Raw genomic sequence first — 288358 nt, forward strand, 5'->3', positions numbered from 1 at the left:
TGGCGAGCCGTGGAAGTGTTGCAAGCTGACGCGTGATCATCAATTATAGTCACGGGAATAATTTTTATGAAAAAATAAAATGAAGAATTTGATTTTAGGTGGGCTGTGACCAGTGTGTTACTTAACCTCAATGGAATAACTTGTTTTTAATTTAGTGTAGGAATGTGTAATTTTAATCTTGTGCATTAAATACTGGGTGAAACATTCTGTTAAACGCGTTTTTACTAGAATATCCTGTTGATAAGTGAACTAATAAAAAAGAAAATATAGTAACACGAGCAACTATTCGTCGACAAACAAAACACCTAATTAAGTTAGATTATCTAACATACTACTACTACATACTTTTACGCATATTTATTTCAACATACTTTCAACATTATAATATAGCAAAAAAAATCAAGGAATATTTTTCTGTCGAATGCACTCTACCGAAAAATCATCAAGCTGGCAATACCGATGGCGTCTGGTCCGGACGGCGGCGGCACGTGCGGCGGGACGGGCCAAACACTAATTGCCCGCAAAACAATCGGTCGGGCGCGCGGGCACGGCGCCGCCGCTCGCGATAACGCGCCGTGAGCCGTCCTTCGCCGATCGCACTTCCCGGCTCCCGCGCTCTGGTGCGCGCCTCTCCCACTCTGTCTCAATCACTTAGGTGCCCTTTCAATTGGTGCTCCCGTTCGTTTGTCACTTGTCTATGAAACTGCCGTTTTGTTCGAAATTTAAATTTTTGCAATGCGCATTTGTTTGCCGGTTTGATACAAAAGTTCTTATTAGATTCAAGTAATGATCTGTTCATGAAATTGAAAGTTAAAGTTGATTAAATTGATGTAGTAGTAACATCGTATTCAAGTTTCAAGCTTATCTTGTTTATAAAAAAAATAATTATACTTTCAACCAGTGACTGAGTAACGAAAGGAACTTCGGTCGCCGCATCGCTGTGCTGCGGAATAAAAAACACGGTGGCTTGTTCAACTTTGTAGGTTGTGTGCGGGCTTTCAGAACATATTTGTATACTTGATTATGAGTTCTTAGTATATGGTGACACGTCTGGCCACTGGTGTTACGGAATTTGATAGGCATATCTGGCACGGCTAGTCCAAAGAGAAAGAGATTTTTGTGGGAATTATTCACGACAACATTTTTAATTTATGACTTCCTAGTATTTGAATATAGGTCTAGACGCGCGTGTCCGGAATACGCCAATGCGCTGCTTCGTCGTCATATGAGCACATATTCTGTCTATGAGTTCCTAGTCCTTGAATATAGGTCTCGACACCGAAAAATATCCGCGTTGCAATTTTTTACCTCCACAGGATGTTTTTTAACCGACTCCAAAGAAGGTAGGTTCTTAACCGTTTCCAAACGAAGTTTAAATTTCGACAAACATTTTTATGTTTTGTTCATCAATCATTTTTACCCCCTGTTCCAATTTGAATGATTGTTTTAGCGTTCGATTTCGTATAGTTCAGAACGGTCCCATTTTTATTGCATTGGAATTGGACCATGGGCTAGCTGCGCTCCGTGAGAGATCCTCCAACTCGTCCCTTATTCCGCAACCCAGCGGCGAGGCGACAGAAGGTCCTCTCGCTTACTCAGTCACTGGTTGGAAGCGTATTTTTTTTTTTCATAAACAAGATCAGCTTTAAAACTATGAAAACTGAAATGTTGCCCTTTGGTACAGCAAATTTTGAATTCGCTTTGACGGCAAGAAACCATGTTCGCGGTATGCTTTGTGCAAATTCCTAATCACGAGCTAGTCGTCATCAATAAAAACAAGTATGGTTTTGTAATCTGCACTGCGCTAGTCAGTGAATAATAATAATAAAATCCCATGAGCAACTTATTTCAATTAAACAACATGAGTCCTGTAACAAAACATAATATTGTCCGCCATCACATCTGTGCACAGCGCACGGCGTCCGCCAATCGCCGTGTAGCTTAAAAGTAGCGCGCGCATGCGCCACCGCTCACTAAAAACGTAAACATGGGACACAATATTATCAACTTAAAACTTTATCAGTACTCAGTAGAGTTGAATTTCCAAAATTAATTATAGGACTTTTTAAAACGGAACCCATTGTTGCGCGCGCATCTGGCACGATTTTGGTGCGCACGAGCTCGCACTGTTGCGCGAAATGTGCGCATATTACCAGGCAAACATAAACCACAAGAGACTGAACGGCGCGACTGTTGATGCGCGGGCGCCTCACTGTTGACCAAGATTTACTTTGAAAGTACAAACGATATTAAAACTTATTACAATACAATTAAAGGTGAGAATATTATTTCGCTTTCTTTTAATGTAATCACAGACGATAATAGACTTTGAAAGAATACAACTAAGATGCTTTTAGACTAAATTAGGACCGTAGTACGAACAACAATTATTATTTATGCGCAAGCGCTTCTTAGATAATCTAATATCGGTTTTATTTTGATAGTATTTTAAATCTTATGTCTATGTTATTAAAGTATATTTTATATTAACACTATTGTAATGTCCCAAAATTAAAAATACATCCTCAAATCTTTGCACTCCTATGAACTTGATGAACACATATTAGCCATGATTTTTAACCGTTGGCGATGACTTTGTTGATGACAAAATTAATGATTGTCAAGCAGTAGTAAACTGCTTGACTTTTAAAAGATAATAAAACAATCTATGGGTGGGAACAGTTATTTATTTTTAAACCATACTTCGATGATTTTGGGATTTTGTATAATAGTTTTTTTCTTATATATTTTATTCACAATAAATAGCAGCATGTAAGCACAGAGCCAACATATTTTTTTCGAAGTTCTGTTATTGTTGTTACAATCACGACCTTTGTATTGGCAAGTGGCAACTCTGGCTTTTACTTGAGCTGTTACTTTTACAGTTGTATTATGAAGCCTGTAAAGTAACGATAGGATTATAAAAACCTGTTTTTACCACTTTTACCGCCATCCTTGAGGTATGCAGCAAAAAAAAATTACGGTTAATTCAAAATGAGCTTTATATACTTTAGTTAACTGTTAGTTTCTATAGTTTTAGTTAGTTTCAAGATACATTTTGATAAAAAATAAGACTATGTATGACCATAAGACCATGACCAGTTTGGCTCACTTGGGCCAGCTCTTGCAAGGATGGCGTTTAAAAGACATATTATGTTGATAATTCCATTCCCGTTTTATGCTCTTCGAACTAGAAAGAAATTATTTCTATTAGTTTTGCTACCTGGGATTTGGGAACCAGAAGTGTTCGGGGGGGAGGATTCAATCAAAACGAAGTCGAATTAAAATGGCCATCACACAAAGAGGAATTGCTTCATTGAACGGATTTTTTACCAGGAGTGCATGATTATGAAAGAGCTGTGTTCATTCGCTATTACTAACGCAATGGAACAAAAGGAGGGACTTAGATATAACGGACCAATAGCAAACGTCTATGAAGAAATCGATATTAGTTGTATAAATAAACGGTAGATGGCGTTAAAGCTTTTTAATAACTATTACTGAATTTTTCGGATACGTCTTTGTCTATAACAAAAATTATAATATTTAAAAATAAAAAAGGACACCGGTACTTATATTCTGTACTTAGATCCCACTACTGTGCCCAAGTCTTCAAGTAGACAAAATGTATAAAAAAGAATGTTAAGCGATCGATGCCGAGGGGGCCCTTTCTTTGTCATCATGCCACCGCTTGGCATTTAGCAATTTGGTTTGCTGTGCCAATTTACCCCAGCTTTCGGTTGCATTGTACTAGGATATCATATAACACAATAGCTATTCTTATTGTGTGACTTGTATGTACTACTACAGCGCGGCGCCGTAAGTCGTATCCCGCCGGGTAACCCTCAGCAGATGATAGATATCAGCTGCCATGCCGCGTCGCCAGCTTCCGATAATTACAATGCTTGGAATATCAACTGCGCTTGCTTGCTTGTCCCGTCTCTTTACCTAGCACATCATGTGGCAAGTTCGTACTAGGAGATCAGAAACTATTACGAGTTAGAAAAAATCTGGTTGGAAAATCCAATAAGAAAGAACGAAATGCCAATGAAAATATTTTTGTTTATAATTTTAATTCATAATACTAGTACATAGATAACAAGCTATACTTAAAGGACCAAGTTCTTTAACGTCATAGTTAGCTATAAAATATTAATTATTATGAATTTCCTGCCATTGGGGTATATTATGGCTGGGATCGTCGTGTGCATACATAAAATTTCATTTTTTTTAGTACGACAATCTTGATTTGGCAACTAAAATGAATTCAAGGCCCTTCACGAATTTCCCAGCAATTGTCATGCTTATTTTATTATTATTATTTTATAATGCTTATTTTATAACGAACATATTTTTTTCTTATATTTTTTATAAGAAAAAAATATGTTCGTATCTCTTTCCTCCTCAGTCACAAAATAAAACAAACGACTCTAAAAAAAAGCAAAGCAGATACTGCAGCTTATGCAGGTTCTTGTACTAGGAAAACATAAACACGAAGTACTGAGACGTTTTATCGCTAGTCAACAAGGCGCGTGTGCGCGCTCCACATGTTGCGGTATGTACGCCGGACGGACGGCTCTGTCGAGTCATGCGCTCTTAGTACATTATCTTGAAAACATAGAAGTCTCTTGGGCTCTCGTGGCTCGCCGGCGAGCCAAGACAGCTAGCTTACATGACATTTGCGTGTGTCACGGGATTATAACCTTATATACTACATAATAAGGTTATTTTTCCGTGACGCGCGTACGATTTTTTGACTTTTGTAATCTAACTTCTTGACTCAAATGATTTTGCAAGACAAGCAAACCGCGTACCATCAGCCGCGTCTGATAGATAAGAAGCGGCCTGCCTACAATCAAGTAACCACCACCCAATATTTAGCACTTCATTCGCACCTCATGCTGAGACATTAGAATTTAGATGTTAAGTCTCACAATCCTTAATAATTTACATTTTCTGTAATTTCCATCAAACCGGAACACAAGAGTTGCATAAATAAACATTGTGGTGGTAACTTTACAGCTGGACTTTCGCATATAAAAAATATCTATCTTCGACAGACATATCAATAATTTATGTAGTCACATTTTAGATATTTTGTAATGCTCAACTAGGTAAAAGTTACTTGAACATTTTATAATTTATGTTAACCGGAACGGCCGCTAGCTCGCATTTTTGAAGATATGAAAATCACGGGACTCAAAGTGGGTGCCCTGGTTGCATCTCTGCTTACCCCTTCGGAGATAACGATGTCAAATGTTATTGTCTCATCATGGTTGCACTATTCATTTCTGTCCATCTTTAGGCGATTCAAGCATAAACTTGTCCAACAAAGTTGATCATGGAAACCACAAACAAACGCATAATAGTTGAGGTATCTTATAGCTGAATAAGACGCATCACCAAAACACATACAACATAAATACTATCTAGGAATAATAAAAAATGCGGTACACTTTGAACATCAAATTAATTCCATTACACTGGCTACAATATAACATAAAATTTCCAATGTAGCATTTATTAACTGATGCTTCATGCTTGAGAGTTGAGCTAGAAATAAAGTAAGGTATCATCTTTCTACCTATATATGTTATATGTTAAACATTTTTTGAGATTCTTTAGGGTATCATTTAGTTGGAAACGCAACCCTATATTGTGTGTCACTATGGTCGATTTAGCTGCTTTGAAATAATATCACTCCTGAAGGAAAATACGTGCCCAAAATGTCATGAGTCTAGAATTTTACCGGCCTATCTTGATGGCCTGTATACAGTGTTATTAGTTATTTTCAGCATCTGTCCACAACTATTCAGTAAAACACAAGCAATAATCAAAAACCAATTACCAGGAGTTCATTATTTTGTGGTACATCTGGTACAAGCAATGAGACTATAGGGTGTAGTTATATGTGCTCGGCATGATACAATCAAGCGGCACCACGCGCTAATACGGGCGTTTCGCCGCCGCCGGTACTCCGCGCCGCCTCGCTCTCGGCTCTCGTTAACCGGAGGCACGGGACGTTGTCGATAATTTTTATTATTAGCGATAAATTTTTTTTGTTCCCTCATCGTATTCGAGTTTATTTGTAAATTGTAATAAGCCTATATTTTTTGCCACGTTGAAGTTAATTACCTAGTTCCTTCTTTATTTGCTTTCTATTTTTTATCGGAGCTCGGCAAAGTGGCTTCACTACACTTAATGTTAAGCGAAGTGAAACCTATATAAGGTGCTGAAAAGCAAAAGATACAAGCAGCTCCGGACGGTCGGCACAGTCATGCCGACTTGACATCTGTCATCATCCATAACATCTCCAAAAACAATATCTATCAAGCTGTTTATTCATGATTAATGATTATTGATCACTTCACATCGGTCAAAAAATCTGTAATATTTCCTATCTCCATTTCTATTTCTATATTATAGCTGTATAGTTATACTATTAGTAAAGTAATGTGTACTCTGAAAAGTACAGTAAATATAGCAGTTTGAAGAGCTCATATTTCAAAAATGTATAATGGAGCAAAGCTATACCTCAGCTATACTTCAGTGTCCTTGACATAGCGAGCGAAGATTCGAAGCAAGGGTTATATACCTACGAAAATAAAAACCATATTCTAAATTCAAAATTAATGTTCAATCGACATCACCCCATCCCTGCTGACACCTACTTAACTGGCCAAGCCAGTGGCGCGGTTTGATCGCGCCTACACCACGTCGACCTCCCACCCTCTCCGGCGCCCACCCGCCCCCCGGCCCCCACATTCGGCCCGCGGCTTATCTGGCGCGGAAGCTCGTCGACTCGAGCAGATATATTTCATCGCGGCACTCGACAGTTTTTCTGCACGGCAGTCACAGAGTTCAGTACTCTTCGCTTCGCTTAAGTCCTAGTACTTATTCGTAATTTTGTAAAGTAAAAAGTTAGAAGGTTTTTTCTTACTTTCTCAGCGTTAGGTATTTTTAATAAAGGAGTGTTTTGAAATCCTAAAGAATCAGACAGGACTAAGGTATATTTACCGCGAGGCGATATTTATTTAGCGATATTGTTTCGAACTATGAAGCATACCCTCAAGATTAAAACATAAAAGTAGTGGACCAATCGAACATGTTCATTCGTTCTTTGTTCGTTCAAAACGTTAAAACCGAAAGAAAGAGCGAATCCAGAAGCAATAGGGTACCTCTTAGTAGTCTCCAACTGATTGCCTTATTCAGAAAAAGAAGAGACATTGGACTATGTTGAGATTCTTTCTGTATTGGGCAACTTAAAATGATCTCATCGTGCGTCCTTCGTCCTTCTACTAACATAGTATATATTTTTATATGAGCATAGGAAACTTGCTCTGATGGGGGGAGTAAGGTCTAGATAGTTTTGACGTTTACCCCTCGTTAGTCGACACAGTTATGTCGGCCTGTTTGAAACAGCATACACAGGCTGATTTCGGCACGCGACTCATTTACGTGGGCTGCTATGACGGGTTTACTACTTCGTGAACGGTCGCTATCCTGGCTACGACTATAGCAACAAAGAGGCTACAGCTTTGTTATATATACTAGCAAATATTCTGCGGTTGATAATACGTCAGAAAATGACTCAAAATCATGACTCGTAAGTCGATTTAATTTCGACGTTTTTGTTGTTCCTTACTATGATTAAATATTTATATTATATTATAAAATAGTTGACCCGACAGACGTTCTCTCGTCTTAACTATGAATTTGCAGTGCGCATTCTGTCAAACGCTGAAATTAGTATTTCTTAAATTTTCTAACGTTCCGCTCAACTTCCTTAATTTTTTCTTTCATATGATCCTTCTCCTGACAATAACAATAACAACAAAAAAAAAATAGTGAAATCGGTCCAGCCGTTCACGCGTGATGGCGTGACCAAGGGAAATAGGGATTCATTTTTATATTGTGTTATGTAGATTATAACAGAGATAGAATTATTTAAATCCGGTACAAAATCAACAAGTTGTAAGTCTGAATAGCGGTAGAAGGGGTAAATAACAACAAAACAGTAAAGCGCAATAACCACATGTGACGTCATTGGGAATTACGACGCGTGCGAAAGAAAGAGATGAAGCGATATCCCCCACAACGCGACTACTTCTACACCATTGGGATATTTGAAATATGAATTACTGGCTAATTTTTTTACCAATTTCTATGCATATCCATAAAAATGAATCCCTAATTCCCTTGGTTACGCCATCACGCGTGAATGGCTGGACCGATTTCACTATTTTTTTTGTTGTGTTTGTTATTGTCAGGAGACGGTTCTTATGAAAGAAAAAAATCAAAAAATTGCGTGGAAAATTAGAAAATTTAAGAAAACTTAACGACAATATTAATTTTACATAACTGTCAGCGGTTTGAAATAACTGTCAGCGATCGACAGAATGCGCGCGTGCATACATAGTTAAGACAGGACAACGTCTGTCGGGTCAGCTAGTTGGCTAATAAAATATCCTTGAATGTAAACAAAGCTATCAATATATATAAATGTGTGACATGATCCCTGCGACCTGAATCGCAGTCCCATTACTCGCGAGCCGGCTTAGCGTAAGCTTTTAATTAAAAAATATCGTTCGCACCTACTCTGCACCTATGGACTTAATATTATTTACAGCTTGTATTGTTGACTGATTTAGTAGTTCTTGCATGGTAAGCAGCCATCCCAGTGAAAAACCTTTGTAGCAAATAGAGCAGTGTTTCCCAACGCGGGTCCTACGTCCCACAGGAGGCAATTTGATAGTTAAGGTTTAATTTAAAAAAAAAAACAGTTTTTCATTATATGTTTTGAAATTTTATTATTGTTTTGATAACAATTTCATAGTGATTTCTCCCTAAAATTTTTCATTTATATTTTTTGAAGGAACAAAACAATTTTTAAAGGTTAAAAAGTATGTGTTGGGGGCTAAATTTTTTTAGAAATGTTAAGGTGGGGCATGGCCTAAAAAAGGTCGGGAAACACTGAAATAGAGTCTCTGAGATATTAACAACACTGGACTCTTCTCAGTGGTATGTGTCATTCAAAGAAAATTCTACAGATTATGCTTTAAGAGGAGTTCAACCAGCTTCGTTACCAGAAAATATGCTTTGGTTTTCAAGTCCATTCTCAAAGAAATTAACTATCTGGTTTCGTAACAATTGTGTTTTTATTTATTTTTTATTTTATTTATTTATACATATATTATAACACCATAACAGTTTTAACCAATGCGATGTTATACAGATTTAATTTTAACAATCTACTTCAACACATCTATGAGCCATTTCAGTGAATTCTGACAGGTTACATATAAATATATCCAAGTTCTGTTATATAGTTATGTGGACAGGGTGTTAACCTGTCGCACTACCCTTTTTTTTTGGATAATGTACCTTATTACTATCGCCCAGCCTTCATTGGGGGGCGACTGAGCGGTTATGTTGGGGTAACCGTGCCTTACGGTCCGGCGTCGAGCCGCCCGGATTTAATGAAACCTGTCGCACAACCTAGATGCTGTAGGACCACATCCATCTTTGGTCAGCGAGTCCGAAACTTGACCAGTATGGGGGAATGACCATTCCCCCATCCGCCACACGAGGGACGAGGCGAGAGCTGACGCAGGCCAGAGACTGTTGGAGTACTCTCGTTTCGGAGGCCAAGACTCACTTTGGGGCGCTGATCCAACGAAGTAAGTAAGTATTGTTACTGTTGTGTATGACATTATAAACAAGGAAACTAATGTTAGCAAATAAGCAAACCCCATGCGCTGTGTTGGTTACGTTTCTGTCTAACCTTCCTAACTTTAAAGCGTGATGTTTATGTATAGTGTAGGTATCTAGTCACTCACATTAATAGTTGAACATTTTCTTTTTTAATTCTTATCATTTATTATTACAATAATAATATAAGATATTTACTTATCACAAAAACAAATCATTTAAATTTAACGCCTATAGGCGATTTGAACTTTTGAATTTGTTCAGATGCTGGTCATTGTCGGTGGTAGGATATATTTAATATCCGCCCGGATAGCGACCACTATACACAAGTGTTAAAACCTGCCGCAGAGACTCATGTGTGTCGCTCCGGGATCAGCCTGTGTACACCCGGTTCCAACAGGCCAGCATAATTGTGTCGACTACCGAGGGGCAATCATCTCTCGTCAATCGACATTCTACGAGACGCAACTTCACTTCCCATTAGGTCCAGTGGGGTCACTTAGCCGTGCGCGTATACAAAAAAATAGAGAATCATCAAAATTTATTCATCCAGTAAACAATTCAGAGGTAACAATCATAAAAAATACAGTCGAATTGAGACCCTCCTCTTTTTTTGAAGTCGGTTAAAAGGCAAAAAAATACTTTTATGGCTGTCTGTACATGTTTCAATAAAACATTTCTTACTAGTCAATAAAAGTAAAACAGTTCAAAATCGTTCTGCCTTCATTACAATACGCTTACATGTGACTGTCACGAACACATTGTTATAAAGTTGGTTCCAACTTCCAACATACAAGGATATCAAACATGCCAATTAGTCCAGTTACACCCAACATTGGGGCCAATTTGAGCTATAATCTATACATGTTTACCAGAAATCAGTGTTAAAATCGCTGTATTGTCGGTACAGGGGAAAATAAAATGGCTACCAGTGGAAGCAGGTCATTGTAAATGATTATAAATCTTTTACCCGAAGTACTTTTTACGTTAGGCAGTTCGAGGGATAAAGAAATCGCCGGATAGAGATCGGCGTACATTGCAAAGGAGGATTAAAATCCGCCATAATGCGTCGTATGCTGGTATCAGCCTGTGTACAGGAACATTTTGATATTGCGTTCCTAAATAAAAACATATATTTATCTGCTAGAAATATTTTACAATAAGTTACTCGAACTGTAGATGTAAAACAAAAAGTGTAGGTGTCGAACAAAATATATCAATAAAAAGTAATTTTAATTACATGCCACTAACTCTAAGAGAATTCATCGTAGCGGCAACACTCTTAGTCAGAAATACACTTAGACGCGTGATGTATCTCACGCCATATTTACAGAAACTAAAAAAATACCAAAAATCAGAATACTAAAGCCGGGATTTTCGGTGAAAATATTCTTTATTCGTGAATAATTTTTGGTTCAATTTTAGCAGAGGTAGAGAGGAGTATTTAGTTTAATTTATTAACACAATGACAGAATTACTGTGTATAGGCTTTCGAATAGACCGCCGTATTTGCGTGTAGCATAAATCCGTTTTCAAAAACTATAAACATCATACTTGTTTGTGGGAGTGGACATGGACTACTCTATAATACGGCAGCTATTTTGGCCGAATTAAAGTCATTGTGACGTCATTCTGAGAACCAGCAGTTAACGACGGAAACAGAATATTACCGAGAACGGTTTTATTTTCCATCAAATATAGTATAGTCCAAATAAAAAATAACTCGTAGGAAAAATCCATGAAAGTTATCTTCGTATTGACATTTGTATTTTTCATGTCGATTCCAAGAAATATAGAGGAAATAAAATCGTACAAATTGGATACTCGACAAGTTTTCGAGAAGTGTCATAAGTGCTGGCGTCATACTGGTGTTCGAAGTAGTGTGCAGTACTGAGTCGTGTGACGCATCCGGCACGATACATAGGATACTTCGAGGAGGGCCGCCATTTTAACTAAATATTTTTGGCGCGTCGTTTGTATTCATACAGTTTATTTATTTTATTTCAAAACACCATTAGCTAATACACACAAGTATCTTTAATGAAGTATTAGGGTAATGATAACAATGTGTTTACATCTTAAAGGTTACAGCTTACTCTAAGAAAATAATTAAGTATTTATTTGGATATGTATTAATAACGTATTTCTAATATTTTTTACGGTTCAGTATAAGTTCTTTTCTTAGCCTAATAGAGCAACATGATTGTCAGGTCATTAACAATTATATAATGTTTACAGATAAACATACAATTCGACCTTCCCTTCCTATCCTCCCCCCAAGCATAAAAATGACGTCATAAGCACGTGTGCAATCCTCCGCGCGGTAGGTGCATGTACCAGGGCGGCAGCGGCGGCGGGAGTCAGCGCGCGAGTAAATTAGGCGGCGGACACACGGCGCGTCGCCCCGTCGCTCCGCACCGCGCCGCGCCGCTCTCCAGCCCGACACAGCGGCTGACGCGCGCACTCAGCGATATTGTTATCGGCCCGCCCCGGCAGCCAACAGGGTTGCTGCTAGAATAATTTATATTTTACATATTTTTAACATAATTTTCTTGATATGCGCTACTTGGTTATCGGTATTTTCATTGTATGAAGTTGTAGAGGTATTATAGTGTATTTTATTATACCTATATATGAATATTATGTGCCATATTATGATAATAATATATTACTACAGTAATACTCGACTAATGTCCCGTCTTACAACTGGCAGACTATATTCTGAAATTCAGTATTAAAAATGAAATAGTAAATGGCCCTACAGATACCTAATGGACCTATCCTTGTTAAAAGAAGAAAACCTTTTGACAATAACAATCAGTTCTACAACCTATGGCGTGAGATTTCTTAATAAATTGTAAGAAATATTGCAGGAGCTCGGTTTACTACATTCTACATTGGGTCCAACTACTTACACCACTAAATCCAACTCATCTAAATTTCAATCTAAAATCCTTAACAAAAAAAAAGAACGAACAATAGTGGCAACTGGCAGCCCTGCGGTGTCGCAGCGAGCAGCGCGTCGGCTGCCAGCCCGGAACAAAGCAGCCGTGCGCCCGAGCGGCACTCACCGCGCGACGGCCGTACTGCGAACCATGCGACTTGATACTTGGAATATTTGTAAAATATTATATTTTTTTACGCGAATTTTATAAATTAAAATATTTGTGTTTTCAAATCGGTGATTTATAAGATCGCTAGATGGCGTAAAAAGGGTGATGAAAGATATTAAAAAAGGTGTTTTTAAAAATATAAAGGTGTTGGTGTTATTTATAATGAACCCTGGCTGTTATATTTAAGAGTTAATACGATATTAAGAAGTTTAGTGTACTATATAATTGACTACTAACTGTACTGGCTTAATAACTACACTATATCATATACGAATAGTCGAGCAAATCGATCTGAATCTGAACGGCGATCTGCATACTAAACCTACGTACTAGGGTAGCAATACCACTAAGAACATTAAATAACAAAGCTCTTTGTAGCACTGAATTGCACTCGCTATACAAAGAAAGACATGGGCTACTATCCATTCTAAACAAGTGCACTAGTCTTACCATGTCCACGAGCAGGGGCCTTATTCTCTATCCCGCACGTTATTTTAACAGTGCGTAACAAGCACGTTACACAACGCATCATGTTTAGGACTATAGAAATTTAGCGTACAGTATACCATTCCACGCACATTTCTCGAAGATAACATGACACGGCCGCGTTACGCATTTACACTATCATACAGAATAAGGGACCAGTATTAAAATATTCGCAAGTATCAAAACACAAAGTCCAGACACAAGTACATTAGCCAATGATTCACCAGAGGCGCGGCGCGGCGCGGCCCGCCGTCGACAACGTCCCGTATATTCCAACACACACATACATATACATATAGCGACTGCTGCTCGATATTTATACCTATCTCATATTTTTGTATACTATATACAGGGTCATTTTGACATTGCGTTACTAAATGAAACCACATACTTATCGACTTGGAAATAACACTTTATAATAAGTTACTTGAGCTGTAGATGTAAAATAGAAAAGTGTAAGTTTCGAACAAAATAAATATTAATAAAAAGTCATTATATTTTACGCGCCCTAATGCCACTACTACTACTCTAAGAGAATTCGTCGCAGCGACATCATACTTTCAGTCAGAAATAGACTCACGCACGCCACATTCGCATTATACTACAAAATGATCAAAAAATCAAAAAACTAAAACCAGGATTTTAGGTACAATATTTGTTATTAATGGATTTTTGGCACAATGTCAGCACAGGTGAAGACGAGTATATGGTTTCATTTAGTAACGCAATGTCAAAATGACCCTGTATATTTTTTTATTGCTTTGAATGACGAGACGAGCTTCCCGTTCGCCTGATGGTAAGCGATACGACCGCCCATAAACAGTAGAAACACCGTCACCTTGAATTACAGAGTATTGGTACTGCGCTCGCCATCCTGAGACATGAGATGTTAAGTCTTATGTCCAGTAGTTATCTGTCATAATTTTGAGTACTGTACAATAGTATTGTCTATTTTTGTCAAGCAGCTTCGTGTTTCATCGCCATTGTATAGAGTTATTTAACTAATGGACATAATAAGACTTAATACCTCATGTCTCAGGATGGCGAGCGCAGTGGAAATACGAAATATTTTGCAATTAAATTCAAAGCAATAAAAAAAAGTATACTCATAAGATTTTATGAAATGTTTTTAATCTACTAATTAGTTTAATGTATTGTTATTCAATGTTCGTGTGGTGTTTATATGGTAATTAGCTTTTGCTCGCGGCTTCGCTCGCCTGAAAATATTTTCCGGGATAGAAGTCCCGCTTTATTTTCCCGGGATTAAAAATATAGCCTATAGTACTCAGAGGTAAGGTAGTTTTCTATTATTGGAAAAAAAATCAAAATCGGTTCAGTAGTTCCTGAGATTAGCGCGTTCAAACAAACATAATTCTTCAGCTTTATATATTAGCATAGATTTATATATTTATGCACTTTATATATGTATTAAATCGGCGGATTTAATGCCAAAGGTAGTCTCCCAGTCAACCTAAGGGTAGTGTGCAGGTTTAAGATTTGGAATAATGAAAAGTTTTTACTGAGAAATCATGTTATTATCACTACATAGTATAAATCAAAGTCGCTTTCTCTGTCCCTTTGTATGCTTAAATCTTTAAAACTACGCAACGGATTTTGATGCGGTTTTTTTTAATAGATAGAGTGATTCAAGAGGAAGGTTTATATGTATAATAACATCCATTAAATAGTGGAGAAATACTGTTATTTTGTTATGTTATACCCGTGCGAAGCCAGAGCGGGCCGCTATGTCTTTATATACAACGTTCACAGTTTTTCTGTAGTGTATTTAGTATCAGCATTGCACCTGTGCGAAGCCGGGGCGGGTCGCTAGTGTAGTATAATTCAATTTGTCCAAGAAATATAACATAGAACCTTGTAATAGTGCGACGGGGATATATCAAAGGCGATACCTATATCGGTTACCATAGAGCTTGCGTCAAAGGAGAACTTGCGAACAGCCAATTATGACGTCAGGGGATCATACAACATTGGTTTTAAAAAAGATAATTAGGTATTTTAGCGGCGTATTTATAAATCAATCTTACTTTTCAACTCTCAAGTAGAAGTTTAATATAATGAACTATTTAATAAATCTAGCTTAAGCTGTCATTTTTCTTTTTTGACTTTTCTTTAGCTGAACTGCATAGCTTCTGATACGGCGCGGCCCTTCATTTCAAATTCGAAAGATCTTTGTTTCTAACATCAATTTCAAGTTATGTCGCTGATTTGCCGATTCTCTAAGCATCGCGATAGCTGTACTCAGTGTATTATTTAGCTATGAGACTTTTTAATGATGCTCATTTTATGGTCACCACGTTTAAGAAAATTCAATTATAGGGCATGTGGGCATATTCATAAAATATATTAAAATAATAATGCATAATATTGTAGTTAGTACAAGTGTATTCAATACTTAACAGAAAAAAATTCTGACTTGTTTATATTAATTTATTTTAAACAAAATGCAAGGAGAGTTAGTTGCTCCATTGTGCCCCGTTACATTTGCCCACGGACAGTTCGAGTACCAGGCGAACATAACGTGGTAAGAATTTATCGCTCATGACATGACGTCGCGTGCTGTGTGGTTTGAGCGAGTAACGAGTTTTTGTTTTATTTTATAGATTAGTAAATTCTTAGATATTTTTGGCTTCAAATAATTTTTACCCATAATAATAATTAAACCAATATAATTATTACTAACATTAAATATAATATTAAAATACAAGTACATAATTAAAGTTAAGAACTTCTGGTGTTTTCACGTCTAATTGCGACGTTAACGCCATCTCTTGAAATATAGTAAAATATCACCACGGTAAATCTAACACGAACAAATTCTTATCGTTTATACAGTATATCTGACGAAGTTATAAAAATGTATTTATATCAATGGTATCGATAAGTTTTATAATGTTTGTATGCATGAGTACATTTGCTGAATTTTAGTTGGGTTATTGACAATGTAAAATTTCATTGTAGCTCTTTAATTATACGACTTAGTTTATTTAGTAATGTATAGATGGCGTTGTACAAGTATATGTAAAAAATTTTTTAGAACTTGATTTCTATATTTTGTAATCTTAATGAAAATTAAGTTAGACAATGGAAATGGATGCAATATCATATTATGTGAAGTGTTGTATTTTTGTACACAGCGTAGTAGAAACTCAAATGCGTAATATTCGTCATTTTTCTGGTTTTGCAGGTCAATCAGGTGTACTTTCCTAAAAAAAAGGGATTATTGACAACTTAAATTTTTACATAGACAAATAAAACCGATGCGTATCATATATTTATTAAGCGGCAGACAGACCAATACAGCTAGAACATAATATAAAAAAACTTAACAACTAACTTCCATACCATGTGGCTTCAATATATTATAGTGTACAACTAAAACATGCTTTCCGCATACCAACAGGTGTTCAACTCAAGAGAATATATTTACAAAATATTGCCCTTAATTTATTAAATAAGTTAATATTATGCTACTTTAGTATTGATTCCATGGGACATTTTCTATAGCATGTTTCTTTAATTTGTGCTTTTTGAGATACTTTGAGTCTATGAAAGCTTCCCCACATAGAGAGCAAACATAGGGTCTTTCCCCAGTGTGTGTCCGTAAATGTACCACCAAATTGCCTTTGAGAGCAAAGAACTTCATACAGACAGAACATCCAAACTTCTTTTCCCTTGTATGAGGTGAGTTGATGCGTCCGTAAATGAGTTTTCGTCTTGAACCCGTGAGTGAACAAAGCTGGCATGGAAATGGTCGTTCATTTGTGTGCACTCTCTCATGCATGAGGAGCATGGCTTGACTGGCACATCCTTTGCCACAAATACTGCACTCAAACCTCTTCGCATTCTTGGGCTTTAAGTTCTTATGTGACAGTATGTGCAATTGCATATCTTTTTTCGAAGGTAGGACCTCTCCACACTCCGAGCACAGTAACTCAGTTGGATCGACAATGTGGGTGGTCTCAACATGTTGTTCTAAAGCAGACTCCATCGAAAACATCTTCTTGCATAACGAACATGCATATCCCAACAGTTTGCCAAGATTAGTGGTCACTTCCTGCTTGATTGTTTTCATCAGTTCTTCCTTAACCTTAATAACTTTGGACTTTGAGCACTCTCCGGAATCTTTGTGAGTTGTCAAATCAGCTTTACTTTCAAACGACTGTTCACAGCTGTGGCATGTGAATGGGTTCATGTGCGTCAATCTATGCGTTTGCATTGTGATCTTTTGGCTGAACCTTTTGAAACAGATGTCGCACTCAAATTCTCTTATCCCACTGTGGATCATTAAATGGCGTTTCAAATTGTTGGGATTTGCAAATGTTTTCAAGCATATGTTGCAGCGGGGTTTGATGTTGTTATGTCCATATTTTATGTGTTGTGTGAGTGCTGTCCGTTTTATTAATTGGTTACAGTATGGGCATGTAATTAGGACTCCTGTGACACTGTGGAGCAGCATATGTCCAGCCAAAATCTCAGGAGACTCAAATCCTTTGCCACATAAGTTGCAGAGGTTCTCTCCCCCAGGATTATGTTTGTATTGATGCTTTTCATACTCTGCTAAGTCTTCAAACTGCTCCCCACAGTCACACAGAAATGTGCCATCTTCTTGTTGCAATACAGTTGCAATTTGCCCATCATCGGCATATTCTATAACCAGCTCTGATCCATCATACTTTAAGACTTGAAATTGTGATGATTCATCACCTTCACAAAGTATTACTTCTTGCCCCATTGGGTCGCCATCATTTTCATTTGCTACTAATTGGGTGTCAGTTAAATATTGGATTCCATCATTACTTTTCAAAAGTATAGTACCATCACTACCTGCAGATGTTAGTATTTTGATGTAATTCTTGGAATTGTCCACAATGTCCTGGGAGAGCTCATCTGCAATTGTTTCTTCGAGTCCATCTTCTGCTTGCTGTAGGCCTTGGTCCTGTGAGGTGCTGTCTTGCGTTTCATCTACATTCATGGATACCATATCTTCTTCCTGGCCCTCCTCTTCATTTTCTAGAATAGTAGCTGGCACGTTAACAGGCACTTTGGTGTTAGACATCAAGAACTTGATCAATGGTTTTGTTCAAACTGAGTGTGGTGTTGTGGCTCTGTGTATGACTCTATTGCGTTTGTTTCATCATTTACTTCAATTTTAATTTGTTCCTGGTTCATTGTATCTTGTGACGTCTCATTCTCCTTAGACTCCTTGTCTTTGGGGTCATCAATGACTAGGACATAATAATAATCATCATCACTGTCTGTTGGTTCTTTTTTAATTATAGCTTCCAATTGTTTAACAGGGTCATTTGCTATTTCTTCTTCAGTTGGTTCCTCGTAATTTGATGTTTGTTCGATAACTTCAGAGCCTTTTTCATTACGGTCACTGAGAATTATGTTTAGTTGTGCACGCAGCTCTGTGTCCATTTTGATGCATTGCTTACGAAATTGATAAGCGGTCATCAGGATGGTAAAACACTCTGTGCATAACTTTTGGGGCAGACCATCGTCTGCACACACCTGGAATGGATTGGAATTATTAAATTAATATTATAAAATGATTTATTGCATTTTATCAAAGATATTAAGGTCTATGTATTGGTTAAAATTTTAATAATATGCTTATTACGATGTTCTTATAAAAAAAGGATGGATATGTTTAAAATGCATTTGTTTTATGTGTTTTACTGTTGCCTAGTTAAATATAGTACTTATAAAGATTCTTTAACAATAATGAGGTTACAATGATCCAACTGAATACCTACTTAGAAGCATGTATTTTATTAACTAATATAGTTTCAGAAATGTATATTATTTAATATTTCATAAGGGTTTTTTATGTAGTATGAAATGTAACCTCAAAAATATTTTTATTTTTTTATCATTTGATTATATGACAAAATATATGTAAAGAGGTTATGCGTTCGCTTGTACAGACATGAACATTGTAGGTACAATGTAATAAAATTATTACATAGAATATATCACCCATTTCTATGTTTCCCGCGCAAACTATTAACAATACGCACCCTGATCGTAGTTACTTCACGGAATTTATCCTTCAGATTATCTTGAGATTCCAAAAGTGACACTTCAGAATCGGCGGACAAGCAACACCGACAGAAATTAGACCACGAAGTTTCCATTTCCATTTTACTGTTTGTGTTTTATAATACATCGGCACGAATCTGCAAATTAAACATTTATTAGGCCCAGGCATTGTTTTGACACATAGAAATCAGAGACCACAATAAGGTATCCAAAGAGTAAAAATTATCTACGGACCGTACCCATAAAGACGATCTATTCGAAAATTATAGACAAGAGACGAATACAAAATGGTGGCACGGAAATGGACGTCGTGTACATGACGTAACAATTTCGGTTATCAAGAGGGCGCCACTGGTTGTACGTCGTTCTATTTTACGATTCTCCCGCAAGTTCGTTCCTAATTTCGTACAATAAATACGTATTTTTAATACTTTTATCATTGTAAATCCATAAAAGTAACACGAATTCAATTATATTTTATTAGTAATGTTTTATTAAGATAAGAATGTTTTATTCCACCATAGATTTAAATTGCATTAGTAACTGAGAGAAGCATTTTAAATTTTTAACGACTTTAAAGCCATGGTTAATAGAGATGATAAATTGTGCTAAAACAAATGCCCAAAATATATAGCTACGAAAGACTAACATTAATATTTAATAGGGACACCAGTATTGGACACCGATTCCAATGTATAGTATTGTTTTTACTTTGATTTTCTATACTGGATATTCTTATTTTTTAACAAGGCATGTAGCCATAATATTAAAAATACTTACTGATTTCTGTGTAACATTTGCTATAAAATATTCATAACTGTTGTTATCGTTTTCAGTAACATGATTGGATACAATTTATAAAAATAATTCGTTTAGAATTTACATGAAGGATGTGACGTAAAAGTTCTCTCAATTTGATGGTGAGTTAGTAATGTACTAGTGATGTATGTTGTAAAAAAAGGGTTCTATAACTAACTACTTATATAGTTTTAAAATGTCTTTACTTGTAAATATTTTATTCGTTAAAAAATATATAATTTTCTCACCAGCTTAGCTAGTATTTGTAATCTTGACTTTTTTTATTGCTGAGCAATAAAAAAAAGGAAACTTAATTGTTACAATAATTTTAATATTTTTGGTGATGGCAACTTTTGTGTAATGTTAATTGTAGTTTGAATTACACATCACGTTATAACGCCAAACTTCTTAATTTAAAATGTTTTTGTCTACTCTCTCCCGAAAAATGTCTCGCATCGTTTAAAACATTCATTTTCATTATGTTTCAGTTGACCCAGATTCTGTTGTGCTCAATTTCCATCAAGTAGTATGTGCGGAGTAGAATAGAAATTTCCTTTATATTTTCTGATAATGTAAACAGTAAAGAAAATATTTCTATGAAGTTTAGGCCACATCAGTTTATCATAAAGATCTAGACTTTTGTTTTTTTAGACTAAGTACGTTTAAGGCTAAGGAAATTTAATCTACGCGCTTGGTGCGTTAAAGGGTCAGCACGTGATATAGTTAACGCTACGCCTGTCCATATGCAATAGCAATGTTACCCAAAACCATAAATAACAAAGAATTGCAGACTGAAATCTAAAGGTTCATTGAGGTTTTTGTAAAAATACAGATAGCATGGGCGTAATCAGGTTTTTACTAGTGGGCGGGGGCAAGTCGGAAATTTCATACAGATAGCTGCAACAAATCAACGCAAGTATTAACATACAACAGTATGCAGATATTTGTGTTGAATCAATCATTCTAAATTCATAAAGTACGCCACGTAATAGGCCCGATGTCTTCTATAATATCTCGGAGTATATATATAAACTTCGGTATACTATAAATGCATTTTGCCTAAGGCTTTGAGACCAAAAAAGCCTTATGAAAGTATATTCAGTCAAGTGTGCCCAAGCGTTAAAATGACTGAGCCTTAAAAGGCACTTATTCACCCATTCGAGTGGCTGCATGATATATGGTCCGCCAGACGATTTACTATCAGCATAAGATCGCTCGTTCTTTACCACTTAAATTTTTCTTTGCAGCCGAGCGGTGCGGAATGCCGAGATGGATAAAATTGCTGACGATGGCTGACACAGTACATGTGCAAGTGGTATTGTTACTCCGTGTTGGATGTAAATTTATATACTTCTGTTTTATTTCCGGTATCTTATATGAATACGGTGCTTTATATTTCCAGCGGCACACACCTCTGACTTTTCTAAAATTATGTGTGTTTTTTTTGTGAATTTATCGTTCGTTTTAACGGTGAAGGAAAACATCGTGAGGAAATCTGCACATCTGAGAATTTCTCTATAGGAATTTCGAAGGTGTGTGAAGTCTACCAACCGCACTAGGCCAGCGTGGTGGGCTAAGGCTTAATCCCTCTCAGTAGTAGAGGAGGCCCGTGCTCAGCAGTGGGCAAGTATATAATACAGGGCTGATGATATTATTATTATTATTATATGAGGTTTATTAAATTTAATAGGTCTTGAATTTTTATCCGGCACATTAGAATAATTGGATGTAGATACGCAAAAACGATCCAACCCACAGTATGGTCGAAAATGAACCGAGTATACCAAATTAGTTCTAGTTTGTAAGGACTATATTTTCCATTAAAAACATCTTAGTCAAAATATAATTTGAACTTTTTATTAACAAAATATAAAAATCTTCAATCTTGACTATTTCAAAAGTGTCATTTAGTGGGTTGGATCCTTTTTGTGTATCTATTTTCTTTTTTTGCTTTTCAGAATCAAGAGTAGTCTTTAGTTCTTGTAATACTGATAAATAATTCCAACTGCGACAATACCGTTTCACATCGTGGTAAACCGTCAGATTTCTTTGCTCGTTTGATTGTTCAATAACGTTATATTTACAATAGAATTGATATAAAAATGATTGTTATTGATTTGTTAGTTTTGTAAACACGTCGCCATCGGATTTTGATTTAAAATGTTATGTATTACAGTTTATTTTGGTAATACGATTGGACATGTTGTGGAATGGCCATCGCGCAACTGAGACACCTTGTGACGTCACCACGCTCTTGTCAACAATGAATATAAATCACAATCTGTCTCTGAGTTTAATTTTTTTTTACAGACATAGCAAAGTGAACCCGTTGCACCTGATGGTAAGTGAAGTGGTATCCAATAGAATGTCGACTGACGAGGGATGATAACCCTTTGACAGTCGACACAATTATGCCGTACTGTTGGAACCGGATATACGCAGTATAATAATATTAGCCCTGTATTATATACTGTCCCACTGCTGGGCACAGGCGTCCTTTACTACTGCGAGGATAAGGCCTTAGTCCACCACGCTGGCCTAGTGCGGATTGGTAGACTTCACATACCCTCGAAATTTTTATTAACGTGGTGACTGCGTTATCCTTCTTGATAGAAGAGAAGGCCTGTGCCCAGCAGCGGGATAGTACAGGGCTGATATTATTGTACAGGGTCAATTGACATTGCGTTACTAAATGAAACCATACTCGTCTTCATCTTTGCTGACATTGTGCCAAAAATCATCCATTAATAATGAATATTTTCACCAAGGTTTTGGTTTTCTGATTTTTTGATCATTTTGTAGTATAATGCGAATGTGGTGTGTGCGTGGGTGTATTTCTGACTGAAAGTATTATGTTGCCACTGCGACGAATTCTTTTAGAGTAGTAGTAGTGACATTAGGGCGCGTAAAATAAAAATGACTTCTTTTTAATATTTATTTTATTCGAAACTTACACATTTTATTTTACATACACGGTTCAAGTAACTTATTGTAAAGTGTTGTTCCCAAGTAGATTAATATGCGGTTTCATTTAGTAACGCAATGTCAGAATGACCCTGTATTATGACAACGTTTCAGTCTGCTCCAATTGCACAAATTTAAACCGCTTTATATAACTAAAAAGGTATGTAGGGAGGACAATAAAACCGAGTCACGTCGGATTAGAGCCGCGACATGACTGATGGGCTCCGGAGGGACTATTCAATCAGTCCGCTCGATGCGCTCTTATACTTAAAACACACCACTACTATTTGTTGCGATTAAGTTTGACCCTTTTTATTTATTATAGGATTATCAATGTGACATTTTGCTTGTGGAACAAGTTGGAGGAAGCCTATTATATACCCCATTGTAACTATTGGATATAATAAGACTTAATACCTTTTACTAGTGGTAGGTCCCTCATGTGAGAGAGTCCGCCTGGTACCACTGCAATGTCTATTTCTGTCGCCAAGTAGCAGTGTGTAGTTCTTGTGGTCTGTTTTTAAGGCCATTGTAGCCAATGTAAATACTGGACATAATAAGACTTAACATCTCATGTTTCGGGATGGCGACCGCAGTGGAATACTGAACAATAGTTTGTAATACAAGGTGTTAGTGTTTCTACTGTTTATGGGAGGTCGTATCGCTTACTATCAGGCGAACGGCAAGCTCGTCTCGTCATTCACAGGAATAAAAAAAAATACCTAAGAGTAGCCTTAACGTATAATATAATATACTACGTCGTTATGGGTGTATATTAAAGAAATTTATTTTGCTTTGATTTTGTTAACCGAATTCAAAAAAGGAGGAGTTTATGAATTTGACTGTTTTTTTCTATGTTTCTTACCTCCGAACTTGTAATGTTTATAGGTAAACAAAATAAATGTTTTTACTATCATTTATTTTAGCTTTGGTTCCACGGGCAAAATTATATGGTTATTCGACCCTATAATAACACTGGGGAAATGGAAATTCGAGTCCCTCGCCCTAGTAGTACGGGACAGATTTGGATTTAAACGAATCCGTTCGGCAACACATTCGGGATAAACCTTCTGTCATAACATTCGTACGGAAACGTGATACGATTTATTTATCTGATAGTTCATAGCTCATATAGACCAGTGGCGAAGGGTGAAATTTTTCAAAAAGCGGCGATAGCCTAGTTGAGTGTGGAACGGACTGCCGAGACGAATGTCCGCAGGTTCAAATCCCAAGGGCACACACCTCTGATTTATCTAAAATCATGTGTGTGTTCTTTGTGAATTTATCGTTCGCTTTAACGGTGAAGGAAAACATCGTGAGGAAACCTGTACATTTGAGAAGTTCTCTGTAGGAATTTCGAAGGTGTGTGAAGTCTACCAATCCGCACTAAGACAGCGTGTTGTTTGTCGTGTTTGTGTTGTCTGTCGAGGGTAGTCAGCTCTTCTCAGTCGACATTTTATTGGACCCCACTCCAATTACTATTAGGTACAGTGCGGACGACCTGGCTAAGGTCGCTGGATGCAGGCCGCTTCCAACAGGTCGACGTGGAGATCCTTGGGGGAGGCCTATGTTCAGCAGTGAACTTCCTGTGGCTGAGATGATGACAGTGCGATCATTTTGTCATGCAAGTATATAAAAAAATAATAACAATAGTTGCCGGACTCTCATTTTAAAAACTAGTCGAGTGAAGGACGACATTTCGAGCGGGTGTGCGTTCCAGAGAAGAATGTTTTGAAAAGAAGAGCTAACTTATTCGACATAATATTCAAATTAGGACGCCTAGCCGCGATTTAATTCATACTTCACATTTTGCTATACAAATATGTGCTTTAAAACACCTAAATGATTCTTAATTTAAAACCTTAAGTAGATAAAGTGTTGTATTACAGTTAACATCGTTAAGGGCCCGAATTTGCGTACATGGCGGTTCTGTACGAGCCGTAAGTCGCGCAAACCAATTTGCATGCAAATACGCCTTATGTTCGTGTCTACGTTTTAAACAGGAACTCTGAGACCCCTTTACAAGATACGAGACGATCAACATTCTCTACTCAAGAGTAGGTTTTTAAAGCTATGTTTTTCTTCTAGTATTGCCTGTGTAAAAGGCCTATTCTGGAATAAAAGCTTATAGATTCGCGGGTAAAGAAGTCTATGTTAATCCAGAATGTGGTCAACGTGTGTCAAATTTCATCCAAATCTTTACAGTAGTTTATGAATTTGAATTGATACAACTATCGGAGAAGAATAGTTGTTATTTTTAGTAATCATATCGAAAAAAAAACTTACAGTATTGAAATCTGTCTAAAAATTATTATATGATGATCTTGCAAAACCATTGCAACCTTTTTTCTGCCCGTGCTGTGTATCAAAGGTTGTTTACTTTAATATTTTATTCTATTAATTAATTCCATTGTTAGTTTTTTTTATCTTTATTTATTTATAGAGGGTTTGGTTCTATAAGAACATGTCACCCTCATTGCGACATTCTGCGTTATTAACAATTATTCACATAGTGCTTATCTACGTTTAATACCTAAATTAACAGCTTTATATAAAGCTATAAGTCTCTTTAGAAAAAGGAACGGCTAAAATACTATTAAAAGTGCCTAATTTCATTGTTAGTTAATTGTGTTCCATGTCTGTAAGTGTAAAGGGTTCCTCACGTAGGAAGGGGTGGGACCTTGATCCGGTATTTGTAACTTTTCGACAATGTGGCCGAGCATTGTTTTATTACAGTAAAATCCTTTGTCTGAATGCCACTTTAATTTATATGGGGGCTGTAGATCTCATTTTAATAGTAAAAGGAAGTTGGAAGGTATTTTACGCCGAAATTACTTTGTTTTATCGAGTTTTGTGACTAGGAGATCAGAAAGTATGAGAGCTACTTTAATAATATTATTGTAGCAGTTAATCTATGGTATCGATTATAGAATATTATTTTTATAGAACACTGGCCTCTATTACCATTCGTTTTAAGACACATTGTTCTAAATTTAAATATTTCGTTCTCGATGTAGGTATTAGCTCTGCAAGATGAAGTTTCATACTTAACTATTAGATATCTATATAAAAATAATTATGATATTTCCCTTTGTCATGCCAAGCGAACGACTTAGCCGATTTTATTTGACTTTTTTTAAGATTTCTAATAGTTAGTAGAGGATTCTCCTACGAAAAGACAAAATAAGAAATTTGCGCCAAAAGATTAGAAACCTTGAAAACCTCATTATTTTAACTTCGTACGTTGATGAATGTGAATTTAGTAGACACCTGCTTTTTATTTATTTATGGATAAATATAATTCTTCTGTACGTGTAAACTCTTCCTCAACTATTGGACCTATTTCGACGAAATTCAAAATGTGTTTTCGAGATCCAGAATGTTTTAGATTCACAATTGGACACGATAGATGGCGTTGTACTCTGATTATATGTTTCATCTCCAATTTAGGACAGAACAAAGTAATTAAATAGGAAGTAAAATATACACAGTTCCGGACTTCAGAAATCAAATCAAACTATTGCAAATGTAACCAGTAAATCTCAGTTAGGACCCAGATCGCGAAATATGCAAATGTATGCAAGCCCTTTGTCTCGTAGCGTCGAATGAAGACTCTCCAACTATGATAACCAAATTCATAATTCATGATATTGTTTTTAGCTGAATTGGGCATTGCTCACTGGTTTATGGGCGTTTAGTTTTCATTTGCATACATTAAGTTGGTAAGTTGTATGAGAGTTTTGTGTACGAGTTTGTCTGTATATTTTGGCTATATCGGCTTTTTGACGTTCAATAGTAATTTAATATAATCATAATATCAGCCCTGTATTATACTGTCCCATTGGGCACGGGCCTCATCTACTACTGAGAGGGATTAGGCCTTAGTCCACCACGCTGGCCTAGTGCGGATTGGTAGACTTCACAATCAAAATTTCTATAGAGAATTTCTCAGGTTTTTAGGTTTTTCTCAGGTATGCAGGTTTCCTCACGATGTTTTTCTTCACCTTTAAAGCAAGCGATAATTCACAAAGAATACACACATGATTTTAGATAAGTCAGAGGTGTGTGCCCTTGAGTTTGAACCTGCGAACATTCGTCTCGACAGTACGTTCTATACCCAACTAGTGTGTCGCCGCTTTTTAAATAATGAATTACCAACTTTTTATGAAGTTTTGTTTATAGGAAATCAGTGATGTATCTATAAAATTATTGTTTTTATGAAACATGACATTAATTCCTCAGAGTGCGTTGATCGGTATTGCAAATTAATTTGTAAAATATAAATGAACGATATAGTCATTATTGTTTGCTGGTGGTAGGATATATTTTATATCCGTCCAGATAGCGACCACCGTACACAAGGTGTTAAAACCCGCCATAGTGGCCCACGTAAGTGTGTCGCTCCGGGATCAGACTGTGTATATCCGGTTCCAACGGGCCGGCATAATTTTGTCGACTGACGAGGACTTTTTTCGAACGGTTTGAAAATATTCAATTAATATTTGACTGAAAAGCGATAAAAGCCTAGTTGGGTGTGTATATTCGGTTCCAGGCCAGTTTAATCGTGTCGACTGGCGAGGGGTGATTATCTTTCATCAGTAAACATTCTGTTGAACCCCACTCCACTTACCATCAGGTGCAGTGGGGTCTTTGCTGTACACGTAAAAAAATCAATTGTGAAAAGTAATAAACAGAGGTGCTTCAGTCAACGAGTTCTAAATCATAATTTAACTTAAATTCCCCTCAGCATTTGCTCTTCTAAAAGCGTTTAGACTCCAGTGTAAACAAGTGATAAAGTGCCAGACCTGGCGTTTAACTTGCGTGTAAACAGCGCCTTAGATAAGTGCCTTTACGATACCCCTTCGTCCCAATTTCGTTAATCTACATAAACTGTCAGCGATTTTACTTAGTCTGGGAGTCGACGAATACTCATTTATTTAAAAAAATATATTTGTTATTGAAATAGTGATAGCCTAGTTGGAAGTGGAACGGACTGCCGAAACGAATGTCCGCAGGTTTAAAACCCTAGGGCACACACCTCTGACTTTTCTAAAAAATCATGTGCACGTATTCTTTGTGAATTTATCGTTCGCTTTAACGGTGAAGGAAAACATCGTGAGGAAACCTGCACATCTGAGAAGTTCTTCTATAGAAATTTCAAAGGTGTGTGAAGTCTACCAATCCGCACTAGGCCAGCGTGGTGGACTAAGGCCTAATCCCTCTCAGTAGTAGAGGAGGCCCGTGCTCAGCAGTGGGCAAGTATATAATACAGGGCTGATATTATTATTATTATTAGATGTATAATAGAAATTACCACTATTTATTAAGGTAAAGCCCTGTAGAGCTTAAAGCTTAGCTGTTAAGCTCCCGGTACATATCAGGAGCTTTATCGAAACGTCTCGAAGCGACGAGTCGTGTGAAATTATTATACGCGGTGAGGTGACAGCACTTGTACGAGGGCACGTAATTTTACCAAATAATTTGATCTCGTTTTCAATTCCTCTTGAACTTTGATATTTACTATAACAACTAAAATTTATTAGAAGAATTAAAATTACCTGTTTTAAGTGTTATTGGGTTTTTTCTCAATATCAACTTGGATTCAGGAATATGTAAATAGGATCGCCGCCTAACACTTTATGGGACGGAAAACACATGGCTAAAATTTGGTGCCTTTGTTGCAACTCTATCTACTCTTTCGAGGGTAAAGGCGTGATGTGTATTCGTTTGTTTGTAATTGTTAAAAAATCCACATAAACATTGCCTGTAATAAGAATCAAACAGTGTCTCATCACGTCTATAGCATAAAAGCAAGCTAAAACGTAGAGGCAATTTTTTACCTAATTTACCACAACAAGGACCTTTCCCTCACGCCTGTTAAAATTCGCTTGCCTCGACAATGTCGGCGGTTTTAAATTTATTTTAGCTTTCAATATATTGGAATCCATAACCGTACACATCATGGATATGTATGAATACCATTACCAGATAATAGAAACTTTTTTTTATTGCATAAGCCTGCACAATGTTGATCGAGCTTTGTTCCGTTGCGTCGTCGACGTACATTCTCTTTCAAATATTAATGCAAGTTCACATAGCAGTTTTGTTTTTAATATTCTATTTTTAAAAATTGTTTTAAATGACTTCTTGAAAAATCTAGCCAGTTTTAATAATCACCAAAAAGTTTTAATATCTTTATTATGGATGTTTATGGCCGGTGACTATTTTCTATATTTGTCCTTTTTACTATGAGTAAAAGCTTGATAGAAGCCGAGTAAACTATACATTTTCAACTTTCACGATGTTTGATGAGTCAATAATCCACAGATAGTCTTTAGTTTATTAAAAATGTATTTAAGGCAAAAGAAACAGAAACAAAGGATGCCACTGTTCTTAAAAATCTAATATTGGAGTAAAAATTCCTGTACAGTGAATATTGGGAATAATAAGCTACATTCAGTTGCGAGAAGGCGTGTGACATTCCCAATTTAATACGAATCAGTTGTTCGACAGTTGATACGAAAATCAGGTTTTTTTTTCGAGTTTTGTTAGAAGTGTTTCTATCCTAGTTGGAAATGGAGTTACAATTATGTAACACTGCATCACGCCAGTATCTTCGTAGGGGTAGACAGATTTTCAATCGGGAATCCATTTTTAGCCAAGTGAAGATACGATAGGGGTGTGCATATCGTTATATCGAGATCAAATTCCAGACTCCGGATATTCTCTCTCCCCTGATATTCAGCAAAAAAAATCCCATTTATTTTGCTTGATCCAGAATTCGATCGCGCAACTCAGTGTACTATTGTACTTAGCATGTAATTCACATATGCCACCAAGGCATTTAATAATATAAGGTACATTTATTTTAACTCAGTAAAATGTAACAACAGTCAATAATAAACAAAACGTTGCTTATTACATCCTTTTGACGAAATTAAAACTGAATAAAAAGGAAGAAAGAAAAGAAAGGAATAATTAAAAGAAAAGAAAAGAGAGCAAAAGACGAGGAAAGAAAAAGAAAGAAAAGAAAAGAAAGGAAGGAAAGGAAGGAAAGGAAGGAAAGGAAGGAAAGGAAGGAAAGGAAGGAAAGGAAGGAAAGGAAGGAAAGGAAGGAAAGGAAGGAAAGGAAGGAAAGGAAGGAAAGGAAGGAAAGGAAGGAAAGGAAGGAAAGGAAGGAAAGGAAGGAAAGGAAGGAAAGGAAGGAAAGGAAGGAAAGGAAGGAAAGGAAGGAAAGGAAGGAAAGGAAGGAAAGGAAAGGAAAGGAAGGAAAGGAAGGAAGGAAGGAGAGGAAGGAAAGGAAGGAAAGGAATGGAAAGGAAAGGAGGAGGAGAAGGGGAAGGAGAAGGAGAAGGAGAAGGAGAAGGAGAAGGAGAAGGAGAAGGAGAAGGAGAAGGAGAAGGAGAAGGAGAAGGAGAAGGAGAAGGAGAAGGAGAAGGAGAAGGAGAAGGAGAAAGGAGAAGGAGAAGGAGAAGGAGAAGGAGAAGGAGAAGGAGAAGGAGAAGGAGAAGGAGAAGGAGAAGGAGAAGGAGAAGGAGAAGGAGAAGGAGAAGGAGAAGGAGAAGGAGAAGGAGAAGGAGAAGGAGAAGGAGAAGGAGAAGGAGAAGGAGAAGGAGAAGGAGAAGGAGAAGGAGAAGGAGAAGGAGAAGGAGAAGGAGAAGGAGAAGGAGAAGGAGAAGGAGAAGGAGAAGGAGAAGGAGAAGGAGAAGGAGAAGGAGAAGGAGAAGGAGAAGGAGAAGGAGAAGGAGAAGGAGAAGGAGAAGGAGAAGGAGAAGGAGAAGGAGAAGGAGAAGGAGAAGGAGAAGGAGAAGGAGAAGGAGAAGGAGAAGGAGAAGGAGAAGGAGAAGGAGAAGGAGGTTTATTCTTACATAAATTTCAGAAGCAAATCCTGAGAAAATTTTGTATTTGAGAAAAAAGTTCGTATAATTGTAGCACTATCTATGATCGATCTAAAACTATGTTGCAAAACACAAATATGCTGGAATCTGCTGGTTCAATAAGACAACACATTACTTCTTAAGAAAACTATATTGACACACTTCCAGCAATATTAAAGAACATTAAACTGAAATTGGAAACGTGTATACCGCGTTTTGCAGGATACTTAGCACCAGGTGTGCGCTGAACTTCTAGTACATTAAAATTGTATAAAGATGGTTTCTTACAGTAAGCAAATTTTGTAGCAAATATTTCCGTTTACGAGGGCGAATCCGTCTGTTTGCAATTACAAAGCTTTCTAAGTAAAGGACAGCTTTGTTTTAAATATGGCGTTTAGGTAAGTATGTGATTTTTTTAACTCATTTATGGCTATCAATGTTATCCTTCCATTAGAACAGGCGTTATTGCAAAAAGGTTAATATGTATCTGTAGATGGAATAGACCCCTGACTATTATTCGAAAAATTATGTTTTATTTTATTCTTGTAGTGACTATATTAGGCATGGTGCAGTTCACGATAGTCGCTCAAATTATGCCGGTCGTATTATTGGACCATGGCCGATGGATGTATTCCCTGGGCCATTTACTATGGTGCGTTTTTCATAGTACATCATCTACTACTCAATCAGTAATAAAAATAACTTTAGGTTCCTTCCTAAGTAAAAGAAATTCAAATGTAATACAACGTAAATAATTAAACTTCATCTCAGTTCCGTACAGGAGTTTCAAAGTAAGATTTCGTAGAAACAAGGCCATTCAATTACGGAATAATGTCCAATAAGTCAATACGGCACCGCTCCAACTGTATTGAATGTACAGTGAAGCGAGAATTGGAAACTTGCACGATTTGGTGTAAGTATGAACGTTGGAACGACATCGCCAGATGTGCGCTGCTCTCCTGGTACATTGAAAGTCATATTGTTGAGTTTTCGTAGCTTATGAAATTTAAATTTTGAAGTTTATTTCCTGGGAAATAGTCCCTTTCTTATAAATAGTCTCTTGCCCTCCTGGAGTATGACATAACGAACACGATAATGCGTTTCGTTTAATTATGACATTTGTGATTCGTGGAGAGAGAACGCGTAAATCATGTTTGTCTCTCAGCCAATCACAATGTAACGACACGGACTTTCGTGACGAGTTTTTTCACATATTAAAGTAGCAGTCACTGTTTTAATCCTTTTTTAAATAAAGACAAAAGGGTGGTAAGAATAAATAACATTGACTACTTACATAGATAAAATTTATCACACCAATATTTATAAATACATTCGTATACCGGCAGCGAGATTACAATTTTTCTTGTATGCATGATCTCTAGTGCTTAATATCGGGTACAGTGGAGTCACTTTCCCATGCCCGAAGACGAACAGACCTCTTCAGTGTTATTAACATGAGTCTTTTTGAATCGTTACTATTGCAAATTCTTGAAACATATCTAAGATATAGTTAGGAATTAACATAATTTATCGAATGTTCTTTATTGAGTTAAATGAGTGCGCCTAACTAAATCACTGATACTCAAACCGAATATGTTAATACCTTATGTAGTAGTCAGGTTTTAGCCAATATTTTTAATAGATACAATAGGCCGTCTAGGCCGGAAAGGTCTTAGAGACAAGGTTTGATAGCTTGTAATAGGCCTGGATATTTTGGGATTGGAATGAAAATTTCCTTTATGAATACAATTGAAGACAAAACTGATATGTTCTATTTTAAATTTAAAACAACAAACAAATACACGCCTTTATTCCTGAAAGATTAGACAGAGGTTCAACCACTTTTCATCGTGTATTTTCTGACCCATAATATATAGAATAGATAGCGTTGAGTCCATCGCCATAATGGTCATAAACTCCAGACTTCAGGGTTATACTGAGCAGAAAAATAAAATATCAGTTTGGCAGACCCGGGACAATAGAGTGGTGATCGTACTGATCGCCAAAAGAGTAAATTCACCAGTCAATAAAACTATTGATGACAGATTAAGGAAGAAATAACAACGTAAAAGAAACATGTTTCCTTTTGGAGTCAAAGAGATAAAGGTCGCAGGAAGTTGTTGGATTCAGACAGCTTTCAACAGGTCTGTGTGGAAATATTGGAGAACACTTATATTTATCACTGCTTATATAGTGGCTGACTATTAAAGAAAAAAATATACAAAGCATAATGCTGGATTCAAAAATAATGTATTCGAATATTATCATAAGTTTCAAATTCTAACTTGTCATTAAGTTAATACTTGGCAACATTGTGCCTTCTACTGTTTATCTTTAACATGTTAAGTTATATATAACTAGCCGTATAAATCAGGTTAATTCACTTCATTTGTTTAACAAACTTCGTGGGAGAGAAAGGGAGGCACTTACATTGCATAAAACGGGAGAGACAGTGACGGAAAACAATGGAGCTGGAAGGTATGCTCACAGTTTGTGGACCGCACAAAGGATTCGGGGTCGCCATGTTAAATACGTTATCAATTCCGAATATTTCCGGATTTTTTTAGGAATCATTTTAAAGATATTTTAGTTTGATGCAGCGAAGTTTAGAGGAAAGTGTTGCCAGAAAATATATGACTGATTTTTAAAATTGTGATTTTTACTTTTTATTCTTCATAAAAATTGTGTATTTAGGTATACATTGATATATGCTTATTTCAGCAAAAATATAATTAGAAAGGAGGGAATTGGGCATTAATGAAATGCAATTTCAAGGAACCGCTTCCAACTCTGGCAATACAATACTGAAAGAAAATCGCCGGGAAAAGGGGAGCTCGCCCGAACGCTTCAGTCGGTCGCGGGAGCTCGATCGAGACGGCCGGGCTCGATCGATCAACTAAACAGAACAATCGAATTAAATTCGAACAAATGCATTAACCTCACATAAATTAAAAATTAATAAGTTTTTAATTCGAACAAAATATTACATGCCAGTAATACGTTCAATTCGTTAGTGTTCCAATTTTAAAATGAAACTAGGTTGTGAGAGTGCACAGGATCGGTTGGCAAAAGAGGGATATTGTTAAAAATAGGCTGTTTTCACACAGTTGTAAAGGGCAGGTGAGTTTTTCCTTGCCTTATTATTTATGGATAGGCTTTTTCTACGTGCCGCCGGTGAAATTGTCCGGGGACCGCGTTACGTGAAGCATGTTGACAATATAATAGAATTTTTAGAGGAATAAATAAATAATGCTCAAGTGTCCTCTTTTTCAATACTTATTACTGGTAATTAAATGTGGTAAGAATGTTTCTTGAATGGGAATATTTTGTGTACGGGCTATTGAGAAAAAACATTAAACTACGTTCTTCTTTTACAGCAGTTTATTTTTTTTTATTATTATAAATTGTATGATTTTCATTTTACTAATAAGTATAGGATGGAAGGCAGTTACAAGAAACATCAGTCAATATGTTGCGCAAATTTTTAAAATATTAAAAAAATATGTATATTAAAAAGAAATAGTTTTTTTAACTAATCATAATTTTTAATAATATAACTTATTTTGTGGTCGGGCAATTATATATTTGTATTATTGTTACCAAATTATATGTAAGGAATCTAGAGCACTGTTAATGTCGCTTAAATTAATTATGTTTAAAATTCAATTTATATTATACATTCTGTTGTTCTTCTATTGTATTTATGAGTAAAAATGACAAATGTAAAATATTAAATCTATTGAATAAACACTTAGGGTACATTTTATAATATTATATTATTTATAGTTTACACAATATTTGAGGGATTTTGTTATCATTATTTTTGATCGATGTTATATAACTTTGAATCTTTATAGAATACATGTCAAAATTGTAGTTAATCATCGGATATTTTTATCATGTAATTTTCTTATTATTAATGGTTATTGATTGAAATTTTGGTGTTTCTAAATAAATGTCGCAAGTTTGAAAAATACCACCAGACTTCCCAAGAAGAGGCGAAATGAATTACAATAAAGGAGGTTTTATGAACAATACTATATGCTGGGCCATTTTAATTAACAGAAAAAAATATTCACTCGTACGGTAAAAAAGAAACAAATTTCAATTGTTTTTTTTTTATAATCGGCCAGTTTATTTACAAGGGCTGATTTTTCAATCATCAGATAATATTTGTCCTCAGGATAACAGTAATAAATGACGTATTTAGTTGTCTGTCTCACTTTTATGTACACAGTATAGTAATTTATTTAGTGGATAAATTTTACTGACGAATGAAAAATTAACCCTAATTTGACGATGATCTGACGATCGAAATACAACCTGCGGTAAATTAAAATATATTTACATGCAGTTACTATGTAGGCCGAGGGAACGAACTAACTACGCCTTCGAATGTGGGTCAAAACTACACGTCAAACGTATTATACGCAACCGAAGTACTAGGGGAACATAAATCGCGAAAGCTTCCTAATTCAAAGCAAGTCGGCGCACGGCACGAGCACCGAGTGTAATTACTTCCTGCAGGAAGCGCAGCGTGTGGAATACGTACCTGTACTACCAGGCGTTCGTAAATACAAACAAGTTATAAACGACAGGTGGAATTAGTGCACGAAACTTGCTATAACTGAAAATGAGTTTATAAAAGCGTATATCATATAAAAAACATTAAGATATTTGTTGATATTTTCGTTTAGACATTCATTAATCTAAAGAAAGATTAAAGACAATATTAATTTATGTTCTCTACTGCATGAATGATTAATAAATGTCAGCCATTTAACTGTCTTACCACGAAAGTACCAGGCTGTCATAAATCCACAGATGTAATTAAAGCCGTTCTCCGCGGCTCTGCGCCAGTTGGTGGTGCTGCGCGGATTTTGTTTGATTACTCCATTTCCGCCACGTCGGGTCGTGATGTATGGCATTACATATAGATGCGGTATAGCGCAGATAGTTTTAATCAATCATTCTTGATCACCCTCTGTATGTCTGGAAGGTGTTTTTTTTATACGTCAAAACTATATAAATTCTATACCGATTCTCTGTAAAATTACTAAATCTATAGATATTATAAAACAAAATTCCTTTTTCTTGGTTTGTATGTTCTTGATTTTTATATATTTTGGTATGAGCTCTAAGACCCTGGTAAGGTATAGGCTACTTTCTACATACATAACATCACGCATTTATCCCCGAAGGGCTATGCAGAGGCGCAACTAAGGCACCCACTTTTCGCCAAGTATGTTCCGTCCCATGATGTGATAGGGGGCTACTTTCTATCCCGGGAAAATATATAGCGGGACATTTATCCCGCAAAGCTCCTTCACACGGGTGAAGCCGCGAGCAAAAGTGTAGTTGCACCTAAAAGACGAAAGTACTTGTTATAATCGAGCGTTAAAAGAATTAAGGTCGATTTTCCAAGTATCAAGTCAATTTTATTTGACAGCTATCGTATTATACGGCTAATGTAAATATTGTTCTTTTATACCATTTATTTCGGAGCATACGCTAGAACGTGACTATTGTATTTGGTCGGCTTATACATTTATGCTACACGAGTCTTTACTCAGAAGTTGTGAAACAAACCCTTTCAAATATTCGTAAATGCCAGTCCTAATTCGACATTTGCAAGATGGCTTGCTGCTATTGTGGCCTATAATACATTTTGAAGTCACGTTTAATTTTTGTTATCTTTATTGCGTAAGAAAATAATGCTCAAAATTAAATATAGTAACACCGACATAAACATTTGTTTTCGTTTATATTTCTAAATAGGGAAAAAAATTCGATGAAACCTAAACCACCAGAATTTAATTTCCCACCTAGATGGAGCCACAGTAGCGCGTAAATGACCATTTCACACAAATTTCCAGTCTGTAGTAGCCTTTATTTTAAAAAGCGACAGAAATCAAAACACATGATATGGTCCACGCATTTAATGCAAAATATGATAATGAATGGATTTCAAATTTACATTTTTAAATCACGAATTGCAGCGACTTATTCCACAATTATTTCTCAGCTGCACTCTTCCGAAACAGGCTTATATCTTGTAGACTATTAGGATTATAAAGAAGTATCACTGACGCAAACTCTTGCTATTCATATTCATAAAGCTAGGATTACACTTGTAAATAAGTGTTAACGCTTACATAAATTAAGCGAGCGTTTGAGCGCTGACTGACTCGGAGTTATGTGCGCCTGGTAGCGTTAATGTATTCCAGAAAGCATTATCATTGTTAATGTAACGCTGAAAGTCTTGTTTACTGAAATTATGCTCCCACGCAATACATACATACATAAATAACATCACGCATTTTATCCCCGAAGGGGTATGCAGAGGCGCAACTAGGGCACCCACTTTTGGCCAAGTATGTTCCGTCCCATGATGTGATAGGGGGCGAGCCTATCGCCATATCGGGCACAAATTCCAGACTCCGGGCTGATAATGAGCAGAAAAACCCAAAATATCACTTTGCCCGACCCGGGATTCGAACCCAGGACCTCAGAGCGCTATTGTACCGGACATGCAATACAACTACGCCACCGAGGCAGTCCCACGCAAAGATAAAGAGGAAAGTCCCATTTTTTTTTTCTTTGAAGATCCTATCGCATTCTATTTGCGAGCTATTTGTTGCCGTTTCTATGTAACCTAACAAAAAAATTATTTATGAATTCTCGCTGTCGTATTTCTGCATGTCATTTAATATTTCATTTTCCTCGTAAATAATTCAAAAGAAAAGTTTCCAGAGTACGTATATTAATATAATCTGCGAATGAAAAATTTAATTATCATCATACTTATATAACTGAAAATAATATAATAGTAAAAGTAATTATGTACGAAATTCGTGGCAATTATCTAAGATTTATATAGGTATCATAGATAGACCTGGAATTGTCTTTATGTATGAGTGTAAATTAAACAACCAAAAAAAGTATTTATTTTAAACGTGAACTATTTTATTACTCCAATGCTCTCGAATTCACATTACAATAGTGTCATACTCAATAACAACTAGTATTAATTCAATGCCACCTCCGCAAATTAAACTGGAGCCCTAGTTTCCAATCCCCTTAGTTCGAAATTTGAAATATCGACGCAGTTGACGAGCCTCGAGCGATGCGTCGCGCTTCGCTTAATTCCCGGGCGACAGACTGCATGTATTTCTTGATGGAGCATTGGATGCGACATGTGAACTACATTCGTTGTTTCATGTTTTCCTGTTACCTTCTGTTTTTTTGTTCACGAATGTAAAGAATCGAAGTTCATTCAGCCATGAGGCTGTTGTTATTTGTTGTCTTTTGACTTTGCTGCATACAGATAGATTTTAATGAAATCTTTTTCCTATAGCGATTATTATAGGTAAATTGATAATTGATAATTGTATGATTTTATTGTGACTTATAAGAGGAAATACACAATACACATTAACTTATATAATTTAAATGGATGTGAGACGTGGGTAAAATTTAATAAAGTAAAACGTTTAAATACTAAATGTGATTAATCGATTATCCATAGACAAGAATAGTTTTATATAAATATTTGTGTGATATAAAACTGCATCAGGGGCGTAGTTAGCTTTCATATTATATATTAGTCTATGAAGGTTACGTGCGCGGAAGGACAGTGAGATTTGCGCTTTGAATCTCTGGTCGGGCAAAGTGATATTGGGTTATTTAAAGAAAAATAATATTTTACACAGTATTAACCCGGGGACTTGAATTTGTGAAATAGTAGGCTCGCCTCCTACCACTGAGGACAGAACAAACATGGCTGAAAATGGATGTCCTGGTTTTTGCACTTCTACTAACCCCGTCGGGGAAAAATGCGTGATGTATGTTTGTTTTTCTTGGCAACAAGTTGACTATGTCTGTGCAACTCCTAAGGGATATTTATAACATATATTTGGTACAGATACTAAGGTAAATAACCATAAATATTCCAGCCTCTTTGTCAGCGCCATCTAGTTACGAGAGTAAACAAATACTTTTGTTACGTCCTTATTTCTCAGTGAGTTACAAACAAGTCCGTTAGATTTCCCAACAGGCGTATCTAGCACCATAATAAATAACTGCCAAAGGTAATCTCGATGGGAATTAGCTTTTCTTCAAGGAAATATATTTTATTAAGGATCTTTGTATTGAAGGCATACTTTATCTACCAGTATGTTTGCTAACTAGTACCTTTTTATATGTAGCTAACAGTGTTGAGAATCTGTGGTGGGGTTTCTGCAAATGTCAGGTTGACGTGTGACAGCTGTCAAGTATGACAGTTGACATTTAAATAACGGAGCTCCGCCTTTCTCGTCTCTCCTGCTGCGCTTGGTCTCTGGTCAATGGTTTTTAATGTAACCAAAATATAAATAAAAATAAATCATTTGAACACGAAAAGTATTATTAAAAATAGCCGCGTTACTACATTATACGCTCTGTACGATTTTTTTGTCAAAAAACCGCGAGATAATCCTATCATAGCATACATTTTATTCCGAAATAGTATTTATGTAGTGGCACAGCTAGATTTTTATTAAAGTATTTTCTATTTAAAATCTTTCATACAAGTGAAAACACATCTAAAACGAAAAAAATAGAAATGTTCATTCTTCATCATTTTCTTGAGAACAAAGTATTCCACATAAATTTTTAATAACATTTCTGAAGGATTGTCTTTATGTTCAGTGATTTTGTAATACGCCCCGCGAAGGCGTACAACAAATGTAGCACATGAGGGCTCCGAGAGTAAGTGACATATTTATGTCGAATTGTTGCTTTCGCGTTGTTTCGTATTTTTTATGTATTTTAGACTCCGCGCAAAAGTCAACTTGTTGCCGTTAAACATTACTGTAGGTATTTTCTTGCCCTCACACCCACTACTACTCCTGTAAGCCAGGATCAGCAGTGGTACGCATTTTGCCACCAAAAGGTGAAGCTCGATGAGTCTCAGGAAACACTTACGAGTGTTCACACATCCCGCAACGAAATTAATCAAATAGAAATAGGGAGGAGTTGAAAATATTATTTTTATTAAAAAATAATTATTACATTAATAAAAAAACTGTTATTTGCTGGTGGTTATTTGTATCCATCCGGATACCGACTATAATATCTCCTGCGTACTTGGTTGATCTCAGTTCAGATTTCTCGCCCTAGCCGTAATTCGGTTGGGAGGCATTTATTTTTAATTAATTTATATTTTGAGATTCTAATGTTTAAAAATACGTAATATTTTGGTAGAAGGCTATAAAATATAAAATATATACCCCAGCATATCTTTTTTCATTACGCAATAGCTAATAAATATTACTTTCATCAAATGTTTGTATTGTGGGTCGGAGTTTTCTCCAACAAATTGCTTACACACAGTATAGGTCAAATCATAACGAGTTATAAAGGTCGGTGTGTGGACTTTATTTACAAAAACTGTGCAGTAAATAAGGTTAATGGAATGAAAATAATTTATTAAAACGATAAAGTCGGACACATTTTCTTAGTCAAATTCACTCTACGTCTGGAAAGCAGTTTAATATGTAAATAAATATAAAGATCCATTATTTTAGTGTTTACATAATAATATTATGTATTAATCTGGCTTGGTGGCGTAGTTATACTGCATGCGTGGTACGGCAGTGCTCTAAGTTGTGGGCTCGAATCCGTCAGGCAGTGATATTTGGGTTTTTCTGTTCAGTATCAGCCCGGTGTCAGGAATTTGTGACCAATATGACGATAGGTGTGTTCATGGACGGAACACACTTGGCGAAAAGTCGGTGCCGTGGTTAGGGGTCTGCATACCCCTTCGAGGATCAATGGGTGATGAGTGTTTCTTTGTTTTATGAAATCAAATATGAATATAGTAAGAATGCTGGGCACGGGCCTCTTCTACTGTTGAAAGGGATTAGGCCTTACTCCCACTACGCTGGCCTAGTGCGGGTTGTTAGTTTTTACACCCTCAAAATTCCTATAGAGAACTTCTCAGGTATGCAGTTTTTTTCACAATTCCTTCATTGTTAAAGCAAAAGATAATGCACAAAAAACATACACTATTTTACAAAAATCAGATATTTGTTCTTAGGATTTAGACATGCGGACATTCGTCTCGGCAGTCCCATCCATACACAACTAGGCTATCGCCGTTTTTATAATCTGTTATGAGATAGGTAGCGATAATATTTACAAAATTAAAGCAGATACTAATTGATTTATTAATGTGGTGTAACTATTTTCCACGTGTTCATAAACTTTACACTGGGCACGAAGCATCGTGAGATTTCATTATATGTAATTAATTTCCGGCTATACAGAGTCATTTTAATCCGTGAAATAGTTTTATTTCAATGTGTAATATAATAATAATATCAGCCCTGTATTATATACTTGCCCACTGCTGAGCACAGGCCTCCTATATTACTGAGAGGGATTAGGCTTTAGTCCACCACGCTGGCCTAGTGCGGATTGGTAGACTTCACACACCTTCGAAATTCCTATAGAGAACTTCTCAGATGTGCAGGTTTCCTCACGATGTTTTCCTTCACCGTTAAAGCGAACGATTAATTCACTAAGAATACACACATGATTTTAGAAAAGTCAGAGGTGTGTGCCCTTGGGATTTGAACCTGCGGACATTCGTCTTGGCATTCCGTTCCACACCCAACTAGGCTATCGCCGCTTTTTTTCAATGTTTAACATTCGCGTAAACATTAGAAATCATTACCTTATACCTTCCTTTATGTACAGCGTTTATTAGTAAATGAATAACGCATCCACTGACAGACTGGCCTGTGGATTGACAGTCCGATCGACTCTCAGCATTATTGACGAACAGTGTTTACATTCGACCTTTACATAGTAGCCTATATGTTATTGTAGGATGTCTACTGGTAAATCATCAAATCAAGTATTAAAAGAATTACTAACGTGCTGGCGGATTTATTAGCAGGTTGAGAATATTTTGAAACTGAAGCAAATATAGGACAATTTTTTTGCTCTTAGGAATATTGTAAAAATAGTCTACGCACTGACACATCGACTCATAAGTTCGCAATTATAGTAATTAAGAAAAAAAAACGTATAGTTAGGAATCAGGATAAGATTCACGAATAGAGTTACAATTTCTCTCTCTCTTTCCTCCTTTCCTCACTTCGCCCTATTCATGACGTCGTCATCGGAAACATTGCATGTTACCATGTCGCGTTACAACAATAGAATTACAATTTGATTAATAAAAAATTATAATTATGTAATATTATTGTGCACTAGCATTGAATTGTATAGGTCGGTGGGGCGATAAAATTTTGATTGCCTCGTATAATTTCAAAATATAATAGTGCACAAGGGTTTGCGCAATACACAGGGGCACTCTCTGTTCTTTCACTATCATAGCCCGGTGAGACGGCAATCCGACATAACCGGAGAGAGATCAGGCGCAGGACCAACGGCTTTACGTGCTTTCCGAGGCACAGGGGTATCACACCGCCAACTTCCTGACTCCGAGCTGTCATAATAATTTTTTGGTCCGACCGGGGATTCAAACCTTTGACAATCCAGGCAACATTTTAATTGTCTAGAGACGACAAATTTTTAGACCCGTTGCTAACGTAAGTTCGTAAATGTAAGGTTTTTTAAAATAATAGATTAATTTTTAGAATGTTATATGTAATATCATTATCTATCAATTAAGTACATAATATCATGAGCCAAAGAACTTATTGCCACAATACAAAAAGATTCTTTTTTTACCTAAAAGTGCCTTCTAAGGAGTTCGGTGTTTAAATATTTATTACTGGATGACATGTTAATATCTCAGATAATTAATATAAAAGTAAACGAAAACAACATAGTTACAATAATTGTTGTTTACCCAATTATAATAATTGACGTATTTCAATTGTTATTCATGATTTATATAGGTTTTGCTCGCGGTTTCTACATCCTGAAAGAGTTTTACTGGGATAATATAATCTTTCTATATATTTTTTCGGCTCATGTTCTCCCCGGGATCTCAAACTATCTTCATACAAAATTTCATCGGAATCCATCTAATAATTTTTCAGTTTCTCGCCTTCAAACAGACCGCAGCGACGGACTTTGTTTTATAATTTTCAAGAATTGTACCTTAATTTTTAAAAACACAACTATATTTCAAAGTCTGCTTCCAAAGTAATCTATGCAGGGCTCATGCCAGGTATAAATCGCGGGCAATGTAAAATTTCCAACAAATCAGAACAGACAGGCTCTTGGCAAAACAGCTTGCATTTAAACTGGAAAATTGGAAAGACGCAGTCAGAACGTGCTTCTGTGATGTTTTTACGTTTCTTTTAGAAGATTTTATTACTGACCGCTTATTTGTTTTTAGTTTTTTCTATTTTAAAACAAGAACAAAGCTATTTTAGCGACTTTCTGGTATTTTGGGTAAATAATTATGAAATTTACAAAAAAAATTGTCACCTTAGAGTTACATAACTTTTGAAGGGGGAGCGGGGGCATACAGGAAAACGATACGGCGCGTTATATGGGGGGGGGGGGGGGGCAGTGCCAAAAATCTTCAAAAATTGCGTTACGTAATACTTGAACGGCTCCTAATACCCTTATTATATTCTTGTAGGATTGTATTTATAGAACCATATATGATGAGAATGAGGTCTATATTTTATTTTTATTTTTAACATAGGCATGGATACATGTCCTTCAGCCGGAAACTTAATACAAGTCCTGTATAATAATGTTGTTGATATATAAAACCACTCATCAGTGTTGCCAATATAACAACCTTTAGCACGCAGCTTCGCCTACATGTAATAGTTTATATTTTATAGACATTCACAGTAGAAGAAGCCCGTATCCAGCAGTGGGACAGTATATAATACAGGGCTGATATTAATTATTAATGAACAAATATATCAGTTGCTATATTGTGTTAACTCTAGTGTAATATCTGTTGCTATAATATTATGTTGTTATAATGTGGAAGCGCTAATCTATAGTATTATATAAAACTGATGAATTTGTTTTCTTGTTTAAACGCGCTAATCTCAGGAACTACATGTTCGAATTGAAAAATTCTTTTAGTGTTGGATAGCCTATTTATCTAGGAAGGCTATTTGCTATAGAACATCACGCTATAACTAATAGGAGCGGAGCGTTAATGAAAAATGTTGCAAAGACGGGGAAAACTTATTTCTTTTGAGAGCTTCTGTAGCGTGCGCTGCGTAAACGGTTAAAGTTACGCAACAATAATGTATGACGTAATCTTTCCTTTTGAAAGTTCTAAAAATATTTCCTATATTTTATAATGCACTACTTAATTACAATCACAATGGCGATTGCACATATTGACGTGGCAAGAATTTTTTTCTACGCAGCTGGCGGGATGATGAAAAAAAAAATAGCTCTCTGAATACAAAGGCTCCTATAACTGCGAGGCCTTTTTGTACATCCAGACGTTTTTAAAGCGGGTACCACCCTAGCCATTCCTATCTACACCCATGCCTGCAATGTTTCTTTCCGGCAGACATGACTTTGTGATCTATTTACCTACTCAGAAAGACTAAAATCATATAATTTGTTTTCATTAACCAACGTTCAAATATCCCATTTGTAACGAGAAACGCTCCGTCACCTGTATTTCACCTGTCCCATAACCAGGTCGAGTTATATTTAGTAACATATTTGAAATCGCAGCGAAACTAGTTAAAAACGAACGCCACAGCTGCACGCTTCGAAAGATTGTCGAGTGCGTGCATAAAGTCTACTAATTAGGGGAAGTTAGGGTTGTCACGGTTTAATCGTTTGATTTTTGGATAGGCATGGGAGTCACAAGAGGTCGCTGGGTGCGGGCTCGATTTGGAAATCTTTGGGGAAGGCTCATGTTCAGCAGTGGATATACTGCCGCTGATGTCGCAAGAGGTCGCTTCTACTAGGTCGATCTGGAAATCTTTGGGGAAGGCCCATGTTCAGCAGTGGATATACTGCCGCTGATGTCGCAAGAGGTCGCTTCTACTAGATCGATCTGGAAATCTTTGGGGAAGGCCCATGTTCAGCAGTGGATATACTGCCGCTGATGTCGCAAGAGGTCGCTTCTACTAGGTCGATCTGGAAATCTTTGGGGAAGGCCCATGTTCAGCAGTGGATATACTGCCGCTGATGTCGCAAGAGGTCGCTTCTACTAGATCGATCTGGAAATCTTTGGGGAAGGCCCATGTTCAGCAGTGGATATACTGCCGCTGATGTCGCAAGAGGTCGCTTCTACTAGGTCGATCTGGAAATCTTTGGGGAAGGCCCATGTTCAGCAGTGGATATACTGCCGCTGATGTCGCAAGAGGTCGTTTCTACTAAGTCGATCTGAAATTTTTTGGGGGAGGCCTATGTTCAGCAGTCATCCTGTTGCTGCTGATGATGGAAAAGTGACCCACCTGATGGTAAGCGGAACTGGTCCAGATAGTCTGACGAGAGATCATTAAAAATATTATATTAATTATGATTTTTCGCGGTGTGATTTTCGTGCTTTTTGTTTGATTATTTTATTGTGAATATAAATGTTGGATTTATATTTTGCCCTTAATTTTTTTTATTCGCGTGCTTATGCGCATCAAAATCTTTTGTTCTGAATATACGAAATATGAATAAATTTAATTTAGGTATATAGGGAGAGAGTAAAATTCTGTTAATTAATTTTCAGAATAACTTCTATATTGGGTTGAGAAACTAAGAAACTTCCAAACTTTACATCTTAATATATTAGTTTATATTAACACGCATAACACGTTCTATATACTTACTTTGCCTAGACTTCATCCACGAAACTGAAACCGCTTCAGAATTTAACATAGTAATATTGTATTTTGTTATGTAATACTATTAAGATAACTTTGGGTTTAGTATAACTTTGTTTTTGGAATTAAGGGAATAGAGAAATTAATACAGTAATTTTGGATTAGTATTTTTAAATATTATCTATATTGAATAAATTTCTTTAATATTTTTTTGAGCGGAATTAACAAACTAATGCTTGGTATATAGAGTTTGAAATAGATTATATTAATAAATAAAAAATAATAGTGTGACAAAAGTAAATAACTACTGATTGACATTATGGGTGTTAATAACAAGGTGATTAGGTACATATCATAAGAGATTTTCAACTTTTTCGCTCCCTTTCTATTAAAACACTTCAAAATAAAAGCAACGCAAAATGCAACAAATATTTTCGTCAATTAAACTGCACCTCCGTGTCATTGTCATTTCTATTTCGAAATAATTTGACAACCCTAGCATGTTTGCGGCTCGTTCGTGATTCGTACTAGTTTCCCGAGCTAGTTTTCGATTCGTTTTCGACATGAAATATTAAATTATATTGATTATTATATAACTAGTCGACATAATTATTTTAGTGTAGTCGAAAAACGAAGGCGTTATTTAACGGGGTACTTTTAATTATTATATTTTCCCTTCCTACCAGGAGAACAGAATCTAGTAGGTGATTTCATTTGGTTATAACATCGCAAAGTAATTTAGTTCGTCCAATAAAAAATTGCTCTTTGTATTGCTTCTTCCTTATTCCTCAGCTGGTATATTATATAACTCAAAGTTTTATATAGGTCTCCACAGCATAAAATCTATTTCCACGGAACGCTTTAATATTGAGCTCCAGACTAGAGCCTCAGGTATCCAGGTTTCTATTGCGGCATTCTACAACTTTATCTTGGAGCATTGAGCTATTCTTGAAATATATCGCACTGCGCGTTATATGGCAAAAATAGTGGTGATTTTATTTAACGGACATTTTTTTTACTATGCGATTTCATTTTTCACAAACCTCTTTTATAGTTCTGTTGTCCGAGTACTCGACATCGATAAAGTGCCAAGTAATTGGTACGAAATACAATAAAATATAATTAATATCTCTGATTACAGCTAAAACAAGCTTCTAATAATAAAATACTTTTATATAACTTCCAATTACATTTTATGAAGCACGCGAAGTTATTTCATTATAGCTTAGAGGTTTGAGTGAAGATTTAATCTCCGTGTGAACTTTAACTGCAGTATAAAATGTAAAACAAATATTAAAAAGAAAATTATAAATCCCGATGTAATTTAAATATTTTACGTGGTGCAGTAGATTTTTTGGTGTAACAACTATGTAGCAAGGGAATACGATACCAGTTTTAATTAAACCGAACGAATTTTAATTTAAAAAGTTTCTATTCCGTCTGTAGGAAGATGATCACGGAACAAGATTTAATATCAGTAGGCAACGTGGCCGTTTTGAGATCTTACTTAAGTCGGTTTTTCGAATTTTAAATTATGTTTTGCCGTCGGCGATTTTTTCTGGACTGGTCATCTACGAAAAAAAAAACAAAAAAAAAATATATATCTTCCTCGAAGAAGTTGCAACTTGTAACACACCTTTTTTACTTTTTATTGCCAGCGACACTGGCGAGACAAAATTTAAAAAACGAATAGCATAATTTTCTTGGAGTAATAAAATGAACCCCGGAGACTGCCATTCCACAGACCCTGCAATATTAAATAAAAAGGTAAGCAATAAAACACATTCGCATCTGAGGCGAAGGCAGTAGTTACGTACAGCCACATACAGTCTCACTAAACTTAGGGTCCGGTTGTTTGTTACCGCACTTTTATTTACCGTAAGACAAAATTTATGACCACTCAGGAACACGTTATGACCAATTTATAGACTTTAACAAGTTAAATGACGCTAGTTGCGTTTAATACGCTCTGTGGGATGTTTGTTACAGTTGTTTACTTGTCTTTAGTGAAGAAAACAGTATTGAGTAGACCTTAGGCTACGTTTACAGATAGAAAAATGATCGTTGGCGGAATGTTCTTTTTTTAAACGTATCATTGGAAATGTATTTAATTCGTTTTTTAGCGGCTGCCAGTCACAAATTTAAGCGTCAGCCTTGTTTGTAATAAATATTAGTTATTTAATTTATTTATTTAAAACTTTATTGTACACCGTAAATATAAGAAACAAGATAAATATGTATACAGACGGTGGTAATGATTAGAACATCGGTGGCACAAATGGCGGTGTTATCGTTCGAGGCGATCTCTACCAGACAATTATTGGATGGAAATGATAAAAATAGTCGAAAGGGCAGTTTTATGTATTTTTTTAGTATAATGTACTTTTAAAACGTCCTTCTGAAGACGGCTTCGGTTTTTCAAGAAATATTTTGTGCTTTTCATTAAATTTGTTATTGTTGCTGTTTATCAGTCGTATCACTTAGTATCAGTCGAGCAGTTTGGTCGTCATCGATACTAATATATACAGGAAAAGTTTATAGTTTTGTAGAGGCGAATATCTAGAACTATTAAACCGATTTTCTAGTTCACTAATATGAAGCTATATTACCTCTGAGTACTATAGGCTATATTTATTCCGAGAAAATATTTACACCGCAAATCTTTTTCACGCAAGCAAAGCCGCGACCAAACGCTAACTTTTAATAAAAATTCTTGTAGTATCTGCATAAATAATCATGTCAGACAAAAATAAGACATGGAAACATCTAATCATCTGAAGATTATATAAAGTCGTTCAAAAAAAGTTGAACTACGCAGAAAGAGACAGCAGCACGTTTTGCGTACATTAGAAAGAGATGCAGAACGTGAATAATTCATGCATAAGCATCGCTAGGCCGGCACTCAGATCTTTTATTCAATGTATTCGTAATGAGACTGTATTTTTTTAGAAATTGTTTATTAGTCGCTGTATGGGCGATGCGGGTTTCAATACTGCAGACCTGATCTGCAATAAGGACTATATTCATATAAATTAAATTAAATTAATTTATTGCTTATTTTAAGAGCATATAAATGAACTGCATGTAAGTATTTTTTTCTCTCCTCTCTTTATCATGTACTTTTACCTTAAGCTGATTTTGATAAGAGCAACACCAGAGTTTCTTGCCTTCTTCTCTTGTGAGAATTTTTCCGAACTCGTAGAGTTAATATTGACGGAATCTTAATAATGTATAACATTTCACGGATTCAAATAAATCATTTCATTTCATATAGAAGAGACACGATATTTGTGTTCAATAGGTCGATTGGGAATTATTCTTACATTCTTTATTGCAAATAACGTCAAGACGAGCATACAGCTGAGGTGATGGTAAGCGATACGACCGCCCATAAACAGTAGCAACTCCAGAACTTTGAATTACACTGTGACACGGATGATGTAGTGCGGTGGCGGGTGAAAGGTGAACATGGCGATAGATAGGGACAAATAGAAAACTCTAGAGGAGGCCTTCACCTTTGAAACGAAGGGTTCTAATTAGTTAGATATCAATTAATTATATATAAGCATATTGTTAGAGATTAAATTAGTTAAGTATCTTATCATATTTTTAGTTTAAATAATAAAAAATAAAGGGCTTTTTTATTTTATTTATTTACTCTACCGTATTCGTCACCCTAAAACACAGGAAGCAGTGACGAATGTTCGATATAATCTGATTCCTACCGACTTCCCTTTAGGTAAAATCTAATAATCATTTGGACAATTTGTAGACCGTAGTTATGCATATCAGTACCTATATGTTGTTATTACCTTTCGGAAAATTTCAATTTCGCAACTGATAGGAAGTATTATGATGTCCAGTAATTACGAAGACTACATGTCCTTCAAACCGGAATAACAGTGCATGCGCACGTCTCTGGCAGAAATAGACCTTGCGATGGTGCCGTTCTAGACAGACCCTCGCATACACAGACCTAGCATCAGATAAAACTTGATTTATTTCATCATTCACAGATGCAGGTACCTTGTTTATCTCTACATCACCTTAAGATCTACCGGTAGGAAATCTGGCATTAAGTCCGCCTATATACTTTTCTGTATATAGAGTGAAAAAATAATAATTGATAGAGTTTAAAAAGTGTAAAGCCGGTCATAAGCCCGTCATAATCTGTGGCTTTCGATGCTGTACAAATTATATTAAACATGCACTGATACTCAATATAGGAATCAAATCGGGGTAATAATATCGTCAGTCGACATTCTATAAGACTCCACTTCATTTACCATTGGATGAAGTGGGGTCACCTTACCATACAAAAAACAAATACAATACTTCCAAGTCTATTACAATTATATTTTATAGTTACAAGTATAGCCTATTTCCAGTTCCAAACACACCACGTGACACTAATAAGATAAAATAAAACATCCCAAAATAAATCGTTCAAACAAATCGAAGCCAATTATGAAACGCAGACATTCGGCTAATCGATTTGTCTAGCGTACCACTATGCATTATTCATAACCGTCCCAGTGGCACCGATATATTTGCACTATATCCAATCCCATTCGCTTATAGTTAATATTCTATGAATATTATGACGTCATCGGCTACGTACACTGGAGTCGACTTTTGAATTATTCCAATGATAAATGTTTGCTTGCGGTTCGTCTCAGTGGATAAACTATTTGGAAATAAATGTCGATGCGGCGACAGATTCATACGTACTAGCTTCTTTTGTAAACAGTAATAAGTATGTCAATATCAGGCCTATGGTAGACTTCATTAAATGATTAAAGCGGAATTAGCATAGCTTTAGTTATAAATTTAAGTATTATTAAAAGTTTGCCAAAAATATTTGTTGTTTTATGTATTTACTGTTGGCAGGTCTCTCGTATGTTAGAGATTCTGGGTAGATACCACCACAATTTCTATTTCGGCCGCCAAGCAGCAATGTGTACTCCCTGTTGTGTTCCGGTTTGAAGAACATTGTAGCCAGTGTAATTACTGGACATAAGACTTAACATCTCATGTCTCAGGGTGGCGAGCGCAGTAGAATACCAAACAATACTTTGTAATTCAAGTTGTCGGATGGTGTTTCTACTGTTTATAGGCGGTCGTATCGATTACCATTAGGCGAAAAGCAACCTCGCCTCGTCATTCAAAGTAATAAAAAAAACAGCCGTTGAAGTATAATGTAACGCAGTGCTCTATAATACGAAATTCTGTGTGGTGTTGTATTGTTGCGTCCATATCATCAGACGAGAGGCTAGCTCGTCTCGTCATTCGGTTGCAAAAATACGTTAAAACAACTCAAAATACGCATTTAAGTCGGTTCGTCGAACTCTAGAGTATATTGCGTATTTACAGATGTCAGAATGAAACATGGATCGTAAATAATATTGCAATTATTCTCGGACGAACATTCAGGTCAATAGGTTTAATGTTTAAATGTGCCATATTTTTTTATGTCATCAATACCACGAGTATATTATTTGCATCACGCATTTATTCCCAATGGAGTAGGCAGAGGCATAACTAAACATTTCTCTTTTAACATCCCCTAATATTAACCATAAACACTTATGTATATTTTTCGAATTGTAGTACACAATATTGAATACATATAATATATTTTTGGTCGCTCGGGATCCCAGAACTTGATATTCCTAATTTAAATATTCGCGTCAACTCGGTTCAAATTTCAAAAGTTTTATTTTTAATTTTAAATCCGGAGTGAAGTGCGTATGTGTATTTTGGCCAGCATAGTTTATACTACGCAAATAGGATAACTTAGCCATTAATATTGAAGCTATAAGCCACCTGGGGCAACTCAAAGGCCTGATATTCCGCGTGTAAGCTGATTATGCAAAGGCTCCGAGGATGCTTAAGATTTGATATCGATCTTGCGTGTTGCTGGACCTTTATAGAATGTGGTTTATTCGCATGATACCAACATGAACGGCAGAGGCTCGAAGCTGCACGCTGTTGGAATTTTATCCCATAAATTGTCTCTAATGTAAACGGACACTCGAGCAACACTTACGTCCATAAACCAAAAAGTATTTTTAAATAAGCAACACTTAACAATATTTGAAAATCGAAATGAATTCGCAGAAACGTGCCAATTTGAAAATGCTCATCATTGTCTAACGACTGGCAGCAAACAGAATCGTTGCCAAAACTAGAACTGGTTGTCGTGTGTAACCGCGCATCGCCAATGGGGCGGACCGCGGACCGACATAACTATTGTAGCTAAATGGCGGTAAAACCGTCGCTATATTAACTTTACTATCTTACTATAATTATACTTACATAGTATCACGCTTCTATCCCATAGGGATAAGCAGAGACAATGGATTGCCACTATGCACTATTCTGGCATACTTCTCAAGTGAGTAAGTAAGTAAGTAAAGTAAGTGTGTCGTTTTCCGGGATCAGCTATGTACATTCGGTTCCAACAGGCCGGCATAATTGTGTCGACTGTCGACGGGTAATCTCTTTATGTAAGTAGCTGCCATCTTTTTACAGCAGAGACACCGTAGACCCGAGTATTTACCGAACATTTCAACTCTTCTTCGTGTTCTTGAGAAAAAGTCTTCACACACAGACGGATAACAAACTTATAATAACTCCTTGTGAGGTATGGACCCATTTTTTTTTTTTTCTCGTAACACAGTTATTGTATATTCGTTGCGCCCTAAAACAACAGAAACGCGTGCGATTTATTATTTCAGTGAAATGAAATGTAAATACTCGCATCGGTCTCATTTCGGGTTTGAAATATGGTATTCTTAAAAATATTCAGCGTATTTGTGTGGCTTAGTATACTTTGCTTTGAGGAATACAGCACAGAATAAATATCGTACTACGTTTTTAGTTTGAAACATAATATGTTTTAAACACGAGTCAAAAATTTGTGAAATATTTTTTTTGGAAAAACTCCAATGTCCGTATCTATAATAATGTATAAAGCTGGAGAGTTTTGTTTGAACACGCTAATATCAGGAACTACAAAACTGAATTTAATTTCTTTCTAAAGAAAGCTACATTATTCCAGAGTGCTATAGGCTACTTTTTATCTTGAAAATATTTATGCCGGACACCTTTTTCATGCGAGCGGAGCTGCAGGCAAAAGCTGGTGTGACTATAGGTACATTAATAATAAATAATAAAAGAAAGAAAAGTAATAAAAAAGAAAGTGAATGATTAAAGAAGAGTAATAACACAAATCAGAAATTTGTAGGTCGAATGTTTGTCTGTTTTTTAATCGACTTCAAATAAAGGAGGAGCTTAACTAGCTATTTTAATTAGGCACCGACTCCAAAATTGGTATCCAGTATATAGTTGTTATGTGAAATTATTTTTTGGTTTCGAGTGGTTTTTGAAGGCGGTTTAATTTTTTGTTAAAATCATTTTTTTTGTTTGTTTGTTAGCACGTATCGCTGAAACTGCTGAACGGTTAGTCGTTTAGTTTATGATAGAGTATAATTGGGAGCAGACTATAAAACAAAATAACAAAAATGTACTTATACTGATCCGGAAAATAAGAAACCTACGTTGACGGCTTTTGCTTTTCCGTTTTAAAGCTAACGTTGTCAGTACATTAAATCAGTTCCATATATTACAAGGTGAGGTTTTATTTTCCCCTTCTGGCCACATATTTTACCACAAGGTGAGGATTTTTATGATAAATACATATATGGCGACGATTTTTATAATACTTACATATCTATAATATTATTATTACAAAATAAGTATTCCTTGTTCCAACCGCAACAACTAAGACAACTTTGACCGCATAAGCTATGTTAAAACAACCAAAACACAGCACTAGAATCAAAACAATTAAAAAATACTTACATTTTCCAATTTTATCCTTAAGCCAAATCGAATAAGGCCTAGATTCGATCTACACAAATACGCTTAACCCGTTCTTGCATTAGTCTTCTGCCTACCCCGACAAAGGCTAGTCCCCCCCTAAGATAAGTGTAGCAAATTGCAACCAACCTCCCTCCACATTAAACGGTTTCCTGCGGTCCGCTATTTAGTTCGCAAGCCGCGGGATTAGTTTCGAATTCTTGCAGAATTTTAATTTGGTTCCCGGCAAATTTTGTGGCGACTTCAGATATGATTTTGAGGTTTTCGTTAGTACATCGGCGCACGTCTCCAAGACAACTTAGAAGAAGATATTAAAGTTTTTTTTACAAGTTTGCAAATGCGGCGGTGGTTTGATTTGTTTTTTATTTTGGCTTATAAAAGGGTTTTTTTATGTATCGGATCCCTTGTCAATATTGGGGGAAACCTGCAAATGGGAAACTGGAATCCCCAGGCTAGCGACTGCAGAACATTGGAGGAAAGTTGGGGAGGATAGCTGGGGCAAGTAAAGGATCCTCCTTGGGATGGGAGGATAGAAGAAGGCCAGGAAACGTTCGCGAGCCCTCATAGCCCACAACGTGTACAACTGTAATGTACTTCCGTAACTTAGGTTAGGTTATTGCGTCTTTCGGTTCGTGGTCGCGACTCCAGAACTTTTCCGTCCCTACTACTGGACAAAACAATATTTAAATTTGATACAACCCTCAAGAATTATAAAATATAATACTTATAGTACCCCTAGTACTTATAAATCGGCCTTAGGCTGCTACAACCGTTGAATAATTACAATTAACCCATTGATGTATATTCTGTACGTATATCGAGGCAATTAATATTAACCATATAAAAATAGAACTGATTTAAAAACAAAATCTACAAACACGTGTTACAGTGAGTTTTTCAAATTGAATTCCGCACTCGTCCGATAGAATCTGAGAGAGTGCACGTCCTGAGCCGCTGCAATCCATTATACATCGACTTGCTAACTAATGGAAAGCTCTTCTACAATAGACACAATAATATAGTTCTTAAAGCTGATATTCCAATGCTGAACGGTGAATAACAATTGAAATAAAATTGTTTTACGGATTTGATCGCGGTTTTAATACAATTATCTTTCGATGTATCGAAGACTGCATAGTGATGTAAATACTTCTATAGCGGTTAAATACATTTTATTTTTAGAGGTTATTTTTCTTTTTTTTTTTAGCTTACTCTATGGCACTCTAGGAACTGAACTGCAGACTTCTTAATGTGTCCCCAGACGCGCTGCCACATTAGAAGCAGGTGACAAAATAAAACAAAAGCAAAACATCACTAATGAAGATTACTCTGGCCTCATACATAATGCTTATAATGCTTAAACAAGTGAAATAGAAAAGATTGGTGTAAAAACTAAAAATGACTGCAGTTAAAAAGTATCGACCAGGCCCAGGTGCTTGTTGCGAGATGAAATATCTTTCACCCAGTTGTTGCAGGGCTTGTGATGCGGCCCGTCTACTGACAAGAGGTAGTTCCGACATACCATTCTGTAATCCAGAGTACACCCTACCGACCCCTACCGACTCTTCCATCCACATTTGCCTTATAAATCCGTTTTGTCAGTCCCCTATATACAATTATATATACATACACACCTTTTATTTCGCGCCTTCATCACCGAAGGGGTAGGCAGAGATGCAACTAGGGTATCCACTTTTCGCGACATTACCTTCGTCTTATGATACGGAGCGAGCCTACCGTCATATCGAGCACAAATTTCAACTGATAATGAACAGAAAAACCGAACATTATTTTGCCCGACCCAGGATTCGAATCTACACCATCAAGCTTATAGAATTGCCTTGGGGTAAATTGTCTAGTCGGGAAACATTGGGCATATCTAAGAACAGCTCTTTGGAAAGTCCTTTGGACATCGGACAAGTCGTTAAAACTAATCCAAGTTCCGTAGGATAACATTAGAGTGGGTAAAGACTGAATTACTTCAGAAGCTAGTGCGTACTAATGAAATTCCCCATACGAAACAATAGCCCCTACAAACATTGGACGGAACGTCTAACTACACTCCAGTAATTACTAAACACCAAGGAATGGGTATTGTATTATCCGGCGATAGGGTTGTCACGCACTCAAATCTATACTTATAATAAATCTGTAGAGAGGTCAATTCTGTACATGAAATATATTTCCAAAATAACTATCAGGGGTGATTAGGGATCGATACTGATGCCAAAAATGCAATTAGTAAAATTTTTGTTTGTCTGTCTGTCTGTATAACCGTTATAGAAACAAAAACTACTCGACGGATTTTAACGAAACTTGGTACAATTATTTGTCATACTCCTGTGCTGGTTATAGTATACTTTTCATCACGCTACAATTAATAGGAGCAGAGCAGTGAAGGGAAATGTTGAGAAAACGGGAGAAGTTACTCCATTTTTAAGCTTCCGTCGCGTGTGCAACCTTAATGGTTAAAGCTACACAGAAATCATGTATGACGGAAATGTTCTCCTTAAAATTATGTAAAAAATATCCCACGACAGCATATGTCTATCTTTTATGGTTGACTCACAATAACACGTGTAACTCCCGATAGCTTAGCAGTTCGAAGCTTTCTCATTATATTTGTCTACTCTTACGTTTATAACACTCTCAGTCATCCCCTAATTAAAAAAAGTTAACATTATTATATATTCCACAAAAAAGAATCATAGAAATCGGTATAGAAACACCAAAGTTATACATGAAATACGCTAATAATAAGCCATCATGCGTGAATACTGAATCATGCTATAAGGATTATTTTTGTATATATATAAGGTCGCGAACGCACAGGCAGGCGGCTTGCTTGGCACCTAGACGCTAGCGAATCACCTAGCGAGTAGCTTCGTAAAACGAACATTCTCGAACGTTCGCGACCGGCTCCATTTTTGAAGTCCGAAATCCACGCGGGCGAAGCTGCGAGCGGAAGCTAGTATTATAATAAATCAATAACAATACATTTTACTTGCCAGGTCTGCCGTTGTCTCAATCAATAGCTTAGCAAACANGTCCAGCTAAATTCCATCCATAAACCCAATATTATTCCCGTCTTTTTTGCAACAGTCCCTGCATCTTGCAACTGTCTTTAGCTGTATTCCCTCCATAAGTACAGACAAAGAGAGTACTTGCAAGGTGTATAAACCACAACTAGAGTAATGCATCTTAACGGACCCTCAACATGTTAGACCCGAGCATGCCTTCCAAAAGGATCGGCCGTCATGCTGTGATTTCCCGCAGGAAAGATACATCATAATAACAGCCCTGTTATATATTGTTTCACTGCTGGGCACGGGCTTCCTCTACTACTGATAGGGATTAAGCCTTAGTTCACCACGCTGGCCTAGTGCGGATTGGTAGACTTCACAAACCTTAAAAATTCCTAAAGAGAACTTGTTTCCTTACGATGTGTTCTTTACCGTTAAAGCAAGCGATAATTCACAAAGAACACACACATAATTTTTAGAAAAGTCAGTGGTGTGTGCCCTTAAGATTTGAACCAGCGGACACTCGTCTCGGCAGTCCGCTCCACACCCAACTAGGCTTTTATCGCTTTTCAGTCAAATATTAATTGAATATTTTCAAACCCTTCGAAAAAAGTCCTCGTCAGTCGACAAAATTATGCCGGCCCGTTGGCACCTGGTATACACGGGCTCATCCCGGAACGCGACACACTTTGTTAGCCATTATGGCGGGCTTTAACACCTTGTGTACGCTAGTCGCTATCCGGGTTAATATAAAATATATCTTACTACCAGCAAATTGTATTTAATTATTCTTTTCATTCCAATTTCAGAGACAACCCTAAACCTAGCGCAAACTTGTCAACTGTCACTAATGAAGTGTTAGCTAGCAGTTAGCACGTTACATCGGTCGGAAGATGCAATTTACCAGCCCCCCTCCGCCCCTCCCGCGCCCCCTACCGGCCCGGGACATTACAATGTTATAGCTCGTTATGCCTTGTATTTCGTGACTTTTGGACTGACATGTGGAATATTCAAATTCCGTCTGGCGGGAAATGTAGGCTCCTATTACTATGTTATTGGGTAGTCGTTGATTGTGTTTGTACATTGACGTATATTCTATAGAAACGAACCTCCATATAAACTATTTGTTCAAAATCTGAACTAAAATAGCAACCAAAACGTCACTGTTATAACCTATTTAGTCACTGGAACATCAAATAATTTTACTTATTTGTCTTATATTTTTTATTCGCATCCAAGTTTCCACTTTCGAGTTGTTATATTATGAGCACCACTCCATACCTAACCACACGCTGTCAATGTTGAAATCAGACTAAAGTCAGGTGTACGGATTGCAGTACAGTTGAGTCGAACACAATGAGAGTATGGAACGCCAGATCTAGTACGTAGTACATATATATCGATGGTTCGTTCATTGGTTTTTGTAACAATAACCAATGGACAATGGGTTGGTAACAAATACATATTTTTTCACTAATCCTTTGGTGATCAATTTGGGCTAGTATTTTTCTTTGTCTAGATTGTTAATGTTACAAAGCAAATCAATCAATAGATAGAAAGTATTTTTAAGAATTAGGAACTCATAATGACTGTCGAAATCCTTTGAAAGTTAAATCGTAGGACTGAAAACGGCCTGGTTGAACCGTCCGCAGGCAGATAGCATAGTCACATTCATTTTTAACTCATTTTGATACAAAATATTTCAGATTTTAGTCCAAATATAATTTTATATTGCACGAGTAATCTAGAAAATTCCGGTCACGTTAAAAAACAATACAATTCTAAAGCTTTCTTCCACTAATTTGTACTAGGAATACAGAAACAAAAAGGAGTAAAACGTACAAGAAGTGAAGATTGGGTACAAAACCACGTATTTGTTGGCCAACAACACAGAGATTGCGTCGAATTGAGTTTCGATCGATTCAAGCTGAGAGCGAATAGCGGGAAAATAGTTCTTATACTTACAATATGTAATCGGCATAAAAATATGATGGCAAAATGGATATGATTTAAAACGTCAAAGGAAGCGTAATATTATACATTATAAATATAATGTAACGTAAAGTTAGCAAGAGTGAATATTTCCACCAAACAAACGAAACAAATATTTGCAAATCGTGCAAACATTTTTGACATTGTGCCTAACCGTATTCGCAAATTTGTGAATACCATCTTGTCGGGAGAGTCGGTATCTATGGACAAAGGCGGCCCTACGGGGAGCCAAACCTGGCAACAAACCGGGGCCTCAGCCTTACAGCCTCACGTGGTGCCTTGGAGGACTTTTTTTACAATTATAACGACGAAATCGGTGAACTTTTTCTTCACTAGGTCCGGGGCTTCGCGTTTTTTTTGCTTTCACATGGTGCCTCACGTCCTTTGTTTGCTTTTGCCGGGCCCTCGCGTCGTTTAGGAGCCGCCACTGTCTATGAACCTATTTTATTCCTTGGCCTGTTTGCAAGTAATGGATTTTACAGAAGTATTGCATTCACTATCATTTATCATTCGGACAAGCCAATTACATAAATCCATACAAAATCACGCTGTAAATCTATTGCTTTAAAGTCTAAAGCAATTGATGTTCCCATTTATTTTTGGAAACCGTTTCTTTTATATTTGTAGTAGTATTTGTATTAGAGACTGCTCCGCCCTCACACCCGCCATTGCAATTCCTGTTTGCAAACGACAGTGGCTGCAGGCAGTATGCTGAGTGACAAGAATCAAAAGAGGGCAGATGACACTCCCTAAGGGCACGTTCAAATTAGTCAATTGCTGCGCGGATACCGTGCGTATTTTCTATATATATTTATAGCTTGACTAGGAACATAAAAATCTAATTTGGGGTTGTCACTTCTACTTTTTCGTAAGTAGTGGTGCCAGTATAAAAAATTAATTCTATTTTTTACCGTAACTTGGCGACGTTTTTATTTTTCTAGTCGAGTTACATAAGGCAGAGCAGCGCTACGCGAGGCAAATTTGAGAGCGCCCTTAGGTTTTGTCTGTCTTTTGTCTACTGTCTACGTGTTAAATGTCTTTATATTGAATTTAACGACTACTTATAAGAAATTGTTGATTGATATTTTGATACATATCTGAGGCTGACGAAATTGCATACAATACATGGTAATGTAGAGCTTTGGGTGGCATTGCTTAGTATAATACATTTGACACATTGAAATACATTTTTTAATATTTTGTATTAAATTTTAAAATGTAGGTAGTTATTTGTAACTTTGCCTTTTCGCACGACCAACACCTCAGTCCGTCTCGCGACCATGAAGGCTGCAAAGTCGAAACGTGGGAAGAAAATTATAATATAAAAAAAATCGATACAATTGTTTTATTTTAATGGTATTTCTGAATATTATGAGCAGTTGTGGTGCTTAAAAACGAGCAAAACCTCGTCTCGTATTCCAGTTACGAACTAAATACATGAAAGAGTAGTTTAAATATCATACAATCTATACATATTATAAAACAAAGTCCCCTTTTATGCTTGACTGTATATGATCGATTTTCTCATAATCTTCTGAACGGATTTTGATGAAATTTGGTATTGAAATAGTTTAAGACCCTGGGAAGGTTATTTCTCCTGGAAACGATACTTTTTATCCCGGGGAAAAATATATAGCGGGACTTTTATCCCAGAAAACTTCACGCGGGCGAAGTCGCGAGCAAAATAATAATAATATCAGCCCTGTATTATATACTTGCCCACTGCTGGGCACGGGCCTCCTCTACTACTGAGAGCGAGCAAAAGATAGTTACAAAATGTAGTAATTAGTGCAGGCAGCGCTCACAATAAAAATTATGGTTACTCATGATTTATGGACAATTTAAAAAAAATATATATTTGTCTATGTCTGTTTTCGTTGACAGTTATGTGATGTTATTCTATTCGTGATCGCATTTCGTGCAATTTTTAATAGAAACCATAGATCCCTTTTGTTTGGTAATGCTATTATTCCGTGTTCCAACTTCTAAGTTACCTATATATTATGCGAAGAAACGATTTCATCTTTTGGAAGTTTCGAATAAACTTAAAAACTACTTAACCAATTAATAAGAACCTTTTACTAAGTGGATTACTACTGAGAGGGATTAGGTCTTAGTCCACCACGCTGGTCTAGTGCGGATTGGTAGACTTCACACACCCTCGAAATTCCTATAAAGAACTTCTTTGGTACGCAGGTTTCCTCACGATGTTTTCCTTCACCGTTAAAGCAAGCGATAATCCACAAAGAATACACACATCATTTAAGAAAAGTCAGAAGTGTGTGCCCCTGGGTTTTGAACCTGCGGACATTCGTCTCGGCAGTCCGTTCCACACCCAACTAGGCTATCACTGATTCATGAGCATAAATCTTTAATTTCCTTGCACCACTTTCGCATATACCTTTGAATTGTTCCCATTCCCATATACGTCACATTAGTCCTAAGACAACACTATCATTTAACAAAATTGTACGCAATTAACGTTCCCTTTGTATCGCTAAATACAAAATGGCGGCCGCAGTTACGTAATTTAAAAAACCCACAGCCCTCGTTGAGATGTACCAAACCGTTGCTAAATTAATTTAATGCCGCAAAGAGGCGCGCGGATTAAATGTGGAGAAATTTAATTAAAAAGACTTAAAGAAACATTGCGGGACCGCTGGGGTTCGCTCATTACTCATGGGATATTTTTCTGGTAGAAGGGGGACTGCATTGACGTATATTATATAGACACGAACGTCCATACTATTTGTTCAAAATCTGAACTAAAATGGCAACCAAAAAGTCACTGTGCACGTAAAGGCTGCACGCACGCCAGGAGTGTAGTCACTTTGGTATGAATCATCATCACTAATCATCATCATCAGCATCTGTAAGACCATTGATAATTATTATTTGGTTAGTCCAAACATTCAGAAGGGGTCTAATAATAAATAGTGTGCTAGAAAAAACAAAATATGTATTGTAACGAAGGAATTTTATTATAGGTACCAGGCTTGCATAAATTTGAGGATATTGCAAACTTCGTATCTGAATTGTGTATTGAGATTACCTCCAATACCTGCGCAACGTACACAAACGTTCGGAGGGATCGTTGACCCGGCAGAGATTCGAACAAAATTAAAAAGATATGCTACCAGCCAGTGTCTTGATACCATTCTAATTATAGTTTAAATAAACATATTATATAATATACCTGCTATATAATACAATTTTTTTTAAGATTTCTGAGTGGCTATTTTAAATTATGTTTATTTCTAATAGTTGTAGTTTCTTTAACAAACAAAAGCACTGAATTTTGTTATTAATCTGCCTGGATATGACCATTTTAAGTTGAACTCCAGCATGTATATTGACACTTATTATAAAGAGATCAAACTATGTCTGTGTATAAACTAAATGTATCTTTTTGTTTCAGATAAATTCATAAGTGAAAGTGGAGATGCAAATAGTTGCGGCCCGTTTGTGACGTCACGATCCATTGGACCGATGCGTTGTGCTCAGTGACATTAGTGCGCCTAGTTCCCGCCGAAAAGAATAAAGATGGCCGATCCCGACGCGTTCGATGATGAGGTAATAGTATAGAATTAATCTTTTTAAATTTTTGAATTTAGAACCTTAATTTACCACACAATGTAGAAATTTCTTTTGTTTGGAAACGTTTAAATACGTACAAAACGGAATGATTTTTTTAATTGACGTGATTATACGTTATGTCAATTAGCCAGTACACCATTAAATAGCTTTTATTCGCACCCTTGCGGGTGTGAAATTCTTTCTATTCAGAACTAACTACAATTAAAATAAAACTATTATACGAATTTTATCGCGGTTTTTTATATTATAATTTTCTCCCGACATTTCGGAGACTTTGCAGCCATAGTGGCCACAGTGATTTTTTTACATCTGAAAAAAATCTTAGACCTGAGTATTTGATATGAATTTCATTTTGATACCTCAACGTTTTTCTAAAATAGGGCCTCGAGAGACAGACAGACGGACAATAAAGTCCTATACGGGTTCTTTTTGAGGTAACGAACTCTTAAAACAAGCATTTCAAATATGGTCACGAAGTAAATACAGAAACAATATTGCTACTGAAAAAAGTTGGGTACTCCGATATTTTTATCTGGACGTATAACTACGTTTTGATGTGGATAGCGGTCGACGCGAAAATTATAGTGACAGGGGTTGCCATAATTCACATATCGATACTACCGAATCTTTTGTGTTGTTTAAAGATTGTGGACTCTCTAAATCTATACTAATATATAAAGCTGAATCATTATAGAAAGCTGAAATGTTTGTTAGATGTTTTCCGAAAGGGAAGCCGACACAAAATATTTATACTAATACTAATTATAATTAGATGCCACTACGCTTCACACACCCTCGAAATTCCTTTAGAGAACTTGTCAGGTATGCAGGTTTCCTCACGATGTTTTCCTTCACCAATCCGCACTAGGCTAGCGTGGTAGACTAAGGCCTAATCCCTCTCAGTAGTGGAGGAGGCCCGTGCTCAGCAGTGGGCAAGTATATAATACAGGGCTGATATTATTATATGGTATTATATTAGAGGGGTGGGGGGCGAACCGGGCAACTGTCTGACGCCTCGCACGGAGCCTTGGAGGACCCTTTTTATGATACCCGAAACTGTAAAAACCGGGGTACCTTTTTTTGCTTCGTCCGGGGCCTCGAATTTTTTTTGCTTTCGCCCGGGTCCTCGCATCTTTTTTTTGCTTTCGCCCGGGTCCTCGCGTATTTTTTTGCTTTCGCCCGGGTCCTCGCGTCTTTTTTTGCTTTCGCCCGGGTCCTCGCGTATTTTTTTGCTTTCGCCCGGGTCCTCGCGTCTTTTTTTGCTTTCGCCCGGGTCCTCGCGTCTTTTTTTTGCTTTCGTGTAAGGCCTCGCATCGGTTAAAGCCGTTATTGCGGTCTAATCACAGGAACCATTAAACTGATTTTGATTTTTTTACACTAATAGGAAGCTATATTATCCCTGAGTGTTAAATAATTTTATCTCGGGAAAATATAAAGGGACTGTCATCCTAGAAAAAGCTAGCGAGAGCAAAAAAAACGAATAGAGTGGCGAGACGTAGTAAGTCGCAGGTTCAAATCCCAAGGGCACACACCTTCGATTTATGTGAATTTTTTTTTGTATTTATTGTAAATTATCGCTCGCTCAAACGGTGAAGGAAAACATCCTGAGGAAATATACATACCCAAGAAGTTCTCTATAGGAATTTTAAGAGTGTGTGAAGTCTACCAATCCGCATTCGGCAGCGTGGTGGACTAAGGCCTTATCCCTAATACAGTAGGGGAGGTCCGTGCCCAGCTATGGGACAGTATATAATACAGCATATTAAGATATAGCATAGCAGATTTTAAGCAGTCTATAGGTATACTACACATATAAAATAACACACCCCTATATGTTCATTATCAAATAAAGATATTCAAAATGTGAATACAAACTGGTTATACAGGGTGATATTACAAAATGTTCCGTACATTAAAGTTAAAACATTCGAATCAGATGTTGCCAGGCTGCCAAAGGTTCATTAAGTGCTCGTTGGCCTGGCCTGCCATTTGGCACTGCGTTGGCTCAATTTGTTTAAATTAGGTAACTTTTGAAAGCTGGCAACATTTTATCAGTTAATTTGTATACACCTGTGAACTTTGGGCTATATTTTATAGACACGAACGTCGATATAAACTATTTGTTCAAAATGTGAACTTAAATGTTTTTTTTTCAACTACTCCCCTAAGGTTCTTTTGAATATTTTTGTCACAAAATATTTATAAATATTATATCTGCCTTTACTGTCAATACTTATACTCCTGTCAAAATAGGAAAAATTTGCATAAAATATAAGGAAATAAGTTTTTGAACTTTTAAAATCGCGATATCTCGCGAACGGTTATTCGTACCAAAAAAATATTAGCACAATTGTTGTAGAGAATTGTATGATCTACAACTTTTGTTTGACTTATTTTTCGATAATGTCTCTGGTTTCAGAGAAAAATGGGAAAAACTGTAATTTTTTACCTTTGACTTAGAATAAAAAAATATCACACGTAGGATCGATGGGGACTTTTGACATTTTATTGGTAATGACATATTTAACGTCTATACCAATTTTTAGCTCTATGCGAATTTTTCATAACTTAAATGTTAATTTAACTGGACTATTATTAAAAACCTTGAAGTGGCTTTTCTCGTGTTTATTTTTGTCATTGATAAATAATATATAAGTATCTAACCTGTTATACTTCTCTTATTATTTACTAATCTACTATCTTCATTACTGGGTTTCAATAATAACCTTACCTAAATGTATTCCACAATGAATCTGAAATATATGTTCCAGTTCAGCTAAAAGGAACAATTTGTGTTTCTCTACTAAAAATAAAGGCGGAAACACATTTGCAAATGTATCGTCAAATCGGCCGAGCTAATTGGTTCCCGTCCGAAGACTGACGATTACTAGAAGCGATGTGGCGGAAACTGTGCGGTGCTAGTGTTAGCGATTTTGTTATTATTTTTGTTATTTAAATTCTTCTGTCTTTTTTTAATCGACTTCAAAAAAAGAGGACGAAATCTTTTTTTTTTATAATAATATGTGTTTATTTCTCCAACAACTTAAACAATTACAAAAGCACATATAAAATACGACATAATGTCTGTGGAGACTGGTGCCTTGTCCAAGATTGCCCTGTGTTTCAAGTCGCTGTGTGGACGTGTATTATTATTTTATTTATTTGCAATTCATATATGATGTAAAGGTGGATTTAATGCTTATTAATGAGATGACGTAGCCACAGATCAATGTGATTTTTCGCGTGTACTCAGCTCCAAGAGACACCCACAAAAATATGTATAAAATATAAATATACAATAATATATTACTATTCATTTCCGATATTTTCTTCAAGTATGTATTAGTTTGTTGGTGGAAAATTTGCTGGATTTTGTTTTATATTTAATTGACTACGTTCAGTTGAAATCGTTTTGTGTATTTCCCAAATATTAAACAAACAAAAAGAGCATAAATGCTAATAAAGAATGTATAAATTCACCTAAAATAAAGTTAACCATTTGTTCAATTAAACAAGGGAAAAAATGGTAGGAAGATATGTTCTTGATCAGATATTGTTCTGGCTGACTACGTTATATGTGTTTAAATAATCAAATAATTAAAACGTGTATACCACAAATATGACGAGTAGTTTATCTGTCCTTTTTGTTATTGCATCACAAAGATTCTTTAATGGTAACTAATCTAGATAATTTCGCGTGACATAATTGCCAATTTGGTAATCGTCAGGTGAGTCCAATCAGTGTTCTCCGGAAATTATGTTAATGGCGGCAAATAGGCCGTTCGTGCTGATTAAGTAGCGAGCGTAGTTAGCTAACTAAATCTGCTATTATGGACACGAATTACAAGGCATTTAGGGTAAACTGGTTAACGGATTTTGGGCTCTGTGTATATTGTAATAAGCATTGAATATGAAGAACGCGGTAGTTAGACTTTAATAGCCAAAGATAGTTTAGACTTAATGCCTATATTAGTATTAAATGATAAGACATAAGTTTAATTGTTTACATGATATCTATACATGTATTACACCGAAGGAAAATATGTTATATATGAACTAAATAACATATTATTGTACGCCGTTTTGAAAAGTTTTACCATGTAAGCAGGGTGCGATTTAATAAGGATATTTTCGAGATCTAAAAAAAACGTTTTAAATAGAGAGAAAGAAGATAGAAAGAAAGAAATTTATAACATGCATTTATTGAACCGTTGTATGAGTCCGCAAAGGGTCCAATCTCGGTTTAAAATAAGAATACATTTTAAGCTTTTCTCAATACGATCTATATCCATAGCATTAATAATAAATAGATATTCCTACATTTCCATCGTTTCTAAAAAAAATCTCTAGACTTAATGTATTTTTATTATATTCTCGCTTAAACCGGGACCACACAACCCACTACGTTGGTATAAGAATAGGGAACGGATGAAAATGGCAGTTGTATCTGTTGTTTATGGTGCGGCCGTATTCGCTACACATTATAATAAAACTCGGACTTCTGTGACAGCGTATTGGACCATCGACATTATTTTTGCCAGAATGCCCTTTTCAGGGAAAGGGTAGTATTTACCAGTTCAGTTACAGGGGGTGAGGTATTATGTATTTGTATTTCGATAGCCTAGTTGGGTGTGGAACGGACTGCCAAGACGAATGTACGCAGGTTCAAATCCAAAGGGCACACACCTCTGACTTTTCTAAAAAATCATGTGTGTATTATTTGTGAATTTATCGTTCGCTTTAACGGTGAAGGAAAACATCGTGAGGAAACCAGCACATCTGAGAAGTTCTCTATAGGAATTTCGAAGGTGTGTGAAATCTACCAATCAGCACTAGGCCAGCGTGGTAGACTAAGGCCTAACCCCTCTCAGTAGTAGAGGAGGCCCGTGCTCAGCAGTGGGCAAGTATATAATACAGGGCTGATATTATTATTATTATTATTATTATTTAGTACACACACAACATCACGCATTTATCCCCGAAGAGGTATGCAGAGGCGCAACCAAGGCAACCACTTTTCGCAAAGTGTGTTCCTTCCCATGATGTGATAGGGGGCAAGCCTATCATATCGGGCACAAATTTCAGCGGGCTGATACTAAGCAGAAAAACCCAAATATCACTTTGCCCAACCCAGGATTCGAACCCAGGACCTCAGAGTGTTGTCGTACCGCATGCTGTACTGTGCCATCGAGGTAGTGTTTGTATTTAGTGACTTCATAGTAATGAAGAACTATTGATTAGACTATGTAGTCGTCAAGTGAATACAAAAAGAAAAATGCGTATGGTGAGAGTTTGAATGTTCCTGCGACACTCTACATACGAAAGATGCGGATAATTCCTGATTTATCGCGTGATAAAACATACAAATACATATAATAAGGACCTCCTTTTTTGGGTGTTGGTTAGAACCTAAAAATGTACCCGTCGAAATAGCAAAACAATCCAAAGTCCACGGAAGTATTATAACAAATTGATTATGGTATGAAAGATGTGATTTACGGTAACTCTATGACGTAATATTTACGAAAAAATCGTGTAAACAGTCTAAAAATACGCGAGAACAGATCAGACAGATTGAACGCCCACGCGAGCTGAATCTTGATTACTTAGGATGAACAAAACATCATTCGATCAATTTTTATTTTGGACAGCGACGGATTTTCTGAAAAGCCGAAAAGTATATAATATTTTTGCTGAGTTATGGGAAATTATTTAATTAGTTAGAACCTTTAGCTATTAAAAAAAATCTACCGTACTATGGTGAAAATAGTTTTAGTTAATACCAGGGCTTCATGCGGGAGTAAGAGGCTTTGCGCAAATCCGCCTCTGGGCACGTACCGAAATAAATCGCGCCGCGCTGTGTTTACAATCACTCCCTTAACTTTATGAAGACTTGGTGGATAAAAGGAAAAGTTTTGTCGTGGTAAACGATATTTTTCTTATCCATTGGGGAAAATGTATTTTCTTATTCAAATTATGCAATGTTTAATGTTCATGCTAAGCAATATTATAATGGGATATATTGCAAAGTAATAACGCCCTTAGAATTTATAATACTGGATAGTTTATTTACTATTAGCTGAGTTTACGCTACATCGAATGTATAACAGAAACACCATTTTTGTTCTTGTTATTTTCCCATCGTTATGGAAACTACAATGATATTTACAATATCAGCCAGCTAAATTCATATTATATATAAAAACTTTGACATATAATATATAGAAATGTTATTTGTTGAACATGGTGACATTTAGAATCCCATGTAAATTAATTAGGTTTAATCCTTCCGTTCAAGTTCCATCAGCTGTCTTTAATTATAGAGAAAATACATACATAGTGCGTGCAAGCAAAAATTTTAACACAATTTGCGAAATCTTTGACATAGATCCCTTCAATACAAGAATTACTACGGTGCGACGGCTGCTAAGACTAGCTTTCTTTATGAAGTAACTTAACTTAGGTCGACAGTGTGGCGACATACACAATTATTAATTACTCTTACTTATAATGTTATAGAAAACTCTACATCGTATATGTTACGTAATAGTGAAAACGTGTAAATGGCCATTTGTTTATTTTATTTTGTAATTAATTTGTATGATAGCTGTTGGTTTTCCAATAAATTTTATTTTGTTTAAAAAATATTAATTTACACGAAATAAATATGTCCAATATAATTGTTTTTGTATAATGGTTACGCGCATGACTTTTCCAGAATAAACGCAAATAATTAAACAGGAAAGATCTCAGCTGTTTCAACTTGCAAAGTTTACTTCTTTGCCATATCGTACTCCGTACAATTTCTAACATTAAATGTTTAGGAAACATGTTTCTAAAGCGTTTGAATATATTATTTGCAAACACAATATTGCTTCTAAAATTAATATCGCTGGCGAGCTTGGAACTATTTCATACGTACGTAAGTAATGACTAGAGATTTTAGTGCAGGTATTATTAATGAAAACAGTCTGGCGTATTTAAATACATGAATTAATGAACATTTTATTTGTATTCGTACTGTCTACACACATACGCTAGAACATTTGGCTAAATGAGTTCATTGATTGCACCTCTGCCTACTCCTTCGGGAAAGAAAGCGTGATCCGTGTGTCACCTCGCGGTTTTTTCTGTGTAAAAGAAAATTAAGTCATATGATTGCCTAAGAAGCAATTGGACCAATCTTCGTTAACAACTCTTTTGGGACATTTGGTATTAATTCTTATTTTAACAGCACAATTACACCGCTATCCCGTCAATATTCCTGGAACTGCGAGATGGATTGACAGTTAGGAAATAATGCCTAATAATCACACTAGATTGCGATAGTCGATTCTGAGTTGCGGTAGCAGAATTTGCACAACGCGTAGTATATATACCTCCGTATGTCTAAGTAGGACTCGTCGTATGTCAGTTAACTGTAATGCAATTTATAGAACGCATAGTATTTGTGCTAGTAGCATTAAATAAAGATTATATAAACAAAACATTCCATATAATAAAATTGTTCAGGCCGATGATTGTACGTTATAGATACAGAAGAACAACTAATATAAGGGTTCTCAATTAGAATAACAGAAGCCAAAACAACAGTTGTTAGAATTATTCTCAGCCTGTATGTTTGTACACGCATCACGCAAAAACTACTGCATAGAATTGAATGCAGTTTCCACCGATATATTGCTAAAGATCTAACTTAAAATATAGACTCCATTTTATTCCAGGAAAATATAAAACGGGACCATTATCACGGAAAACACTTCACGCGGGTGAAGCCGCGAGCAATATCTAGTACTGCAATAAAAATAAAATCTCACGTCAATTTCTGCTTCATATGAATGACAGAATTTCTTTAATAAACCAAAGCGTACAAAAGAAAGGCATAATGGAGCAGCGTCATGCGTGACTTTACTTATGATGAAATATTAGGATAAGTCTACGAGCTCTTCGGGAGAAAGGGTGTTAAGCCACGAAGCCTTATGCCTTTGAAGGGACTTATCTCTGAGTACATCTGACATAAATATTTAGCCGTAATAGAGGCCAGTCTTATTACGACAGTATAGAGAATATTTTCCGTTAGCATTTATGTATATTCTATAGACACGTATCCATATAAACTATTTGTTCATAATCTGGAGTTGGAACTAAAGTTCGCTGCAGCCCTAAAACATCAATCGTCTAACCAAACTATAGACATGCAGTCCTAAAGCGCTTTAAACAGAATATAAGTAAAATAGCAACCAATACCGGATTGCAGTACACTTCAATTGAACACAGTAAGTGTTCGGAACGCCAGATCTAGTACGTAGTACATATATATCGATGCCCTTCTGTCTTTATATTCATTTAGCCTGAGTACCAGTGGCGAAGAGTCCGTTTATACCGATTCCTGCTGACTTCCTTTATGTAGAATTTCTGTAGAATCTAATTATCATTAGAACGATTTGCAAACTGTATTTATGCATAGTCCCTATGTGTTGTGTCGGGTTCCCATTTGGAAAATTTCACCTTTCGCCACTGTTAAGTATAGTTCGTAGTATGACTCTTGCTTGCGCGTTGTAACTACCTCTCTGAGTCTTTCGAATCCTGGGCAAGCAAAGCGATGTTGGATTTTCTGCTCAGTATCAGCCCGGAGTCTGGAATTTTTGCCCGGTATGGCGACAAGCTCGATCTTTGTCACATAAAACGGTGCTCATATAGTGAGGAGTAGGAGCGTTTCTTGCGCCTCTTTCTGCCCCTTTGGATACTACTCTACCTACCCTTTAAGGATAAAGGCATGAATGTGTATATCTATATCTATACTATTATATAAAGCTGAAGAGTTTGTTTGTTTGTTTGTTTGTTTGTTTGTTTGAACGCGCTAATCTCAGGAACTACCGGTCCAAACTGAAAAATTCTTTTTACGTTGGTTAGCTTTTTGTTCGTGGAGTGCTATAGGCTATATATCATCACGCTATACCCAATAGGAGCGGGGCAGTAATGGCTAATCTCAGGAACTACCGGTCCAAACTGAAAAATTCTTTTTGCGTTGGATAGCCCTTTGTTCGTGGAGTGCTATAGGCTATATATCATCACGCTATACCCAATAGGAGCGGAGCAGTAATATCTAATCTCAGGAACTACCGATTCGAACTGAAAAAATATTTTTGTGTTGAATAGTCCTTTGTTTGTGGAGTGCTCAAAGTTATATATCATCACGCTATGACCAATAGGAGCGGAGCAGTAATGAAACATGTAGCAAAAACGGGGAAAATTATGAGTTTTGAGAGCTTCCGTTGCCTGCTCTGCGTAAACGGTTAAAGTTATGCAACAATGATGTATGACGGGAATGTTTCACTTAAAAAGTTCTAAAAAATATATTATAAAACAAAAGTCCCCCGCTGCATCTGTCTGCCTGAACGTATTAAACTCAAAAACTACCCAACGTATTAAGATGAAATTTGGTATGGAGACAGTTTGAGACCCTGGGAAGAACATAGGCTCCCGGGAAACTACTACTTTTATAACGGAAAACTTTAGCCTGAAAAACTTTATAACGCGGGCGGAGCCGCGGGCAAAAGCTAGTGTTAACATAAGACATGATCTATCTTAATGTTAAATTTCATCAAAATCCGTTCAGCAATTTTTGTGTTTATTTCTAATAAATATTCAAACATTTTTACAAACTTTCGCATTTACCACGGCAGTATAGACATATTTTACTGGTGGTAAGTCTCTCATATGTGAGAGTCCTCCTTGGTAGGTACCACCGCAACGACTATATCTACTGCCAAGCAGCAGTGTTTAGTCACTGTTGTGTTCCAGTTTGAAGGGCATTGTAGCCAGTGTAATTACTGTACATAATAAGACTTAGCATCTCATGTCTCAGGATGGCGAGCGCAGTGGAATACCGAACAATACTCTGTAATTCAAGGTGTTGGATGGTGTTTATACTGTTTGTGGGCTGTCGTATCGCTTACCATCAGGCGAACGGCAAGCTCGTCTCGTCATTTAAAGCAATAAATAAAATGCTCGTCATATATCTTTCCAATATAGCACAGCCTTCATACCAGTTCTATAGAAACGGAGCGAGGCTTCAAATGAAAGAGTATAGTTTCCATTGACTACAAGCTTTAGTATCTCGAAAAAGTGTGCTAATTGTTCGCAACGTGTGGCGGAAAGCGGGGTCTAATTCTTATTACGATTAATACTTCGACATATTCGCTAATGTGTGGAATGTACTTATATATTTATTGGGTATTAATGATTATTATTGCTATTGCTCTATCTCATATTATTGCTACTTGGCACGGTTCTGGCATACTTCTCTCGCTTCCTCCACCTTCATCAATCTTTTCATGCATTCCCGCCGGTTCAGGGCACTTTTGACCTGTCCTTGCTAAGAATGTCAGATATCTGACATTCGAAGGTTCGGTGCGGTCGACCCCTACCGGCTCTTCCATCCACATTCGCCTTATAAACCCTCTTTGTGATTCTCCTATCATCCATCCTCTCCAAATATCAAAACCAGCTTAGCATAATATAATAATATAATGACTGCTATAAAATTCGTAAAATAGTTTTACTTGAATTATTAGGTATTGTCGCTGTGTCGGCCAAAATTGAAATGTCATATAATTGTTACTATTGGTCGACTGTTCATTATTTCGTCTCTGCCTACCCCTTCGGGGATTAAGGTGTGAGTGTGTGTAAATAAATGAAAAACACAGAAACGGAACACAGAACAACACACATTTATAATCGTGGCAGGTGTAGGCACCGGGTTCGAATCTAGGGGTCGACAAAGTTATGTTTGGTTTTACTGCTTAGTATCAGCCCGGGAGACGCAGCGTAGGAAGGCCCCCACGAGATGGACCGACGATCTGGTGAGGGTTGCCGGAGTCCGATGGATGAGGGCGTCCCAGAACCGGTCCCTGTGGCGCTCAGTGGGGAGGCCTATGTCCAGCAGTGAACGATTCAAGGGCTGAAATGATGATCAGCCCGGAGTCTGCAATATGAGTGATATATCGATAGGATACGTAGATGAGTGACGTGTGTGTATGGAATACCACCATGCTTCGTAATTTTGTCGAGCGAATGTAAACCTTAAAAGCATAATATCGAACGGTTGAGAATAAACTCCCCGCTGTGTTTGGTAGTTCCACAGTCTCGTCACACCAAACATCGTTATGCCATTAACACACTTAGTAGCTGGGGTGTCCATTGTTCAAGTTGGTTCTGGGATATTCTTGAGACTTGATTTCTGGACTGTCGAGACATTTTTATAAGCTGTATATTTTATGGATACGATTATGCTTTATTTACTAAAATGTGGGCAACATATGTTATCGACATGTGAAAATATAATTTAAGCGACATTCAATTTTATACATTATAGTTAGCACATTTTCAGAGTTATTTGAAGCTTATTATATTTAAAAAATAATACTTATATATTGCTTAATTCAATTAGGCCTTCATTCGCCTTTATATAATTTAACAATAAAGTAATTTATTATCGACATTATATTTAATTGTATGTATGTCGCAGTAAGTCAGATTATATACCATCGCCATAACTATGTCTGTCACCAAGCAGTATACACTCAAAGCACAGCTGTTTCGATTTGTGTCACCAATCAGTATAGACTCGAAGCACTATTGTTTTATGCAAAATAAATTGATTTGATTTCGGTTTGGATGACATAAATTACAAAATCAAATGTAATCACTGGGCATTATGAGCCTTAAAATCTTATGTCTTAAAGCGCTAAATCCAATAAAATAATATTAGCCCTGTGTTATATACCGTCCAACTGCTGGGCGCGGGCCTCCTCTACTACTGAGAGGGATTAAGCCTTAGACCACCACGCTGGCCTAGTGCGGATTGGTAGACTTCACACTCCCTCGAAATTCCTATAAGAACTTCTCAGGTATGCAGGTTTCCTCACGATGGTTTCCTTCATCGTTAAAGCAAGCGATAATTCACAAAGAATACACACATAACTTTTAGAAAAGTTAGAGGTGTGTGACTTTGGGTTTTGAACCTGCGGAAATTCATCTCAGTCCGTTCCAAAACCAACTAAGCTATCGCCGCTTTTCAATGATGAAAACGCTGAATCCAATACTGCAATTCAAACTTCGGGGTGTCGTTTTTATTTGTAGTCAGATACCATCATTCAAGTGGCTTGCTCGTCTCGTCATTTGTCAAAATATCCCCATTTCGATGCAGCATGACCACCCTATTATAATACTAAGCCCAAACATTCCATTTTGCTATCATGCCTACGAAATTACGTCCAAAAATTACATTCTGTCGCGACAACGTTTTGTTTGCAAAACTAAAGCTGAGAATAATAGTTTATTTTTAGGGTATCGCACTAAGCCGCCGCACCAAGCTGAGGAATGATTTGTCAGCATACGTGTTCTTTCCTATAACTTAGGGTCCTTCAAGGGGAGCGTGAAGAAGCAATTATGCAGGCCGGCATGACTGTTTCGACTGTTAGGGGATGCTTGTATCCTTTAATAATAATAATATAATTATATCAGCCCTGTATTATATTCTGTCGCACTGTTGGGCAGGGGCCTCCTCAATCACTGAGCGGGATTAGGCCTTAGTCCACCACGCTGGCCTAGTGCGGATTGGTAGACTTCACACAACCTCGAAATTCCTGTAGAGAACTTCGCAGGTATGCAGGTTTCATGACGATATTTTCCTTCACAGTTAGAGCAAGCGATAATTCACAAAGAATACACACATATTTTTTTAGAAAAGTCAGAGGTGTGTGCCCTTGGGATTTGAACCTGCGGACATTCGTCTCGGCATTTCCTATATGCTTCACTTCGTTTAACATCAGGTGTAGTGAAGTCACTGTGCCGAGACCTGATACAAAAAAAAATTACGTCACCAACGGCAAGGTGCTTGTTTGTCTGTAAGTGTGTCCTTATTTAAGGTCTTATTTGTGGAGCTGTAAGGTTCAAAATGTTTATAGATGTTTGTTCTAAAGCTTTTAAAGGCGAGTTAAAGCTGGTAAATGGTCACAGTCCCGCATGATATCGGCAATATCAATGGCGCCAATTACGGGTTAATATAATTTAGCTTCGTACTTCAGAACTTTACAGTATTTAGCCCAAAGTCGCTGCTACTACGAGCTGGTAGTATTGTTAGTAGATAAATTAGGCACGAGGTGTACAGATGACTTCATAAAAGTCGTAGGAGGTCGCTGGATGTAGGCCGCTTCCAATAGGGAGATCTGGAAATCTTTGGGGTAGGCCCATATTCAGCAGTGGACATCCTGCTGCTGATGATGATGAAATTAGACAATCTATATACATATATATAAAAATGAAACCCTATTTCCCTTGGTCACGCCATCACGCGTGAACGGCTGGACCGATATCACTATTTTTTGTTGTTGTGTTTGTTATTATCAGGAGAAGGTTCTTATGAAAGAAAAAAATCAAAAAATTGCGCGGAATATAAGAAAATTTAAGAAAACTTAACGAAAATATTAATTTTATATAACTGTCAATTGTTTGAAATAACTGTCAGCGATTGACAGAATGCGCGCTGCAAATTCATAGTCAAGACGGGACAACGTCAGCTAGTTAAATATAATAATTGGACTGCCTTGGTGGCGTAGTTGTATTACGGTGTTACTGCAATGAGGTCTTGGATTCGATCTCCGGGTCGATCAAAGTGATATTGGGTTTTTCTACTCAGTAAAAGCCTGGAGTCTGGAATTTGTGCCCGTTATGGCGATAGGTTCGCCCCCTATCACATCATGGGACAGAATACAATACGGAAAGTAGGTGCACCAGATGCTCCTCTGCCTACCTCTTTGCAGAGAAAAGGTGTGTTGTAAAGATAAAAAAGATATAAAAAATCCTTTGGAGTATGGAACTCTCAGCGCACGAATCTGTATCACTTCGCCAATGTTATATTTAATCTATCATATCGCCTGTGCTTTGCATTTATGAGTAGTAATATATTTCAAAAACAACACACCAGATTAATTTATTTTGACTCGGCATGTTGTTACATATTTTTCAATTATTTTTGATGATTCAAAACTCCAAACGAATTAAGAAAAACATAGTCCACAATCCTATTTTTATCACACATAGATGCTAAAACTAAAAATTTCCAGCCCTAAAATTTATTTATTTATTTACTAGTTGACCCGACAGACTTTGTCCCGTCTAAACTATGAATTTGCAGCGCGCATTCTGTCAATCGCTGATAGTTATTTCAAACAATCGACAGTTATATAAAATTAATATTTTCGTTAGTTTTCTTAAATTTTCTAATTTTCCGCGCAATTTTTTAAATTTTTACTTTCATTAGAACCTTCTCCTGACAATAACAAGCACAAAAAAAAAAATGTAAAATCGGCCCAGCCATTCACGCGTGATGGCGTGACCAAGGGAAATAGGGGTTCATTTTTATATATATATATATATATATATATATATATATATATATATATATAGATTTATTGCACTTCATATAAAATATGTAACGGCGGACTTAATACCAGAGACATTCTCTACCAGTTAACCTGACGTGCAGATAGAACATAGGAGCAAGAATCGATCCATTGATCTAGTTTCAAAAACTAGACTCGCTTGAAGTTAGGCGCGGAGAGTTAGGAATTTGCCAATAACCCAGCCGGCCACCGCCTTAATGGGGAATGTAGGCTTTAACTGCAAGGCGAGTACGAATTAAAGGAGAAATTACTTGGACTTAATAGACCTATGGATGGTGGAACATAGATTCATGATACCTTTGACTTATTTTATGACACTTTTATCTATATTCTTTAGTTTAGTAAGGGATATTTTGATATTGCGTTACTAAATGAAACCACATACTCGTCTTCACCTTTGCCATTGTGCCCAAAAATCATCCATTAATAACAGATATGTTCACCAAAAATTCTGGTTTTAGTTGTTTCGATTTTTTGATCATTTTGTAGTTTAATGCGAATATGGCGTGTGCGTGAGTGTATTTCTGACTGAAAGTATGATGTTGCCGCTGCGACGAATTCTCTTAGAGTAGTAGTAGCGGCATTAGGGCGCGTAAAATTAAAATTACTTTTTATTAATAAGTACTTATTTTGTTCGAAACTTGCACTTTTTTATTAACCGACTTCAAAAAAGGGAGGAGGTTATTAATTCGACGTGATTTTTTTTTTATGTTTTTTATTTTACGTCTACGACTCAAGTAACTTATTGTAGATTGTTATTTCCAAGTAGATAAGTATGTGGTTTTATTTAGTGACGCAATGTCAAAATTATCTTGTATATTAGAAAGAGGAATTTTTGTGTGATTGTACATAGGTGCTAATCTCTAGAACTACTGAACCGATTTTGAGCATTCTTTCCTAATAGGAAGCTACATTACTCCTGTGTATTACAGGCTTTTATCCCGGGAAAATGTAATTGAAAATAAAGATAGGCATAAACTAAAGATGTGAGCTAGAGGAGATGGAGAATTAGAAAAGTATGAATTGTAGGTAAAGTCGAGAGCACATATTCACCGCGACGTTCCCTACCCTGCTTTAACAATAACATAGAACAGAGCATAATTGAGCGTATAGAATATTAGTAATGGAATTGGTGAATTAATTCGAGTTTTAGAACCTCTAGGGGGGCAGCTGCCCCTACCTACCCCCCTTGGCGAGGCCATTGGATGTGCGGAATGTCAATTTATCCACTTTATTACGGTGCCTTCGTCTAACATTTAACTAACGTCTTTTTTCCATCGTTCCAAAATTACGTATGCCATCTACTCTTCTCTCTTCTATCTCACTCACGCATTACATTCCATTCCTACATGTATTCTCAAGTATTGTCTTTCTATAGCTCGATATTGTTAGCGCCGCTATCCTAGCCAATGACATCGAGCGTTTCCAGAAGTACTCGGCTGCGCGGGCAGGCTGGCAGAGGAGATGTGTCACGCGGCGACTATTCTATTATTCTCTCTGGTTGCACGTAGTAAAAAGATGTCTAAAATTGTATTCTGTAATTATTTTTGTTAATATAATGTTAACTATAAAAAGAGCGTGTAACACCAGAGATTCTGGTTCATAACTCAGTAAGAAACTCTAGCCAATATGAGATATTAAGGAATCGTAGAGTTTACAGACTGACGACCCCATGCGTCAAAACTCGATTTGCACAAAGATTTGGCGATTTTGTAAAAAAGCATGTTTACAACCAAGCTGCTAAATATTGTGACCTTAAAAATAAATCGTTAAAAGAAGCGAAAAGTTCACTGCAGAAATGGCTTTCTTCATTAACTTACAGTGAAACTGAAGACCTATTAACTTTTGAATGCTAGGTGGCCTTATGTTAATAAAATAATGTTATATAATATAATACACATATTTAAAAATTAAAAAAAGTGATACACGTGCAAAATTGTTATGCAGGGCACTCCGTTATTTTATTTTAAGCATGTTTATTTTTGTTTTTTTAATATTTAATTTCCAATTTATTTTATTCCTTTTAATATATAAGTTATTTCGATTTTGTAGTGCTATCTGAACACAAATTGTATTCTCGTGGGACGATTTCTTCGATACAGGCTTGCCTAGTGAAGAAATCGAAGGAAATAGTTCACAGATACATTGTGATCAGCAAAAACATTATTATACTGTTTTAAGTTTAATCTCTTTTTATATGTTATGTTTTATGTGTTTTGCTGTAATAAACAATTTTTCATTTTTTCATTTTTCATTAACTATGTTTCCAGACAGCTTTGCTTGCGTCAAAGACGTTTCGTGGAATAAAAAGAATTAGGGATATCCGGCATAAAAAGTAAGAAAGACAAAACACGTATTTCTACTGGTGGTAGGTATCTCATATGTGAGAGTCTGCCTAGGTACCACCGCACTGTCTATTTCCGCCAAGCAGCAGTGTGTAGTCACTGTTGTGTTCCGGTTTGAAGAACATTGTGGCGAGTATAACTATTGGACATACTTAACATCTCATGTCTTAGGATGGTGAGCGCAGTGGAATACCAAACAATACTTTGTAATTCAAAGTGTTGGATGGTGTTTCTACTGTTTATGACAGGTCGTGTCGCTTATTATCAGGCGAACGGCAAATTTATCTCGTCATTCAAAGCAATTAAAAAAAACATATCATGCGTTTATCCCTAAAGGGGTAGGCAGAGATGCAACCAGGGCACCCACTTTTCGCCGTGTGTGAAAAGTCATGGTCTGTGTGTAAAATTTCATCCAAATCTGTTCAGCTGTTTTTGCATTTACTTCTAACTAACAGCTAAACGTCTTTACAGATTTTCGCATTTATAATATTAGCAGGATATTCTGTAACCCTTAAGCGCAAGCGGATAGAGGCGCATTTGCACTGAAATTATAGTTGCCATTGGCTTATATTCTATAGACAAGAACGACCATATAAACTATTTGTACAAAATCTGAACTAAAATGGCAACCAAAACGTCACTGTTATAACCTATTCATTCATTTGAACATCAAATAATTTTACTTATTTTACTAATATTTTTTATTCACATCCAGGTTTTTACTTAGACTCGAGTTCTTATATTATGAGCGCCACTCTGTACGTAACCACACGCTGTCAATGTTGAAATCATATTAAAGTCAGGTGTACGGATTGCAGTACAGTTGAGTCGAACAAGATGTGTACAGAACGCCAGATCTAGTACGTAGTACATATACCTATATATCGATGGATCTAATCAACATTTATTTTTTCTTCAAAAAATAAAATAGAATGGTAATACTTTACTCAGAAAAAAAAACTAAACGTGTAAAGATGATTTTAATTCCAATTTTGTTCAGCTACTTTTGTAGATGACTGTACATTAAACCTACAAAGCATTCAAACATATTTCGTACATCAATGGAACAGTTCAACCCATTAACCTAATTAGATATTCTGACTACCCACATTTACAAAAGGTTCAGTGAAATAGAAGCTAACAAATAACTTGCTTTGTAGATGGAAAGTAACAGTAAATTAGTTAATAAAAATAAAGATGTTGATAAATTCCAGTCTTTCTAACATTAAACCTAAAGTTAAGAAGGATCAAGAAGAAATTTTTATGTTATTAAAATACTTCGAATATGATGGGTAATCGAAAGCCGTAAATTCAAGAACAAAAATAAGAATTTGTAGCCAGTGTAACTGCTGGACATATTAAGACTTTACATCTCATGTCTCAGGATGGCGAGCAAAGTGGAATACCAAACAATACTTTGTGATTCAAGGTGTTGGATGGTATTTCTGCTTTTCATGGGCAGTCGTATCGCTTACCGTCAGGCGAACGGCAAGTTCGTCTCCTCATTCAAAGCAATAAAAAATGCAATAAAATACTGTACAAATGAATATCATGTGCTTTATGTCTTTTATCTTAATAACTTAGCAAAACCGAAATCATGTTGTTACATTTTTTCCGACACCATGATGTGTGTTCAAACTATTTAAGAATAAAATTAACTTAATAATTATTTTTCTAAATTAGTACACAGACTCTCTATTACAATCAGCTTCTTAAAGTATGGAAATGTAAAACACAATACCTCAGCATTAAATATTATTTAACTATAATCATACTGCGCATACTTCTTTGGCATGAAAATTGGCATCTTCTTCCCGAATTTCTTCAACCATTCCCGTCTCTCGTCTTCGGCATTCGGGTCATGGGTTGTTGAAGTCTTCGCTCTGGCCATATTCTGCAAATACGATTCGTATAAACTCATTCTTGGTATCACAGAATTATCTTCTGCCGGTTCCAATGGCACGTTGATAGGATCGAATGGTAGAGTAAGCAGAAATTTGCTAGGATCAGCAAAATATGGGTTAAGGCCTGTAGAACTCTCTGTGGTGTTAGGTGGTTTGGTGGTTTGTGTGGTGGTTGGTGCTGCGGTGGTGATTGGCCGGTTCCCTTCATCCCATATCACCGAGTCTAACCATCTGGCGAAACTGGAAACTTTGGGGAAGGCGTGGGTTTTTGTGTAGACTGCGCATGGTTGGAGGAACGATGATATCGCGATCAGTGTTTCGTTTTGAATTACTGCTCCGCCGTTGTCTTGCTGTAAAGGAATTGTTAATTTTAAAATGGTATATGATTTCTACTTATAAGTGTAACAGGATTGCTGTATTAGTCTATTATTTCAATGTCTATATGTTTACTGATTTCACAAAAAAAAAATCTTTTCGTGTTATTTTTTGATGCGTAAAAAGTAATGTACAAATTTAAACACAGGAAACTACCCTATTTAGGTTTCACTGAATAAATCATTTGTAATACATTTTATTACTTAGATAGGAAATTGTTTGTGGAGACTCCTTTAATTTGTTTAAATTTCGCACTAAAACTGAATAGAGTTATATTACACATATAAAACTCAATAAAATATTTATTACATTTTATAGATCCATAATTTTAGTAAAATGTTTTTTTTTGCGGGCACGCTAATGAGACCCCACTGCATCTGATTTTATGAGGAGTGGGTTCCAATAGAATGTCGACTGACTAAAGATGATTACCCATCGACAGTCGCCACAATTATTCCGGCCGGTTGGAACCGAATACACAGGCTAATGCCAGCATGCGGCACACTTACGTGGGCCACTATGGCGTGTTTTAACACTTTGTGTACGGTGATCGCTATCCGGGAAGATAAAATATATACCAGCAAAAAAATGTTTGCCCTTTTTTTATCTACTGCATCAAGTATATAATGATAATGAATTTTACATTACTTACCCTACAAAAGTGACGATTAAGGTCTTGAACACCTCCCACGCAGATATAGTGTCCTGGTAGAAGCTTGGTGTTGTCGTCACAGATCGAAGCTTCGATGATGGGCGCGTTCACCACTCGAATATGCTACAAAACATTGTGTCATTTACTAGAGTTTGTGCACATTATGTTTTAAAATAAGTTAACTAGCGAGCTAAATATAGCTATGTTCTCTATATGGTTAATTTCTTTGTGGAGTAAAGAGAGTAGTCCAAGAGATTCACAAAGTTCAAAAACTAAAATATCTTTAGAATCCAAAAAAACTAACTAACTGACTAAGTACAATAGTGGTTCTTAGCTCCATGTCGGAACAAGCAGAAATAAATTATATGTTCTGGTTTCCCTGATCTTTGAATTCCCAAAAATCTCATATACTTACCGAAGTAGGAGTCCAGGCAATCATCGACGCTAGATAGCCAAGCTCCACTTCTTCGTCAGGTTTTGCCAATTGTGCCGCTTGGACTCGCGAGCCGAACTCTAAAGGAGCTTCCAACTTCACCGCTGACACTTTTAGATCGAAGTTGTTTATTAACATTTTGATCTGTAAGTAAGACGGTAGTTGACTACTTTTTATAAAATACATCTATCATCATCCAATAACTAACAGAAAAAAGTATTTTTAAAATTCACGCTATAAGTTATTAATCTTTAAAATTTCGTGGAAGGGGAGCCGTCAAACTGTGGTAGCAAATTGTGACGTCATCGTGTGTCACCGACCATAACACTGCTTACGTGAGAAAGAGATAGCGCGGTACCCCATCACGTATGCCCACAACACGTCTGATTGAACTAGTGACAGCATATTCGGTAACTATTTACATCAAAAATACCCAGACAATTCGGATATTTTATCTTGAATTTTTTTTTATTAATCTCTGATTGGATCAAGAAACCTGTCCGTCTAAGGATGCTACTATATGGTTAAATATAACTCTTAACAATGAAGTAACAAAGACTATTCACAATCCTTTACCAATAAATCAGCGTAAATCACATTACCTTATACAACGACCCGCCCTTATTGTTGTATGAGCTGCCCACTCTAACGGAGAAATTGGCGAGGTTTTTGTGGCTCACGTGCGACGATATTATGTCTCTGTGAATGAATTGTTGAATTAGTTACTTCCAAGAGCGTAGCCAGCCGATGGCGTACGGGGTGGGGCAACTTACTATGGGGAATGAGGAAACTATGAATTGTAGGTTAAGTCGAGAGCAAGTGTTCCTCCTTCACTAGCTCTTTCCCGCTTTACCATAGAGCAGGGCGTGATTGAGCGTACGGAATATTAGGAATTGAATTGGTGAATTCTAGTTTCGACGTACGGGAATGATCTATCAAGCAAGTCAAGTCAAAGACTTAGGACTTTGGTTACTTTACATTTGGCAATGTTTTTAGAATCTATGGGGGTGGCAGCTGCCTCTCTTGACCCCCCTTGGAGACGCCCTTGGTTATGTCGGTTAGTTGCTTATAGGAGTTGAAATGCCAGGATTCTTTAGTAGATCAGTATGAAAGGTTTTTTGGATTCCAAGCAGATTTATCCAACTTTTAAGGCCATCGTGTCTTGTGCTTTGCTTGTCAGTAAGAGTTGAAATGCCATTTCTTTAGTAGGTCAGTATATAAAAGTTCCTCTTTGAACTAATTTATCCAACTTTAAAGGCCATTGTATTCAGTGCATTTTCTGAGCGTTTTGAGACTACGTCTTATTTACAGCCGTTTTCAATAAAAGATATCAATCTTCAATCCGATTTCGAGAATGAACCAATCAAAATAACTTATTTGTAAGCAAATAAAACTTTGTTCTGATTGGTAAATTTTTTAGGTAGAAAAAATCGATCGTTTATTGAAAATTGTTAGACGTATTAATGATTGCTAGTAATAGTTGTTTTTTTAATATATCTCAAAAAAGAGGGGAGTGTTATTAATTCGCTATTACGTACGTTTAGATGGACTTAAATAATTGCGTACGATTATTGATACCAATAATTGATCCATCTAAGTGCGGCTTCCATATCTCATGGTGGCAAACGTATTGAAGTATTAACAAATATATATTTACTCTACCACCAGTTCTAAAGCAATTTTCAACAGACAAGAACGGGCAAAAAACTCTAGAGTTGCTCTTTTCAAAATCTGTATAAACTAGAGTCTAGACGCTGCTGGTGATGCTGGTGGTAGGATATATTTTATATCCGACCGGATAGCGAACACTATATATGTAACGAAATAGTTACGAGATTTTCTGATTCATCTGTCTTGTTTGTTTCTTGTCTGTACATTGGGTCTATCAAATATTATAAATAATAAATATATTAATAAAAAAAAAACGACAGAACAGACAAAATCGTGAAAACTATTTCGTTACAGTCCAAATGTTATAATAATATCTTGTATAGACTGAAAAAATAAACTTCATTCGTTTCTTTGGGAAGGAAAAGCAACAAGCGATTTTATTTAAACAATCAATATAAATAATTGATCTTATATAGATAATACTAAAATTATACGATACGTTATCACTTCTCAAATAAACCCTCGTCGGCATTCAAAGAGTGCTAAGATAGACGGGACATTCGAAACATTGTCATACAAAAAATGTTTCGCTCATGTGATGGTTACTGAATCTACCGTGAAATAGCAAAACACCAATGTAAAATACATAATATTTTTTCCATATAATGATTTGCATTTGATCCGTAGGAGAACAAAGGTTACTGACATAGCCCATAGGATTAGCAAGTTGAAGTGGCAGTGGGCCGGGCATATAGCTAGAAGAACCGATGGCCGTTGGGGTCGAAAGGTTCCAGAGTGGAGACCACGTACAGGCAAGAGAAATGTCGGACGCCCGCCTACAAGGTGGACGGACGACCTGGCTAAGGTCGCAGGAAGTCGCTGGATGCAGGCTGCTTCCAACAGGTCGACGTGGAAATCTTCGAGGGAGGCCTATGTTCAGCAGTGGACTTCCTGTGGCTGAGATGATGATGAATGATTTGCACGTTTTCAATGCGCATAATATATTTTCAATGAATATGTTATTTTTATATTAATACTTAACAACGCAGTGACATCTTGTCACACGGACATTTCAAATAAGACAGGCTTATTACCAATTGTTTTACTTTTGGAGCATATATTTTGTCCTGATGTTCAGTCAGCTGCCTCGGTGACGTAGTTGTATTACAGCCGCGGTACGGCAGCGCTCTGAGGTCCTGGGTTCGAATCCCGGGTAAAGTGATATTTGGGTTTTTACGCTTAGTATCAGTCCGGAGTCTGAAATCTGTGCCCGATATGGCGATAGGCTCGCCCTCTATCATATCATGAGATGGAACACACTTGGCGAAATGTGGATGCCCTGGTTGGCCTCTGCATACCCCTTTAAAGATAAATGCGTGATGTTGTGGATGTCCGGTCTATAACTATAGCTACTCTTTAATGTCTTTGTCGGCAATCCATTTATTGAACATAATCGGATCAATCTAATACGAAGTTGGAATTCTAGTAGTTTTTACGTCTATAATTCATTCTCTGAGCACAAAAACCGTTAATGATTACTTATTAGTATTGGTTAGAATCGTTTGTATTTCATTTAATGCTTTTTATATACGACAAAGTGACCTTAATGCATCTGGTGAGTGGAATAGGGTCCGGATAGTGTCGACTGATGGGAGATTATTGCCCCTCGACAGTCGACACAATTATGCCGGCCTGTTGGAACCGGATATACAGGCTTGTTTCGGAACGCGACACTTACGTCGGCCATTATGGCGGGTTTTAACACCTTATGTACAGTGGTCGCTATACCAGCCAAGCAGTAGTGTGCAGTCACTGTTGTGTTCTGGTTTGAAAAGCATTATATAGCCAGTGTAACTACTGGACATAATGAGGCTTAACATCTTATGTCTCACGATAGGAAGCGCAGTGGAATACCAAGCAATAATTTGTAATTCGAGATGTTGGTGTTTCTGCTGTTTATGGGCGGTCGTATCGCTTACCATCAGGCTAACGGCAAGCTCGTCTCGTCATTTAAAGCAATAAACAAAAAATTCTGACAAACGTAAATCCTAATCCTAAATAGGCCGGTAGGAATCCGGTTCTATGGATTTTGCCATTGCTGTACGCCATATTATTGTTTTAGGTTTTAAATAATTTACATATTTTTTTAACTCTTCTTGCAATTAAATGAATCTTCACGCAAAGCCGCGGTCATGACCTACAATATAATGGTTCAGATACCACCGCAGTCGAACAAAAGGTCCAAAATGTAGAACAATTAAACATTTAGCTCGAGCCCGATTCGTGACCCTATGTTTGCACGAAATTAACTCAAGATTACCCCCAAATTGTAAACAACGGGAGTTCGCAAATCCGTTCGTTTGTCCCTTTCTCGCCTATGACTTTACTGGGACAGAGCGAGATGGTGATAACATCTGGTCCAATTTTAATTCATTATCGATTAGCTTAATTAGAATTTAATGGAGGAGAAATATAAGTTTATTGTTTAATTTACTCGTTTTGTATCGAATTTATATAAATAATGACGGTGAATGTAATTGCTGAGTAAATTAACAATTTCAGTGTAAAAACAAAATTGTGTTCGCAGACATGTGGCGTAAATACATCGTAAAGGTCCCGTGGCAAATTAATTGAATGAATTAATGAATCCCTGCGAGCCGAATTTTGGCCACTGCGGCCAATCTTAACGGAATTCAGCCAGGTACGCAGGATATTTTATAGCGCACAAGTATGTGCGCAATACACAGGTGCACTCTCTGTTCCTTCATTCTTATAGTCAGATAAGATGACAATCCGACATGACATGAAAGAGTTCAGGCGCAGGACCAACGGCGTTACGTGTTTTCCGAGGCACGAGATTGTCACACTGCTAACTTCCTGACTCCTACTGCGACTGAGTAATTTTGAAGATCAAAAAACCCAGTCACATTTATTTCTGGCTCGAGCCGGGATGCGAACCCAGAACCTTAGCGCGATAGTTATGCTCGTAACTGGTACGCTTAACTACGCCACTGAGGCAGTAAAAAGCTAAACTAAGCTAAACAAACTTAGCTTTCGGTCTGCAACCGACATTACCATTAGTTATGTTCTATTCCTATCTTCTGGGTTAGTTAGTGTGATTCACTTTTATACCTCGTCAGTTTTTCTTACACATTGTCTATTCCGATATCCGATATCCGCAAGCCGTAAAATCCGACAATAATGAGGAATACCGGAGTGGTCACACGAGTGTATACGCCAATATGTGCGCGGGTCGCAATAAACCGGGGCCTCTATTTCCGACATAGGGTCCGAATCTCGTGGGATTTTCGTTATAGGGCCCAAGGGACAGAATTTCATACATCGAAATACTTTTTATATCTGAAAAACATAGGCTCAAAATTTATATCGACGGTTATAAGGCTACTTTATTTAAGCGACATTTTACGATACTAACTTTCATACAAATATAATCAGCACTTTTTTCTATGTTTTTTTAAACAAACTAATAGTATTTGAAAAAAAAATTCGCTTATGTCTTACCCTTCTAACCGTCGATAGGAATTTTGAGGCGTGTTGTTCAGATATAAAAAGTATTTCTTCATTTTTACTATTAACTTTTATGGGGAAAGAGGGTTTGTTAGTGTTAATTTTTGATAATAATTTAGCTCATGTTTGAACTGACTTAATTCATTTAAAATTGTCTGACAGAGCATTATAATACAAATGAACGCAAGGAAAGTTACTAGCTTAATTGTTTATATGACTACCTCTAAATGACCTGTATCAAGGCACATAATGTTGTTTGTCACTCTAAGACATATGTTAAATATATTGACGTATATTTTTACATGATATATGCCAATGTGTTTAACATCATGATTTTTTCCTCACATGGAAATTATTAAATTATTTTTATTTAAGGAAGATAATGCTGACTTCTGAAACACCGGTTTATACCTAGTTTAGAAGTCAGAGAAATAAATGATTACTTATTATCATGATACTCAGTACTTCCAATAATTGAATATGACGTTCTTGTTAATATGACCGCAAAATAGTAGTAAACGGAGACAATACAATGCTTAGAATATGACAAAAATGACACGACTCCGTATCGCTTTATTGTGATTGGTTGAGACTAACACGTGACTACGCATTGCTCTCTCGACCAATTACAAACTTCTAAATTAAACATCGACTTACAAGTCGCTTTTTGTGGCATTCTAAAGATGATTAACTCTCATAAGTAAAACAAACACCAGGAAAGCATAAATAATAAAATTCATCCCGAAAAACTAAAATCGCTACGTGCTTATAACTTGTTCCGGCTCCCGATACTTGACTTAGTAAAGGGTCCTGGAAATTTTTTGTCCTCTAAAGGTCCGTAAAACGTATGTATTTATCTATTTGTAATGCTTAGCGCGAAATCTGTTACTTTTTGTTTATTGTTAGTTAACTGTGAGTTATTGAGGTCGCGTGTCCAAAATTTATCGCTTTATACCAGGGAAACATATTTCATAGGTATTTGTCTGAAAAAGTGCTGCGCTGATTCCATATTGAACTGGTATTATGGGTAGGAGGTCGTGGTTTTCAAGACGTCAACGCTCTATGAGCAAACCTTCTTCTTTAATCGAAGGTAGGTGTTAATATTTTGCTTTTCTTCCGGGATTCAATCTCAAAATTATATGCAGTGTTATAAACAAATACTTTTTATTAATTTTAACAGAAACATGTCGACTACATTTTTGGAAAACCACAAAGGAGACATAAACTAATGTTGCAACTCTACACCACAGACAATATATAGAAATCTTAACAGACTATACTATAATATTTATGACATGGGCATTGCCTCTCTACAGTAGGCACTTGCATATCTGCACACAATTAGAGTCTTGTAAGAATAGTGAGCAGTAACTCGCGATCCAAAGATTTACCTTAGAAGGTATATAATCGTGCATCGGATAGCGGCAGTCGTCCAAACCGCCTTATGGATTAATAACTAAATATGGTCGAATTTTATTGATAACTAGGTTTTGCGTCTTTGCCAGTGTGGAGGAGTTTTCCGGGATAAAAGTCCGCTATATATTTTCCCGGGATAGCCTATAACCTTCCCAGGGTCTTAAACTATCTCCATACCGAATTACGTAAAAATCCGTTCAGTAGATTTTGAGAAAATCGATAACATACAGACGGTCCAAAAAGTGACTTTGTTTTATAATATGTATAGATGTAAGTATTCAAACCTTAAATACAAGGGAATATAACACCTAATACAATGTAAACTAATACTAAAATATATCTGGTACATAAATAAACCATTAGTTAGCAACCGACTTGCGTCGCGCCGCGTCATTAGAGTTTAGACCTTTATTTGCGTAATGACAGCCCGTTCATTAGCCAGGATCGGCGAATGACTATCCACTTAGTTGCGTGGTAGGTAAATTACATTTTACATTGGCTTTACTCTTGGTTTTACCCACGTGGAAGCCTGTTTTGAAAATAAATTTTGCTGGTAGTTATATATTTTATATCTGATAGCGACCACCGTGTTAAAACACACAAGGTGTTAAAACCCGCCTTAGAAGCCCACGTAAGTGTGTCGCGTTCCGGGATCACCCTGTGTATATCCAGTTCCAACAGGCCAGCATAATTGTGTCGACTGCCGAGGGGTAATCATCGCTCGTCAGTCAACATTCTATTGGAATCCATTCCAGTAGTACAGCTTTTTCCAAGATAAAATTAACCTTTTATCTTGGAAAAAGCTGTTAATGCTTAAAAATGAAATTTATTTCATCCATCGATATATATGTACTACGTACGTATGGCGTTCGAGTTATATGGACTCTTTGCCACTACAGTGGGGTTACTCTACCGTGTTCTTATAAAAAGCTATGTCATAGTAACTCACGAATCAAAGCACTTGGACAGCGTGATGAGCCAGTAGGAGTTGAGTATGACTGTACTGCAAACGTAGGTGTTGTTCTTGAGAAGCGAACCCGCGTACGGCCGGTGCTGGATTTGCGTGATCCCTGCGCCTATGTGTTCGCTGCTGTCGTCGAGGTCAGCGTCGGCTGGTGGAGAAATGTTAATAGGTGTTACTCGTTCTACTAAAGGGCATGATGGTCTAGTTGGGGACGGACTGCTGAGACGAAGGTCAGCGGGTTAAAATCCTAGGGCACACAGTGATTTTTAGAAGTTACGTGTGTATTTAAATGAAGATTCGCTTTAACGGTAAAAGTAAAGCCCGTGAAGAAACCGATATACCTGAGAATTATCCATAAGAACTTCGAAGGTATGTGAAGTCTGCCCGCACTAGACCAACGTGGTGGATATAAGGCCTAAAGCCTCTCATTAGTAGAGGCAAGAGTCCGTTCTACAACCCACTAGGCTATCATTATTACAACATATTAATTCTAATTAAGGTATTCCTTTGAACCATTATACTGATTTTATCGCAAAATAGGTCTACATTATAAAATGGATGGTCTATTCATTACTTATTATTCAAAGTTGAATAGAAAATAAACGATACGCGAATTCTGAGAACCAAAATTTGCTGATTTATCAAAAGAACAACGCAAGAATATAATACAGGGCTAGTTGTATTATACAGATGTATATTGTATAATAATTTATAATAGATATAGGTGGACAGATGACGTAATAAAAGTCACAGATCGTTGGACGGCCGCTTCCAATAGGGCGATTTGGAAATCTTTGGGGGAAGCCCATGTTCAGCAGTGGACATCCTGCGGCTGATGATGATGATGATTGTTATATATCCGACAGACGCACTAGATTTTATAATTGATTTCCTTTGATCGCAACTTCAAGATAAAAGTAGGCTATGTTATTTCCAGGGTCTCAGATTATCTTCATACCGAATTTCATAGAAATTTGTTCAGTATTTTTTGATTATCGTGTTCAGACAGATGCGGCCAGGACTTTGTTTTATAATACACTAGCTTTTGCACGCGACTCTGTCCGCCTATAGAATTTAGGAGTGATATAGCTTCCTATCAGGGAAAATACTTTCGTAATCGGTTTAGAAGGTAGTTTCTGAGATTTACGCTTTCAAACAAACTATTCAGCTTTATATATTAATATAAATAAAGGTGCAACAATCAAAATGAATTTTATAAAAATTAATAAACTTCAAGCCCTCGTCAAACAATAGTTGTAGCTAAGTAAACGGTTTTCATATTGAAAACTCCGCGCTAACTGAAACTAGTTAACACTCCAAGTTGCGGAACTTTAGGTCCAATCCTTTAAACTGTTGACTAAACGATCGGAGACCGAACTGAAGATTGTTGGAATAAAATACTTGACGAAGGGTTTTGAAAATGCTAGAGCTACTCTACATCTTTACTGATAATAGTATTATTGAAATAGGTATACGTGATCAAGGGTTTTGATAATAGTAGAGCTACTTTACATAACTTTGCTGTTGATGGTGTTATTGTAATAATAAATATCAATGGTTTTGAAAAAGCTAGAGCTACTCTACATCTTTGCTGCTGATGGTATTATTGAAATAATATAAGGAACAAGGCTTTTGAAAATGGTAGAGTTACTCTATTCATGTAGAATAGAATAGTGGATTTTTTAATTCTTTTTCTGATATTGATGTTTGCTGTGTTCAGCAGTAAAGCATCATATCTGGATTAATTACGTGTTAAATACGTTATCAATGCAGTAAATGTATTTTGCAGTTCGGCGTGTGACTTTACTTTTATTGATACAGAATATTAATAAAATCATTGCATCTTCTAATAATAATAATATAATAATATCAGCCCTGTACTATATACTTGCCCACTGCTGAGTACGGGCCTCCTCTACCCTCTACTACTGAGAGCATCTTCTAAATAAGACCTAAATTTTATAATTCTTACCATGAGCCTAATATACAGGGTCATTTTGATAATGCGTTACTAAATGAAGCCACATACTTATGTTCATACTTCATCTTTGCTGACATTGTGCCAAAGCCATCCATTTATAACGAATATTTTCACCAAAAATGCTGGTTTTAATTATCAGATTTTTGATCATTTTGTAGTCTAATGCGACTAAAGTGTGTGCGTGAGTGAATTTCGGACTGAAAATATGATGTTGCCACTGCAACGAATTCTCTTAGAGTAGTAGTAGTGGCATTTGGGTGCGTAAAATTTAAATTGCTTTTTATTAATATTTATTTGGTTCGAAATTTACACTTTATTATTTTACATCTACGGCTCAAGTAACTTATTGTAAAGTGTTATTTTCAAGTAGATAAGTATGTGGTTTCATTTAGTAATGCTATGTTAAAATTACCCTGTATAAAAAAATACCCGCGTTTCAACAATGGCCATGCAGACCGCAATCAATAATAAACTTCTAGCACTTGGAACTTGCAACTACAACTTCTGGCATTAGCAACTTCGGGCCGCTGTCATTTTTCTTCGCATAGTTATATTTTTCAAAGTTATGAGGCTGGAGTCTCAATGGTTTTACAATTGCTATTTTATAAATGCCTAGTTTAACGAGTTTTGTGGTTATATTTTGAAGTTAAATACATTGTATTAACCCATTTACCATCGGAATGTTTGTTTTTTATTTAATACATAATAAGGTTATTTTTCCGTGACACGCGTAATGTCATGTAGCTGTCATGTTTGCCGGAAAACATTCCGCTGGTAAATGGGTTAACTTATAAACAAAGCATATATCACGCTTTTATCATCAGCAGCAGAGGTGCGAACAGGTTGTCTATTTTTCGGAGCATTTCGTCCCAAAATGTGATAGAAGACGAGTCTATCACCACGTCCGATTCCATCTGCAAATCTCAGTGTCTTTTTTCTATGTTTTTATTTCTATGTATGACGAGACACATTCATTGTCACTTTTAAGAGATAGATAGTTTTTAAAGGTCAAAGAGATACTATGAATTCGGTCGACAGGTTTATTAATATAGGGTGTCATTACTTTTTTTACTTTCTTTATTGTTTTGAATGACGAGACGAGCTTGCCGTTCGCCTGATGGTAAGCGATACGACCGCCCATAAACAGTAGAAACACCATCCAACACCACGAATTACAAAATATTGTTTGATATTCCACTGCGCTCGCCATCCTAAGACATGTTAAGACTTATTATGTCCAGTAGTTACTGGCTACAATGTCCTTCAAACGGAAACACAACAGTGACTATACACGGCTGCTTGTAGAAATAGACATTGCGGTGGTACCTAGGCGGACTCTCACATATGAGAGACCTACCAGTAAAGTTTTTAACATATTGCCTGACATGAAACTCGAAAGGCCACGCAAACAACCCTATAACTAGAAGTATGGATTCATGAATCGCACCGCAGTCTGAGACAACAATGTCGCACTTGGTAACGAGATGCTAGCTCGTGCATAAGTTTCCGAGAATATTGATCGTGAAACACTTTGTTAGCTCCTGCACTTTCTGCAGTGTATCTTTGTATATGGTTATTCAAATCGTGATTGAAATCGCACTCTTAATAAAATAATGACACATTCCAAAATTGCCAATTTGTGGGAATCGTCAAACAACCAATTTCTGTTTGAGACCTTTTAGTTTTTTCCCATTTTGTATGTTTAATAAGCTCAATTTTACAGCAACTTCAAAAAAGAGGTAGCAAACAAAAAATTGTTTTCTTACGACTGCCACAAATTAACAATTTTGAATAGGTTATTTTACTAAGAGTGCGAAATGTGGAAGCATCAGTGGCGAAGGATGAAGTTTCTGAAAGGTAACTCGACATAACAAATAGGTACTAATGCATAAATGTCGATAAAATAAATAAATACTTGATAAAGGTCGAAGGAACACGTTGGATGCAGGCCGCTTTCGACAGGTCCGTTTGGAAATCTTTAGGGGAGGTCTATGTTCAGCAGTGGACTTTATGTGGCTGATGATGATGATGCATAAATGCGGTTTGCAAATCGCTCTAATGTTTACATAACTTACGAAAGGGAAATCGACAGGAATCGGGTTATATAGACCTTTCGAGATTGGCAAGCACTAGCCTTCTGCCCTGTTTCTCCTATATTCTTGGCTTGGACGGCATCTTCAAGCGGCCTAATGGAAGACTTGCGTTATATTTCTCACGTATTCTGAGCTGGGATAATACTGTCTACATAGTTAACGATCGTAAACGTAAACCTCTACCAATGAGATTATACGGAAATTTCCGAATTGGCCCACGTAAATGTGTCGCTTCGGGCTTGTGTAAATCCGGTTTCAACCAGGCCGGTATAATTATGTCGACTAGCGAGGTTAGCGATACGCATCGTCAGCCGACAATATCTGGACCCTCACTTATCGTCAAGAGCAGTAGGATAGCTTCTCCGTGCCCGTGCCGTGCCGTAATATTTAGAAAAGTCAGTAGCGTGTGCCCTTGGGTTTCGAACCTGCAAACATTCGTCTCGGCAGTCCATTCCACAACCAACTAGGCTATCGCCGTTTTTTGTTGGACTTTACGGACCTTAAATTATTTCGACTACAGCCCTCAGAGCCCTTTTTATAACAAGCATTTAAGTCATAATCTTTTGTTTATTTTTAGTTCAAAATTGTTTTCTTTTCTATAAAAATTTTAAATAACAATAAATTTTAAAGGATATATTTACCAGAATCATTATCAGCCGTGCTATCCAGCTTGCAGCAGGCCAGCCCCCAGAAGCACACAAAGATTCCAGATCTCAACCACATTCTTGCACTTTCCAGCATACACTGATCCGTTTTGATTCGCTCCAATAGTGCTTTGGTTTGTCATAGAGCTAGGAACTGTTAGAGATGACATGTTTAGTTGAGAATGGATTTTTGGTGTTTTTGACGGCGTTTTTTATATTTTATACAATATATCTAATGTACAATTTAAACAATTTAATATTATGTTTAGTGCTAATAATATCGTAGATGTGACGATTTGTAAAGATATTTATTAGAAGTGAACGCAGAAATATCTAAATGACTGAGAATTGAATACAAAGACAGACCAAGTCTTGAAATAACGTCCATAGTTTACTTTGGTCCCAATAAAGTAACCAAAAAATAAATTTAAATTTGTATTGAAATATTGCACTCCGTAAGCCGCCATTTCAATTACGTTCAAGAATATAGACTAAAACTTCGTCCACCAATCAGTATATCCAGTATAAAGTCCGCTTCATTTGTTCGCATCAATCAGTATTATATCAAAATCTGCATGATTGATGGCTTTAAACGTTTTTAATATTTTCTATTGAAGTTTTAACAGACTTTTTGAGATACCGGATATTCAAAAGAGTTAGAGTAACTCTGTAGATATTATTATCTCGTTAAATTTCCAAAGAGAGAGAGAGAGAGAGAGATTAGAGGCGTCACATATTGTGTAGATATTTCGACCTTATTCCATCCCACATATGATTTACTAATTACAATTGCAATTTGAGTTTGTTTACCGAATCGAAAAACTACGATTTGGAAATCGAATTTAATATTTCATGGTTCAAACATTTACTAATTTCTTATGTAGATATATAAGTATTAATATGTTGAATTAAATTATTTTGTGGAATATATGTCTGATATGGTGGTATGCTCGCCCCATCTCGGTACGGAATATACGTGGCAAAAAAGTGAATGCTCTGGTTACACCTCAGTCTACCCTCTGAGGCATAAAGTTGTGATGTATGTTTATGAAATTTGCATAAACATAAGGAACATTTATTGGTTTGAATAAGATTTCTTATGTTTACGCGAATGTTCATTGAAATAATCGGGTCTGCTCCGTGACTACGACAGCTGCAAAGCTTTCGAAACATTGGAAGAAAATTATACAAAAACCGCGATGAAATCCGTAAAATAGTTTAATTTTAATATATGGTTGTTCTAAACAAGTCGTAGTTCTATATCAGGTAGTGCAGGATGTTTTCACGCGCGGTGGAAATGTTTGCGTCAACACAGATAAGACCTCGCCTCCAACGCTTTCCTTATTCTCGCCGGAATTGAATCGGCGGCCATTTCGCAAATTGTCCAGGCTTACGGTGGCAAATTGCAAAAATCCTGGGGGATTACCTTTACTTTTCGATGTTTGGGCGATGGAAAATATGTTCTGTAAGAGAATGGATGTAGGCCGTGGGGATAGAGTTTGATTCCTGAAATTTTTTGTATCATAAAATTTTATATTCATGTTGCGAATTTAAAAGTTCTTTATTAAAAAGTTAATTATGTTTCCTTACACAAAAAATATAAAAAATAAATTGATGTAATCGACTCGTTAATTTATTAAAATAGAAAAAACATTTTAAATAATACAATAATCGACTTACAATCAATTATGGGCGGTCGTATCGTTTACCATCAGACGAACGGCAAGCTCATCTCGTCATTCAAAGTAATAAAAAAAAGGCAATAGAAATTGGCACACAGAATACCATTCCACGTAAACACGAAGATATCGTAACACAGCCGCGTAACGGGTTTACACTGTCAGTGACTAAGGATCCTGCAAGGTGCAACTTGCAGCTTGAATGGTAGAGACAAAAGAATATTAATTTGCAAGTCTAATATAGTTTAAATGAGATTTTATTATGAAATAACTTTTTGATCGGATTTCACACAAGGACAGACCATGTCATGGATTAACACACACATACATCATCATCATCAGCCGTAGGATGTCTACTGTTGAATATGGGCCTCCCGAAAAGATTTCCAGATCCACCTATTGGAAGCAGCTCGAATCTAACGACCTATGACTTTTATTAGGTCATTTGTCTACCTCGTGGGTGGATGTCCGACGCATACGCATCCTGTACCCCCGAATGGGTAGGTAGAGAAGCAACAGGTGAACTCACTTTTCATCGTGTGTATTCCGTCCCATGACGTGAAAGGCGGCAAGCCTATTCATATATCGAGCACAAATTCCAGACTCCGGGAACATATTAAATAGAACTTATTATCACTTCACCCGATCCGGATACCGAATCAGAAACCTCAGCACTGCAGTCGTACCTTCAACTTCGTCACCGAGGCAATCTTTAACATGAGCTATAATATACAAAAAAAAGCAAATGTGACTTTATAAAGTATACTTTTCAAATAAAACTAGGTATTTTCGCAGTTTTTATATTGAATTTTATTCGCGACCTTTTTCCGCCCCGTAGCTATGAAGTCTGCAAAGCATTTCAAACGTCCTCAGTAAAATTTAATATACCGCGAAAAAACTGTTAAACAGTTTTAACATTATACATTCGCGTAAGTATAAGCACTTATATTCTGAGTAAAATCTTGCATACGAGCAAAACTACGAGCAAAAGTAACTTTATGGAAAACGTTAGTGAATTTAAATTGAACACAAAGCGAATAACAAAACCACAAAAGTCAAAATGGCCGCCGTCCCGCTTTCAACACGCGCTCTTTATTATTCTAAAGGCATTGCTTTTCAATTCCTTTTATTTTCTACTACATTACAGATAATAACTGTTAAGTGTATATACTTAGGAAGTTTCGCTTGGTCTTAAAACGTGTTGTGTAAGTGATATATTTGATATAATTTTCTTTATGAAAAAACCTTTTTAAAGCAATTTTAGTTTTATATCAGGGACTAATGTGTCTCTGCTATTACGAACGTTCCAATGTAAAGACAGCTTTGATAGCCGTATAGGTATGAAGTCTTAAAATCAATATACGCAGGCTGATACAGGAACGCGACATTCATGGGCCATCGCGGCGAGTTTTACACTTTGAATATATCTTACCACTAGCAAACGCCAGCAGTAGACTCGAAAAACAATCTGGAGGTATATTCTTTCGAATAAAGAACTTTCCAAATCAATCCATAAATTAGCGAGTTTTGAAGTAACCAACATAAAAAAAAAATCACGTCCAATTGATAACCTCCTATTTTGAAGTAGGTTAATACAACACGATTATTTAAAAATCTTGAGATTCCATTTCCAGGCAAAACTTTTCCAAACCCCAGCCTCCAAATCATCGTATCAAAACCCAGGACTCAAATTGAAGGGGTCCATTTAAGCTATCAATCCTAACAAAAGATGTCCGTACTTTATCTCCGATAAGGCGCGGCTCAAGTGTCATAACGATAAGGCACCATTAACGTCGAAAAGGCTATTAACTGAATGGCACTTGTACACAAAGCCTTTTCGGCCTTAAACGGGCTATATTTATTATTTTTATGGGCATATCGCCTATTTGAGACAACCTTATGTTTATGTTATGTAGGTAATGATTTATAAGTCATAATTTCTTTATTGGTCTAGATCAGTGTTGCTCAACCTTTTTTAGGCCATGCTCCGTAACATTTCTAAAATTTATATGCACCCCAAAATTTTTAACCTTTAAAAATTGTTTTGTTCCCTTAAGAATAAGTGATAAGTTTTAGGAAGAAATCACTATGAAATTATTATCAAAACATCGAAGTAAAATTTCAAAACATATAATGGAAAACTGAAAATTCTGTTTAAATTGCCCCCCTGCGGGGCGTGGTCCCCACGTTGGGAAACACTGGTCCTGATGTGTGAACCGAGGGAAACCACTGACTACCCAACCCACACGGCAGTGGCGAAGGGTGAAATTTTTCAAAAGGTAATCCGAGGCAGAAGAAAATCGCCTTAGTTAACATATTGCGGTCAATTTAACAGAAAACAAAAACTAACGCAAAAGTAAATAAACCTAAAAGGGAAGCCGGTAGGAATCGGCTTGTATGGACGCTTCGCCCCTACCACACAGTGTATCTCTTGTTAGGTTACTTATATACGCCTGGATAGAGATAACTACATAAGGTTTCAGTGGCGGAAGGTGATATATTTCTAAAGGGACCCCGACACAACATATAGGTTGATATACATAAATGCGGTCCAGAAATCGTTCTAATGATAATTAGATTCTACTTAAAGAGAAGCCGGCAAGAATTTGGTAATATGGACCTTTTGCCACTGCAAGGAGTAAAGCCCGCCTTAGAGCCACGTATGTTGAGGTTTGGGATCATCTTTATATGTCTGCTTTCAAACAGGTAGCGCAAAAACAGTATTTCAGGGAAACCTTATTACCGAGATAATCAAAGTTTTGTAGAGATAGTTTTATAGTTTTGTATGTAAAATAAATAGAAAGACTTTTTTTAGCATGTTCTAAACAAGATACCGTTATTTAGATAAGTTCATTGGATGGGTATTTCTTTAAGCTATTTGACGACATAAAAATCAAGATTTCGATTTTTTGAGATACCGCTTTTGAGCTTAGCACGGCAGAATTATGTCTGGCTAGGGGTTCTCGTTGGCCGACGCTATCTGAACCCTCCATTTCAGTTGAAGTAGGGTTACTTTTTTGTGGCCATATAATAAAAAATCTATTGAATTTCCATATCGCAAACACTTTTCGAACATGATAATATTCGATTTGAGGCTATCGCACCTTAATCTTGTAGAAGACGAACGAAACGAAACGAAACGAAACCCGCCATTGTGGCCCACGTAAGTGTCGCGTTCCGGGATCAGTCTGTATATACTCTGTTCCAACAGGCCGGCATAATTGTGTCAAGGGGTAATCATCTCTGGTCAGTCGATACTATTCGACCCCATTCCACTTACCATCAGATGTAGTAGTCACGTTGTCGCGCACGTACAAAAATGAAATTATTTTCGCCAATTTCTGTCGACAGTATAGCGATTTTGGGGTCGCGTCCCTTAGCGAAGTAATTGATCATTTTATATCAGCCCCACGTTATTACGGGAACGTGACTGCGCGATTCTAAACGCGTAGTTTAGGATTCAGTGCGACAATAAACATTTATGGGACGGTATATTTTAAACCATGTTTTAACATTTATAAAATGGTAGGCGTAAAGCGGCGATAGCCTAGTTGGATGTGGAACGGGCTGCCAAGACGAATGTCCGCAGGTTCCAATCCCCCCAAGGGCACACACCTCTGACTTTTCTAAAATAATGTGTGTATTCTTTGTGAATTTATCGTTCGCTTTCGTTCGTTTTTTTCGTTTCGTTCGTTCGTTCGTGAAGGAAAATATCGTGAGGTAACCTGCACATTTGAGAAGTTCTCTATAGGAATTTCAATGGTGTGTGAAGTCTACCAATCCGCACTAGTCCAGCGTGGTGGACTAAGGCCTAATCCCTCTCAGTAGTAGAGGAGGCCCGTGCTCAGAGTGGGCAAGTATATAATACAGGGCTGATATTATTTTTTATTATTATAGGCATAGTACTGAGGTCTTGAGTCCCATCCCCGGGTCGGCTAAAGTAATATTGGATATCACTGTAATTTAGAAAACCAGCAAGTGGTACTTGCTATTCCCTTTCGTATTGTGAGGGAGATTTCAGGAGTTGCAAACATCCCCTTCTACCATATCCCTATTGTTTCTTCTCTGCTTTCACTGCCACGGTGGTGTAGTTGTAATTGTATACGGTGCAAGTACGACTACCGCGCTGAGGTCCTGAGTTCGAATCCCGGGTCGGGCCAAAATAATTGTGTGGGTTTTTTCATTTTAAAAATTACTCAGTCGCAGTTCAGAGTCAGGAAGTTGGCAATGTGATACCCCCGTACCTCGGAAAGCACGTAAAGCCGTTGGTCCTGCGCCTGTTCTCTCCGGTCATGTCGGATTGCCGGCTCACCGAACTATGATAGTGAAGGAACAGAGAGTGCACCTGTGTATTGCGCACACACTTGTGCACTATAATATCTCCTGAAATCCATTCATTCATTCATTCTTTAAAGCTGGCAGAACATTTCTCTACATAGTGGATTGTAACATAGGTACTCGAATTAAATCTAAATCTTGCGTTTGTCCATCTAACTTCGCTTAAACTAACTCTAGCCTCGTCTGACATTAATAAATGTTGTTCAAATGCTCGGTTTCTTACTAATTCAAGTCTCCTAAAGCCTTGTGCTGGGCAGTATAATAAAAAGGAGATGATTACGGATTAGATGTTTTTTTAACAACAACATTTAGATTTCTTATTAGATTAGATTAGATTGTTTACGCGAATGTTAGATATTGAAATAAAACTATTTTACGGATTTTATTAACAAGCCTGGGATCCAGTTCTACATTTAATTAAATCCGAACCCAAAAGGCTAGCTGGCAGACTTCAAGACACTGTTAGCTTATTCTGTGTATATCGGACCACAAACAGCTAAAATTAAAAGAAACATATGTTGTTAAATGTAGGTACATATTGTATCCTTGACTATTCGGGTGACCAACACCTTAGTCCCCTCCGTGACCACGAAGGCTGCAGTCTTCGAAACATCGGGTAAAAGTTATAATATAAAAACCGCGATGAAATCCGTAAAATAGTTTTATTTCTATGTCTACCATTCGCGTAAACATAAGAAATCATTATTTATTTAGTAACGCCAAAGTTATATTATATTTCTATTTTGCAATTTAATATATGAGCTATCAGGGCAGCTCATTTATTAAATATATACTAATGTAACTTTTCCGTATTGTACTGTAACTATGTTATACCTTGTACCTAATTTTGAAAACAGCAATATTGTACTTTCTTGTCTGTTCTTCTCTGCTGGAACCTGCTTTCCGAACTGGTGTTCTAGTAATTTGACTGAATCTAAAATAAATTTTAACATTTAACAAATTCAAATAAATTATTTAATTTAATATAAAATATTAGATGTTTGTTTTTACGCGGGCAAGGCGCGAGAAATCCTACTTATATTATAAATTAGTAAGTTAGTGAGGATGGATGTATGTAATATGTTTGTTGCTACGTATTTGGATGAAATTTTACAGTAATATTGGTTATATATCAGAATAACACATAGGCTACAATTTATAATGATTTTATGTAATTTGGTCATAATATAATGATACATGTCAAGTAAATAGGAAAAAAATATCCTGGAAAATTCTTTCACGCGGGCGAAGCCGCGAGCAAAAGCTACTATTCTATATAATATTTGCATATTTGACCTTTATTTACAACATTTATAACTAACTAGCTGACCCGACAGACGTTGCCCTGTCTTAACTATGTATGCACGCGCGCATTCTGTCGATCGCTGACAGTTATTTCAAACCGCTGACAGTTATGTAAAATTAATAGTGTCGTTAAGTTTTCTTAAATTTTCTAATTTTCCGCGCAATTTTTTGGATTTTTTTTTTCATAAGAACCTTTTCCTGACAATAACAAATACAACAAAAAAAAATTAGTGATATCGGTCCAGCCGTTCACGCGTGATGGCGTGACCAAGGGAAATAGGCATTCATTTTTATATATATAGATAGAAGATATATAAAGCATCCCGCATTAAATGCTACAAAGTTCTACGCAACGTACTACAAGCCCACACATGAAACTATGTGCCAGTGAAGTTCGATCGACGGGGACTTTGAGAGCATATTGTACGGAACACGGCCGCTTAAGCAATATATTTTATCGTAAGAGCTCTTGAGAACTTTTTGTATGATATTAATATGTAAATAGATTCTTGTAAGCTGTAATTTTTTATCTTAAGGAAATAGGATGATATTGCTGTAAGTTTTTTGCCTAAAGTACTTTAATGAGACATGGTTATTAAATAGATAAGATTTATGAGAAATGCAATTGAATTTTGAGTCGAGTTACGTAGGTTCAAAATAGAATACCCTTTCATCATGAAAAGAGCTTAGCATTATTTTTGGTTATGATTTGAAAACCCGATTTAAAAATATATAATTTTGGGCACAATAAAATAATAATTAACCGTTTTCTGCCATATCTAAGATGGCGTTGCTTTGACTTCGTAAATAATCACAAAATGTTTTACGGGAGATACATTTTTTTTTATTTGACTTTTATGAAGGTGTTTTCACAGAACACAACACAACATTATTAATTTTGTATTATATATTTTATAAGAAAAAAGCCATCGGCAAAATTTATTACACAAGAATCAAAACTTTATGACATTATTATTTTAAAATAAAATTCACTAACAACGCCCTCTCTATTTAAATACCATTAAACAAACCAAGACTCCATTACAAATCACTTAAAGTGAAACCGAAGGACTAGTTTTTGCAAGAAATCCAGCTTAGTGGATTAGCGGTCTTAAACCCTGGTCCGAAGTAATAAGTTCCGAGGTTCGAGACTTAACCCTGCTCGGAAGTTATTAGTCCGCGTTGATTTGGATTAAAACTTTCAACCTATAATGAAGAAAGGAAATACCTTTTTTGATTTTTACTAGCCTTTTTTGAAGTATTACTCATGGATTGACGGGCTGTCGAGTATTGCTTAGCACAAATGGACTTTATTTCATGCTTATTACAGTCGCTTAAGGGTCTCTATTGGTAGGTACTAACGTAATGTCTATTTCTGTCACCAAGCAGCCTTTTTATATGCATTGTGGTGTTTCCGTTTTGAAGGACATTGTACTTAGGCTAGCGTAGTGGACCTAAACAGATTAATGAAAAACCTTAAAATAATCTAATTGTTTGTCGTAGAAAAGAAAAATATGTTTTTAAAAACCTTCCACGAATAAAAGTCTCACTGCATAAATCTGGAATAAAAATGGAATCACAGGTTCACAAACTACTTTTAAAATTAACATTGAACCTAATTATATATTTTCCATTTTACGATGACTTTAAATACATAACATTCCACACAAATCGCAGGCAGAACCCAATAAAACAAAATCTTATTTCCATATGTATCCTTTTTGTCTCAAGCACGCGTGATATAAAATCATTGACCATTCACAATGTATGAAAATGAAGTCGAATTACAAAATGGCGGTATCTTTATCGTGTGGCGCGAAGTTCGCGTAATGGCGGCCATTTTGGCGGGAAAATTAGTACCTTACCCCGCGTGCGCTGTTAAAACTCCGTATAACACGGATATAGTGTTTGTTCCTTCATATGTTATTATAATTAACGTGTTTTTAGGAAGCTTAGGGTCTTTTTTTAAGGTATTGACTTGACTCACGGCTCCGTTTAAAATAAATGCCTTCCCCGAATAAATAGTAGGTTATATATTAATCCAGGACATGAGCTATCTATGGCAATTTTTATCTCAGTCCGTCCAGCTTTTTTGCGTCTACTTCTAACAAACATCCAAAGAATTTCGCAAACTTCCGCATATATAATATTTGTAGAATTAGTAGTAAGATATAAGTACTAAGGACCGTATGAATAAATGCAATACAGTTCCGTTGTCAAGTGCAATATTATTATTGCGTCTCAATATTATGCAAATATTGAGACGCTGTCGAACGAAGGTCGGCATCTTAAGATGGTATTTAATAAATCCATATTAACATCAATTCGAATAACATTTCAAGTTACAATATGTGACAGGTTTTGACAGCTGTGTTTTGTTCATGTAACAGAACCAACTCAGCTGAGAATACGCTCCTAAATTAAATCTTAAGCTTGGTTAAATAAATAGTTCGATACATTGAATGTCGACTTGAGAGTTTCCTCAAAGGTGAGATTGATTTATAAATACGGCCTATATATATGAGTCTTATCTTTTTTTGAGTTAATACTTACATCCTTCATCATCATCAGCTGCAGAATGTCCACTGCTAAACTGGGCTTCCTCCAAAGATTTTCAGATGGAGCTATTGGAAGCGACCCGTATACAGCGACCTCCGGCGCAATACATCCTTGCTAATGGCTAATACATCATCCTTGCCAAAGACAACCGCCAGCGTTCATAAGTGGGCCTTGTGACCATTTTGAGAAAGACTTAGCTGAGACTTGTTCCTATGTGCCCAACTCTAATCAGCGATTCATTAGTTCACGTTAAGACACATCTTTATGAAGTTTCATATTTATATTACTAGTACTTGGATACGGCTCCGTCTGCATGAAACAGTTTGTCCGGGATAAACATTTTCCCAGGACAAAATAGCCTACAGCACTTAGAAATAATGTGGCTTCCTATTATTGGCAAAATTTCAAAATATTCAGTAGTTCCTGAGATTATTAGTATTAGTATATAATAGAATAAGAAATTAATGTGCCACAAAGCTTTTCCCGCATAAATCCCGGCCCACGAGATTTTTTTACAACCACACGACTTCTTCAATTGTAATCGTTTCAGTCAATTTACATACAACCGTAATATACTGTTACCGTAAACCTTCCTTAAGAATTGCACTATCTGTTAGTAAAAACCGTACATAAATGCGTTCAGTAGATTTTGAGAAAATCGTTCACATACAGACTTTGGGGATTTTGTTTTAAATATGTATAGATTAAGATATCACGTTTAAAAGGATGTCATTTTGGCATGTGTTTTTAAACGAGTGGCTGACGGGTTCCAAATCCTCAGCTTATCGCTTCATTCTGTTCGCTCTTGTCCAAACGAACCTGGGTTTACCATGACAAAGGATTATATTGAGATTGGTTACGATTTTAAAATGTTAATCTAAAATGATTGTAAACACATGGTTTTTGTTTGTAAGGGCACAGCAAAATTATTCAAATGCACCTAATGGTAAGTGGGGTCCAATAGAAAATCGACTAACGAGAGATGATTACCCGTCTACAGTCGACATAATTATGCCGGCCTGTTGGAACTGGATATAGTATATACATAAGCTGATCTTAGAATGCGACGACACTTACATGGGCCACTATGGCGGGTTTTAACAGCTTGTGTACGGTAGTCGATAATCGGGAGAATATAAAATATATCCTCCAGCAGGCCTTCAGATGTGATATTAAAGCGACCCAATTTTTTTGTAGTTCAAAGTTTCTAGTCCTTTAGCCATATGAGCCCTACAATATTCTCGAAGAAAAAAAATACCAAAGACACTTTATCAAAGGATAAAAGAATTTCAACAGAACCGAACAATAAAATAATTCAAAAATAATACTCCACTTACCATTACTCCGATAAAAACGGTTCGAATTTCGATTCGCCATACATTACCGTCCAACTACGGATATATATGTGACGTTTGTTAATTCATCACGCAATGTAACAATGCACTACGGTTGTGTACGAAAGGCTTTTTGTTATTAATGGTACGAGCTGCCATAATGGCACTTTATTGAAGATCTTTTTTCCTCGTTTTTTTTTCAGCGTTTTATATAAAGGGTGATTTATTGCGATATGTATGGCTTCTATACAATGTGTTACTGGCTGGTTTATTTTGTTTTGTGTCACCAGAGTTTGTTCATATTGCTAAACTCTTTATTGTTTATGTGATCCTGGTATATTAATTTAACATTAACGTTGGTAAAAATATCAATATGTAAACGTCATCAGGCATTTCAAATAAACGATCCTAATATCAATTTTCAATCCTACTTCGAGGATAGACCAATCAAATAACGTATCTGCAATGCAATTGCGATTTTTTATAGAACAATATCGCAGAAAGGCATTGTCACGATTATATTATAGATAGATATAATGGATAAATTGATACGTCAAACCATGGGTGTAATCTCAAATTTGGATCTAGGTGTATGGGCAAAGCGGATATTTCATAAAGGCAGTCGCAATATTTCAATTCAAGTACGTACAAAAGTATGTACTTGTGTTGAATCCAGGAAAGACGGGGGGGGGGGGGGAGTACCCTGGTGGCTCCCACGCTTCATACATTTCTTAATCTATAATCGATTTCACTGTTACTGGTGACATCGCCCGCATGGAATTCTGGTCGAAATGAGGTTCGACCTGACTTCCATCATTTCGGTTCAAGTTCAAGGAGTAATACACAGATAGTTACTTTTAAATTTAAAGATGAATAAAGCTATAGTAGCTCTTATTTCAGCTGTTTATTCTTCTTATTTCTAGGTGGTTGTAGAACAAACTGCCGAGACGAATGTCCGCAGGTTCAAAGGCCAAGGGCATACTACTCTGACTTTTCTAAAAATTAGGTGTATATTCTTTGTGAATTATTGCTTGTTTTAACGGCGTAGGAAAAGATCGTGAGGAAACCGGCATACCTGAGAAGTTCTCTACAGGAATTTCGAAGGTGTGTGAAGTCTTCCAATCCGCGCTAGGCCAGCGTGGTGGACTAAGGCCTAATCCCTCTCAGTAATAGAGTAGGCCCGTGCCCAGCAGTGCGACAGTGTATAATACAGGGCTTATATTATATGTATGTTATTTATAACTCTTATTTACCAAGTAAGTTGCTATCGCCAAACTCATGACCCCCTTGTTTTCAGAAGTTGGTAGTGGGAGGTCCAAATCAGCGCAACTGGCGCGGCATCCTTATCGCGTTGCTGGTCATCGTTGCTGTGCTGGCCTTGATAGTGACCTCTGTGGTGCTGCTGACCCCGCCCGATGAGGGGCCCAGGGTCAAAGGTCGAAGGTTAAGGATACAGGATCTGTTGAACGACGAGCTGCAACCAATTAGATGGAATGGAACTTGGATTTCTGGTAAGTGACATACATTTTAAAATTATGCAATTATTTTTATTGACACTGCAAAATGACCTTTCTGCTCCCGACAGTAAGTGGAGTATTGTCCAGACGAGAGATAGTTACCCCTTGCCAGTCGACACTATTATGTCGGCCTGTTGGAACCGCATATACACAAGCTGATCCCGATGCGACACACTTACGTGGGCCAGTATGGCGGGTTTTACACCTTATGTACATTGTACAGAGCTCGTTGTACACGTGGATGAAATATGGTTTGTACAGCCATAAACGAAATATCTATATAAGTAAAATCAAATCATTTATTGTAAAAATCGGTTGCCACATGCATTAAAGAACATTTGAAAACGGCTTGACTGGCTTGACTGATTCCTTTTTTGTTATGTTCCTAATTATCAGGACAAGGTTTGTTTGACAGAATATTTTTGAAAAATCAATAGGAAAAGTTGGCTATCATCGATATATATGTAGAATACTTTGGCAATCAAATTTACTCTTTAAATGCCGTCTTGTCTACTCTAGCAGTTTAAACAATATATTCCTTCTAATAAACACTTCTAAAATCTAAAACTAAAAACAATAACAAAAGCACTATATCCCGCGGAAATGTCATTTTAGTCTGAGACCTAGGGCTTAGAAGCGGCACTAGATGTCTTGAAATGCTAAAGTGGACTTTACGCTGCCACGGAGACAGACTTTGTTGTAGTTTTTACTCGTACTTAAGTGGAAAGTGTATATTTTTCTTTTATTTTTATACTAAGTTGTACACATACGCCTTCATACCTTAGGGGTAGGCAGGGACGCAACTAGTAAAACCACTTTTCACAAAAGACTTTCCCGCCCTCACCACAACAACTCCTGTAAGCCAGGATCAGCAGCGGCATGTATTTTGACACCGAGCAGTGAAGCTCGGTGAGTCTCAGGGACCACTAATTTGTCTTTATCCCGCAATGAAATTAATCAAATAGAAAGACAGGTAGGAGTTGGAAATATTTTTCACCATGGGATAAAATATAAATAATGCGTAATGGCGATAGACGCGCACTATATCATATCAAACACATCGAAATTTGTGCAGTAGTTACATCATTGCCTAACCTTAAGGGGATAAAGGCGCGAGCTTACGTAAGTATAAGCTGACCAGGAAAATAAAACACCTGCTTCTGGCCGCTGCTTTTGCTTATTATATTTAAATAATCGTTGTCAGGGTTAGAAATTAGTTCCATATTTTACTACATGGCGAGGTTTATGTTATGGGTAAATTGCCAGCTTATTATTACAAGGTCCTATGTAAATTTTTAGCTATGTTGGAAAAATGAAATTGAAAATGTTCACGTTGGTAAAAAATAGTAAGACAATATGTATGGTTTTCATTTTATTTACCAGCAAAATATCTCTTCATACGTATAAAAACTTACAGGTACAACTCATTATTGATGTCTCATCCTCTCCCAGTAACTGTTTTGAGCCGAGATTTGCAACCTGTTAGTGGGTTCCCCTCAGGTCGCTTAATTTTCAAGGGTTGCGAGCGCCTAAAGTGCGCACCCAAAAGTCCGGTGTGTTGTATTAGCCGACCCTTGTCAGGCTAACAAATATAAGTTAGGTTAAAAAAAAATAAAAATGGGTTTCCAATTTGGTTAGTTATTAAAAATTTTTTGAATATTCACATACAAAGAAGAAACTACTATTAAAATATACAAAAAAAGGCTAACAAACGTAGTGTGATAAGAAAAAAGTTCTGAGGTAACTGCATAAAAAAGACAGTCGAATTGCGAAACTTCTTTTTTCGAAGTCGGTTAAAAAACTAGATACATCGCCGTAACTACATCGTATTTATGCCAAAATATATTTAAAAACATTAAATAAAACATATTAAAATTTTCATGTAGTTTTGTCCAATATATTATTCTATGCTGATCGAAATGATCAATTTGCATGTTTATTGACGTTTTATAGTTGAATCAGCTCTGTTCGGCTTTTGTTGGTGCATGAAATAATATTCATAAAATATTCATGTCATGCCTGTGGTGTCGGATTTGGAGTTTAAATCGGGGTCATTTTGTGTCATTTGTACGAGATAATAAAACAAATCTTTTGGAACTAACAGTTTATAACAATGAATGTATATATTCAAAATTTTAAACGCTAAGCTATATTTTTTTTTGTAAAGAATATCAAACCAATATACAAATTAAATATTTCGAAATGTATTTATAAATGATATTGTATTTTTTCATACTTCAATTTATAAGCCTGATAAAGCCTGCACCCCTGATTTAGATACTTACCGAGTACAGACGAATAGTCACGAATACATACAAATGTGTAAACAATTTATTTGAGTGTATTCGTTATTTAAAATTTAAAGTCATATTTAGTCGCCAAATTTTTTGGCAATGTCTGAACGAGGCGTTACAATAAATTTGAATTATCCACCTTTGAAAGTAATTTGCTTTTCAAATCTTTCTTCATAAATTTTTATGTTATGGAGTTCCGAGCGTGCCAAATAATATAATAATCCATTTTATCCTTATAATGCTAGGGGGTCGACCCCTCAACATTACCTCACTCCCTCCCTGGACAATTTCCATCTATTCACGCGCGTGATGATTTATGAACACAATATAACAATTTATTACATATTTTAATTTTAAACTGTTCCTGAGGTGCTTCCATGGCTCCGGCGTTAGGAATTTGTGTCCTCAAAGTTTATCCAGTTTGTTATTATAAGATATAATAATAGAATTGTTAAGTGAAAGTTTCGGCGTAGATATGCTTAGGCACCGCGTAAACGTTACCCGTTAAATCACTATTAATGATAACATAATGATAACTCGATGCGTCATTTCCTGAGATACAATCGTTATCTGCATTTGCGCGGTGCTTTTAAATATTCTATAGTTAAAGTGACACGTTAAAATATGAATGAAATCCTCCTAGCTGTATTTCGGCCATGGCTGCCAATCTCAATGGAGATTATCCAGGTACGCAGGACATATAGCGCACAAGTGTGTGCGCAACAAACAAGTGCACTCTCTGTTCCTTCACTCTCTTACTCTGGTGAGACGACAATCCGACATGACCAAAGAAAAATCAGACGATAGAACAACGAAATTATGTGGTTTGCAAGGCATGGGGCAATATACTCTCATTTTTTAAACTAAACTTTCAAATAAAACTATTTTTAGGATTTTATCGCGGTTGTTTATATTCGAATACTGCAGCCTTTACGGTCATGGGTAGATGAGGAGGGGAGCGGGGAGGGGGTACTAAACGTACTTCAAGATACACCACTGCCTTCCCCTCCAGGAATAGTGATTCTGCTTCCAGTAACCCAATTATACGATAGCCTTTAAGCCTTTGATGAAATAATTCAATGGATTTCTCATGCCTCCCACGCTGTTAGCCTTTATGGGCCTAAATGTCTGCATTAACTTACTAACGTAAATACCACGCCTGCCAAGAGGTAGGAAGAGATGTATAAACAACATTAACCCGCGTATTTATAGACGTTTTTTATCTAAGGACGGAGTATTGCTGTGATAACAAGTCTGTTTTTAGTGCTGACGGCATGGCAGCCTTCACAGTACGTAGACATAGAGCCGTTGTGATTGGCTGATATTGTTGTATCTCAATATTAGCCAATCACAACGGCCCTAGTGTCCAACGGCACTGAGAAACAGACTTGTTATCACAGCATTACTCCGTCCTTAGATAAAAAACGTCTATGAATAAGGGGGTAAATGTTTTACATTTTTCGATGTGATATAATAAGCAAATGTATCGTCATATTGAATTGTGATAACATGGTTTTTCACACTAATCGTTGATGTCTTATCCTCTTACAGTGATCGTCCTGAGCCGAGGTTCGTAACCTGTTAGTGGGTTCCCCTCAGGTCGCTTAATTTTTAAGGGTTGCGAGCGCCTAAAACGCTCACCTAAAGTCTAGTGTGTTTGTATAAGCCGACCCTTGTAACAAACATAATCATGTTAAAAAAAATGGTTTTCAAATAAAATATTTTTTCAAAGTCAACATCTATAAAATCTATTTCTCATTCCTTAGGAATCAAACCAAAGACATCAGTTTTATTCTATAATATACCATTTCTACGAGTCAGTTACTGCAAAATTGTTTTTTTTTTCTGTGAGTCTTTGATCCCCACTCTCGTTCCCTTTATCCAGGACAAGGGTACTTACTTATCCTATTATAGTAAAAAAAAAAAAATTACTTTATTGAATAATAGCCTGGATGATTCCCGTTAAATGGCAATAACCTTGCTCTCTATTACATGGGCCTTAACGTAGCTGGCGGCATGTGGGGTCTCTGCTTACCCCTGAATAGGGAAATAGGCGTGTTGGTATGATGAGTGATGAGACGGGCAAGACACCCGCTTCTCGTAAACTTGAAACGTTAAAATCGTTCTGACATTTCGATATGTACACTACTAAAATATCGAGTACACTGACGTATTTGAGTACGCATAAAATATTGCAAACAACGGTGTACAGTCAGCAGCAAAAATGGCTCGGTACATTTTGCTGGTGGTAGGATATATTTTAGCGACCTACCGAATAGCGAACACCGTACACAAGGTGTTAATACCCGCCATAGTGGCTTACGTAAGTTTGTTGCTTTGGGATTAGCCTGTGTATATCCGATTCCAACAGGCCGGCATAATTGTATCAACTGTCGAGGAGTAATCATCTCTCATCAGTCGATATTTTATTGGACCCCACTCCACTTACCATCAGGTGCAGTCGGGTCACGAAGCCGTGCCCTATAAAAAAATTAGATCTTTAAATCGTCCATATATTTGTGTACACATCAAATATGTCTTCACTGAAATTAACTAAAAAAGGCATTTTATTTCACACTAAAATAGAAAACTGTTTCCAAGAAGCTTAACGTTGGTGATTTCATACGTTCGACTTTCTTTTTGCTGACTGTACTCTCAACCTTTTACGATGTATTGTAAACATAACTCTTTAGTTTATTTTCGGCCGCTGTCCACCCACGTATGATATCGACATTTTCGATGATAGCTTAGGACTTTAGTCCCAAAAAGGTAGATAGAGTGACGAATCGTTTGTACTAATTAAAGCTGAACCTTATTCCCATGGCTGTAAAGACTTAATTTGATATAAGCTGCCTTAACGCATAAAGCAGACGCTGTTGTCGCCGAGAAACCATGAAATTTATCGATTACATTGCGAGTCTACGCGACGCCTTATACAACGTATATTGGTACGCCTTACGTTTAAACTTATATTAGTATGTCACAAATAACAATGGTTAGATTGTTATTTGTGAAAATATAATTATCGAAACATATTGGTTAATATTTTTTTTTTTTGATATATTTTACTTTACTACGTTTTCTGTTCACACAACACGTCATATAATTGGTAAATGCTGTGTGTATCTGTTATTGACATATATATCAGCCACAATACCTTATCGCTTGTTTGTTTATAATTGTATGTATCAATATGTATGCTGTTGGTATACCTTTAAATAAATAAATACATAATAGTTAGTAATATTAAACCTCGTATTCATTACGTGCGGCGAACAACTGAATATCAGCTTGCGCGAAAGGCGCCTAATGGCTGGATGCCTTTAGCGTGGACATAGAACACACCGTTGGGCAAGTCAGATTTAGTCAGTTTTTAAGTACAAAGGGGCTATTGTGACGTTCCCGCGCTTTTGAGACGGTTTTAATTTGGCTCGCGGCAGAGTAACTTATCCCAACTGCTTCTCAAGAATTGAGTCGAGGATCGCTTGCGAACAGTATCCGCGATGTTTGTAATTTGTACCTTAAATGTCTTGCGGGGGAAATGCTCGTGTTTGCCGTAGCTTTATTGTAACTTTTACTATTCATTATAATAAATTAACAAATGCATACAAACTGGCAACGGTCAAAACAAGACACGGTACGCATTATGAGGACATTACTCACTTTGAATCCTCGGCTTGGGTTTTGAGCCTCGCTATTGGACGATAATTCATTTATATGATTTTTTGTGTACATAAAAATGTAAAAATAACTTTTAATGTCAAAAGAAATAAATATTATAATATGCGAACTTTTCGCTTATCCACTGTAAGAGGAATGCATAGTATTATATAAATTAATCATCAATAAACAGCGGAGTGCTTCGCGTCTCGTTATGAAATACCAGATATGTGCATTAGAATATTGCACCGTCTCGATGGTATTGCATGGTTGGTTCGACACTGCTCTTAAGTCCCGGGTTCGAATCCCGTGTCAGACAAAGTGATATCAAGTTCTTCCGCTCAGTAACAACCCGGAGTCAGGAGTTTGTGCACGTTCTTAACAATAGTTAGAAGTAAATCCCATTCGGGTTAATTTTAACCAAGACGTGACGTAAACAGTGTGACGTCACACAAGTAATGAAAACATAGCGTTTGTACGTGATCAGCTTGTATACTAACACTATTCTTAGATTCCGAACAGAATAAGGAATGTATACATATGAACTATACAGGATCATTTTGACATTGCGTTACTAAATGAATCCACATACTCGTCTTCACCTTTACTGACATTGTGCCAAAAATCATTCATTAATAACTAATATTTTCACGAAAAATCCTGGTTTTAGTTGTCTGATTTTTTTATCATTTTGTATTATAATGCGAATATGACGTGTGCGTGAGTGTATTTCTGACTGAAAGTATGATTTAATTAATTTTAAGTTTTTAAATGTTTTTATTTTATTCTTTCTTCTCATGAATCATATTTTATGTAAATATTTTTATGAGTTGCAAGAATGAACTTTAGTCTATTTAAATAAGTCTCTCAACTCAAAACACATACAGCATTATACTTATATTTAAGTCTGAGGATAGGACGAAGTATAGACACTTAGGCATTAACAACGTATATTTATATTTAATAAAAAAACTATTTTAGAATGTGTTCAAATATACAAATAATTAAATTAATACATTAAAACACAAAAACCTTTTTGGTCCTTCGAGCCGGATTAGAATAAAACTACAAAAAGCAAAGCTGTTTATACAATAGATTAAACGAAGCATACTCTCACGTACGCTAGTAATACATTACTATTGTATTCGAGATGTTAGTTGATTAGATGGTGGATACATTAATGTTATAGTTGAAAGGGTAAAGGTTACGCGAATAACACCCCTGCGGTAAACAACTTAGAAACGTATGTTCTTTGGCTTACCGTGGATTTGAATTCTAATTACAAGGTATTAGTGGGATTATGATGTTTATGCGAAGACTATTTTATTTTTTGCGGTTTCGTTTGTATAAAATATTTGAAAACGAAGATATTACTATTTTGGAATAAAAAAAAATTATAGAACTAGTTACACACAAATATATATATTTGTAAATATTGTTGTACCTATTTACTTTGTTTTGTTCGTGTAGTGTACAGTTATTACGAAATAAATGTTTTTCTTCATTCTAGAAAATTATGTCACATTTAATGTAACAACTGCATGAAGAGTGCAACATACTTAACTGTTTTATGTCGATATGAACACACACATAAATAAATCTTAAATACACCCTTTTTACACACACTACAAAAGTTATATACATGTTTGCGTGAGCATTTATACTTTGGCAGAAAGGAAAAATTGTTTAGATATTTATCAATGAAGTATCATAAAAGCTTACAGTGGAAATACACCAAGCTTTAGTGAAAAAAAAAACAAACGTTTAAAAATATAAATAAAAAACAATTACTTACAAATTACATTTTCGGAACTGCTTAATCAAATAGAAAAGAACATAAATTAAGTAACAAAACGAATTAAGAATAAATACAATTATGCAAGAAGCATTTTTTATATGTAGGTGATGTCTAATATTGTCCAAGGAACCAAACAAATCTGATACATTTACTCCAGTTAACAATTGATTGTATTTACCTACGTTTAACTCTCAAGAAAGTTATTTGCATTGTTACTTCATCGCTCACTCGCTATTTATGTCTCGTTCTTTATCCGTGGGGACCTCGGGAATTTTTTGTTCATTCACTCTCGCTCAATCACTCCTCATTCGTTCAACAGTAATCAATTACGAAGGCAACGAATGTTAGCGTAAGGAAGGGAGTGCATTTTACTTTCGCCAATATAGAGGTAGGTTGATAATATTTTAACAGGTTATGTTGTTACACTATGAAACAAAGATCGCATTTTTTATGCTTTTAGTACACATTTTTTATATACCGTCGGTTGAAAAACAAATTGACTTAAGCGACATTTTATTCGAAAAATATTCACTTATTACAAAAAAACAAAAAGATAACTGGTTTAAAAAAGTGCTGATTTTAAATATGTATGAAACTTAGTGTCGTTAAAAATGTCGCTTAGCCTTTCAACTGTCGATATGGTTGGGTAAAGTTTCTGAAAACTAATCCGACACAATATATAAGTATCTATTTTATCAACTTTATCATATCAACAGATATTATTATTTTTTATTCTTTCAACATCTTATAAAGTACCCAAAAAGCAATTGAACGCAACCGACCGTTACATTAGTTCCAAGTTCAAAAGACATGACGTAACAACCACATATGAGTCCAGAAAGTTCTAACCCGTTGTAGAGTGATAGATGGGAAAGTCGGGTTTAACATAACGGACGTAGAAGTACAGTGAGCCACAAAAGTAGCTGAACAAATTAAAATTTCAAATCGTTTTTAAACTTTTGTATAAAAACGATTTGTACAAAAGTTCAAATTATTTTGTATTTATTAAAAAAAAACTTCACAGGGTTTACTTTATTTAAGGTCCAGTGTATGGGCTAATGCCCTACATTTTATGTGGTCAATATTTTGTGTATCGCACAGTGCACAAACGCGGTTTTTTCGACTTACTTGATATGCATAATTATATTATGACCAAATTGCACAAAATCATTATAAATTGTAGCTCATGTGTTATTTTGATTATAGCATATAACCAATCAGACCTGATTATAGCTCTAGTTATATAACCAATATTACTGTAAAATTTCATCCAAATCCGTTCAGTAGTTTTTTCGTGAAAGAGGAACAAACATATTACATACATCCATCCTCACAGACTTTCGCATTTATAATATTAGTTAAGATAAACAATAAATTTAAAGAAATAATCTTAAAGAATAGGCCTCATAACCGTCGAATACAGCGTATTTAACCACCAAAAACCACAAACGCGACGCACAGCGACTTTTAACGAACATTTTAGAAATCCATTGAAAGAACAATCAAATTCCGATTAGAACTCGGCACTGGCAGTTATTCGGTCGAAACGGGTCAGAATTCATATCTAGACTTTTTGTGTTCTTTTTTGTGTCCCGTTGAGTTGAACTTAGAATTTTGTTAATGAAATTGAGTGTAAAGCAAAGTGAGCTGATAGATATCAAAGTATTTATTTTCATGCTGGATGTATCCATCTAGATGTGAGGTAGGTGACCTGCTAGTAAGTCAATGTATTTTTTTTGTACAATGTTTGAATTATAACGCCTTCAAAAACCATAAAATAATTTAACTTTACTAATATACTGGTTACCAATTTTGGAGTGGGTGACTTTAAAAAAAATTCAGTCGAATTGAGAACCTCAATTTTTTGAAGTCGGTTAAAAGTATGTCATGTTGATACCATATTGGAGTGAGATACAGACAGGAAAACGTTGAATGAGGTCATCAGCTCATTGAGCATCGTAAGATATAACGAAATCACACATACATCAGGTCTTTATCCCCGAATGGGTAGGCACAGATGCAACCAGGACATCCACTTAGCGCATAACGCCATACCGGGACACAAATTCCAGACTCCGTATTGATACTGGAAAATTCCGTATCACTTTGCCCGACCAGGGAATTGAACATGGGTCCTCGGAGTGGTGTAGTACTCCGCACACATTAAAACTACGCCACCGACACAGACGATAGGCAAGCAAATCTCACATATACATACACACACGCACTTACACACACACGGACACACATATCAACGGTTAAAAGGCTAATTAACCTAAGCGACATTTTTTACGACACTAAGTTTAATACATATTTAAAACCAGCTCTTTTTTCTATGTTTTTTTAAACTAGTTGATTTTTTTCAAAAAAAATGTCGTTTAAATCAATTAGTCTTTCAACCGTTCATATGTTCAGTCTTTTACGACACTAAGTTTCAAACCTATTTAAAACCAGCTCTTTTTTCTGTTTTTTCAACCTATTTGAAATTTAAAATAAATGTCGCTTAAGTCAATTAGCCTTTCAACCGTTCATAAATTCAGTCCTTTACGACACTAAGTTTCAAAACAATTTAAAATCAGCTCATTTATTTGTTTTTTCTGGCTAGTTGAATTTTAAAAAAAAATTCGCTTAACTCAATTAGCCTTCCAATCGTTCATAAATTCAGTCTTTTACGACACTAAGTTTCATACATATTTGAAACCAGCTCATTTTTCTGTTTTTTCAACCTAGTAGAAATTAAAAAAAAATGTCGCTTAAGTCAACTAGCCTTTCAATCGTTCATAAATTCAGTCTCTTACGACACTAAGTTTCATACATATTTAAAACCAGCTCATTTTTCTGTTTTTTCAACCTAGTAGAAATTAAAAAAAATGTCGCTTAAGTCAATTAGCCTTTCAACCGTTCATAAATTCAGTCCTTTACGACACTAAGTTTCAAAACTATTTAAAATCAGCTCATTTATTTGTTTTTTCTGGCTAGTTGAAATTTAAAAAAAAAATGTCGATTAAGTCAATTAGCCTTTCAACCGTTCATAAATTCAGTCTTTTACGACACTACGTTTCATACATATTTAAAACCAGCTCTTTTTTCTATGTTTTTTAAACTAGTTAATTTAAAAAAAAAATGTCGCTTAAGTCATTTAGCCTTCAAACCGTCGATATATTCATAGTCATGTTTTATTAGAAATATATTTAAAAAAATATAAAAATGTATGATCCGCACAAAAATGCTCTATAAAATATATTTCAAGACTCCAGCTCCATTATAAGCCAATTGGACCTTGAAGGAGAACTACCACTGCGGTATTTTCTACAATGCGCCGAGTTTTCATTATCTTTAATAACGTTCTAGATTTCTGTAATCACTGCGAATGGAACGCTCTTTTAATTCCTAGGTGAAACAATGAGCTATTTTAGCCTTTATGGGCTTATACTTAGGATGGTAAATTGGGTTTGGATTTGATTTTGGTGAATATTTTAATTTCTGCTAACGAAACAATTATTCGAGATTGGAATTTGTACTTCATTTGGCTAAATACTCTCAAATATTACATCAATGAAGCCGTGGGCAAGAAGCTAGTCATACTTTTTGTACTAATATTATAAATGCGATAGTTAGGCAAGAAGACCCAATATTTATTAAAATTAAAAGAAACAAATAAAACATTTATTCGTCACAGCTTAAAACATATGCGGCGTACTAATACTATTAATGATAAATAGATATAAGATAAGATAGAAAAAAACACATATAAAATAAAAACAAAAAATGAATCCGAAAGTTGATGCAGAACCAAAAAAAAGTGTAGGTCACTTCACAAATAATACCCTTACAAAAATATTTTTATACATCCAAATTATAGTCTTAGAGACTATAATTTGGATGTAAATAATATTGTAACAGCATGCCACATGCTAAGCAAAGCCAATCATGTGTTAAGCCAAGCCCATGCCACGAATGTTAAATGCCGCAGCTTTCAAGTCTGCCAGAAGAACCAGAAATGTCCATAGTCCGTCATTGATAGTTCGTAACGTCACATCCAACTGTTAAATCGACGAATATAATAACCGAAGCAATAATTTAAGGGGACATTCAAGTGTGTGCACTTGTATACGATGGAACGCTCTCCGTCTAATAAAACATATGTAGAAAGCTTCGTCCTGTGGTATCGAGAGCTAAGAGCCAAATGCAAAGAGAATTATAATATATATGGAAAGCCAAATGCGCTGCCGAGTCAATCACCTTTACTTAATGTTTTATTCTTGGTGTTGCCAGTTTGTAATTTTTAATAAAACCATAGAGTATTCCAATTTCATAAAACAACTGTGATATTTCCGAAATGAGGCGACAGCACATATTACTATAATGTATAAATAAATAAGTCATTGGCATTTATGCTACATATAGTTCATTAATATAATTTAGATTTCCAGGAATTTAACATAATAGTAAAATTAGCAAATACGTCATTCTACGCCCCAATAACGCCATCTTGAATTCAACAGTACATAACAGTATGCAAAATTTTTCAACCCAAAATTCGCCTTTATTTTACATTACTATTTACTACCAACATGTAAAATCAATCGCTGAATGTATTGAACTTTTGTTCCAATTATATTTATTCACAAAATGCTTTTAAAAGCTCTTTCTGTTTTTGTTTACATACATTAATGGTTCCGCACAAGTTTCTTTTAGATTCCAGTCTCTAGCCTCGGTGTGTGGTTTCATTGGAGCTTTTTATTTTAGGAGATTTTTCGTAGTGTTTTTGAAGTAGAGTTTAGTATACTAGTATTTTATGAAGTTTACTATCCTACTAATTCCTAATTTAAATGTCCATAGTTACAGAAGTAATTTTAACAGTTGTTTAGAAATAATAACAATTATTCTTATGCTTTGTTTTGACGTATCATAAGTGCAACTTTGTTCGCCTACGTGATAAATGAAGTATTTTATTTTATTTTTTATTTTAATATTATAAATGCGAAAGTTTGTGAGGACGGATGTATGGATGTATGGGTGTATGTACGTTTGTTCCTCTTACACAAAAAAACTACTGAACGGATTTGGATTAACCTTTACAGTAATATTGGTTACACATTAGAATAACATATAGGCTACAATTTATAAAAAAAAAAAAATCGCGGCAAATTCTTCACGCCGGCGAAGCCGCGAGCAAAAGCTAGTAAATTATATACGAATAGTTTTTTACGTTATTAAATATTTATTTTATACCATTGCAATAAAAATTGCAGGAGACTTCAATAAAGAAGGACAGGGTTACAGGTTCCATGAAAAACTGCTTGATATATTTTCCTATATACTGGTGATAGGATATATATTATATCCACCCGGATAGCTACCACCGTCCACAAGGTGTTAAAATCCGCCATAGTGGCCCAGGTAAGTGTGTCACGTTCCACAATCAGCCTGTGTGTATCCCGTTCGAACAGGCCACAATAATTATATCGGCTGCCGGGGGGTAATCATCTCTCGTCAGATTGACATTCTATTGGACCCCACTCTACTTACCATCAGATGCATTGTGGTCACATTGCCGTCCAACAGGCCGGCATAATTATGTCGACTGCTGCGGGGTAATCATCTCTTCTGTCGATATTCTACTGGACCCCACTCTACTTACCATCAGATGAAGTGGGGTCACTTCACCGTGCACGTATAACAAAAATTCGGATGTGAATCTTCTGGAAGAAATACTGGAACAGTTTGAATCTCTGTCGCTATAATGAAGTGTTAAGTCACAAACTTGTTGAAGAATTCATAAGCCGCGTCGCATAGCTCAAAGCACCGCTGTGGTGCAGCGACGGCCGCAATCCTTCGGGGACTGAGACCACATGCACAGTTAATGGTACGGTCACATTACAAGCTATTTGAAGCTATACTATTAATTATGGTAATTATGAATGGTATCATGAAGGCACAGAATGGTGCCTACGACGTTTTTTTTTATATTTTTTGGCGGGGAAAAATCGTGTTATCGCTTACACCATCTGGGGGCATAGGCGCCGCTAACATCAGTTTTAGGGAGGTACATCTGTATCTACACTATACGATATAATATCATAGAGTACTTTTTTTCGTTCAAAGCGAGCGGATTTTGAAAATACACACACACACACACAACATCACGCATTTTATCCCCGAAGGGGTATGCAGAGGCGCAACCATGGCACCCACTTTTCGCCAAGTGTGTTCCGTCCCATGATGTGATAGGGGGCGAGCCTATCGCCATATCGGGCACAAATTCCAGACTCCGGGCTGAATACTGAGCAGAAAAACCCAAATATCACTTTGCCCGACCTGGGATTCGAACCCAGGACCTCAGAGCGCTGCCGTACCGCGCATGCAGTACAACTACGCCACCGAGGCAGTCATATAGTTGAAAATACTTTATCATAAAAAAACCTCTGTGGTCAATAGTGCCCATTGTTGCAGTTTCCTATTTATTCAGTGAGTTTTATTTTGTGTGACTTATTTCTGGACAGAGGGTGCACGTGCATGAATGGGAGTGAGTGAATCGGTTACGTTGTTTTCATCGGTCCTACAGACCAATGTCGTAGGACTCATTAACTAAGAAGTAGTTGATTGTAGTATATTCAATTAATCAATTTACTTTAAGCAACTATTCAAAAGTAAGTTATTGTATAAAGAATTACTACCCGTTCCTTGGCTTAGCTTTGCTTAAAAATGAAAATATACGTCAAGATAGGTACAAGAGATTCCTTATAATAGATTTAGTAATGTTCAGTATAAAAATTATAAAAGTCGTAGGAGGTCGCTGGATGTAGGCCGCTTCCAATAGGGCGATCTGAAAATCTTTGGGGCAGGCCCATGTTCGGCAGTGGACATCCTGCAGTTGATGATGATGATGATAAGTGTTCAGTATTGTCTTTACAGCTTTGACATATCTTCGATAAAAAAGTATAGCTCGTAGTAGGGTGGACACCTTATCTCGTAACAGAAGCGATGTGCAGTATTGTCTATGAAACTGCAAACTCCAAATTATGAGTAACGTTTGTGCGCTTAACTTTTAAATGGAAAGAATGTTGACATTTATGGCCCATTTTGTCCTTTTGGGATTCTCCAGAGTGCTCAGAATTTTCCAACAAAAACATTATTGGTGGTCATTCTGAGTTAAAAATAATGCTATTTCGTGATTCTGTTTCTAGACTATTGTATTTTTATATATTATAGTTTTTGTCCGCGGTTTCGCCCGCGTGATAATGTTTTTCCGCGATAAAAAATAATATAAATGAGGAGTAATGTAGCTTCCTATTAGTGAAAGAATTTTCAAAGTTGTTTCACTATCAGGCGAACGGCGTATTGTCGTAAAACTCATTAACGTACATTATATAGAGACGAACGTCCATATAAACTATTTGTTCAAAATTTGAACTAAAATGGCAACTAAAACGTCACTGTTATAACTTATTAATTCAATTGAACAACAAATAATTTTACTTATTTGACTAGTATTTTTATTCACATCCAGGTTTGCACAGACTCGCGTTTTTATATAATGAGCGCCACTTCGTACACAACCAAAAGCATCAATATTGACACCATGCTAAAAGCAGTTTGAATGGATTACAGTTCAATTAATTTGAGCCTAATGAATGTTCGGAACGCTAAATCTAGTGCGTAGTACATCGCACCCTTAATAAAATAATGACCTATTTCAAAATTGATATTTTTTGGCTGTCGTCGGAAAACTAATTTTTGTTTGCTACCTTTTTTTGAAGTTGCTATAAAATTGAGCTTATGAAAGATAGGTAAAAAATGAAAAAAAGGGAAAAAACTATAAGGTCGCAAACAGAAGTTGGTTGTTTGACGATTCCCACAAATTGGCAATTTTGGAATGGGTCATTATTTTGTTAAGAGTGCGACATATATATTGATAGGCAAACATAATTAAGTATACATTCCTGTTTCCCAACACCCAGCTTTGTCGCCTAAAAAGATAATTAATGTCCCAAACTGAAGAAGAAATTAGTAAACTTGCCGACGACTTCGTTATTTATTAAATTCTTTGTGGAGATCCCGTCTTGAAAAATTAATTTTGTAACTCTCGAAGGTACAAAATGGGATCTGGTGGGCCTTATTTTTAATAAGTTTTATCACTGATAAATACTGGCACATAACGTAAACTTAAAAGGTTTTATTGTAGAAACAAGTTGCATAATGTATTTCAAAGAAGGAAAGTATTAATAATAATATCAATCGGACATGTGGGATGTGGACTCTACAATTATTGTCCCGATTGTCGTTTCTGCGCATGGGTGGATACCAAAGAGCCTCGACCAACATCTTCGGAAGCTCTCAATTGGCCGTTGGGTCGGAGGCCAGATGCAGAAGGCAGTATTGCTGGACACGGCGCGCATTGTTTGGAAATTCCTGACTTTGAATCGCTATCCGTCGCCCTGGGTCTTAAGCTTCGCCATCGGAGGGTCATAATTTTTTTTATATGCATGTTTTATGTTAAATATATATGTAATAATGTAAAAAAAACTTTAAAATAAAGAGAATTGACCATATCAATCCTGTATATACTTAGCTAGTGGTAGTATATATTTAAAGGTGTTAAAACCCACCACAGTAGCCCACGTGTATCGCTTTCCCGGATCAGCCTGTATATCCATCTCTAAGAGGCCGGCATAATTGCAGCATAATCGTAGTGGAATTAGGGCGCGTAAAATTAAAATTACTTTTTATTGATATTTGTTTTGTTCGAAACTTATTTTTTTTACATCTACAGTTCGAGTAGCTTCAAGTGTTATTTACACGAAGAAATGTGGGTTCATTAAAGAACGAAATGCCAAAATGACCCGTATATTAAGTCTCAATTTTAACCACAAGCCACCGATTATGTAATTAGTTATTATTGTTACTCGTAAAGACCTTTGTTAATCCCCACGATCGACATTAGTCATATAATGCCTAATGCTTTTATGATTACCAGTTGATTGGTCAGTGCGTACGTCATCGCACAAACTGGTCTTGGCACAATATTCTTCATAAACTACATAGAAATATTGACTACATAACTGCCATTTGCTTTGCGCTCTAGTAAACAATTTTCCTGAATAAAATGCGTTCTAGGCTAATTAACAGCAATAGCCTAGTTGGTTGTGGAACGGACTGCCCAAGGGTGTGAGAAGTCTACTAATCCGCACTAGGCCAGCGAGGTGGACTAAGGCCTAATCCCTCTCTCTAGTAAAGGAGATCCCTGCCCAACAGTGGGACAGTATATAATACAGAGCTGATATCACCTTCAAAATTCCTATAGAAAACTTCTTAAGTATGCAGGTTTTCTCACGATGTGTTCCTTCACCGTTAAAGCAAGCGATAATTCACAACGAATATACACATTTTAGAAGTCAGAGATGTGTGCCCTTGAGATTTGCAACAGCGGACATTCGACTCAGTAGTCCATTCCACACCCAACTAGACTATTACCGCTTGTAAATAATAAAATGGAAGTTAAAAAAAACAACTTTAACTTCGAATTCAAAGATACTTATTTGTATGGATTCTGAATTTTAATACCTTCCGGCGGTATTGTTGATCTATGAATGCAGATCTGCACCCGCTCGTAGTTGTCACTTAGCGTTTCTTTTTCAACTTTAATTGTATGCCTTGTTAGTTTTTCCAATTTCAGTCGGGCTTCCTTCATTTTCATGAAAGCATTCGCGGGCTCTATTGTCATTTTAAACGTAAAAGTCACGTCGCGTTTTCTTGTAAAAACTTCTTTACAAGTTCTTTAGAATACTTTGAAGATTCTTAGATTTTTGTTTTAGACCTTAAGATGAATCAGTTAAGAGCTAGATTAAAATTTTACTAAAGTTTTATAATGTTGTCGTTTAATTAAACCCACTGGCGCACACAGGCTACCTGCCGAATATTTTAATCTTGAAATATTGTACATATTCATCGTTACTTTACTACATAATACAAAGTCATTTAAGGGCAGAGAAATATGAAGTCAGTCGACATAGGTTAATTAATATAGGGTGTTTGCCACCCTTTGAGTAAGGAAGCCAAAAAGAGTACGTACTATCTATTCTAATATTTTTACCGTCTGCCAAAAGAGCGTAATGTGGTTTCATAATACGTCAAACGGTTCAAAATAACATGCCATTAGGCCACTATTTCCTATTAATCGCAATCCAAATCAGCATCCAGATTGTTCCAGATAATTCCATTTGTAATTAATTCCGTGGGCCGTGCGTCAATTAATTCCAATTCAATTGTCCAATAAACAATAGTAATGTAACACAGACCTAAATATAAATTGCCAAAATAAACACGTCATTACCTTGGCCAGTTGTAAACAAGTTAATGACATGTTATTGCGTAAGACAAATGGTTAAAACAGAAAGCAATAAGGCGAAACCAATATTGCAGTTTTGATATAAATGCAAATGTAGTATTAATAATATAAACTTTTTTAATCTAGGAGCAGGAGCGGACTGAAAGTTGAGGGGCCTTGGGCTTATTCTAGTTTGGGGGCTTGCATAATTATTCAAGTAATTGTAATTTTGTCAAAAACGATTTTCGATAAACATTTTGGGTACAAGGTATAGAAGAAAAAAGATGATCGTAATATAAGTAAATTATGAACAATTATAAGAAATTATTGAAAGAGAAATCAATGGCTTTGGTTATGTGTTACCTACTTATAAATGTTTTATTTTATTTATTTGTTTCTACAGTCTTTAATAGTGACTAATTAGAAACAAGAAGTGTTTGTGAATTAGGCGTGCTTCGAACTAGATTCTAAGCGTACTTGCTACGTATTGCAAGTACGTATCCCTTTGAACAACTTTGAATGAATGAATGAATGAAAACGCTTTATTGTATACACCAAATACAGAAAAATGAAAACAATTATTATATCATATAAAAATTGCATCAATAGGCGGTCTTATTGCTAAAACACGATCTCTTCCAGACAACCTGAAATAAAACCAACCAAGTGCCAACCAACTTTATAAATTTTCCGGTCGTAAATGATTACCAATTGAAGTGATTAAGGAAGATGCATCTAGTAGCAGATTCTAAGCGTACTTGCATTGAAGAGCTAACATATTTGAATAATGAAACTAAAATCTTTCGGGTCGTAGGTATGTATTAGAATGGTTGAAGTAGTCGTATTTGAAACTGTATTCTTAAAGTACTTGTAAAGAATATCAAGCACTATTTTCTAGGCAATGTTATGAACTTGGTGGTTTGTAATCTATAAAAAACTAAAATTAGATAGAGTTGACGTACTTAAAAGTGTATTCTAAACGTATTTGCAATGAATTTCCAGTACAAGGAGGAATTCTTTAAACAAGTTATTTATATACCTTTCCGTAAATTACCAATTACATAATACTAGAAGACTAGAACAGTATTACTAGAAATGATTACGGCGAATGCACTTAGAAGTGTATTCAAGGGGTACTCGGAATGGATTTCAAGAACTCACATATTCCTCAAATAAATTAAAACTTTAAACTTTCCGGTATTCAGCCAATTACGAACTAGAAATGGTTAGAGTGAAGTCGTACTTACGAGTTGATTCTAAAGTGTTCAGAGAGGATGCAGTAAGAAGTATGTTCTAAGCGTACTTGCCGTGGATTTCAAGTACTTATATTATCCTTCAACTAGGTGCAATGTTATGAATTTTCCAATATCTAACCAATTACAAACTAGAAGTGGTTAGTGAGCGTGTTTAGAAATAAGTTCTAAGCATACTTGGATTTCAAGAGCTGACATATTATTTGAACTTTATAACTATGAACTTTTACTGCATAACCAATTACCAACTCGAAGCGGTTAGATTGAGCGTGTTTAGAAACGAGTTCTTGCCGTGGATATTGATAGCTGACATATTATTCCTTGGACGAGAGTACTGTGAGATGCTATCTTATTACTTTACGTACTTGTACTTGTGTAATTTTATTCTATCTTTTATTAATGTGTAACTGTTTTTTGTTCCTTGAATGAAATAAAAAATACGTGATTTTATAAACTTATTGTCTATTGTGATTATGGCTGATGAGATATACAAAACGAATTATATACTAGATATTTTGATGAAATACATTTTATAGTTCATATTACATCATACTAATGATGGAAAATGAATGAATGAATCTAAACTATGAAGTTATAGAGAGATTCTTCAAAATACATGAATGAGTTGACCATTTCCATTACATTATATTAAACAAAACTTAACACATATGCACACACACACTTATACTTTAGAATGATAATTATTTTGATTTCGGATATATTAAAATACATATTGTGAAATTGAAACCAAAGTTTACGATACAGAATTCAAAGCTAGATGTGGACATTATTGTTAAAAAATATGTACCTATAATTTGGATGAACATTACAATAATAATGTAAAATGTTTTAAAAAGAATTTAGAAACTTTATACGCAGAACAAAATGTTTCCAGCGTAAAGTAGTTAATGAGCGTACTTGTAAGCAATATCGAAGCGTACTTGCAATCGATTTAGTATCCAAGCTTTAAATATATTTCTCATAAACTTTGATATGCAAAATCGACTGCATCGACGTCATTTGCGTGAACAACTCGGGCTTACTTTGAAATGAATTCTAAGCTTACGAATTGGCGTGCGCTTACTCTAAGCGTATTCATCGTCATGAAGTTCGCAAAATATGTCGGTCGGTGGTTAGAAAGCATGCAATCGATATTGGTGCGTTGAAACCCATTTTATGAGTTTGCTTACTCCTTCAAGTTATGATATGGTATGCACAGAATTTATTAGAAGTTGAAAAGCGAATGAAATAGAATGTATGCTGCTGGACATAAGTTCTAAATTTATTATTGTCTGATTGGACTTTTGTATATGGGCACGGGAAAGAGACCCCTCTGTACCTAATGGTAGGTGGAGTAGGGTCCAATGTCGACTGATGAGAGTTGATTACTCCTCGACAGTCGATACAATTATCCCAGTCTGTTGTCGGATATACACAGGCTGATCTCGGAACGCGACATATTTACGTGGGTCATTATGCCGGGTTTTCACACCTTGTGTACGGTGGTCGCTATCGGAAAGGATGTAAAAAATATTCTACCACCATCAAAGTTATAAATTAATACGAATCTTGATGAGCGGACAAACGTCAAAAAGGCCATCATAGCTTGACGGAACTGTAGAATACCGCCACGTTCCACTGACGAACATAAACTTTTTACGATACGTCCAAATCGCACCGGCCCGTTTATGCGCGGTGAAATCGCGCCAAATATTACAAGATCGCTTCATTTGGTACGTAAAGTGTAAAAGTATATTGCGGGTACGCGAATGAATGTCTTCTATCTCGCTTTTTGTGATTGAGCGATAACTTGATGAGACTTGTTTCTTCAGAGCAATGATCCTACTAATATTATAAATGCGAGTTTGTGAGGATGGATGTATGTATGTTTGTGCCTCCTTCACGAAAAAACTACTGAACGGATTTGGATGAAACTTTACAGTAATATTGGCTATACATCGGAATAACACACAGGCTACAATTAATAATGATTTTGTGTAATTTGATCATAATATAACAATACATATCAAGTAACTCGGAAAAAGAATTTATCCCGGAAAACGCCTTCACGCGGGCGAAGCCGCAAAGGCTAGTATTTTAATAACTAGGTACAGTAGTAGTTCAGATAGAGAATTGAATGGCAACATATGGCTATCTTATGCCATTCGACGCAATCATGCCGGCCTATTACGATGCTTTTTCACCCTACGGCGGGAAGATCCAGGATTATAGGAAGGAGGGAACTCGGGCCTAGGCAAACTATTCCAAAGCTTGATGGCGCGGCTAAGAAACGAGTTGGCGAATCTAATGGTTCATCCGTGATGGTTTTAACCATCAAGGTGTAGCTTCGTATGCCAGCACGCGTGGTTCTGTCGAGGAAAAGAGGGGATCAGATTCAACAATTCAAAAGATTTTTTCTTTAATATGTGTATTGAGAGTGATGTAGTTGTATTACGGTATGATATATACTTGCAGTGTTCTGGTCTCGGGTTGAATAACGAGTCGGGGAAAATGATAAGGCTTTAATGCTCAATATTAAGCGAAATTTGGATACACATCTACCTTGCATAGTCTAGTTGGGTGGAGAACGGACTGCCGAGACGAATGTCCGTAGGTTCAAATCCCAAAGGCACACACCTCTGACTTTTCTAAAGTTATGTGTGTATTCTTTGTGTATTATCGTTTGCTTTAACGGTGAAGAAAAACATCGTGACGAAACCTGTATACCCGAAAATTCTCTACAGGAATTTTGAAGGTGTACGAAGTCTACCAATCCGCACTACAGCGTGGTGGACTAAGACCTAATCCCTCTCAGTAGTAGAGAAGGCCCGTGCCCAGCAGTGGGGCAGTATATATTAAGGTCTAATATTATTATATTATATATACATCTACCTACCCCTAAATGAAAAACGCGTAACACTGCATTTTAACTTCTCATTATGATGATTTACATTTACCGCAATTACACAATGAAAATCGATTTATGTTCATATTTTACACATTTCGAGTAATAAATTAATTTTATGGCCCCGAGCAGCTGCCCGATGCACATCTGTTAATAGTTCGACTTCTCTCGTTATCTCGGTTTCAGTGCTTCCTAATTTCCTTTACGACCTAAAGCTCGGCTAGAAAGTCTTAAGTCTAGAATATATGGGTATGGTTGAGAAAATTGAAATCCTCGCTTTGGAAATGGTTGATTTAGAATTATAATATTTTATTTCATGATATGGGTATGTAAAAACTATGTATCTGTTTGAATCAAGTACACACAAGTCTTTATCTCCGAAGGGGTAGGCAGAAGTGTAACTAGGGCGCTTACTTTCGCCTGTGTGTTTCGTCCCATGATGTGATCAAGCATAAATTCCAAGAAAGAGGTTCCCGGGATAAAAGTGCCGATATATATTGTCCCGGGATAAAAGTAGCATACATCCCTACCAGGATGTCAAACTATCTCCATACAATATTTATCGAAATCAGTTTGGAAGTCTTTGAGTTCATAGCGGTCTAACAGACGCAGCGGGAGACTTTGTTTTATAATTTGTAAGGATATATACAAGTATGTAACCTTTGCATAAATAAAGCAAACCGATTGAATTTCAAAGGGCCCGCGAACACGTGAAAACTGCTGTCGTTTTTCACGAATCTTATTTATATTAATAAGAAGGTGTTTATGGATATTGATCTTAAACATGACAAAATTGACATACTTACTTGTTAAATTGGGTATTCGCAGTAAAAAAAAGAAATAAACATTTAATCGCATAAAATACTGGCACGCACACAAACATTTATAACAAACAAAAAAAAAAACAAAAAAACATAGAAGGTACATCTATAGAAAACAGCAATGGGTACACGAGAAGTACGAATCCCGCAAAAACACCAGTATTTCCTGTAGTCATCGATTAAGCCGACGTAACTACACCGATATAAAATTTGATGGCACAGGAAATATCGTTCAGCAATAAAATGGTCCCCTTGAGTGTACTGCTCAATAACTTTTACGAACGTATCCATTCCGTAAACTGAATCTTAATGCTTGTTATTTTGTTTATTGGTTTTACTATAAGATCTGCTCGCGGCTGTGCATGCATAGTATTAAATTCAACGAAACATAAGTTCGGGGAATACAGGCATAGTTTTATGGAAGACATTGAAATCTATACATATTATAAAACAAAGGCCTCAAAAGCTGTCTGTATGTGATCGATTTTCTCAAAATCTACTGAACTGATTTTATGTAATTTGGTATGGAGATATTTTAAGACCCTGGGAAGGTTATAGGTTAATTTTTATCCCAGGAAAATATATAGCAAGACTTTTATCCCGGAAAACTTCTTCATGCGAAGCCTCGAGCAAAAGCCAGTTAAAACTAAATCTAATTTATTCATTTATAATATGTAAATTATTAATACTTATTTAATCAAACTTTATACATTACACTCAGAAAATAAGAAAAATAAATATTTATAGCAAAATAGGTCTTATAATTTACATTCATTTCAAGTTACAATTGGCCGTTTCTCCTGCACGGGAATTTCTCTCGGCTTTACCCTGATAATACGTTGATTAAGAGCTACATAGCAATGAAGAGATTATACCTATACCGCTCATGCAGATTCCAGTAAGCGAGCTGGAATAGTCATATTTAATTATTCAGCAGGAAACCTCTGCGCCTGTACTGCAGTGTGTTTGTTTTATTACTCACACTGTCTATCAGCGGCTTGGGGGAGGCTTATGTTCAGCAGTGGACCGCAGGCTGATGATAATGATGATGATGATGATGATGACTGTTTATAAATAAAAATAAAAATAAAATGCATCACGTAGCCGAACATAGTTGCACGTATGATAAGTCAAGGTACATGAGAATATTTAATTATTACTTAATTAAATTAGCTTATATAAACAAAGACAATTTATATTGAAAATAAAATAAATGAAAAATATACTTAGTAAACAAAGAAGCCAGCTCGGGCTGGCAGGGAAGAAGAAATAAAATGATGTACATATGTTTTTTTAAAAAGCAATAAGGGAGAAACGCGTCGCGATCCTCACCAGTGAGGACAATAAAGCCCTAACCTAGCTAACCTACCAGCCTTTCACACAGTGGCAAACGGTAAAATTAACCAAAAGGAAACCCGACACAACTTTTAAGTACTAATAATATGCATATCAAAACTTGAAAAGCAATCATATTTAAGAGACAAATATAAAATGAACTATATAAATATTTTAAATCGCCATATTTTTCTGCGTCATTTGATCTAGATTTTGTAGGTCTAGGGCAATTTTAATATCATTATATTATATCTTTATAAAATAAAAAGTTGAATTGTTATAAATGTTCAAATTGAAATCAAAACTATAAAGCACTCTACTCAAAAATTTATTGATTGTCGCTTAGATATGATTTCCTTCGGAGCGTCGATACGTCTGGAAATCATTCTAGTCATTGACATATATATTCTATAGACACGAACGTCCATATAAACTATTTGTTCAAAATCTGAACTACAATGGCAACCAGAACGTCACTATTATATCCTAGTTATTCACTTAAACAACATATAATTTTACTTATTTGATTAATATTTTTTATTCACATCCAGGTTTACACTTTCGAGTTTTTATATTATGAGCCCCATTTCATACATAACCACACGCTGTCAATGTTGAAATCTAGATTTGAAATAAACCAGAAATGCTCCATATTCAGCCTAAGTACGAAAAATATCTATAACTACCAGTAATTTATAAACCTCTGTAGTTTAATAGATGCTATTATTGTGTAACTATTGTATTAAAAACAATAATAATAAAAAAAAACAAGGCAGAATTCTGCAGAATTAAAACTGACTTTCTGCTTTGTCATATTCCACATTTGTCTGTTTCAGAATTCGCAAAGGTTTACAATAAAGCGTATCAACCTACATGCATTAAAAATGAGATATGTTACTTTATGGCCGCACTGTTAAAACATGTATAACTTAGAATTTAGAAATTTCAAGTATTGAGTTTAAATGGATCGCATGTTAGGTATTTTATTTTTATTTATATCAAACTTTTCGGTATATTTTACAATATAATATTTTAAATTAATTTTGAAAGCCTTTAGAGGAAATCTTATATTTACATCACAATAAATTTGCCAGTTTCCACTAATATCGATATTATCAGTATTCATCTATCACGATTGAAGCAATAAGCATAGCTTGTTTAAAAATAATTACATATGTAAACCGGAAATATTATCGATTAAAATTTGAGAGTGTTTCGTTGTTTGTTGCCGTTCGTTGTTTAGCACTAACATTAGATTTAATGATATTGAGCTTAGCTTTATGGATAACACGCTATTGTTATGTTACTCACGCTAATTACGGTTCGAAATATTAAAACAAAAACATTATAACTTACTTTTAATTTTTTTTTGTGAACTAATGAACATTTTCCAGGAATATACAAGTTTATAATGTTCATACGTTAACTTTAAACATACAAACATCCTAAAAATATTTTTTTTTATTTTTTTACAATATTTTAAATATAATATTCTGACTTACACAGTTCTGCACCCCAACGGTCAAAATTCAATGCGTGCGTAAAGTTAAGGAATATGATATTACACAGGGTTTGTGTTTCTAACTACGTAGGTTTAAGCAAACCGCGCAGTTAATCTATTATTGAACTGGATTTCAGGTAGAGACGAATGTTTGTGTGCGATAAACCTGTATCTTGAATAATTAACAATTTCAGTAAGAGTTATTGTTCGCTTTATGGGTCCCTGGTAAATAATCGTAAATTACACTAGTCAGAATACATGCCTACAGAGTATCTGGTAAGTATATGTATTATCACACCCAATGACTGCCCTAACAATGAGCACACTAGATGAAAGCAAAAATATACGACACCAGGCTCCGGGCGCGTCTTAAAAAAATTCCCTAGGTTTAAGTTTTGTCGGTCAAAAAGGTCTTCTAAGGCAGCGCGCGAGGCCCCGGACTGTTGCCTAGTTCGCTTGTTCCTAAGGCCGCCTCTGATTACACCCACATTGTCATCTATTAGGTACCAATTATTAAGAAGTCTTGTACACAACATAATATACGCTTTACTCGACCAACATCTTCAGAAGCTCCTAATTGGCCGTTGGGTCGGAAGCCAGATGCAGAAGGCAGTATTGCTGGACACGGCGCGCATTGTGAGGAGATTCCTCACTTTGAATCCCTAACCACCGGCGGCCTGGGTCTTGAGCTTCGTCATCAGAGGGTCATTCATTTTTTTATATTTTTAAATGCATGTTTTTTTTAAAAAAGAACTTTAAAATAAAGAAAATGAAATATACGCTTTAAATATTCGCGAATTTGAGTTAATCAATTGAGCCCGCTTAACCCGACGCGGGCATGTGTCGACATTTGTAAAGTGCTATCTTTCCGCCCCTCAAGTTCCAGCTGAAACGGGTTGAAGCGGACGGCACCGATATGTCCGTTTACTGACGTTTGAAGTAACATATTTCATTTGTACGTTATTTAGAATAACTGATGGAATTAAGATTGCGAGATTTTAGTATAATTTGCTATAATAATTTTGAACGTTTTCCCAATGTACATACCTGATCTTAGGTAAAGTGGGATCCAATTGAATGGCGACTGACGAGAGATGATTACCCCTCGACAGTCGCCACAATTATGTAGGCCTGTTAGAATCCGATATACACAGGCTGATCCCCGAACGCGACACTTACGTGGGCCACTATGGGTTTTAACACCTTGTGTATGGTCTTCGCTATCCGGGCAGATATAAAATATATCCAACCATCATCAAACAAGATAGTGTAGCTACTAGCATAAAGCATAAAGTGAGTTCTTTATTAATATATGTATAAGGTAGTATTATTTTCTTCCGTCTACCCTTGGGTTCGAATCTCTAATCGGGTAGAGTGGTTAGTTCTTTCTGTTCAACATCAACCCCATATCGGGAAATGTGGGTGGAAAGTGGCAATAGTGGACTTAACATAGCTGTAATGTGGGTGAGTTACACCTATGCCTACCCCTGAAAAAGGAAAAGGCGTGATGCTTTGTATGAATGTATTTACCTACCGTTTTCCTACTTTAGTTTGACGTAAAAATAAAATACTTTATTTATCACGTAGGCGAACAAAGTTGCACTTATGATACGTCAAAACAATTTATAAGAATAATTATTATTATTTCTGTATAACACTCAAGATCACTTATATAAATTACGGGCATTTTAAATTAGGGATAAAATTCTTATGGAATACTAGGCATAAGATAAAACAAAGTGGCCAGCTCGGCTTGGCAGGTAGGGGGAAACATGAGCCCTAGCCTAGCTAACCCACCGTCATACAAGTTTTTACTTACTGAATGAATTTTGTAGTCTTTACGACCATTAAATGTCCCTCTCCAGGACAATCAAGAAGAAAATGATAAAAAACCCACTCAATATGTTGTCCGAGCTGGAAACCGAATGACCTTTCGTATTATTACTTCTAATTAGTGAATTTAACAACTTCGTTACAACGAATAACTTGAAATTAATAAAAAAGGAAATTTTACGCGTTATACAAAACTTTTTACACGAATTTTATCAATTCCACGCAGAATGAATTCATTAGTACAAATTGAAAATCGTGCTTAGTTAGTTAACTTTAAAGAATTAATTAACTTCTACAAATTTTGAATTGGAAATTATAATTACTTCCACTAATTATAATATTGTTGGGACTGATTTTATATTTTTGTAGGTAAAATATTTAAATGGTCTAAGATAATAATAGATGGTAAATCAATGCGTATTATTTTTTATTAATTCATTTATACACTTTATATACCGAGAAATACTTTTTACTGGTGGTCTCTCATATGTGAGAGTCCACCTGTGTAGATACCACCGCAATGTCTTTTCTGCCGCCAAACAGCAGTGTTTAGTCATTTTTGTATTCCAGTTTGAAGGACATTGCAGCCAGTGTAACTACTGCACATAATTCTTCATTCTTCATCTCCATCATCCATGTCTCAGGATGGCGAGCGCAATGGAATGCCAAACAATACTTTCTAATTGAAGGTGTTGAATGGTGTTTCTATTGTTTATAGGCAGTTATATAGCTTACAATCTAGCGAACTGCAAACTTGAACGGCAAGATATCAAAGCACAAGCAATATGGAAGTAGTTAAAAACTGCGTAGCACTTATATTGTGAAAAATATTTACTGATTGCTACGCTTGATCGGGCTACGAAAAGCTCTACGTTAATGGACGCTACATACGAAGTGCAGCGCTACGGGTTTTTATTAAAATTTCTCTTCGTGAATTTTTAGTACGGTGAAAAACGGATACGTATTAATTGTTCGTAAATACTGGTTATTTATTTTTAAATAAAGAATATCGGTAATTCCGGCCTTTATTTCCTGCGACGGAAGTACTAAAAATAATAGTGAAATATTGAATCTCCCTTTAGACGGATTGAGCTAACACTGCGTTGTTTATTTCTACTCCAACATGTCAATGTAATTTCTTTAGTCGCTTAGGTTGTCTGCCTACCTGCTTACAAAAAAAGACGTTACAAATATACCTGGTCAATCACAGTTATGCCGGCCGAAACGGATATACACCGGCTGATTTCGAACACGACACACTTACGTGGGTCACTATGACGGGTTTTAACACCTTGTGTATGTTGGTTGTTATCCAGGCAGATATAAATGTATCCTACCACCAGCAAAACTTCGGTGTACCTAAGTACCTTTGGTAGTTTACTGGTAGTAGGACTCTCATAAGTGAGAGTCCGTCTGGGTAGGTACCACCGCAATGTATTTCTACCGCCAAGCAGCAGTGTGTAGTCACTATTATGTTCCGTTTTGAAGGACATTGTAGCCAATGTAACTACTGGACATAATAAACTTAACACCTCATGTCTTAGGAGTGCAAGCGCAGTGAAATACTAAACAATACTTTATAATTCAAGGTGTTGGATGGTGTTTCTACAGTTTAAAAGCGGTCGTATCGCTTACCAACAGGCGAACGGCAAGCTCGTCTCGCCATTATAAGCAAATTAAAAAAAAAACTTATCTCGTTATACTCTAAAGATCCGCGATTTTGAAAACCACGATTTTTGCGGGTATCCGGCATGTCGAAGGTCCCATGAATAGGATGCTGAATTTGTTTAGATTCCGTTAATATATCACGGCTTAATGTCCTAATATTTGTAAATATGTCCATTCTCCATTACGTTCGCACAACAGTTGTCACAGTTATTGGTATTGGCGTTCAATTTGTCCAATATATTGGACGGTGGGAACGCAATGCGTCGCAATGTAATTATCGGGGGTGTGTTAACTGTGGCTTCTTTCACACCGACATTACTCAAATATCAATAACTACGTATTATTGAAAAAATAAACGTTTATTATCAAAAGGTAATGTTAACATGATAATTTCGCGAATTCAATTAACTTTAGCTTGTATCTCAAGTTCTGGAGTGGTGACCACGAACCGGGAGACGCAGCGTAGGCAGGTCCCCCACGAGATGGACAAACGACCTGGTGAGGGTCGCCGGAGTTCGATGGATGAGGGCGGCCCAGAACCGGTCCCTGCGGCGCTCAATGGGGGAGGCCTGTGTCCAGCAGTGGACGATTCCCGGCTAAAATGTTGATGATGATGTATCTCAAGACTTACAATCATTCAATCAAGTGCGAATGGAATAAAGCTTTCTTTATATCAACACTTATAATTATTACAAGTCTAGTATTATACATATTTTCTAGGGTGTTGACATGTTTTATATTGTTTTGAATATTGCTATGAGGAGTTATATTAGTATTATGTATTTGAATGTTTGTGTGTGTGTGCGTGTATGTTGTGTATTAGTGGCGAAAGAAGAAGTTTTCTGAAAAGGAACCCGATAACATGTAGGTACTAATATGCATGAATGCGTTCTGCAAAACGTTATAATGATAATTAGATTCTAAATAAATTCTATAAAAAGGAAAGCCGTTAGGAATCGGATTATATGGACTCTTTGCCACTGGTGTATCTGGATAAAGAGCGTGAGTGTGTGTGAAAACATAGTGTTAATGCAAGTCTTTGTATTTTTGGGTGCCTTTCATCCATACCATTTAGCAGTGGCGAAACGTGAAATTTTACATAAATTCTAAGCAAAGGGAAGCCGGCAGGAATTGGGTTATATGGACACTTCACCACTGCCATTTAGCGGTTTTGCGTTTACTTCTAAAATCATCTTAAAAACGTTCGTATTTATAACATTAGTAAATCATGATGATGGATATATCATAGATCATGTGCCAATAGCCAGGCGATGTATTCCGATTGTCCCTAAGCGGCGGCATCCATTAAACTACGTCTGAACATAGGCGTCAAATTTACGACACCACTAACTAGCCGGGGACTGCAATTTGGCTGGTGACATACATCGTGTGATAGCACATTACTAGATATATAGATACGTACGCCTTTTATCCTCAAGGGGGGTTACGTTACTAGTGCATCAACTAGATAGGCAATCAGTATAAAATAGCGTGAGAAGCCGATAATCATCCGTGTATCAGTGGCGAAGAGTGAAGTTCTCCGTAAATAAACCTGACATAACTTAATATAAGTACTAATATGCATAAATGCTGTCTGCAAATCGTTCTAATGGTAATTAGATTTTACATAAATTATGAAAGGGAAGTCGGCAGGAATCGAGCTTTATAGACTCTCCGCCACTGGTGTATATCAAATATTTTATTACTGTTTATGGCGTTTTACCAAACATTCCGATTAATCCCAAATGGATTGCTATCTCTACAAACATATCTATTATCATGCTTTTCCCATTTTTAGAATTAATTTTAAATCATCCACATTCAGCCAGCTATTTTAAATCCTATATTTGAGGGCGAGCGTTTTGCAATTTATAAAGAACAATTCCAGATTCCAGGCTAATACTGAGTAAAATTTTTGATATTATTTTATCCGACCCGACCATCGAATCCGTAACATTGGTACGGTAACGCAACAACTACGCCACAAAGGCAGTACACACACCACGCTTCTATCCTCGAAGCGGTGGGCAGAGGTGCATCCAGGGCCAGCCTTTTGCTTGTGTGTTCCGTCTCATAATTTGAGACAAGATTTTAAAAAATTGTTATCAACTTCCATTTCGTAATAAATAGACCATGTTATGCAATCTTTCTCGAGCGTCAAAAGATGGACTAAAACCAAATTCAAGAGGAAATATCACCCAAAACATTCCATGACGCTTCGTTGTGACACAAGGCCGAAAATGTTATTATCACAACGATTTTAATATCGTCACTTATGGTATAAAGCTTTTCGAGCGAGTGTGATGGAAATTAATTTCCTTAATAACAATCTATGACGGTTTGCCGATAACCCGGTTACGCTGAATTTACATTCATCCTAGTTAACGTTAACGTGCGCAAATTTGGTGGAAGTGTTTATAATAAAATGGCATTGGAATATAACATAATATAAAATCAGCCCTATATTATATACTGTCCCACTGCTGAGCACGGGCCTCCTCCACTAAAGAGAGAAATAGGCTTTAGTCCACCACGCTGGTCTAGTGCGGATTGGTAGACTTCACATACCCTCAAAATTCCTGTAGAGAACTTCTCAAGTATGCAGGTTTCCTCGTTATGTTAGAAAGAATACACATATAATTTTAGAAAAGTCAGTGTTGTGTGCCTTTATGATTTGAACCTGCGGACATTCGTCTCGGCAGTCCATTCCACTCCCAACTAGGCTATAGGTATTGGTATAATTACTTATATACATACATACATTCATACATATACTTATATACTAGAAATCAGGGGCGAAGGGCGAAATTTTCCGAAAGCGAACCCGACACTACTTAAAGGCACTAATAATGCATACATGGGGTCTGGAAATCGTTTTAATGATATTTATTTTTATTTAATAGCGAAAGGGAAGCCGACAGGAATCGGGTTGTATGGACCCTTTACCTCTACAAGAAATAGAAACACAAAATCTTAATAATATACATGCAATAGATTTTTAGGATGTTTCGATGTTTTTAGAAAATGAAACTTGGGACACAGGTTTACGACTTGAAATCATTTATAGCGCTAAATTGTAACTAAACATAATACAATGTTGAACAATTGTGGTACATAAAAAAATAGCCATTCAGCCAATATTGTCGGTATTAGGGAATGTCGCTTTAGCAATATATTGAATCAACGGACTTACCCCGAGATCCGATATATCCAGAACATCCTATAAGTTACTTTATATTACATACTGGGACTTTTAGGGGAAAAGAATAACGTAAGTAAGTGAAGCCGAAAATAACATCTAGTAAGTAATGCAGGTGAAGCCGAAAATAATATACAGTATTTAATATTTTACCTATGTTTACGCAGGCATGAGGTACCTATCAACAAATGACGAGCCATGAATTGAACCTAGAACCGGCGCCGCACATAAAGCAGCATCCAGACAAATTAATACATCTGACGTCAAAACAACAGACTTATGTAACCCGAATAAAATAATTCGAATGTTTACTGGGTTGTTTTTCGGTGTACCACAAAAAAGGAGATAGTCAAAATGTTTAGAAGTTGCAAAAAAGAGTTTTAAATTACGATTTCATGAAACGAAATTATAACACAAATTTCATAATTATCAGTTACAAGATTTTCTCTTGTATAGTTTTAGTGCTACTTTTCCTGTTAAGTCCAGAAGTGTTTTTATGATACTAAGTTTCATACATATTTATACATATTAAAATCAGCACATTTTTCTATGTTTTTTTAACCTAGTAAATTTTTTCAAAAAAACATGTCGCTTATAAATTGGATTTCAACTGTCGAAATTATTAGCAAGAAGTAAGAAGTCAATACTACATTTGAGTAGAATCAGAGCTATAGTGGTGGTTCTGTTCCCCAGTGTGTGGTGTACCGCAACAAACTTTTGTTTTACCTAAATTGTTGAACCGATCTAACGTAAGGCTCTTTCATTGATTGCCCTGAATATTTTATTAGATAAATTGTGTTAGTCAAGGTAGCGTTCGTAATAATAAATTATGAGGTATATTTTTATCACACTTATTTTTGACAGAGGCGGCTTTAGGGAAAGGCAAACCGGGCAACGGCCTGGTGCTTACAGGGGCCTCGTGGGGTATTGGAGGACTTTTTTACAATCTTACCGACGAAACTTTTAAAACCGACAGAAATCTTTAGAAAAGACACAAATCCTTGCTGTGTTCTTTAGCAATTTCGCACCTAAAATGTGCGAGGCTATCGACCTACCGACCGACCTTATAAACATTCAATTTTCATCAGAAAATATGGGTTACAACTTAGACGCTTGTACAGACCTGGAATCCTTTTATATATTTAATTAAATCCGGACCCAAAAGACTAACTGCAACACCTCAAGAAACTTTGAGGTCCTTGTGCACTCTGACCGTCACTAATTAGATTTTGAAAAGTTTTGTGATACTTTTTGCTATAAACACCGGGCGTATGACAGACCGAGGTGGTTAGCCATTGACATTCGTACCGGTCGGTTGGGTTTTTGTTTTTTTTTTATTCTTTATTTAAGGAGCTTGTTCGTTATTTCACGACTATAGTGAAATTATTTCTGTTGTCAGTGATAGTTCTTTTTATTTTCAAATCAAAATCGCTTCAGATCTCATACTATAATGACCTTTAAATCGACACAGTCAAGCATACCAAAATGGGTTCTTTAGAACTTTCGAGTTTGTAAGGATATTTTTCACGTTAATGTGTTTGGCCATTACTATTTTCAGACTAGACCGTATTGAAAGGCTAGATTTTTCCATTTATCTATATTTCGGACAGTTATCGGAAGTTAGTGTCTTGCTAAGTATAATGGATTGTAGAAAAAGATGTAGACTAGAATTGAATTATTGCTATGTTGGGAAATTTATTAGCTTTTCTGTTTTTTTCTATGAATGTGGAGACGAGAAATCTGCACGTTTGGTATTAAACGGTAACACTAGTAGTAAACAGTACCCATAGCATGAATAGGGTACTTTTTTTGTTTTATTTTTTATTGATTGAGGGGTCGAGGTTATCCCGCCTGGTATGAAACGGTACCACTACTCGTAAACAATAGCCATAGCATAAATAGGGTACTTTTTTCTGTTTTTTTTATTAGTTGAGGGGTCGAGGTATCCGCCCTCCTAGTATTAAACGGTATCACTACTCGTAAAAAGTACACATAGCATAAATAGGGTACTTTTTTCTGTTTTTTTTTTATTGATTGAGGAGTCGAGGTTATCCCGGTATGAAATGGTACCACTCGAAACAGTACCCATGAATAACGTAGTTTTTTTTTTATATACACCCTGGCGGTTAATTTATAATTGTTTGATTATCTTGTTGCAGGCGATGAGTTCGTGTACCGCGACTCGTGGGGCGGGATCAGCCTCATGTTCGCGGCCAACCAGACTTCCAAGACCCTCATGCCGAATACTACTTTTGTAAGTTGTTTTATATTGTTTAATGAGTAACGTACAAAATACGTGTTGTCGGTTTAAAGGCTAATTGACGTAAGCGACTTTTTTTTTGAAAAAAATTCTAACTTGTTTAAAAAAAAAAGGAAAAAGTGCTCATCATTACATAGTATAAAACAAAGTCGCTTTCTCTGTCGTTATGTCCCTTTGTATGCTTAAATCTTTAAAACTACGCGACGGATTTTGATGCGGTTTTTTTTAATAGATAGAGTGGTTCAAGAGGAAGGTTTATATGTATAATAACATCCATTAAATAGTGGAGAAATACTGTTATTTTGTTATGTTATACCCGTGCGAAGCCAGAGCGGGCCGCTATGTTTTTATATAAAACGTTCACAATTTTTCTGTAGTGTATTTAGTATCAGCATTGCACCCGTGCGAAGCCGGGGCGGGTCGCTAGTTTTAAATATGTATGAAAATTAGTGTCTCAAAAAATGTCGTTTAAGCCTTTCAGCCGTCGATGTATTTAAAACACCAATGTAATTTATACTAGTACTGCTGTGCTAAGCTCCAAAGCGGTATCTCAAAAAAATCTTGATTTTTATGTCGTCAGATAGCTTAAAGAAATACCCATCCAATGAACTCACTTGAATAACGGTATCTTGTTTAAAACTTGTTAAAAAAACCTTAAAAGAGTTTCTTTATCTTAGTTTTACATACAAAACTATAACATTAACTTCTAACATACAAAGTATACATGTATTAAATACGAACACAGTCCGTCTTGTGACCACGAAATCTGCAGTCTTCGAAACTTCGGGAGTAAATTATAAAATAATAAATCGCGATAAAATAAGCAAAATAGTTTTATTTTAATGTTACATTCGCGTAAATATAAGAAATCATAATATACCAAGACGTTTGTATGCATGTATGAAATAGACAAAACCTTCCTGCCAAAACCAAGTTTCCTCTAACCTTCAGTACATTGTCAAAGCGATGTAAGAAGGCGACAATATCTCAACTGGGCAGTGAGACAATATCGGAGGGAACAAATAGATTGCGCAAATATTAGCAGCAATGTTGGCTGAGTAGGGTGACCAACTGTCGTGTGTTTTATTGGATACTTTCGGGTGCTACTTAATGAAATGGTTATTTACTGTATCAATTGTAAAATACATTTACACCAATCATATTCGTACAAAAATACAATATGATCATAAAATTTGAAAATTAAAACCGGAATTTTTGACGAAAATATTAATTGTTATTCATGTGGATTTTTGGCACAATGTTAGCAAAGGTTTATGAAAAATATGTGATTACATTTAGTAGCGCAATGTAAACATGACCTTGTATATATTTATGAACATTGAACACTGAATGCTTTTAACAGGTCCCTCAACTACCTTTACTTTGTAATCCTCTAATTTGACTAAAGTTAAATTACACAAATCATGCAATCGGAGTATTACATTAACATGGAACGGTTTTATTGTAACCGCTTGACGCTTCAATGAAACATGAAGCTAATTACCACGTAATTAAGTCTTGTTTTTGCGTTGGAGTAGTATTATTCCGCCCGCGTCGCTTATAAATTTACGTTTTGAAACATAGTCCTTATTAATCCATAAAATTCCTGATATATACGCATATAAACACATTTTTATAGATTTACTTCATCAATATTTTTTTAATAAAACTGTTATTGATTATTTATGGGTTTGACTCCCGGGTCGGGAAGAGATATTTGATTTTTCCATTCAGCTAAGTGTCTGAAACTTGTGCACGATATAGCGATAAGTTCACCCCCCCCCCCCCATTCGGGGACAGAATACACTCGATGAAAGTGGGGCACCCATTACGCCTTTTCCTACCCCTTTGGGGATAAAAGGCGTGAATGTGTGTGTATGATATTAAGGAAAATTTTATAGAAAGCCTTCACGATTTTGCATTACAGATTCCTCAACAGTAAAAAAAAACTGTCCTGTTTTATTGAACGATATTGCTGGTCACCCTATTGTCACTATTTACCACCCCACCTAAATTGAACTACAGTATCGGACGAATTCGACTTGGTTTCGATATTGACAATAAACTTGCTTCTTATTGTCTTCTAGAGTCGTTATAATACAGGTAACCATTGTAAGTTGACCTCTGGTTGCAAGATAGCGTATACCACGAAGAGGTCAAGCTTTAACTCTCTTTTATTGTTGTCAAAACTGAACATTGTAAAGAAGTTTTAGGGGCTGAGCACACGCTTACAACTTAATGAGAAGTAAAGCCTGCGCGACATCTTTAAGTCTTAGGGTGACGAAACCAAGGCTTGATGGCTTTTTCCAATCGTTGACGATAACATTATTTATGAGAATGACAGTTCCTAGAGATTAACTTATCGATAGTTTATGTCATACCCATATGTGTTTTCCAATTTTAGTGGCTAACGATTAAAAAGGTATCTTGGATTGGCTTCTGTACTTCTATCAATAATAATATCAGCCCTGTATTATATACTTGCCCACTGCTGAGCACAAGCCTCCTCTACTACTGAGAGGGGTTAGGCCTTAGTCCTATCAAACTTTAATGAATTTAAACACTTCTTTCAAATAGTGATTATAATGAATACATTCGGACCGTATTGTATATTGTCCCACTGTTGGACACTGGCCTCATTTACTAAGAGAGATTAAGTCTTAGTCCTCCACGCTGGCCTAGTGCGGATAGATAGACTTTACACACCCTCAAAATTCCTATAGAGAACTTCTGAGGGTACAAGTTTCCTCACGATGTTTTCCTTCACCGTTAAAGCAAACGATAATGCACAAAAAAAATACAATTTTAGAAAAGTCAGAGGTGTGTGCCCTTGAGTTTTGAACCTGCGGACATTCGTCTCGGCAGTCCATTCCACACCCAACTAGGCTATGCCGCTTTATCAAAATAGTGATTTCATTATCAAAATATTTTTATGTACAATAATCTCAAAATATATTTCGAGGTTATAATAAAATTTCCGAAATCCCAAACTTCCTATTGTCCCTAATAAGGTCTATACAAAGACGATTCGCGGTCACAATTTCGTGGGAAGAATTCGTTCAATCGTCGACGTCATTGAGTTGGCCAACATGACTAACCTGTAAGGCTGGCTACACACTATCAATATGGCATCAGTGTAAAATGATTAAAAATAAAGTAATATTATTGAGATTTACCTATTAAAATAACAATTTGACATATAAAGTGACAAATAGTAATTTGAAATATAAGCCGGTAAGAATCGTATTATACCACTACATGGTATACCTTCGCCACTGGCACACTGACGCGTTTATACCCGAAGGGACAGAAAGAGGCACAACTACACCCACTTTTCGCCATGTTTACCCGTCTCATATAGGGCACAAATTTAAGACTTCGGACTGACAATGAGCAGAAAAAAACAATCGCTACTGGCTTACTTTTTAGTTACTTACATTGATAGATCTTCCATTCGACTTGACGCGCTTAGGTTGGCGATACTATTCAGTTCTTTCCTGTTAGGCTGGCCGCATACTACCAAGCAATGACGACGTCCATATAATCCGATTCCTACCGGCTTCCCTTTCATAATTTATGTATAATCTAATTACCATTGGAACGATTTGCAGACCGCATTTATGCATATTAGTACTTATATATTGTGTGAAAATTTTTACATTTGGCCACCACTATCAAGTCACAAACATAACTTTGACCCTACATAAAGATATAAAGTTTTATGTCGTAGGTATCAGTATAAGGAATTTCGCTCACACCCAGACTCGAAACAAATAGTGAATTAATTCCCTCAATGTGGGAATCAAACCCGTAATATTTTATTACATGAGCTTAAAAATCTTCCATGTCTTCATTAATCTATATATATATAACAATGAATCCCTATTTCCCTTGGTCACGCCATTACGCGTGAACGGCTGGACCGATTTCACTTTTATTTTTGTTGTGTTTGTTATTGTTAGGCGAAGGTTCGCATGAAAAAAAAATTCAATAATTTGCGCGTAAAATTAAAAAAATTAAGAAAACTTAACGAAAATATTAATTTTATATAACTGTCAATTGTTTGAAATATGTAACTGTCAGCGATTGACAGAATGCGCGCTGCAAATTCATAGTAAAGACGGGACAGCGTCTGTCGGGTCAACTAGTTTGATGATAAAAGCATACTATCTTATTAATCTTTATTAATATTAATTTAAAAGTTTGTGCTGGGCGAATTTGGATGAAATTTCGCACACGGATTCACCATTTTTATAAATCCAGGCCACGTTTTATACCCTTAATTTCTCTCCGTGGTAAATATTTGAAGAAGAAAGAGAAAGAAAGAAAGGTTTTTATTGTTGGAACAAAACAAAAAATAACAGGGTTATATATTTATGTTATAAAAAATGTATATTATATTTGAATTTTTTAATTAGATTTTTAAGAAGATCGGAGCGCTACACTAATTTCGACACTTAGTAGAAAAGGCTTTTCAGTTGTGCGAAGCCGCTAGCAATACATAGCTTCTACTAAAAAAATCGCTGTTGCCCGGCCTTAGTTCATACAGACTTTGCTAGTGTCCCATTTCGTCTCTAATTTCATTTACGCCAACCGCAAAATAAACGTAATTGTGCCAATTTCAGACGGTTTGTCCATTATTTTCAATATAAACAATTCGATTTGATGATTTTGGACAGACTTTTCGTTATTTGAAAACGCTAATTTCAAAATGTCGTCTGCGTGACTACAGCCGCGTTCGCTTCATATTTTAAATATAATAATATCACCTATATTATATACTGCCCTACTGTTGGGCACGGGCCTCCTCTACTACTAAGAGGGATTAGGCCTTACTCCACCACGCTGGTCTAGTGCGGGTTGGTAGACTGCACACACCTTCGAAATTCCTATAGAGAACTTCTCAGGTGTGCAAGTTTCTTCACCATGTTTTCCTTCACTGTTAAAGCAAGCGATGATTCACAAAGAATACACACATAATTTTCGAAGACTCAAAGGTGTGTGCCCTTGGTTTTGAACCAGCGGACATTCATCTCGGCAGTCCGTTCCACAACCAACTACGCTATCGCTGCTTTATTTATTTGTAAAAATATATTTACATCACTATTTAGTTTAATACACAAATGTCCGTAATCTATTTTATTTGAGCTGGTTATAATTTTATTTCCAGACTTAATCGATACTAATATATAAAGCAAAAATTTGTTTGTTTGTTTGAACGCGCTAATCGCAAGAATTACTAAACCGATTTTGTTTTTTTTACTAATAAGAAGCTAAACTATTCTTGAGCGGTATAAGGTAATTTTTTTCTCGGCATAATAATTATCTCGGAAAAATAGAAACCTCATTTATCAACATCGGATTTTTATTGGAACATAAACAGATTATATACATACATATATAGGGTCTAAAATCATAAAGCCTTTCTTACTTCGGCTTTGTCGGGAAAAAGAACATACCTATATCTCTAGAAAGTTCGCACAACAAACCCCTTAGAAATAAATTTTTGAGTACACACTCTATCAATTAATCCTATGTTTGCAATACGTTACCCGGCCTTTAATACCGCCTTATACCTCAATCGGCTCTAAACGAGCCAAATACAGGCACAGGCGCGTTTCGAGCCAAATACAGTCGTGCAGTTGGATAGTTAGGTAATTGTGTTACCTTCGCCTTTACTGTTGCTTCCGCGTTCGAGTTATGTATGGATTTTGAGGTTGGTGAATAAATCGTCTTCGTTATTCGTTGAGAATTGAAAGAATATTTCTATTTATATGCGTATATATATATTTTCTTCTTCCTTTTTATGTCCATGCCATATGGTTGTCTGTAAGATATTGTCTCGAGTGATTAGACCGCCAATTGTTCTCTATTAATTATATAATAAGTGGATATACTATGCCTTTTACTCTTGTACATGTGTACAATAAAGAATAAAATAAATAAAAAAACAATTATACATTTTACTGGTGGTAGATATCTTGTATAAATCTGTAGGTACGACTATAATGATTATTTTAACCAAATATTTGCAAAACATCAACTCAGTAATACAACACAATTTTACCACTCAAAACAGAAAAATATAAAAAGACTAGCTGTGCCCGCGACTTCGCGTGGAAATCAGCGTGTCACAAAGTTTTTCAACCACAACACACCTACGCGATCTCTTCAACAGTAATCGTTATATTTTAGTCAATTTAAATAAAACCGTAATGTATTAACCTAAACCATCTTTAAGAATTGCACTAACTTTTAGTAAAAAACGTACAAAAATCCGTTCAGTAGAGTTTGAGAAAATCGATCACATACAGACAGCTTTCGGGGACTTTATTTTATAATATGTATATATTTCAGATGGAATTCGGACGTATAAACTGAATAAGATGTGTACTGATCTATAATATAAAAATGAAACACTGAATGTTTTGCTAAGCGCAAATCTCGAGAGCAGCTGAACCGATTTAACTAATTCTTTTTTTATAATATTCCTTGAAGTACGAGCATGGTTCTTACGGAGAGAAAAATTCAATTCAATTGAAAAAAATGCTTTGAAAAGTCTAAAAACAAAACACTTTTCTATACTCCCATACAAAAGATTCGTAATAATACTTAAAAGTCAATGTGATCTTATTACCATACCATAAAGTTTAAGTGTTAGTGGAGGGGTTCCGGGAAGGCAAAACAATTGAGTGACATTAGTATCGTGTAAATATTAACATCAAGATGTCGACCGTTAGGGAGTACGAATTTCGCCGGGTCACCTAGTTAATAATAAAATTATACAGAAGTTCACATTTTTTTTATTTAAACGTCTTATATATATTGATATTTAAAGGCGGCCTTAGGGGAACGCGAACAGGGCAACCGCCCGAAGCCTCGCGCTTACAGGGCCTTCGCGAGGGGCCCTAGAGGACCAATTTACCGATCTTATCGACGAAATTGAAAAATTTTGGGCACCTTTTTTTTGCTTGCAAGGGGCCTCGCGTAGTTTTTTTTTCTTTCGCCAGGGGCCTTGCGACATTAAGGCCGGCGTCATTACAGGACGCCACTGTTCGTATTCATATATATTAAACATAAGCATGATTTGAACCGCCATTTCATTTAGCGAGATTTATTACATTCATTCGAGTTTCAACCGAAAATTTAATTTACATAGAACGCAAAATTAATTAATACGAATACCGTAAATTAACAATATTTCTGTTATTGCATTCAAAATTAAAATCACTCTTCATTCGCACATTCACTAATTGTATTTTATTTTGAAACTAATCGCGTCAATTTGTACGCAAAAATGATAGGGATTTTACTAGTTCATTTTATGCAGTTATTAACCTTTATTGGGGGGAAAGGTTGAGAATATTTTAAACGTATTAATATTTCATACGACGTACGTAAAATGTACGCTATCCGGGCGGATACATACATATCCTATCACAAATAATAAAGCTTATAAATCAGTTTAACACAAACATCAGATTAAAAAATGACACATTGACTCAAACCACAAATCCAATTAACTCAACATATTCTAAGCGAAACTATTGCCCAGTAAAACATACATCCGACTTAGCATACAATATTGCGCGCGTCACCCGCAGAGGGGCAGAATAAATTGATGTCCGGCCAACAAGTGGGCAGCAAGCCGGATACAGAAGATTCAGTCTGAATACGAATTGAATTTTTGTTGAAAAAATTGTTACTATAATCGTCCAATGTCAAGGGATGGCGAAATAATAAGAATAAAAAAATATCTCGAAAAAACAATAATAATAGGGAATATATTATGTACTTGTTAAAAAAATATGTTATTGTTGGTCTTAATTGTTAGGACTTAAATAAACGGTTGCTAGAAAATTGTTTGCCTGAAATATCCGTCCTTGATGGCACGCTAACCAATAAACGTTTGTTATCTCTGGTTCAGTCTTTTGACATTATTGGGAAACTAATATAGCTGAGAATTTCGGCTACCTCACACTAGGCTCTCGTGCAGTAGCGAAGGGTGAAATTTTCTAAAAGGGAACCCGACACAATATATATTATACATTCTGTAAGTCAGTGTGTTATGGCGCGTCCGTAAAACTTCTCGCTTCATTGACTTCGTTACAGTGTATTGGAAACTGATATTTTTACTTTATCTCAAGTATTTTGTAAGAAACTTCAGGGGGATATATCATGTGAATAATATTTTCTTCGAAGTAGCTTTTTGTTGGGAACTTGCGAGCCAATCTGTTAGGGACGGTGAATATTTTCCTAACTCAAGGTCGGGGAAACTTATATTGATGCTAGATAGGGTTTCGAAATGTCTACCTTTAATTAATATGTTTGTGATGAAATTTTGAAGTGAAAATAATATTATATTCTTTCGGTATATATTGTAAAGCTAAATAATTAAAGGACCTATCCATTGATAGATGACAAGCGTCCACGACTGCAGTAGTAGTAACGCCAAAGAGAACTTTGAATCACAAAACGTTGCAAAATACGGAATTGTGATACTAAATATTATGAAATTTCATAATGCCTATAAAATACACTGGCTACATTGTCCTATAAGTTGCCTTCATATCTCAGAATAAACACCTATAATATATATATTAAAGTTTGTTCAACTAATAATTGGTATTAGAATTTCAATAGTAATTAACTGAACATTTTATAATGCCCCCCCCCCCCCCCCATGGACGGCACACTAATACCTGACTACGCCTGTGGTTTTTACGTATTGGGTAATTTACATTCATGAGTACTTCTACCAAACGTGAGAAAATCTTCACAAACATTCTCATTTCACTGGGATAGCAGAATCAATACACGATATTTTCTGCCTACTCATTATCTTTACTTAGCTAACCAACCATAGATTGTTAATGAAGATTGTTACAATTTCAGTTGCTTTCTTTTTGTACTCTGACAATAACAAATTGCCTACCTGACGGTCCATTAGTTATGTCAGGGATGGATCGAGGCAATATCTTAGGGCCCACAAACGGCTACTTAAATTATGAGCTATAAAATAAATGGTAGTGAAAAATCGCGTAAGTTCAAGATTTCTCATAGTATTGTATAAAGTTTGTAATAGTGAAGGCGGTAGGGGAAATAAAAGTCTGTGAGTGCCGAGACTAATAAATGTCTATTTATTTTGACACAAAGTCCTTTATAACAGACAATAGCGCAGTGAGGATAAAGCTGACTGTAAATCGACAGGTCTTGGGTTTAATTCCTAGTCTTCTAATATTAAAAAAAAATCCATTCCCTAGGTTTTAGTATTTTCATCGTAATGTTTATAAGCCACGAAGGCTCGTTATTTTGGGATCAGGAATAATGTGCGTTTAATGATTTCTTGTGTTTACGGGAATGTTAGACATTAAAATTAAACCCTTTTTTCAGATTTTTATCGCGGTTCTTATATTTTAATTTTTCGAAGGCTTTGTCCCCCCCGTGACCACGAAGGCTACGAAGTCTTCGAAACGTCGGGACCAAATTAAAATATAAAAACCGCGATAAAAGGTGAAAAATTGTTTGATTTTAATAATGTGTGTTTATTTTTTATTTACGTTCCCATTTTTATATATAATTTTGCTAAAATCGGTGATGTCAACAGTGCTGTTGACATCACCCATTTTAGCCTGGTCTATTCCTAAGATAAAAGTAAATGAATATTAAAGTCGATAGTGGATCGAAACGACAAAATTATTCAATGCCCCCTCGTTATATGCTGAATATGCTCCTGTCATCTGCCAGAATCACGCTAAGCGCTTACCTACACCCGCCATTTTGATAGTTACGAAATTATCTCTAATTTTCTAATTAAATAACGTTTACCTAATGAAGGATAATTAGAATAATTTGTGCCAGGAATTGTACTGGAATGAAGGGAAATTAAATGTGGAACTAGGTTAACGAAACTTTTGCTGCATACAACATATGAATGAATTATAGCTCAGTATAAAAGTTAGATAATACTGCTTACTATAGAGACTAATTCAATTATGGGCAATGAGTTTTCTGATTGGTTAGTAGTGAAATTTTCTGAATGGGAACCCGAGAACATATAATACTAATAATATCAGCCCTGTATTATATACTTGCCCACTGCTGAGCACGGGCCTCCTCTACTACTGAGAGGGATTAGGCCTTAGTCCACCACGCTGGCCTAGTGCGGATTGGTAGACTTCACACACCTTCGAAATTCCCACAGAGATCTTCTCAGATGTGCAGGTTTCCTCACGATGTTTTCCTTCACCGTTGAAGCGAACGATAATTCACAAAGAATACACACATGATTTTAGAAAAGTCAGAGGTGTGTGCCCTTGGGATTTGAACCTGCGGACATTCGACTCGGCAGTCCGTTCCACACCCAACTAGGCTATCGCCGCTTCATATAGGCACTAATAATATGCATAAATGTTATTCCTAAAATTGTTCTAATGATAATTAGATTTTATATAAAAAACAAAAGAGAAACCGCCAGGAGTCGGGTTATATTGACTCTTGGCCACTGGTGGTCAGACATCCTTTATCAATTTAGGTTTGGCAGTGTATGGCAGTGTATTGGTATATTCCAATAGCTCGATCTGGAAATTTTCAGGAGAGGCCTATGTTCGGCAATGGATATCCAGCGACTGATGATGGCAAAGTAATCCTACTCCCTCTGAGGGTAAGCAGTGGTTTAGATAGTGTCGACTGACGAGACATGGTTTCACAGTGCACACAGTTATGCCTGTTTGAAACCGGACATATACAGGCTGATCCCAAAACGACACTCACGTGGTCGTAGTGTGTCGTGTTCAGAAATCAGCCTGTGTATATTCGGTTCCAACAGGCCGGCATAATTGTGTTGACTGCAAAGGGGTAATCATCTCTCGTCAGTCGACATTCTATTAGTACTCCACAGTGGTTTCACTTTACCATGCCTGTATAGAAAAAGAACTATAACTTCAATTGAAATATTCTTGAACCAAAATAAAACCTTTGATGATGGTTTTAGTAAATAAAGATGATTATTCATAACAAAAAAGGCTTAAAATCAATTTGAAACGTTCAATTCGTTCACCTACTTTTGGTTGATTATACAAACCCACGTAAATTGAAGATGTAATCTTTGCACATCGCGTTTTACTACAAAGATAAGTTTTATATTTTACGTGAATGTCGATACCGTTTGAGATATCGACAATAATTCGGTAATACTAGCATCGCGTGACGCTTAAACGATCTGTTTGCTGTTAGGGTAATTTGAGTTGTACAAAGAGATGACTAATGCAGTATTAAATGTTGAATAAACAAAACTATTTGAATTACTGGCAACACTAATTTTAATAAAAATAAAAATGAAAAATTATGTAACAGTTTTTACCCATCCCCTTTCCTGTCATTAAATTTTTAGCGCAGTAGTAAATGGCAATCTTATATTTGAAGATCTAACTAATCAAAATATGTTTATTCTTTTGAATGCGTCGACCTAGTTATTAAAAAAAATCAAGTTGTCTATGGGCTAATTAGTACGAAATACAAAAAAAAAAAAATTCAAGTTTTTTTTATAGTAAATTCCGTACTAGCTAGTATTATTGTTCAGTATGTTCTTTTATATTCCATTTTCAATTGTTTTATATTCTAGACCGAAACTAACGGAACGAAATTATTTAATGCAGAAAAATTAAATTTCATTTGTAATTTAAAAAAGCATGATACAAACAATTTCTTTTTTTAAAACAGTATGACGTTAAAAGTAAAAAATAAAAAGCAAATTATTCGTGCCAGCATCACTTTATTGTATCAAAAAGTTTTATCCAAATATGAACTGGCTGTTTTTAAATAGAAGGACTTTTTAACCGAAATACAGCGCGTTACGCAACATTGAGTGCATACAAAAGCTAAAATGTTTTTCTAGAAATTTTGTTTAGTTCACTTCCATTCTATTTTTAAATTTCGTGGTGCTGGGCTCCTAGGATTAAACGCAGTCATGCTCAAATTTCACTAAAATTGAGACGGAAATTCCAGCTCTATACAACTTACATAATTATATTCGCAGTGTACTTATTTAAAGTTATATAATATACTGTATTTGACGGTAAACTTATCATAGACATTTTGTTTTTGTTACTATAACTGAATTTCTATAATACAGTGACGTGTACCATGTGAGCGGATTCGTACTGGGAACCCCACAAAGTTTCCTCAGCCAATCACAGCCAGTGACAATCTTCTCTTTACTTACATTCATAAATCATAAATTAATATTGGAAAATATTAATTATACTCTATTGCCAATACCAAAAAAAAAAATATCCATATTGATAAAAATAAGGTTACAACTTAACAAACGATAAATATAATTAATGTAAATAAATTAATACAGTCAGTGACGAGGGCTAAAAAGGCAATAGTCCGCAAAGAGCATTACAATACTACAGATAATAATCCGATATTGAAGTAAAGCGAGCCATGTGATAGGACATAAAAATAAATACTTAAAAAGTCTGAAAACAACACTTTTCTATATTCCCATACAAAAGATACGTAATAATACTAAAAAATCAATTTGAACTTTAACACCATACCATAAAGTTTAAGTGTTAGTGGAGGAGTTCCGGGAAGGTAAAACAATTGAGTGACGTTAGTGTCGTATAAATATTAATGTCAATATGTTGACTGATAGGCGGTATGAAGTTCGTCCGGTCAGCTAGTATTTAATAAATGCCAGTTCGCTCTTCCAAGTTGGCGCGCCTTATTCATTTGCGTCCTTATTTCCAACACATATTAAAATAAGAATCCGATAGAAGGTTATATTGTTTTGACAATTTCTGATACAGCTCAATTATTTTTGGTTAGTAATAGTTTATGAATTCGGCTTTAAATTTTTTTTACTGACTTTGTGACAGGTCGACCACAGGTTAAGGATTTTTTTCTTTACTAATGATTCCATACATAGGTCTACAATATCTCATAGTAACTAGATTACAACAATTTTGGTTCTCATAGGGTGAGAGAGGGGATTCCGCTATTTGGTACGTAATTCACCCCCCTCCAAGTTAGGGTTGTAACTCGCCAAGGTTTACCGCTCGGTGTAAAATGTCTGCTGTCAATTCCACTTTGCAAACGTTTCATCGGTGCAAGGGTAGAGTAGTCTAATTGGCAATTTGGAATACTAGGAGCTCATAAACTAGTACATGTCAATTGAAAACACCTTTGCTCGTAACCAAACGGTTTAGCAATATGTCTTTGCTCTTCAAATTACCAAACGGTTCAATGTTAATCTGACTCCAAGAGGTATACACTGATCCAATATCGGGCTACAAACATCACCAAATTTGCAATGAGTGTTACGAACCAAATAGTTCCCGTTTCAACAACACTTAGTTACATTTGAACTTTGTTCTGTAAAGGAAAGATGACATTTTTACTCGAAAATGGGCCTTAGTGCAATATAGAGACGTTTTCAAATTGAAATTAATTTAATATTGTCGAGATTATAATTGATTGTGTAGCCTGACCTTCATGATTTTTTTAACTCTCCTTCTGTTCTTGTCATACGAGATCACATTTGCGGGACCCGCCCCCTTCTAGATGTGACGTCACTTGCTTTGTATTTTTGCATGACGCAAGAGATATACATATTTAAAAAAAAATGTTTACAATAAATGTTCTGTATTTTAATGATCAAGATTTTGCCATGTGACGTCACGAAACTGATCCTCGCTACTTTGTCACATAATGTCACACTTTATTGTCACCCTCCCCCCTTTAACGTATGACGTAACATCGGAAAAATAAAAAAAATCGGCGATAAGATCCGAAAACTAGTTTTATTTCAGTGTAACGTAATTTATAGACGGCCCTTTATTGGTGAATCCTTGATCCAAGATAACAGATAGATATACCTGCCGCTCGATCTCCCGTTTGCCCGTGTAACTGTCATTACTAAACCACAAATGTAACGCGTATTGAAACAAAAAGCATTCAATCCGACACAACATCGGTGCACCGCGAATTTATGTCGACCACAATGCACGCACCATCTGTTGGTGCAAATATTGGCGATCATTGCAACGAGTAAAGCAACTTAATTTGCTATGTGGTGGACGATAATAGCCTCTATTCCAAACACATAACTGTTAAAGCCATTATAAGCAATAATTATACTTGGTCACTTACTGTTAGAGTTGTTTTTAGAAATCGTTGGATTTATTTTATTGCTTTTAATGACGAGTTTGTCGTTCGCCTGATGGTAATACGAACGCCCATTAACAGTAGATACACCATCCAACACCTTGAAATACAAAGTATTGTTTGATATTCCACTGCGCTCGCCATCCTGAGACATGAGATCTTAAGTCTTATTACATCCAGTAGTTACAGTGGCTACAATGTTCTTTAAATCGGAACACAACAGTGACTACACACTGCTGCTTGGCGACAGAAATAGACATTGCGGTAGAACCTACCCAGGCGGAATCTCACATATGAGAGCCACCTACCACCTATAAATTATAAGTAGGTGTGGATGAAATGTAGCATTGACATGGTCTCTATCATAGAGGCTATTTTTATCCCAGTAATTTGCTCCCATAGTAAATATTTTACACACACACACACACGCCTTTTAACCCCGAATAGGCAGAGGCGCAACTGGGGCACCCACTTTCCGCCGTCTTTCGTCCCATGATAGAGGGCGAGTTTATCGCCATATCGGACACTAATTCCAGACTCCGGCCTACTGAGTAGAAAAAACTGATATCACTTTGCCCGACCTGGAGATCGAACCCGAGACCTGCACTGCAGTCGTACTGTAATACAAATTCCTATCATTGACGTATATATTCTACAGACACGAACGTCCATATAAACTTTTTGTTCACAATCTGGACTAAATTGGCAACCAAAACGTCACTGTTATAACCTATTTATTCACTTGAACAACAAATAATTTTATTTATTTGACTAATATTTTTTATTTTAATCCAGGTTTGCTGTTAGACTCGAGTTTTTAATTATAAGCGCCACTCCGTACATAACCACACGCTGTCAATGTTGAAATCATACAAGTGAGGTGTACGGATTGCAGTACAGTTGAGTCGAACACAATGAGTGTACGGAACGCCAGATCTATTACGCAGTACATATATATCGATACATAACTAATATATTGTGTAGCATTTTTATAATTTCCGAATATATAAATTCTAAGTTAATTTTAAATACCATTATTAAGTTTGCTTTACCAACGGTGTTCTTTTGATAAGTCAGCAAATTTTGGTTCTGAGAATTCGCGTATCGTTTATTTTCTATTCAACTTTGTAGGACCAATAAGTCTTGAAGACTATCGATTTTACAAAGTAGACCTATTGTGCGATATAATCAGTATAATGGTTCGCAGAAAAAGATATTATTCAGAATTTATATTTTGTAATTAGATAGCCTAGTGGGTTGTAAAACGGACCGCTGAGACGAAGGTCACAGGTTCTAATCCCCACGACGTAATAGGTAAATCCACTCCCTGTAAAGAAGGAAATTATTAGGAAACGAAGTTAAAAAATCTCCTCAAGTATTTATAGGTATGAATCCCTCCTAGCCGAATTTCGGCCACGGTGGCCAATCTCAACGGAAATCAGCCAAGTACGCAGGATATTTAATAGTTACAAGTGTGTGCGCATAACACGGGTGCACTCTCTGTTCCTTCGCTCTCATAGTCCGATGAGATGGCGATATGACATGACCGAGATCAGGCGCAGGACCAACGGCTTTACATGCTTTAAAATTAACTAATCATATACCTACTAAATTCTCGATAATTCTCAGGAATGTCCACGATGTTTTCCAACGAAAATGCAACATTGATACTAAATAATACAAATGTTTTGTTCCAGAGAGTGCTAGAGCCGTTATCATTCTCAGTGTCAGCGGACCGGCGGTTCCTGCTGCTGGCGCAGAATGTGCGCAAACTGCACCGACACTCCTATCTCGCCAGATACACCGTCTACGACATACTTACCACGTGAGTACTTAGAGTTATGACGTATTATAGAACTTAACTAGTGCAGCTATTCGACGCTAAATGGAGACGGCCCCGTCCAGCTTTGATAGACCCAGAGATAGAGATTTTAAGCTTAATTATATTGCTGATAAGTTAGAATTTGCAAAAATCACATCGGGCTCTCAAACAAACATTTGAATGTTTTAAAATACCTGCATAAAAGTATTACTATGTTTATATAAAAAAGACAATATTTAACAAAAATATGTACATATAAATTTACATACGAATAAATAGGTAATTAAGTGCAGAATTAAATTTCGCGAGATGCGCCATCTCGTGAGAAATAAAGAATACGCGCAGCGCTGTGGTTAAGTGGTTCGACTTTTGTACACTCATATTAATACTTAACGTCTATGATACAGCAGTGCTTATGAAGAACATTATTTTTTTTATTAGCTTACATATTCGTAGATGTATTCACCATTATCAGTCTATATAAATGTACTAATATCTATATACATAAAAGTTTCCTCTTCGGTCTGTCTGCATGTTATCGATTTTTTTTAAATGTACTGAACGGATTTTTATGAAATTTGGTATGGAGATAGTTTAAGAGCCTGGAAAGGTTATAGGCTACTTTATTTCCTGGGAAAATATATAGCGGGGCTTTTATTCCGAAAAATTCCTTCACGCAGGCGAAGCCGCGAGGAAAACCTAGTTATTATATAAAGAAGAGTTTGTTTGTTTAACGCGCTAATCTCTGGGACTTCTAAACTGATATTGATTATTTTTCACTAATAGAAAGCTATATTCTGAGTGCTTTAGGCTATTTTTTATCACGGTTTTTTTTACCGCGGACGGAGTCGCAGGCAAAAGCTAGAACAGATATATTTATCTATATGTAAAAACGTAAACTTTTCTAGGTAAGAAATGTAGTTTGACAACAATATAAATATCTCTCCTACCGACCTTTTCGAATTACTGTTTCTACCAATCTAAATATACAATAGATTTATTATACATTCGGCTACAAAAATAGCTGAACAAATTAAAAATCTAAAACGTATACTTAACTTACTTCACATTGACCTCAATAGAAATATTATTTTTATTAAGTGAAATTATTTCAGAAGCAACAGCAATTGCTAAAATAGACATAAAAGTTCAATTTGTTCTGATATTTATGTGACTGACTGTACATAATGTATATTGTATTCTTGCACGTAACGGGCATTTGAAACTTTAACAACATGCAAATCTGCTTTCATGCAATTCCAGTTTATAAGTTTAAACCATTTAGATGCAGTTATAATGCAGTTTGAATATAAGTTTCGTCGACATTAAATTCTGAGTATTTTAAAACTTATATTATACTAGCTGACCCGACAGACGTTGTGCTGTCTTAACTATGTATGCACGCGCGCATTCTGACGATCGCTGACAGTTATTTCAAACCACTGACAGTTATGTATAATTAATATTATCGTTAAGTTTTCTTATATTTTCAAATTTTTTGATTTTTGTTCATAAGAACCTTCTCCTGACAATAACAAACACAACAAAAAAAAAATACTGAAATCGGTCCAGCCAATCACGCGTGATGCCGTGACCAAGGGAAATAGGGATTCATTTTTATATATATAGATATTCATGGATTTCGTATTAATTACGTACACTTCTGGAGTGGAAACCGCGTGTTGGCAAACGTAGCGTGGGACGCCCTCTGCCCAAATGGTGGGACAAGGCACAAGAGGATATAGGCTACTTTTCCCGGAAAAACTTTTTACCGCAGTCGAAGCCGCGAGAAAAAGCTAGTAAAGTATAAAGTTATACAAACTCGATCGCATAACGAGCTGCCGCATTGAATACAGTCTAAGTAAACTTTACTGCAGTTAACAATAATATACGTCGCGCTATTCAAGAGTATCAAAATTTTTGTATATACAAGAATACATCAAACAGTATAGTTAAAGATCGGCCATCAGGACTAAATTTTTGCTCCAAAAGTTATTACCAATTGGTGATAAGTGGTTGTCTTATTTGAAATATCCGTGTGACAAGATGTCACAGCGTCCTTAGATATTAATACAAAAATAACATATTTACAGAAAATATGCTAATATGCACATTAAATGCGTAGAAATAACTATAAGAGAATAATATGAAGCGTTTTTCATTGGTGTTTTGCTATTTCAAGGTAGATTGAGTAACTATACATGAGCGCAAAATTTTTGTATGACAATTTTCTCAATGTCCGCTCTATATAATTTTAGAACTCTGCCTACCACCAACAAAACCTACCTATAGTTGTTTATTTACAAACAAATCTACTAAGTCCATGTTTGTTATATTACCTTCGTAACAACAGGAATGCGTGGGCATGTTACCCTCTTTACTTATGCGGGTCGCGAATCAGTAAACGTTAATTATTTTGGGCGAGGATTAAGGCCACTTGGGCCACTGTAAGGGATTTTTCGCTTTATGCTTTATTTAGTTATACTAACACAATAGCTACGGATTGGTTTCACTAGTCAATATGAAATAACCAGACATAGAAACTCAGTAAACTGCAACATACATAAAAATAATACGAATTGAATTCAGGCATCTGGATGTTTATAATTATTAATTTCTGATATTGTCATGAAATTAAATACGAATAAGCGGCGATAGCCTAGTTGGGAGAAGAACGGACTACCGAAACAAATGTATGACGGTTCCAAAACCCAAGGTCACGCACCTCTGACATTTCGAAAATGATGTGTGTATTCTTTGTAAATTATCGCGTGCTTCAACGGTGAGAAAAATATATTGAGGAAACCTGAGAAATTCTGTTTAGGAATTTTGAGGATATGTGAAGTCTGCCAAATCGCTCTAGGTCAACGTGATGGACTAAGGCCTAACCTTTCAATAAAGGACGAGGCCCGTGCCCACCGGTGGGACAGTATATTAAACAGAGCTGATATTTGATATATAAAATATGAATTTATTTGACCGGGTCATCTAAATATAGGCCATAGGCTGCACACTGGATGACCTTTGCCACATAGTATTAAAAGTAGTACAATTACGTAACGCATTTCTCCAAACTTATGTTGAACTTTAAATGCCCTAGTTACCTAGAAATAGGGGCTATTCGTGATTATATGTTAGTAGCAGGTTGATTTAAATAATAGATTACATAGGTATAAGGAAGACTACACTGCAATAAAGCTTCGAACAATTTCTGGTGGTAGGATATATCCGCCTGGATAGCAACCGTACACAAGGTGTTAAAACCCGCCATAAGTCCACGTAAATGTCGCGTTCCAGAATCGCCTGTGTATATCCGGTTCCAACAGGCCGGCATAATTGTGTCGACTGCCGAGGAGTAATCTCTCGTCAGTCGACATTCTATTGGACCTCTCCACTTACCATCAGATGCGGTGTGGTCACTATGTTGTGCGGGTGTAAAATAATTGGTAGGAAAGGCTCACAGATTCTGGTTATTGCAAGTAATTTATATATAACGTGAAGTTTTACTAGGTCATATATTTTTTTTCGGCTCGAATTAGGTTAAAATATTTTTATAATATACTCGGAATATTAAATTCTAAATTATGTTGCCTATTGTTAAACATGACAAGCGTAAAGAGGAAAGTGCTGTTGATGCTTATTATTGCCAGTCCTGGCACTGGCTGGGCCTACGCTTGGCATCTGGCAACCGACATATTCATTTGTAAAATCATTAATTAACCAAAGACATAAGCCTCCAAAATCTAATTAATTTTAAGAACATTTTACACCTAAAACAATTACTTTTTAAGTATGAACGTGGCTTGCCGTCGCGTGGAATATGCATTGAGTAATTCATTATTAAAATAAATTAACAGTGTGCTAATGACTGCCAAAAACTCAGCCAAGATCGAAAACGAGTTGAACAAATTATTTATCTCGCTGAGGTTCGTAATTATTTTTTTCGTAATATTTGCTGGCTGAAATTAAAGCCTATGTTTGGCTTAGTTTTGCTGCGTCATTAAATGCTGATGTTTTGATATGTTAACTGAAGCGATTTTAATTATAATTAAAATAAATATCACTGGCTTATTACTTTTACAATTATTTCACCAACCAACCTACCGAAACGACCGTCAACTAACAACCGTCGCGTCGCCCGCGTGCAGGAGTTTTCTGGGATATTTTTTTTCCAACTTACTTGATATGTATTGTTATATTAGGACCAAATTACACAACATCATTATAAATTGTAGCCTATTTATTATTCTGCTGTATAACCAATATTACTGTAAAGTTTCATCCAAATCCGTTGAGTAGTTTTTTCGTAAAAGAGGGATAAACATATATACATACATATATTCATCCATACATCTATCCTCACAAACTTTCGCATTTATAATATTAGTAAGATTTGGTTCGTATAAACCTGGAAGGTGCATGCAGTATCTTTATGACATAATTATAATATTTATGATAGAATCGGTGAAGGTTTTTCTTAAGGTGGTAGCTCAAGGTCCATTTTCATACACAATGTTTCGGCTTTAATCTGGGTAACTAAACAAGTATTGGCAAGTAAAGAATTTAAATTCACGTCTAGTTAGTGATTAGTTCTCGCAGTTGAAAGAAAAATGTAAAAATAATTAATAATCATGGATATTTCGGCCTTTAAAATTTAATATGACGAAATTTTAAAGGCAGAAATATCCATGATTATTAATTATTTTTACATTTTTCTTTCAACTGCGAGAACTAATCACTAACTAGACGTGAATTAAACTACTACTTTAAAGAAAATGGACCTTGAGCTACCACCTTAACAGAGAATTGTTATATTAAATTAATTTCATATGATAATAAGTACGCGCGGTATGATTGATGACGGAATGTGAATTGATTAGACAATATGTAACCATGTAAATTAAAATAGCGTAATGTGTTGATATAATAGGGTACTATCCTATGTTTAATATTGTATCTAATTTTATATGTAATAGAACATAATATGAAAAATAAATTCTTTTGTGAAATCAGTATCAATATTAGTTGAAAATAAAGCAGTTATTCATATTTGAAATATTGTTGCGAGCAAAAGTGTGGGCTATCGTGCTATCTCTTTCTTCAGCACGCAGCGTTATGGCCGGTGAAAGTGGGTGACGTCACAGTTTGCTAATACTGTTACTTGACGCTACCCATTCCATAAATTTTCAAGGCTTTATAACTTATAATTGCACAGATTTTGAAAAATCTTCTTCCGTTAGATTTTGGATGACGTATATTTTCGATATATAAAAGTAGTTAACCACCCAATTCAGGGTACTTGCTTACCCGCTCTAAGCTAAAATATAGGCCACTTTAATACTGAAAAAATACACGAGGGTTTCTGCTAAAAGTCTCACGCAAGCAACAATAATAAATACATTAATGAAACAAATTAAACTATCAAGAAAATAATAAACGTGGCCTTTGAAACAGCCAAACAAAAGTTACCTCACCCAGTTTCACCAACGTTTGCAACTAAGTCAAAACTAGCCATCAATTATGCAAACTACACAAAGAGTTGATCCCTTTGTACAATAGATTAATATGATTTGATTTAAACCCAAAGTTGGCCGAATTGTGAAATTAGTATATATTGTCTATATCTTTTGTGTTGGACAAAGGTTATTAGACCGTTTGTCGATTGAATTTGTCTGTTGAATTTATCTTTGGATATTATCAGTCTTACTTATAAACTTATTTTAGCTTTAAGAGTACCTCTTTATTACGCACGTACTTATACACTACTTATATGTCCTGTGTACATGGCTGACCTCCGTTAATAGAGATATAGATATCAGAATAATCCTGCTACTAAACATACATACGCCTTCTATCTTTCCGATTTTTAAAGCTCTCCCATATTTTGAATAGTAATGCGTCATTCAGATTATTTTCGATTAATCCGCTGAATGATTTGACCAATAAATATGACTATGAATTATAAGCAACGAATACACTCGAATAATCAGTTTAAGCGGCGATAGCCTAGTTGGGTGTGGAACGGATTGCCAAGACGAATGTCTGCAGGTTTAAATACCAAGGGCACACACCTCTGACTTTTCTAAAATCATGTGTGTATTCTTTGTGAATTTATCGTTCGCTTTAACGGTGAAGGAAAACATCGAGAGGAAACCTGCACGTCTGAGAAGTTCTCTATAGGAATTTCGAAGGTGTGTGAAGTCTACCAATCCGCACTAGGCCAGCGTGGTGGTCTAAGGCCTAATCCCTCTCAGTAGTAGAGGAGGCCCGTGCTCAACAGTGGGCAAGTATATAATACAGGGCTGATATTATTAATCAGTTTACACACTTGTATTCGTGACTATTCGTCTGTACAGTGTACTCGTTAAGTATTGTAATCAGGTGGTGACGTAGATTTTTCTCAGATATTTTATTATGTTACTCTAGTTTTTTTTTTAATTTTAGTATGGATGTGGATATTAAAAAACACAAATAGGCAGTGGAGAATCTTCAATGCGTGATTATGAATTTTATTTCACTGGTGGTTGGTCTCATATGTGAGAGTCCGCCTGGGTAGGTACTACCGCAATCTCTATTTCTGCCGCCAAGCAGCAGTGCTATTGACAGTAACATTGTAGCCAGTGTAACTACTGAACATAATGAGATCACATCTCATGTTTTAGGATGGCGAGCGAAGTGGAATACCAAAAATATGTTGTAATTCAAGGTGTTGGATGGTGTTTCTGTTGTTTATGGGCAGTCGGATCGCTTACCATCAGGCAAACGGGAAGCTCGTCTCATTATTTAAAGAAATAATAAAAAAACTGTTTTTTACAATGATTAATAATGCAGCAATTAATGTGCCCTGACCGCAACATCTATAAAATTAATGCATAAAGCCAAAATAATTATAGCAAATTAATTATAACATGGCATTATCATAACGCATTTAAAATTACCGCCAATATTTTACAACGCCACATATGGCAATATGTACCAGGCGTTCATAAAACCAAATAGGTGCGCCAAATGACCTTCGTCTCGCAGTTAGCAGGTGCAAGTTCATTTTAATTTTATTACTGCCATTTTGTACGTTGAATAATTTTGTATGCGCGTACGGGCTTGAATTTAATATAGCTTTATAGTAACATATTTTGTTGGAATTTATTATATCCGTATAATAGTACGTGATACTATTATATAAAGCTAAAGATAAATATTATCTTTAATATTTATCTTTAGCTTTAAATATTAAACTCTTCAGCTTTATACTATTATATAAAGCTGAAGAGTTTGTTTGTTTGTTTGAACGCGCTAATCTCAGGAACTACCGGTCCAAACTGAAAAATTCTTTTTGCGTTGGATAGCCCTTTGTTCGTGGAGTGCTATAGGCTATATATCATCACGCTATACCCAATAGGAGCGGAGCAGTAATGGCTAATCTCAGGAACTACCGGTCCAAACTGAAAAATTCTTTTTGTGTTGAATAGTCCTTTGTTTGTGGAGTTCTATAGGCTATATATCATCACGCTATACCCAATAGGAGCGGAGCAGTAATGGCTAATCTCAGGAACTACCGGTCCAAACTGAAAAATTCTTTTTGCGTTGGATAGCCCTTTGTTCGTGGAGTGCTATAGGCTATATATCATCACGCTATACCCAATAGGAGCGGAGCAGTAATGGCTAATCTCAGGAACTACCGGTCCAAACTGAAAAATTCTTTTTGTGTTGAATAGTCCTTTGTTTGTGGAGTTCTATAGGCTATATATCATCACGCTATACCCAATAGGAGCGGAGCAGTAATGGCTAATCTCAGCAACTACAGGTCCAAACTGAAAAATTATTTTTGTGTTGAATAGTCCTTTGTTTGTGGAGTGCTATAGGCTATATATCATCACGCTATGACCAATAGGAGCGGACGAGTAATGGGTAATCTCAGCAATTATCGGTTTCAACTGAAAAATTCGTTTTGTGTTCGATAGCCCTTTATTTGTGGAACGCTATAGGCTATATATCATCACGCTATGACCAATAAGAGCGGAGCAGTAATGGCTAATCTAAGGAACTACCGGTTTGAACTGAAAAAATCTTTTTGTGTTGGATAGTCCTTTGTTCCTGGAGTGCTATAGGCTATATATCATCACACTATGACCAATAGGAGCGGAGCAGTAATGAAACATGTTGTAAAAACGGGGAAAAATGATTAGTTTTAAGAGCTTCCGTTGCGTGCGCTGCGTAAACGGTTAAAGTTATGCAACAATAATGTATGACGGGATTGTTCTCCTTAAAAAGTTCTAAAAAATATATTATAAAACAAAGTCCCCCGCTGCATCTGTCTGCCTGAACGTGTTAAACTGAAAAACTACCCAACGTATTAAGATGAAATTTTGTATGGAGACAGTTTGAGACCCTGGGAAGAACATAGGCTCCCGGAAAACTACTACTTTTATAACGGAAAACTTTAGGCTGAAAAGCTTTTTAACGCGGGCGGAGCCGCGCGCAAAAGCTAGTTATTAATAAAAAGATAATAGTAAAGGTAATTTCTCAAATGATAAAAAATAAAACTCCAATAATCTACATTGTCTCTGAGTTGCACATACTTTATTTTATTTTATTACTATTCAAGAAAAATCAAAAGAAAGCAAAGCCGCGAGCGAAACTTAGTTCATCACACCGAATGGATTATCCGCGACCATAAAACAATTATTTACACAACCTCCACATACGTTAAAAACGAAAATCAATTACAAACAAAACCCGCATGATTTAATTAAAAACAAAAGTTCAGTGTTTTGTGGAAAATTTGGAAAATTCTCGGTTATTCAATTAAGGCCAGCGGCGGGCTTTAAAAACTCGAACAAAAGGCTGTAAAGCGATAGGCGCAATGTATGAAAGGAAGGCTTTGTTCTGCACCTTTCAACCCATTGTTGGTAATGTTTAGATGAAATGGTGTATTAGGAGAATGAAGAATTTTAATGGAATATGCTTACCATTATATTTATACTAGATTTTGATCGCAACTTTACCCGTGTGAATGAGGTTTGCGGTTTAAAAGTTCCGCTATATATTTTCCGAGGATAGAAAGCCTATAAGTTCTCCATGGTCTTAAACTGTCTTCATACCAAATTTCATAAAAATCGGTTCAGTAGATTTCAGTGGCGAAAGGTGAAATTTTCCATAAGGGAAGCCGACATATACACAGGTGCTAATATGGATGAATGCGGTCTGCAAATCGTTTTAATTTGATTTTAAATAATTAGAAAAGGGAAGCCGGCAGACATCGGTTTATATGGACCCTTCTCCACTGCTAGATTTTGAGAAAATCGATAACATACAGACAGAGAGAAAAGGGGACTTAGTTTTATAACATATATAGATTTTTAAAACAATGATATTGAGCAAGTTGATCATTTACCGCCATTTATACTAAACGATCCCGATCGCCTTTTATTATCTATCTCGAAATGTACCAATCAGAATAAGATTTTTGTTGACGTAGTAAATGACGAGTTTTCATTATTTTATTTTCGCAATGGGATTAAAAATTACTATTGGAATCGTTTATTGGAAACGTCCGTAAATAAGCATTAAGATTACACATAAATAATACATTACTTTGAGCTTAAAAATATCAAGGCTCAAGTAAGAGGTACTGTAAAACAATGTCACTGTGTAAAAAAAACATTTTGTCAAATTAATTTCTTTCTATTACTTATCGTCAGTCAATTCGAATAATACTCAGTCATAACACTAAGTCCATTGAAATGTTACAATTTAAGGACCGAATATTGCATGTAACATTTCAATGGGCTAACTGGCTACAGTGTTCCATTACAATACATCAGTGTTTTGGTTTTGATATTAAAATAGAACAGTAATACCTGTGAAGACAATCATGTCAAAGGTACTTACTGAATATATTTATAGATAATTGGAAAGTAAGATGTAAAAACTTAATAAACCATATATTGCCATGTATCTAAATTTTCAAATAGTAGAAGCTTGATATACTCTACTTAGCTCTCACATTTATCTATCTGACGAAAGATCTATTTAGATAAAACATTCACGGTTTTTAATCTATCCCAGACCTGAAATAATAAACGGCGTTATTACGTTTCTGCTTGTCTACTCTAATAAGGTAAACAGCGTGAAGATACGAAAAGCAAAAGCAAAGCTATTGTGCAGCGGCCACTTTCATTCAGTTCATTGTTGAATAAAAAACAAGTAACGATCCGTAGCGCCGTAGCAATGTAGAGACGCTACGGATGTACGGCGTAGCGGCGTAGACCCTCTACGTCAAACGTGGTTCGTAACACTGTAGCTTAAATTATTTGGGTATAAAGCAGTAGCTAAGGGTCTTCGTTATCTTTGCAAACTTGATTAATGCATACCATGATGCATACTATGTATTATTAGTAAATTAAATAGTAAGTAACGTGTTCTATTTTGATGATTTCACTCTTCGCCATTGGTGTAAATATACTAAATATTGCGTTCAAATCCATTATAAAATTTCAAACTACATAAAAAATTCAATATACAATTTTATATTTATATTATACACGTACCTCGTTTATTTTTACTAAGTTATATTGTTACATCGTTACTAAATACTTGTGTTTTCTAAAAAATAAATTGGACAACAATTATTATAATTTCCCTTCCCAAGTGGTTACTCATACATATTCTATTTTATTTAGAAGTCTAAAATATAGACTCGGCATTAAGTCAAGAGTCGTAGTCATTTGATTTATTGAAGAATATTTTTCACATTAATAACAGTCTAGTTCTCCTGCGTCAGAGGCTAGGGTGATATTAAAAAATATATTTAACCCGGCGAGCGTGTGGCGGGGTATGTCATACCCCCCATGTTAATTACTGGCGTATATTTTTTGTGCCTGACTTTCAAACTTATAGTCTCTTTGAGTAGCTGGAGTTACAGGGTTGCGGAAGGTAATAGTGGCGTGATCACAGTGTCGCGGCAACCTGCATTCGAGTTACACGCTTGCAAACTGAGTTCGGGTACGTGATACCCCGCCTCATAGCTGGTGTGACAAAAACTAAAATTGCTTTTTCTGCTATTTTAACTTATTTTCTTTGTTTAATTGTAGATTTTAATAGAAAATGGATGTTGAAAATAGAAAAAACAACTTCGGTCCATGATAGAAGATGTACTAACTAGAACAGGGTTTCGCAAACTTTTATTTAGTGCGGACCACTAATGCCACCTTATGCGACCTTTTTTGCGACCAAAGTCGTAATGTTTGGGTTGATGTTGTTCAGTTGGATTCTTAAATTTGTTTTTACTAGCAGTTTACTTCTGTATTTATTTTTTAGATATACAAGAGTGCAAAAGCGTGCACTTTATAGTTTTTCTTTTAACTTTTATTTTACTTGCGGATCCCTGAGAGGGGCCCACGTGCCCCCAGGGGTCCTATGTTTCGTGAAAATCAGGGCAAAGACACTAAATGGACCGATTTCATCCGTAACTTAGGCTTGGCTTTTAGTTTACGAACACCTGAAGATGTGAAATGACAAAAAATATATATTCCGATTTATATACGTCAGAGAATTTCTTCCCAGATCAACGAATCACTTTCATCGACTCAAAATGTTCCTGGTCATTTTATTAGATGTAGAGATTACCCCACACAAAAATAATCATAAGACAAAACACTCATGAACAAGCTGAGGAAAGGCTATTAGTGTGGAGCATGTAACGTTTTTTTGCAAAAACTGCACAGATTTTATCTCCAGTTCCTAAGATGTTCCTAAATTTTTTGTGATTTTTTTAGTTTATAAAGAAAATTATTTCATATTCTATCATACGATTAAGTTTTTTTTTTATCATAAAACTGGTTTTACTTTAGTTTCTTTTAGTTTTTAAGAGACTGAAAGTGTTTGTTTGAAATTCAAAGTGACTTATTTCCATCGAGGTAAAAAAATAAAATTGTGAAAATGGCGCGATTGTTTTATTTCCAATGCGTTATGATGGTATTGTCTTATTATACCAAAAAATAAATAGTATAATACTTCTTCAGAAACAAGTTTTATAGCCAATTTTTTTAAGGGGTATGTCATACCCTGCCTCATACTCCTTGTTACATTTTTTCACCACACGCTCGCCGGGTTAAAGGCATGAGAAGTGAGTAAACCAATAAAAGCGTATTTATTTACTGATGGTAGGTGTCTCATATGTGAGAGTCCGCCTGGGTAGGTACCATCGCAATGTCTATCTCTGCCGCCAAGCAGCAGTGTGTAGTCACCGTTGTGTTCCGGTTTGAAGGACATTGTAGCAGTGTAACTACTGGACATAATAAGACTTAATACCTCATGTCTCAGGATGGCGAACGCTGTTGAATAACAAACAATACTTTGTAATTCAAGGGGTTGGATGGTGCTTCTACTATTTATGGGCGGTCGGATCACTTACTATCAGGCAAACGGCAAGCTCGTCTCGTCATTCAAAGCAACAAAAAAATCTTATGCAACGACATTTTTGTAAAAATACGACTAAGTTGCTTTAATAAAGATTTAAAAAATCAGTGGTTCTATGATATATAGGTACTAATATGCATAAATGCGGTTGGTAAAATGTAAATTTTACATAAAGGAAAGCCGGTAGGAATCGGATTATAAGGACCCTTCGCCACTACTAGTTCTATATATAGTAGTAATTAATTGATAGCATTTGCCCTCTCTCTATTTATGGCCTTTCATGTTCCTTTAGGTAGACAGATGACTTGATAAAGGTCGTAGTAACATGTAGGATGCAGGCCGCTTTCGACCGGTCCGTCTGGAAATCTTTGGCTGAGGCCTATGTTCAGCAGTGGACTTTATGTGGCTGATGATGATGATGATGTTCCTTTACATAACACAAACTTCGATACCAACCAAGCATCTAATCATTTCAATCGTCTCCAACTCTGCTCAATAAAACACTCTTTAAATTCCAGTTGCGAAGCGTCCATATAATACGATTCCTACCGGCTTCCCTTTTAGGTTTATATTGTCATTTGCTTTCGAAAGAACAGCGGTTCATAAATTGCCCCTAGGGTGACGAAACAAATGTAGAGCCCCTAGATTTATAATTCAATATTTTGGTGTAGAGTTTCCATAGTTTATAGACAACAAAAATTGCCGACTATCAGGCGATTCATAATCTCATTCGCTTACTATCAGGCGAGTGAATTCATCACGTCATCTACCTTTTTTTGTTTCAGAGAGTCCTACCCTCTCACGCCTTTGCCTGACGATATCGGAGGAGTTATCACGGAGGGCCCGTACCTCCTGCTCGCAGCGTGGACTCCGAAAGGCCACGGACTCATCACTATCAAGGACTACGACATTTACTACAGGCCAGCTCCGAGATCCTCTACCGGATACCGGGTCACCGACACCGGGATACCGGGAACCATTTACAACGGCGTTCCGGATTGGTTGTATGAAGGTAAGGTTTTTTGAGTTTCTTGGAAGGATGTGGTGTTAATGTGCTATTAGGTGACTCTGATGCTTTAGAGGTTGCATAGAGTTAAACTAATATGAAGAAACTAGGATCTAGTCGTCCATATTTCTAATTAATTTATAATATAAACTTATGGTTCGGCAGTATTTTTTAAATACATTAAATTATTCATATTATTGAAACTTATAATACGCTAAAAAACTATGAACTCAAAACGAAAATACAATTTATAGTGGGACCACTTCGAGAACTTATTTTGCCAAATAAAATAGGAATAACGTGAATTGGCCCATAAAACCCAGAGTAAACGGTATAAATACAAAAAAACGAATTGAAAACCTCGTCTTTTTTTTTAAACTTGGCTAAAGGTACAGTTGTTCAATGACTGAAATACAAAAATGAGAGATATTTCAATTTCAAGATTCTGTCGCGTTTGTTCACGTTTAACTATTATATACAGCATATATCTCGAATGTTCTAATAATCAATACGCTATACTATTACATAAAGCTAAAGAGATTGTTTGTTTGTTTGAATGCACTAATTGCATCATCTACTGGTTCGAACTAAAAAATTCTTTCCGTGTTGGATAACCCACTAATCTATGAAGGCTAAAGGTTATATAACATCACACTATGACCAATGGGAGCGGAGCATCAATGAAAAATGTTGCAAAAATAGAGAAAATTTATTCTTTTTGAGAGTTTCTGTTGCGTGTGCCGCGTAAACGGTTAAAGTTTCACAACAATCGCGTATGACGGAATGATCCTCTTAAAAAAGTTCTAAATCTATCTACATATATAAAAATGAATCCCTATTTCCCTTGGTCACGCCATCACGCCTGAACGGCTGGACCGATTTCACATTTTTTTTTTTGTTGTGTTTGTTATTATCAGGAGAAGGAACTTATGAAAGAAAAAATTAAAAACATTGCGCGAAAAATTAGAAAATTTAAGAAAACTTAACAATTGTTTGAAATAACTGTCAACGATTAACAGAAAGCGCGCTGCAAATTCATAGTTAAGACGGTACAACGTCTGTCGGGTCGGGTAGTAATATATATCTATACTATTATATACGATATCCATAATAACTCAAGTATAAATAAACATGTAACGTAATGTACTCAATTGGCCGATTGTGATGCAAGCAGCATCCATCAATGTCGGAACATGATCAATCATCCGAAAGATTTAACAAACAATAATAAAAAGGTTCAGGAGGTATTAAAATTCTCTTTTATAATAATAGATAGGCAAACGGGAATTCCACATAATAATTTTGAATGTATGTGAAGTATTTCGGCCTGCAGTAGGCCAGCGTGGACTAAAGCCTAAACCGTCTCAGTAGTTGAGAAGGCCCACATAATTAGACCATAGATATACCCAGGCTGATCACGGAGCGCGACTTACGTGGGTAACTATGGCGCGTTTTATACGTTGTATTCGGCTGATACAAATATATCATCAGCAATGTACCAATTTTATTATTAACAAAGAACACATATTTGCAAAAAAAAATATGATCGCAAAATTTTAAAAAGATATATTTTTTTTAAGAACTTATATTATAATTCTAGTTTTCTAGCGTCCATTGGTAAATTCTTACAAATTGATAGTTAGTTTATTAAATAATCGTCTCTTACCAAGTCTTAGGGACTTTATTATTCATTGATGAACGTCAATCGGACGTCATCTACACAGGATTTGTTACTTACTTGTTGCGTCCATAATAATATGCACGTTTTGTAGATATGTTAACTCGTCATAGTTTAATAATTTCTTATGTTTACGCGAATGTTAGATATAAAATAAAACTATTTTGCAGATTTTATCGCGGTTTTAGTATTATAATTTTCTCCCGACATTTCAAAGATTTTGTAACCTTCGTGGTCACGGCGGACTGAGGTGTTGGTCATCCGAAAACTCAAAGTTACATTATCTATCGACATTTCTCAATTACAAAAATAAATAGCGTCGTAACTTTGTTATTTACATAGAAACAAACCTGACTACACATTTATAATGTTTTATCTCTTCTACTTAAAACTATTGGTGCATAAAAATACAGGTTAGATCAGTACCTCACAACTTGTATTTGGCTGAGCGATAACTAACTACAAATATTTAACTGCTTTATCTTGTTTGCGATTAAACTAACAAAACTTTGAAAGCTAATTAATTTTACTAGCTTATCGTCTAATCACCAGACATAATTCAATTATGTAAAACGTGTTTTGAAAATAAAATAAAACAATTTTATTGTTATTGTTCATAAAATATGATGACTACGTTGATAGCGTAGTTTGTGGGGGCGTGCAGGGATTTTGGAAGGAAGGGAAGATTACCGAGCTGAGGTCTCGGATTCGAATCCCAGGTCGGGAAAAATTATATTAGGTTATTGCCCAGTATCAGTCCGGAGTCTGGAATGTGTCCGGTACGATAGATTCGAATATCACATCATGGGACACCTTAGAATATACACACGACAAAAACTGGGTACACTTAGGGTAACAGAGGCGTAAGAGTGTGTTATTTTAAGTTTATTGATATTGTATTTAAAAATCGCTCGTAAAAGTAATCTATATTAATGTTATAAAGAGGAAAAGTTTGTAGGGACTTATATCTGGAACTAATGAACCGATTTAGAAAATTCTTCCACTAACAGGAAGTAACATTACTCCTGAGTTCTATAGGCTATTTATCCCGGGAAATATAAAACGGGACTTTTATCCCGGAAGAGTTATTACGCGGGCGGAACCCCGGGCAAAATGTACTTAACAATAAAATCAACACCGTATTTCATTAATCTTCAACTTCTAAAATAGATTTAAAGGCCATACAAATAAAATACTTTATTAATAAACTGTCTAATGTACTTTTGATCGAAAATCGATTCTCAAATCAAACCGTATCGTCGCTCGTCGCGTAATTTTGACACCCGGTTACGATTGGCGTCACAAAAACTGTGAAAGAAAGCGAAAAAGGAACGCAGTAAATTTTAATTTTACTTGTCGCGCCATATCTGTAGGGACGTAGTTGGAGGATTTTGTGAGGGTCAAATTATGAAGATTTTAAATGTAAAGTATTTGATCGGTTTTTAAATTCCCTTGTTTAGATAATAAATTATAGACCAAGGAATCAATTCCGTACTACCTCAATACATGAATATAAAAGTGCTTACTATATATGTTATATTCCAGTCGTCATTATTGAAATATATAGTGTTAAGAACTGATGCGATTTTAATTAGAAGAAAAATAAATATTACTGACTACAGAAATACTTTCATCAACCAATCGACTTATACAGCTGTCAATGACCAACTAAGTACCTCGGTCTGTCAAACGCTCAGTATAGCACAAGTGTCACAAATACCCTTACAAATATACTTTTATACTAACAATATTTTTACCACCTTGTTATCAAACTATCGTAAATAGATGAAATCATCTTTTCCCCATATAACAATCATCGGACAGTAAGAAATAATATGCATACGAATATCTTCAAAATCCATTTACATTAAAATACATAAACATATTAAAAAAAAATACATGAGTAATGAATCAATATGCTCAAAGATTTCGAACGTTTGTAAAATATTTAAAGGTCTTTAATAATTTCCAGTTAACCCAAAATTCGCCTTACGATGACGAATAATAACATCGTTAGCGTTTGAAACAAGCTTTTACCCCCCACTCAACATCAAAAGCCTTTTGAACCCCGTAAAGCGCGCCGAGTGCGGCCCTTGACGGAAAGCGATATTTATCCGAGACTCTCATTTTCAATATGCTAAGGATTTCGATTCGACGGAATATTGTAATTGTAATAAAGTTTTGCGAAAAACCGTTCCGCTGTTTGCGAAAATTGAATTTTTTTGAAGCATTAACGTCTGATTCAGGTGTTGGGATGGCTTTGATTCTGTTATTAAGGCGTCGCGCAGACGCTATCATGATACTGATTAAAAAAGTCAAAGTTGCTATGAGAGTCAAGGACCGACTGCTTCGATTTGTCAAACGCTTGGTGTTTTCTGGCAAAAAAGGTATGACGTCACAAATGCCCTCACAAAGATATTGAAGTGCAACAATGTTATATTAGTGATAGCCTAGATGGGTGTGGAACGGACTGGCGAACGAATATCCGTAGGCTCAAAATCCAAGGGCACGCACCTCTGACTCTTCTGAAGTATTGTATTCTTTGTGGATAATGGCATGCTTTAATGGTGAAGGAAGACATCGTGAAGAAACCTGTATACCTGAGAAGTTCTCTATAGGAGTTTTGTGGGTTTAGAAGTCTACCAATTCGCACTAAGCCAGCGTGCTGGACTAAGGCCTAATCGTTCTCAGAAGTAGAGGCTCCTGCCTAGCGGTAGGCCAGTACAATATAGTAATATCAATAAACCGTAAATTATAATTGATTTATTTAATATGTAATATTATTACACACACACAACATCACGCATTTATCCCCCAAGGGGTATGCAGAGACGCAACCAGGGCCCCCACTTTTCGCCAAGTGTGTTCCGTCCCATGATGTGATAGAAGGCGAGCCTATCGCCATATCAGGTACAAATTCCAGACTCCGAGGTGATACTGTGCAGAAAAACCCAAATATCACTTTGCCCGACCCGGGATTCGAACCCAGGACCTCAGAGCGTTGTTATACCGCGCATTCAGTAGAACTACGCCACCGAAGCAGTCTAATATTAGTAATATTATTTGCTTATACAAATTAGTTATGAAAACGAAAAGGTCGTGATTCTTTATATAACTAACCAAATTATTTAAATACCAATAACTTATTCCTAATATTCTATCATATTTTAATTTCACTTACCAATATTGTTACATTTCTGCACCAACCAAAGGTTAACTTGCAGAAAACGCCTCAGCATTAAGACTACGTTATACAGGTACAAATTTTAGTATAAAAAAATATAAATAAACACATTATCTAACTGACGTAAGGTCACTTTATTTTCTTTTTAAACACGTTGAAGACTTCAAATAAATGCCGCGGTTACATCACAGAACGCGCGGAATGATCATTTTATTCTGTTAAGGCGTGGTAAACGAGTCTCGACCTGCTTTATCTTAATGATCCCGTGGGAGCCGCGCATTCCCGGGAAATCCCGGACATTAGTCCCGCAACCGTATGGGATTTAAAGGATGGTTGAGATTACGGTGTTCATTTTTTAAGAATTTTATTTTCGTCTTGTAATTTGTTTTAAGGATGAAATTGTTTTAATGATTTTTTTTTATATCTGATTAATGTAGGTACTAAGTTTAGAAATAAATATTAAAATAGATAACTCCCTTGGTGGTGTAGTTGTAATGAGTACGTGGTACGAGTACGACTACGGCGCTAAAGTCCTGGGTTCGAATCCCGGGTCTGGCAAAATATAATTATAACTGGGTTTGTCCATCTTAAAAATTGCTCTGTCGTCGGAGTCAGGAAGTTGGTGCGATACCCCTTTCCACGGAAAGTACGTAAAGCCAATGATTCTGCGCCTCATCTTTCTTCGGTCAATTTACAAAAAGTCGTTAATATGCGCATTAAAAACATGCAAATAATGATATGGGAAAATATGCCGTATTTACTGGTGTTTTGCTATTTCAAGGTAGATGGAATAACCATCGTATGAGCGCAATTTTTTTGTATTACAATCTTCTTAATGTCGCCTCTATATAATCTCAAAATTCTTTGCCGCGACCGTCGCATAAGTTCAAAATTATTGACAACCTTCCCAATATCCGCTCTATATGATCATAGAACTCTTTGCACTCCATACATATCCTAAGCATACACTTAGTAAACCCAATTGCACGAGCAATCTATTACGTCAGAATTAGCGCTTCCACGTAGAAATCTTGAACTTCGCCTTTAAACATCCTTACTCAGTTCCCTTCATTCCCGCCTCGCAGATTTTAACATTCGTTTCTAAAATGGCCGATTTTATTGTCTCTTTACATTGTTTATAATGCTTATTAAAATGCCGCGCAACGAGCACGGATTAATGGCGCCAGGTGAGCCGGAAGTTAAGTGCCAAATAAATTCCGGTTTCCGGTGAATTAAGTATAAACAGCAATAGTGGAGCGCGGGTTGCTGATTGTACAATGTACGGTTTATTATCTGGAGTTATTGGACTCCAATGTATACCTACTTGTATAAAGATGATACATAGCTTACCTTTGGTTTGTCATTAGTTATAATGAATTGATATTTAAGTATTAACTACACAGTTGCATACTAGTTAGTTTGTAAGAGTGCCTATTTTTGCTCTCTGAAGCACCATAGGGTTTCACACCACCAACTAGACTGAGCTACGAAGTAATTTTTAAGATGAAAAAACCCATTCACAATTGTTTTTGGCTAAATCTATGATTCGAATCCTAGACTTAAACGCAGCAGTAGACCAATATCTGCACTCTTCGTTGTTATTTCCTAAGTAAGTGCACTACATTCATATACAGAAATGGCACAGAATTTTATAAAATGCTTTCGCAATGTTTTGAATATTCCGCGCATACATCTCAAGCATCTCTGGAGAGGAGCCAGGATACTTGAATCTAGTGTGATTTTATGAGAATGTATTGTCTGCAGTTTAATGCAGTTCTTTATGTAGTACATTTTTATTAAAATTGTATGATGATTAAAGCATTTTTACGCTGGTAAATTCCTTAATATTTCAGGTCATTCATCAATAAGGAACAAGGCAATATATTTTATAGTTTATAGATTAGTGTATAGATTTGAAATCTTTTAATTTGACTTCATAAAAAATAAAAATAGAAAATCCTTTTATTACTGAGTTGTTTACGTAATAGAGATTTTTTTTTGTATTAAATGTTGGTTAGATTTAGTGCGTTATTTCTACTCTCAGGAACAAATCTGCCCTTGTCCATTGATATGTGGGCTCGTTGTAAATATACCTACTTTAGGCACTTTATTAAAAACTTTATACTTCGTGTTGAGTTATTTAAACAGAAACATCTAATTTATTTTTTATTTATATATATTATATATATCTAAATTTTTTTGATTAAATATGGTTGCTCTGAGGAATCTCATGTTAAGTCATCGTTATTTACCCATATTTGCAGAATAAACATATCTTTATCTTAAAAAATAATAAGGTACCAACAAACACTGTTCGTTTTCGTAGCTCGTTCTATATTTGAGCCCTTCTCAGAGACACTTTCTATAGATCAGAGACACTTTCTATAGCTCGTCGATCTGGAATACCGTAAATAGAGTCTCAATTCAATTCAATTTATTGTACTACACAATTGTTAAAATATTATTTTACAAATTAAGGAAAGTACATAATCGTGGACCCTTCAGCGTACGGCAACATGAAGAAGAAGAAGAAAAAACATTGAAGAGAGGGAGAAACTATTCCTTCAATAAAAAATGTTGTTCAAAGAATTGTCTCAAGACAATGCGAGTGAACGAATGTACCGTTATATTTATGTGCGTGAACTACTGACCTTGTACGGTCCGCAATACAATCGAAATTAAAATAATAACATTAAGTAATAATTATTTGTATTGCTTGTTCACCCACGAGATGGACAGATGACCTAATAAAAGTCACTGGAGCTGCTGGATGCGGGTCACTTCCCATAGGTCGATCTGAAAATAATTGGGGTAGGCCCATGTCCTGCAGTGGACATCCTGCGGCTGATGATAATGATTGTCTGTTCTTAAAGACTGCTGAGAATCGCCGAGCTTCACTGCTCGGTGTCACAATGCGTGCCACTGCTGATCCTGGCTTACAGGAGGTGTAGCGGTGGGTGAGGGTGGGAAAGTCTCTGTTCTTAAAGACTAGTAAGCTTAAGTAATGGTTGTCTTAAAATTATTCTATTGCCTACAAAATTTAGATTATAAAAGGTTCTTAATTAAACCTAAATAAAACCTTCGACTGGTTTTGTCTACCATTGAATGACCAAATACATCATTAGCCACTATATTATGTCGGTGTAGTTCTATATTTAGGCCCTTCTCAGGGTCAGTTTCTATACCTTAAATGCTATCTGGAATACTGTGAATGGAGTCTCAACGCAATGCGAATGACAGCCGAATATACTGCTTACACTAGTGTGCGTGCTCTAGTGACCTTTGCGACTTGTACGGTCAGCAATGCAATCGAAATTAATTAGTAAAGTTAAGTAAACTAAGTTTAATTTGCGTTGACAGCGTTGACCAATGAAGTAGGTAATTTGGTATTTACTGTTTTTAATGATTGATTTAAATTAGAAAAAACTATACTATTTTATGCATATAATTGGCACAAAACAGTAAAAAAAAATATAATATTTTATTTATAAATACCAACTACTCGGTACAAAAGAAATGAGCGCGTACAGTGGTCAAATAATCAATTAATTATATATTAAGTACTTCAAAATTATAAATAAAATTAATAAGTCAAGTCAAATTGACATTCGATTTTTTTTAATCTTTATTTAAGGAGCTTGGTCGTTATTTCACGACTATGTCGCTCCGAATTTACTTTTAATATAAGATTCTCACAATTGACCATTTAAATGAAACTGACTTAAAGTTTCAAACCGGCTTGAATTAGTTTGGTTTTGAACACTAAAATTGTTATCTAAAGTTGCATTCAAACTTTTTATGCCGACCGTATCTAGAACTGTGGAGTCGGTAATGAGAGCTCCAGAAAAAAAAACATGTTGACATAACACACTTTTCCATGCAAATGACCGGTTTTAGCAAAGACCGCCAAGTGCCACGGGAGAATTATTTTTTTAGCATTTCGCACTTAACAAGTCAACCGTTTTTTGCTTTTGAACGGTTTTGCACAGTTTTTAGAAAAATATTTTATTGAAGTTTAGAATTACTTATTGATTTTCAAACCATTTTCCTGTTTACGTAGCATTCTACTATCGATAGCAGTTACTTTTGTCTTCTCAAATAAGTATTTATGTTCAAGCAGAGATTTTCAGAGTAGTTTAAATAATTGTTACCAACTACCTATATTATTACTACTTTATGACTTACTAGTGGCGAAAGGTAATTTCCGAAAAGGAACTCTAAATAACATATACATAGGTGCTACTAAATTATCATCTGCCTTGGTGGCGTAGTTGTACTGCATGCGCGGTACGACAGCGCTCTGAGGTCCTGGGTTCGAATACCGGGTCGGGCAAAGTGATATTTGGGTTTTTCTGCTCAGTATCAGCCCGGAGTCTGGAATTTGTGCCCGATATGACGATAGGCTCGCTCCCTATCACATCATGGGACGGAACACACTTGGCTAAAAGTGGGTGCCCTGGTTTCGCCTCTGCATACCCCTTCGGGGATAAATGCGTGATGTGCGTGTGTAAATTATCATCTTATTTATAGTGACAAAACTTACAAGGTAGTTTGGTAGTCTGGTTCCTAACGAGGCCCACCATCCATGTTTTTGGTGTTGTAATCAAAAATATATTGCGATTTTTGGTTCGTTCTATTATTATACTTTATTATACGTAGTGTTATGTTGCTATTTAGTTAAAGGTTTAATTTTTTTCATGAAACGATCTTATGATTTTAAAATTTTAGCCTTTAATGGTTACAATTATAATAATATAAACTGTACTTAAAACACAATGTCAGTACTTCTTTTCATTCGTAAAATCAAATATGATTAACTAAGATATTCAATTAATATAAAATATAATATAACAGGAGCGGCGATAGCCTAGTTGGGTATACAAAGGACTGCCGAGACGAATGTCGGCAGGTACATATCTAACTTTTCTAAAATTATGTGCGTATTCTTTATGAATTATTGTTTACTTTAACGGTGAAGGAAAACATCGTGAGGAAACCTGTAACCAGAGGTTTTCTATAGGAATTGTGAGGATGTGTGAAGTCTACCAATCCGCACTAGGCCAGCGTGATGGACTTAAATCCCTCTCAGAAGTAGAGGAGGCCCGTGCCCAAAGGGACAGTATATAATACGGGGCTGATAATACTATTATATTATATAGAATAACAATATTAACAGTGCTTATAACATAATTAACTAAGGTCGCAGTACTGACCCAAACCGAACCTAATAACAAGGGACTTAATTAAATAACAAGGTTCCTTACACAACGTAATATCATTACTCGTCTGTCTTATTTCGAAACCGCAAAAACTTTTGTTCATGAAAAATATTATCATTTAAATCGGCCTCTATTTAAATAAAGGCCTGGGAGAAATGGGACACACGGTCGGCAAGGACTGCTAACAAAGGTTAAAATGGAGATGAATGACTCTACTATTGTGTCTGGAAATACGTCAATATCTTAAAAAAGGTGTTTTGTGTAACCTTGTTACAGCAAATTGTGAAGTGATTTTTATTATGCGCAGATCTTTAAATCATACAGGATCAGTATTATTTTATTAACCTTGTAAGGCGAAACTGTGTCATAATGAACTATGTTTGTTAGAAGTAGACGCAGCAACTGGCCAATGAATGTGGATGTTTCGTACAAAGAATAACCAGAAACTTTGTTACTATAATAGGCTATTTATTACTCGTAAAATGGTCAATTACTTTTACAGACTTTTAGAACCGTAAAAGAACTATCACAAAGGAACTGCAAGCAAAAATCAATATAGAAATTAACGAATAATTTTTTTTTCCATAGTTCCGTATGATTTCGAAAAACGTGTGCAAAATTGACGTAACGTAATATTAGTATAATACTAAAGTTACAATACATTTGTAACCCACAATAAAGAGTAACTGTGCTGAATGTTCGACATTCTTCCCGCCCATATATCAAGGAAGGATAAATTGACATGCGGACGTCCGATTCCACACTGCATCCGCCGCTTACAGCTTAATTCACTCAGATAAACGACAGATTTCCATCTATTACGAGAAGAGAATTAAATTATGCTACATCACTACATAGTACAAAACAAAGTCGCTTTCTCTGTCCCTATGTGTGCTTAAATCTTTAAAACTACGCAACGGATTTTGTTGCGGTTTTTTTAATAGATAGAGTGATTCAAGAGAAAGTTTTATATGTATAATAACATCCATTAAATAGTGGAGAAATATTGCACCTGTGCGAAGCCGGGGCGGGTCGCTAGTTATGAATATATATGAAGTATAGATAAGGAAGGCGTCTAATAATGGCGTGTTAATGGCCTTTTTTTAAACATGCTCGTATAACTAAGTATTGTTTGATATTCCATTGCGCTCGTCATCCTGAGACATGTCTTATTATATCCAGTAGTTAGACTGGCTACCATGTTCTTCAAACCGGAACACAACAGTGACTACACACTGCTGTTTGGCGGTAGAAATAGACATTGCCGCGGTACCTACAAAGGCAGACACATATGAGAAACCTACCACAAGTAGATATTGTATTAGCCAGGAAGTCGGCGGTGTGATACCCGCGTGCTTCGGAAAGCAAGTAAAGCCGTTGGTCCTGCGTCTGATGCCTCTCCGATCATGTCGGATTGCCGTCTCAACGGACTATGAGAATGAAGGAACTGAGAGTGCACCTGTTTATTGCCCACACACTTGTGCACTATAATATCTCCTACCTGACTGATCTCTGTTGAGATTGGCCACCGTGGCCGGAAATTCGGCTAGAAGGATTCATATACTTTAAATCAATCAAACATTAACACTCTCTGTACTATCGTAATGTCATTTTGCGGTGTGGTTAATAATATATTGATATAAATGTAATCAATTAATCAGTTCACAGGCCGTGTGAACGACCGGAGCGTGGCACAGAGCTGGGGCATTATTATTAGATATTAATGTACAGCATGTTGTTTTTGCTATTCGCGATGAAAACTGGTGGTGTTTTGAAAAAACATTTATTACAGCTAATGAGAAAATAAAGTTATTAGAATTGCTATTTTAAGTTTTCTTTGTTATGGATCCCGCAGTCAGCATCGGAGGAAACCTGCAGGCCTTGGAGAAAAGTTGGAAGGGAATATATAGGGAAGGAATTGTGTTGGAAGGATAAGGACACTACTCTAAGTTCGGGCATTGGGCTGAGACTGAAGCATGAGATCTAACCCACAATCCTAATAAGTCATGCAGTTCCATATAATATTTTACACGGCATATAATAAATAAAATGTCGTAGTATGACAGTTAAATGTAGACGATATGTTATTAATGTTGTAGTATTTAAGAAAAGCGTAATATACTCGGTAAATTACTCGAACAAAACGCCATATTCATTATATTTAATATTAATATCATACTCTCATTAAATTCGGGTTTTATGTTTCGTCTCGGTGAATTATTATTTGAATTCCCACAGTGGCTCACAATATACTGCTTATTTTTCGGGGCTTAAAGTAATCGGATTTCATTTTAAAATAGGTAGCTTAAACCTTGTCATAAAAATATTATATGTAATGACTCTACACGCTTTACAATAAAAGCTATTTTACCGGCGAACGGTGTAGTTTTCCGAAAGGTAACCTGACACAACATATAGGTACTAATATACATAAATTTGGATTGTTCTAATGATCATTAGATATTACATAAATTTCGTAAGAGAACCTTACATTACCTTCATGTGATTTTGTGACCAATATTTACAACACCGGATTGAAAAAACTAAATAAAGCTTAATTTTAAAACACCCTATATATTGGCATGAGACGTTACGCACTGACGCATGACACTGCATCGGCCGTGAAATGCGTTGACGTCGCATTATTAATTACTCAATCTATAATGAACCACCCTGTATAATATATATCTGACATACTAACGCACAGCGCCGGCCTTGGAGCGTTCTTTAAGCGGAGTTAAGACCGTGAACTGTAGTATAGTGTGGAGAGCTCAAGTTGTTGTTTAGCTATTAGCCTTTAAAACCAAATGCTTGCTTTAACGGTGAAGGAAAACATCGTGAGGAAACCCGTATACCTGAAAGTCCACTATAGGATTTTTGAGGGTGTGTGAAGTCTACTAATCCGCACTAGGCCAGCGTGGTGGACTAAGCTTATCCCTCTCAGTAATAGAGGAGGCCCGTGCCCAGCAGTGGGACAGTATATAATACAGGGCTGATATTATAATATTATTTTAAGCCAATATGTAGACAGATTGCTTATGCTTCGTCATATCAGATTCCCGGATATTCAAACTCTCTCTCCCGCTGACCTCTATAAATAAATTTATTTAAAGGCTGTTGCATACCCAGAATTTTGCTATAACAATTTGTAGTGATTCGACACTGAAATAAATTTTGTAACAATTTTTTTCGTGGTTTTTATGTGTAGCTGTTTCTTCATGCTTCGAAAACTGCAGTCTTCATGTCCACCTCATGATGCATAGGCTACAAATCATTTAAAATGTCATGAATGAGATTAAACATCAATACCGCAAATAAAACAGTTACGTAATTTTAATAACACAAAAATTATGAGCTTAAAGATCACTTAGGATCACCAGACTTCCTTAAAAAAAATCACAATAAATTTTATCGTTTTTAAAAACTAACCAAAAACCAAAAAATCATTTCACATGACAGAGATCAGCAAAGGTGAAGACGAATATGTAGTTAATTTAGTAACGCAATAACAAAATGACCCTGTATATATCAAAATTTAGGACACTCTGTATAGCGTTGGCTTGAGAGTCGAGATGTAATATGGTCGCGCGCCATCCGTGTAATGCGCCAATATAATCTGATGTACGACCCATTGTAGACAACGTAACCTCTAATGGAGCATCCTGTATTTATACATGCCATGTGTTACAATAAAGGCTTATATAAGAACATAATTTTTGTCTAGTTTTAATAATTGAGTGTTTCTTAAAATAAATGTACGCAACGACATAGTTTTTACGAATTTTTCTGTAATTATTTTTGTTTTAACTCATTCAATCAAAAATATTATATATAATTAATGAATTAGGACAAATAATGGTGGGGCTTTTATCCCAGAAAAACCTTTTATCCTTTACGCAGGCGAAGCTACGAGCAAAAGCAAGTATATTATAAGCCTTCCAAGTTCCATTACACTAAGCGCATTGCGAAACAATAACCGTGAGATGACGTCATGTCAGTTAACGACATTATAATGTCAGTAACTGCTTCGGTAGTTGTATTGCGTATGCACGAGTACGTTGCGTTCGCGGGTTTGATCTCAAATAGTGTCTTTTGAAAATCCTATTTTTGCGAAAGTTATTTTTTTAATTAATACCTGCTCGATAAAGTGACCCCACTGTACCTGATCGTAAGTGGAGTGAGGTCGAATAGCATGTCGACTGACGAGAGATGATTACCCCTCGACAGTCGACACAATTATGCCGGCGTTAAAATCGGATATACACAGGCTGATCCCGGAACGCGACACACTTACTTAGGCCACAATGACGGGTTTTAACCATGTGTACGGTGGTAGCTATCTGGGCGGATAAAAAATATATCCTACCACCAAATAATTTTTTGAAGGTATTTGTATGTTTGTTTGTAACAAACACGGTAACTGCTCAACGGATTCGAATAAAATTGTCCTCACAGATAGTCCATGTCCGCACATACAAGTCACTTTCCCAAAAAGTGAAAGTTCTTTTTTAAAAAAAAAACTTTTTTTTAAATCTGTCATTCAGCGAAATGGCGAAACACCCTCTATTCAATTTGTTAAGGGTATTAAACATAAAAAACAATAATAAGTATTTCAGAGCACCCTGTACATTAAAATTGGCACGAGACGCTACTCATTACCGATTGCGGTGCATTGCCCGTATGTTTGACGTCACAATTATTTATGATATGAACAGAATTAGCGCACGCAATCCCAATAATAAATAAAAAAATATTTATATTATGTACGACTGCATAAGTCTACTAATTCGCACTAGGCCAGTGTAGTAGACTAAGGCCTAATGCCTCCCAGCAGTGGGACAGTATCAGCCCTGGATCTAGAGGGGGCAAGCCGGGACCCATGCCCCGGGCGGCGAATTCAGAGGGCGGCAAATACAAACTAGGCAGACGAATATATAACTCATCATTAACGCAACTTTGACTACTGAGTTCAGTACATTACACATAATTATTTCCCGTAGGGCACGAAATGATAATTGTCGGTGATGACAAAAGTAAAAATATAGATGGTCGTGGGACGGTATTATCCAGATTTTGCCCCGCCTCCAAAAATTCAAGATCCGGGACTGAACAGTATATTATACAGGGCTGATATTATTAGTATAACAGTGCATAGGTGTTGGATCGATCACCGGATCGAGCAGTGATTTGGGTTTATTACTCAGTATACGCCCGAAGTCTGGAATTTGTGCCCGATATGGCGATAGGCTCGCCCCTATCATGGATCGGAATACGCAGTACGGAAATTGGGTGCTCTAGTTACGCCTCTGCTTACCTCTTCTGGGATATTAAACGTAAGTGTGTGCGTACTGTTACATGGGGCCTCGAGAAAGCGTTTTTAAAAAAGTAACTTTACAACACGGATTTATTAGAAATACATAGAACTCGCATTATATTAGGATTGGAAAAAGCGAGTGTTCCCGAAAGGAGTTTTCTGACGACTGACTACTGAGGCCAGCTGCCGTAGCATCCGGCCACGGCGGGCTGTCGTAAACACTTCTACGAATGTCATAGGATATGGGGCCGCTGAGTTGACTCCCATATACTTCGAAAATATAACAGTACGCAAAACACTTACAATGTTTACTGTTAAAAATACTATCTATTAGTAAATTATATAATATTAAGCTAATCATAATCTAAAGCTACAGTCAATACTCCCAGCTGAAGATACGACTTTAGGTAAACAGAACTGCTTGATACCCATTTATTCGAAAGCATCAGTTGAAAAATAAGATTCGTACCAATTATGCTATTTGTTTCTACATAAATAAAGAACAATATGCTTTAGGCGAGATACAACGTAAATACAAACAAAAGCGATAACTTCGTAATTACCAACGCTATGGTACTGTGAAATAGAATATTTATAAACTTCGAGCGCGAAAACTCGTTCGGAGTCCTTTTCGGGGCAACTAATTTCTTTTCATGACTTTTAAACGTTTAGCATTAATGGACCCCAGTGGACTGTACGGAATTGGAATTTCGGACTTTGTCAAATAACTTCTAACTGGAGTTGTGCTGAATCGTAATAAGTTTTTTATTTATCAGTTACGAACGGTCCATACAATACGATTTCTGCCTGCTTCCCTTTCGTAATTTATGTAATTATAGACTGTACAGACTTAATTTATGTATTTGTATTATTAATTGTTATATGATTTGTCGGGTTGTCTTTCGGAAAATTATACCCTTTTCCGCTTAAGAGATTGTTACTTGATCTACCGTGAGATAGCAAAATGTAAAATAATTTATATTTTTTCTATATTATCATTTGCACGTTTTTAATGCGCATATGTTCTGTAAATATGTTATTTTTATATTAATTTCATAGGACGCTGTGATGTCTTGTCACACGGACATTTTAATTAACACGACGACCAATTACAAATTGGTAATAAACTAATAACTTTTGGTGCACAAATTCGCTCCTGATGTCTATAAATAACTATAGGAACTGTTTAATGTCTTTGATTAGTACCAAATTTCATCAAAATCGGTTTGTGTTTGCAGTCGTTTTCAATAAACGACCCCAGTCTCAATATTCAAACTGATTCCGAAGCCACGACTCTAGGCACACAGTTCAGTGTGTACACCTCATGGTTGCTAATTACACATTGAGGCCTATAAGGGTTCGCGAATATTTCCTGTCCTTCTCCCTTCCAACTATCCTGACATGGCTCCTTCTCCTTCCTCTTCTCTTCCTTCACCCTATCCCCTCCCTTCTTCCTCCCAGGCCCTGAGACCGGACAGCTGTGGGTCGCCAGCGTACCGTCCGCTGGCACCCTCGGTGAAAACGATAGGCCCTACCAACTCCTCACAGGGACTGCCGTGGTTGCTAAGCCGGGGGATCGCCTGTACACCGATCGCAGGGTACCCCCGGTGACAACCACGGCAGATCTCAAAAAAAAAACTGACTCCAAGAATGAACCAATCAAAATAACTCATTTGTAAATGTCAAATAAAACCTTGCTCTGATTGGTCCAATTGAAAATGGCGGTTAGACGTAAAGACGTAACGGACGGAATTGTTTCGCATTTAATATTAGTTATGATTCATCGATGAATGGATGATGCAATGCGCCTAATAGTTTGATTTATAAAAATCATAAATCATGACTGTTCAAATGGTGCTTGATTATATGTATGAATTGAATGGAGAAATCTATTTTCAATTTGTGTCTATGATAAAGGCTGCCAAATTAATCATGTTTGAGAAGAACAGGGCTGTATTGTACTGACTTTAGGGAAAGGCAAGAGGCCGAAGATGTCAAGTTTTAGGGAGTATCCTTAGTGAATTCTATGAGCTCAAACATAAAGCATTTGACTTAAAAAAAACCTCGTAAATATTTCCGCCAAAAACACTAAAAATTTAAATAGCCTTTTTAATGGACCAAACGTTGTGCTCTAAATATGGCCGCGTAAGCACCATAGTCCTTAATCACAGAATTCTAGCAACGGAACTATTATACCGTAAGTAAACTAGACACCAACATCGAGAACTGTTTTATCTTAATTATCGGAACCCGTATCTGCAGCTGCTATATTATACCATTTAATTAGTAACTTAGTTTAAGATAGAAGAAGTACGATAGGCCATAGAAAAGTCACTAAAAGCGTCTAAAATATTTAAAATACTTTTGCTCGCGGCTTCGCCGACGTGCAGGGGTTTTACGGGATATTTTTTCTTTCCGACTTACATGACATGTATCGTTATATTATGACGAAATTATACAAAATCATTATAAATTGTAGCTTATGTATTATTCTGATGTATAACCAATATTTCTGTAAAGTTTCATCGAAATCCGTTCAGTAATTTTTTCGTCAAAGAGGAATAAACATACATCCATTCTTACAAACTTTCGCATTTATACCTATATATAGCAGTGACAACTTCGAAGATTTATTCCCTCTATTGTTACAGAAGAGATCCTGAACTCAAGGACGGCGCTGTGGATGTCAGCAGACGGCCACATGCTACTCTACGCCACCTTCAACGACACTCTCGTTCTAGAACAGAAGTATCCGTGGTACGGCGCTGCGTTGGATACTGACGAACCTGCTAAGGTAAAAGAATTTAAATGTCATCGCGCCTTCCACTTTACAGGGTCAGAGACTTCCCCCCCCACACTGCTAAGGTAAAAGAATTTAAATATCATCGCATTTTCCCCTTTTTAGGAGCAGAAACTTACTCGCCCACCAAAAACTCCTCTAACCCAGGACCGGCAGTGGCACGCATTTTGAAACCGAGCGGTGAAGTTCGACGAGTCTCATGGAACGCTAATCTATTTTTATCCCGCAACGGAATTAATCAAATAGAAAGATACGGAGAAGTTGGAAATATTAATTGTCTACATCCCATCATAGCAAAGCGGGAGACAAAATAATGAATTTTAGGAGATATTTTAACCATTTTAGTATCTACCTCATTACATTACATTGCTTATTTGGCAAAGGGTTGTGCGCTCACTTTGTTTTTAGTTTCAAGGGTACGCAGTTACTCATAAGTCATATTGTAATAGGCAAACATCTTGCCATTTACCGGACACGACTCCAGGCGATAAAAATAATCTGATTGTCTTCTGATCATTTCATTGAATATGTCAATCAAGACGAAAGTGCCAGTTCTTCCCATTTTTAACCTCGATTTTTCTTAATAATTTTATAGTATCAGAATTACCCGGAGATCAGAAGTTCTTTGGATAAGAGTAACTAAAAACTTTATTACCATAATAAATTGTATATAAAACTTTGTCGCAGACGTACCCGGAGATCAGAAGCGTGCGGTACCCCAAGCCTGGTACCAACAACCCAACAGTAACACTGACGGTGGCTGACATCGCGGACCCTAAGCATATAAGAACCAGGCATCTTATACCTCCTAAGGAAATACTTGAAGAAGGGTATGTTTTCCTGTTCATAGTATTCATCAAGAATGTTTTTTTTTATGGTAGTCAGTATCTTAGCTGTGCCCATGACGGTTTTTTTACTGTAGGATGTCACCTAGACATTGCCGACGTCATTTTCTATCAGGTAAGCCGTTAGCTCTTCTACGTTTGGACGCAATGAAATAAACAAAATTACTAGGGAAGCAGGGGCTGTGATAATTGTTGGCAATATTATTTATTACACCTTGACATGAAATTGAATTATCGATAGTTTAATAATTTCAGCCTTGTATTTTATACTGTCCTACTGCTGGGCGGGCTTCCTCTACTACCGAGAGGGATTAGGCCTTAGTCCACCACGCTGGCCTAGTGCGGATTGATAGACTTCACACACCCTTAAAATTCCTATAAAAACTTCTCAAGTGAGCAAGTTTCCTCACGATGTTTTTCTTCACCGTTAAAGCAAGCACTAATTCACAAAGAATACATATAGTTTAGAAAAGACAGCTGTGTGCCCTTGGGTTGTGAACCTGCGGACATTCGTCTGGGCACTCCGGTCCCTACCCAACTAGGCTATCGTCGCTTACAATAATAACCATTAGTAATTTCAACCATGTTTATCGAAAGTTTAATGTAATAAAATTATTTGGAATTCCTGTCGTTCATATCTCTCTTTTTAAATCTGCAATAAATTGTGAATCTTCATCATTGATGAACAACTAGAGATTAGCAAAGGCTAAAATATATAAATTTCCTGAATAAATAATTATACAGTAATTTGCTATCGAATTTTGAACCTTATAATTGAAATACACCCCACGCCTTTATTCTCGAGGGTAGGCAGAAGTGAATCTAGAACATCCAAACTTCCTCATATATGTTCCGTCCCATGATAGGAAGCGAGTCTAACACAATACAAGCATAAATTCTTATGTTTACGCGAATGTTAGACTTTTAAATAAAAATATTTACGAATTTTATCGTGGTTGTTTGTATTATTTTCTCCAGACGTTTCGACGACTACAGCTTTCATGATCAGTCCAATCCGTGACCACGCGATAAAATACGTAAATGATATACGTAAATGCTAGTGGTAGAATATATTCTATATCCGCCCAGATAGCGACCATTGTACACAAGTTGTTAAAACACACCATAGTGGCCTACCTAAGTGTCGCGTTCCGGGATCAGCCTCTGTATACCCGGTTCCAACAGGGCATAATTGTGTCGACTGCCGAGAGGTAACCCTTTCTCGTCAGTCGACAATCTATTGGACCCCACTAGGATTCTTACTTGTTATTGGTATAAAGTATGGGAGTCACAACTCTAGATATATAAATTTAACTCAAGGATGGCACTATGTAATTATATATTCAAAATTCCAGAGTACGTTAATACACAGCGGCGTGCTTTATAAGAATAGTAACAATTTAGTCGACGTACTGTGTTAACAAAGGCGCACGTCGCTTTCATATGGGAGGCATGGTGTGACACAGCATTCCCGCACAACTATGCACATACACTTACATAGCTGCGCAAGTGTATGTCTCTACACCCACTCTACTTACCATCAGGTACAATGGAGCCACTCTCACATGCCCGTATAAAAAAATAAAAAACAGTTCAGACTTAACACAACCAAATCCAACCGTCATAGTCATAAATGGTACGAGATAAACTGAGGAATCCTATTAAACACACGACGCGGAATATCACGCAACTCTGCTTGAACAAACTTTGTTGAATACTAACCACGTAATGTGTAATAAATATACTAACTTACGTTAAAGTTGATAAAATACGTATACTGCCAAAGTATTTTGGTGAATTGTAAGTTGTAGATGGTTTTGGAACGGACTGCGGAGACGAATGTTTGCAGGTTCAAAACCCAAGGGCACTCATCATTGTGAAGGTAAACAGCGTGTGGAAACCTGCATACCTGAGAAATTCTCTAACGGAATTTTAAGGGTGTGTGCAGTCTACCAATCCGTATTAAGCCAGCGCGGTAGTCTAAGGCCTAATCCCTCTTAGTAGTAGAAAGGACCCGTGCCCAGCAGAGGGATATTATAATAGCTCTAATTTGGTTTGACAAATAATAAAAGCAATATTTTGTCCACAGCGATTATTACTTCACCAGCGCTCAGTGGGTGTCCCTCACGGAAGTCTGCGTGGTGTGGCTGACCAGGACACAGAATCTGTCAGTGGTTTCCGTCTGCAAGAACCCCATGTGGCACTGTCAAGAGGTAAGAGAGAATAGTTTAATTTTCTAAATTCTGAAGTCATGGGTACGGGCCCCGGGTTGGGCAAAGTGATATTGGGTGTTTCCAATTAGTATCAGCCCAGAAACTGTTTTTTTTTTCGATATGACGATAGACTCAACGCCTATCACATCATGGGACGGAAAATGGGTACACTAGTTGCGCCCTTGCCTAACCCTTCAGGAAAAGAAAGCGTGTGTGTACAATAATTAATATTCTATCGCTTAATGATAAACATAACGAATGACGTAAACAGAAGTAAAATTCAAAAGGAACTTTGAACTACAAAGCTTTTTGATCCGAGTGGATAAACGCAACGTCGGACGCCCACCTGCAAGGTCATTCAAGGTCACAGAATGCTTAATGCAGACCGGTTTCACCACATCCAACAAGACTACACTAAGTTCCATTCTTAATTTAAATAGGAACTTTATACAGCATATTGCAAAATTTATTCGACTTAGTTTTATGACTGGTCATCTGCCTAACGACTTCTTTAAGAGAAGAGAAGAATTTTATAGCGAGAAGGTGCAGCGAGCTCACCGCAAATAGAACTATCAACGTTATTATTTACAACAATCCTTTTCTTCGGTTTTGTAATGTCCATGAATTACGCTGGCTAAAATGTTCTACATGCCAGAACGAAAATTTTAAAAAAGAACCATGCTCCAAAGATGCTCCAAAGGCAATGAAGTCACGAAGAAATGTCCTGAGTCCTTCTGCCTTAGCGTGAAGAAGCATCTTAGTAAGCCGTTATGATTATATTGAATGGCACAAGATAGCCATCTATTGCCATTCAATACTCTATCTGGACGGCATAGCGCTTACTATCAGGTGCAGTGCAGGCACTTTGTCATGGCCAAGAATAAAAAAAATGTCCCTCAATATTTACTGCTAGCATTTTGTTACATTGTTTTGTCAACTTTACGACTTTCATTTTATCTTCACAAATATAAAATTCAATATCTATCGAAACCATAAAATACTTGAACATTTCTATACCAGGTATACAGGATAACATCAGGGTCCGAGAGCTGGGTGGAGTCAGCTCCAGCGCCTCTCTGGTCTGCAGGAGGAGGGGCTCTAGTAACCCTGGCGCCAGTGAGGGATGGGCCAGCTGGCCTGTTCCGGCATATAGTGAGGACTGAGAGGAACGCGCATGGTCCAAGAGCACTGTCGTTGACGTACGGCAGCTTCGATGTGGTGAGGCTTCTTGCTTGGGATCACGTGAATCAGCATATGTAAGTCCTAATCATTTATATTTACGTGAATGTTAGACATAGAAATATATTTTTTTCGGATTTTATCGCGGTTTTGTATATAAAAATTTTCTTCTGACGTTTTAAATACTTTGCAGTCTTTATGATCACGGGGGACTGAGGTGTTGGTCAGCAGAAAAGTCAGTTACATTGTCTACCTACATTTTACAAATATGTAAAATATGGGGAAAATTGTTATATAAATACCGCAATAAAATCCGAAAATTAATTTTATTTTAATATGTAAGTTGCTTTTTCTTATAAAATTTATTCTACTAGCTACATTCCAAAGTGGAGTCCGTGCAAAACATCCTAAATATCCTAGTTATAAATCATGTCTTCTACTACACTTACATGGTGGAATATCACTGACAATTTCTGTCTATAAAAATATCACCAGCAAAGGCAAAACAAAACCTGATTAAAATATCGAACTTCTTTTATTTTATAACATTTTCCTCTTTGCCTTTTCGTGAGAAAGACACTATTTTGACAGATGTAATAACGAATCTCGAAACTACAGCACATTAATGGAAGCGCGAAGGATTTCAAACATTTTTAATTATTCGTTTGACCTATTTTGAATATAAGAATTTTTCCCAGTACCATTTTATATTCTGTGCAAATATTTATTTTTAATGTACGTCCTTCTGTGTTCATTTCTAAAAGTTTGATATTAAAACTTATTCAAAGAAACTGTATATTTAAGGTATCTTAAGGAACGTTCTTTGTGCATTTTAGCTGCTATAAATCAAGGAATTTGAAATCCCATTCTGTTATGAGAGGTTTGTATTTGCACACGACTTATTGTAATTAATTTTGATGGAGATTCCGAGTTTAATTAAATGCCTAAACATACAAAATTATTCAAATATGTGTACTTTGAATTTTTAATACATGCTTTATTTATATTACTTATGTTATTGTATTTGGACAATTACAATGAAGATGGAGTATGTAATAGTCTTGGTCATCTCCTGTGATGACAAATTAACACGGGAAAAAATAGTTCTGGAACCGTTTAAATATTATGTAACTACCAAAGTGGGTAGGAAAAAGGGATTAGTTTTTATGCTTTGCTTATGTTCGAAGGACTGGGGGGGGGGTCGAACAGTGATTACGTCATCAACATTGAATTAATTATTTTTATTAATTTTGTTGTTAAATAAATTTGAACAGTATTTATTTATAAACATTATGAACTATTTATCGATACTATTAGGTATAATAGATCGTAGTACATGTCATATTATTTTGACAACAATTAAACAAAATAAAAGCCAATTATTTATTTACATTTATTTTTAGATTTTAAAAGTAGCTTCGAGAGTTTCAAAGCGTAACGAAAATAAATTTGCATATGCTAAAAGCACACAAAAAATATGTGTTTAGGACAATCAAAACATACATTTTAAAATACTTTTTTTTCCTATTTAAACAATTTCATACTTACTTTTTTTTGACAAATAAAGTTGGTAACCCTAGGAGGAAGGGTTTGCTTGCCTTGTTGACAAGGAGTGCGGCGGGGTTCGCAATAATTAAATTCCGCTTACGTAATCCTTGAACGGCCTCTAGTTATTATTCTGAGGGAGTGGTGCAGTAGTGCGTGGTAACTACGACGTTCCTAGCTCCTGTCAGGAGTATTGGTTAGAGCGTTAAATGTTTTGCGGACTCTTGATACTTATAATAATAATATCAGCCCTGTATTATATACTTGCCCACTGCTGAGCACGGGCCTCCTCTACTACTAAGAGGGATTAGGCCTTAGTCCACCACGCTGGCTTAGTGCAGATTGGTAGACTTCACACACCTTCGAAATTCCTATAGAGAACTTCTCGGATGTGCAGGTTTCCTCACGATGTTTTCCTTCACCGTTAAAGCGAACGATAAATTCACAAAGAATACACACATGATTTTTAGAAAAGTCAGAGGTGTGTGCCCTTGGGTTTTGAACCTGCGGACATTCGTCTTGGCAGACCGTTCCACACCCAACTAGGCTATCGCCGCTTATACCTTGAAACTAATAACATTAAAAATAATAAATTTCTACTTTATTTTAAACAAACTAGCAGTGAAGGGTGAAATATACCGAAAGGGAACCCTACTACACAAGCACTAATAAACATAAATACGGTTTGAAAATCATTACTAATTACATAAATTACGAAAAGGAAGCCGATAGGAGTCGCATTGTGGATCCTTCACTGCAAACTAGTATTCGAAGGAATTGACGGACCATCGGCAAGACTGAGACAAGGGAATTTATTTTATTATTTTCGGAAAACTTACAGCTAGATTAAACAATATTAAAGGTACATAAATACAAGAAGGCCATTTAAAAGCTTTCACAAATAGAATACAGTACAAGAAATATGGTCGGTAGAACAAATATACACAAACATTAGAAAGTATCATATCTTAAAGTAATTTATAGAGCCTGATTTGCCAATCATCAGAGAAAAATTACCCATCAAATAAATTAATGTAATATTTTCCAGTTTAATTGCTATTGTTGAAACTTAAATCTAGTTTTATATTTATTTATCAAATTTAACAAAAATACAATTTTCCTTATGAACTAAGACAAATAACTCTTAGGTGGTAACATACTAATAATATTAAATTGAGATCATAAGACAAAAACTATACCTCGGTCCCTACACTAGGCACAGCCTGTATCGTAGGCGACCGATTTACATACCGTGTTACACATTATAATAAAATAAATTGAATATTCTGTCTTATATTTAGAATATACTGCACTTATGTTGCAGCCAATTGTTTATTGTTATGTAATAATATGTTCATGCTGTGACAGTCTGTAATTAAAACAACACTGCAGCAATCACTTATTGAATTGTTAAAAATAACTATGTAAGGTGTACGTTTTGTTGGCTGTTCAAATAAATAAATAAATTATCGTATTTGTATCGGATGTCGAAGAATCCATTACCGCGACTTTCGGGTAGTGGAAGGTCCTATATTGATTATCCAATTTGTTCGTAGATATTACCTGGGTATACCTGAAGGTAAGCCGGGACAGCAGCATCTGTACCGGGTGTCGTCCGAGGCTCCACGACAAGGATCGCCGCAGAAGTTACCTTACTGCGTTACTTGTAACTCGCAGGTGAGTACATCATGCTGAGCAAAAATAATCCTACTGGATAGAATCATTGACGTATATTCTATAGACACGAACGTCCATATAAACTATTTGTTTAAAATCTGAACTAAAATGGCAACCAAAACGTCACTGTTATAACCTATTTATTTACTATTGGCATCCACAGCAAGCGGGCCTCGTATATTGGGCTGCCATAACATAAGTTAGAACGTAAGTGATGAGCCGTATGCAGGAAACAATACAATTTATAATACTTAACTATGAACTATATAATAATAGTAATGTCAGCCCTGTATTATATACTGTCCCACTGTTGGGCACGGGTCTCCTCTACTACTGAGAGGGATTAGGCCTTAGTCCACCACGCTGGCCTAGTGCGGGTTGGTAGACTTTACACACCTTCGAAATTCCTATAGAGAATTTCTCAGATGTGCAGGTTTCCTCACGATGTTTTCCTTCACCGTTAAAGCAAGCGATAATTCACAAAGAATACACACATATTTTTTTAGAAAAGTCGGAGGTGTGTGCTCTTGGGATTTGAACCCGTGGACATGGTCTCGGCAGTCCGTTCCACAACCAACTAGGCTATCGACGCTTGCTGTGACTATGAGCTATAATTTAAAAATATAGTAAATTCAACTGTTTCAAACAACTCTATTTATAGTATGTGACTATGACCTACAATTTATATATAAGTAAAATTGAATTATAGCTTCAGAACTCTCGAAAATGACTATATTATCTATACTTATAATAATTATATAATAAAGACTCATTTTGCTTTAAAAACATAACGACACCGTGATAATTAAAACAAAGTGATGTAAAATATTACTTGTGAATGTCTTTGGAACGAGTATTTTTGTGACACGTTAATTTATTTATTAATATTTTTGCTATAATTATATTGATATATTGAAATTAAAAAACCGTTTCTATGCACCCTCGACGATAATTTATTATCAGCCTTATATTATTACCATAATATTAGCTTAATGTGCTGAATGATCGGCAGGCCGGCATAATACCCATCGTCAAGGAAAACAATTTTTTTTGCTGGTCGCCATATTACTTGGAGTTCACTTCACTTACCATCAGGTAAGGTCACTTTATCAAACTAAAAATAAAAACAAAATTTGTATCCAGCCGTCCCCGTCAATTAACCTGGAGTACTACGGGAACCTGGCATCTTCTGGAGACAGCACCTGGGACAGCGACTGGGACGAGGAACTGCCCGCCACCTCGCCCTCACCCACCAAGAAGAAGAAGAAGAGGCATCCGGGTAAAACTACCATTCTTATTAAATATATTGGAGGGCTTCAAAAATAAGAAAATACATCGTCTGTACGAGCTTACAGCCGGACGATCACAATTAAAGCGCATTAGGGTAAAATCGTAGAAGGTGTAACATTGTATGAATTAAATAACTTGCTATTGTCTTAAGTACTTACAGCTTTAGTGACCCGGTGATGGACGAGAAAAATTACTTAAATGATTATTATTGAACAGCACTCTGTGTGTAATGTAGTTAAAATGTCTTCAGGACATCTATGAGGTTAGTCCAGAACTTTGAAAGGTTTTGTTGGGTTGAGATCTACTTTGGAAACCACTGTTCCTTTAACGCATCCATGTATATTATTTTTTCTTAATAATAACATAGACCCATTTATAATAACTACGCCACAATGAATGAAACTGATGAAAAAAAGCGTCACCATCTTGACCATTCAAGAAAAAGATGTATGACTAATGGCGCCTGTCAATATTATTTTTTTAATATTAACAGTCTAACGCTATCGAAACTGAAATTGCTTCTTATTGTTCTGAGGCTAAAATATTAATTGACAATAAGATAAGTGGATGATTGTCAGTTGGTGTATCGTTCTGTTGCCATTTGTCGACTGTCTCGATCTAGCTGGTTCTATCTACTAAGAAGCACTGGTATCTACTAGTCATGGAAATGACAGTGATTTCGTCTAAAGTATTAAACATTATCAATCTTACTTATAAAAATTTCGTAAAGGTATGCTTAGTTAAAACACAGATTTAGTCGATCAGCCGTAAGTCAAAGCCCGCCATCTTGCCTCTTCATAAGGTTTAAACTAGGAAACCGGTGATGTTTTTGACCATTTAAGCAATTCTTAACCACCTCCTAACGATAAAACAAGTTAATAAGTGAGACTGAATATACGCAATAATTACAACAAAAAAAAAATATATACAATTATAATTACTACGTGCATCCAAAGAGCATAATAAAAAAGTCGACGTGTGATATAGCTTCTCTTCTGCCAGTCTGCCTGCGAAGCCGAATATTTCCGGAAACACCCGATGTCATCGACTAGTAACAATTTTATATCAATGCGTTTCATTTCTTTTTTATAAATAAGCTTATTCCTTTTTTATAATAAAGCTGTTGCCAGTTTTCACGTACATATTTTACAACTCGTTTATGAATTTTCAAAATGCGCGGTATAAATTCAAATCCACGAATCGCGAACGGCATCAGCAATGCATTTCCAGTTATACAAATATTGACGGTGTTTCAAAAATTCGACGAAATTTTTCCTTTGAGCCTATGATTAATTCGTATCGATACGTATAAGCAAAATTGGGTTTTAAGTCAAAAGCTCGATTTTTAAACGGATTAATTTGGATATTATTAATCTGCGATGTTTGTTGTCTACCTACTTCGTTTGATAGTAAAATATTATGTTTTATAGAAAGTATCGTTCATAATTAACCGTTTTTCGGAAACGGATAGTATGGATTTCGATTAAATAACATGTCATGTCGGAATACCGTATCTCCGGACTATGAGAGTGATGGAACAGAAGTGCACATGTACTGCGCATATTCTTGTGCACTATAATATCTTCTGCGTACTTCGCTGATTTCCATTGAAATTGGCCGCCATGGCCCCAGTTGGGCTAGGAGGGATGCATATTTATCTATCGCTTATTATTAATACTTGAGAGTATAAGTTTACCGCTTAGAATGACATTGTAGCCAGTGTAACTACTGGACATAATGAGACTTAATATCTCATGTCTCAGAATGGCGAGCGTAGTGAAATACCAAACAACACTTTGTAATTTAAGATGTTGGATGGTGTTTCTACTGTTTATGGGCGGTCGTATCACTTACCGTCAGGCGAACGGCAAGCTCGTCTCGTCATTCAAAGCAATAAAATAAGCCGATATTAGCCTCTCGAATTATATCCTCAGAAGGCATGCCGCAGAACGCACCGTGCCTTTACCACGAGGCGTACTTCAGCATCTCATCAGCGTACTTCGTGCTGGAGTGCCTCGGGCCAGGAGTTCCCACGTCAAGCCTGCACAAGACCGCACTGCCAGAGCCGCGGCTTCTCATGCACTTGGAGAACAACACTGCTGTGAAGGTAACTCTGAATCTTGCAAAGGTTTTTTATTTATTTATTTAGCACTTCATATGTTATAGTATATATTATTATATAGTATACATTATTTACTAGTCAACCTTAGGGTGGTGCAGATATAATCATGGTAGGTGCATGAAATCAAATTCAAATAAAAATTATCCTCGAAGAGGTATGCAGAGGCGTAACAAGGGCACCCACTTTTCGTCAAGTATGTTCCGTCCGACGATGTGCTAGGGGGCGAGCCTACAATTGAATCATCCCTATTCATATATCTATGCAAGAGACGAAACTAATATTTTAGGGAATAAAAATAAATAATTAAATAAACCTCGTATCATTACAAACCTCGATACGATACAGGACCAAGGATATGCATATCCCGAATAATGATATATACACACATACATACTACACTCTAATGATCGTGTGGACCGCAAACGACCTCTGTTATCATATATCACAAGATATGCGCCAAAATTATCGTGTTCCAAACTATTTGTTCCGATTTCTAAGTGCTCTAATTTCCGTCGTTTTCTGTGACCTATTTTTGGTAATTGGTATCGATTAAGTCCCGGGTATTTTAAGGGCTTGTTTTATAATTTCTGAGTAATTCTATTCGTCGTATAACCCGACCAGATACAAAAGTTATACTCGAATTAATGTCTCAAATAAATGGTAATAAAATGAGTACTATCTACATTAGCTGTTTAATACAACTGTCGAATTTATTTAAAACTTGTGAAACAGACATCAAAAACTTCTAAACGTTAAAGGCTTACTTATTGACAAACTCTATCGCAGTTATATTAAATTAAATGTTTCTTCTTTTTGGAATTAAATTGGTTTTTAACAAATAAACTATATTTTTAACAACTTTACTTTTTTTGACGGTGCGTTTCAATGTAGCTAGAAACAAAATTACTAAAAAACCCAAAATCTTAAGTTAAATAAAATCTTATCTAGGTTTTTAAAATTAAATTTATTTCAAGACTTGTTGGGCTCATTAGAGTTCTATACATATATATAAATTATCTTGGTTATAATTTCTGTCGAATAAATAACCGTTTTTAGACATATCCTTTATTTTATATACTACGTTTATGATTTTCTATATAACCGTATATATAGATATAACCTATATATGAGTTCTATAGGCAACAAATCGAGCATGAGTTTGTCCACAGAACAATAACTAAAGCCATAAAAGCCACGTTTAGATAGCTACCGACTATTTTGATACTATATTACCTTATTACTTTATAAGTCTAACGAAAAAATAAGTGTCAAGATATCGAAATGAAGATCTTATTATTTCTCCCAAATATTATCTTTTGTTTCTGTAATTGGATAAACTGATCTCGGATGGATATAATAAAGAAAACCTCCGATCAGTTTTTCTTTGTGGTGACGAACGGTGAGTTTCCTCCCCGCTTCCGGTTTCGTCACAAAGACTTTTCGTGTAACGGGAAACTGGAAATTTCCCCTCGCGCTAATGAAGTGATTTGTTGTTTTATCATTTCGGAAAATTGAAAATGCGGAAATGACTGTTTTGGTAATATTCGAGTATGGCGTAGAAACATTTTGTTCGTTTTTCTTTTTATTGCTTTGAATGACGAGACGAGCCCATCGTCCGCCTGGTGGTAAGCGATATGACCGCCCATAAACAGCAGAACCACCATCCAACACCTTGAATCACAAAGTATTGTAGTGGAATACTACTGCGCTCACCATTCTGAGACATGACATGTTAAGTCTTATTATGTCCAGTAGTTACACTGGCTACAATGTCATTCGAACCGGAACACAACAGTGACTACACACTGCTGCTTGGCAGCAGAAATATACATTTGCGGTGGTACCTACCACCAGTTAAACAATCAATGAATCATCAGTTAATCGTCAATTTATAGCACTGATTCTTGACTTTTTTGGGATTTAAATCATGTTTTTAATTATGATATTTTAGATAATCATCCATTTAGTATAAGAAAAAACGAATATAAACATCGATAACACCTGATTGTCCGACCTGATAATCAAACCTACATCCTGGTGGTAGATCACTCTTATGAGCGTGGGTAGGTACCACCGCAATATCTATATCTGCCGCCAAGTAGCAGTGTGTAGTCACTGTTGTGTTCCGGTTTGAAGGACATTGCCAGTGTAACTACTGGACATAATAAGACTTAACATCTCTTGTCTCAGGATGGCGAACGCAGTAGAATACCAAACAATACTTTGTGATTCAAAGTGTTGGATGGTGTTTCTATTATTTATGGGCGGTCGTATCGCTTACTATTACACGAACAGCAAGCTCGTCTCGTCATTCAAAGCAATAAAAAAAAAACCAGAATCGAATCCCTTTTGATGCTAGCCGACAGAAGACTTCTACAACCTTCATTTTTGAAAGAATTTATAATACCATTTCACTATCAGAGATTCCTACCATCTTTTATGTTAAAGCGAAGATTGCACTGCATATACTATTTGTTACCGCGAATGTGGAATTACTAAACAGCTTAGACGAGAAACACTTCAAGACCCCACTCTTACTGATGAAAACACTAAAATACTGTTCCAATGGAGCCACATTCCAATTCTGTTTCATTTAGATTAAAACTATTTCATTAATAGAAGTGCAAATGAAACTTGGATCGAATGCAATTTATATTCTATGTCCATATATGGTTTCGTTTGTTATCGAGTGAATATATTTTTTGGAAATTGACTATGGCGGGTATGACTTGTTTCCGATTAGAAATTTCTGGCGGCAAAACAATTAATTTATTTATAATAATATCAGCCCTGTATTATATACTGTCTCACTGTTGGGGCACGGGCCTCCTCTACCACTGAGAAGGATTAGGCCTTAGTCCACCACGCTGACCTAATGCGGATTGATAGACTTCACATACCCTCGAAATTCCTATAGAGAACTTCAGGTATGCAGGTTTCCTCACGACGTTTTCCTTCACCGTTAAAGCAAGCGATAATTCAGAAAGAAGACACACATAATTTTTTAGAAAAGTCAAAGGTGTGTGCCCTTGGATTTCGTCTCGGCAGTCCGTTCCATAACCAACTAAGCTATCGCCACTTCCTTTATTTATTTATAATTCATAAATACTTGTATATATCGTATTATTTATATCTGCTATTGTATTTTCTTACTGCAACAGATTTATTTGATGCACCTATATTGCTCATCTCTGCTCCACCCTAAGGTTGACTGGGAGAGAAAGGCATTAGGTCCGCCTACGTACAAAATTCTATTGTATATGCAGTGCAAATAAATAAATAAAAATAAAACAATAGCCGTTATGTTTTCGATAACTTTCTAAAGTCGGCTGGTGGGGAATATGCAATGGGGGAACATATTATGTAAGTTTATATTAAGATCCCTCTCCGAGTAAACAGCCTTGAGCGATTCGTTCCATATTTGGTGGCGCACGAGTAATGTGCGGGAATAATTCACACTCTTAAAAAAATAATGACCTGTTTCAAAATTGTTAATTTGTGGCAGTCGTCGGAAAAATATTTTTTGTGTGCTACCTTTTTTTTGAAGTTGCTATAAAATTGAGCTTATTAAAGATAGGTAAAAAATTAAACCTATAGAATGAAAAAAAAGGCAAATAACTAAAACGCAAACAGAAATTGATTGTTTGATTAATTCCCACAAGTTGGCAATTTTGGAATGGGTCATTATTTTACTAAGAGTGCGAATTATATAAAGATATTCATTTTTTTTAAGAAATCTATTTTAGTTTCTTTTTTTTATTTATGTTAAATTCTCTACTAGTGTTGATTGCAAATGTAAGCGATGTGTACAGATATGCACGGAATTAATTTGAGTGTTATTTTCATTATGAAACTAACTTTTGCCCGCAGCTTCGCCCACGTAAAGCAGTTTTCCGGGATAAAAGTCCCGCTATATATTTCCCGGGATAGTAGCCTATAACCTTTCCAGGGTCTTAAACTATCTTCATACCGAATTTCATTTTGTTATACTACGTTTTATGTCACGTCTCGGTCCCGTGGGAACGAGATAAAAAGTATCCTATGTCCGTCTCCTAGTTCTAAGCTACCTCACCACCAATTTTCAGCCAAATCGGTTCTTCCGTTCTTGAGTTAGAAATAGTGTAACTAACACCACTTTCTTTTATATATGTAGATATAGATTAATGGAACAATATCCAAATCATAAAACAATTAAGCAATCAAAATAAAGATTATATATAACTAAATAATATTTTTTTTATATATACTAGCTTTCGAAGAAATAATTTCTAAAAATATGGATAGGGCCTTAGACAAGTGTACGACATTTTATAGGTTAGACTATAAACCATCTTCATGTTTTGTAAAATAAAAATAGGCCTTTATATTTTATAACCGAGTGATACCATAAAAAGTAAAATCGCTTCGTACCTAAATATACGGTCCAATCCTAAAATTACTGTAACCCTTTTAAAATATGTAGGGTTATTATATTTTGTTGGCTGTTATATTTTGGTGATGTTTTCATTAAGATTTATAAGTTGAACAAGCTGACGAAATGCGTGGATCTCGATATTTTCCTAAGTAAAGCAAGGCGACAATTGAGAAGACTTTTCTTTGAGAAACAACCTGGATAAAATTTTTTGTTGTGCATACTTGACATTGATTTATTTGTATCTTCCATAATGTAATAATTTAACTAATGACTAGCTAATTTCTTGGTGTCGATTTTTCGTGACGTGCGCGCGCATCATTAAATTTACTCTCATTGTTTTTCCCTAATATGGCAAAAGAAGTAAGTTCAAAACAGTAATTTCAAAATTATTTAAAACTAGATTATTATTTATCATTTTTTATATATTTTCTCATGCAGCATATCGTAAATATTATTCTGGTCAACAGGAAAGACTGTCGGGGATAGCGTTACCAACTCCAAGAACGTTCTCCGTTCAGCTGTCCAGCGGACACACGGCCAGGGTGCGGCTGCTTCTGCCGCCAGGGTTGAGGGAAGACGAGGTCACCAAATACCCGTTGGTGTTGAAAGTGTAAGTAGCCTTAGAAAGTTAATGATAAAGTTAGATTTTTATATTGCCAAATAAATTATTTTAACCGAGTGAACATAATTTATAAGGAATAGGCCTTATTCTTTATGGAACTGTAAACTTATAACGCGGTTGTAGTATTACGTTATCTTTGTGTTTACGTGGAATGATATTCTGTAAATGTGACGCGGTGCGTTTTTTCCTATCACACACTCTCATACTAACGTGTGGCATAGAGAATAAGGTTTCAGGAATATGGATAAAGAGAATAGGATTTAGATCTCAAATTAGGTAAAGTATAGGAATAATAATGACAGAAAAAATTATAGGAAACTGGATTTAGTCTGTCGGAATTGCGATACGAAAATAAATTGTATTTACAAAGGAAAATAAATTGGATATCTGAATAAAACTAACAACTGTCATCAAACCACCTTTTATTGCTGAATTATCTATACACGTATCAATTAGAAAACCACCCTGCTACCAAAACCACAAGGTACATATTTAGTTACCTCGAGAACATCGACAAAGTACAACTCATCAATTATCAATATGCATATAAATTAAATAACGATCCTACTACCAAAACCAGAAAGTGCATATTTACTTACTCCAAGAACAAACACCAAAGTATACCCTAAGTACAAGTTATCTTTTTGTTCAGCCACGGTGCCCCAGGGTCCCAACTAGTGACAGAGAAGTGGAACGTGGACTGGGGCTCCCTCGCGGCAGGCGCCGGGGCGGTGGTGGCGTCGGTGGATGCGCGCGGCGCGGGGGGAAGGGGCCTTGGCGCGCACCACACGCTGCACCGAAGACTTGGGACTGTGGAGCTGCAGGACCAGCTGGAGGTGGCTGAGTGAGTAGCAGGGCTATTTTCTATAAGGGTATTGCAAAATGAGCTCACTGCATCCTGGTAAGTGAAGTAGGGTGCAAATGGTCTCTTTTGATGAGATTACACGCCTTGTACCCCTAAAGGGGTAAGCAGAGGTGTATCTAGCGGATTCACTTTTCTACCGGGTGAATTCCGTCCCATGATGTGGTTGGAGGCGAGCCTATCGCCATATCGGACACAAATTCCAGACTCCGGAATACTGAGCAGAAAAACCCAATATCACTTTGCCCGACCCGGAGATGGAATCCGAGACCTCAGTACAGCAGTCGTATCGTAATACAACTACACTACCGAGACAGTCAGTGGTGTCACCATAAATAAATAAATAAACATTGGCGCAATCAATGCAATATATAAAATAGATTCAAGTATGTTACAAAATCAATTAACACTAAATATAGTAGTTTGCCTAACATTTGAAACTTGTAAAGTAATTCAACTTAAGCTTGAAGTTCTCATTATTAGTTTTAATAAGAAATTCCTTTGTAAAACACTAAACTATCGGCCTTTAGCAAAAGAATTCGAAAAATAGAACAGCCATTACAAATTTGAGGGGATACATTTGAGTCTTTGAAAATCTCAGAGGAAACAACAAACAAGCAATTGGTCAATACTCAATACCACCTCTGCCAGATTCTTTTTTTTTTAATCTATAGTGTGGTCCTGAATCCCTACTAGCCGATTTTCGGTCACGGCGGCCAACCTCAACGGAGATCAGCCATGTAGGAGATATTATAGTGCACAAGTGTGTGCAATACATAAGCACTCTCTGTTCCTTCACTCTCATAGTCCGGTGAGACGGCAATCCGACATGACCGGAGAGAAATCAGGCGCAGGATAAACGGTTTCACGTGTTATCCGAGGCACGGGGGTATCACACCGACAACTTCCTGACTCCGAGTTTCGACTGAGTAATTTTTAAGATGGAAAAACCCACTCACAATTATTTTGGCCCGACCCGGGATTCGAACCCAGGACCTCGATACTCGTACTTGTATGTATACAATTACAACTACGCCACCAAGGTAGTCAACCGAAGTGTGGTCCTACCGTTCAAAGGAATATCGTAAAGTAAACAAATGATTTATCAAAGGTGAATCAGAGTGTCTCATTAGACTACAGGGAAGGTTCATTCAGGCCGATGGTTTTAATGATGATTCAGGATTGCTGCAATGAAATTGACTTTTATTGAAGTATGAGTGGCCTCTAGTGTTCGAAAAATCTTTCATCTCTAAGGAAATGAAATGATTTGATATTTGTAATGACATTAGGTTCTGTCGTGGCTTTGTAAGTAGTCACCCACAAAAGTGGCTCAACAAATTCAGAACTTCAAATAGCCTATACACCATTGGGTTTCTAAAAAATACAAAATTAAAGTAAAAGTTATTTACTTCACGAAAAGATAAAGTGTTACAAATCAACTTAATGTATATGATTTGAAGTTTTGAATTTGCTCAGCTATTTTTGTGGCTGGCTAGACCGTTCTGGGAATGAAAGCGTGTTGAATTCCGGGATTAAAAGTTAACCTATACGCATTCCATGAAAGTCACACGAAGTGTGATATTACGTGCCAGGGGGCGAGAGGTCATAACTTTCGTGACGTCACATGGCAAAATCTTCAGTATTAAAACTAAATTATTGTTATAAAAAACTAAAAAATATGTTCTATCTCTGTCTATACATATAAGGTGTAAAATTGTAAAACATGTGACGACAAACAAATAAGGGGTCCCGTAATTGAGACCACGGGTGATAAGGACAGGGGGAGGAGTCAATCATGAAAATAGTGTGACATAATTCATGGCTGGCCCCTTAGATTACTTGTACTCATTTTCGCTTCGGAAGACAAGAAGCACTTCGGATCGCTTAATGTTGAATTAGTTTGTTATCCCGACAAATCAAACAGGCCTCTATTTTTAAAATCACGTTGGCAAGCCCGGATGCAACTAATACCACATAATTTCCACAAGGTACCTGCGCGAATCGCTGCACTTCATCGACGCGAGACGCGTGGCGGTGTGGGGCCAGTCCCACGGCGGGTTCCTGGCGACCCTGGCTCTCGCCAGCAAAGTCAACGTCTTCCATTGCGGCATCGCTATCACCCCTATTGTCCGCTGGCGTTATTATGGTAAGAGATTCTTTAGCTTCTATCAATTGTTCTTTATAAAGTAGGTGCAGGTGCTAAGGAGTCAGTTTGCTGTGCTCGTTTAATTAATAATAATAATATTTATCAGATACCAAAACACATACATGAAATAGGTACGATAGATAGTTGCTAACTGCACTAGTGAGTTAATCTAACTGTGTGACAGTTAACAGCGCCCACCTCCGAAAGGAACATTAACAAATGATTAAGAACAAGAAATAATAATTACAAGCAAATACATAGTTAAAATAAATAAATTTAAAAGAAGGTAATAGTACTGGTACCAGTAAATAGGTATAGGTGCAGTGTCAGCCGTGTTCGTATAGAAAAAATTGTAATGTATGAAAATATCTGAACGAATGCATAACTTAAATTAATCTGTGTCTGGTTTTCATTTTAAGTGTTATATTATCGAAAAAAATAAAAGCCTCTACGGAGAAATAATGTGCGTAATGACACAAAAATAGACGATTTGAAATTATGAACCTGTTTTTTACTTTTGTTTACAACTGTATAAGCTTGATAACTATTTGACGGACATCCTACACCACCGAAGAAGTTTTCAAATCCTACTTATAAGTTATGCGGCGTAAAGTGCGTGCAAATAAGTTTATTTCTAGAAGAATCTACAGTATTTTGCAAAAATTAAGAGAGTTCTTTGACCAAGTAAAAATATGTGGACTTTCCCTTGCAATGAATTTTTAAATCAACCATCTACCCACAATTCTACTCCTACGCTTAATACTCAGTGGGGATACCGCGTAGGTAAACCATTTTGATCCCACCCACAAACTGAAACTCATATATAATGCAAGAGACTAAATCAGTTTCAAAATTAAAATGCAACATGAAATAAATTTAATAAAATGTGAAATAAGAAACTATTCTTTTGAAAAATTTCTACTATTTTTTTTTCATTTAGTACTTACTTTTCTGTGACTGAAAAAAAATTGAAGATAATATAAAAACTCGATAGCATCTCCAAATAAATAATCAAGCGTCTTATATTCTTACAGAACCTCATACAGAGTTATTATGACATTGCGTTAATAAATGAAACCACATACTCGTCTTCACCTCTGCTAATTTTGTGCCCAAATCTTCCACAAATAACAAATATTTTCACCAATAATCACGGTTTTAATTTTCGAATCTTTTTATCATTTTGTAGTTTCGTGCGAAAATGGCATGTATTTCTGACTGAAAGTGTGATGTTCCCTTTGCGGCGAATTCTGTTATTTGAATTTTAATAGTGGCAAAATGGCGTGTATAATTAGAGTTACCTTTTTATTCATGTTTATTTATTTCTAACTTATACTTTTTCATTTAACATCCACGGTTCGAATAACTCACTCCAGTGTTATTTTGAAGAAGATAAGTACGTGGTTTCATTCAGCAGCGTAATATTAAAATTACTCTGTATATTTCCAGTACCAAAATAACTAAACTTCGAACATTATGAGGTCAAACCATTGCACTTACTAATAAAACACGTCTCTTCGTATCTATCATCTATGAACATTGTACTTTAAATCCAGTGTCTAAGCTCCAATTTGCTCTACAGCATCAGCATACGCGGAACGGTACATGGGCTTCCCGAACGCGACAGGCAACTACCGAGGCTACGCAGACGCTGACGTCACGAAGCAGGCATCAGCCCTGCATGATAAGATGCTACTTCTCATCCACGGTACTGCTGATGATAACGTTCATATACAGCAGACCATGGCGCTGGCGAGGGCCCTGGCGAACCTCGGCAGTATGTTTAGACAACAGGTGAGTTTGGTCGTATTTGGCTTTACAACTATGATAGCAAATGCTGACTTATTCCGACTTTAACTTTAATGGTTCAACTGATGGTAGATCTCTCATATGTAAAAGTCCACCTGGGTAGGTACCACCGCAATGTATATTTCGGCTGCCAAGCTGCAATGTGTAGTCACTGTTGCATTCCGGTTTGAAGGAGATTGTAGCCAATGTAACTACTGGACATAATGAGACTTAACATCTCATATATCAAGACGGCGAGAGCAGTAGAATATCAAAAAATATTTTGTAATTCCAGACGTTGGATAATGTTTCCAATGCTGATGGGCGGTCGTATCGCTTACCATCAGGCGAACGGCAAGCTCGTCTCGTCATTTAAAGCAATGAAAAAAATACCTTTTGCTATCTTAATATTCTCATACAACTAAAGTCTTATCTTACTAATATAATGCCTAAGTTTGTTAGTGTTTGGAGGTTTCATGTGAATGCAGAAACCGCTCAATCGCTTTGATTATAATTTGATGCGCAAATAAACCATATCTTAGATAAAAATATAGGCTTTTTATTCCGGAAAAGTACCCAGCGGAATATTTACTCCGTTATAGATCTGTCGCAAAGAACACATAATTGCTGGTGGTAGGATATATTTTATATTTGCCCGAATATCTACCACTTTACACAAAGTGTTAAAACCCGCCATAGTAGCCCACGTAATTGTGACGCGTACTAGGATCTACCTGTGTACATCCAGTTCCAATAGGCCGGCATAATTGTGTCGACTGCCGAGGGGTAATCATCTCTCGTCAGTCGACATTCTATTGGACCCCACTCCACTTACCATCAGGTGTAATGAGTTCGCTTTGCAATGCTCGTATAAAAATAGCAATATAATCAGCTGAACTTAGACTAGAATGCATTTTGAACCCAGATCTACCCAGACGAAGGCCACAGCCTGGAAGGCGTGCGGCGGCACCTGTACCGCACCATGTCCTCGTTCCTGGACGATTGCTTCAGGAAGCAGGTGCCTCCGGAGACCAAGGCGGGGTTGCGAAACGGCGGGAATCTCGACTGAGACACGTGGAGGGACGAGGAGTTGTGCTCTTGGTATGTTGACACATATTTCGATTGCTTACGTAGATAAGCAGGATTACAACACTGAAATATGTAACGTAAGATAAGTTTCTTAAGTTCCAGTTTTGAAAAATGTAAATCTTCAATTTGGAGTTTATTTGGAAGCATAGTTTTAATAGTAGTGGCGAAGTGAACCTTTACAAAGTGGAAAAAATAATGTATTCAAAAACAATCAGCTACAATAATATCTGAACAAATTCATAACTTCAAACTGTCCATTTAGTTTAGCGTTATTATCAACATTTCAATGAAGAAAAATTTCAATAAACAACAAAGAGTTTACATTATATTAAATAACTTTTTTTTATTTAACGTAACTATAGGTATAGATAATTTGAATTTTTGAATTTATTCACAATCATCGTGGCTAGAATATTCCTAGTATATATTTGACATAGTATATACTCACTATTGTACACCCTTTTGTCTCTAATAATTTGCAATCTAATTTAGATCTAATTCATCCGAACATTAAATTCAACGTCCGTTGCAGGTAGCACGAGATCGTCGAAAAACGAAGAGAGAGTTGTAGTATAAACAATAAAACCAGTAGTACAATTTGTTCCATATCCAGTACACGCGGTCTACTGCCATAACACAAAGGGGAAGGTTCTTAAATATAAAGTTCGGTCAGAAATTGAATTTATTAATAAAATAGGGTAAAGTAACCCAATGAACTTTAGATATGAATGGGATATTGTTATATTTATTTATAGTTTAATTGTACATCAAAGAAAACACTGTACTTAAGATGAAAATGAATGAAGGCATGTACAATTGGCGGTCTTATCGCTTGAGGCAATCTCTTATAGAGAATCATTGGATGGAATAGGAGAAAATAACGAAAAAGGACAGTTCAGGGCATACATGATATATAAATATATATTTTTATTATATTACCAACGTATTTATGGTAATTCAGTCAGGTTCGAAATACGTAGAGCGTGTTACGAAAAATTCTGAACGTCCCACGTTGGGCGCCAGTAACTAATACTACGAAATATAATATATTACTTCATGTATACGCATGTTTTGCAATTGCGTATGGATTGCAAGTGACGTCAGTAGTCAAAACTTTAGCACCGATGTTAGTACAAATTCGACTTTAAATACAGAAGTTAAAGTTTGATAGTGAGACAACAAAGTTACCAATGAGAAAGTGGTAACGAGATGAAATTGGCTTAATTGAAATTCGACTATGAAGAAACAGATCTGTACACCCAGATAAGGAATATTTCCTAAATTCGCTGAATGAAAACGCGCGTTGACATGCATCGTGCGTTTTAATACAAAATTAGTGCTCTGATTATCGCGCGTTGAAGGCCAAACCATGACCGGGGTTTATCTTAATTTGAATTTATACAAATGAATACCAAAAAGGGTGCCTAGACCCAGCAAAAAGCGTACAATCAACAGCAGTGGGCAACTAGATATAAGATTTTATATTTAAAACCTTCCCGTATATAACAGTATGCTATGAACACATAATATATGTATTATAAAAGAAATCGACATAATCAAAGACAAAGTAAATGATATCGCGTAGCTAAGTTAGGTACTAATTAGAGCCATTTAGATCAAAACCTAAGCTCAGTACATACTAAAAATCAAGCTTAGTTTTTGTTAAGTGCCGCTCAAATTATGATCAAATGCAACAAATAAACAGTCGTAACTACACGTACAAAGACTGGAAAAGATAAATATCATCCTAATGAAATTGTATGCTTACTTGGTAGCCCAATAACTAAGATAAAAATATGAAAGACATCAACTTGAATGATGGTAAGGTAACGGGGCCCTATTCCGTTTATGCGGGCAAATCCGTCTTAATGCAATTACGGGCGTTCTAATCGAAGGACAGTTTTGATAAATGTGTGAAAAAAGCGTCGAACATCCCCTATTTACCTAAACCACCTATAAAGGCTCTCCTGGGCTAAGAACGTCCGCAACTGCAAAAGGACGGATTCGTCCCCGTAGACGGAATAAGGCGCACTTGCCCCCGAGGCGGAATAGGACCCCTGACTTTACCTAATAAATATATAATTGTGATTAGTTACGCGATATCACACAAATTTTAAATACATTAACGAAATTATTTACATAATTATAAAAAAGAACACCAATCTAACATTTCACTTCTTCAAATATTATATTTTTTAAAGAAATCCAGTCAACACAAAAATATTTATTTTTGTTATAATGTAACTCGAAATATCAATATTATCAATGTTTGTTTTTTTTGGTAGATATTTGAAAAATAATGTCTATGGACAGTCGCTAATGAACTCTTGTATAAAATTATGGGCTGCAGTCTTTAAAGTTAAGCTATTAAAGCAAATAAACTATTTAAATTTCTATTATGAATCTACACAATAATCTATAAATTATTTCGTCAATTAGTCTGGATCTCTATTCTCACTCTACTTTAAAATATTCACTAACTCTTGGCTCACCAATACAATTTGCTATAATAGCTTCACTTTAAAATTACGTTCCGTTACACGCAAGATGGTATCCAGGCGGCGTTGATCTAGTGACATAAAGGAATTGATATATAGTTCTTTAGTCAATTTATGTGATCTTAGTAGTAAACTAGGTACCTTAACTTCATTCTGATGGAAAAGCCTTAATTTAAATACTTGCGACTTTTGTGATGTCTAAAAGCGTTAGTGTAAACGCATACGGACGGTAAAGTGTAATTTCTAAATGACAAATAATTGTACAGAATGTAAAAATGTTTTCCATAGATTATATAGACTTAATGCTTTTGCGTGTGACTGACAAAATGTTGGCTGTATAGTTTGGGATACGATGGTCTTCCTTTCGATCAATGATTATGAGCATACCTTATTCGAGTGCACGTGTAACATAAAATAAAAAAGGATAAATATTTATATCAAAGGCCCTTAAGACGCGAAGGCGAAGCAGATGCAGCGGACGTTGCTAAAACTCAAAAAAATATAGGGTTAAACTTGCAATACCCATCATGTTTAAACGGAAAAATCCACAGGTATAACGGGGAGTCTCCATAGCAAACAAAATGGGGCAAAAAAAATTTCTCTGTTATACTTTTGGTTTCTAGTCCTCGTTAGCTGTTTCTCTCGCGAAAAATATTCAATATTTGAATATTTCGTTAGCAACACGGGATCGCATCAAAATGCTATCGAGTTAAAATATTCTTCTTCAAGTGTACTTTTTTAAAGATAGTCTGGAATATCATGACGCCTCTGCCATATTTTGTCAGTCATGCTGAATAATAATAAAAAAAACAGTATTTAAAACTTAAGTAAAAATTGCTCATTCACATATTAACATTTTTGCATGTCTCAAAATCACTCCATTAAACACATTGATTAGAATAAAAAAACTTTATTATTGACCAACCTAGCATGTTAAAAATATTTTAATAAATATATAATAAAAAAATTAAATCGATTAGAAAAAAGGTTTTTTGAAATTAGTAAGATTTAGTGCGTTAGTTATCTTAGTAAAGTTTTTGGATAGTAACAAAAAAAGTAAAAAATCGATTAAAAACATAGCAATAAAACTAGTGAACGATAAGTAAGCACTCTTCCAATACGGCACGGGCATATTTTTATTATTTTCCTTTTGACATTTATCACATTCTTCTTATAAAGAGAACTGAAAAATCGATGCGAAATACATCTAAAAAGTATATTTATGTGCCAAAAAACCGTTTTAATTGTGTAAAATGTGTTCGATATTTAAATTTAAACAGCAGAATATTCTTTTTTTTTACTATTTATGTCGAAAGTCAAAAAGGTTTGATCATCGATATTAGGAATTATTTTTATTACAAAATATTTGTATCGTTAATTTTTATGGATTTAACATTAACACGCACGAATAATAAGAGATAAAATAAAACGCACAGATTGTGATTTTTTGCCTTATCGATGTTCTTGGTGTACATTCTGTTAGTGTTGTGAATTTGTATCTTCGTATTGCTGTATTTTTAAATAGCTGTGATATATCTTTTATATTATGTTATATGCCTATTCCGGAAAGAAAAAAATATATTCAAACAAATACGTTCCTTTTCATTAGTGCTTTGCGATATTTTTTCCATTTATATTATAAGTGTCGGCGTTGAAAAATATAAATGTATTTGTCAATCAACCACAAAAAAATTATTATTTTATTTTACAAAACTCTGATAGCCTACGCTGTATTTTTGTGTTCTTTGACTTTGTTTTTCCTTCAGTCACATAAGCTAAAAAGTTAAATTTCAATATAATGTAAAATAAAAAAAACAGAAAGGACCTAGGATCACAGTGTAGGAACTCTATCTATAACAATATTAACGTGCTCCAAATATTTCTTTCCAACAGTTGCAGTTCTAATTTAGGTCTAATTTAAAATACAGCAATACAAAGAAACTAATGAATATTTCAAATGGTGCATTTTGTCATCACTATATTTAACAAGCTGCGAGCTGCTTTTGCGTTCTTGTTTGTAAATATTTTAACCGTTTGCTTTCCATTTGGAGTTTAAAGAAAATTTTGTGAATACCTTGTAAATAGTAGGTATTAACTTTATTGAGGTCGATTTATAGAATACAACAATCTAGGTAAGGTAGGTTGTACCTACATATACAATTGTGATTCATAAAGTCAATGTAATGGTAAACAAAAATATAATACATCAAATAAAATGTTGTATTTATTTATAATTTTTATCGTATGAAAATAAAATACGAAAATATAAGTACTTAATGGGATAAATAAAAAGCTTCTTTTTTATTTTTAGTATACGTATTACTTATTGTTAAAAAATACGCGATGATACATCACAGTTTTACAAATCCATTTAAATCGATCTCAATAAAGTGATTGAATATATAAATTAACTTCCCGTTTATATTGTTACCTGATAAAGCTATGTCAAAATTATTATAGGCTCAATAAAAGGAAAACCGGAATAAAAACTTCTGCTTAGTCGAGCACTCTTGACAGTCACTACTCTGTCAAGAGTGTAGTTAAGAGTCTGTCACCAACCACTGTTGTCGCGATGGTCATATATGTAAAGTTGGCGACGTTAACAGGTATGTCAATGCTTCTCCATTGTTGTCGGTTAACAGCGCTGCGTGTACTTACACTTTGTCAGAAATGTGTTACCGCTGTGATCAAATCAATTTTGATTTTGCTGGTGATAAGATATATTTTATATCCGCTCGGATAGCGACCACCGTACACAAGGTGTTTAAACCTGCCATAGTGGCTCATGTAAGTGTGTCGCGTTCCGGGATCAGCCTGTGTATATCCGGTTCCAACAGGCCAGCACAATTGTATCAACTGCCGAGGGGTAATCATCTCTCGTAAGTAGACATTCTGGACCCCACTCCACTTACCATCAGGTGCAGCGGTCACATAGCTGGGCTCGTATAAAAAAAGCAGTCGAGCGAATGGGGGATCTGCCTCTAGTTCTTTTACCTTCTGTCTTTACACCACCAGCCTTTCCAGTCTTAGTTTCTGGAAATGTGACCGAAACTACATAAACCCAGATTTTTACATTACCATATTATATCATCGATCTGATTAGTACAAATTTCTTTTAATATATACGGGTAACAGCCTTTAGAATTAAACAGCCATGTAGTGGTTGGAAGTGAGTTTAGTATGGTATCTTTACTGTCAGATTTAGTTAATAGAAATAATACTATTTTACGGATTTTATCGCGAGACCGCCCCTTGACTATGAAGGCCGCAAAGTCTTCGCAAGGTCGGGAGAAAATAATAATATAAATAACTGCGTTAAAATAAGTAAAATAGTTTTATTTCAATGTCTAACATTCGCGTGAATAATTTTGACATAGCTATTATACAAAATAACTAATTAAAAAAGACCGCAGAAATTCTTTATTTAAAAATGCCTTCGTAAAATAAAATTGCTAAATAGATATTAGGGTTTAGCACAAAATTCCTTTATACTAATATTCGCCTTAAAATACTCCTACATTAATTTGCTCATTCTAGTTTTCTTCTAAAGTAAAAATAAATTTAGTTGTTGAAACTTAGCAGTATTATTTAACGTATTAAAATGATCTATTGTTGTTCAATCATCAAAATATTATTAGCTATTTATATAAAATGTGGTCATTGCTAGCTGAATGAAAATTATTAAAATTGATAATAAACATAGTCAAACTTGGCTGTTTATTCAACATAATACTGCCATATTAAAAAAAAAAGTACACTCGCACGCAAATGTTTACCTATTCCATTTCATATTTACTTATAAAATATTACTAAACGTAGCCGAGTAAAAAATTAAATTACTAGTCCTCGCAACAGACATTTCAGAATATAGAAGGGACTACAATATTAAATACGTGTCTAGGTTACAAGAGAAATAAAACTGAAATTTACTTAACTTATGATACCGTTAGTATGTTTTGTAACAAAGGCTATTTAAACTAAAGTAAAACAATTTCACTGACGTTAATTATGTAAGCCAGCTTTTGCCTGCAGCTCTGCCTGCGTGAACCAGTTTTTCCGGAATAAATATTTTCTCGGTATTACAGGAGCCTATAGAACTCAGGAGTAAAGTAAATGCAAATATTAGATAAAAAAAAATGCAAATTGTTTGAATGGTTTGTAAGATAAGTGCGCGTTCAAAAAAAACAAACTCTTTAGCTTTATAAATTAGTATAGATTTAAAAAACAATGTTCTAGCCCACTTATACATTATTTTTTATTAGCTATTCATTGAACATAAATGGAATTTCTGTACTAAATTGAAGGCTATAATTGCTCCACCACTGAACCAATAATTATGAACAAATGTAATAAGACCTCAGGACGCAATAAGTATCACTAACATTGTATACATATTATTAAAAAAATCTTGGTTCTCTTGACGAACGTCCTTGGCATAGCAAAACAAAAGTACGGTGTACTTAGAATGCGGCAAAAAAAATATGTCACGACTCCGTACTTAACATAGGAAAATAAAAATATAGTATACTTAAAATGCAGCCAAAAAGAACACTTTACGACTCCGTATCGTTTTATTGTGATTGGCTGAGAGACTAACACGTGACCGACGTATCGATCTCTCGACCAATCACAAACGTCAAAATTAAACATCGACTTACGAGTCGGGTTTTGGGGCATTCTAAGGGAGCAATTTCTATGTTTATTAGCAAATGTTTTCATGTCAGCCAGCACTGATCACAATTCGCCTTACCAACATTTTTATCAATTACCGTGATGGGACTTATTCTCTATGCCAAACTCAAGCTCGTAACGCGCGTCGCGTTTAACATAATATGAATAGGGTATTTGACTATATTTAATTTTGTGCATTTTTTTAATATGTAACAGCAATTAGTACAAAAAGAAAATGCTTTTGTGAAAACAGCATTAAAATTGCGTAAGAAATGAGGCAGTAATTCAAATTTATGATATTGCTACGTGCAGGAGTGGGTGTCGAGTGGGGATATCGCTCCATCTCTTTCTTTCGCACGCAGCGTAATGCCCGCTGACGTCACATGCAAGTATTTTGTCTCTTCTGTTTTTGACACTCACCCTGCTACCAAATTTCAATGGCTTATAACTTGGATTTTTCATTAGATTTCAATGAGTTCTTCTGTTTTAGAATTTATACGAGGTACATATTTTATAAAAGTTATAAAAAACAATAGTCAAATACCCTATTGGCATACAGACTACCATTTCACGCAAACACGAAGTTAACGTAACACGGCGAGTTTACACTGTCATAGAGAATAAGGCCACAGTGTTTTCAAAACAAACACTGCTAACATATATTGGTAAGGAATCTCTATTTATAAGAAAGATGTTATCGCTATAAATTTTATTTACCTACTGTTATAAAATTACGAATTTTCACTCACTTCATCGAGACTTATTGTATTAATGAAATCAATAAATAGATATTATAAATATTTCGGTGTTTTATTTGTGTTTACTTTAGGATTAGCCACACAAACTTCTATGTTTTAGTATTTTTTATTTGTACTATCAAATGAAACGTTGTAGTATAACATCACTACGACTTAATGGCAAAGGATGCATACAATCCTATTGGTAAGGCGTCCCTTTTTGTGAAATTTCTGTAGATTCTACTATCATCAAAAGGTTTGTTTTAAATTTTGGATTACCATCGATAGCAAAAACAAAATTGTATTCATAAAACCATTTTCGTTTAATTTATAACACACAATCGCATGTTACAAGTTAATTAATAAACCCAATATTGTAACAAAACCAAATAGTGGCTACATTAAAAATAACGATAATCGTTGTTTCGTGTACAAAATGACGTGACCGATAAAACTAATTGCACACGTAAACACGTACGGAGATTTAGATATTAATTATTATAAATATATGAAAATATTTATTTAGATTTTATCGATAACACAAACATACGCATACATAACGTCTTTCGTTTTGTGCTCTATGTGAGTTTAAAGTAGTAGATCTCCAGCGGATACCTCAAAGGTAGATATATATGCACACCTGCGGATCTAGACTTAACAAATCCGCATCCGCCAATGTCTAGAATTCACATCCGCAATATCTCTGCTGTATACTGATACCCTACTACAGATCAAGTAATATACTACGTAAGACCTTACTACTTTTGAACCACACTGCCCTGCTTTAACGTAGAAAAATTAAAACTGAAAAAACCGCAAATCTGTTTTTCAACTTATGCTGGATTTAAGAGGTTTTTAATTCATTAAGGATTTTTGTCTCTTAAGTCAATCTACAAATTTACGAGCAAAGATTCTCTTGACTTAAGTCAATCTACTTTAAGAGCAAAGATTCTTAAATACGGTACTTTCCCTACCATTTCTATTATAGCTCTACGAATAATTTCCCTAAAATACAAGTAACAAACCGTGGAAATGTCAACAATTTTATATTTAAACAGAGTCGAGCAGGCCGCTATTTCAACCGACCTTCCTAAAAGGTGTTGTGCAAAGCTGGGCCCGTGTCCATGACACCGCTCTAAGAATAACCGCCCGTCGCGCCGAGGCGTAGATGGACGTTTTCATGTGCTTGTTAGGGAAAAATGGACTGTCGGTTGCATAAGTTACTTTGAGATGCTGTAAAATTAGAATGTCTAATAAAGAGGATGGAAAGACTCCAAATTATGTCTGAGGTCACAGTATCTGACATGTAAATTGGCTTAGGAAAATGATACTGGCTGGTGTACTTTGGTTGTATAAGTAAAATTCGATTCGAAATTTAAAATTTCAATAACTGAAATCAATTAGTCTCGTTGGCTATTGGGGATATTACTTTTAAGTAAAGTGATTTAATTTTGTTTAATAAAAAAAATCATAACACACCGTTTATAAAAATAAAGTCTAATACAATAATTATTCTAGAGATATTAACGTAGATAAAACGACGCAGAAAAATCTGGTAATTCCAAATGTGTACTAATTTTTTTATATTGTCGCTTAGATATTCAAGCGTCTATACTTTTATTTATTTAGTTCCCAAAAATAAATATTGGATCCTCCACTCCATTCATATAATTTTTTAACAATTCAACCACATTAACATATTATTCCCATATACAATAACACTAGTAAGCCTAAACAGAACTCAAAAATTAAAAAAAAAATCTTCAACCCGCTTCTGTCCACACCTGTACGCAACGAGAGTCCGCGGCGCTGAATGCAGTCGAGTTCAAGGCCACCACCCAATATTGTGCGAAAGTGTACCGTTTCTGCCGGCTTTTTATTGTCATTGCTCGCCTTTCATATTCCGTCACAAATAGCTTCGTATTCTGATTTGCATCGGCAATATTCGTCTTTTGTAGTTCAGAATATCAGTCGAATTCTCAGACTCATTTTATTTTCGGCTATTTTACTATTTAGCTGGGTGTTTGTACGATTCCCATATTTTTGTTTTATAATAATTTCTTTATTTCTCACCAACAAGTATAGTCCATAGTGTTTGTAAGCTTAAATAACTATGTTATGGTAAAACTATAATTACTACATTGTTATGTGAAGTTTAATCTAATGACTAATGTATTCGCAATCCAGCCTGTTAGCTATCATGGCTAGAGATAACGCTTGCGCAGAGTTGCGGGAATGCAATCGTTTTGCTTTAACATTTTATCTTAGTTTACGGTTCCTGTGACCCAAAGCCTTCACTCCTGCAGAAAAATCAGGGAGAAAAAACTAAGCCCTTTTATATCAATCCAATTTATTTGTCGCAAAATATACTATACAAATATCCTTCATCAGTCACATATCATACCATAATTGAGTTCATATACACAATATGAAATTTATAAAAATAATATCTTCACAATGTAGAATATAAATAGTTTCAATTTCATTCACTCGGGAATGGAGCGTCCTCGGCTTGGTTTCATTCACTCTCGGCATCTGTAAATAGACATTTTAAAGACGAAATAAATAAACGATCCAAAATCTGCGGATCAATCCTGAGATACCGATTAGGATCGTCACACAAACAAATCAAAATAAGTTATTGAAACTATATACTGATTGGTCCATTTTCGCGATCGATCCAAAAACAGTGGATCGGGGATGCTTTAAAATAACTGTTAAGTGTGTAAAATATTTTTACACTGACCTCTAGTGCCTTAAGGGACTAAACTGTGATTTATAAAAGGCCTTGTTTTTCAGAAAAATGGCCAAACAAAACACTGTGACGTTTCAATTTATCCACTATCGGCATTTTCCATAATCGATCGTAATTTTAATTGATACGATCCCAAAGTAATCCCAATCAAAATAAATAAATGATATGTAACCACGTCAAAAAAAACTTTGGTCCGATTGCTCCATTTATGCGATGGATTGAAAAAAAAAAGGACCGAGATTGTATCGTGGGGCCACCCTGGACAAAGATAAACGTGATATCCCACTTTTTACAAAAATAACGTATATATTTTTATATATATTTGTATATATTATATATTTTTTATAAAAATATATATAACACACTAGGTTTTCCCCGCGGCTGAAGAAGTTTTCCGGCATAAAAGTCTCGCTTTATATCTTCCTGGGATAGCCTATACCACTCAGAAATAATTTAGCTTTCTATTAGTGAAAGAATTTTCATAATCGGTCCAGTAGTTCCATAAAAAGGCTCCTAAAAACAAAGTTACAAAATTTTCCTCTTTATATTAGTATAGATAAGTACAATTCATGCGAAAGAGTGTGTAGCTCAATACTTTCGTCAACTTATGCTTGGTTCTTCTTCTTTAAGTGCCTCTTCATTGTTGAAGCTTAGCCGTCAGCTGCTTGTATTTCTGTTTATCATTGGCCAGGCGGAACAGGTGCTCAACGGAGGTCCACTCCCGGGTGTTTCTCAGCCACGATTTTTTCCTTTGCCCAGCGCGTCTCTTCTTCTCCACCTTGCCCATTATTATTAATTGTAGCATTATGGTTAACAGATAAAAATAATCACCTACCAGGGCGGCAGTAGTAGCTAACTGCTGTTTGAATTCGAGCTGGTGCTCTTGCTCATCAGCTTCGCGACCATTTCCTGCACTCGTTTCATCTCTTCTAGTTGCGTGGTGACCTGGTACAGGCGGTTCTCACGTTCCAACACGGTCTTCTCTAGTTGTTTTATCGTCTGAAATAATACGTTAATTATATAAAATAATTTTTACAATGAATTATTAAATTAAACAACATACTTGTCTTCACTTCTGCTAACATTGTGGAAAAAATCATGTATGAACAACGATTATTGTCATTCAAAAACGAATATTATCAACCAAAAATCAAATTTTACTTGTCTGATTTTTAAATTGTTCTTTTTTTTATATCGCATCTATGGTCCGAATAACTCATTGTAAAAATATTATTTTTCGAGGTGTGTATATTATGTGCGTGGTTTCATTTAGTAACACAATGTTGAAATGACTCTGTATTGGTTGGCTCGAATGGTATCTAGAAATCTTTCAGTCGATCAACTGTGCGAATAACATCATCTGAGAATAGTGTTGTGAGTTCGTGGATACTGTCTCGCATTCCGTAGTAAGTTTGCGTGATAGTCTAACGAATTATAATTGTTTTGATATTAAAATTATAACCGCAAAATCTTGACTTCATAGTTATTTTTGATCTGACATATCTCCGCCTACGCCCACGATACTTAGCTGTAATTAGCTATGAAAGATTATAACAAAAATACACCGTGTCTACCGTTAAGTATATTATCGCAGCATATTATTAGCCTATAGCCGATGAGAGCAATTTGCTGGCCTACATATTTTTAAATTTCGACACTTGAAAGGCAATCATATCTAAGCGACATTCAACAAACTTTTTAATAGAGCGATTCAAAGTTTTGATTATCATTAGAAAGTTCATAATAATTTAACTATTGATTTTATAATTTTTTGTCGAATTATATAAAAAAAAAACCTAGATCAAACGACGCAGAAAAATCTGGCGCATCCAAATAATTATATGATTGTGTCGCTTAGAATGTTTGGTAAATTTGTCGCTTATAATTCCCTTTCAAACGTCGATGTAATGTATACTTGTGTCCGTACCGTGTCCCTGTGTTCTATCTCCCTGCGCAGCGCGTGTTCTGCGGCGGCGGCCTCCTCTAGCCTCTTGTCGCGTTGCTTCACTCGCTCCTCGAACTTTATCAGAACGCCCGCCAGCTCGCTGTTTTTGCTTGTCTGCGAAATAAAAGTGATAACGGACATTTAAAACATGTTTGAGAATAGTTGAATGTAGTCAGTTAGTGTAATTACTGGACATAATAAGACTTAATATCTCGTGTCTCAGGACGACGTGCGCAGTGAAATACCAAACAATACTTTGTAATTCAAGGTGTTGGTGTTTCTACTGTTTATGGGTGGTCGTATCGCTTACCATCAGGTGAACGGTAAGCTCGTCTCGTCATTCAAAGCAATAAAAAAAAACAAAAGTTATTTATCGATGTTATACACAGATCTGTTACATACATAAACGCACGTCATTATCAGAAAATGATTATCGTCATATTGATAACTAGCGACGCGTTACGGCTTCGTTTCTGTAACCATGCATCAGGGCCTCAAACTATACCATTACTCGCGGCTTCCCCCGCCGACATTGTCTGCGGGATTAAAATCCATCTCTACGTCCTTCTTGGGGCTCAATGTAGCACATATTTTTTAAACCAAAAAGAAAAATATACACATGTTGCCTGACTTGGAAATCGAAAACTCAAAAGATATACAAATTATGGGGCACTAGAATATAGTAAATATACCTGTTGTTCTAATTTCTTTTGTAGCGTTTTATTTTCAGCTTCCGCGACTCGCAATCTCTCCTCCGCCTCTTTTTCGCGAGCTTTCATTTCGTTCTCAATATTCTGAAAAAACAAAGGAATGTTATACAAAATTCATTAAAAAAAAACTTTTTTTTTTTAAGTCTGTTTAATGCGACCAGTTACAGAAAGTTACCTTACTTATTTGTAATCAGTATAGCTAAAGAAAAAATACTAGTAATGTATGTAAAAAAAAAAATTTTTAGGCAATTACCTTTTATGAAGGCGGTTAAAACAACCATTTAGAGAATTTTGTTAAACATATTTAATTTAATAAAAAAAACGCGTGAATTGCAATGATTTGAAAAAAAAACATTATTTGCATAAAATATATATTTTTTTCAATTATTTTTTTTTTACTTACAGTCAGTTGCGCCCTAAACTCTTTGTGTAAATTCTCCTTCTGGTTCTCCTTGTCGAGCCTCTCCGCCGCCAGTTTCGCTCGAAACCCACGTAACGTCGTCTCTGCATCTTCCAATTGCTTGTGTTGTTCTTCAATCGTCTTTTTATGTCTATAAAAAATAAAAATTAATTGGTAATGGTCACATCTTTTTTTTTTATTAATTTTATTCATTAAAATACTTTAATGTATTAAAAGAATAGTAGCAGTAGTAACATCTTATTTATGTAAAAAAAATAAAACCATTATTTACAAAATATTATATTACTTGATATTAAAAAAATATTATTTATTAAATATTCAATATTATGTTGGAAAATGAAAAATAAAAACCAAAAAGATATTGCATCGGCCGGGAATCGAACCCGGGCCGCCCGCGTGGCAGGCGAGCATTCTACCACTGAACCACCGATGCTTATGTTTATATTGACTAATTTGCACTTCATATAAACTATCTAAATAATATTTTAAACATCAACAACACAAATGTGAAAGTGATTATGTATTATTTCGCATTAAGGTATTAACTATTAAAATAGTATTTAAAGCAATAAAATTGTTTCAAATGCGAATATTGCCAGGAATACGCAAGATTTCTTGTTAAACTAGTGACTTGATAATACCTTTCACTCTGCATCTGAGTGGAGTATAAAACGTCTTGCTGTGAGGAGTTGGTCGCCTGCAGCAACGCGAGTGCGTGCTGAAGGGACGCCATGTGTTCGCTCGCACCCTAAAAATATCTCACTTAAGTATTGAACACAAATATAGTACTCTTTTTTGTTAACAATACCGACTGACTGGTATAAAATATTCGATGGCTTCTGAGTAAACTATCATATCTGAAAAAAGGGATATTCACTTTTTAACGTTTCGTTATCTTGTTTCTGAATACCGAAAATGGCGAAAAGTCACGAATACAAAACCTCGGCTCAATGATGAATCCCGGTTTTTAAAAGTTGAAGTGGAATTAAAAATGAACATCACGCATTATTCCCGAAGGGGTATACAGAGGCGCAACCAGGGCACCCACTTTTCGCCAAGTGCGTTCCGTGGTGGCGACCATGGCTACCATCGCCTATCGCCATATCGGGCACAAATTCCACACTCCGGGCTGGTACTGAGCAGAAAGATCCTAATATGACTGCCCGACCCGGGATTCAAACCCAGGACCTCAGAACCCTACCGTATCGAGCACGTAGTACAACTACGCCACCGAGGCAGTGAGTCAGTGAAGATATTAATTATTTTGCATTAATTACCTGCAAAGCGACCGTGTGTGAATGCAGTCTCTGTTCCAGACAGGTCATCTTGTATCCGTAGAGCTCCATTACACTCGACGTCGCGATGTCAGATATCTGTACAAATAGCATCGCGTTGTCATTAGGAAAGTAAAGAGTGTTTCCTGGGTTAATATGGTTTTTCACATGTTATACATGTTTCCAAATAAAATGTTACAAATTATTTTGTTTGTTCATAAAAGTCAGACCTTAGAGGGAAGCGAGCCGGGAACCGTCCAGCGCCTCTCGCTTACAGGGACCTTGAACGGTGCCTTGGAGGACTTTTACGATCTTACCGATAAAACAGTTAAAACCGGGGAACTTTTTTCACCACGAGCCCGCGCCCGCGCCCGCGCCCGCGCCGCAACACTCCCCCGCGCCGCACCAGTACCACTGACCTTCCCGTCCCGCAGCGCGTCAGCCAGCGCGTGCAGCAGCTGGTCGAGCGCGCGCTCCCGCGCCGGCGCCACGCGCGCCTCGCCCGCGCCGCACCACGAGCCCGCGCCCGCGCCCGCGCCCGCGCCGCAACACTCCCCGCGCCGCACCAGTACCACTGACCTTCCCGTCCCGCAGCGCGTCGGCCAGCGCGTGCAGCAGCTGGTCGAGCGCGCGCTCCCGCGCTCGGCGCCACGCGCGCCTCGCCCGCGCCGCACCACGAGCCCGCGCCCGCGCCCGCGCCCGCGCCGCAACACTCCCCGCGCCGCACCAGTACCACTGACCTTCCCGTCCCGCAGCGCGTCGGCCAGCGCGTGCAGCAGCTGGTCGAGCGCGCGCTCCCGCGCTCGGCGCCACGCGCGCCTCGCCCGCGCCGCACCACGAGCCCGCGCCCGCGCCGCAACACTCCCCGCGCCGCACCAGTACCACTGACCTTCCCGTCCCGCAGCGCGTCGGCCAGCGCGTGCAGCAGCTGGTCGAGCGCGCGCTCCCGCGCGCCACGCGCGCCTCGCCCGCGCCGCACCACGAGCCCGCGCCCGCGCCCGCGCCCGCGCCGCAACACTCCCCGCGCCGCACCAGTACCACTGACCTTCCCGTCCCGCAGCGCGTCGGCCAGCGCGTGCAGCAGCTGGTCGAGCGCGCGCTCCCGCGCCGGCGCCACGCGCGCCTCGCCCGCGCCGCACCACGAGCCCGCGCCCGCGCCGCAACACTCCCCCGCGCCGCACCAGTACCACTGACCTTCCCGTCCCGCAGCGCGTCAGCCAGCGCGTGCAGCAGCTGGTCGAGCGCGCGCTCCCGCGCTCGGCGCCACGCGCGCCTCGCCCGCGCCGCACCACGAGCCCGCGCCCGCGCCGCGCCCGCGCCGCAACACTCCCCGCGCCGCACCAGTACCACTGACCTTCCCGTCCCGCAGCGCGTCGGCCAGCGCGTGCAGCAGCTGGTCGAGCGCGCGCTCCCGCTCGGCGCCACGCGCGCCTCGCCCGCGCCGCACCACGAGCCCGCGCCCGCGCCGCAACACTCCCCGCGCCGCACCAGTACCACTGACCTTCCCGTCCCGCAGCGCGTCAGCCAGCGCGTGCAGCAGCTGGTCGAGCGCGCGCTCCCGCGCCGGCGCCACGCGCGCCTCGCCCGCGCCGCACCACGAGCCCGCGCCCGCGCCCGCGCCCGCGCCGCAACACTCCCCGCGCGCTGCGCAAGCGCCGCTCGCCTGACTCAGGTTACCGAGAGATTCGATGCTCACTTCAGACATGCCATGGAGCGTTTCACCGAATACCTAACAATAAAATTAATTTTATACCTTATTACGTATCAGTTAAAACACTAAAAAGAAACTATTAATTAAAAACAGCACCAATATTGATTATAAAATAAGGAAGAAATCTGAAAAGCTGTAAGCATAACTTCAAACAGATTTTATTCTGGTTAAACCATTTTACAATGAAGCCAAGTAAATCAATTACTAATATGTAACGAGTACAACTTAAATAAAACAACTTTAAAATATTACATTACCTGGTTCATCTGATCTGATGGGAAGTAGTGATGTTTGACTAGTTGCAACACTTGTCGCCGCCTGACGCCATTGGTACTCGTAATGCCAGCGCATAACAACTTCCTAACCTACAAACAAAACACAAATACAATATTAAAAATAACCATATTCTGATTACTCTCATGACAATCAACTTCATTCTCATAAAAATATCATCAAAATCAGTTCAGTCATTTCAAAAATTTGGACTAGCTAGGAAATGTTCGCGAGCCCTCATAAGCCTTAATGTGTAATTACAACCATTAAGTATACACCCTGGACATCTTAACGGAGATTAGCCACGCAGGAGATATTATAGTGCACAAGTGTGTGCACAATACACAGGTGCACTCTCTGTTCCTTCACTTTCACAGTCCGGTGAGACGGCAATCCAACATGACTGGAGAGAGATCAGGCTCAGGACTAACGGCTTTACATGCCTCCAGAGGCACGAGGGTATCACCGCCAACTTCCTGATTCCAAGCTGGGACTGAGTAAAACTAAGTATACCTGATGATGGGCCAGCATCCTGTTGAGAGCCGCCTCCCAATCCCTCGACATAGGCGCGAGGGACAAAGCTGTCTTACATCCCACCACAACGGCCTGCTGTGATGCCTCCGCACCCACTGGACCGTTCTGGAAACATGGATTAAGTCATCACCGGTCCACTACTAACCATAGGTCTTACTAGAAATTTTTCACATCACACTGGTAGAAGCGAGTTGAATTTGCATTCTATTTCTTTTATTTGGATAACCCGAGATTAACGAAGATGGTTGAAAGGCTTAAGCGACACATTCTTGCGACACTAAGTTTCATACATATATATGCTTGAAAAATCAGAATGTATTTATATTTGTAGTAGTAAAATTTTTGTTCCTTAATTTTATGATTGTTAACGTTACTTATTTTATGTTTTATAATTGTTTTTTCCAACATATGAATGCATGGCGTGGCAACTAAAGGTAATGCATTCAAAATATTGTTAGTCATTTGTAAGGTTCAATTGATTGTAATTACTACACATCGATCAATATCAATGAATGTAATTACCACTGTTTATCCTTAAAATAAATAAATAAATGTATGCAAAATCAAATCAGCTCTTCTTTCTATGTTGTTCTAAACTAGTTAAAATTTTTCAAAAAAAAAAAGTCGCTAAGTCAATTAGAGTTTCAACCGTCGACATGTATGTGAATGTTGTTACAAGTACATCTCTTAGCGGATTTGGATGAACATTGCTACAGCAATAAACCATCCTTTGGACATAGAATTAAAAATACACAGAGGGATTTTTATATCAGAGTTGATTTTCCTTCCGAATGACGACATTGGGCCGTAAGATCGGTATAACCAACATAATCGATCCACTAATCTCCAAGTGGTAGTAGGGATAAAGCGTTTTTACCCCGAGAAAAAAAAAAGAGTTGATTTTCCTCGATCCGAAAACTTCTAGTATATGTAAATATCTAAAAACATGTTTTGTTCATCACCTGTGATGTATACTGGAGCACGCTGTATAAGGTGTCCTCGAAGTTGTCCGGCGTGACCTCCTGCAACACTCGCTCCTGCGTCTCGCTCGACTCGCACAGGGCACTCACTACTTGCAACTGTAATGGGGGAAAATAACTTACTATATGACCCTTAGAGTATAGTATATCTATAAAATAGAAATGAATAGCTGAATGCCTTGCTAAGCGCAAATCTCGAGAGCAGCTGAACCGACTACGCTAATTCTTTTTTTATAATATTCCTTGAAGTACGAGGATGATTCTTACAGACAGAAAAAAAATAAAAATTGCCTGAAAAAGGCTAAAAACAACATTTTTCTATATTCCCATACAAAAGATTCGTAATAATACTTAAAAGTCAATTTGAACTTTAATACCATAACATAAAGTTTAAGTGTTAGTGGAGGGGTTCCGGGAAAGCAAATCAATTGAGTGATGTTAGTATCGTATAAATATTTATGTCGACTGTTAAGTGGTACGAAGTTCGCCGGGTCAGCTAGTATATAACAATAATATCAACCCTGTATTATAATATAATACAGAGCTGATATTATTATTATTATTATTTTTTATTTTATTATAATACTGTCCCTCTGCTGAGCACGGACCTCCTTTACTACTGAGAGTGACTAGACCTTAGTCCACCACGCTAGTCTAGTGCGGATGGGTAGACTTCACACACCCTCAAAATTCCTATATATATTTCTCAAGTACGCAGGTTTCCTCACGATGTTTAGTAGCCTTATGATGAAAACTTACCCATTGCAGTCCAGCCTTCCCCGGCTCAAGCGTGGGCGGCACCAGCAGACTCGGCAGCCCTTCATTTATCACTGAGATCAACTCTTGCGGAAGACGACCCTCATCTGCAAACGCATGTAGAAATATCACAAACATTTCACCAAGTAATTTGCTTGTGGTAAAATAATTTTATCTGGTCTATAATGACCATGAGATTTTAAAGCCATAATAGCCCATAAAAATGCCTTGCTTCCGAGAAAAGCCTGTACATCCAGTTTCGAACAGGCCGGCATAATTATTACGACTAGCGACACATCTCCCGTCAATCGATCCTCCCCAGACTCTACTCCGCTTACCATCATCTGCTGTATATGATAAACACAACAGATATTAAACCTAAAGTAGCTAGGGATTACAGTATATTTTGTTATATACCTTTGTATTGTGAGACAACAGCAGCAAACAACTCCAGCGCTTCGGGCAGACAGCAACGGCTGGCTCGCACACATAGACATATCAAAGGACCGTGGTGACACCTCAGCGAGTACAGATCTGGAAACGGATACACATTCTGCATCAAGATCGGACCGAGAGTTAAGCGGAGTATTAATTCCATATTATCTTATGTTTACGCGAATGGTTGCCATTGACAGAACGATTGTTCAGATTTTATTGCGGTTATATAAATGATTTTCTTTCTTCCTAACCTCTTCCTTTTTTTGAAGTCGGTTAATAAACTCAGCTCTTTATTACAAATACATAAGAAAAAATAAAACCGCGCACTTAAAAAATACTTACCTCTCGATGGTATCACATTTAAGATACACCAAAACAATTTTTTTTATAAATTCTCACCTAAATTAATTAAAACTGTGAGGAATTTAAGTACATTCCGCAGACAATTGGTGGCGTTCTCTGGTTCGCCGGCGTCGTCCTGGCACGCCAAACATAAATCCTCTATGTCCTAGAAAAAGTATAGAACATTTAATACTTAAAAATTATGAAAATGTATCATTTAAAAATAATAACTGGCTGAAAACAATCTATAACACAAGTTCTTTACAAAATAAAATACTAAAATTACATTATTTCTTTTATACAACGAATGGTAATAGCAAAACGAATAAGCCGTCGGCCTGATTGTAACATTCCTGAGATTTTAATTCAAGAGAGAATATTTGATAAATTCACATCATCCTTGAGCATGTTCAATTTGGCACATATCTAGTTGTTCACTACTATATTTTGCTGGTGGTAGGATATATTTTACATCCGCTCGGATAGCGACCACCGTACACAAGGTGTTAAAACTCGTCATAGTGGCCCACGTAAGTGTGTCGCGTTCCGGGATCAGCCTGTGTATATCCGGTCTAACAGGCCGGCATAATTGTGTCGACTGTCGAGGGCCAACAATCTTTCGTCAGTCGACTTTCTATATGCATCCCATCCACTTACCATCAGGTGCAGTGGGGTTAATCTTGCCATGGCGATATAAAAAATCTATTGCAAGATCTGTATGTAAATAATAATATAATAATAATATCAGCCCTGTATTATATACTTGCCCACTGAGCACGGGCCTCCTCTACTACTGAGAGGGATTAGGCCTTAGTCCACCACGCTGGCCTAGTGCGGATTGGTGGACTTCACACACCTTCGAAATTCCTATAGAGAACTTCTCAGATGTGCAGGTTTCCTCACGATGTTTTCCTTCACCGTTAAAGCGAACGATAAATTCACAAAGAATACACACATGATTTTTAGAAAAGTCAGAGGTGTGTGCCCTTGGGATTTGAACCTGCGGACATTCGTCTCGGCAGTCCGTTCTACACCCAACTAGGCTATCGCCGCTATTCTGTATGTATTATATTTATTGTGTAAATTGAATTAAAACTAATATTACTTGCTTGTTGAAACCTAAATCTAGTTTAGAGAGTATTATTATTATTTAGAGTATATTGCACTTATGGTGCAGCCAATTGTTTACTGGTATGTAATAATATGTTCATGCTGTGACAGCCTGTAATTAAAACTGCACTGCAGCAATTATTTACTGTAATGTTACAAATAGTTATGTATGGTGTATGTTTTGTTGGTTGTCCAAATAAATAAATAAATTGCATATATGACTTTTTCAGTGTAATTATCCTACAATCTTGAAAAATAAACAGGGGAACCATGCATTTTTAAACAACATGAAATTTTTAATCCCAATGAATGTTTTACAATATTAAAAAAGACATAGAACCTTTTAATAGTATAAATATATAATTACCCATTTTGTATTACCTTGATTGCATCTTGTAATGGTTGATTGAAGTGTGGATACGCGAGAACGAAAGTGCGCAGATTTGCATCCGTGCAGAGATCGTTGATAAATGTATACGCATGCAGAAGTTGTACTGCGTCTCTTTCACTGGAAATATAAACTTTAATTAACAAACACGACAAATATGACACATAACATCACGCCTTTTGAGGGGTCGGCAGACAAGTTACATCCACTCTAGAGCAGGTATTTTACATTCCATATAACAGGATGCGAGCCTATTACCATTCAGTTCTGACTTGATAATAAAAAACCTTTACTTCAAGACATTGGAGATCAAATGTGTGGCAGTGGTAAAACAATATAATAAAAGCGATTTTGTTAATTTCTTTTTTCTTATAATAATAACTCCTCACTCACACAATGGCCTTGTTGAATGTCCGCATGGTGCAGCAGAGGTAGCTATGAGCGTCTGGTTGTCGCGGCGCCGCTCCGCGCGTCGCCCCGGACAGGCAAAGCAGCAGTCTACACACCTCCACTCCACCGTAACCACCATCCTGGGGAAATATATATATAGAGGAATAGGTAGACATGTTGAAAAAACTATTTTTCGAATTTTATCACAGTCTTTTTATTATATTTTTTTCATCATGTTTCAAAGACTTTGCAGACTTCATGGTCATGGGGGGGATTATAGAAGACATGGATAAAATATTACTCAATCAATATTCCATTCCATAATGTGATAGGAACTGAGCATGTCGCCATATGGGGCAGAAATTCCAAACTCTGGGTTGATAGTCTATACAAAAGACAATACCACTTTGCCTGACCCCGGGGACTGAACCCAAAAACATATCACTGCAGTACAGACAGTCAAATCATCAAAGCACATAAATAAAATTATTGTTTTATAAAAACCTATTATCTTTTATTTTGCATGTATAATTTGGCTTAAACATATATAAATACTAGCTTTTGCCCGCGGCTCCGCCCGCGTTATAAAGTTTTTCAGGCTAAAGTTTTCCGTTATAAAAGTAGTAGTTTCCCGGGAGCCTATGTTCTTCCCAGGGTCTCAAACTGTCTCCATACCAAATTCCATCTTAATACGTTGGGTAGTTTTTGAGTTTAACACGTTCAGGCAGACAGATGCAGCGGGGGACTTTGTTTTATAATAAATTTTTAGAACTTTTTAAGTGGAACAATCCCGTCATACATCATTGTTGCATAACTTTAACCGTTTACGCAGCGCACGCAACGGAAGCTCTCAAAACTAATAATTTTTCCTCGATTTGCAACATGTTTCATTACTGTTCCGCTTCTATTGGTCATAGCGTGATATTATATAGCCTATAGCGCTCCACAAATAAAGGGCTATCCAACACAAAACGAATTTTTCAGTTGAAACCGGTTGTTCCTGAGATTAGACATTACTGCTCCGCTCCTATTGGTCATAGCGTGATGATATATAACTTTGAGCACTCCACAAACAAAGGACTATTCAACACAAAAAGAATTTTTCAGCTTGAATCGGTAGTTTCTGAGATTAGCCATTACTGCTCCGCTCCTATTGGGTATAGCGTGATGATATATAGCCTATAGTACTCCACGAACAAAAGGCTATCCAACGCAAAAATAATTTTTCTGTTGGGACCGGTAGTTCCTGAGTTTAGCCATTACTGCTCCGCTCCTATTAGGTATAGCGTGATGATATATAGCCTATAGCACTCCACAAACAAAGGGCTATCCAACACAAAAATATTTTTTCAGTTCGAACCGGTAGTTCCTGAGATAAGACAATACTGCTCCGCTCCTATTGGGTATAGCGTGATGATATATAGCCTATAGCACTCCACGAACAAAGGGCTATCCAACACAAAAATAATTTTTCAGTTCGAACCGGTAGTTCCTGAGATAAGACATTACTGCTCCGCTCCTATTGGGTATAGCGTGATGATATATAGCCTATAGCACTCCACGAACAAAGGGCTATCCACCGCAAAAAGAATTTTTCAGTTTGGACCGGTAGTTCCTGAGATTAGCGCGTTCAAACAAACAAACAAACAAACAAACTCTTCAGCTTTATATAATAGTATAGATTTATAAACTTACCTTTAAAGTTATTAAATGAACTACAAAATCCTTTGTATCAACTGTCCTCATGAGTGCGTATATAGCAGGCAGGTTTCCGTAGCACACGTTGACCAGCACTGTGAGAGATTTGTGACCAATAGTCCTGTGTTGGGGCTCAGTCATTGGCTGTGTTATCCAGTCAGTCAGTTGCTTCATAAGTCCAGATAGATATGATTCCTGCCAACTTATTTTTATTCCATATGATATATCCTATAACATAATTGCAAGAGATTAAAGAGTCTTATAATATTTTATAACAATATGGAATATGAAAGAAGAGTTGTTGTTTTACCTGCATAACAGATAAGAGTTTTATTTTCTTGTCATTTGAAACAGCATCTGATAATAATCTAGCTAGTATTGGCATAAATCTGTAAGAAATGGCAAAACATAATAGAGTACACTATAAGTTCTCATTCAAATAAAGTGTCCTTATAATAGAAGAAAATATTATAATTTTTCATTCAAAGTTCATTTTCTCTTTCTATGGCAGCAAACTTTAGGATATCAATTATGTAAAAGTATCCCATGTATGTACTAATCCAGGACATGGTCTAATTCTGTACCAAATTTCAAGCTGTTTTCCATGTTTACTTCTACAAGGATCCAAACATTGACACAAACTTTTACATTTATATTTAGATCCCAAGATAAAGGGAAGCCCTCAAGCACTGAATGTAACAATTAACATAGCTTCCTACTTCTTGGAAAATCCCTACAACTGCAACCACTTGCAGAATTTAATAAAAAGCAAATCAATATAACATACAATAATAAACCTAAATAAATAAATAAATAATTTATGTTTAATTTTTTTTCAAGGAACTTGATTATAAAAGTACCAGGACATCATATCGACCAAAGAGCTTACCTATAAGTATGTGTAAGAGCATGTCTAGCATTAGGCTCTATACAGGCTCGTGCCAACACAGCGACACCAGCCCAATGAGGTCCTCGTCTATCGCGACATCACCCTCCAAAGTGAGCTAAAGAATGCACACACTTCTGAACGACCAGGGGAGAATATTGACAGATCACATGATGAAGCTATGAGCTGGAATTAATTTTATAAAATGAATAGGTGTAACAATAGCAATCGAAACTTTAGTACTAGGATAACATAAACTGTTCACAGATGATTACATACCATGTGTTTATAATAAGGAGACATGCTTTATTAGTGTAACAATTTGACTATATAAGTAAAGTTGTATCATAGGGCCTGGAATGCTGTGTTACAGATGTAAAAATATGATAAAAACCAGAACTAGAGACAAGTTGAAAAGCGTGGTAATAAGTAATGAAAACTTACTCCTAAATACCGAGTCATCAAATTTACAGCAGATTCACTGTGCGAGGCTTCGAATTCCCGCGCAGCAGTCACAAATGCTTTCAAATTAGCAAACTTTCCACCATCCGAGGAGTTATTACTCCAGCTTTCAGCCCCATCCACTTCCATGGTAAAACTATTACAGAAACTAAGAAATGTTTATACAAAACTGCGTAAAATTAAACTATTAAGTAATTATTGAATAAACGGCTTTGTCACTAACATAGATCAGTTAAATAGGTATGTCAATATTAATAAATATTTACACATATAAAAATTATAAAATCAAGAGTCAGTCACACATAGAAATTCAATTTCAACTGTTTTAAACGTCAAAAACAGAAAATAGAAGCCATCTTGTATGTTTATCATATAATCGTTTGTGATTGGTCGTATTCCATTCATAATCCATAGACAATATTTATTTAGGAAAATAATGCACTACAAGCTGCAACCATGGTTGCGTGTTGCGACCACGAAGTTTTTTGGTTGAAACTTTACACTGATGTCGCGAAAGGTCGCGAAATCATTGAAAGGCTGGCAACACCAAAGTGAGTATTTGCTGATGTATACATAGATATACTGAGTATGTTCCTATATTTACGCAGATATTGTGAGTATCTTTCACCAAATATAAGTATATTATATTATGAATATTGTCCATAGATAGAATACTATATCGTCTATGTGTATTAAGTGAGTTTTGCACACTTTTCTGTTGAGAGTACCGCGTACAGAATATATCTTGCATGAGTGAGTGAGTGGTTTACTGTAGTACCAACATTCCCTGACTATAAAGTTACAATATGGCCGAAAGTACAAATGCGCGCCATTTAAGTAGAACTTTTGAAGTTGTGTTTAACTAAAGATCTAAACATATAAATGTGAGTAGGTTTTGTGTTACCTTTCTATTCGTACTCGTGAGTTAACTTTATTTCATTTTCTACACACACACGTGAGTTGGTTTTTATTTTACTTTGATTTGCACACCGCCGAATATAGCACGTATAACTTATAACATTATAATTTATTTGTCTTACGGTGAATGATCATTTACTTACGTTAATTTGTCTGTATACAGAATTTACCATGTAATCTAGACATCTACCCGCGGTGAGCGTGTTAAGTTGGAAGCATTCCAAATGAAGAAATTACTTATAACCAATTTGAAGGGTGTTTATACTTACATTTACACTTTGAGACGCTGCGGCGTTCCAGACTGATAGCAAAGACTTCCATAGTTTAACTTAGTGGAAATCCTAACAGCATGCCCAATAAGGCTTATGGCTTGTAACCTATCTATATGAATATCTCGCCGTATGTTCTCGTCTGGAGAGATTCCGTGTGGTTGGGAGCTTATAGCCGCACCCTCTGAGGTCTGATGCTCTGAGCAGACTCGTATGGAGGTGAATGCATGACCACAAAGCGGTGATCCTTGAGCCATCCGGTTGGAGGCGACTGGCAATCGCCCGGTACTTCCCTCGTAGAGTGGGGAGGATCCGATTTAATTATGCTTTAACATTAGTAACCTCACTTTGAGATGATGCCGAAAAGGCTCTATAACAATATTAATATCTCGCCGTTTGTGCTCGTCTGGTGAGATTCCGTGTGGTTGGGAGCTTATAGCCGCACCCTCTGATCTCTAGTGTTCTGAGCGATCTCGTATGGAGGTGAATGCATGACCACAAAGCGGTGATCCTTGAGTCATCCGGTTGGAGGCGACTAGCAATCGCCCGGTACTTCCCTCGTAGAGTGGGGGAGGATCCGATTTAATTGTGCTTTAACATTAGTAATATAACTTAGAGATGATGCCGAAAGGCTCTATAACAATTACGAATTTGTTTGTGCACTTGCTTATTGTACCAAATCAAAATCTGGAACGTCGCGTTACTCTTTTACTATTTTTAGCACCCTTAGGACTAATATAAAGCTTTGGCTCTAACTTATATTCACGAGATTGAACTTGTACTAAATTATTGTTCTAATCTTGACCAAGATAACCATCCAGTATCAGTTCTATAAGTCTTGGTAGCCTACTCACTGGCATTGCGACAGCAATGTCATAGATTCATTTATAATTAACAGGAGCAGTCTCTCTGACGTGATATATATAAGATATCTAGGAATGTTGTCTTGGAAGACCACAGTCCGTATAACACAGAACATTACAAGGTATGTCATGATGCTGTTATCTTTCGTTTCCTTCCGACATATGATAAACTTATTAAAAACCCTTACTCATAAATGCGAAGCAGATTTAGACATAGTTTATTTTGTTCTCATATCAAGAGATAACCGACACTTACAGACATTGAACATACCTATTTTTATATTTTTATTAGGTGCGACATCATCGCACGTGATATTTTACCTTTTCGCCACTAAACCCCCAAACGGGCGAAAACAACTGGCATTTCTTTATATACGTATCGGAAACTTTTATACGTTCTGCCTTCTATAAAAGGCTATAATGGCTGGCTTTATGGCGAAGACATATGTTAATAATACGACAAAAATGATGGATGGCTATGTCTCAAAGCGGAGCAAACGTAGCTTAAGCGTATAATATATATAAACTGCATGGCTCATCTTGACGTTGGCCTTTGATAATATTTTTGAATGTTCTTATCACTTGGCAGCTTAATTATTGACCATAGCCGGTTCTTTGCAGTTGAATTAAAAACAATCACATTTGACATTTGATGGAATTATTTGCCAAATAAAACGACTGATTCCAGCTATCGGACTTCACGCCCGTTTTCATTGTTATTGTGCATAGAAATAAATTATATTTTATAAATAGCAACATAATGGGCGTAGAAGTCGAAACACTTTCACCCGGAGATGGTTTGTACAGAAAATATTTATTTACACGTTTACAAATTCTAACCTCATCTGTTATTTGATATCTTTTTATATCATTTCATATTTCATATAGGAACTACATACCCGAAACCAGGGCAAATCGTTGTCGTACACTACACGGGGACCCTCCAAAATGGCAAGAAATTTGACTCTTCGCGCGATAGGGGCCAACCTTTCAAATTCACGTTGGGCAAAGGCGATGTAATTAAAGGATGGGATCAAGGTTTGGCAAAGGTAATTCACTTTCATTTACTGCTCGAAAATATGTCCGAACATTTTACATTGTTCAAATACATTTTATATTTATTAAATAACCAAAACTACAAATAGAATTCTAGCTGTTAATATTCTTCCACCAGCGCTTTATTCTACATCAATGTATAGTTGGAGCTACACACTATTAACTAAATATTTTAAAAATGATTCGGCATTGTTTTTCGATTGGCTGCCACCAGTCCATTCTGGACAATATAATCATCATCAAATCATATTAAAAACCCTCCTGAGGTTCTGCTTGACATGGAATATGAAGCTCTCTAAAATCTACTCACTCTCCTTAGAATCTAAAACTAGAAAGAACAACCTGTATTACCTAGTCTATAGGCTACTTTATCCACTAAAAAGTACAGAGCTAATGTAGCATAAAACATTTTCAGATGTCAGTTGGTGAGAGGGCGAGGTTGACATGTTCTCCTGATTTTGCCTACGGTTCCAGAGGCCATCCTGGAGTGATACCACCAAATGCCACTTTAATATTTGATGTTGAGTTATTGAGAGTTCAATAAATTTAAACTTGTTATCTATAAAACTTGGGGTGGGAAAGTACAGTTAGAAGTTTTGTTTACGCATTTGTATAACTAAATTAACATGTTAACTGTGGCTTGCCACTATATTTTTAAACTGAAAATCTGTTGGATTAAAAGAGGCCAAGCATGTAGCCACCTGCATGGGGAAATAAATAATTTACCACAGTGGCTGCAGTTAACATGTTAAGGTTGGTTAATGAAAAGGTTAATGCAGTCTGAAATGTGCCTGATAATGTTTACAGCTATCCATAGTCTACTTATTAAATATACTTGTGTAACAGCTTTATAATATTGATGTTGCTATGTAGGTACTTCCCGTTAACTATATGTATAAACTATTCTTGCTAATATGCAGGCTGTATAGATCCAATTACATTGATACATGCAATGATATAAGCAAAAATGTGTAGATACGGCATTAGTGCTGGACTCGGCTTCAAAAACGACGCATTACTGCACAAATAGATATCTTTTTATTATAATAAACTCCAATATGAAGTTCAAAGGGGAAGAGCATGTCGTCATTTACTTTAGTATCACATAGGACTGGAATAGCGAACCTTTATTGGGTAACGTGCCATTCAGGGCCGGCCTTATCTATCCAAGTGCCCCTTTTTAGTGGCCTTTCTTACATCCTAAAAAGTTTTTGGTTGGCATATTATACGCGTGCCCAAATTTTGCCTCGTGCCGCTACTGTCGTGTGTGCCAATGGTTCGCCATCCCTGATACAGGATAGTTTATGGAACATGATACAAAGGCTGGTTGGTGCTAATTAGGTCTATTTTAGCGTGCCATTAGAATACTGCTCATGATGCATCTACACATTTTTATTAAAACGTCATTGGGTCCATGTATGAATACTCAACTCTATGTTATGAACAGCCAGGAACTGCAGACCATATATTTAATATTTAAATGCAGTGGCACAGTAGTCGGTAGATTAATTATATATGAAACCAAAAATGCATTTACAAATCAAAGTTATACCCATGTTGGTAATAAACTAAGGCATGATTTTTTTTTCGTTTATTTCTCTTTAAAACTATTTTATTCAAAATGATAACTTTAAAACAAAGATATGGATGTTTACAATATGTAACGCTCTTTATGTAACTGTTGTCCATTTTTGTTAATATTTTCACATATTTGTTATTAATTACATATATTTATTATGGTTTGAGACTTATTAAATGATATGTAGATGAAAATATGTGTATTAAATGTTAATGCTGCATAACATGTAAATTTTGTCCAAATGTTTTGTTAAGTGTACTCTAATACTCGGTAATTGGTTGAGATTATTTTAAAATGCACAATTAAAGGCTTTGTTCATAATTAATGTATAAGGGTTAAGTTTGTTACAACATTCTTTTTTTCAATATTGCGTTCTTAACTTTTCTTTGTGCCAGATTATTTTCAATAAAATATATTATGGAAATAAATAATTATTTATTAACTAAATTGCACATGATTTAAAATATTGTATAAAAATTGTGCCAGAATGTGTTATTTGTTATACTAATTAAATTTTTTAACATGGCATGGAATAAAAAACATGTTTAATAAATTGTGTTATCTAAAATAGATTTTTATTCAACATCCTTCACCTTAAAACATGGAAACCAATTATAACAATATTTAAAGCTTTTATTCACTAATATATTCATAAATTCAAGAACCAGGATAGTAGTTCATCAGAGGTACAACAGTATTCTTGGTAAAAGGTGTTCGGCACAGCGCACAGCTTTCCAGCAAGCCATAACAGCACTGCATACAGAATATATGTCCACACTGTAGAACACAAGGCTGTAACATCTCCTCCAAGCATGCCACACAGGCTTTTCCATTATCCACCTCATTGGGAAGCTCTCTCATCTGCTCAATATGTTTTTTTGCCAAATATATTTTTTGACCACAGGATATAAATGCATGCAGCAATGTAACAATGCCTAATAATCTCAAATGGGCATAATAAGCTGCTGCGGCAGGTCTCACGTGGACATAGTCTATGCTTGTAACAGTCTTACCAATTTTTAACGGACCACCTCTGATATATGACAATGCTCTATGAATACTTTCTATCTGTGGAACAATATTATTCAGTGTTTTAACAATGACTAAAAACAAGTTCTGTGCTTCAGGTCTTAAAGATCCATTTTGTTCAATCTGTTTCTCTAAGTTTGAAAGGAGTCTGTGTGTAATGGATTCTCCGAAAGCTGATAAAATGATGCTGGCCAGTCGAGTGTAATATGTAGGTAGTCTGTGGTAACTTTCGTCGACTTGCACGATGCCGGAGTATTCTTCTCCTAATGTTTGGAGGTCCTTTAATGTTGTGAAGGACTTGTATAGTATAGACGAACTGGGAATGGCCTTTGAGGCATGTTGTGGGGGCAGAAGTTTTGATAACTTCTCGGCAAGCTCCTTTTCGTATTGGTCGTCTTTCTGCCACGCTCGGAGCACTTCTGCAGGCTGCGCTAATGGCAAAGCCATCGTTATTTAGATAAATTGCAGATAAAAATAATGACGCAGTACTTCCTCGTTTATGGCTTAATGGCTCCACCGATTCATCTGAGTTTTGCTGATGTCACTTATAAAATAATAATTTTCCCAGCTCGGAGTTATTGTATGGCAAATTGAAATTATTTATCATAATAATTCATACTGTTAAAACAATACCCTTTGATAAATCAGCTGAGGCCTCCCCGCCGCATCTCTCATTTGTCATCTGTCAAACTCTATGGTGTCATCTGTCAAATTAGTGTTTTTTTTTTAATATTCTAGCAGTGGCGATATTTAATTGGGTTTCGAATACTCGCTAGAAGACTGTATTAATTTCTCATTATCTATTGTATTTGGGAATAAAATGTTATGGTTATTAACGGGTCATACGCAGTTTTAAGATACTAGCATGTTAGCAGTTGAATCTTATTGTATTACTTGATTGATATTGGATTTTTCTGCTTAGTATCAGCTCAGAGCAGTGTTGCCAGAAGGTTACATTTCTTACATTTTTCGTTACTTTTGACCCCCTCGCGTAACATGTAAGTAATTTTTATATCTAAGGCAATTTTCGTAACTTTTGAGAACAACGATATTTGTAATACAAAATTTTTATTGTAAACAGTTTACGAACGCATTTCTATTCAACGCATCCAAATTGAACGCATCTAAAATTGGCGGGTTTAAAAAGTATTTCACTCCATATCACACTTAGAGATGGCTTGCCATGACAAAATGAAACGTATCTTGCATAAATTAAAACTTGATTTTGCTTGAGTGTGTGCGCGCACATTTCCTACTTCGCGAGTCCCCGCGGTTTCGTAACTACAGAAATGCTTGCCCAAAAACGCATAAATTAAAAAAAAACAATAATGTAACTTTAGGAGCAAAAATGTAACATTTCAGGAAAAAAAACGTAACTTACGACTCAAGGGCACTGGCAACACTGGCTCAGAGTCTGAAGTTTGTGCTTCCAGTATTATATATTAGTCTATGAGTTTGTGTTTGATATGGCGATAATATCTCCGGTTATCATATTATGGTATGGCATATACACTGCAAAAAATAGGTGCACTAGTTCCGTCTCTACCTACTCCTTTGAAAATAAAAAACGTGACTGTACTGTGTATAGAATTTTACTTATGATGACCAAAACCTAGGGTATATTATTTGAAACTAGCTTCTAGATCTAAGGTTGAGATAGTTCGTGGGATAAAATTAATTTTCGAGGACAATAAAATATTTGAGACAGAATTCGGGAGGGAAGTACATAACAATATAACTTATTTAAATATTTATAGGAGCCCTTTTTAGTTGAAAAATCGTTCAAATCTAGCATTACTGAGTGACACTGTAACTAGTAATTATATTTTATTTTCACTGCACACAACTCTTTTCTGTGTCATTAGTTGTATTATCATAATATCCGTAAAACTACTGATGTATAAATTTAATTTTATTATTTCATTAAAAATCTTTATAAAACAAAACATGTTCACCAACAAATTTATTATGAAAATAGTCCCAGGTTCACAAATTCACAGTCTTTAACCACTAGAAGAACATGCTAACAGCATGACATCTTGGCGGTCTTCGTAGTGCCCACCAGGAGCATGGTGGTAACCGTCAGAAGAAGTGATGGTAGGAGTATGTGTATGTGTGTCAAGTTCTGCGGCGCTTGGCTGGCGTGGTGGCAGGAGGCGTCGACGTATTAGTACGTCGCCGGCCGCGACGCGAGCCGGAGTCTTCGTCTATTAGCGGTGACTCCCATGCTGTTGAAGATATATCTCAGTTAAATTATTGCTGTAATAGTATGTAAACCTGTCAGAACTTAACACATTTGGATGAGGAATAGGGATATATTTTTCCTGTGAAGTACACAGTGGAACAACTTTTTTTGGGATTTTCAAATGGAATTTTTCATTAACGCTGTTGTAAGCAACAAATAATATTTTTATAACATTTTAGGAATGAGTTTAAGTCACTGATCACAATTATCATTCCTTAGATTTGATTACAAGCTTTGATAAATGAAGGCCTAACTGGGTAATAAACAAAAAATCGGCAGTTCATCAACAGAAACAAATTATAATCAAACATTTACCTGCAACAGAGCTGACTTTTGTCTTATGCGTTTTTTCTCTTTGTGACAATGACTTCCTACTTGATGATCCATCCCTTGGACCTGATGCGTTTGAATCGCGTGAATCTCTTCTTCTGTCTATAAAAAATATCAGAATATGGCTTATGTAATGATTATATTATTTTTAAACCATAATAGTAAATAATGAGTAGTATAATCACCCAAAACTTTATTTGAGTACAATAAGTATCTCCACTGTACCTGATGGTAAGTGGCATGTCCAGTAGGGTATCTATTTATGGGAGATTAATATTCTTGATATTGTTCAAGATATACATATGATTACAGAATGGATCATCTACATGGGCTACTATGGCAGCTTTACATTATGTGTATAGTGGTAGATATTTAGATCATAGAGTCTCAACATGGGAGATAACTCCCCCTTGTGGTGTTTAAGACTATCACAGAGCTACTGCTCTTCTACTGAAGATCCAGAGAAAATTAAAGAGGCATTGAGATAGCTCAGAGGGGACAAGGCCAGAAAAATATAGTCTAAAGAAATACATGCTAATCACATATTAAAGTAATGTAGTAATTTAATATATTCTTTTTATTATAGTGTTGTAATTTTTATTACATGTGGGAAAACAATGGTGGACTCAAAAAAACATATTCTCAAAGTTGATGGTGGACAAAATAAGGCTAAGAAACCATGATAGAGATGGTTACAGATATCATATCAAGTGTTATATAAAACTATCATACCATAGTCCTTTTCAGACTTGATGCTCAGTGTGTCGGTGGATGCGTGTGAACTTCCACTCTCCTTCCTTGATTTTGTGGCCAAAGCACTGATTGTATCTTTTCGGCTGCCTATTAAACATCATGCTTAATTATTTGTTAAACAATTTTTATTTAATTCATTCTTATACATAAAAGTAAATAAATTAGGTAGAACAGTTAATAAAACATGGGCAGTAGGTACAATATGTAAGATTATATCTAAAACTCCACATTCCCACAAAATGAGGTCAGTATGACATTGGTGACCAAATTTCTATTGTTTTCACTTTGCCTCCAAAATTTAGTACCCTTGTTTCAGCTGTCATATTATGGGAAATACTAAGGTTAATACCTTCACCATCATCAGCCAGTATCACATCCTTACATTTCTGTTTCATCATCGCACCAAACTCGCTTTCCGGCAAACTAAAAGGGATTTCATGGTTTGGAAAAGGAATCGGTTCCGTATCATCCAACATGGAAACATCGTACAAAGTTTCTAGATGTTTCCATATATCTTTCGTAGAAATATCTTTTGTTATGGAATTGGACAGTTTCTCGCATATGCAAGCCATCTGAAAGTGTTTGTTTATTCCGACCGGTTTGTGGTTTGCCATTGCGTAGAATAATTGTATTTCCATGTCAACATCCCATTGCACTGTATCATCCGTTTTAACGTCTGTTTCTTCCTCGCTGGAAACCATTTTTATAAAATTATTGTAAATGAATCTGCAAAATATAAGAGAAATAAAATATTTTGCTCTGTTTATTTTAATCCGATTTCGGAATTGACAGATGTCAGTTGCAATTTTTTTTTCTTCGTCCTTAGAGGACAGGCTATAGTCTTACGACCATACTGCCTAGTCTTACGTATAAATCGCGGCTTGTACTACCTGCTGTCATAACCTCAAAGACAATGAAATAAAAACTAAAAACTATTTAAACTATTTTAGTTTTTATTTCAATGTCTAACATTCGCGTAAACATAAGAAATCATTACTCAAAGACAATATTTTTTTTAGTTCGTCTAAAGGGCAGGCTTTCGTCCGTCTTTCAACCATACTGCCTAGTCTTACGTATACAATATTACAAAGACATAGTACATAAATAGTACAATACTATGAATAGAAAAAAAATCTCAATAAAGGAGAAGTGAAAGTTATATTTATATTTAAACTTAAAAGATTCTGTATTTACTATTTATCAAGGTACACCTTGATAAAGAAATATATTATCTACAAAGCGAGCGGAGAACGGGTAAAGACTAAAGACCATGACATTCAAATTCATTCATTCAGTTTCTAAGTCCCAATTGACGCGAAATTGGTGTTTCGCGAGATTTAATTTCAAATTAGCGCTTTATTATGTGATGTTTGGGTTTCTTATTCCTGTTTGAGCTCAATATTTACATTTATACGACCATGGCAAATCATTATGAAGTGCCCAACTGGTATGCAATATGTTAAAAAATCATATAACCCTACCGTTTCAAATTGTGCCGGCCGTCGCCTTTCGACAAATATGATAACATGATAATGTTTTATTAATTATGTTTATCGACTATTTATAAAACTCTGCAAACTTGTTTAAGCGACTGAATAAATTTTGTTAATTTCTCGCGGGAATTTATAGAATAATGAACAATTCTAATTGGTTTTTAACCTTCTTGAATTGGCGGTTTCTTTCCTTGTAATCTATATATAAATTTTGGTTCCTACTTGATTTTCGAAAATTATATTTTTTCTTGATAACCAAAAACACATGGCTGCTGTAACAGATTGGAGAACCTTATGTGTGTTGTAGTTTACCATAGATTTTGTTTCGGAAGCAGATTATCTTAAAAGAAATGATAGTTTGTCCCTAATCTTTTCTTTTTTCTTTAGGGCGGGCAAGCCACCAACCGGTCTTCATTTGGACGTCTTAAAAGGGGACAAGTTGATACAGAAGCTTATGATTGATGAGAAAAAATGCTATTTATTTGGACGCAATCCCCAAATGAATGACTTCTGCATAGATCATGCAAGTTGCTCAAGAGTTCATGCGGCTTTTGTTTATCACAAACACTTGAACCGAGCCTTTTTAGTTGATTTAGGGAGTAGTGAGTATGCAATTTAAATTAATTTAATATAAATTGAGAACATATCAGTAAATCATTAGTTTACGTTAGTGTGAAATTATAATAATGCAAACATTTTGACTACATCAGTTTTGAACCTTGATAGTCAGTTATTAAACATATATAATCTAGTTTATTTATTGTTAATTTTTCATACCCTATGAATTATTTTTTAGCTCATGGAACCTATATTGGACAGATGCGATTGGAGGCACAAGCCAACTCAGCTACCTATAGATTCATCCTTCCATTTTGGTGCTTCCACCAGAAATTATATTATAAGGTAAATTATTCAAATTGGAATATCATCTTTGCTGGCATCGTATTGTATATGCGATATAAACTGCAAAGTAAATGTCTTGGGTTCCTTCAAGAGGCCAGGTAGAGTGATATTGAGATATCTATTTGATATCAGACAAAATAATTGTGCCAGTTCAATGGCAACAGATTTGCTAGCCATTACAACAAATCAGGAAGCTGGAGAGTTCTTTTGTGAATAAAGGCTTTTGAATTGAAGAACTGATATATTGTAGCTGGCGTAATGTAGTCGTGTTTCACTTCTAACTGTCATTTACAGTGTGCTGTGCCAGATTTTATTTAAAATCATTCAGCAGTTTACGTATTTACTTCTAGCATGCAAATCTTTTACATTAGGGACCAGTTATGCCAAAACATGCAAACCTACAAATTATCAAAAAATAAGTTATTGATATTTAACATGTAATTAATCTAAATACTTTACTGTTCAACAAAACATTCCAAAAAAAAATATATTTGACACCTAAGTATGTGTGAAATTCACTCAAATATTTTTATACATCGAAAAGACCAGCTGTAACAAATAACAATCCATAAACATAGTTTGAAAGTAGTACATTTTGGCATAACTTGGTCCATTTATAGCAGGGGTGGCCAACTTGGTAAGACCCAAGATCAACTTTTCACTGATGATACTCTGTGCGATCTACCAAGCTACATACATCTTGAAATCTTAAATGAAACAACATAGTTCATTACATAATTTATTATTATTTTGATTAAAAAATGCTACAAGACAATGCGTGCGGCAGTTAGTGATCAGGTATGTTGAGCGGTCTGTTCTACGTATTTATATTTTTGCCTTGCCACGATCGACTGGACTTGTTGTCGCGATCGAACAGTCGATCGCGATCGACCGGTTGGCCACCCCTGATTTATAGTATTGTAAATATTGATAGCAGGATTTGGACTATTTAAAGCAGTGTTCTCTGCAAATTGTTTTGTTAGAGAGAGGCCGACTGGTAATGCACGAGGTATTATGGAAGATTTGCCGAACACAGAGACGGAGGGTGCGTTATTAGGCTTGCCTGAAACTCAGACTGAATTAGATGTGAGTATTGTTTACTGTAATTTGCTGATGTTAAGATATAGTTTATATCTGCCCGGATAGCAACCACTGTGCTGTTAAAATCACACACACACGTGAGTGTGTCGCGTTTCGGGATCGGCCTGTGTATATACAACAGGTTGGCATAATTATGGCGATTGCCGAGGTGCAATTATCACTGCAGTTGACATTCTATTGGACCCCACTTCACTTACTATCAAATGCAGTGGGGTTACACGTACCTTATAAAAGAAAACAAATGTATTGTAATATCTGTCTGCACTGTTTTTACGTGTTAATAAAAAAATATTCGTGTAAGAAATTTCGTATTTTTAAAAGCTTTTATTCAAAATTTAATAGATATAGAAATATGATTATATCATTAATTTCATAATTAAAATGCCACTAAGATTGTTGATTCTATGCATCTCTTAATAAAAATGATATGTTAATTTAATTTTCAGAATTTAACAGAGTTTAACACAGCGCATAATAGGAGAATTTCCATGTTGGGAATATCTACAGAAGATGGCAGCGATGTGATGAAGGTGAGATCTTGAATTGTTGATAAATTACCTTTAAAATGTGATTGTATAACATCACAATATAATACACGAAAGTCGATGTCTCATTCGATAGTTTGTGACTTTTCAAATGTTGTGGATTATAAAATCAATTTAACTGTTTATTGCACTTGCGTCATTGTAATTCTGAAGGTGATTATACAGGGTAAATTTTTGACATAGCATTTCTAAATGAAACCACATACTTATCTACTTGGAAATAACACTTTACATTAAGTTACCTGAGCCGTAGATGTAAAATAAAAAAGTGTAAATTAATAGATGATTTTTGGCACAATATCAGCAAAGGTATGTGGTTTCATTTAGTAACGCAATGTCAAAATGACCCCCTATTATTATAAATAAATTACCAAGAAAGGTAAATGGTTTTAGAACATTGCAATATATAAATGAGAATTTTGATACTAAAAAACCTTTATAGGCACAGATAATTTGGATTATTACTAAAGTGCAAAATATTCCAAAATTTAGTAAATATAATTATTAAAAAGCTTGCCTCCATGAGTACTATGCAAGAACTATCAATTTTACGTTCAGCGAATAAGTTCTTGTAAAAACCCGATATTACAATAATTCATGTCTATAAAATATAGTTATAATAAGTCATCTAACATCTTACAATCTATTATGTGTAATAAAATTATTTCACATAATCGATTGTAAGATGTTATCCATATCCATGATGCACCTACCTTTTTTATCTCTGCACCACCCTTAGGTTGACTGGGAGAGAATGCCTTTGGCATTAAGTCCGCCGATATACATGTATGTATATGAAGTGTAAATAAATAAATAAATAAATGTTAGAATGTTAAATACCAATCTGCCCCATGACCATGAAGGCTTGTAGTCTTCGAAATATCGGGAGGAAATAATAATATAACATTCGTAAATAGTTTCATATCAATGTCAAACATTCGCGTAAACTTAAGAAATCATTTATTTTCTTCTCGCAGCCGCCCACTGGCACCAAGAGGTCAGCATCCATGCCAAGTGGTATGGCCAAGAAACAAAAGCGAAACGTCTCGTTTAACGAAGAGGTGGACATCATCAATCCGGAAGACATAGACCCCACCATCGGCCGGTTCCGGAACCTGGTCAAGTCGACCATAGTGCCCAACCCCAACTCGGCGCCTAGGAAGCTTAAATTACAAGGCGCTGATGACAGTGAGTATGACAACTTTAATCTAATATGTGATAACTGTAATGTATCTTAGCAAGGAGCACAATGAAACGCGTGTATTCTATTCGACCATTTATTGCGGACTGCCAGATTACCCTCATTAATACAATATTCATTCTTATACATATCTAAAGCTAACTATACTACACTCCTCCTCACTATTTTATTACCCAGTATAACAGTAGTGAACTGACGATAACACCTTACAACTTACATTATATACTTGATGACACATTAACATGATATTTATAAAGGTTAAATTCTTAATTTAGTTTATAGATCTCATTGCTTATTGCCTAAATCTTTACCACCGTTATGCCTTATAATTAATATTTTTATTAAGCCTACATTGTCTGATTGGGCGCGCTTGAGGCGGTACCGGTATGGATGGCGACGGTGACGACAATTTATTTTGCGTCTCATGGGAGCTCTCCTCAACTTCGATGGACGGAGACGGGTCTTGAGCTCGCGGCAGCGTCCACCGGCGCCTCCGGCTGCCCCACCGTGCTCTCCACCGGCGGCTCGTCGGAAGGTCCCGACTCACGTCGCGCAGAACCTGTCGGAATTACAAGCGAACCTCTTGTCCTACGCCTTAGTTGATCGATGTGTCTATGTACCTGTTTATTATTACTATCCTGTACTTTAAAATCATTATGACCGTTTGATTCCACTATTTTCCCGGTCGACCACTTTTCGCCTTTCATATTATATTGACGAAACCAGACATCATCCCCCACTCTAATTTTTCTTTCTGTACCTATTGACCCCTCAACTTGTCTCTGTTGGACTTGTTTTACTTTAAGTTCTCGATCCGGTTTGAACACGTCCAGCCTAGTACGTATTCGCCTCCCTAACATGAATGCAGACGGACTTGCCCCTGTAGTACAATGTTCAGTATTTCTATAGTACATTAAAAATGTATTTAAAGCCCTTTCTACGTTCCTGTTTTCGGAAATCGCTTTCTTTATAACATTCTTCAATGTTTTAACTGCGTTTTCAGCGGCCCCATTCGACGATGGATGGTATGGCGCCGTGAATATGTGATATATGCCATCGTTTCTAACAAATTGTGCAAATTCACCACTTGTAAACGGTGGCCCATTATCGGAGACGATTTGCCTCGGTAAGCCCCACCTACTCCATAATTCACTTAACCTAGCTATTGTGCAACTTGCCGCCGTACTTGTCACGGGGCATACCTCTATCCATTTAGACGTTGCATCGACAACAACTAAGTATGTTTTACCGGCTATTGGGCCCATAAAATCTAAATGCAACCTAGACCAGGTCCTGACCGGCCAAGGCCATGGGCGTGGTGCTGCGCGGGCGGTGCATCCGATTGTGCTGCACAAACCTCACACGTGCGACACTCTCTTTCTACCGCCTCGTCGATGCCGGCCCACCATACGTAACTGCGCGCTAAAGCCTTGGACTTCACGATGCCCATGTGTGGTTCGTGAATTATTTTTAATACCTGTTTTGACATCTTTCCGGAATCACTACTCTATGTCCCCACATTATACAGCCTAACTCCTCGTATAATTCCGTTTTTCTGTTAAAGTACGGTTGCAAATTTAAAATACCACATTTTTCCGGCCATCCGTCGCGGATGTAACTAAGCACTCTCCCCAAGACCGGATCTTTTTCCGTTTGTTTTTTGATTTCATTATATTCTAGCAACATACCATCCTGAGCGAAGTGAAGGTATGTTTGTTCCGGAATTAATTCCTCTATTCCATTATGATCCCCATAACTGACAGGAAGACGCGACAACCCGTCCGCGCAGTTTTCGTTTGTCTTTATATATTCTATGTCGTAATTGTAAGCAGATAGTATAACCGCCCATCTCTGCATCCTACTTGCAGTCATCGTAGGTATACCCGTTTGAGGGCCAAAAATGGAAACCAGTGGTTTGTGGTCCGTACGTAATGTAAATTTCCTTCCGTAAATATATTGATGAAATTTCCGCATACAGAATATAATGGCTAACGCCTCGCGATGGATCTGTGAGTAATTCTTTTCAGCAGGAGTGAGTGATCGTGACGCATATGCCACGGGCCGCTCCCCGTGGGGTCCTGACTGTGCTAGGACTCCCCGACCCCCACGGACTAGCATCGCAAGTAACTATGAGTGGGCTCTTAGGATCATAATGCGCCAATACCGCAGTCCCCGTTAAGGCATCTTTAATCTCCGCAAAAGCGCATTGGCACTCTCTACTCCACTTCCACTCTACCCCCTTACGTAATAAGTTATTTAATGGTACTAACAACGAATTAAAATTTCTTATAAATTTTGAAAAGAAATTTACTGTGCCCAGAAACGAACGTAACTCGCTAATATTTTTGGGCGTCGGAATCTGACGTATAGCTTTAATTTTTGACATATCTGCTTTGACCCCATCTTTGGATATGACATAACCTAAATATGTAACCTCATTTACCAGAAATACGCATTTTTGTCTCTTTAGTTTTAGCCCATTATCCGACAACTTTTGCAAAACTAATTCGAGTGCTTGCAAATGTTCCTCCTTAGTTTTACCTCCTATTATAACGTCATCTAAAAATACTTGCACATTTGGAATATTACCTAATAACTTGGTCATTATTCGTTGAAAAATTCCTACACTTGAAGCTAACCCATAAACCAATCTGTTATAACGGAACAACCCGCGGTGTGTGTTAATTACCGTGTATTTCTTAGAGTCATCCAACTCGACCTGGTTATACGCCTGTGACAAATCAATTTTACTAAAAAATTGTGCCCCATTAAGTCCTACAAGCACGTCTCCAATTCTCGGCAAAGGATAACGATCGATCAACAAGGCTGGATTAAGTGTCGCTTTATAATCCGCACAAATTCGCAACGTACCGTCTGCCTTGTTTACCGGCACCAATGGTGATGCCCAGTCGGAGCAGTCCACAGGCTCGATAACGCCGGCACGCAGCATTGCATCTAGCTCCGCGTCTATGCGTTCGCGCAGTGCGTAAGGTACAGGCCGCGCACGATGAAACACCGGCGTCGCTCCGTCCCGCACACGCAGCGTCGCCTTGCCTCCCGTGTACCGCCCCAATCTACCGTCAAATAGCGCCTCATATCTGCCAAGAATATTTCGAATTGTATTATTTGTTTGTAAATTATTTAGGCTGTTATTATCATGACAACTAAATTGAGGTATCCTTATTTCTAGTTCGGCCAACCATTGCCGTCCTAATAGAGATGTATTGCCGTTATTAATTATAAACAATACTAATTGCTTTTCTCGATTCAAGTATCGAACTCGTGGCCTGATAATACCCAGTGGTTTAATTTTAGTGCCATCATAAAATCTTAATATTGTGTCATCTTCCAGAATAGGTAAATGGGAAAAATATAGTTTATATGTGTCATTATTAATACATGAGATGGCTGTACCCGTATCCACCTCCATATTTATCACTTTACCCTCAACATAAATCGGTAAACTCACTGCTTTATAACTGTCCAGTCCCATAAGGTTTAAATTTTCCACAATGTTTTCCTCCTCCTCGTCGCTCGTCTCCCGGTCAGCGTCATTGTAATGAAAGCCTTCCTTCTGTCTCTCACGACGATCCGTGACTACTCCTCGCGACAGTTTGCCATCATCCCATGAGCAAACTCGTCGCAAGTGTCCAATATGCTTACATAGACTGCATCTGTAATCCCGAAAGCGACAGTCTGCATACACATGGTTCGTAGCTCCACAAGCCGCACAGTTCGCCCGGCTCCCACGTTCGTACGTCGTAGCCGCGCCGGCTGTAGTGAATGTCGGGCGCATGCCGGCCGACCGGCGGCGACCGCGCAGCCGCCCGCCCCCGCCGCCTCGCCTCGATTGCATAAGTGTATGTACCGCACTCGTCTTGTTGGACCCCGTCTCGTTTGTTGATGCAGCACTCTCCACCACTGCCGCATCCCGCTCCGCCGCCTCCAACGAGGTAGCTAACTTAACGGCTTCCACGAAAGTCACTGAGTCATCTTCACCGAATAACCGTTGCCTGATGACGTCACTCTTAAGTCCACATACAAACTGGTCCCGTAGATTTTCATTCAAATTAGCTGCAAACTTACAATTCCGAGCTAATTTTTTCAATTCCGCGACGTAAGCTGCTATATCCTCCTCCGCTCCTTGTCTTTTCTGACGAAAACGAAACCGCTCCGCTAACGACGACGGCGTAGGTTGCAGATGATTACGCATCATATCAACCACTACCTGGTAAACTAAATCCGAGGGTTTGTTTGGACTAGCTAGGTTGACTAGTAACTCATATGCTTCGTCCCCCATGGTAGCAATCATCGTCGGCAGTTTCAAGTCATCCGTTATCTTGTTCACTTTGAAATACATATCCAATCTGTCAATGTATGACGACCACTGTCCCGTTTGAACATCGAACTCACTCAATCGGCCTATCGACATATTGTCAGATTGTCCACTAGCCACGGTATAAATTCTACAAAATAACACAGCGAGTTAAAAGTATCCTCGTCGCCACTGTAATGTATCTTAGCAAGGAGCACAATGAAACGCGTGTATTCTATTCGACCATTTATTGCGGACTGCCAGATTACCCTCATTAATACAATATTCATTCTTATACATATCTAAAGCTAACTATACTACAATAACTAGGTTAGGTTTGCAACAAAACTTGTTGAAGGTGAATTAAGTGAGCAAGTTTTACTATAAGATTCACGGCTTTTACCACCGAAGAGTAGGCGGAGGCGTAACTCGTGCACCCATTTTCCTTCGTACGTATTCTGTCCTGTGACTTGATAGGAGGAGAGCCTATTGGGTAATCAAGCACAGATTCCAGACTTCAGGCTGATACTGAGTAGTAGATCGATATCACTACTCGACCTGAGGTTTTAACCCGAAAGCCAGTCTGGGGCATAAAAGCCTAAACCCTATAGAAACACACACACACACACTTGTGCACTATAATATTTCCTACTTGGCTGATCTCCGTCAAGATTGGCCGTGGTGGTCGAAACTTTGTTAGGAATTACCATGTGTAGAGACACTAGCTGACCCGGCGAACTTTAAACCGCCTAACAGTCCACATATTGACATTAATATTTGTACTATACTAACGTCACTCAATTGTTTTGCCTTCCCGGAACCCCTTCACTAACACTTAAACTTTATGGTATGGTGTTAAAGTTCAAATTTACTTTTAAGTATTATTACGAATCTTTTGTATGGGAATATAGAAAAGTGTTGTTTTTAGACTTTTTCAGGCAATTTTAAATTTTTCTCTCCGTAAGATCCATCCTCGTACTGCAAGGAATATTATAAAAAAAAGAATTAGAGAAATCGGTTCACCTGCTCTCGAGATTTGCGCTTAGTAAGACATTCAGCGATTCATTTTTATATAATAGACTGCCTCGGTGGCGTAGTTGTATTGCACGTCCGGTACAATAGCGCTCTGAGGTCCTGGGTTCGAATCCCGGGTCGGGCAGTGATATTTGGGTTTTTCTGCTCAGTATCAGCCCGGAGTCTGGAATTTGTGCCCGATATGGCGATAGGCTCGCCCCCTATCACATCATGGGACGGAACATACTTGGCGAAAAGTGGGTGCCCTAGTTGCGCCTCTGCATACCCCTTCGGGGATAAAATGCGTGATGTTATGTATGTAGATATGCCCAGCCCTAGGACATATACAGTGCTGGCTAATATAATATTTTTTACAATTCCCAGGTCAGCATCACCACTCCCTGCGTTTGCAAGAGATATCGCGCGGCAGCAATCTGTATTCGGATTTGCCCGCGCCCAGCTCACATCTCAGTCTAATTGGTGCAAGGTAAAATATAATTCGTTTGATTAATAATGCAATACATTGTTTGAAACTCTTGCGCACGGCCCTGTTCACATTGTGGGATTAAATTTTTTATTTAGGAAATTAGGTAAATAGGTACAATGTGCTTAAGTAACATAGATTTCGCCATCTGCTTTTGGAGCATATTATAAATATTTAATTAAAAAAAAATATAAATAAATAACAAAATATTTTTATATGTATTATATTTTTAAATTATTATAATTAAATGAATTAATCCTTGCTTAAAAATACTTTTATATTTATAATGCATGCATAAATAGAATTGTCACTTAAATAAAAATGTTTATAACGATTACCTATTCTAATTACTTTTGTAAAATGCAACATCTCTTTTCACTTTTTTTCAATTGTCTGGGTTCATTGTTTATAATTTGTCGTGTCGTGAAATAAAAGGCTTTTTATTTATATTTTTAAATTCTATTTGCCTCTGTTCAATTCTCTGACCATTATTTCAACCCTCTGAAACATATATATGAACATACAGTATAGATAATTTTATTTCGCCAATAGTGAAGACTAGAGTCGTGTGCAAAATGAATTAATGCTTAGACTTAAAATTATATTTAAATAATATTGTATATGTTGTTTAGACTCGGCTTGTCGTTACCGAATCCGGCGCCTGATGTGGAGCTGGAGGGACCCGAGCCGCATCTCAACGTACACCCGCCGTTACCGCATGCAGGTAAATATTATTGCATAAAATCACTACATAGTATAAAACATAGTCGCTTTCTCTGTCCCTATGTCCCTTTGTATGCTTAAATCTTTAAAACTACGCAACGGATTTTGATGCGGTTTTTTTTAATAGATAGAGTGATTCAAGAGGAAGGTTTATATGTATAATAACATCCATTAAATAGTGGAGAAATACTGTTTTTTGTTATGTTATACCCGTGCGAAGCCAGAGCGGGGGCCGCTATGTTTTTATATACAACGTTCACAGTTTTTCTGTAGTGTATTTATTATCAGCATTGCACCCGTGCGAAGCCGGGGCGGGTCGCTAGTTAATAATACGGCATAATTGTGTTGACAGCCGAGCTTCACCGCTCGGTGTCATAATGCGTGCCACTGCTGATCCTGTCTTACAGGAGTTGTAGTGGTGGGTGTGAGGGCGGGAAAGTCTCTGTGTCGAAATCATTTCTAGTCAGTCGACATTCTGTTAGACTCCACTCGATTTACCATCAGGTGCAGCCGATCACTTTGTCATGCACGTTTAAAAAAATGTGTAGTCGCTGAGAAAACATTTATTGTAATCATTTACAATCTATAACAACACCATTTGTATAGAATTTTATAGTTTAAGGTTGAAATTTGAAAAAAAAAATAAGTTTGAAGCTGACGTGTGGTCAATACAGATTGAGCAACTTTATGAGAATATGCTGTCTTGTAATTTTTTTTGGCAATCATAATTATGTATCCTGCAACACATTGTCGATAGTTAATATTACAACTTTGCATATTTTTTTTTGTTTTATTAACCATCATATATGCATAATTTTTACAGCATCAGAAGAAGCCGGTCCTTCAAGCGAGCCTAGGAAGAAGAAATATGCGAAGGAAGCCTGGCCTGGAAGGAAGCCTGCACTTATACCGGGTGTATGAAAATTAATATATAAACATAGTGATAAGTGACTGCCGTGGACAGTTTGTGTTTTATATGTGAATGAAATAAGGAATATATAATAACTACAGATGGAAAGCAGAAGATGGAATTTTATTCAGAACAGTTGCCAACTCAGGTGTTCTAAATTCAAAGGATATTTGAAATTAACGGCCATTTTTGATAAGCGATTCTAATTTTAATCTTGGCTCTGATCCCGAGAATGGACCAATCAGAATCCGTTATTTGTAGGCGTCAAAAATACTGGATTCGGATTGGTCCATTTTTGCGATGGATCGAAAAAAATTAGGATCGTTTATTGGAAAAAGGGGGGTGAGTGGATAAGCCTCTAAAAATATTTTTTTTTACGATACCGATATTGGGTCGTAATTTGTTTTTTTTTTACAATATATGTGTATATGTACTACATTTTCACCATTTACCTTGTTCGTAAATAACAATCATGGCTGTTATTACATGTTCCTGAAAATAAAAATTGCAGTGCGTCGCTGAAATGTTACTATCCATCCATGCAAAGAATTTTGTGTGTATTTCCAATATTTTATCTGTGCATTGCATGTCCTGTTGTAAAACTAAAACTAATTGTTGAGCTGACCCAACAGTGAGATAATGGCAGGTGATTGACATGTGGGTCTAGTGTGCCGCTGCGAATTGTCAATATTGCATTAGTATGGAGGATCCGATTTTTTTTGTGTTTAGGCGTCCATGCAGTCAATATGGGGGAAACCTGCAAATGGTATTATTGTCTCGGTTTAAAGACTGCAGGGATGGAGAGTGGGAACTGGGGAAGGATGGGAGCTTTCGAAAATAGGGAAGAAGTGTTCGCAGGTCCTTATAAGTCTCAATTTGAATTGACAATTACGAGGCTGCAATAAATGTCCCCCTTGCAAGGGCGTGCATTCGGTGGACCGACCTGAAGTTAGGTGCGTTATCTACATCTATCACTCGCTAGTCAGAAACAATGGCTATGTTCAGTACAGACAAAAAATTTACAAACTGAATGAAGAGAAATAAAGGGATGAATGGGGTGAATCGTTCTTGTAATGAGAGTAATGAATCGATTGCTTAATATAAAAGCATAGTTATTGCAATTTACACAAAGAATTGTCAATTAGATAAGAGTAAGAATAAATATGTAATTCGTCCCATTTAACAATATTATGGTCATGCGCGCCATCATTCCTATTCACCCCCAGTTGACGGTATACTATATAGTTATCTATATGGCTTTTATGTGGAGGCACGCAGTACCCAAAAGGAAATTTCGAAAACATCGAAAAAATTGCCATTAAAAAATACATTGTGTTGGTAAAAATATGGACTTAAATTTTCAAGAATTTGCGTGCCCCAAAACAGAAGTAGAAGAAGGCCTGGTTATGTTTATTTTTTGACTGGCCTGAAGTTGGTAATTAACAACACATAAACTTGTCTTGTCTTTTAAAGAATATAAATTTAACCATAGTTGTACAAATTACTAAGACTCAGATATATTAAGAATAATATATGTAAGAGATCACACTGGTGATAAAATATAAATCACAAAGCGTAGAGACATGATTTAGTAGGTTTGAAGTCGCTTGGAATTCAGCCAAGCCTGCTTTGGAGTAGCTATGGATTTTTCTAGAGGGGATGGAGTGGGGGGTAGCGGTAGCAAAAAGATCCCTGAATTCAATGGAAGGTCTAAGCCGCGCGAGGCAACTGTAAGCGTAAAGCTTTTTCTAAGATGGGCTCCGTCCACCCTTGCCCCCCTTAGCAAGCAGGTTTGGCGCAATGTGGTACGAATTTCAATCCCGCGCCATTAACTGCCTCAATAAACAATCCAAATCTTAATCCGCGATCCGATCCCGAGGCTAAGCTAATCAGAATAAGGCATTAGTTGGCATGTCAAAAAATACTCTGGTCCGTTATTTTGGAATTGTAAATTTCTGATAATTTTCTTGCTCGAATCGAATCCAAAAATTAGCTCGCTGTTATGCTGTTAGGGTGCGGTCGTAACGCCTCCGCGTCACTTTAACAGTGTGATCACGATCTTACAACAGGCTTTCCAGTCAAGTTATATGTTAATAATTACCCACTAAAATCATGTCTCTATGTGTAATATAACCAGTGTATAACAGTGGATTTCAATAAACGATAACATCAGATTAATCACAGAAATAAACCAGTTAAAATAAGTCGTTTGTAAGCATGTCAACCAAATTCTATTCTCATCGGTCCTTTTTTAGGATCAATCCAAAGATAAGGATTGGGATTGTTCATTGAAACCGATTGTTGTGAATAAAATAAATGGTTTTAATTAAATGTAAGATATACATTGCGCACTTTGTTGCGGTTTACAGTCACTGTTTTATACAAACACAGTATTGTGTTATGATTTTAGTTAACAATAAAAATATGATAATAAAAATGTATTATGTTAAAGTGTAGTTTATTTTGCTCTATTTTATTTTCATTTCTATAAACTCGCCCTTTATCATATGATGGGATGGAAATCGGTATACACAAGATGGAAAGTCCTAAGTCAAAGTATCTCTTATGGCATTGATTCCCGAAATGGTCCAGGGGAGATAAGACGGGGGTCTATGTTGGCGTGACCAAAAAATGGGGGTTCGTAATTCGTAAGCGGGGATCCACGAAAATTCATCTGGTGTGATAGTAAAGAGCTAAAATGTTACCTAGACTTGGCCTATTAGGGAGATAATATTGATAGAGGGCGTAAGGCACGGTGACCCCAACATCACTGTCCAGTCGCACCCCCGAAGGCTGGACTAGTGGTAATGACTTTCTCCGTGAATCCAAAAAAGGTCCACCGGAACCACCAAATTTTAAAAGTGGTCTAAGAAAAAATTGTTTGGGAACCTCTGTCTTAAGAAAAAAAGGCATAACTGTCAAGTGCGTATTTCTATCTTACATATATAATATACTAGCTTTTGCCCGCGGCTCCGCCCGCGTTATAAAGTTTTTCAGGCTAAAGTTTTCCGTTATAAAAGTAGAAGTTTCCCGGGAGCCTATGTTCTTCCCAAACAAACTGTCTCCATACCAAATTTCATCTTAATACGTTGGGTAGTTTTTGAGTTTAACACGTTCAGACAGACAGATGCAGCGGGGGACTTTGTTTTATAATATATTTTTTAGAACTTTTTAAGTGGCACAATCCCGTCATACATCATTGTTGCATAACTTTAACCGTTTACGCAGCGCAGGCAACGGAAGCTCTCAAAACTAATAATTTTCCCCGTTTTTGCAACATCTTTCATTACTGCTTCGCTCTTATTGGTCGTAGCGTGATGATATATAACCTATAGCACTCCACAAACAAAGGACTATTCAACACAAAAAGAATTTTTCAGTTTGAATCGGTAGTTCCTGAGATTAGCCATTACTGCTCCGCTCCTATTGAATATAGCGTGATGATATATAGCCTATAGCACTCCACGAACAAAGGGCTATCCAACGCAAAAGATTTTTTCAGTTTGGACCGGTAGTTCCTGAGATTAGCCATTACTGCTCCGCTCCTATTGGGTATAGCGTGATGATATATAGCCTATAGCACTCCACGAACAAAGAGCTATCTAACACAAAAATATTTTTTCAGTTAGAATCGGTAGTTCCTAAGATTAGCCATTACTGCTCCGCTCCTATTGGGTATAGCGTGATGATATATAGCCTATAGCACTCCACGAACAAAGGGCTATCCAACGCAAAAATAATTTTTCAGTTTGGACCGGTATTTCCTGAGATGAGCCATTACTGCTCCGCTCCTATTGGGTATAGCATGATGATATATAGCCTATAGCACTCCACGAACAAAGGGCTATCCAACGCAAAAAGAATTTTTCGGTTTGGACCGGTAGTTCCTGAGATTAGCGCGTTCAAACAAACAAACAAACTCTTCAGCTTTATATAATAGTATAGATAACAGACGCGGCTCGTATGGTCTTTACCTCTGTTAAAGGCATAGTATCAAATGCTCATGCACACGTTTATAGAACCATATTAGCGTACATAAAAGTAATAAGCAGAGGAAATTTGAAATTGGAATTGAATAGTTTTCATATGTAATGGCACATTAAAGTAACGATAGTCAAATATTTGACGTATATTCTACCGTACGTAGTACATCGTATATGAATCGATGTATTAATTCTTCGAAATGTTTTAGAAACGTAGATTTGGAAGTATTACTTACCAATTTTATCAGGTACGTCAAATCGACCACTATTACCTAATTTAATTGATTTGAAAGGTTTACTTTGTATATGTGTACGGCAGTTACCTCAATGTACGTGATAGTAAATGGAGTTGCGTCTGATGATTAATCCTCGCCAGTAGACACAATTATGCCGGCCTGTGAAACTGGATATACCCAGGCTGATCCCGGAACGCGACGCTTACGTGGGTCATTATGATACACATACACAGTGATCGCTACCCGTGTATATATATTATACACTAGCTTTTGCTCGCGGCTCCGCCCGCGTTATAAAGTTTTTCAGGCTAAAGTTTTCCGTTATAAATAGTAGTTTCCCGGGAGCCTATGTTCTTCCCAGGGTCTCAAACTGTCTCCATACCAAATTTCATCTTAATACGTTAGGTAGTTTTTGAGTTTAACACGTTAAGGCAGACAGATGCAGCGGGGACTTTGTTATATTATTTAGAACTTTTAAGTGAAACAATCCCGTCATACATCATTGTTGCATAACTTTAATCGTTTACGCAGCGCAGGCAACGGAAGCTCTCAAAACTCATAATTTTCCCCGTTTTTGCAACATGTTTCATTACTGCTCCGCTCCTATTGGTCATAGCGTGATGATATATAGCCTATAGCACTCCAGGAACAAAGGGCTATCCAACACAAAAAGATTTTTTCAGTTCAAACCGGTAGTTCCTGAGATTAGCCATTACTGCTCCGCTCCTATTGGTCATAGCGTGATGATATATAGCTTATAGCGGTCAACAAATAAAGGGCTATCCAACACAAAACGAATTTTTCAGTTGAAACCGGTAGTTCCTGAGATTAGCCATTACTGCTCCGCTCCTATTGGTCATAGCGTGATGATATATAACTTTGAGCACTCCACAAACAAAGGACTATTCAACACAAAAATATTTTTTCAGTTCGAATCGGTAGTTCCTGAGATTAGCCATTACTGCTCCGCTCCTATTGAATATAGCGTGATGATATATAGCCTATAGCTCTCCACGAACAAAGGGCTATCCAACGCAAAAAGAATTTTTCAGTTTGAACCGGTAGTTCCTGAGATTAGCCATTACTGCCCCGCTCCTATTGGGTATAGCGTGATGATATATAGCCTATAGTACTCCACGAATAAAGGGCTATCCAACGCAAAAAGAATTTTTCAGTTTGGACCGGTAGTTCCTGAGATTTGCCATTACTGCCCCGCTCCTATTGGGTATAGCGTGATGATATATAGCCTATAGCACTCCACGAACAAAGGGCTATCCAACGTAAAAAGAATTTTTCAGTTTGGACCGGTAGTTCCTGAGATTAGCGCGTTCAAACAAACAAACAAACAAACAAACAAACAAACAAACAAACAAACAAACAAACAAACAAACTCTTCAGCTTTATATAATAGTATAGATAATATATCTATCATCATTTCTTATGACAATATCGGAAGGTATAAACACTGACAGATTTATACCTACATTATATTTAAATAAACTCCAACGAAAAACATGTAAAAAAATATTATCTGTAAAATAATTTCTAAATTAAATTATTAATTATAAGGTAATTAAAACATCGTAAATTTTATGAGCGAGAAACCTTGACCAGCCTATATATCGAGCAAACCGTAGGAGTATCTATTAACGTAAGCAGTGGATTTTTCCTTAAGGATTTACTAAAAAAAATATTCTACTGTTTTGGTTATAAGTATTGGCATTATTTATTTCTGTTTTACTAAGTATGGAATATTGTAAAATAATTGTGACTGGGTTTTTCCAATTTAAAACATTACTCAGTGACAGCTCGGAGTCAGGAAGTTGTCGGTGTGATACCCCGTGCCTAGAAAAGCACGTAAAGCCGTTGGTCCTGGTCTTGATCCCTCTCCGGTGACCGGTCATGTCGGATTGACCGAACCATGAGAGTGAAGGAACAGAGAGTGCACCTGTGTAGTGCACACACATTGTGCACTATAATATCCCCAGCGTATCTGGCTGATCTCCTTCAGATTGGCCGCGGTAGCCGAAAATTCGACTAGGTGGATTCATTAACTAAGTATGGAATGCGACTTAGTACGCGTTGGAAGAAACTGTAATTTCTAGGATAAAAGTACCTTTAAAAAATCTAAGTTCTTGAAATAAGTGAACTAAGAAAGTTCTTAATAGAGTCTGAAGTCTTTGTAACCACATTTGCATGGCAAGAAAAAGCCGCTAAAAATCCCAATGCATACTTTTTATTTTATACATTAATGTAATTTTTTTCATTATGAAGTATTTTATACCTTATAATTTTTCTTGGAAGTCGAAATCAAAACAACTTGATAGATAAGATATTTGACATATTCCCGGCATAACATAACGTTACGATATATTCCAAATAGTCCATTGAAAAGTTACATTTGGGGTTGCGTTTTTTAGAGGACGCAATTTTATTTTTTAGAAGTGTAGGGGGGGTCAGTGTAAAGCTAAAACCAAGTTTGTGGGGTCGCCACCCTTGTCCCACGGCCGCCATCTTGGGTTGAAATGGATAAAAATTATATACATTTTTGTTGCAAATTAAATTCTCTACAACTTTGGTCTAGTAACTTTTGTCGTAGAACTATAAATAAAAAGTTATAAGCAAAAATGTTAAGCAATTGCTTCATCTGTCCCAAAGCGATTCAGGATCCAGTAATTCGCGTACAAGCCGACAACCGCGGGTTTGTGTTGTACGTATTATGAACCTTATAAACACACGTTCTGATGACGTTGCAATGGACATTGCTTAACATTGAATTTCTTAACATTTTCGCTTATAACTTTTTTATTTATAGTTCTACGACAAAAGTTACTAGACCAAAGTTGCAGAGAATTTAATTTGCAACAAAAAATGTATATAATTTTTTTTTGTCAGATAAATAGTTTAAGAGATACATCGTAAAAACCATTTCAACCCAAGATGGCGGCCGTGGGACAAGGGTGGCGACCCCACAAACTTGGTTTTAGCTTTACACTGACCCCCCTACACTTCTAAAAAATAAAATTGCGTCCTCTAAAAAACGCAAGGTAAGGCCTAAAAAATGTAACATTTCAATGGACTAAAAAGGACAAATTGGCACTTTTATTTCAGCAGAATTTATGTCAAACCAAGTGTATTTATTAATTTTATTTTATTTTATTGAGGAAAAACAAACACATGTACATTAAATACCACTAAATAAGCACATACATAAAATTTTATAAACATTCAACCTACTACGTTCTTCACAGAACATAAACTAAGTATAATTTTCAGATACGAGCGATTAATTTACAAAAAAGATGAAAAAATAAAAAAAATAAATTGAGAGGTGACAAATTAAACTAAATAATGCCTACCGATCAAAATCTAGCATTATAATAAACATGTTTTTTTGAAACTCATAGTGATATGAGGCAATCAAATCTAATTCAAAAAAGAATTTGATATATGTTTTGACAAGGCGACGAAGAGGTGCACGAACGAAGTTACGTTAAGTATGTAATGCGAAGGCGAAATCGCGAGCAAAACTTACTTACCCACATTTTAAGATAATTGTATGATGCGCGAATTTTTTAGTTCACAACTGCTAAATAATTTAAGTTTGCTTACTTTACATATTAGAACCGAACAGTGATCACTAAAAACAGAAGCAATTTGAACAGTCTACGTTATAAATAATTCAAGTCCGTAATCGACAATGGCTTTCCTATTGTAATGGACTATCCTTATGTATTTTAAATTGCGGGTAAATCTATAAATTGCGGCTTTGAGGATTTCGGATTCGCATCTTGGGGAACGTGATGTTGGTGTTGCAGCCGCGTATTTTTTGATTCAAGAAGGAAAAACTTTGTTGGTTAGATAGTTTCAATGAAATGAAATGATCTATTTTACCCCGTAAAATATTATATATTATTTAGATTCCGTCAATATGAACTATACCACCAGTTCGGAAAGCAGTTTTTACCAAAGAAGAACAGGTAAGAAACTCTGGCGTTGCTCTATTTAAAATCAATTTAATGTATAGACTACAGTACACGATAAAGAAAAGAAAAAAATATGTTTATTTTTTATTGTGGTTTAGATCAGTTCATTTATATGCTCGCAAAATAAGGAATAAATTAATTTAAATTTTCCATACGAGTGCAATGACATAGTTCTAGTATTTTTTTTATCGTGTGCATAACGCGGTTGAGGTTGGTTGCGTCGTCGCCATGCCTTGTCTCTGGATCGCTCGGAGTTGCGAGCGCGGCCCCGAACGTATCGTGCGTGTCCGTTATTTTTGAATTTGGACGTTGCCTAATTTCGTTGTTGACTGTAAGCTAGTACAAGATAGTGATCGTCGGCGTAGATCATCCAGCACCGAGAAAGAGGCTCTGGTGAGTTGGCTTTGACGTATTATTCTAACCTAAAACTGGATTTTCGTTATTTATTTTTCTCGCTTTGCCCGTTCCATTCTGTTCAAAACACTGATGTTGACTGATGTACTCGTTATCTATATCTATACTATTATATAAAGCTGAAGAGTTTGTTTGTTTGTTTGTTTGAACGCGCTAATCTCAGAAACTACCGGTCCAAACTGAAAAATTCTTTTTGCCTTGGATAGCCCTTTGGTTGTGGAGTGCTATAGGCTATATATCATCACGCTATACCCAATAGGAGCGGGGCAGTAATGGCTAATCTCAGGAACTACCGGTCCAAACTGAAAAATTCTTTTTGCGTTGGATAGCCCTTTATTCGTGGAGTGCTATAGGCTATATATCATCACGCTATACCCAATAGGAGCGGGGCAGTAATGGCTAATCTCAGGAACTACCGGTCCAAACTGAAAAATTCTTTTTGCGTTGGATAGCCTTTTATTCGTGGAGTGCTATAGGCTATATATCATCACGCTATACCCAATAGGAGCGGAGCAGTAATGGCTAATCTCAGGAACTACCGGTTTCAACTGAAAAATTCGTTTTGTGTTGGATAGCCCTTTATTTGTGGACCACTATAAGCTATATATCATCACGCTATGACCAATAGGAGCGGAGCAGTAATGGCTAATCTCAGGAACTACCGGTCCAAACTGAAAAATTCTTTTGCGTTGGATAGCCCTTTGTTCGTGGAGAGCTATAGGCTATATATTATCACGCTATATTCAATAGGAGCGGAGCAGTAATGGCTAATCTCAGGAACTACCGATTCGAACTGAAAAAATATTTTTGTGTTGAATAGTCCTTTGTTTGTGGAGTGCTCAAAGTTATATATCATAACGCTATGACCAATAGGAGCGGAGCAGTAATGGCTTATCTCAGGAACTACCGCTTTCAACTGAAAAAATCTTTTTTGTGTTGGATAGCCCTTTGTTCCTGGAGTGCTATAGGCTATATATCATCATGCTATGACCAATAGGAGCGGAGCAGTAATGAAACATGTTGCAAAAACGGGGAAAATTATGAGTTTTGAGAGCTTCCGTTGCCTGCGCTGCGTAAACGGTTAAAGTTATGCAACAATGATGTATGACGGGATTGTTTCACTTAAAAGTTCTAAATAATATAACAAAAGTCCCCCGCTGCATCTGTCTGCCTTAACGTGTTAAACTCAAAAACTACCTAACGTATTAAGATGAAATTTGGTATGGAGACAGTTTGAGACCCTGGGAAGAACATAGGCTCCCGGGAAACTACTATTTTTATAACGGAAAACTTTAGCCTGAATAACTTTATAACGCGGGCGGAGCCGCGAGCTAAAGCTAGTCTATTATATCTATCTATTTATTTAATTTAGTTTCAGGCAAAGGCAGTTTAGTGTTCCCAGAGACTCGACGATATCTCTCAAAGTTATAAAATTCTACCGGAGTTGCAGTGGCGGCAAAGGGTCCATATAACCCGATTCCTGCCGACTTTCCTTTCATAATTGATGTAAACTCTAATTATCATTAGAACAATTTACAGGTCGAATTTATGCATATTAGCTAACTATATGGTGTGTCGGGTTACCTTTCCGAAATCTTCAACCTTCGGGGTCAGTCGCCTTGAGGAAACCGGTCCGCCAAGCTGGTCTAATTTGGCAAGGGGTGCAGCGAATTAATTGATGAGAAACATGTAAACACAGAGAACATACTACTAGTCTGTAAGAGCCATCGTGACGTTTACTTTTACGTTAACTTGTATCTCGTCAAATTGTATGTACTTACAAAAACTCTAGACTAGTCAGTTTCAAATTATTATATCCTAGAGCTGTTTCAGGCGTCGAACTGACCCTCCATTTTCATAGTAGTGTAGGATTTTTCGGCAACAAGTTAAAAGATTTGCGCAGCGCCTTATAGTAAAAGGCATTTAATATAGCATATTAGGTGGTGAAAGCGGGGATAGCCTAGTTGGGTGTGGAACGGACTGCCGAGACGAATGTCCGCAGGTTCAGATCCCAAGGGCATACACATCTGACTTATCTAAAAATCACTTGCTTTAACGGTGAAGGAAAACATCGTGAGGAAACCTGCATGAGAAATTCTCTATAGGAATTTTGAGAATGTGTGAAGTCTACCAACCCGCAATAGGCCAGCGTGGTAGATTAAGACCTAATTAATCCCTCTCAGTAGTAGAGGAGGCCTGAGCCCAACAGTGGGACAGAATATTATACAGGGCTGCTATTATTATTATTATAGGTGGTTGCTATTCAAAGAGATTCAAAGGTTACGCTAAAGTATAGGTGTAGGTGGATTTGTATTGCGAATAACCGCAACCTTTACGCTGAATGCCTATTTAGAAATATTGTGGCAATTCTCCTTAAGTTCATTAAAGTTAATTAAATATTTTTAAGCTTATATTTCGATTTATGCAAACATTTAATAACGCGAATATAGATGATGCATAAACAACTCTAAGGAGTAATAATCTGTTCGTTCTATTTTACGTTTTTTTTTAACTTTTTTCCAGGGATATCTTACTCCATAAAGCCAATTTAAATAATTCTTCTTGCGTTCGATTTCTTATAGCTCCGAGAAGGTCCTATTTTAATTTCATTGGAAATAGACTAGACTAATGATACAGAGGGAACTCAATATTAAATAAGATTTTGATGATTTTTTGTAAGTTCAATATAACTTTAAAATACAATCATTAAAAATATTGGTTTTTGATTTTGAACATTGAAAGATGCAGCAGGAAACTCCTCAAAATTAAATAGGATTAAATTATTATTTTTGTATTGGGTTCAGTTAGATGAGGTTTATAACTTACAAAGGCGCCAAAAAATCCTTTTAACAAAAAGAAACTGAGTCCTAAAAACACTACAATCCAAAAAATATTGAACTTAATATACACGATAAAAGAAATTATTAAAACACAAGCTATTTACATTTTATTTTTTTATTGCTTTTGAATGACGAGACGAGCTTGCCGTTAGTCTGATGGTAAGCGATACGACCGCCCATAAACAATAGAAACACCATCCAACACCTTGAATTACAAAATATTGTTTGGTATTCCATTGCGCTCGCCATCCTGAGACCTGAGATGTTAAGTCTAATTATGTCCGGTAGTTACACTGGTTACAATGTCCTTCAAACTGGAACACAACAGCGACTAAACACTGCTGCTTGGTAGTAGAAATACATTCCGGTAGTACTTACCCAGGCGGACTCTCACATATGACAAACTTACACTTAGAGTAACAGTAAATATACATAAATATATAGGTAGATAAATATGCCCTTAGCTTAAACTCCAAAGGCGAGGTTCCCACGACACTAAAACAGCCAAACTTCAAGGGTCATAAATAACAAAATGACTAACCCGAAATTGATATAAATATATAGCTCCCCGGAGTTCCAAACTATTTCACAGTCCCGCTGCGCATCGACGATTACTGAGAACCATTATGAATACCGAGACCACCTGAAAGGGATTCGTTTTCCCTCGGTGTAGATATTTTCTCATACATTTCAATTTACCCCAGTCGTTCGTAAGAATTCGCTGAGGGCGGACGTTCGTTCTCGCGCGCGCTCTCACCAAAAACAGTGGTGAAAATATACAATAGTTTTGTGTGAAACTCAAGTGATTTATCGTGTTAATAACAATTATTATCGGATTTTGTTTACGGTGAGTAAAATAACATTGATCTTTTACGATATTTCATTAATATATTATGTAAATCTTACCTGTTGCACGGATTTATTTCGGCTGATGCTAAACAGATTTGAGCCGAATTGGCTGTTTGTTATAACACACTATTAGCAACGGATAATTATGGTTATTAGCAATAACGTTATTTATTTTAATTTATGGTCCTTATGTACACAATTTTGTTTTTATTTTTTATCCTTTGATGTGCGGTCACGGTCATTGATTTTCTGGTCTCATTATTTTTACAGCATTATTTATACACGTGTTTGTTAATTTAAGCAAATTTGTTTTTTGTATTAACTTTATTTACAAAAATACACACGTATTTTAAATATCTTTCTTTACTTTAGTTTTTTTAGGTAAATAAAAATAGAAGTCTATTTTACCTGTGTATTTTATTACAGCGTTTTTACTTTGTCGTTTTTTTTTATAAGTTCTCCATTATCTCGCTCCACATATCGTATCCGACGGAGCGTATATAATGTCGATGAAAATATCTCACAAACTTGTCATTTCTCGTTTCGGATACGATCGGATAAAAGTAAAATATGCGGATATTACCTTTAGCTATTGGAGCATCGTGTTTTTTGTGTTCGATATCCTTTTAGGCCTATTGATTATATTTAAAATAGATGCCTACTTATTTGTTGATGGATGGATTTTATATTTTTATAGACAAATGATTAGAATTGATATTACCTATCAGTGGCGAAAGGTGAAGTTTTCCGAAAGAGAACCCGTCACAACATATAGGTACTAATATGCATAAGTGCTGTCTGCAAATCGTTCTAATGTTAATTAGATTCTACATGAATACTGCATAAAAGGAAGTCGACAGGAATTGGGTTATATGGACCTTCACCACTGGTACCTATGTATATAGTCTATAGGTTGATTATTTAATGTGGGGAATATCTCACCACATATCAACAGTAGATTATCATATGAAACCTGTTCTAATAGCACGTAGAATAAAAAAGGTTTCATTAATCAGAAATCATTCTGATCGAAACCAAAAATTGTATGTTAAAATTGTCTTCAAGATGTTTCAAATCGTTAGGAATCTACTGCTTCCAGAATGTTATATCACAATAACGAGATATATAGCAAATAATTTATGAAATTAGTATATTAATATCTAGTGCATTCCATCATGTCTTAAAATATAAATAAATTTGTACTTACCCATTTTTGCAAACAATTCTTTTTAGGACTTGTTAATTCTGCCTTTCTAATTAAAATAACCATATCTATACAAAGTATTTTATAAATATACGGGCACCATTGGAATATATAAGCTACGTAATTAAACTATCTAATGATTTCTTATGTTTACGCGAATGTTAAATATTAAAATTAAACTATTTTTTATTAAAATAGTTTTTTCTCGACCTTTCCAAGACTTTGTAGCCTTCGTGGTCAGGGGGGAGGGAATCTAACGCCACTAAAATATCAAAACCGCGATAAAATCCGAAAAATAGTTTTATTTTAATATTAAACTATTTAGATACAATTAACATAATTGATATTTCGATATATTTACATTAATTTTAATATTGATGGAATGCATTTCATTACTCAGCGCTTCGCATTGACTAGAAAGCGAAATATAAAAGTAAAAAGAACGCTACACAATCTTCATACCATTTATTTTTTAAAGTTACCCATCTAATTAAATATGAGAAATTCTTTTCTTTATATTTGAATAGTCAATATGGCCGTCTCAGAGTTTCCACGTCGTTCCATCAGACAATTGGAAAGATAAAGGAAGATCTGGCTGCATTTATTTCCATTGCAGTAAGTCAGCGTCGAAGACTGTTCCAGAAGGTTCTTTTTTTGGATTTGTTAGTTAGTGGGCCCTATTTCGTGTATGGGGGAGAATCCATCTTTTTGCAATTATGAGTGTTTTATAAGAAGGGCAGCTTCGATAGCCGTGTAGGTAAGAGAGTAAAAAAATCCTTTATTTACCTACACGGCTATTAAAGCTGTCCTTCGATTGGATTGCCCGTAATTGCAAATAGATGGATATATCCCCTTAATAGGAATATTGCCTTGTAGGATTTTTAATACTTTACTGGTGGTAGGTCTCTCATATGTGAGATTCCGCCTGGGTAGGTATCACCGCAAAGTCTATTTCTGCCACCAAGCAGCAGTGTGCAGTCACTGTTGAGTTCTAGTTTGAAGGACATTGTAGCCAGTGTAACTACTGGACATAATAAGACTTAACATCTAATGTATCAAGGTGGCGAGCGCAGTGGAATACCAAACAATACTTTGTAATTCAAGGTGTGGGATGGTGTTTCTACTGTTTATGTCGTTCCAAGCAATAAAAAAACGAAAAACCTTCGTATTGTTATGAAATAGATTATAATTGATATTTTTAGTTACTTGTGTATATTATACGCTATTAAAATAGGCATTAGATATATATTTAAAGCGAATTTCTCAAAAATGTTATTCATAATCTAAAGCCGTGAGCCCGTGTGGGACTTAAGCTTATAGAATGAATTTTAAAAAATCCTCTCTATGTCATCTGCATTGTATAAGGAACCCATTCGCATGGTTCTTGAGTCACTGGTTCAGGCTTTCACGGGCACGTATACTGACCCTACTGGACCTGTTAAGTGTAGTTCTAAATGCTAACTTTATAACTTATACTCTGTAGCAGAGGCGGTTTTACCTATTGTGCAGGGTGTGCGTTGCACACGGACGAAGTGTGTTAGGGGGCGCCAGACACGACACCTTCAAAGAGACACGCGTCGCTCGCGACACTGACGCCCTTAAACAATCTGCACTCGTGCGCCGGCGAGCGGCTTTTTTACTTTACACAATAACTTTTGATTTAATATTATCAAATTTATTAAAGATTGTATTGTCTCCTAGGGGGCGCCAAGGAATTTCATGCGCCAAGGAAGAGGATGAAGGAGTGAGTGTATCTGCGTGTTCACATTACTTTCGCGATGATTTTCGGTCCAAAGTGCTTTAATTTAACTTATCTTTTGAATATTAAACATCATTAATCGTTATTGCAATGACACAAATGACAAAACAAATTAATTTTAAGATTGAACTAATTTATAATCTATGATGGACTTTGAACAACACAATAATACGTTAGTAACCAGTAAGAAGTATGTGCCTTGGGTTTTGATTTTTCGTACCCTCGTCTAGGCTGTCTGTTCAATTCCCAACGGCGCCATCGTACGTCATTATTGAATTACAATAATATTCAAAATATAGTGTGCAATAGGCCGTATCTATATAGATAAAAATGAATCCCTATTGCCCTTGGTCACGCCATCACGCATGAACGGCTGGACCGATTACACTATGTTTTTTTTGTTGTGTTTGTTATTGGCAGGAGGAGGTTCTTAAGAAAGAAAAAATTCAAATTGCGCGAAAATTAGAATATTTAAGAAAACTTAACGAAAATATTATTTTTATATAACTGTTCATTGTTTGAAATAACTGTCAGCGATTGACAGAATGCGCGCTGCAAATTCATAGTTAAGACGGGACAACTTCTGTCGGGTCAGCTAGTTAATAAATACATTTCACCGCTGAGTAAAATTTCAAGTCGACATTTAATGTATTGAACTATTTCATAAATCAAGCTTGAGTTGTCACTTAAGAGCTTGTACTCAGAGTCGGCGCTACTAAATAAACAAGTCAGCTGTCAATCTGTCTCATATTGTACGGTTTATGCTATACAAACCGCACATTGTAACTCGCCGTGTACCTATAGTTGCACGGGCGAGTCAGCATTTTACATTACTGTCATTTTCATTATATCATGCAATGCACCGCGGTGCTGCGGCGCCTACCGTCCGCGCCGTCGCACTACTCAACGCTATGCACGCTCAACACGCAGATCTAGACCTTTTTCATGACAAACCCCGCCATATATATAACTAGCTTTTGCTCGCGGCTCCGCCCGCGTTATAAAGTTTTTTAGGCTAAAGTTTTCCGTTATAAAAGTAGTAGTTTCCCGGGAGCCTATGTTCTTCCCAGGGTCTCAAACTGTCTCCATACCAAATTTCATCTTAATACGTTGGGTAGTTTTTGAGTTTAACACGTTCAGGCAGACAGATGCAGCGGGGGACTTTGTTTTATAATATATTTTTTAGAACTTTTTAAGAGGAACAATCCCGTCATATATCATTGTTGCATAACTTTAACCGTTTACGCAGCGCACGCAACGGAAGCTCTCAAAACTAATAATTTTCCCCGTTTTTGCAACATGTTCCATAACTGCTCCGCTCCTATTGGTCATAGTGTGATGATATATAGCCTATAGCACTCCAGGAACAAAGGGCTATCCAACACAAAAAGATTTTTTCAGTTCAAACCGGTAGTTCCTGACATTAGCCATTACTGCTCCGCTCCTATTGGTCATAGCGTGATAATATATAGCCTATAGCGCTCCACAAATAAAGGGCTATCCAACACAAAACGATTTTTTCAGTTGAAACCGGTAGTTCCCGAGATTAGCCATTACTGCTCCGCTCCTATTGGGTATAGCGTGATGATATATAGCCTATAGCACTCCACGAACAAAGGGCTATCCAACGCAAAAAGAATTTTTCAGTTTGGACCGGTAGTTCCTGAGATTAGCCATTACTGCTCCGCTCCTATTGAGTATAGCGTGATGATATATAGCCTATAGCACTCCACGAACAAAGGGCTATCCAACGCAAAAAGAATTTTTCAGTTTGGGCCGGTAGTTCCTGAGATTAGCGCGTTCAAACAAACAAACAAACAAACAAACTCTTCAGCTTTATATAATAGTATAGATGTAACTAAGCTGTTCTTAGATAGTTTATAATAAGTGCAAATAGTATATGTATAGGTATTAAGTTTTTGATAACTATTTAATATTTAGTTAAGAAATAATGATATCCTTTGTTTTATAGAGTTTAAATTTGTTAAATTTTATGTTTTAATTTTTTATTAAGGAGAATGTAAGTGTTTTGGTGTTAGTACTGTAAACTTACGTTGAATTTGTGATAAATAAATAAATAAATGCAATCAAAATTTCTTACATTTTAAAAAATTTTACAATCAACTTTTGTGAACTCAAACAAACGTAATCGCTAAGCGATCGTTTTTGACTTCAACTCAACCTTAACAACATTAAAAGACTGTGTGATACATCATACACATATTGTGACTTAAAATTGAATTTATAAAGTTAATATGGGTTTATTTAATAGCGACTATCTTAAGATGCCGAACTTCGTTAGGCAATATTATCTGATGTCGCACTTGAGAGCGGAACTGAGTTGCATTTATTAATATGGTCCTCAATACACGCACCACGCATTTATCCTCGAAGGGGTATGCAGAAGCGCAACCAGGGCGCCTACTTTTCGCCAAGTATGGTCCGTCCCATGACGTGATAGGGTGCGAGCCTATCGCCATATCGGGTACAAATTCCTGTTGATACTGAGCAGAAAAACTCAAGTATCACTTTGCTCGGGATTAGAACCCAGGACCTCAGAGCGCTGCCGTACCGCATGCAATACTGCGCCATCGAGGCAGTCGTTCCTTAATCTCGGCTGCAATAGAGAAACCCTTTGGTACGTAATTAAAAACATGTCAGCTTCGCCTAGACAGATGCAATGTTAGTGTACGTATGATTTGTTTCGCAAATGGAAAAATATTTTCTCTTCTGTGGCAAATACGGCTCGGATTCCAGCTTGTTGGACGCGTGATTACACGTTTGATATTGCATTCACACGCACTCACGCCTTTTATTCCCTGGGGTAGGCAGAGGTGTAACTAGAGCGCCTTTTTTCGATGTGTATTCGTGATATTTGATAGATAAATTTATTGTCAGATAGGGAATAAATCCCAGACCCCGAACTGATACTGTATAGAAAACCCAATATAATTTTACCCGACCCGGATTCGAACCCATGCCCTCAACGTGGCAGTCGTATCGCAATACAATTAAGTTTCTAATTGTACTGATATAATTTGTTGTCAATTAAAACGTATAAGGTACCTATTTCGTACTTAACTAATAATTAAATTATCTCTAATTTCCTTTGAGCCAAGTTTACTGAAGTAGTTTCTAAGTACTTTGTAATTCAAGGTGTTGGATGATGTTTCTATTGTTTATGGGCGGTTGTATCGCTTACCATCAGACGAACGGCAAGCTCGTCTCGTCATTCAAACTAATAAAAAAAAAACTTCGACATTAGCGGAATCGTCACTTACGCGAGGACGCAATTAAAAAAAATTGGGTATAAGCCAGTCCAAACAAAATGACATTTGCGACGTCATAGTACATCGGCTATCAAGTATATAGCAATTATTCAAATTTCCTCTAGAACTTTAATGGCAGTCATTTCGGCAGTGTTTGATGAATTCGATATTCCTGTGATATTTGATTACTAAAATGTACTGTTCCAGAGTTCCGTTTGAGTTATCCGTTATTTTACTTGGTCATTTAACACCACTTCTGATTATGAAGTTAACGTCAACTTGAATCTCTGTAAAAAAATGATTTTTTGGTTCCTTGATTAAAATTATAAAAACAGTGGAGAGTGGGAGTTAGTTATAAGCATCCGTTGTAGTCATTTGGTTATTTATTTGGCTATCGAACAATTGATTAAATTAAATTTTAAAACGGAAACAGTATAACTTATAGTGCAATGATTTCTTACACGCTAGTTCCACGTACATAAAATAGGTTAATAATATATTCAAATAAAATATTGTTAGGATAAAATATTCTTGTTAAGGTATTTGTGATACCTTTTGCTATAAAAACACTGAAAGTTTGACAGACCGAGCAGTTGATCATTGAGAAGTCGTATAAGTCGGTTGGTTGATGAAATATTAGGTAAAGTATTTTTGTAGTCAGCGATATTTTTTATTATTTTAATAAAAATCACTTCAATTTCTAATAATATAATTAATAATATAATAAACGTCACATATTAAGGCCAACTAATTATAATACTAGATTTACATAAAAAGGATTACTTATAAATTTCAAATTAAAAAGGTTTATGTTCATAAAATTCCTGGATAACAAAAAGCTTCTAAATATCATAATCGTTTAGATATGTTCAATATTTTTTTATAACATCTCACTAAAATCCCTTTGTTCTCTTTGCACTTAATTAAAGTTATATGTTTACATTATTAAAAAAAATATTAACGGCCAATATTAGGGACACTCACCAGAAAATATTGGAGTCACATCGGCGTTCAATATTGGGAACCACTGCGCCTTACATATCAAGTGCGTGTCATAAAATAAACGTCTCAATATCGTAGGTAATAAAGTCACTCTGCAATAACCATCAATACCTCCATACAGTCTCCGAAGAGCTATTTAATTTGAGAACCTCCCGCTTTTACAACTCTCCCTGTACTTGAGACTGATTCTTAATTTGGTGTTTTCTATATAAATCAATGGCGTGACGAGCAAGCAGCTTGTCTGACAGCGAAATGATTGAAATGTTCAGTACTTAACACTTCCTCTGAATTGTAGAGTAATGCACTGCCACTATCACAGTGAGACATTATAAAGCAAGACACATTAATTACGCAGTAGAGGAACACATTACTAATAGTTGAGTTTTGAGAATAAAACGTGTATAAAGAGAAGAAATAAAATAAACTATAAAAAGATAGAGAGAGTTAGGGAGAGACAGAGAGAGAGAGACTACGACCACACCGTGACATAAGATGTTAAGTATTATAATATCCAGTGATTATCCTAAAATATCTTTTAAACTAGAACACAAAAGTGCACGCACAATGTTGCTTGCTGCTACACAACCGGATCCTCGCATACGAGAACCTTACCACCTTTCTTGAGTTCAAACTTACTGTAATATCAGCCCGATATTATATAATGTTCCATAGTTGGGCGCGGACCTCTACTACTGAGAAAGTTGAGGCCTCGGTCCACAACGCCTGCAGATGGTTGGCAGACATTGCATAGGACATACCTTCAAAATTGTTATCGAGAACTTTTCAGGTATGCAGGTTTCCTCACGATGTTTTCCTTCACCGTTAAAGCAAGCGACAATTCACAAAGAATACTCATAATTTAAAATAAAGTTAGAGGTGCGCCCCTTGGGTTTTAATCTTGTGTACAGTTCTTCGGCTCCACTCCCAATTAGAGCGTTCCGCTTTTCAAGTTTAATTCTTATTCTTCATCAAAATCGGTTCAGTAGTGTATCTTGCAAACGTAACAGAATTACCTTACTTTTCGCCGATTTCAATAAACAATCTCTCTTTCGATCGATCGCAAAAATAGACCAATCAGAACAAAGCATTTTGACATGCTTACAAATGACATGTTTTGATTGGTTATCGCCGACTTCAATAAACAATCTCTTCCGATCGATCGTAAAAATAGACCAATCAGAACGAAGTATTTTGACATGCTTACAAATGACGTGTTTTGATTGGTTATTTTTTGGAATCCGATCGAAGATAAGGATTAGAATCGCTTATTCGGCATTTACGATGTCGCAGGGAGTTGAGAACCGCAACACCTTAGTTAAATAAGTCGTAAACGTACGCTTCAATGGCAAACATCCGAAGCCGTCACATTGTACGTGCAATAACCACGATTTTAATCGTATTAATAACATTGATGGTGAGAAACTCTAAATATACCTCTTTATTTGCCTTATGACGTCTGATGTTGGTACAGTTTATTCCAGTTATAAATATAACGAGATAGACTCAGCCGTATTTCCTAAATAATAAAGTGGATATTTTCAAAATAATAAAGTATATAGGGTCATTTTGACATTGCGTTACTAAATGCAACTACATACTCGTCTTCACCATTGCTGACATTGTGCCAAAAAATATTCATTAATGTTTATAATTATCATAAAAATCCTGGTTTTAGCTTACCGATTTTTTAATCATTTTGTAGTTTGATGCGAATATCGAGTGTGCGTGGGTGTATTTCTGATAGAAAGTATGATGTTACCACTGCAACGAATTTTCTTAGAGTAGTTGTAGTGGCATTAGGGCGCGTAAAATTAAAATTACTTTTTATTATTATCTATTTTGTTCGTAACTTAGACGTTTTTTACTGCTCAAGTAACTTATTATAAACGGTTATTTCCAAATAGATAAGTATGTGATTTCATTTAGTAACACAATGTCAAAATTACCCTGTATAAAATGGGATAAAATATGGCAGTTTCATTCGAGGCTATTGTAGTTTTCTATGAGTACAAGGGTTCACAGTATGAAGCATCAGCATGGAGGTTACCAGGTTTTATTTAGTAGGGGGAATCTAAATTTTTGTTTCAAGAGGTGGGAGAAGTTAGAGCGATAATTTAACGTTGGTAATCTCAAAAATTCAATGCAAGAATATAATGAATGAATTCATTTGTTCATTAATTCATTCAAGAATATATTTTTGTATTTGCGTTGAATTATTGTGTAGGCAGTAGCTCTCTTGCCCCCTGCCTACGCCAAAGAACACTAGACTAGTTTTATGCGAATGTTAATCATTGAAATAAAACTATTTTGCGGTATTTTAGCCGTTTATATATTATAATTTTCTCCCGACGTTTCGAAGGCTTTGCAGCCTTCGTGGTTACGGGGCGGGTCAGTCCGCCCCTCAACCACGAAGGCAATATAATTTTATTTCAATACGCAACATCACTGAAATATAGTTCGTCCCAACATATTTTATTTATAATTGTTTATTCGTCTCTACATGTATTAGACTTCAGCCATAGAACATTTTAGTTCAATGAATAATAAAAACATTCAATTGTAAAAAAAGAAATAATCACGAAGTCCTCTCGAATCCAGTCTCACAGTCAGCAGTTCAAATTCGAGACTCTGCCTTTTGTAGGAGTGCTCTCTGCTTAACAACCCCGGGTGAAAGGGCAGGCGTGCTTCAGTTGCAAACCCGAGTGCTTCGAGAGGACTTCAACGTTCAAGATTTTTGATACTTGTGCTCTGGCTGAGTATCAATTATTTTATTGATGTTTTCTTTTATTTATTTACAATTGAAACAATTTTATAAATATAAAACAAACACAATAGTTTCTAAGTTGCACATCCAATTTGCTAGTAGTAGGATATTTTATATCCACCCGTATAACGAATACCGTATATAAAATGTTAAATCCGCTATCGTGGCTCACGTGAGTATGTCGCGTTCTGGAATCAGCCTGTGTATATCCGGTTCCAACAGGCCGGCATAATTGTGTGGACTTTCAAGGGGTAATCATCTGTTGTTACTATACATTCTATTGGACCCCATTTCACTTACGATCAGGTGTAGTGGAGTCACATTGCATTATCCGTATAAAAAAACGTAGGTACTATTCATGACTTAAATTACATACATACATAACATCACGCATTTATCCCCGAAGGGGTATGCAAAGGCGCAACTAGGGCACCCACTTTTCGCCAAGTATGTTCCGTCCCATGATGTGATAGGGGGCGAGCCTATAACCATATCGGGCACAAATTCCAGACTCCGGGCTGATACTGAGCAGAAAAACCCAAATATCACTTTGCCCGACCCGGGATTTGAACCCAGGACCTCAGAGCGCTAATGTACCGGACATGCAATACAACTACGCCATCGAGGCAGTCAATGACTTAAATTACTTGTTACTATTTTACTAATTTTACAAATTTTCATAACAAACGGCATGCAATATTTGTATGGTAAGAATATGGTGTAAAATGAGGAAGTAGCTTGAATGATTCCACAGCCGAATAGTTATTGAAAATTGAAAGGAAAGATCCTGAGGCTCCAGTTTACTTATTGGTCGTACGAAAACAGCAAACCTCTAGGGCTGTTTTTTATAAGTGGTAACACAGGCTGTGCAGTGTCATTCATGTTATAAAAAAAATCTGTAGCGAGATCCCTATTACCTACTATTGATTATTAATCATTTCTTTTAGGAAACAATAATTTTAAATTAATTATTGGAAACTAGTAACTAGTGATCGGATTATATGCGTTTGCATATATTGATCATTTTCGCCGGTTGTTGCATATTTTCGGTATTTCACGTATATTGTGGGTTTTGTAACTTCCATACAATCCGACTTCTACTTATAATAAACATATTACTTAATGTGAAGAATTAAACTGGAGTTAAGCCTTCGTCAGGTGAAAGCCACATGCTGTCCAGACCTGTCACCAAGGGCATTAACTTGTTATTCATTAGACGTCGGAGTCCCTAAGACCGACTAGGCCTGGGCCAGTGCGGTTAAATGGAACAAAGGACGCTGACAAGGTGTATTAGTATACTTGCCAGTTTTCAAGTTTAAAGTAGGTAATACTTAAAATGATATTAAAACAAAATTTAAAAAGTTGAGGAAATCTTTGAGGGAGCTTTTGTACAAAGGGTTATGTAAATTCTTTTTTTCATTTATACAAATTATAAGGTATTTTAGCGACTTTCCGGTATCTTGCGTAAAATTATTGTGAATATTGGAGAAAAATGTAAATTTAGAGTTACGTAACTTTTGGAGAGGGGCGGGGGCGTACTGGAAAACGTTACGGCGCGTTACATGGGGGGGGGGTTGTCAAAAATCTTCATAAATTGCGTTACGTAATACTTGAACGGCCCAAAAGTTATTTATGTTCAGCAGTGAATTTTTGGTTGATTATGATTATAAAAATTGATTAAGGATATTGGGATACTTATTATACAGGGTCATTTTGACCTTGTGTAAATATATCATCTGTTTACTGCAAGAACTCATTAATGGCAAAAAATCATCATGTACTGTTTATAACGCCCTGAACATAATATAATATTTAACATACTCATTTGATTTTAAGAATAAAAATATTCAAGAATATCATAGTAATAATAAGACGGTATAATGACAAATACAAATGTATGATATATAAGGCGGTCGAAATTCCATGTTTTATGATTTTTTAAAATGACGTCCAGAAATTTCAATATACCACCCGTCTGTCATCACCTTATTCGATGACACAAATTCATGAAGAGTTCATTCCCTTCATGTGAAACAGTGCTTTTAGTCAAAAGGCCGACGCAAGACAAGGCTGCTAAAATAACCTGAATAAACTAATCGCTAGCACTAGGTCCGTAAGAAGTCAGCAAACAACGGGTGAAATGTCTAAAAGCCACATCTATTTGCTTGCGATCAATTGAGTTGTTAAGAGTTGGGTTTATGGCTATTTTCTATGATACCTTTATAATGTTGGTAAAAGAAACAGAATGCTATATGTGAGTACATACGATCATGTATTGGTGTCACATTTTAGGTGTTATAACGCTTTTTTAATTTGTTATCTCTATCAATGTAATTCACTTTTATTTATAAAAAAATGTGTCTGATATAAAAAAGCAAATATTTAATACATCGGGTTTAAATTATTTTTAATTTTTCAGTTATTTTTATTAACAAGTAATAAAAGCTTGTTTTTAAAAAGGTTTTTTCTTTTATTTTTTTTTAGTTAGAAATTTAATATTGCGCGTTTTCTGTGCTATAAGCCTTATAAAGAGGTTTATCGGGCTGAGATAGATTTAACTTCTAGATAAACTTATGGAGAGAGCTAGTTAAATCCTTCTTGTTTGTTAGATAGTTTGCATTAGAAAAACATTGCTTTTTCTAAGAAATACAATAATACGGGTATATAGACGTATATTAACAGTAATATTTTATTTAAATTTAAGTTAGGTTATCGTAACATGGACTGTTTTATCACAAACTAGCGTTTTCCTGCGGCTCTGTCCACGTACAAAAGTTTTTCCGGGATTTATATTTTCCAGGATAAAATGTAGCCAATAGCACCCATCAGTAATGTAGCTTACTATTAAAAAGTGTTTAGTAGCTCCTGAGATTAGTGCGTTCAACAATCAATTATTCAGCTTTATATTATTGATTCCTTTCTAACCGAATTTCGGCCACTGCGGCCAATCTTAATGGAGATCAGCCAAGTACACAGGAGATATTATAGTGCACAAGTGTGTGCGCAATATACAGGTGCACTCTCTGTTCCTTCACGGTGAGACGGCAATCCGCCATGACCGGAGAGAGATCAGTCGCAGAATTAATGACTTGTTATGCTTTCCGAAGCAAAAGAAGAACTCACTGCCGACTTCCTGACTCCGAGCTGCGACTGAGTAATTTCGTAAGATGGAAAACCCAGTTACAATTATATTGGCCCGACTCTGGATTCGAATCCAGGACCTCAGCGCGGTAGTCATACTCCTACTCAATATGACTACATCTACGCCACCTAAGCGGTGCATTATCAGTCTTATAAAAAAATCGCAAATCTATGTTTAGTTACGTGTCTTATCTGCTCTTAAATTTTGCAATTCAAGGTGTTGGATGTTTCTACTGTTTATGGGCGGTCGTATCGCTTACCATCAGGCAAACGGCAAGCTCGTCTCGTTATTCAAAAATATATAAAAAAGCACATCCACCAGCTAAGTTTAATTTTGACAGTTATTTAAGTAATGCTTATCTATGCCTTAACACTAAAATAAGTTTATAAGTATTTTTTTTTGTAATCCGTGGCAAAAAAAATGATTAAAACATAAGATGGGTTTATAAGTAACATTTAATGCGTCAGTATATTTTCTAAAAATCTAATATCATAAATTCACGGAATTTTGTCTGCGAAAAATTTTCATTGCAATAAATGATAGTAAATTTCCTAGTAAAACGCCCGTTTTTTTCACTCAATGTTTTATTTTAATATAATAGAATTCTGTGTAAACATACGATATCATCTACAGTTCCAGAACTTATAAATTATGTACATAACTTGAATAACAAAGTATATCGAGTTTAAAAAAATAGTAAGCCTCCTTCACACTTTCTAGAAAGGACATTTTTTTTTCTATACATATTATAATTTTATGTTTTATTTTGTTCTATGTTTTAATAATGTTTATAATTGTTTTGTTTTTTGTTTTATATTTAATTATTTTTTATTATTTTAAAATAATGATAGTTACCCCACATTGTCGCATTGGAATACTTCTGTAATGACTGTGTGTGAGAAAAATTAAAATAAATAAAATATTATTATAAAACAAAGTCCCAAAAGCTGGTCTGTATGTGATCGATTTTCTCAAAATCTACTAAACGGATTTTCGTACGGTTTTTACTAAAAGGTAGTGCAATTCTTGAGGAAGGTTTAGGATAATAGTATATTACGGTTTTATGTAAATTGTCTGAAATACAAAGATTAGTGTTGAAAAGGCCGCTTGGTTGTAAAACAATCTCGTGGGTCGGGATTTACGTGGGTAAATTTTGTGACACAATGATTTCAGCGCGGGCAAAGCCGCGGGCACAGCTTGTTTATTCTAAAATATTGATGGTAACCACTGGAAACAATGAGACTTAACATCTCACGTCTCAGGATGGCGAGCGCATTGGAAAACCAAGCAATATTTTGTATTTCAAGGTGTTGGATGGTGCTTCTACTGTGTATGGGCGGTCGTATCGCTTACCATCAGGCGAACGGCAAGCTCGTCTCGTCATTCACAGCAATATGGTACTTATATCGGCAGTATTTGGTTCAAAAAATTACCATCGTATAAAATTATTGCAAATATACTGGCGCACTTTCTTTTCGCTATGCGTATTCCATTCCCCCATGTGATAGAGGGTGAGCCTATAGCCAAATCTGGCACAAATTCCAGACTCTTTATACTAAGCAGAAAAACCCAATACCACTTTGCCCGAGTCGGGGATCCAACCCGAGATCTCAGAACTGCAGAGGTACTGTAAAACACCAACAACATGCATTCAAGGCATTTATCAATCTATTTAAAGCAACTGTTAATTTTATCGTAATTTGAACTAAATGTTAACATTGCGTATCTTAGACTGCCTTGGTGGCGTAGTTGTACTGCATGCGCGGTACGACAGCGCTCTGAGGTCCTGAGTTCGAATTCCGGGTCGGGCAAAGTGATATTTGGGTTTTCCTGCTCATTATCAGCCCGGCGTCTGGAATTTCTGCCCGATATGGCGATAGGCTCGCCCCCTATCACATCATGGGACGGAACACACTTGGCGAAAAGTGGGGCCCGGGTTGCGCCTCTGCATACCCCTTCGGGAATAAATGCGTGATGTTGTGTGTTGTGTATCTTAGATTTTGAATGATCTAAGTCACCTTTCAATGCGCCGTCTTTACTACTATGAGAATTAAGGCCATAGTACACCACGCTGGCCTATTGAGAATTGGTAGGCTTCCTTAATAATATACACAGCGCTTACTATACAAGTATGTCCAACAATGGGACAGTATACTGGAATTTGATGCATTTCCGTCTGCTCAGCGCCTTTTAGCCCAGTTTTTGGAAATCACACATCAGATAAGATACCGGTAAACCCCAAGCCATAATTACTGGAATGAGTAACGCCTAACTTCATATACGTCATACGGTTATCAATTTTATCGAACATCTATTGATTTTATGTGGCCGTTATAGTTTATTGGTATCGTGCTGTGTCCCCTTTTAATCAAAATTGTTATTGGTATTGGCGGCTACGCCTTTATTTTATAGTTAATTGATGCTCCTAACTCTACTTGGAAAAGTTGCAATAAAATTGTCAGTGTATTTTGGAGTTGAAACGACTTAGTATGTAAATGCAGGTCAATTATGAGTCTACGTTTTTTCTTTCTTTTTTATTTATTTTGGTTAAATGACGAGGCGAAGCTGCCCGCCTGATCGTAAGCAATACGACTGTCCATGCAGTATGCAATACGATATAGAACTTTGTATAATATCACGTGAAACTACTGCACTTGTCGTCCTGTGACATTAGATGTTAAGGTTATAGCTTAAGGTCCATTTTTCATACATTTTGTTTCACCTTTAATCTGGGTACGTCTAGTTACAAACGTAAAATAATTAATATGGATATTTCGGCCTTTAAAATTTAATACGACGAAATTTTAAAGGCCGAAATATCCATGCATATTAATTATTTTTACGTTTTCTTCAACTGCGAGAACTAATCACTAACTAGATGTGAAATTAAATTCTTTACTTGTCAATACTTGTTTAGTTACCCAGATTAAAGGTGAAATAAAATGTATGAAAAGTTGACCTTAAGTCTCATAATGCTTTGTAATTAAGCTGGCTATCAGTGGCGGCCTTAACTGATGTAAGGCCCGGGGCGGAGTAAAAAAAGTTCCCGGTATCAACAGTCCTATCTGTAGTAGTATCCTCTAAGGCACGGCGCGAGGCCCTGGGCAGTAGCCAGGTTCGCTTCCCCCTAAGGCCGCTGGCTATAATATCCTTCAAACTGACACAACAGGGCATACCAGTGCTGCTTGGTGGTGGAAAGACAAATACCCACCTACATAGCCTCTTGCATATGAGAGATTCACCGGTAGGTCCCCTGTGCAAATTTTATCAAACTTAAACTGTGTAGAATGATTTCTTATGTTTACGCGAATGTTAGACATTGAATTAAAACTATTTTTTAGATTTTATCGTGGTTTTTATATTACCATTTTTAAAGTTTCAATATCTACCTATTTACTTACTCCGTTAGCTCAGCGACCCGAAGTGTCTTGGCCTCCGAAACGAGAGTCCTCCAGCTGTCCCTGTCCTGCGCAACAAACAATTTATAATCAACTTACACTTTAAAATTATATATTTATTTATTTTTTGCTAAAACTGACTCTTCTGTCGACCACAACCTTGTTCCCCTGTGACTATAAAGGCTGCAGTCTTCGAGACGTCCAAAGAAAATTATTATATAAAAACCAATATCCCAAAAAAAATAAATTACTTCAATGTTCCACACAGAACTTTCACGTTGGCTATGAGTTTTGAATTTGCGAACCTTCATGCCGGCCGTTTTACATTTATTTTTAGAGGGACCCAGCATTTTTACATCAAAGAGACGCAAGCGTGGTTTGCACTAGCTTCGGCGAACAAGGCCACTTTCAAACATTGTAAACGCGTCATTTTAAACGGACCAGGTTACCATTGTTCTTTGTTGTTTTTTGAATGGCACTTTCATATTTACACGAGGTTTTGTTGTTCTGTTAGGGTAGCAGCGTTAGTTTCTTTAACAAACAATTTAACTTGATTTTGTTATATTGTGTCATGTTTTTGTATAGCTTTGGTTTTGTAGTTGAATACTACATGTATTAATAATTTAAAATTTAATTTCGGTTTAATTTGAATAGTCGGCATTATTTTAGAAAACGGCTAGAATACATTTTTGGTATTACAATTAATATGAAATATTAATTGTAATACCAAAAATGAGACGAATAATATAATGTTATTAAATAGGTACCGTAATGTTCGTGTTTAGGAAGCGAGAGAAGTATGCCAGAATTGCGCAAGGTAGGAAAACAGAGGATTCGGTATGGATACAATAAAATGTCTACATACGAGTTACGATATAGGCGCGTGCGCATGCTCCAGTCTCGAGTGTAGTCGCCATACCATGGCGGTGGACTGTGACATTTTCGAAGCGTCGATTCAACTCGATTGTTACCGGCTTCCCTTTTAGATTTATTTACTTTTGTCAAAGTTTTTATTTTCTGATAAATTGGCCGCGATATGTTAACTAAGGCAATCTTTATTTGCTTCGGGTTACGTTTTGAAAAATTTCACCTTTCGTCACTGAT

At 36.3% G+C, this 288358-nt stretch overlaps 8 protein-coding genes, 1 long non-coding RNA gene, 1 other non-coding gene and 1 pseudogene across 11 annotated transcripts; 4 read left to right on the top strand and 7 right to left on the bottom strand.

The window, feature by feature from the left end:
- Positions 1-16585: 16585 nt before the first annotated feature.
- On the bottom strand, positions 16586-19589 carry LOC119190285 (annotated as a pseudogene).
- Positions 19590-33879: 14290 nt separating this feature from the next.
- Positions 33880-213432, top strand: LOC115450566 (inactive dipeptidyl peptidase 10). The gene is made up of 19 exons (XM_037442593.1): positions 33880-34135; positions 62107-62261; positions 107212-107425; positions 142188-142282; positions 158161-158288; positions 171491-171717; positions 189758-189900; positions 190594-190736; positions 192841-192964; positions 193985-194220; positions 197245-197365; positions 198509-198644; positions 200590-200762; positions 205659-205801; positions 206466-206657; positions 208664-208821; positions 210404-210615; positions 211535-211710; positions 212231-213432. The coding sequence occupies exons 2-18, from the start codon at positions 62232-62234 to the stop codon at positions 211676-211678; spliced, it is 2619 nt and encodes an 872-aa protein (XP_037298490.1). The 5' UTR covers positions 33880-34135; positions 62107-62231; the 3' UTR covers positions 211679-211710; positions 212231-213432.
- Positions 80642-94813, bottom strand: LOC119190527 (complement factor D-like). Its single transcript, XM_037442599.1, has 6 exons — positions 94697-94813; positions 89967-90129; positions 83065-83161; positions 82445-82606; positions 82030-82152; positions 80642-81352 (listed from the first exon to the last, which is right to left on the bottom strand). The coding sequence occupies exons 1-6, from the start codon at positions 94794-94796 to the stop codon at positions 80858-80860; spliced, it is 1140 nt and encodes a 379-aa protein (XP_037298496.1). The 5' UTR covers positions 94797-94813; the 3' UTR covers positions 80642-80857.
- Positions 213433-221937: 8505 nt separating the features above from the next.
- On the bottom strand, positions 221938-237049 carry LOC115450572. Its single transcript, XM_037440844.1, is given in 22 exon segments — positions 221938-222139; positions 223195-223358; positions 224287-224418; positions 224997-225098; positions 225418-225565; positions 226077-226183; positions 226713-226808; positions 228211-228438; positions 228678-228785; positions 229207-229332; positions 230190-230306; positions 230967-231070; positions 231381-231497; positions 231801-231909; positions 233235-233361; positions 233635-233771; positions 235327-235557; positions 235640-235718; positions 236219-236310; positions 236312-236401; positions 236660-236825; positions 236901-237049. Coding segments are annotated over 20 exon segments (2544 nt in total). The 5' UTR covers positions 236807-236825; positions 236901-237049; the 3' UTR covers positions 221938-222139; positions 223195-223211.
- Trnag-gcc lies at positions 225798-225868 on the bottom strand. Its single transcript has one exon. It is a non-coding gene; the product is annotated as a tRNA-Gly (tRNA).
- A 139-nt stretch (positions 237050-237188) lies between the features above and the next one.
- Positions 237189-238849, top strand: LOC115440902. Its single transcript, XR_005112694.1, has 2 exons — positions 237189-237561; positions 238763-238849. It is a non-coding gene; the product is annotated as an uncharacterized LOC115440902 (long non-coding RNA).
- Positions 238850-239347: 498 nt separating this feature from the next.
- On the top strand, positions 239348-241930 carry LOC115450568 (peptidyl-prolyl cis-trans isomerase Fkbp12). Its single transcript, XM_030178627.2, has 3 exons — positions 239348-239524; positions 239616-239776; positions 240199-241930. The coding sequence occupies exons 1-3, from the start codon at positions 239488-239490 to the stop codon at positions 240325-240327; spliced, it is 327 nt and encodes a 108-aa protein (XP_030034487.1). The 5' UTR covers positions 239348-239487; the 3' UTR covers positions 240328-241930.
- Positions 241912-243073, bottom strand: LOC115450567 (peroxisome biogenesis factor 10). The gene has a single exon (XM_030178626.2). It carries the CDS (start codon positions 242836-242838, stop codon positions 242020-242022), a length of 819 nt encoding a protein of 272 aa, XP_030034486.2. The 5' UTR covers positions 242839-243073; the 3' UTR covers positions 241912-242019.
- A 1266-nt stretch (positions 243074-244339) lies between these two features.
- On the bottom strand, positions 244340-246524 carry LOC115450569 (MRG/MORF4L-binding protein). Of its 2 annotated transcripts, none has more exons than XM_037442626.1 (4): positions 246102-246524; positions 245699-245806; positions 244952-245068; positions 244340-244619 (listed from the first exon to the last, which is right to left on the bottom strand). In XM_037442626.1, exons 1-4 carry the CDS (start codon positions 246418-246420, stop codon positions 244510-244512), a joined length of 654 nt encoding a protein of 217 aa, XP_037298523.1. In that variant the 5' UTR covers positions 246421-246524; the 3' UTR covers positions 244340-244509. The 2 variants fall into 2 exon arrangements, with proteins under 2 accessions (XP_037298523.1, XP_037298520.1); XM_037442623.1 differs by having other exon boundaries at positions 246069-246517.
- A 471-nt stretch (positions 246525-246995) lies between these two features.
- Positions 246996-259695, top strand: LOC115450565 (nuclear inhibitor of protein phosphatase 1). Its single transcript, XM_037441488.1, is given in 10 exon segments — positions 246996-247166; positions 247600-247814; positions 248009-248042; positions 248044-248115; positions 249099-249201; positions 249663-249746; positions 250739-250949; positions 256676-256778; positions 257408-257499; positions 258322-259695. Coding segments are annotated over 10 exon segments (1041 nt in total). The 5' UTR covers positions 246996-247137; the 3' UTR covers positions 258420-259695.
- On the bottom strand, positions 253920-255617 carry LOC119190190. Its single transcript, XM_037441499.1, has 2 exons — positions 254432-255617; positions 253920-254060 (listed from the first exon to the last, which is right to left on the bottom strand). Exons 1-2 carry the CDS (start codon positions 255392-255394, stop codon positions 254055-254057), a joined length of 969 nt encoding a protein of 322 aa, XP_037297396.1. The 5' UTR covers positions 255395-255617; the 3' UTR covers positions 253920-254054.
- Positions 259696-288358: the final 28663 nt, after the last annotated feature.

The sequence above is a fragment of the Manduca sexta genome, chromosome 4, assembly GCF_014839805.1.
Source record: "Manduca sexta isolate Smith_Timp_Sample1 chromosome 4, JHU_Msex_v1.0, whole genome shotgun sequence".
Lineage (NCBI taxonomy): Eukaryota > Metazoa > Arthropoda > Insecta > Lepidoptera > Sphingidae > Manduca > Manduca sexta.

What these genes read in the sequence shown, in the direction of transcription:
- LOC119190190 (XM_037441499.1), bottom strand. Translation starts at nt 255,394, where the DNA reads ATGTCGATAGGCCGATTGAGTGAGTTCGATGTTCAAACGGGACAGTGG.
- LOC115450566 (XM_037442593.1), top strand. Translation starts at nt 62,232, where the DNA reads ATGGCCGATCCCGACGCGTTCGATGATGAG. An exon ending in CCATGTGGCACTGTCAAGAG is followed by an intron (nt 192,965 to 193,984) that starts GTAAGAGAGAAT and finishes TTTCTATACCAG; the next exon opens with GTATACAGGATAACATCAGG. An exon ending in GACCAGCTGGAGGTGGCTGA is followed by an intron (nt 206,658 to 208,663) that starts GTGAGTAGCAGG and finishes AATTTCCACAAG; the next exon opens with GTACCTGCGCGAATCGCTGC.
- LOC115450567 (XM_030178626.2), bottom strand. Translation starts at nt 242,838, where the DNA reads ATGGCTTTGCCATTAGCGCAGCCTGCAGAAGTGCTCCGAGCGTGGCAG.
- LOC115450569 (XM_037442623.1), bottom strand. Translation starts at nt 246,420, where the DNA reads ATGGTTTCCAGCGAGGAAGAAACAGACGTTAAAACGGATGATACAGTG. An exon ending in ACTGGCTGATGATGGTGAAG is followed by an intron (nt 245,807 to 246,068) that starts GTATTAACCTTA and finishes GATGTTTAATAG; the next exon opens with GCAGCCGAAAAGATACAATC. An exon ending in CAAGTCTGAAAAGGACTATG is followed by an intron (nt 245,069 to 245,698) that starts GTATGATAGTTT and finishes TATTTTTTATAG; the next exon opens with ACAGAAGAAGAGATTCACGC.
- LOC115450568 (XM_030178627.2), top strand. Translation starts at nt 239,488, where the DNA reads ATGGGCGTAGAAGTCGAAACACTTTCACCCGGAGATG. An exon ending in AACACTTTCACCCGGAGATG is followed by an intron (nt 239,525 to 239,615) that starts GTTTGTACAGAA and finishes TATTTCATATAG; the next exon opens with GAACTACATACCCGAAACCA. An exon ending in GGGATCAAGGTTTGGCAAAG is followed by an intron (nt 239,777 to 240,198) that starts GTAATTCACTTT and finishes AAACATTTTCAG; the next exon opens with ATGTCAGTTGGTGAGAGGGC.
- LOC119190527 (XM_037442599.1), bottom strand. Translation starts at nt 94,796, where the DNA reads ATGCTGGAAAGTGCAAGAATGTGGTTGAGATCTGGAATCTTTGTGTGC. An exon ending in CACGGCTGATAATGATTCTG is followed by an intron (nt 90,130 to 94,696) that starts GTAAATATATCC and finishes TTTCTCCACCAG; the next exon opens with CCGACGCTGACCTCGACGAC. An exon ending in AGGGCGGGTCGTTGTATAAG is followed by an intron (nt 82,607 to 83,064) that starts GTAATGTGATTT and finishes TCTTACTTACAG; the next exon opens with ATCAAAATGTTAATAAACAA.